The sequence below is a fragment of the Notechis scutatus genome, chromosome 1 (genome assembly GCF_049901735.1).
Source record: "Notechis scutatus isolate UNSWTSFEM ecotype Mainland chromosome 1, rNotScu1.2, whole genome shotgun sequence".
NCBI classification, from domain to species: domain Eukaryota; kingdom Metazoa; phylum Chordata; class Lepidosauria; order Squamata; family Elapidae; genus Notechis; species Notechis scutatus.
Window position 1 is genome coordinate 87,991,239 of NC_142009.1, and position 288,358 is coordinate 88,279,596.

The 288,358-nt window shown below is 38.1% G+C and overlaps 3 protein-coding genes across 11 annotated transcripts; all 3 read left to right on the forward strand.

Annotated features, from left to right (window-relative positions):
- The first annotated feature begins 743 nt into the window (after nt 1–743).
- SHPRH (SNF2 histone linker PHD RING helicase) lies at nt 744–55,460 on the forward strand. The gene is made up of 30 exons (XM_087970397.1): nt 744–1,028; nt 3,368–4,031; nt 6,006–6,135; nt 6,940–7,155; nt 7,873–7,951; nt 8,096–8,246; nt 10,093–10,198; nt 11,761–12,017; nt 13,095–13,766; nt 15,322–15,573; nt 19,082–19,160; nt 19,547–19,710; nt 19,796–20,052; nt 23,068–23,189; nt 31,153–31,241; nt 33,702–33,794; nt 34,466–34,573; nt 36,468–36,610; nt 37,374–37,547; nt 37,928–37,990; nt 38,385–38,610; nt 39,696–39,839; nt 40,534–40,635; nt 42,085–42,156; nt 42,789–42,977; nt 43,420–43,512; nt 43,745–43,831; nt 46,908–47,086; nt 52,229–52,309; nt 54,163–55,460. Exons 2-30 carry the CDS (start codon nt 3,393–3,395, stop codon nt 54,257–54,259), a joined length of 5,064 nt encoding a protein of 1,687 aa, XP_087826523.1. The 5' UTR covers nt 744–1,028; nt 3,368–3,392; the 3' UTR covers nt 54,260–55,460.
- Nucleotides 55,461–61,447: 5,987 nt separating this feature from the next.
- Nucleotides 61,448–82,599, forward strand: FBXO30 (F-box protein 30). 7 transcript variants are annotated; one of them, XM_087970430.1, is made up of 7 exons: nt 61,448–61,585; nt 71,833–71,877; nt 72,169–72,261; nt 73,124–73,163; nt 75,632–75,720; nt 77,120–79,244; nt 79,989–82,599. In XM_087970430.1, exons 6-7 carry the CDS (start codon nt 77,208–77,210, stop codon nt 80,190–80,192), a joined length of 2,241 nt encoding a protein of 746 aa, XP_087826556.1. In that variant the 5' UTR covers nt 61,448–61,585; nt 71,833–71,877; nt 72,169–72,261; nt 73,124–73,163; nt 75,632–75,720; nt 77,120–77,207; the 3' UTR covers nt 80,193–82,599. The 7 variants fall into 7 exon arrangements, with proteins under 7 accessions (XP_087826556.1, XP_026522005.1, XP_087826565.1 ...); XM_026666220.2 differs by having other exon boundaries at nt 77,192–79,244; XM_087970418.1 differs by lacking the exon at nt 61,448–61,585 and adding an exon at nt 61,605–62,353 and having other exon boundaries at nt 77,192–79,244.
- Nucleotides 82,600–83,306: 707 nt separating this feature from the next.
- EPM2A (EPM2A glucan phosphatase, laforin) lies at nt 83,307–153,167 on the forward strand. Of its 3 annotated transcripts, XM_087970456.1 has the most exons (6): nt 83,307–85,235; nt 110,163–110,337; nt 125,750–125,991; nt 137,219–137,311; nt 151,457–151,542; nt 152,783–153,167. In XM_087970456.1, the coding sequence occupies exons 1-5, from the start codon at nt 84,968–84,970 to the stop codon at nt 151,528–151,530; spliced, it is 852 nt and encodes a 283-aa protein (XP_087826582.1). In that variant the 5' UTR covers nt 83,307–84,967; the 3' UTR covers nt 151,531–151,542; nt 152,783–153,167. The 3 variants fall into 3 exon arrangements, with proteins under 3 accessions (XP_087826582.1, XP_026522011.1, XP_026522009.1); XM_026666226.2 differs by lacking the exons at nt 151,457–151,542; nt 152,783–153,167 and adding an exon at nt 136,140–136,262 and having other exon boundaries at nt 137,219–138,508; XM_026666224.2 differs by lacking the exons at nt 151,457–151,542; nt 152,783–153,167 and having other exon boundaries at nt 137,219–141,180.
- The last annotated feature ends 135,191 nt before the right edge of the window (nt 153,168–288,358 follow it).

Here is a 288,358-nt window from a genome sequence, read left to right on the forward strand (position 1 = left end):
CCATTCATTCACTAAACTCGCACTTGCCTATATATGCTATCTCATAAGATTTTTGTAAGGATAAAAAGTGGGTATGTGTAGTTTGGGTTTGCACGGGAAGAATTGGCAGGATAGGAATAATGCACGAATGTAAATACAAAGACCATTTTCAGACGAGCCACGAATGATGAAGTTAACGTTTCTCTCTAGTCGTGTTTTTTTAATCTTAAACATTTAAGATATCGGTACTTCAACTCCCAGAATTGTCCAGCCAACAATTAAACACATTACCAACATCCAACACCTTTAAGTTACTGAGGTTGAAAAACAATGTTCTTGTTTATGCCCGTGCGCTGTTTTTTTTTTTTTTTGCAACGGCTTGGAATTAATTTCTCACGATGCTTGTCTAATTTGTCCTCCTGGATTTTTCCACATCCTCCCATTCAAGTTATTAAACATACTTCTGGCTTTCTCGAGATCGGCCAAACCTGCAGCTATTTTAGTACATTTCAGCCCGTAAAAAAGGCACAGTCGCACACGGAACAAGCGGCTTCTTCCCGGAGATGCCTCCGCCTTTTAGCTCGTGGGGAAACGAACCGGCGTTAACGTGCAAACCTTCTACCGCAGCACCAACCGAGAGGAGCCGCTGCTACAGCAGCTAAGCCCTCCCCAGTCCCCACCCACCCCCATTCCCCCTTTCCAGTCCTCCCAGAAATTAAAGCGACATTATCCCGGACGGACTCTCTCTCGCGCGCGCACCAAACAGGACGCTATGGCGTCACTTCTCCGGCGCCCGCGCGCCAGCTGGCGAGGGCGGGGCCTGCCTGGGCCCTTGCTGCTTGTCGGTTGGCCTCTACCTGCTGGCTTTGGTTTCGCGTGGGGAGGGGGGGTGGGAGAAAGGGGCGTTCGTTGGTACGCCTCCTCCTCCTCCTCCTGCTGCGGTGGCCCGTTCGGAGGCGGTTGGTGGATTACGGCGAGCTCAGGCGCGGTTTCCTGAAGGGACATCCAAAGCGGAGCGCGCCTTTCGCGCAAGCTACTTGAACCGTCAGGTACGTTGGGCCGAGGAGCATCTCTCGGCGGGCTTCGTTTCGCTCTTCCACCCTCCAGCAGCGGCCCCGAAGCATTGTATTTCCATCCCCCATGCCCCGCCGCCGTCCTCTGTTGTCTTCGCATCTCCCGGCGGTCCTTCCCTGCCCGCCTGCCTCAGGGTCTGCGGAAAGGGGAGATAACCTCCGTTTGTGTACACCTGGCATTCGTGCAGGGAAAGGACAGCCGCCTCTGTTTTCGCGGGGCCCTGTGAAGTTGACTTGAGATAAGCGGGTTGGATTCTCGCCCGTCCCTCTGGATGTGATGCAAACATCTACTTATAATCGGAACTTAAAACAGAGCTCGTTACTTGAAGAACTTTTTTTTTTAATTCGCTTGATCTTACCTTGTGATCAATTTTTTTTTAATTTTTTTTATTTATTTGATTTGTCAATCGCTTACAAGATAACAGGTATAAGTATAAACATAATTATGAATACATGAAATGGATATGAATAAGAAAAATAAAAGAAACAATAGGACAGGGATGGTAGGCATGTTATGCACGCCCCCTATAGACCTCTTAGGAAAGGGGTGAGGTCAATAGTAGACAGTCTAAGGTTAAAGTTTTTGGGGTTTGGGGAAGAAACCACAGAGTCAGGTAGAGAATTCCAGACATTGACCACTCTGTTGCTGAAGTCGTATTTCCTGCAATCAAGTTTGGTGCGGTTTACCTTGAGTTTGTATCTATTGTGTGTTCTTGTATTGTTATGATTGAAGCTGAAGTATTCATTGACTTCAATTTAATTGTGGGCTTGTGATAAACAAGCAAGTGTTTTTTGTTACTACAGTTGCACAAGGGCGTGGGGCAAAGCAGCAGACTTCAAGGAAAGGTAGCTAGATGCGGAGCCGAGGATTGCAGCAGGCAGATTCATCTTAATTTGAACTTGGAAGTTATGAAAATAAAGGCCAAAGGTGCAGTGGCTGGAATTTTACAACATTACAGAAGTTGCCTCATCAGCGTCATCCAGGTCGTGGATGTCCTGAAGGTGCTTTTTCAAGAGGCAACTGGACTTTCTGGCTTTTCTTTGAAGACCTTTCACTTCTCATCCAAGAAGCTTCTTCAGCTCTGTCTGGATGGTGGGGAATGGAAGGATTTATACTCCTTACAGACAGCTGGACATTTGCATTCTTTTAGTGAAAAAATAATGCATCCTGTTGCTTTCACTAAAAGAATGCAAATTCCTATTGAAGAAGCTTCTTTGATGAGAAGCGAAACGTCTTCAAGGAAAAGCCAGAAAGTCCAGTTGCCTCTTGAAAAAGCACCTTTGCCTCTTCAGCCTAAGAAAAGACAAAACAGAATGAAGGACTTTCAAGATTGCGGATGCAAAGCAGACATGGTAGCCAGTTGTTTGAGGCTATATTGCGGTTTCTCAACAGCATGCCTTAAAAAAAAGTGGAGCAAGTGACTGGTTGTCTAATGAGTGGTATCCAATTGAACCTATAAATAAATAAGATTACAATTTTCAAAGACAGATTGAAATTTGGAGTGAAAATATGACAAAAAGTTTTAAAAGTTAGCAAGGATTGGAGGCTCTAGCAATACACATTTATATATTCCGTAATTGTTCCCTCATCTTTAGGAAAAAACTTTTTAATTTTATAAATGATATTACACAAATGACTAAGAAAATATAAGAATTGGAACACTAAGAAACTACCATTCTGTGATCCCTTAAACATGGCTCCTTAAACATTTAGTCTCAAAAAATATCAAATGATAATTATGTCTGAAAGTGACAAAATTTAGTGTTTTTTGATCCAGTAAAGGCAAAGACAGAAAAATTGTCTAGATTTTGGTATTATTTTAAATTCTTGGCTATATTTTCTTACTACTTCAAATACGGACACACACACACACACACAAAATTAATGATCATATTGCTAGAATTGGTTATGGAGTTAAGATTTTGGCTGGAAAACATAAATTCCAATAAGCACATGTAATCCATCCAAAAGATTTTTAATGTATTGCCTTTGAGAATCTACTTCCATGTTTTCTGAAGCAGTTACCTAGAGACCATAAAATATATTCATTCTGATGTACTTCTGAAAGTAAGGTAACAAAGTAAGACCTACTTTGAACACCAATTTTTCTGAATTCTCTGAAAAGACTAGCTTTTTCACAGATGGGAAGTTCTGATGCTGAACCCCAAAATGAACAAGACTGGAGGGGGCCAAGGTTTATTGCTAGAAGGTATATCTAAAATAAATCTTTGGCCAATGTTCCAGATTCTTATTAAATCAAAATATAATGCTCCATTCAAGAACCTAAGTTCACTGGTATTTATCTGTGTTACAGCGTTCAGCAATAGTGAAATATCAAAATGAGTCGCCGTCGGAAGCATGCTCCTCCCATGAGGATGAATGAAGAGAAAAAGAAGCAACTCTGCTGGAATATGCATGATGACCAGAAAAATGACATGATAGATGTAGATGTCATGGATGAAGACCATCCTGTTGCTGGTACAAGTTCATCTTCTGCTGTGCATATTGTGATAAATGATGATAGTGAGGATGAAGATTTGACTCACAGAGAAAAGAACCCCAAATCCCCAAATTTCTCAACAGTTGTAGATGAAACAGAAGATTCTTGTCATCCATTGCCATCTATAGCCATACAGCTAAATATTTTGATACTTCCTTATCAGCCTGATCCTCCCTGGAAAACCTTGCTTGGAGAATTTACACTTCAGCTTCTTCCTGAACAACATTTAAGTGACAATATTCAGAAAAAAGGGCTGACTTTGATGACAGCTGAATTTAGTGATCATCTGCATCTTCTTGTCCATGCAAATGATATTATAAAGGTGGACAAAGGGGAAGAATCATTACAGAGTACTTATGAACTAGATATTTTAGTTGAATCATCTTTAAATAATAAAATTATGGAAAATTTAATGTGGCTGCAGAAGAAAAAAATAATTATACTGCATCAAAGATCTGGAGATACTCGTTCTGTAAAGGTAGTCAATTTATATAATTAATAGAACATATCTACTGCTGAATATACTTGAAATTAACAATATGTAGAAAAGTGCCTGAATAGAATATTGTAACTAATGTCTTTTATCTGTACATGGAAAATATGACAGCATCAAAGACAGGAATTTTTCCTTCAATTCAGTTTATTCTATATGCAAAATAGATTTTACTAGATTTTATTTTTTTTCAGGGCTTATTAACTAGCATCTCTGAATAAAATGTTAATTATGCTACCTAAAGTAATGAAAAGTTTTGCCCCAGCATATCTTAAGAGAGTATAGTTTTCATATGTTTTAATTTTTCTGTTGGGATGTGCAAATAAAACTTCCCTGAGAAAGTTTAAAGCTGCTGTTCAGATAGTTCTGTAACTTATTATCCAGACTATAACTTGCCTATTTCTTTAAACCTGAGGAATTATTTACCTGTAAATTGGATTTTAACTGGAATCTTTACTAAATAAATTAAATAATGTGTGTTTGTGTGTATAGCATGAAATAACCAAAGGTAAATCACAAATATAAACTAATTAAAAAGGAAATGCTTTTGATATAGCTATATTGTTATAAACAATTCTTTTACCAAATCATTAACATTTTTAATTTAGCAAATTTTATTATGGGGGTATTTTTTTTAAAAAAGTTATAAACTGAACAAACCAAATTTTATCCATAAATCAATTATTGGCTCTTCTAATGTTTTCTGTAATTTCAGTTTAACTCCCTCAATCCCACTACTTCATTTCACTGATTCTGTGAAACAGCTTGTTTATTTTTTCTGCTCTGCTGGTTTAAATAGCACCTATAGAGTTTATTATGTCATGGAAAAGGAAATGCAAGTAATTGATTATATTATTAATTACATTATGGTTCAGTGTTTTATGAATACATACCAATAACTGTTTGGTTATTTAGTTATGAATCTCCTTCACTAAATGTATTTATTTAGCCTTTAGTTATCTTCATCCAGGATTCTCAAGACCAGGGCTGTCAAACTCCTGGCCTGTGGGCCAGATGCGTCATGTGGGCTATGCCCATGCCCGGATTAGTGAAGGGGGAAAAAGTCCCAATACATCACGTGACGTCGCTGTGATGCCGCAAGTTTGACACCCCTGCTCAAGATCATTTTCCTTGTTAATAGAATGTGCCCAGCTTTCTTTTCCCTTGTAGCTAATAATTGGAGTATAGTTCCTTGCGAATCACAAATAGTAGTTATGATTTCAATTTTTAAGAAAATATTAAAATATAACTAATAAATGAGAATATTTGTAGCTCAGGGTTGACATGATGGGTCCTTGGTGTTGCTTGTTTTCTTGCAGATGTTTCATTACCCAAACTATGTAACATCAGCAGTGCTAGTAAGGAGTGCAGTTTGCTCTCGGCTTTATATTCTGCTTGCCTACCAATTTTGGTGGGAGTGGTCTTAGAGATTCTTTGCTTAGTTCAAGAAACTGCCAAAGAAGCCAACAGCAAACAGCCCAAAGAATCTGTAAGTCTACCCCCACCAACACTGACAGGTAAGCCACTAGAATATAACCCAACAGCAAACTGCACTCCTTAGTAGCATTGTTGATGTTACCTAGTTTGGGTAATGAAACTTCTGCAAGAAAACAAATCAGCTCAGAGAGCACCAAGAACCCCTCATATCATTATAACTTGATCTGTTAAATTATTTTCACTATTTTTAATGAACCGTTGTCTAACCTGATATCCCTTTCATTATGAAATATGTTAGTCCTCATATTCCAACCAGTCTTGATTAATTGTTTTAAGAATTGGTTCTGTATATTTGAGGAAAATTAGATTGGGAAAGGCAGCTTTAATATTCTCACTATGCTTTCATTTGTTGTTATTTTTATTCTTCTTTGCTTATTTCCTAGTTACATTAAATTACTTTTCCACATTTTATTGTATACACTATAGTTTGTCTAAACTTTTCTGTCAACATTTAATTCACAGGTTGGAATATATCTTCTTGAACTTGGCATAAGTAAGTTAGAATTCCTTAGTGATGGTGGGGGAAGAATAAGAAAGGCCAATCAACTCCTTCAGAAACTGATGGAAAAATTTTATCACTTTGTAATTCCAGGTAATCATATTTTTCAGACCAGATTCTTAAAAATGTGTTTATGAATGACATCACTTAATTGTGAATTCTGGCATAATCTGTGCCATAGTTTGCCAGTTTTCTCTATGTTATGTTAGGTTTTGGCCATTTACTTCATTTTAAGAATGGCAGCCTTTGGTCAATTCTTCAATATAAATTTAGCATAGGTTGGTTGCTAGAAAGATGCTTGCCTTTCTGCCCCCAAAATCAGTACGCAAACAAAGATTCTCTAATTTAAGCCTATTCACTTTATTGTACACTTTTTAAAAACAAGTACAAGTTCAATATATTAACTTTCTCAGTGGACAGCAGAAGAGCAAGAATCTGGTCTGCACCTTCTGCCCACCAAAAAGCCATATTACCACTTTTCCAACTCCCCCCCCCCCCCATCTCATTAACATTTCAGTCAAGATGCTGCCAAATGCATTCCCAGACACACTTAGTTCTCTTGACTTAGTTTTAGGATTTGTGGGGAAAACAGGTAAAATTTTAGGTCATATTTATAGAGAAATATTGAAAATTCAATATTCAAATGGGTTCACAAACTGAAACGCCACCATATATTTCTTGTAGCCAATTCACAACATTATTGTTTCATCAGACATTTGTGTATAGATTTGTATTTTAGGTGTTGTTTTCTTATCCCTCTTTGAAAGCTTGGAAGCATTGTTGCACTAAATTATTATGTTTTTAATACTCAGATACTTTTTTTCAACTTTTTATTTCTTATGTACTTTAAAAGTATTTATAATGTTACTAATAGTCAATAGCATTGCACATTTTTAGACATTCTGGAAGAAGATGAGGAATCTGATAGAGATATAGAACGGCAAAATATTGAAGAGCTGTATGACTATGTGAGGCATGTACACCAAAAAGAGTTACATTTTTTAAAGGAAAATGTACAACATTCTGCATTGATTCCTGTTCTCAGGCCATATCAAAGTGAGGCTGTAAATTGGATGCTGCAACGTGAAAATTTTAGAAATATACCTACCAATGGTAAGTATCTCAAAATAGTAACATGAGTACATATATATTGAACATGTTAATAGTAGAATACATGATCATGTACTATGAGGAGCTTGCTAGGTCCTTCTTTTGGCTAATGTTGCTTAACATCTTTAAAATCTATAGAACTATTAGGAAATACAGTGGTCAGTTTGCATAGTACATCAGCAGAAAGGTCAACGTATAAACTGTTGTGTATCAGATAAGCAGTCCTTAAACATTGCAGCAATAGTGACATTCTAATCTATAATTTGTTTCTTAAAAAAATGACCCTCCCTCCCCCTCATTAAACCCTCTATTTAAGAATAGCCACTCAGAGAGATCCCAAATAGTTTCAGAAACAGACATTGTAAGAAGAGATTGCATGGAATGCTTTTATATTGTGGGGAGGGACTGCAGTTAGTCAGCACAAAGTTGCAAGCTGCGGTAATGTGACGTGTGTAACATCCAATGGTGAATCACTTGATCACAGCTGGAACTGACGTCAGTATGGTTTCACTTTACAACATTTTGCTTAGCCATTGAGTTGCTGGTCCAATTTTAGTCAGTAATTGATGACTACCTGTATTTTTATATCAAGTACTAATTTAGTTAAAATGGTTCCATATAATGAGGTTCCATATAAGTTCTTCCTCAGAACTTCAATTTGTACTTTAAGGAGATGTGAAATTCAATGAATCTTATTGTCTTGTTCTTTTCTTTCATCAGATAATGCTCTCCACTACTTATGGAGAGAATTTATTACTCTAGATGGGTTGAAGCTGTACTATAATCCTTTTACTGGCTGGTAAGAATGGATTGATTTAATATTATGTTCAAAAGCAGAATGTTGAAACAATTGAGTGTAGCTGATAATGTATTCAGAATTCTAAATATTTAATTCAATAGGTCGGTTGAATTCATAACAAAAATCCATTTTTTTTGTTTTCAGTGTAATCCGTGATCGACCTGTTGCTGGGCCTCGGTGGCCTGGAGGAATATTAGCAGATGAGATGGGCCTTGGAAAAACAGTAGAAGTCTTGGCTCTTATTTTGTCACACACTCGTAAGGATGTCAGACAGGATGCTCTGATGTTACCAGAGGTGAGAAATCTGCATTGTGGGTGGATAAAAACTATTCCAATAATCAAATCCTACCCAGTTCATTGCTTGCAATTGGAACTTATGTTTGGAATATGTAAGCAATTATTTCTCCTAAATCTGTTGCCTTTGAAGTTTATAAAACAATTTTCTGTGACCCTTTTATTTTTCTTTTATAATTTGTGTCAAGAGAAAAGATTCAGTTGTGAATGTAATATGCTAGAAAAACTGGAATGAAGTAGAAAATCATATCACAACATAATTCTACAGGATTAATAACAATCAATCTTCATTCTTAAACATTATTTTCCCCCTTCCCAATCCATAATTTAACATTGTTTTCCATTTCCAATTCATCTATCCTCTTAAGAGCACCACATAGTCTGCTTGCATGTTCATTTCTTTTTAGTCTACTTCAAACATTGATACTTTACTACCCACTGAGCTTTTCACTGTCTACCACAGTGTTTGGTCATCTTTTCTGTTTTTTGTTCCTGGAACACCATACAATGTGACACACTGGCCCAGGCATTTAAAACATTCTGCAGTATCTCAAAATTCTGGTGATTTAAAAATTGCTTTGTTTATGGGCTTTAGCATTTATTCTGGAGTTTGTCAGTTCCTGAATTAGAAACATATTTGTTCATAAATTCAGCAGGCATAATTGTTTATAACATTATTTACATAATGGAATCCAAATATGGTTTTCATTCTCTATTATGCATTCTCTACTCTGTTTTGTGACCTGTTCGTTAAGCAGTTAATGAACCATATAAATATCCATCTGGTTGTTTCAGGATCACATTCCAGTCTAAGTCTTGAATGCTAAAAGTATTAATTTAATTGATTAATTACTAGTAATTATTACTAGTAATAATTTAATAGGACATTTTGGGGATGGTTTCATTGGTAGCATATTGGAAACCTCACTTTTCTGTATAACAAGTGAGAGAAGGCATACTAGTTTTATGAAGAAATTTGTTCAAAATCAGTCTGCTCTATTTCATTATGCTATTACATAACTTTGGTGCAGCTATATTGTAATAATTTGTCTGATTCTTTTTATATTGAAAATATAAAGCAATAATAATATTTCTTTAGCCTTGGAGAAAACCTAATCCCAACTAAAACTTTTTAAATTATTGTGTTAAAAAATCATGTTAACTAGAATATGATAATCCTATTATAAAAATTTTCCTGTGTTCTTGTATTATTCACAACACAGTTCAGTTAGAAAGTGTTGCAAAATGGTTATCAATCTGCAGAATTTGAAGCTTGCTAATTTGACCAATTTATAGATATAACTTTACCAATAGCCATTGGCTATGAAGAGAAGAGAAAGGATGTGTTCCTGGAAAATACAGGGCAGAACTTTTTGTATGGGATAACTTTTTATATGTATATAGTATTTGCCATGTAACTCTCTTCTAGAGTGTCCGTGGTGTATCTTATACATGCATAAAATGACCGACAACCTTTTTCACATAAGCACAGTATGCTTTTTCACAGGCTTCTTATTTATGGTTCAGTTGAAACAGAATCTCTTGAATAAACAAGGCCCACCTGTATATTTAAATTGGTGAAAAGATTAATATTTCTAAGTATTGCTTTAAGCAATAATGCTTAATTTTTACAATTTCCTTTTCCAGTCTTAACTCTACAGTGTTAATAAATTGTTATTGATCGACATTGAATTTTTATAACAATGTTTAAGTTTTCACCTAAATTCTTACACGCTTTGATAAAACTAGTGGACCAGTAATTAAATGTACATTTTATTTTTGCCATGCCTAGCATTTGTTAATTATTAGGTAGACTGTGATATAATGATGTTAAAATTATATTTCAGGGGTTTTTAGTAAACTTCTTTGTTCCACCACAACCTGCTGAAGGAAGTAAAAATAAAAACATAATGAAAATGCAATTTAAATTGAAGGAAAAAGTCCAGTATCCAAGTAAGTATTTTTCAGCAGGTACCATTTGCATAACCAGCAGTAAAAAAAAAATGGCTCTCTAGAGAAAAAAAAGTTAATGCTGAAGTTTCTTCATAGTAGGTACGTACATACGTACATACATACATATATACATACTATATAGAGTTCAATTCAAGGTGTTGATTTTCAACTTTAAAACTCTACATGATCTGGGGCCAGGTTATTTGACAGGTCAATTTTTCCCCAGTTACATCTACCTGACCAACCAGAGCAGGTAGGCAGGGTATGTTACTGGTCTCTTCTCTTAAGGAGATCTGTCAAATGGGACCAGAAAGAAGGGTCTTCTTTATGAAGGCTTCCTCCCTGTGGAACATCATTCCTGTGGAAATAAGATTGGCTCCCATCTTGATACGCTTTTGGAAGGTCCTGAAAATATGGTTTTGCCAGTGGGCCACGGAATCCCAGGAGCCCATCAAATGGCTGATTTGATTGTTGTGGCCAGGATGTGGAGGGTTGTTGGGTTTTGTATTTGGGCTTTATTTCTGTAAGGCACCTGGAATAATCAGAAATGAGTTGGGCTGCCATATGTGTTTTCTTAATAAATAATAAATATTCACTTTTTTTTTACTTATTTAAGATACTGATAATGCTGTCTCTCACAGTATGTTTGAAATAAACACAATTGTAAAAGTTTTAGTATTCATAATTATTAAAAACTAGAACTATCAAATTCCTAATAAAATGATGTTTTATTTCCCCCAAGCAGTTATTTACTTATAAATCAATAAAACATGCATTTTCTCAGATTTCTTATAGCTCTATGGGAAAAAAAACCTGACAAATATGTTTAATGTGAAATTACTTTCTATTATTTAAATTAATGAACTTTCAAGGCAGTACTCACTGCTTGAATTTTTGACAGCTCTTATTTTTTCCAGTCTTTCCTTTTAGAAGATTTTCCTAATACATAGGTGGTTCTTTGTAAGCCCTTGTATGTGATTCATTTACAACCACATGCAGAGGAATTCAACTCTAAAATCAGTAACAATCTCAAATAATGAGAGTCAATTTGGGATTTCTCAGTAAAAGAGAAACACATTATCAGAAGCATATGTTATAATATATATTGATATACCAGTTAAAGTTTGGGTGAGAAAACCTGTTCAAAGGTCCTAAAGTTGCATAAGTAAATTATGTTAACTGTTGTATATTGTTGGAAAACCCGTGGCTTCACATCAGATTAAATACTTAGTTTATCCTGAAGAATTTTCCGCCCAAAGATTTTTTTCCCTCTTACACAGAAACTAAGGCACATAGCAAGTTGTGTAGTGTTCTGTTATTAAGTATGTAATGCTTTCTATATAACTTGGCTACATGTGATAATTGAAGAGTTATGATTGGAGAATAAAAGCACTGTAGGTTAGCAAGAAATTAAGAATTTAAAGTGTTTAGCAGAAAATACTACCTCTGCCAACTAGTAACAAAAAATTAAGCCAGAGCTTATAAATGTTACAATAAAATCTTAAAATTTCTTTGCAATCTCTCTTCACAGTTTTGATCAAAAATATTCATTCTTTATATAGGTTTGCGAGTAATGCTTTTAACAGCTATAAAAGAAATGAAAGTGAAGAAGGGAGCATCCATTGTTGCAATTTTTAAGTATGTCCAGTCCATATATAAATACGATGTTCAGAGGAACCGTCGGATTCTTAAAAGAACTCTGGAAAAATTAATTGCAGAGAAGGTAGTGGAGCAAGTCAAAGGCCATGGTCTTGCTGGCTCTTTCAAGTTGGGCAGAAACTACAAGGAACAGTTGTTTTGTAACAGATCCAAAAAACAGGTGAGCTTGAAGAAAAAGAATAATTTAGGATTATTTAAATACATGTCCATTGCTATAATGAAGCTTTTTGGGGGGACAAGAAATAAAAGATAGGCTACCAGATCCATTGAATAGGAATTGCAAAATTCCTATGGAACAGGTCATTTATTTAAAATTAACCTTACACATAGTTGTATCATCATATCATTTTAAAATACAGTGCAAAGATTTATACAAAAGATCTTTGTACGAACAATTGTATGTATGAAGCCTTCTACTAGTGCAGAAACCCAGTCTTCCATGTAAGTATTCAAGATGTTCTTGCAGATATAAGGCAAAGGATTACATGATGAATGTTTATGAGTGGGCCGCTTTGATATGTCTTTGACTTGTATGTTCAATTTAAGAACTTAACACTTAAAAAGAAAATCTTTTTAGAAACTCTTTTGTGGACTTCCCATTCCCATTCATGATTTTTTTAAAATAGTAATGAAGTTTGTACTAAAGTATGTTCTTAATTGTCCCTAATCTTTAAGTACTTTGACAGAATTGTGCACAATTTTGGCAAAACAGAGTATAGATCTTAGTTATTATAAGTTAATATTACAAAGTAAAAGATTATATATCAAATATAATATGAGTAGGTTTTTTAATGAATCATAAGAGAATTGCACTGTACTTTTAATTAACAAGAATATTGAAATGTGGGAGGAAAGGAACTTGTACATCAACACTGCTTTTATGCTTTTATGCTTGTATGCTTTTAAAAAATCAGTTTGGAGATTGCCAAGCATACTCAGTACAGTGAAATATATATTCTAAACAGATATCCCCACTTGGTATTGTATAAAGGTTAAGAGATAGTGGCTCACACATGTAATGCAAGCCCTCTTCAGATGTGCCTTTCAGGTGTGTTGAGGGCTTCCAGAATTTCTTTCTGGTGAGAATTACATGAATTATAGTCAGAACACATCTAGAGGGTTCAGGTTGAGGAATACAGCATGCAGAGTTGATGTTTCCAGCTCTTTCTTTCTCTAACTTCAGAGAATTAGCAATTAGTATGATGAGAATTAAGTTTAGATTCTTTTATATTTACAGAAAAAGCAAACTTCAAATAGATCTCAGAAGAAAAATTTGCCAGACCGTAACACTGAAATCATAAAATTGAATGATAAGGATGCATGTTCTACAAATGCTCTAAAGTTACCTCAGGTGACAGATATTACAGCAGAAGATCATGATTACTGTGCAACAAATAAAGATACTAGTGAATCAAACCTAGATTCTAAGCGTTGTAAAACTAAACATTCTCAGTGTAGATCAGCTGATAACATGCTTAGATCCAAAGATGAGATATGCTGTAGTGTTGCTGTTCCTAAAAATATGGATGAAACAGAAGAGGTGCAGGATGCCTTAGAAGAACAGTCTTCAGTCTGTCAAGAACACACAAGCATCTTTAAACACCACCCTGGTTCTGTGTTTCCATTCAACACTTCTGATTATCGCTTTGAATGCATCTGCGGTGAGCTTGGCTTGGTTGACTACAAAGCTCGGGTACAGTGCCTGAACTGTCACCTGTGGCAACATGCTGAATGTGTGAATTATAAAGAAGAAAATCTTAAGATCAAGCCCTTTTACTGCCCCCACTGCCTTGTAGCTATGAAACCAGTTCCTACAGGAGCAACTCTCATCATTTCTCCAAGTTCAATCTGCCACCAGTGGGTTGATGAAATTAATAGGCATGTGAGATCATCATCCCTTCGTGTGCTGGTAAGAAGCATTCTTTATAAAAACAGTAGTACAGTAAGAGTTTGAAGAATGTGATGGATCTCTGAACAGCAAGGAGAAGGAAATATATTTTCTTGTGGGTATTATTTTGTATAGCACAGGTGGAAATACATGCCTTTATAGAGGCTGGTGGAAAATACAAGGTTTTTCCATTTATCTGTACCTGCATGATAGCAATAGTAATAGCACTTAGACTTATATACTGCTTTATAGTACTTTACAGCCCTCTCTAAGCAGTTTCCAGAGTCAGCATAATGCCCCCAACAATTTGGGTCCTCATTTTACCTACCTCGGAAGGATGGAAGGCTGAGTCAACCTTGAGCCTGGTGAGATTCGATCTGCCAAATTTCAGGCAGCTGGCTGTAGCAGAAGTAGCTTGCAGTATTGCACTCTAACCACTGTGCCACCAAGGCTCATTATTGCTATCATTTACAAAAACAGTTTGAAGTTCATTGTAACCTGGATAAAATATTTTTGTTCAATTTGTTGCTAGCAAACTTCAGAAATTACAGTAGAAAATCAGCCATGAATTGATGTATTTCTGTATTAAAGGGATTAAGTCTAATTGTGTACTTCCTCATGTGCATGCAGACAACTCAAGACAACTTTGAAATGCTATGTGAGTGTTTCAATGGATACTATTCCTCTAAGCTCAAAGAGATGTATTTTTCTCACCAGCACATTTTATCACATGCTCCTTTTGCAAAAGTACTTCGGCCATGTTTTATTTCAGTCTACTAAACTATTAAACTGTCACCATAACTTTACTTTTTTTATTTTAATTTTCCTTGGGCATCTAATAAATCATTATAGTTTATCATTTTCCTTTAATCTATTTGGGTGTATCATGGCCTCCATGGTTGACAACCAATGTGGTATTTTCATATAATATTTCTTCTTAATTTTTCTCCATGTTTGTAATAATGAATCTCTTATTAAATGCCTATTAAAATAGACATGTGTTTTACCCTTTTTCTCCCACAAATATGCGCGACAACCTTCCTGGAGCTCATGATCTTCTATTGTTGGTATTCTTTTATCTCTTGATTTGACCCAGTCCTTGACCCAATTTAATATTGCTGCTTGGTAATATAATTCCCATTCTGGTAGCCCAAAACCACCTCTGCTTTTACTATCCTGCATCAATTTTAGTTTAATGCGTGGTTTCTTACCCAGCCAGACGAATTTCATTGTTATATTGTTTAGTTCATTGAAAAATGGTTTTCCTAATTTATCAGGATCATCTGGAAAAAAAACATCAGTTTTGGTAAGATACTCATTTCCAACACTGCAACTCTGCCTAATATTGATAATTAGAGTGGAAAAAAAATAAAATACTTGGGAGTATGGTTATTTGCTAGGTGCTCATCAATAAAAGAAGATTACCAAATTAACCAAACAAATTAGGAGAGAACTTTACTTTTTTTAATGAGCAAGGAAATGCTTAACTTTACGATGGACAACCACTTTTTACTATGTGAACTCTCTAACTGGCAACATTTGCTTTGTCTTGTATTTTTGGGCAAAATCCATACAGGTTTATCAAGGAGTGAAGAAACATGGCTTTTTGCAACCTCACATCTTAGCAGAGCAGGATGTAGTGATCACTACATATGATGTCCTCCGGTGTGAGCTGAATTATGTCGACATTCCACATAGCAATAGTGAAGATGGGCGCCGTTTCAGAAACCAGAAACGTTATATGGCCATTCCTAGTCCCTTGGTAGCTGTGGAGTGGTGGAGAATTTGCCTAGATGAGGCACAGATGGTAGAATGCACCACGGCAAAGGTGAGGCAATCCCTTGGGAATTTCTGCTACTGTTTAACCATTGGAGATGTAAATGTGCCCTTGAACTTTATCCTTCAGAAGTGAGTAAATTACGAGTTTCCCCTAAAGGTATTTGCTTCTAAATATTTTCCCTGATGGAGGTTTGATAGGATATGAAGCATATCCATTTTTAAAATAATAACTTTACATAATGTATTCTGACAGTTTAAAGAAGTAGGTCATGATGTCTGTTACATAGCTTCATGGCTTAAAGCAAGAGATTGATTTAATGCTATCTCAAGAGGCACAAGATATGCCCTTTGGGTTTAGAAGATGTAAAACTGTTAGCATTGACTTTGAAAATGCCCATTTTAGCAGCTGGTAGAAGATATTGCTAAAAAATTATTTTAAAAAATTTCTATTACATTTTACAATGTCCACTCCTAAGTAATTCAGGGAACCTTATAGAAATATAAACATTTATTATTTATTAAATTTATGGGGTGGCACATTGGCTCAGCAGTTAAGATGCTGAGCTTGTCAGTTGGAAAACCATCAGCCCAGGTTTGAGATCCGAGCACCACACAATGGGGTTAATTCCCATCCTTGCTCCAGCTCTGTCAACATAGCAGTTCAAAAGCATGCAAATGTGAGTAGATAAATAGTTATTACTTTGGTGGGAAGATAACCACTCAGTAATATCATACTGGCCACATGAACATGGAAATGTATTTGGACAGTGCTGGCTCAATGACCTTGAAATGGAGATTAGCACCGCCCCCTATAGTTGGCAATGACTAGCAGAGTAAAATCCGCAGGGACTACCTTTTTTAAAAATTAAGTTTATATGCTGCCCATCTCACTATCAAAGCAACTCTGGACTTTAAACTTTAAAACCACAGCTGCATAAAAAGCCTCTGAAACTGTTTAGATCCTCATTCAGTTGGGATAAATTTAGATCATGTATGGCAGATGGATAGGTGTTAAAAAGGCAAAGCAGGGGAACAATTCGGTAAAGATGGAATTTATAGGAAATATGATCAGAATAAGGCAGGTTTGCTGTAAGAGAAGGAGCTCAGTTGTAATGGTCTAGAACAATGATTAGCCAACCTTGGAATTTGGGGACCTGAGGGCACATTATACCATGGAACCAGGAAATCCCAGTTAAAATCCATTCTCAACCATGAATATTAATGGGAGACTTTGGGCCAGCCACGTTTTCAGCATAATTATGTAACTTGTGTTGAGAAATGTGGAGAAGTTTGTGTATGTGCCATGTATGCTATTTGAGTACCTGAAAGACGGATGGGATAGAATTCTTATCGATGAATCTTAAAAAAGACTTCTGTGATGTATTTATCAATACATAAGAATATATATATATATATAATTTGTTTTCTTAAGTTTTCGTGGTTACTTGTATGGTATTCAGCTTTGTTCGGGTATTTTCCCACGTCATTATAGTTGTGCTTTTAAAGTTGTAGCAACGTTTCGGCAGAATCTCATCTGCCATCATCAGGCTTCTGTATTGTGTTCGTCTGTGAGTCAGACTTTCACAGCCGTTTCAGTTTTAAATTTGGGGCTAGCCTACTGCTGTGCCAGAATGGTTTTTTCTTCATCCTGATTGGTTGGGAGTCTTGGTCTGTGTTTATTGGTCTTGGAATTTTCTGTGTTCCGCTTGATTGGTGTTTCAAGACAAAATCAAGACAAAAAAAGCCACAAAACAGACAGAAGATATTTGAAACATTGAAACGTTGCTACAACTTTAAGAGCACAACTATAATGATGTGGGAAAATACCCGAACAAAGCTGAATACCATACATGTAAGTACCCGCGAAAACTTAAGAATATATATACATATATACATATATATATATACATATATATACATACATATATACATACATATATATACATACATATATATACATACATTATATACACACACACACACACACACACACACACACTTAAGCTTCAGTTATGAGCACAGTTTTTGTTCATCTATTTATACACAAACAATCATATAAAGCTTATGAATAAATAAAACATTAAAAAAGAAATTGTTAAAATTCTGCCACCATTAAGAAGCTATCCTGAATAAAATTGTTTTTCATAAGCTTGTGAAATCAAGTAACATGGTGATCTGGTACAATGATCAGTGTTAAAGTGTTCTGTAGTATTGGGGCTACAACAGAGAAAACCTGTCCCACACTATGAGAGAAGTCAGGGTCTCGAGTAGGCCCTCTCTAGTTGTCTTGGCAGGATGGGGAGAATTAATTTTCAGAAGACAGTTTCTAATATAGCCTGAAATTATGTTATAAATGTTTAGAGCACTTTGAATTGGCTCTGAAAGATTGCTGAAAACCAATTGAGAAATTGGTAGTTGACTAAGAAATAAGTGTTAAATTAGCAAGTTTTACTTACCAGCAGCCTGACAGCTGCATTCTGAGCAAGGTGTGCTTTCTAGATCAATCCCATATCCAAAATTCTTCCCCCAAGCAATCATAGTTTCTTTAACTTGTTCTTCTTCTAGTTTAATTTCTAATAAATATCCATACAATTTTTTAATCACCTTTTCATCAGTACCTGTCAAAATCTTATCTAAATCAGTCAGTTTATCATAGAAACCTTCTGTTTTAGAATCTTTATCATACCTTGAATGTATTTGCGCATATGAAAACCAATTCATCTTTATACCTTGTTCCTCTAGTTTTTGTATAGATTTAAGTTCACCCTTTTCATTCAATATCTCACCGTATCTAACTGTTTGCTCCTTTTTGTATATTATAGGATAAGAAAATGCTTCAATAGTCGATAGCCAGACTGGAATTTTCAAAAACATTGTCTTTTAATCTTCTCCCAGTTTAACCACAGAGACTCCCGTATATAATGTAAATGTAAAGATTGATCTAGAGAAATGGCAAAAATTGTGGTCTCAAAATTATAAAATGACAATGTCAACAGCATATAAAGAAAATTTGTGTAAGATGTTTTACAGGTGGCATTTCCCCCCGACAAGAATAGCAAGAATGTTCAAAAATAAATCTGAAAAATGTTGGAAATGTCATCAGATACCTGGCTCATATTACCATATGTGGTGGACTTGTGCGGATGCTAAAAAATACTGGACTAAAATCCACACGTGGTTGGAAAAAATGACAAAAAAACATATAGATTTGAAACCAGAGATATTTTTATTGGGAATTTTACCTGAAATATATAGTAAAGATTTGAAATACCTGATTGTAAATGTATTAACAGAGGCTAGGATTGTATTTGCTAAAAACTGGAAAAATGAGAAAATACCATCACAGGAGCAAGGTGTGCTTTCCAGAGAGCTATATGATGATCGTATGTCTCAATTTTGTCAGCTTCCTACTCTTAATATTGCATCAGTCTAAACTGCACAAGGACTCCACTAGATATTGCCTTGATCTTACAGTGCTGTTTGCTGCCTAGCTCTTGGATTTAATATTGCTGCTACATGTCATGATCCTGTCTTATCTTTTCTATCATCTCGTATAGGCTGCAGAAATGGCACTCCGTTTGAGTGGAATCAATCGTTGGTGTGTGAGTGGTACACCGGTACAGCGAGGACTCGAAGGTGAATGATCATCATAACATTGTCTTTTAAGTTGTTATCAGTAATCAATGATTTATACTTTAAAAATCAACATTACTAGATTAATTGCTGGTGGATTATGTAGACTATAAAATGATGGGCTACTCATTTTAATTTTTCAAAAAAGTCTAGTCTCAGTAACTATACCATCAATCCTTCATCCTCAAAAGAAAACAATCTTAAACAGGTTTAACTTTTCAGATGATGAGCTAAAGTAGAATATATATATTCTCTCTCTCTCTCCCCCTCCCTTCCTCTCCCCCCATCTCTATATATAACATTTTAAATACGTTTTGAAAGATCATTTTAAATACATTTTGAAAGATTGCCCCCTGCATTCGGTAAACTTTACTTTGTCTTTGCAACAGATTTGTATGGATTAATACTTTTCCTTGGTGCTGATCCTTACTGGGTCAAATATTGGTGGGATCAGCTTCTATATCGACCATACTGCAGGAAAAATACACAGCCTCTGTACAATTTTGTAGCCAAGATAATGTGGAGGTCAGCAAAGAAGGACGTGATTGATCAAGTAAACATTTCAGTTCTAATAACATGTTTTTAGACATCATTTTGTACCTGAACTTTAGTTGTTTATTATTTTTTCATTTTGTTAGATTCAGATTCCTCCTCAGACAGAAGATACACATTGGCTTCATTTTTCTCCTGTGGAGAGGCATTTTTATCATCGCCAACATGAGGTGTGCTGCCAGGATGCGTTGGTAAAACTCAGGAAGATTTTGGATTGGTCTCTCAAACTTAGTAGCTTGGATAGGAGGACAGTGACTTCCATTTTGTACCCTTTGCTGCGTCTGAGACAGGCCTGTTGTCACCCACAAGCTGTTCGTGGAGAATTCTTGCCTCTACAGAAAAGGTTAATTTTACTTCTCAAAATGGATTTAGATTCTTATTATTAATGTGGAATGTTCAGTCCCTGAAGCTCTATTTACATTATAGTGCTCAAAAGTACTTACTGATATTAATAAAAGATGGGTTTTTATTCTATCTTCACACTGTAGGTGAATTATTATTACCAGTAGCTGCCAGTAGTCTTAACATTACATATGGCTTTATAACAGCAAGCCAGTACAGTTCTTCTTTTCTGATAGTATTCAAAACAAAGATAATCACTTCATAAAAACTACATATGGCCAATATGGCTTGTTTTGAAATTCTATTCAGGACACTAGATTTCTGCCCTTTGTTTTCTTATTATATAAGGTTCCCGAATTACATAAAAAATAAATTATCCTTTTCTGATAAATAATGTGGTTGCTAAGAGTCTACACTGACATGATGGCATGTAATAAATTTTTAATAATATACTGAGACATCTGTATGAATAAAGAAATAGAAAAATACCTAAATTAAAATAGATTTAGTCAATTATCCAACCTTGATTCCTTATATATTTTCCTTGGTATATATGTATCCTTGATATTATTGCTACTATTTAGAGTTACCAGTTTCTGAGACAACATTTTATAGTCCAGTGAAGTCCTTTTAATGTTATACTTCCAGTGTCTAAACACAAGTTAATGCTATGTTAAACAATCATTTGAGTTTCTTTATGACCAAAGCTTAGTTGAGATAGGCTGGCTAGATGCTTTTGTCCTTCTCTTTTTCTTTTTTTTCTTTTTCCCTGTACTTTTTACTCCTCTGGTTTTTTTTAATTTATCTTGTATTAGATTTTTACTATTGTAATAAAATTCTTGATAAAAATTACATATTAAAAAATAAGCTATCCAATCAATATTTTACAACATTTACAACAGCAAAGCATCAGGCGAGCAACTAATAGTGGCATGTAAACATTCCCACCTTGTCACCACTAGTACTGACTTCTCTGGGAAGTTCAAACAAAATATTTTTTTGAAATCACAGTCTTTAGAATTCCACAGAACTTTACTTGACAAAGGCTGCTTTAGACAACAGTATTTTTGAAAGTCACACCTGCTTTCTGTGTAGTTTAAACAGATCAAACATATATTGGATATGAAATTTATTTGCTTTGTAAGGTAATTTATTCACATGTAAATAATCCAAATAATTTAGTTAGAAAATGTCTAAAACTGATTACTTCCTTCAAAGCTAATTATTTACAATGAAATCAACAGTGTTCAAGAAATACTAACTTCAATGTGTCCACCATGAATGAAATTCAGTTAAAATTTAGATTATGGCCAGTGACTGAGAAATAATTGCAGTGAATAATTTTCTGTCTATTTCTGTTTTCTCCTTTTTCTTCTCTTGAGGAAGAAGTAGCAAATTATTTGTAATTTGCAATTCATTCCCTCACTGTACTAGAAATATTATACAAACCTGTATTTGGAGGCTACTATTTCTACTAAATTTTACCATAATGGTTGTTTAAACCATTGTAATTTCAGGAAATGTATAGATGGGACCTAATCAGTGGTGGGATTCAGCCGGTTCATGCAAACCAGTTGTTAAATTACTCCCCCCACCCAGCTGTGCTGCAGTGGAAAAACTAGCATTGAAGTGACCAGTGCAAGGGAAGGAGAAGGCCACATTCCCTCTTTCTTCTCCCCGCTCCTCCTTCCCTCCTGCCGGCTGCTCCGTTGTCTGTTTCTCTATTGCAGCACAGCACCCAGAATGCACTTTGAGAGCGGGGTGGCGGGTGTCATTTAACAACTGGCTCGTCCAGGGTCAGGTTGGGCCACGCCTCCCATGACAGCTAACCTGACTCTGGGTGAAAAGGTTGTTAAATTATTTGAATCCCACCACTGGGTCTAGTGACTTTAATCTTAGATTATATATAGTCCTTGGTTATTGATTACTCATTTAATGACTATTTGAAGTTGATGGTGATGAATGAGTGCTTAATGACCGCTCCTTGAAGTTCTAACCATCCCAGCACCCCCACAGGCAGGTGGTCATGATCCAGGTGCATGGCAACTGGCTCACATTTACAATTGTTGTAGTATCCTACGGTCATATGATTGCCATTGGTTATTTCCCTGTCAGCTTCCCACAAGCAAAGTTAATGGAGGAGTTGGCAGGGAAAGCCACAAGTCACTCTTGTAGTGTGCCCACCCTCACCCGTGTGGCACTGCAGCGCCCTTTCCCATGTTACCTTACACAAATGCCTCAGCATCACTTCCCATGCCTGCCCACATTTGCGTGATGCTGCAGCGCCCCTTTGCATTTTGCTTACACTTGTCTCCTCCCCCACCTGCACAGAGTGCCACAGAGTGCCTTTGTTATTTTGGCATCTTAATAGTTAGGATCATATGGCTTTTCCTGCTTTTGCTTTGTTGCAGCACCCTGAATTATTTTATCTATTCATTGTTGTTGGTCAGTCTTCTTTTTCTTTACTTTCCCTTTTACTGCTCTGGGTGTCAAGGGACATTCAATGCTGTTGCACTTCTGGTGGCCTCAACCATTGTTAAATGATGATGTTGTAGTGTTGATTAATCACTTTTACTTAAGTGATTAAGTAAGGCAATAATTGTCTTGAATCAAACAATGCATATGATTTAGCCCTATGTATATAGTGGCATTTTTAAACTACCTAACTTACTATATGTTTTAGATAGGTTTTAGACTAGGTTTTTAATTATTATTTTAATTATTTAAATTTTTAAATTAAAATAATGTAGTGTGATTGTGATGTGGTGTTTGGGACACTGTGCTGGAGTAGGTTTCAAATTTCATTGTATTTGTAGAATGCAATGACAATAAAGGTATTCTATTTCTATTTCTATTCTATTAAGTTAGTTACATTCTCTGTCCACACTTGTGCTCTCTCCCATATAGTGCAAATTGTAAAGCCCATGGCCAAGAGTATTGTCCATTCTTTGTTCCGCAATAATTTGGATAGTTATTACAATTGTGTGTATAATTCATGTTTGGGTCTTTGTTCCAGCACAATGACAATGGAAGAACTTTTAACATCTCTGCAGAAAAAATGTCGGATAGAATGTGAAGAAGCTCATCGCCAATTGGTGTGTGCTCTTAACGGCCTAGCTGGTATTCATATTATTAAAGGTAAAAAGGGAAAAAGAAAAACCCTGGAAATAGTATGAGATGATTCTTTGACTTGTAAATATATTATGTTCTTTTTATCTTAATTTGTTACAGGTGGTCCTCAACTTACAAATAAAAAAGGGACCAGAAAATGTGTTGTTAGGCAGTATGGTTATTAAATGAGGCATCATGTAACTGCACTTGATTTCACAACATTTTTTGCCACAGTCATTACATGAATCACCATGATCTTTTAAGCGAGACATCCCATGACTGTGACTTGTAACCTTCCCTGCTGTTTCCCCATTGACTTTGCTTGTCAGAAGCCAGCTCAGAAAGTCACAAATGGTGGTTAAATGACCGCAGGATACTGCAAATGTTGTAACTACACTACAGTTGCCAAGTATCTGAATCATGATCACATGACTGCAAGGATAATGTGACTGTCATAAGTGTGAGGGCCAGTTGTAAGTCACATTTTTTCAGTGCTGTCATAATTTTGAACAATTGCTAAACAAATGGTTGTTAAGTGAGGACTACCTGCATATTAGTTAAGTTAAGCTATTTGGTTTTCACTACATTCACAAGCAAAAAGTAGCTGTCATCTGAATATAGTTGCCTAATGAGACTAGCAATGAATATGTGGAAAGGTACTGTTTTGGTTTTCAGAAACAAAACTACCGTAAGTAGAATTTAAATAATGCAGTGTGTAAATTGAAGCATCTCAGACGTTTGTATTATGTTGCTAACATATTTAGATTGATTGGTAGATTAATTGATTGATTGTGGTCATCAAACTGGTATTGACTCTTAGTGACCACATAAATAAATTTCTTCAGGATAATCTCCCCAGCCTGGCCCTTCAGGACTTCCAATAATATACTCGTTACTGTTGTAACTGAGAAAATCCACATTGCTGCTGGTTCTCTTTCCTTTCCTTCCACATTTGCTAGCATTACGATTATCTCCAGAGAGCTGTGTTTTTGCAATATGTGTCCAAATTTGACCCTGGACATTTGTGCCTGGAGTGAAATGTTGTGGATTGATATATTTTGATGTTTTCCATTTATTCCCTTGGTATTTATTCCCTCTGGTATTCTTAGGAATCTTCTCCAACATCAAAATTCAAAGTATTGCTTTTTTGAAGTCCAAACTGCACTTTCACAGAGTGTTACAAGAAAAAACAATGCCTGCACATTCTGATCTTTGTATGTATAGGTGCATCGTGGCATTTGAATATCTTTTCCAGGGCCTTCATGGCTGCTCTAGGAAGGGCTGATCTGCAGGGTATTTCTTGATTGCTATTGATGGATGAACCTGAAATGTAGGTATTCTCCATCACTGCAGTATCTTTATTGTCAATTCTATCATGGTTGTTCTACCTGTTGTAATTAGTTTGGTTTTCTTTATATTTAATCTTAGTCCCAGTTTTTCTCTGTGCTTCTTGACATTTATTACTAGAACTTGTATATTGTTTGCATTTTCAACTGTCAAAGTAGCGTCCGCAAGCATAAGTATTTATATTTCTTCCTCCAGTTTTAAAATTATTCTTATCTTTTTCGGTCCAACTTTCCTCATATTCAGTATACAGGTAGTCCTCGCTTAATGATCATAATTGAAGCCTTAACACTAATTGAAACAGTGGCTTAGTAGAAAATCATGTAATCACAACCGTGCTTTAAAGCTAGAAAGAAATAAGACTAATCAGTTTCATACCTTCAGCTTTGCTCTTCTACATATCAAAAGCAATGAAATTGCAGCCTTGGTGCACTGCATAAACAGCTTACAATACTCTTTAAATTGCTGCATCTCCAGTGTTTCTGCTGTGTGAGAGGAGAGTGAAAAAAGCCAACAATTTCTGTAAGCACCCTCTCCTTTGCCTAACCCTTTCCTGCTACCAATGCAATCACATTGTATTGAAAAGCATTGGGAAGCTACAGCTAGTGCAGAGTGCAGCAGCATGGGCAGTTCTTGGGGCTCCAAGAATTGCCCATGTAACATCACTGCTCCGCGAACTGGTCCGTTTCGAGGTATAATTCAAGGCGTTGGTAATCATCTTTTAAGCACATTATAGTATGGGTCCAAGCTACTTGAGGGACCATCTCATCCCATTGGGACTGTCCTGCCCCACCTGTGCTAGCAGAGAAGGCTTGCTGTGGGCTTATTGGCCTGATTATTTTGGCTGGTGGGGTCCAGGAGAAGGGCCTTATCTGCCATTGCATCTACTTTCTGGAACATCTTGTCCCCTGGAGTATGGTCAGTTCCAACCTCCTGACCTTCTGTAAGAGCCTAAAGATCTGTTCTTCATGTTAGCTTGGGGCTCCAATGGGGGAGTATCACACTGGAGTTGATAGATTAACATCTCCCCTTCTCCTGCCCTTTTAATTGGGCTGCAGTATTTGGCTTTTGGTATTAACTTATTTATGATTTTAGCTTTTATCAATTTTATTTTTTATGATGGTAAACCGTTCAGAGCTACCTTGAGATAAGATGGGTGGTCAATAAATTTTATAAACAAATAAATAGAAGAACAGTTTGCTTTCTTGAAATCTCTTTCCACTCTTTGGTTGGGGTGGTGATGGTGGTTGAGCAAATGATTGGTTGGTTGAGTTTGACGAAGGAATTTCAAGAGAATACTGTAATCCGTTTGAATAGCATGTTGTGGTTCCCATCCCCGAGCTATTGGCACAATTCTGTTACTTTCAATATGTAGAGGAGCAAACAGCTTACTTTCTTGCAATCCCTTTCTCTCCAATCTTTCCGTTCTTAAGTGAGGAAAAGGAAAAAAATACATCAGGCACAGAACAATATGTACTGACTAATAGCAATTACATAACTGACAGATACTGTCAAAGTCATAAATGATCCTAATTTGGTCATAATAATTTTTCAGCACCATCATAATTTTGAACAGTCATTAAATGAGTATTCAGTAAGCAAGGACTATCTGTATAGGTTGGGTAAATAGGGGGAGAATATCCAGCCACATTCTATTTGGATTGTGGCTTCCTGACTTATGAATAATAGGTTTTGCATGAAAACAAATGAGGTGTTTTGAGATTCTCATTTTTCTAAACACTTTCCAGTTTGATATAATCAACAGAATCAAAGATCTTTCTACAATCAGTGGAACACATATTGACTTCTTGGTATTCTTTGGCTTTCTCAATTATCCATTGTTCAGCAGTAATAATGTCTCATGTTCTTTGGCCTTTTCTAAAGCCAGCTTGAACAGGAATTGATGGAATATCTATAAAAATATGGCAAGAAGAAGAGCTTGTAAAGGTTTTAACCAAAAGGATGACAGCAAATCTGAAAAATTACAGAAGCCATTGAAGAGGTCAGTTTTCATACTAATTCCAAAGAAAGGATAGTTGAGTATGCAACTATTGTATAATACCTTTAACTTCACATTCTAGCAACATAGTGCTAGATTATAGCCCCTTATGGAAAGGAGATTCCAGACATTCAAGCCATGGAATGTGTTTAGAAAAAAATATCCATTTGTTCTGACTTCGTAATGAATAGGATGGTGATTTAACTTCTTCTAGTATTAGTAGGGAACATTTGTTCAGATATCCAGTTTGCTTTATTCAGTTTTTTGGTCTCTTTTCACATTCATCCTTTGAATTCATTCCACAGTTCTTCTAGTTCCCTATCTATGAGATTTAAGCCTTCAATATGATTTTTGATGTTCTCCTTAAAAATGGTGGCTATATGCTCAAAATCACATCATGGATTCTGGTTGATTTTCTATTTTTTCACTTTAGCTTAACTTTGAACCTGCACATGAGAAGTTCATGCTTCTTTTTCCCAGTCAGCCCCTAGCTATGTTTGGTGTTATAATTCAGCTCTGCTATCACCTTATACCAGTAATATAGTTAGTTTTATTTCTGCGTATGTATAGTGATGTCCATGTTTAGTAGTGATGTCCATATTTATAGGTATCATTTTGGTTATTTGAAGACTGTGTTAGCAATGAAAAATCATTGGCTGAAATGGATAAGTCATTCCCCTATACAGTTGAATTCCCATATAGTTGAATTATATCTTCATCTTCAATATTTTCCCCTTTGGCATTCCAGTCTCCAGCAGGTATGCTTGCATATTCTGTTAATTTCAAATTGGACTTGAGCATTAAACTCATTAACCTCCTCTTCTTTTGCTTCAGTAGCTGGAATATTAACTTTGATAATTTTCATATTAAAGAGTGATCTGCAACATCTAAATCACACTATTAAATCGTTAATTGCACTGTGATCGAGTATTGTTCTTGCTGCATCTTACCTAACTGAAAGCTTAGTGTGTTCTCTATTTTTATGCCCAAATAGTGAACAGTATAATCTTCTTTCTGAAAGCACCCAATTTCAGTCCATTTAAATTCTCTGATGTCTAAGATATCAACACAATATTTAGTTAACTTCATTTCATCTTTCAGTATGCTGAACATCCCCATATTGATGCTTTTTAGATTCCATGTTATGACTGTAATTTTATCATTGTAACTTCAGATTTTTTCCCCTGCATGAAATGATGGCATCTACACTAGATGCCCTGAAAGCTTTAAATTAGCCATGTCATGAACACCCTTAGTAATTCAAAAGATTCTCAGCATTTCTGAGCTGCATGTTGAGGAGCATCCAAACTGAAGGGGCTTTCATTCAGAACTATATTGTTAGTCAGTTTATCTTGACTATCCTGTACAGTATGAAACAATGCCTTTGTCATTGTTACTAAAGTAATCATCTGCCTCCAGCATCTTCTATGTTGCTGCTGTCCAAGGTAGGAATCTGCTAGTTTGGGCAACTGGGTAAGCCTTCATGCCTTGAATGATCTTGCTGGGATTTTATACACTTGGCATACATTCCTGATGTTCTTTGCTCATCCTTCCTAGGAACACCCCCCCCACGCCCTATTGCTGATTATAAAACACATTTGTTAAGGCATTGGTCTTATATGTTGTTTTAATGGCTTTATGAAACTTGAAGCAGCTTCAGCTTTGATCTAAAGTTCACTGGATTTCTTTAAAATGAAGTGAGAAATATTTTTTTTTTTTCCACAGTAGTTTGCTGCCGTTCCTTTAAATATCAAGTGAATGTAAACTCTGGATTTAAATGCCAAAAGGAAACGTTACTCTTAAGAAATAGCTTTTTTTGCAGTTTGTTTTAGTTGAAAAACAACAAATGAATTTATGAAATCAAAAGAAAACTCTCACGAACCATTTCCAATAAATTTAATCCTTTGTCAGGAAGTACATCTGTGGAGATTCTCAGTCATCTAGGTCATAGTTGTCTCAATTTTTTTCCCAAAAGGCAACTAGACAGTTTTCTCCTTGAAGAAGAATAGTATAATGCATTCATAGATACCTGTCATAGTACCTGCTCTGGTAGCAAACTTGGGGAAGAAAATAATATCCTATAATTCTTCCTGCAAGGAAAAACAAGGAAATGAGAGCTGAAAGACCAGATTGAAGTAGGAAAACCATAATTGTGTGTCTTAAACCATGTGCTCTGCCTTTCAGCATAAAATACAGTGGCGTTTCAAAGTTTGTGAACTGTATGGATTTTCAATATTTCTGCATAAATATGAATCTAAAATGTGATCTGTTCTCCAAATAAGTTCTAAAACTAGGTAAAGATAACCCAGTTAAACAATTGTGTCAAAAAATACATTTATTTATTGAGGAAAATAGCAATAGCACTTTAGACTTATATATTGCTTCACAGTGTTAAGTGGTTAACAGAGTCAGCACATTGCCCCCAACAATCTGGGTCCTCATTTTACCAACTTTGGAAGGATGGAAGGTTGAGTCAACCTTGAGCCTGGTGAGATTCGAACTGCAGGCACTCAGCAGTCAGCAGAAGTAGCCTGCAACACTGTGCCACTATGATCTAAACCTATTTCTGTATGTAGTAAAAGTCACCATTTTGACTTATTTTTCCAATTGGTCTTTATTTATAATTTATAATTGGACAGTGATTTCCACCTCTGATCAATGTCTGTTAGAAGGGAGGAAAAAGAAATTCCCAGGAACACATGGATTTGGATTTAGGAAATCTGGGTTTTAATACGTCAACTTGTGAAACTTTGGAAAATAATTCATTAAAGGATATAAGTGCTGAGAAGAGAAGGAAATGAATTCTTGGATCTTGAGTTCTAATGTGAGGAGATTATGTCAGGATGTTAACTGTCTATTGAACTGACAGTGCATAAGCTTAATCTGCTCAGAGCTGTAATAATAAGTTACACAGTTTAATGTTATCTTGACATGGCAGTCCTCAACTTACAACTATAATTAAGCCTTAAATGTCTGTTGCTAAGTGAGACATTTGTTAAGTGAATTTTGCCTCATTTTACGATACTTCTTGCCACAGTTGTTAAGTGAATCGCAGCAGTTGTTAAGTTAGTGACACGGTTGCTAAATGAATCTGGCTTCCCCATTGACTGCTTGTCAGAAGGTGGCAAAAGGTGAATACATTACCTGGGACACTGCAGCTGTCATAAGTATGAATATAAACTAATTGTTAAGCATCTGAATTTTGATCTCATGATGCTGCAGTGGTTGTAAGTGTGAAAAATGGACATAAGTCACTTTTTTCCAGTGCTGTTGTAATTTTGAGCGGTTACTAAACAGTTGTAAGTCAAGGACTACCTGTAATTTCTTATGAACTGGCTTTAAATAATGTTTCAGCATGTTGTTGTGTTTGTATTTTTCAAAGAGATTGTATATTTAAATATTGATTGTTTATATTTTTACCATTTCAGCCAGATAGTTTTGATAATGCAAGGGAACTGTCTTGTCCAAGTCATTCAAGCTTTAGTATAACTTTAACTAATAATGTAATAATATTTTGCATGGAAGTTACAATTACTGGCAAGTGGAGTTCTCAACTTTAGAGTTCAAGTGCAATGGGAAACCACAGTTTCCTTGGACATAAATAAACCTGCCTGAATGTCTGATTTATATATTTCCTCTCCCCTCTATATTTTCATGATTGTAAGGAGAGGATTTGAAGTTTGTGCTTAAAAAAACACAGTTATACATTATATACCTGCTTTGAAAGTTATGATTTGTTTAACTTAAAGAATAGGTCAGAATCTGAAATCCAACTTCGATAGCAGATTCTTTTCAATATCAGGCACATTGGAATATGTTTTAAATTTGAAGAAAGATTGAACTGATTTGTTTGAAGTCATAAAATTAGAACAGAAAGAGGAACATGGATATCAATTGATAGTGGTTTCCTATTATACTTGAATTGGGCCTGGTTCATTGTTTGAAGAATAGCACAACTAATCACTAGTACCTGCCCTGGCCCTATTTTGTCTTCAAAGATAATAATAGTCATCTCCTGGTGAAATTTTTTCCAACTTCAACTACAAGGCATGCAAGAAACAGCAAGGACAATACTTTGAGAACCCGCAAGCAAAAAGCAATTTTCACAAATTATATAAAGCTGTTATTTGATCACTTCATTTACCTGGGTTTTAGTAGAAAGATTATAGCAACAGAAAGAATTCAGTAAAAGCATTCCACAAGTCCATTTGGTAAGAAATTTGACTTACCATCTGGTAACTGAAACAGACAAATGTGTGGCAGATTCACCTTGAACTAGCTGAACAAGGGAGAACTGGCAGGGCAAAGATGGAACTTCGGATTTTGGACATTTTGGTTTGTTAATTCCAAAAGAATTCCCTGATTAATGCTTCATATTATTTCTCCACATCCTCTTCAGTGAAGAAAACGACTCAAGAAATGTCATCTTTTTATTATGGGAATAATAATACTGTGGTAGACTTTTTTAAATTTCATTTTCAGGAGTGAAAGTTTGATAATTCAAGTCCTTTTCATGTGTGCATCGTGTGTATATTTTTTAATTTAAAGGTGCTTCTTTAAAAAATGGTAGTAATAATGTATATATAATTTTATGTAAGCAGAAAATAGAAATGCAATGATCTAATCTGAAATGTGCTAATTTTTCAGGAGAATATGCTTTGGCAGCAGATTTGTACAGAGAGGTTCTACGTTCCTCTGAAGAACATAAAGAGAAGCTCAAAACAGATTCATTGCAAGTATGTAACTAATTTGAGGTTGGTTTTTTTTGAAAGAGCGCATAGACTAGTACATGTGTTAAAACCTAAATCTTTATGAATTCATTTATGAATAAACAAGTATGGGGCAATTATTACATCTCCATTTCATTTTGTTTTGCAATTGTGATTGATGCGGAGGGATCTAAATAATACTGTTAAAGAACAAGGCATAAATGTCTTAAATAAATGCAGTTCTTTCTTTAGAACAAAGTGTACATATATAATATTCCACTTAGCATTCAATTACTTATTTTAGTTTAATTGGAGTGTGGTATTTTAAAAATCTTTATGGGTATTTTTGAAAGGATTGCACCAGTCTATTTGGAACAGGGTACTTTACAGGTTTTCAAGACTAGGGTCAGCCCTTTGACCATGCCAGGTCAGGAAACAGGTTCCATGAAAAAACGTCAGTATTCTGCTTTACTGATATACAGGTAATCCTTGACTTAGACTATTCATCCAGTGACTGTTCAAAGTTATAGCAATGGTGAATGAAGGGATTTACAACTGGTCCCTGAAGTTGCAGCTCCTGCAACATCCCTGCTGTTAGGAGGTGATTACTATCTGGACGATTGGCAACCCTTTTCAACTTACGACCAGTTGCCAAGCACCCCATGATCACGTTTGCTATTCGCAACTTTCTTTGCTGACTTCTCTAGGAAGTCATTGGGAAAGCCAGCAGGGAAGGTTACAAGTTGCTGAGGTAAATCTCCTCACCCTGCCCAGCTCCTCTGGGGCCCTTCTCAATTGCCCCTGCCGCCCTACACATCATAGACCTGCTGCCCCCAGCTAATCTGCACCATCTTCTGCTGACACAGTATGCCAGATTGGCTTGATGCAAGGTAGCTGCTGGCCATGCCAGGCCTTCTCCCTGCTGGTGCCACTCTCCAGATTGCATGCGCTGTTCTACAAGTCACATGGCCATTTTTGCGACACCTGGAGAAGATGGCCACACTTGGCCAGCAGCTGCCTCACAGGGCCAGAACAGCCACACCTCATCAGTACTGAGAGCAAGAAGATGGTGATGGTCAGCTCAGGTGGCAGGGTCCCTGGTGTTCAGGGTGGCAAGGGTGACTGCAGCTAGGTCTGGGCTGGGGTGCTTCCTGTGATACAGCAGTTGTTGGAGCTTCTCAGGCTTTGCACTATGCTATGTTTCTAGGCCATGTTGCGGAAGCTTCCAGGGGCAGCTGCAGCTTCATGCTGTGGGGCAGCTCAGGGATTTTTTTAGCTCCAGTCATGGTATGCCACGAAGCACCGGAGCCATGTGCTTCTGGGGCTGCTTGCTACCCTGCAAGGCAGGATGCAGGGTGCTCAAAAGAATAGAGATGGGGGGCATAGGCAGTTAGAGTTGAAGGAGAGACAGTCTCTTACCTTGGAAGAACAAAGGCTTAGGGCTGGGAGGGTTCAAGTTTGGGGTGGCTTGATCCTTATCTAATGGCTAGTGAAATTTGCTGAATGATGTAGTGTGGAGTGCCAGGATTGCCATCACTAAGCAATGGGGTCATGTGATGTCACTTTATGGCAGCGTCACTTAGCAATGGAAATTCTAGTTCCAATTGTAATCATGGGTTAAGGACTACTTGTGTTCTTTCTCCAAGGTCATTTCTGTGGTTCTCCATGGTTACTGAATTGAGTTCAGTAATTTTCTAGAACAAATTATTGAATCAATTTGTGTGGTTGTATATCTCTATTTGTCATTGTCCCGGTGACTGATATATTTGTATACACGTGTTTGACAGCAATAATTTGAAATGATGGTTCTTTCATTTCAGCTTCTGAATGCTTTGAAAGCTTTTGAAAGAAATAATGTGTGTTTTCCAGTTATTGATTTACAGTATTTATATCGCTCCATACCACACATTTCCATTTTAAAAGCCTACTTTTTTTCCCCCTCTCCATTTCTTTGATGTGGCTATTGGCAGGGTTTGTGAAGGTCAAACACAGAATCTGGAGCAAAGAATGCCATGAATTCAAGGAGCCCACCGCTCCCACCTCCCAGCTCAAATTTTGCACTTTTAGTACACTATTTAAATTCAGCAGTGAAAATATTTTCATCTGTTCAGAAATACATGTTTTGGACAAAAGAGGCAAAGTTTGACTTAGGGCAACCATTTTAAAACCTTTCATTTTTCTGTCTATAAAATCCCTTCAAATGAACAGAATTTTGCATTGCATCATCATCCATATTTCTTGCAACTCTCACAGACCTTTACTTTAAAAAAAATAAAAATAAAAGTTACATCATTGACCATACAAAATAACCATCCTGGTCAATTGCCCTGATCTGTAAATGTGTATATACAGTGCTGCACAACTAAAAGTAAGAAATTATGTTCTAAGTTTCCTTAGTGTGCAAATCTGTTACACATTAAACAGTTCCCTATTACAGTCTTCAAAATATAATTGGCTTCATGACAGGCATATATGTTACATTGACAGAGACTTCATTCTACGCACAATCTGATGGAACTTCTGACGGCAAATCATCCTGGGATACCACCCACTTTAAGAGATGGCAGACTTAAGGAAGAGGTACTTGTTCATTATATACATTTCAGGGTGTGTATGAAGGAATGCGAATTTTCAAAATAAAAATAGATAAGTTGTGTCTACAAACATAGAACATTTCTATATGGGACATTTCATGATAAAGTCTAGAGTAATAAATCTGTATTGCTTCCAGGGCTAGCAAAAATTTTTCACGGGGTTAGGAACATGGTGCTCCTGACAAAAACACCCATGTCAACTCCTAGCTTTTTATTATTGTTGATGTTTGCTTTCCAGTGCCATGAGGAAAAATGATTTTGAAGACTGGTGAAGAAGAAACAGTTTTAAGCCAGATTTCTCCGTCTGAAGTTAGATTGCCTCACTAACGTCAGAGGAAGAAATTAGAACTATACTGGGGCTATCTAATAGACATTGTGGTTGATACCATGAATAACTGACTCCTCTCTGCCCCAAAAACAATTTTTGTTGGGCCTGCTGGAGTTCAAATTATTCTGTTCCCCTTCTCAAAACATCTGTTAATTATACTTTGTTGTCTTTTATTGAAATCATTAATCAAACCAGGGTAATATTCTAGAATAACTTTGTTTAATTACAGTAATATATTACAGTAATATATCTAAGGAGTAACTGTATTTCTTTGTTAAAAGAGTTTCTGTTAAGGTTATATGACTACCTAATCTTTCATTTAAATGCAGTGCGAACAGCTCCGCCAGCATTACATGAGTAAATCAAACGCAGAAGTTGCTGAAGCTCATCAGGCTTTGCAGCCAGTTATACAGACAATTCATGAACTCCAGAGGAAAGTAAGAGATGGCTGCCATTATTTGATTTAACTTTTTAACTGCAGAGATATATATTTTTGCATCCTTTATTACAGGGCATCTTGAAATCAGGATGTGCATATGTTTTGAATGAGAAAAAAATTAGAAACATGCTCAGATAAGATGCCACATCCCATATAGGAGTTTCACACTCAAATAGTCGTATTCCAAATTCAGAATGGTTTAATTTGAAATGTTTTGCACAGCACAAATTGAGGTTTTGTTATAAGTTTAGTGAATTAAAAATATGGTTGTTTATTAAAGGCTGTTTATTAACAGCCTATCATTCAACAGCTAATTAGATTCTTTAGAAATGTTTAAGTAGTGGTCACATCTTATTTGTTTCCTTTATTAAGAAGACAAGGTACAAAAATATCTAGCTTAGAAATAATTCTAAGACTAATTTAGCCAAATTGTTAAAACACATATTGCCATCATATAGTCAGATAACTTTAAAAATGTTTCCACATTAGAATTATCTGCTAGGACAGTAACTGTGTCTCCAAAGAATTCTTTATAAAAACATAATGCATTTATTATAGTTTCAACTATTGTCTGTCTTCCTAGGTTTCAGTTTAGTTTATGTATATGCTATTATTAGATGCTGCCTCTATACCAAACTGAGAACAGAACAGTACACACCGAGTGTAGTAATTCCTCCAGATTTAATATGATACAGACATCCAAATCACATACTAATCCATCAGAAGCTGATTGCCGTATTAGCTCCTTAACTTATATTTTGCATGAAGCTCAACCATAAGGTAATCTTGGAGCCTCAGCATGGAGTTAAAAATATGTGTATCTTTGATTCCTTATCTACCAGACCAGTTGTGAGGGTCAATACTTTGGATTATTCCTCTATACCCCAAATCAGAAGCTATCTTTACACTAAGGAAACTAAGGACATTTTATCATTTAAGAAAATGTGATATCATACTTACATTCTGCTTTTGCAATGAGCTCAGTTAGATGTTTTAGCCTAACTTCATAAAATTGACATGAGGTAAGACAGTACAGATGGTTGAGCTTCACAGCTCAGCGAGGACTTTGTCCATGCCTGCTGGTCAAAGTCTGACACTCTATTTCTCCATGCTAGAGAGAGCATTGTACAGCACTAGAAATGACAGATGTAGTTATGGAATGACTCATTGAATCATGGAGGCATTCATCTTTGGAAGCATTAGCAATGGATTATTCACAAGGCAATGTCTTTGAATGTGCTGTTTTTCAGTGATTAAAACCTATGCTTCACATAGATCTTGTATTTTTTTTTCTTCAGTAACCACCTTAAGGTATCTGGAGCATTTACTTTTTTTTAAAGCATTTCATAGAGTAGGTGGTGATAGATAGGAATTTTGTAACTCGGTATTGATCCAATAGTAGGAAGTTGTTGTTATAGTCCTTTGTTCTACCAGGCATGCTAGGCACAAGAAAAAATACATTGTCAGACTATTTTTGAAAGGCAGCTTTGGTTATACATGGGCACATACCCTGCAAGATGGAAATATTAATAGCTATCAAAAATTGATACAGATAAACACATTGACAAACATATCTAGAGCTGGATTTTTCAGGTTGACTTAAAATTATTAAGGAAGTTGCTGAAGATTCCCTAGCATAATATTGCATTACATCAGAACTTGTTAAAACAATCTGGGCCTGTGTTATTGCATATCCATGTATGATGTTCTTATTTTTTAAGACATACTACTACTCAGTTTCTCTGCATAATGTATTTTTTTCTTTGATACTTGAAGAAGACATTTTTTTCTCATCATTAGTTTGAGCTCATAGTACTGTTAATGATACAGTCTGGTCCAGGAAAGCATGAGGGACATTTATTTATGGACACAATTTTTCTGCTATACCCCAGATACGCTCCAGTTCACCCTGGTGGTTGGATGTGATTCAGTCAGCAATACAGTACGCAATAGATGAGGAGCTTGTACAGCGAGTACAAAATGATCTAACCAGCAATTACAAACAGCAAATGAATAAGCTCTCTATGGCAGATAAGTAAGTCACAAATAGAAAAAATGTTGCTAAATTTCAACTGCTTCATTGCAGTTATAATGTTGTTTATGGGAGAACTCATGAACATTTGCAATAAGCTTTGCAATATTAAGTGGATCTGTATGGTTTTACATTCATGCTGAGCAATCTTGGCTAAATGTGGGAGAGACATAAGAAATTATCATGCTGGTTGTTAATGTGAAAACTGCATGAGCTGGCTTCTTCATGGTACCACAAGGCCCACTCTAACTGTTTAAGACTTCCAGTGGGTCTGTTCAGGGTAGTTTATCTGTTCAGGGTAGTTTACGTCATCTGTCCATAGCCAGTCAGAGGAATAGTGTTAAAATAATTTAAATTAAATGGAAATAACTTTCTGTCCTGGAACATAAAAACAAAGATGGCAACTATTATGGAGTTGGTGGATATAGCTTTTTTCATAGCACCTCTCTTGTAAATTGATCTGCATGCTCTCTATCTTCCCAACTTTCCTTTTTTTCTGCATAAATATGGGTGTGTGTGTGTGGTGTGTGTGTAAAACCATTTTATGTTCTGAAGGTATAATATGGAATCTACACATATCTAAGTGCATTCCTAAAAATAACTTATTCTGGAAGTTGCTATTTTGTTTAAAAATCTATGTGGTTTATTATGACACCACGTTGGAAATAGCAGATTGCTACCAATGCCCATCCATTTCAGATACATGACCGAATAGATCCTCTCTGAAATAACATTCTAACCTGAATACTCATTTATTTCTTCCTAGATTTCGTGACTGCAGAGGACTGCAGTATCTTCTGACAACTCAAATGGAAGAAGTGAAGAAACTGCAGAAGCAAGTGAGAGAGGCTGTGAAAAATCTGGAAGGACCTCCTTCCAAAGCAGTTATTGAGGCTGCCACTATCTGCCATCTGCGGCCAGTAAGATTGCCACTAAACAAGTAGGTGTAAAAAATATTGGCCATGGCCCAAACAAGCAGAGATTTCATTCTGCTTTTCTTCTGTTTGTTGTGATAAAACTGTCATGACCTTGTAATTGGTGTTATTGCTTTATGACTTAACAAATTCTGGTTGTTATACTGTGTTATGAATTTATTCAGTTAATTGCTTAATTAACATAACATACATAACCGATGTGCAGCTGACACAATACATACATTTTTATCTTATTCAATTTGTTTATATAGAAAAGCACAATTTTTATTAGTTGATTTCTTATTAAAACTTAAAGGGAATTGATTTTGTATATTTCTTTTGAAGAAGCTTCCTTACTTAGCAAGCACCTTTGTTTACTGATCTTTTTGTAAAATTTGTATTCCAGTTGCGTCTTTTGTAAAGCTGATGAATTGTTCACAGAATATGAATCAAAGCTGTTTTCCCACACGTAAGTATTGCTTTCTTTTTTTCATTACACTTAATGACAAAATCAAACATCCAAAAGTAATTACTAGTAAAATTTCTTAAAACACCTGTGTACTTTCTGAATTTTAGTGCTGCAAAAGAAGGATGCATTCTTTTCTTTAGGAGCTATTGTGCCCTTTATTCAGTGTGTACAGCTTAGATGAATTGCTTTCTGTCACTGAGCTCTTTGAAGAAGGAATTATATTTGGGTATGATGGGTTTGTTTTTTGAGATAATGAGATCACATCTCATGCCCTTGTGGCACCTCTTTCCAGTTAAGAAAGTGTATTTTGTTTTGTTTTGCCAATATCTTTGTTTTTATTAAGATGTATAGAATCTTCAGATACGATGACAGCTGTAATGTTTTTGCATTAAAGTGTAAAAGGCCAGATGGCGATCTTTGAAGAAATGATAGAAGATGAAGAAGGCCTGGTTGATGATCGTTTGCCTACCACCAGCAGAGGCCTCTGGGCAGCGAGTGAAACTGAGCGCTCCTTGAAAGCGATATTGTCTTTTGCTAAAGCTCATAGGCTAGATTCCAAGGGAATTGAAGAAGGCAACATCTTCTTGGAACTTTTTGAAGCATGGAAAAAGGAATATAAGGTATAACAAGAAGAAAAAAATCTCAGAAAAATCTTAATATAAAGAATAGTTGCTTGGTACCAGGCACGTGGACAATTCGAGCATAACCTGAAACTATATACCATTGTAAGACACAGATGATCTGTAGATGGTAGAAAAAAACATCGCCACATTTAGAGAGATAGATGGGTTCTTATCGAGAGTAGGTATGCTAAATAGAATAAATCTAGTGTCTAGCATAATTTGTTAATAGCAGGGGTATAAGGCAGAGGTGGTTGTCTATATATACTTGACTTTTAAAGTAATCCTATTGCTCATGCATCAACTTGCTTTATCCAGTAAGAAATAGTTGTTTGGAGTGTAAGGAATTTGAAACTGCTGGCATCAATCAGTATTAAAATTGGGAAACGATTTCTTCATTTTTGGTTGTTTGAAAATAAATAGGAGACTGACTTCCAAATATGTGTACAAATGTATCCATGACATGTGTACAGATATCTGTTTGATTTCCATGACACTATTTATTATTTAAATGTAATTTATATCCTAAATTCCTGCATAACATAACAGTATCATTTGAGATTAAACATCAGGTAAAGTGTATTTCTTCCGGTAACACAATACCAAAAATTTCATTATGAAAAATTGAATGATTCAAAAAGTTCACTGACATAATATGAGTTATGTGCTATATATCTTTAAGTAAGATGTATATTGTTTCTAATTCATATTTACAAATGGGACATAATTGCTTGGATTACTTCTCTAGGAGGGGTTGTAATAATGCGAGTGTCCATGTATGTTAAGGAGATATGTGCATCTGAGTTTGTGTGTGTGTACATATACGCATACATATGCACATATATGAATATATTTAGGTAGAGATTACTGGTAGAGATTTTTTGCATAGTTTTATTGTTTTCCTGTGTTCTTTAGAGATGCAGTTGCTTGTCATATAATGCACACAGAGAGGGAAATCTAAGTTACTGCTCCCTATTCTATTTTCTGCCCCTGTTATTTTAGAATCTGTACAAATGTTGAGATACGTTTTGTTGAACACAACTTGAAGAAATTTTTTTTCCTGATCAAAATAATTAATCTTTCAGTTACTTCATGAATACTGGATGGTCTTAAGAGATCATGTCTCTGCCATTGATGAACTTGCTATGGCCACCGAACGCCTCAGAATGCGTCATCCAGAAGAGCCAAAACCCAATCACCCTGTTCTTCACATAATTGAACCACATGAGGTAACATAATCTGAAACTAAAAACTCCTAACATTCAACACAGCTACAAGTATACGTCAGTGATATTGAAGGTTCTGTTTCAGACCATTGCAATAAAGCAAGTAATGACTTTTTTGGCTTCCCATTATGTATCAAAATTACGTTTACACTATACTGTAGTCTATTAAGTGTGCATTAGCATTATGTCTATAAAAGCTTTATTGCTAAAAAATGCTAATCACCATCTCATCTTTCAGTGAGTCATAATCATTTTGCTGCTGAAGAGTCTTGTAAAAAAACACATCTGCAAAGTGGAATAAAATGAAATATGCCTGTATTTATTAATTTTTCTAACCAACTCTTGTATTATAATGTTGAAAGTCATAGGCTTTAGATTTGTTTGTATATAGCAGATAGGTTGCTCATTGGCCTTAATGGTTCTTCAAAGTTGTTTACAATAAAAACACCATAAAACAGTTCAAAATTAAATCAATTTTAAACTAGAACAGGAGGAGCAATAGTAAGACAATCAAACCATGTCATATAATGTATGTCATACACTTTTCTCTCCATTTGAACTTCCTGTTGCTGCAGTTGATGGTGGTTGAAAGACAGAATAGTTTTAAACAAAACAGATATTTGTTAATTAGCTGTAATGCTAGAGAAGTTTTTTCACAATGTAATAGGAGATTTTTGAAAATAAACTTTGTTTCTAGGTAGAACAAAATAGAGTGAAACTTTTGAATGACAAAGCGGTTGCCAAATCACAGCTCCAGAAGAAACTAGGTCAGCTACTCTACCTCAATAATTTGGAAAAGGTAAGATTGAACTTTCTTGGGCTTACATTATACTATTGCCTAATCCTTTGGAACATCCTTCCCCTGTCAGTGTGTCCAGATGCATTGGGTTTTATATTCAGTTAGTGTGATCCTATACAGTTTCTGGCCATAAACCAACCAAAGACCAATACAATGGGAATGCATGAGGGTAGGAGAAATTATTTTGAAGATAGGATTTTTTCTTGAGGCCTATTTCTTGGATTTTAAAATATTTAAATATAGTGTTTGCTAGCTATTTTTAAACAGCACGAAAGCATTGATTACAATTGTCAATTCACTAGGATCGTGCCAGTGAATTCCAGCCTGCCTGGAATTAGTAATAATAACTGCTACTAGGGGTTACCATCAAATATCCACATCTGCCTAGCACAGATCCTTGGGGGAAGGACTGGATAGATGAACAGAAATGCCAAATTTAATCTGAACATCTGCCTTACTGTGCATCAACCCCTAATTATAATTGTATATTACAGTTCAATATTTTATAAGTACCAGAATAAAATTAAAACATTAAATTAGAACAGAACAAGACATTATAGTGTATTGCAATTAACAGTGGACTTATTGACGGATGGCCAAAGTCTGCCTAATTTTTCAGACACTATAATAGCTATATTACAATTTAGCTATATTACAATTGAGTAATAAAATCCAGACACTAAGAAAAGATGCACATGTTTGGGTTTTTTTATTTATTTTGTCAAATTTCAAGGCCATCTGACATCTTGATGGTTCTAGGCAGCTTCTATATAAAAGCAATATATGAGAACATATAAGAAAGAACATAAACGACAATAAGAACAGAACACCAACTATACAGTGGAAGAGGGCTCCACAATCAATGTGTGTCCAATTATCCCTTTTAACAATGTTCCAGAGAGCAGGTATTGCAACACAATAGGCATACTTCCAAGGTCCCATAAAGTGACATAGTTTAAGCGCATGCATCATGTTTGAGTATACCAGGTGGACAGAGATGAGATACATGATATTGGTTGTTGTTCAATAGACACTTGAATTAAGATGACTTTAAAAACACTTTATGATTGAACTCAAAGAGTTATAGTTTCATTTTCTTTAAATTACCTCTCATATCAGCTCTGAAACAAGGTCATCATGACTCAAGTGAAGTTGGCCAGTATATTTTTCATACTGTAATAGGCTTTCAAGCTGTACTCCTTTGAAATGTTTTCTATCATTTTGCATTTTGCATTCCATTTTTAGTTCTATTTATATCTCTTTGGATCCATCTATATTCTTTCATTTTTCTGAGAATTGTGTCATGTTTGATGATTATGAAATAAGAATATATTTGATTAATAAAAATGAATAATATTAACATCAAATTACTTAGATAATTATTTTAAATAGAACATAATTGATTCTTTTACTTTTACTGTAAAATGCTTTTCTTTAATGTTCACATAGTCTCAAGATAAAACAACTGGAGGAGTTAATCCAGAGCCCTGCCCAATTTGTGCACGACAATTGGGAAAACAGGTAAAATGATGCACCTTTTTAGTAGATAATTTTGTTCATTATTGGCATATGTGAAATAATTTTCTTTATCCAACAATACTTACAAATCTGTTGTTTTTCAAAACAATCCTATATGATTATAGTTCTATATTTATTTTTTTAAAGTATTCTGTTGGACCACGGAGTTGCAAAACAGAATGTGTATCCAAAATGTTGGATATTTATTTTTTAGTTATTAAACATATATGCCATGCATCTTGCTATCCAAAACAACTCTTGACACTTAAATAAAAAACTATAGTAATATAGAGTAAAAATAGAGATATAAAACAATTATCAATATAACAACAGATTAAAATTGCAAAATATTAAATGCAGACTAAATATCACGAATGTCATTAAATATCATGGAGCAATCAAAGAAATTCAGGTCTTAATTTCAGTTATTTGCAAGATTTCATTATTTTTAATGTGGTACTTAAATCTGAGTGAGAAATCTATCATTAGGCCCCTGAGCACCTGTTCAGGCTAGCTGGTTAATTTAAAAATTACATACATATGCATCTTTTCACTTTCTTTTTAAACAACTTAGTAGTCCTTGTTGGTTTATATGAATAACAGATAAGTATTTTGTCTTATTTTTCTCCATCTAGTGGGCAGTGTTGACATGTGGACATTGTTTCTGTAATGAATGCATAGCTATTATTATAGAACAATACAGTGTTGGCACCCGCCGAAGTTCAATAAAGTGTGCCATCTGCAGGCAAACAACTTCACATAAAGAAATCTCCTATGTCTTCACAGCAGAGACCCCAAACCAAGAGGATGATATACCTGTGAAGGTAGACACAATGTGAATTATAGATGATTTCATTAAGAAAAATTTACATTTTATTTATTTGGAAGTCAGTTTTGTGGAATTAGTAATTTTCACAACATTTTTGTGTCAAAATATATGTTATCTAGAGACAGTTCTCTGGCCTTTCAAATGGCAAGTGAAATTTTTGATATTTGCAATTTATTAAGTTATTCTAGTTCTTAATTTTGGCATCCAGAGTAACTGGATATATCAGTTGGCTGGATCATGTTCATAGGAACAGCTTCATAATAACTTAATAGCCACACAAAACATCTCAGGTCATATGTCTGTGTGTTTCCTGGTATACATGAATTGATACGCTATAAACAGTTTTGTAAAACATATAATACATAATGTTACTTTGTAATTTTGGTATGATCTGTATTGAATAAATGAACTAATTTTTATTTTCTTTTTCATGAAAGGGAAGCCACTCAACTAAAGTGGAAGCTGTGGTCCGAACTTTAAAGAAAATTCAGTTCAAAGATCCAGGGGCAAAAGCTCTTGTTTTCTCAACGGTATTTCAAACATTTTGAAATTATAAAAGATCAGTTTGTGAATGTGTTATTCAACTGGGTTCTGGAGTATTAATAAATAAAATGAGATTGATTGAAGCTAAATCTGGTTAGCATTGACAATTGTATACTTGGCCGTACTACTACTTATTTTTGAAGCAAGAAAGCTCCCCTATCTAGTACAACTATCCATCTTATTTGTAATATGTAAACAACTTTCCTTTACATTTTGCAGTGGCAAGATGTGCTCGATATCATTGCAAAAGCTTTGCATGATAATAACATGGACTTTGCTCAAATCAATGGAATTCACAAATTTCAGGTATCAATTTCATTATTGTTATGTTTTCTTTTTCCGTCTTAATACTAATATAGTAAGGATAACAGACATTTGTACCAAAGTAATTCATATTTGAACTGTGAAAATAATTTAGTTTCTAAAGTAACTATAATACTATAAATTAAAGGAAAAAGGGAAGATAAATAAGATATTAGATTGTAAAATAAGAATCAAGTACAAATTTAACATCATTCATCAGTTCATTACAGTTTGATGTAAAAGAGGCATATATCCAAGATATTAATTAATGCCCCCATAATCTAGGATGGTGGGAACAAGTAAGTCAGATTTTATCCTATCTAGCTTCCCATTCCTCCCTGCATTTTTTCTATCTTGATCTATTTCCTCTCTTTCTAATGAGGCCTGCCTGTCATACTTTGTGATTGCTTTATTTTATTCTTACCTGAATCACTTCTTTGTTTACTACAAAAATGCAAATGCAGTTTTAGGCTGAATTAAAATAATTATAATTTCAAATCACAGTACTTAATTTTTCTATTCTGCTTTGGTCAGGAGGAACCTGGGTTGTGTTGTATTGTGTTGTTTGTCTAGCTTTGAAAAGATTGAAAGTGGATTTTATGGCACTCTTCAAATACCCAAAAAGGGCATTTCATGTTTAGAAAAATCTTCTTAACAATAGGAGCAATTTGATAATGTAATCAACTCCCCAGTAATGTGAGCTACTATTCATAGGATGTCTTCAAGCAAAGGTTGAATAGTAATTCATCAGCTATGTGTCTTTTAAGTCCTCAGTAAGATTAAATCAGAGATCAGCCATGTTTATAGTTATTCCTTAGTGGCCATGTTGCCCATGTTTTTGTTGATTCTATAGTTATCAAAAGGTGTTCCAGTCTTTCTGCTAATCATTCCAAATTAGATGTTAGTCAATCCATTCCTGCTGTCTTCCACTTGAGGTTGTGATTCTGCTTTTGGCATCTGTATAGAATTACAGATAAGTAATTATGAAGTTCTAAAGCAGTGGTCTTCAAACTTGACAGCTTTAAGACTTGTGGACTTCAACTCCCAGAATTCCTCCTCCAGTCATGTTAGTTCAGGAATTCTGGGAGTTGAAGTCCACAAGTCTTAAACTTGCCAAGTTTGAAGATCCTTGTTCTAAAGCAGGGTTTCCCAACCTGGGGTGCTTGCACCCCCTGGGGGTGTGAGACGATATTCCAGGGGGTGCGAGAAAAGTCCAGGTAATTTTTATTTATTTTTATTTTTATTTTTATTTTTATATTATATTATATTTATTATATTTATTATATTATATTATATTATTATATTATATTATATTATATTATATTATATTATATTATATTATATTATATTATATTTATTATATATATATATATATATGTATATATATATATATATATATATATATATATATATATATATATATATGTATGTGTATATATATATATATATATATATATATATATATATATATATATATATATATATATATATATATATATATATTGCAATGGATTAACTTTGTTTTCATTTTAGAGTTAAGTATCGTTATTTAGTGGCCGTCACATACATAGCTGAAAAGATTCAATCCTACCATATATTTAACGCGTTCAGTAGTTCCTAAAGTCTAAATTTCAGGAGGTGCGAGGTTCGAGTGAAATTTCTTTAGGGGTGCAGGGCGAAAAAAAGATTGGGAACCACTGTTCTAAAGTGTACAGTTTTAAAGCTTGGATATTTTTGGCTTGCAATCTTCAGAAGCTACCTAAACCCAGATAGAGATATGACTTATTCCACCAAGGTAAGCTTAATTTCAGCAGTAAATGCTCTGTAGGTACTTCAGGAGACCTCCCCATCCTCCAAAATCCCCCATCCTCTGCCTCCTGCCCCTTGGTTTCCCCAAGACCCTGTGGGCCTCCATATTCCACCCTATCACCATTCACTTACTTACCTTTTGATAAGCTCAGGAAGTCAGGGTAGAGAAGGCTGCTCCCTTGCTGGGCCATGTGGCACAATCAAGAAGAAGAAATCCTATCACTTTGGCTTCCGTTGCAATCCTTTCCTCGCCAGCCAGCATGATTTCTCTATGATTTCTTCTTAGATCTGCCAGTGCTAGTTTTAAACCAGTGGTGTTAAGAAGAAATTGTGCCTATTATGGTTCCTTGTAAGCCTTCACTGTTGGGAATCATGAAGATGACTTTAAGGAAAATATGCAATAGCCATTACAAAAACAAAAAGTCCAGAAGCATTCCTTGAGCTCTGGCACAAGAAAAATAAGAGACTCGGGCTATCTTGTCCTTGACTCTTTGGGATATAAGATGGAAGGAAAAAAAAAACATCATCAAACTTGCAGGATTCTCTGAATATAGCTTATCTCAATAAAATGTAGTTCTAGTATTTTATGGAGTGTTGTTTCCTGATCTGGACAACATCAAAGGACATTCACTATAATAATCAGAGGGATGGCTGATGATGGGCACCATTCCCTATACCTGATTGAAGTTTAATATATAGTAACTTCCTATCATCTTTTGTCATGCTATATTCCTTTTTATCTTTAAAACAAAGGTTAATAGTATCTTTTTTCATTCCAATTGAATTATTTGTATTTGTATAGTCTTACTGCACAGAAAAGCTGCATTCGACTAAAAATCAATAGTTTGCAAACTCCAGGGACCAGCTTTAACTGTACCATGTAATAAAGTATAAGCCTACTTTTTTAAGATGGGGTTAATTTTGGATAACCTTAGGCAAACTGAAACCAATCTAAAATTCCATTTGGATGGACACTTTTTGCAGTTAATGCAGTGAAGGAATTGCTTAAACCGATTAATTCAAAATAGGAGAGTAATTTATCCACAGTAGCGTGGGAAAATGTTTTAGTCAGGGATAACAAGGAGCCCATATTATGCTTACACATCACATTGGCTGTTTTCTATGTGCAAGGTAGTTAAGATTTATTGTCACTAAACTTTAGTTATGTTTATTTAATATACTGCAAAGTGGTGAATTTATATTTGTTCTCTCCTCCCCGCCCCCACCTTTTCTTTTGCTGAAATGATACAACAATATTTTTATCTTCTAGGAAAACCTCTCTGCATTTAAATATGATCCCAAGATCAACATACTGCTTTTGCCTCTCCATACTGGTTCTAATGGTCTAAACATAATTGAAGCAACCCAGGTACTGCTGGTTGAGCCCATATTGAATCCAGCACATGAATTACAGGCCATTGGCAGAGTGCATCGTATTGGGCAAACTAAGTATGTTCTAAAATCTGATTTATGTAATCTAATCCCAGCGTCATAAAGGGTTTAGAGGCTCTTGTTCTGTTTTTGCCAACCAGTGACACCAGTCAATTACCTTCACTTATTTTAGTTTTTTCCGCTTCTAATGTGATAGGACTGGGACTTACCAGTCAATAGTTGACAGTTACCCCTGTGAATTTATGTACTCGCACCATAATCCCAACAAGGATCAATTATGTATATAGTTGGGGGGAAATTTTTCAGACATGACATTTTAATACCAGTGGTGGGGGAAAAAAAGAAACTGGAGCTAGTTTAGGATTTAATAGTGACTCCAATTAAGTTAAAGTAATTTAAAGTTATATTAGAAAATGTAAGAAAACACTTACTTGCTCTGACTTCAGAGTAGATACTTAAACTCAGTACTGTACCGTTCTATTTTAAACAGTGACAGCATTTTTTTTACCTGTTACTTAAATTATTACAATTATTCTTTGCCTTTTTGTACATATATATTACCTGTAGCTAATAAAAAATAACAAAATATAAAATATGATGGTAAAGTCAACATCATGCAAATCAGTTAACAATTAAAATATTGTCATTTTCTAAAAACCAGAAGAATACATCTTCCCGAGAAAACATTCTGTAACTCAGGAATTCTAGAACAAGGCTGTCCCTACATTTAAAGAAAATAATTTTATTAAGTATTTTAATTAGAATATATTTTCAATATATTTTTGTAACAAAACAATATTCAACCCCAGATAATCTTAAAAAAAAAAATTAAAGAGTACAAGCTAAATATGCAAACTAATATGGAAAATAATATATTTATATCTTTCTATTTTATATTCAACAATAGCAATTATGTATACACCGTGTTTCTCCAACAATCTGGCCTCCACCAATAGGAAGCCCCAGCATGATTTATTGGCATAAAATCAAATTAAGCCCCTCCCCCAAATTAAGGCCCATATTAAACATGCGAAATGGGGGGAAGGCTTGCACGATAGGAAGTACTTTGTTGCATGCCCAGGATATGGTGCTGCCTGCGTTGGGTGGAGCACTTCATATCGGGAGACCTTCCGCCACTGTTAATTTCCCTTCCCCCTTGCTGCCATAGCGTTACAGCAACGCCCGCGGTGTTTGGCGCAGCCACGTGCAGCCAGTCAGGGCTCCCCTCCTGCAACCGGGCCCTGAGGAGACACTTCCAACTTCAGGCGCTCCTGTAGCGCCTTCCCTTTGCCGATGGTAAAGTGAACCATTTTAAAACCTCCGCTCATCCCATCAGGGCCGTGCGAGCTGAGCATTCCTTGGTGACATTTGGTGCCGTTGCCGCCGCGCGTCCTTCGCCCGCCGCCTCCCCTCTCCGACTGCAAAACTGCAGTATGCTTCGCCAAACACTCGAGCGGCGGCGAGCTCTTTCATACATAGAGAGGGGGGAGGCCCGGCATGCTCCGAGAGGCTGGCTCTTTTTCTAGCCCGATTCTGACTGAATCTCTATCCTGCTCCTTTATCCTCACGGCCCGGGGGTCGGCAGCGGCGCTCTCTGGGTGCGACCACCTCAGCTTGCCAGCCTTGCCCGCTGTGAGGCGATACTGTGACAGCCGCTGCTGCACGCCTCCCTTCTCCGCGCACCTCTCCTCCCTTCGCCGGCAGGAGTAGCTCGCCGCGCCTGCTGCCACTGCCGCCCGCTCCTGAGGCCATCGGGCTGGAAAGGAAAGCAAACAGGTGGCGCTGTCTTTCTTTTTTCCCTCAGCGAGCGCCGCCGCCACCGCCACCTGCGGCGGGGAGGTGGCCGGAGGCACCCGAAGAAATGTCCAAGGCAGAGGTGCCTCCCGCGGACCCTCCGGCTCATCCCGCCAGAACCGTGAACCGTGGCAGAGGAAACACCGCGCCGCCTTGGACTGGAGCAGAACCCAGCGTGAAACACCAGCGGCTTGCCTGCCGCGGCCCTGGAGGCACCTCCTGTCAGCCTCTGGCTAGAGAAAAGAAGCCCAGCCTCATCGGAGCACGCGGCGTCTTTCCCCCCCCCTCCTATGCCTCGGTAAATGAAAAAAACCACCGAGCTGTCCATCGCCCGCCCAGAAACAGCCGGCGGCAGCGCAGGCTCTGCTGCCAAGGCAGCACCTTATTGGAAAACAAAGCGGCTGCAGAACTACACCTAATTATCTCAGACATGACATTTTAATACCAGTGGTGGGGGAAAAAGAAACTGGAGCTAGTTTAGGATTTAATAGTGACTCCAATTGCAAAGTTAAAGTAATTTAAAGTTATATTAGAAAATGTAAGAAAACACTTACTTGCTCTGACTTCAGAGTAGATACTTAAACTCAGTACTGTACCGTTCTATTTTAAACAGTGACAGCATTTTTTTTACCTGTTACTTAAATTATTACAATTATTCTTTGCCTTTTTGTACATATATATTACCTGTATCTAATAAAAAATAACAAAATATAAAATATGATGGTAAAGTCAACATCATGCAAATCAGTTAACAATTAAAATATTGTCATTTTCTAAAAACCAGAAGAATACATCTTCCCAAGAAAACATTCTGTAACTCAGGAATTCTAGAACAAGGCTGTCCCTACATTTAAAGAAAATAGTTTTATTAAGTATTTTAATTAGAATATATTTTCAATATATTTTTGTAACAAAACAATATTTAATCTTAAAGAAAAAAAATTAAAGAGTACAAGCTAAATATGCAAACTAATATGGAAAATAATATATTTATATCTTGCTATTTTATATTCAACAATAGCCACTAGTTTATCAAGTTATTACAGAATATCTGCCATAAGAACACATATATCTACAACCTTTAATTAGCAGAAAATATCCCCTTTTCCAAAACACACATCTACAATAACCATTCCTTTATTATCTGGACTAATACCACTTCTCTATTTTCTTCATATAATTTTTTTTGCCATCCTCCATGCCCAATTCAACCACAATTCCTGATGTACTATCAAACTCCAAAACGTTGATATATAACTCAACACTATATTAACATATTTAATATTTACAGATTTTCTCATAAATCTATCCCCTACATGCCAGTTAACCAAGCTTTTGGCAGTGGGACCTTTATGTTGATATGACAGACAAATTCATTGTTAGAAAGACAATGTCCTTCAGATAGTCAGGCTCTAAATCATTTCAATTTTAAATTCCTTTTTAAATTGTTCTTAGTGGGTAATGGGCAGCTACTACAGATCTTTCAGAATAGATACTATGCAATTCTTTTGCCTTGTAGCAGTTGCAACTTCTGGATTCCATCTATCGTACCCTAAGTAGTTTAACATTAACATGAATGTATGGAGGATATCTAAGGTTAAAACAGCATTAAAGCCAGTTGCTTTAATATTAAGGCACCAGACTAAAAAGCAGGAAACCGTGACTTCAGGTTCTGTCTTAGTCATGAAAGCCAGCTGGGCAACTTTGAGCCAGCCACTCTCTTGCAGCCCAACCCATCTCATAGGGTTGTTTTGGTGGGGAAAATAGGAGGAGGAAGGTGTGTTGAATATGTTTGCCTTCTTGAGTTATTTGTAAAAATAACTAAAAGCAGGATACAAATAAATAAATAAATAAAATTACCAGTCTATACCGTGTTTCTCACAAAATAAGGCCGGGCCTTATTTTTTTTTGACCCCTGAAAAAAAGGCTAGGCTGTCTTTTCGGGGGTGACTTAATTTCCTCCCCCACCTAGAGCAGCCCATACGCACGTACCTTGCCATGAGGCCGCTTCTATTGGCAGACGAAAGCTCCCTTGAAGGCAGAGTCCCCAGCCGCTTCGGGGCGAGGCGTGGCTGCCCGTGTCCCCTTGCCATTAGGCAGTCTCTTTCAGGCAATGGAAGCTCCCCAAATGCAGTCACCAGCCACTTAGATCGGCCGGTAGAAGCAGCCTCGGGGCGAGCGCAAACACACACACACTCCCCTTGCCGCGAGGCCGCTTCTATCGGCAGACGAAAGCACCCTTGAAGGCAGAGTCCGCAGCCGCTTTGGGGCGAGGCGTGGCTGCCCGTGTCCCCTCGCCATTAGGCAGTCTCTTTCAGGCGATGGAAGCTCCCCAAATGCAGTCAACAGCCACTTCGATCAGCCGATAGAAGCGGCCTCGTGGCGAGGGAGTGTGTGTGCTCGCCCCATGGCCGCTTCTACCGGCCGATCGAAGTGGCTGGTGACTGCATTTGGGGAGCTTCCATCGCCTGAAAGAGACTGCCTAATGGCGAGGGGACACGGGCAGCCACGCCCGCCCAAGCGGTTGGGGACTCTGCCTTCAGGGAGCTTCTATCGGCTATCAGGGTATTCTAGCCTAGGCTACCTGCAGGGCACTATTAAAGGCAAGTTTTCTCCCCATCCCCCCCGCCCTTCCCCCCCATTTCTCTTCACCTCGTGTAGTTCTAACGAACGATGTGAGAAATGGCGGGGAAACACATGGTTTAAATTTTGGGGGCGGGGCTTAATTTCACCTCATGCCTAGAAATCATGCTGGGGCTTCCTATTGGTGGAGGCCGTATTGTTGGAGAAACACGGTAGATTATTCAAATACAGTGATTTTTACCTTCCAGCATTCATAGTGACCATGCTTTCTGGTGAATTCTGGAAATTAATGTCCATGTACTGAAGGACATCTAAGCTATGGAAGTCTGATTTAGAATATCATTTTATCTTAAATAAATATATTTAGTTTGCACTTTTTGTGGTTATGGTATTTCTCCTCCATGAAATGTGAAGGAAAGAGATATCTTTGATTGACCTAAAAAAATACTGTTCTATTCCAGTTGGCAGGTACTGTAACTACATTGTCTATGTCTTTGGTTTGTTAATTTAATTAATGGAACAAAATCGATTGAAAATATGTCTGGTGCTTTTTTTAAAAAAACAACAGCCCTTTAATATAATGACTATTTCCTGTGTATTATTTTTCTAAAACTGTAATATAAATATGGCTGAAACTAGTTAAGTTGATTTTTTTTAAATACCAACTTTCTAAACTGTTCTTAAAATATGCATGACTATTGAAACTATTAATTAAAAGGATTAAGACTGTAAACTCCCTACCAGTAAATAAAGCCTTTGGAGCACAGTAAAAGAATAATAATGTATAATAATCTTTGTTAATGTTTTGTTTTCAAAATGCAGACCTACCATTGTTCATAGATTCTTGATTAAAGCAACAATAGAAGAACGTATGCAGACAATGATGAAAACTGTAGAAAGGAGGTAGGTAAAAGTTGATAATCAAATTGTTGTTCAAATGTGTAAGTGAGCCATCCACTATGTAAAATCATATAACTGCAACTCTGTAAACATATATATAGGAATAAGTTCCATGGAATTAAATAGGAGTGGACATGTAGAATTATATCAGGAATTAGAATTATGATGAAAAAAGGAAAAGGCATTGTCCAAGAACTCTCAATTACAGGCATTTTCAACTTGTGAATATTCTTGTTGCAAAAAGAAACTGAAGCATAATAAAAACTTTCTTCAGTGAAAATGTCTGAGATTAATATAGCAAATAAGAACAACTGCAGGGGTGGGATTCTACCAGTTTTCACATATTCACTAGAACCAGTTGTTAACATTCTAAGCAGTTCGGAGAACCGGTTGTTAGAAGAAATTACTGGCCTAATCCTGTAAGGAAGGCGGGAAGGAAACATTTTGGTGTTGCTTACAGAAACTGCCTCTCCGTTAACCCTTATTACATTCTTGGCAGGACTAGACTTCCTGTCTCAGGAACGTCTCTGGAGTTTTTTTCCCCTCCTTTGCTGGTACTTTGCTTGTATGGAGTGACCATTCAAAGTTACAATGGCACTGAAAAAAGTGACTTATGACCATTTTTCACACTTATGACTGTTGCAGCATCCCCACAGTCATGAGAGGCCAGGTGAGGAGATGCGTGCCTCAATGTGAGTGATGTTGAGTTGGCCACATCAGCCAATAACATGACCAAGCCACGCCCACCAACTTAGCCACGCCCACAGAACTGGTTATTAAAATATTTGAATCCCACCCCTGAACAACTGGATTTTGCTATATCCAATGATTGGGAAAGTCCATAGGAATTACCTTTGTTTGTATTTTGAACTCTCAAGCTACTACAACTGAATCAATTCCTGAAACTGATCTTCAGAGGCTAACTTTCCAGACCAAAATAATTTACCTCTTAAATTAATTATCTCATTTTTATTAGCCAAATTCCCAAGAATCATACAAGCTTGTGTGCATAGGAAATCTATATAAATAATTACAGGTTCATTGGTTATTTATGATAATTAATTATTAATTAATTATATTGTGATACCTCACAAATATATTTTTCTGCTTTTAAAATACTAAAGAATTATGTTTGGTTATTGTATGGCTTATGTAACATGGTATAATCACATCTCAATGTCTATGGAGATTCTCAGTCATGTTTTTCCCACACATGCTTTTTCAAGAGGCAACTGGACTTTTTTGTTTTTCTTTGTTTTTCTTTGAAGATATTTCGCTTCTCATCCAAGAAGTTTTTTCAGCTCTGACTGGATGGTGAGGAATGGAAGGAGTATAAATCCTTCCATTCCCCACCATTCAGACAGAGCTGAAGAAGCTTCTTAGATTAGAAACGAAACGTCTTCAAAGAAAAACAAGAAAGTCCAGTTGCCTCTTGAAAAAGCACAGTTGGGACAATTAAATCTCAACTTTTTTATTTTCTTTTGTTGACCAGAAGACCTAGCAACTTTTATATTATATAACTTTTTTGTACAGTATATACATTTTTATGTATGAAGTGGTAGCTTAGTTTATTGCATAATTTCTAATTATGTGAATCATTTTACTTAAAAATTAGATAAAATGGAATTGGAAAAGAGTTTACCATTTCAAATCTAAATGACATTGTAAACCATCCTGGAAAATATTTAAAATTATCAGCCACAATTTTGTAGTCCTTTGAAATGAAGTGTTCTTGGTAAACTGCCTTTTCCTCAGTGATCATTATAAAATAAACCTCTAGTGCAGAGCTGAGTGTACTGTCTGTTTCTCAATCTTCTTGATTTGTTCTCTTCCTATTTCTTATTTTGTTTCCAAAGTCATTCCAATTCTTCCCTGAAACAGTCAGAGGCCTCTGTGTTAACTGTAGCTGATTTGGCAGATCTTTTCTCAGAAGAAACTGAAGAACTGGAATGAAATAATCTATTTCAGACTCACCAAGGTTGGAAGAGGGCCATGACTTACCTTTCAGATTCATTGAGGTTGGAAGAGGGCCATGACTTATCTAAGAGACAAGATGATATGAGCTAACTGTCAGAAATTCCGATAGATGTCACCAACTACTCATTCATTTTAGGATGAAAATATGAGTAAATAATTTAAGTTCTGTGATTGTGAATTTCTTCAGCATATTATTTTGGATAATCAAAATGCACTTTATTTACAAATTAATAAACTATAACTTTGTACTTCCAAAGAACCTTAGAACTGTAATCCATCTTGAATTGTGCAAAAGAAAAATTAATTCAATGTAGTTTGTTACATCAGAAAATATATTTGAAAGCAATGGGAGTAAATAATGGCATCATTGCTTGGATGCTTATATGAGTTGTGCCTAGAATTTCCAATCTAAGAGAGTTAAATAAGAGGCATGTATTGTTTGCTTCAACATGTTCAACTAAACATTGAAATAATTTATATAGCAAGAACGATATCATTAAGTATCGTCTCCATTTTATTTTTTGCAATTAATTATTAAAATAACTTTCAAAATAAGCGGTTACCTTTTTGAAGGAACTTCTAGTGGTGCTCCCATTATATCATGCAAGTAATAGAGTATCATTTTCCTTTATCTGCTAATCTTTAGATATCATTTTAGTTTTTATAATACAATAATATTTATGCCATGATACTCCAATTTAATTTTTTTTTCTTGTTCTTAAGTTTGCTGTTAATGTGCTCTTTGTAAATTTTAATGTCTTTTGTATGATCTTTGTCTTAAAATGATAGCTAGACATATCCGTATAGATATGTTCACATTTTTAAAGATTCTTACATTTGTATTGTTTTGTTTAAAATTTGGGTATTTGTATTCTGTTAAAAATGGCAGTGCTTCCTCTTGCATTCACTTTGATATGATTGTAAGCAAAGAATGACAAACTTGCAAATCATTAGTTTTATTGTATTGCTCGTTCAGTTTTACTAGCAGGTTTTACTATTAGCCATTAATAGTAGACATGAAAAAATAAATGTATACAAACAGTGAAGAATTTAATAATAATAACTTTTTCATATGACTGTCTTAGAAAGTATCTGTGCAGAATAATCTTACATTATTGACATTTATAGATAGATAAAGACTAGGATGCAGATTGAAAGTAAAATTTGAAGGCTGAAAGTTTCATTGTGGATATTTTGTTGCCAAGAATCATTCCTTAGCATTGCCCCCTACCATGTTTATATTTATTAACCTGGAAGCCTCTTTCCAGGCCGGGGTGGGGGGGATTAAGTGAAGGAAATAGCACATGCATACTCTAGTACACATGGGATATCAAGTTGAATCCCTTTTTTAAAAAATAAATTTACCTATTCAGGCCCAGTGTGTTCATGGCTACATCCATTTGTTCAGTCACCATTTCAAGTTACGACAGTGCTGAAAAAGATTGGCTTACAATTGATCTTTGAAGTTCCAGTCATTGCTGTGCCCCTGCAGTCATGTGATCATGGTCCAAGTGCTTGGTAATCCACCTGTATTTACAACTGCTGCCGCTCTTCCCAGTATATCTTCATTTTTTTTGCTTGCCTACCCTCCATTTGCCTGCCTATCCTCCATTGGCTTGCCAATGCCAGCTGGACTCAAGCCCTACAAAGAATGGGCTTTGTTGGCCATGTGCAAGGCCTTGCTGCCACCTCTCCCTCTGGCCACCTTGGAATCCCTCAAGCAAGTACCTACCAGGCATCCTGGCCAGGCTTGCAGGAGTCACTGTGGAACTGTCTCTGCCTCACTGACCAGGAGGATTGCCCCAGCTGGCATTGGTGCATGCTGTGGTGGAGAAGACTTGGGGCTATGGATCTTTCCCTTCTGGCAGGATGGCAACATTTGCCCACACTCCCTACCGTCTGTCCTCCTGTAGCTCTCACCTGCTGGGCTCTTTGCCTGGGACTCCTGCCTCTTTCTATGTTGCAGCCATATGAAGTCAGTTAATGACCTGCATGATCCTGGTGTTCACGACTGCAACCAGGCTTTCCATGATTACCATTGATAAGTGATGCTTAGCCACAGAAATTCTGGTCCCAATTGCCATCATGATCCAAGGACAACCTGTATGATTTTAAAACCCAGGCATGACAATGTTGCATCTTTATACCCTTAAGATTCTTCGAATGGGGAGGCTGGGTTTCTACCCCCCCCTCCTTTTTTTTTGCAGAAAATGAGCAGTGTGATGTATAGACATATTGAGAACAGCCAAATGTACCCCAACAAAATAGAGCAGATATAACTGATTTACATTTTTAGATTTGGAACCTTGAAAACCATTTGGCTCAGCCGCCTTTGCAAAATTTGATTTGGCTAAATCATTTACTCTTGCACATAGTGAGCAGTTTCTGTCTTTACGTGATTTAGCTACTAGGTTTGACAGGAAGACAAAAAATAGATGGCAAATCGGAGTTATCCCACAATGCCAATAATTGAATCTTCCTATTTTTGGAAACATTCTGGGACTTAATGGGAACTGTCCTTGATTTAGGGCTGGATTAGAGATTCCCTGGGGCTTAGTGGCTTGGCAGTGTATACTTGGTTGCTAGAGCTACAGTTTGTTCTTGAATGGTATGTAAACACAATTTTACTACAACTAACTTCAGCTGCTTACTTTTAATTATTGTAAAGTTTTTAAATTACCAGTTTAATTTTTTAAAGAAAACTTTTTACCATCAAGAAGAGGTAACATGCCAAAAACTGGAGATAACAGAAACTTTCTTGATCAAATAAGCAATGTTATGTGTTTCTCATTTATCTTAACTAGCTAGGTCAATTGTAACAAAAGTTTCTACCATTTCAGGCAATCTGAAGACTTGGCTAGCAAAGCATCCCTCTCGGTAGAACCAGCCTTTTTCTTCCTTTTTTGGTTGCCTGGAACATAAAAGTTGTTTACAAGAATTGTCATGTACTATTAACAGAAGCTAAAGAAATACCACACTAGAGTTGAGGGGGGAAGGGGTGGGTGAGACAAGGATATAACTTTCCCCTTACTTGCTCAATTTGAGGAAAAGAGCAGATGATCACACTCCATAAATTGGCTATTACGAAAAGTGCATTTTAGAATTAAAATTATAGGAAAACTGAAATACTTTTGAGAAAAGTATTTAGCACAGACACAGACACACAAAATCAAAGAATTTATGTCCTGTATTTGCACTGTACTTCAGTCCAGCAGACAGTGCCAGCTGGCTGTTCATCTTGGTTTTATGGAAAATGCTGATACACAAGACCAGTATAAAGTACTATAGAAATTCAATAGGTTTTGCGTTTAAACAATTAAATATAATTGTTACTTGTCCAAATTAAACTATCTTTTTAAGATCATTTCAAGAGACAGAGAATTTTGGTAATATATTTTTCTGTTGTATTTTTGTTTGGAAGTCTCATTCAAGCACCTCAAATGTGTTGGAAGTTGGGATATCAGCAAAAGTAGAAATAGGAATTGGTTTACTTATAGATTCTGTGAGCAGAAAGAATTTTAAAAATTCTCCCCCCCCCACCTTTCCTTGTGCTTAGTATTTTAGGAAGAATACTTCCTGCTGCAACCATATTCCAGAATTCCTCATTTCAGCATTACTCCTGTTTTATTTTGCTTTGCACAAACACATGCCCCCCCACCCCACAAAACCAACTAGGTAGTCAAAATCTTATATTGCAACTTTTTTCTCCAAAAAAGAGGGCTACATTTTCCCATGCCAATATTTTTACTGTGCAATTAAATCATCCTCATTAACCCAACCTGTCTTTATGTCCTATCTCAGACCTTTTTAAATGCCCAGCATGTCTTCCTAGAGGAGGGGTGGCAAACTCACATCGTCATGGCAGGACTGTATCGGGACTTTTTTCCCCTTTGCTAAACCAGGCATGGGCGTGGTCAGCGCGTGACACATCCATTCCATGGGCCGGGAGTTTGACAGCCCTGGCTTAGAGAATTCTTGATTTTATTAAGGCATGCTTTTTATGAAGACTTCTTCAGCAAGACTGCTTATAACCTTCAAGCTGCACTTAAAGTCAGATTGCTAATTAGGGCAGAAAGCCATTCCATTTCTTTCAATTGTGCCATCATTTGAATAACAGCTCAATTTTTTTCCATTTTTTTTTTTAAAGTGGCAGAATAAGTGAGATTTTTATAAATCTCTTTATTTTTATAAAATTTCTTATTGACATTTTTGTTTTCCTATGTCTCCCTCCTGGTCATCAGTGCATTCTTCTTTTATATTTCAATGGCAAAATTTCATCTTCCACAAGATAGAAATGTGATAGTTCAGATTAGCTATTCCTTTTGATAATTTTATTTATGTGTGTGTATATTCCATTGGAAGTGGTAACTTCATCTTTTTTTAAGGCATGTAAAGGCTAATGATGCTGCATAGAATATAAATTATACTTTCAAGCTAATGGCTCAGTGACATTCAAGAGAATTTAGTATGTAAGAACTTAACTGATCTAGATTCCATGAAGCTACCAGTAAGGGCAAAAATCAGTCAAAGTACATTAACATTATTTCAGCCTGATAAAACTACTCCTTTTGAAATAAGAACCAGTTTGGGCTACATCAGGCTACAAATGGGAGACTGATTTCTAGTCCAGCCATAGCATTGAAAGTTTGGCTAGCTGACTTTAGGCCAGTCACTGTTAGCCCGAGCCACCTCACAGGGTTGTTCTTGTGAAGAAAATAGGAGGAAAGAGTTTAGATATGTTTGTTGCTTTGTGTTAATTATAATAATACTAATGATGGGATAAAAATAAAAATGTTTTGAATTTGACTGCACTTTCATCTTGTGAGTGGTCATAATCAGTCTTCCTTTTGCATATCATTGTTTTGTACGTATTAGTGGATTAGTAGGAAATAGATTGAGGTCCACATCCTTTAATAAATATATGTTAGGCAAATGTAGTATTTGGGAAAGCTTGAGCTATTATGCAACCATGAAAAATAGAGGCTCTTTTAGGCAAATAATGCTAAAATAGTGTTTTTCAAACATGACAACTTTAAGATTTATGGGCCTCAACATTGGCCAAGGAGTTCTGGGAATTGAAGTCCACACATCTTAAAATTGTCAAGTTTAGGTCGACAACCCGGAGTTATAATACCACATAATGCTGAAGGCCTAGCATTCCTCGGGCCAATAATTCAGATCCCTGGCAACTATATTTTCCTTTTCTTGGCCTTTTGTTGCTTGTGGAGTAAAAAGCAAAAGGATGTAAAAGAGAAGACAGAAAGAGAAGACGTTCACTTTGGGCTGCCCTTCTAATTTATAACAATGGCTATGCTCATTTTAGTATGTCTGATCTTTAAAAAAAAGTCACATTTCAGCACCCCCAAATACATTGATTATATTGCACAATGATAAATAGGCTGTCAATTGCTTTATTCATGTTCATTTTTAAAGCATATTTTTCTTGAGGATCTCTGATCTGCACCTTAATTTCATGGCACTAAAGTAGGAGACCTCCATGTGTTCCGCTTAACATCAACTACACAGATTGTGGAACAAGAAAGGTAATATATATACAACACTATGGCAGTTTTTAAATTGTTTATAAACTTGCTCCTATGCCTCAGTTGTTTTCCAAACTGTTATAAAGATCTTCAGAATCCTATAAGCATTTAATTATACATGAAGTTAAAGAGTTAATTGTTTTGTCACTTAATTTTGAAAAAGGTGAAATCTTATAAATACAATTCTGGTATTTTAAAAGTATTTTGAGAATATCCAATAGTATCAAAAGAGCCTAAGCTTCTAAGAACATATGGAGATATACCATTCATGAGGTGTGCAGCTTACCTTGTCTGTTCCATACAAATGGAACATAAAGCAGGCAGCCTGCATCACCTACATGGGTGAAACCAGGATGTTTTAAAGAAACTGCAGTTTTTGTAGAGAGTTGGATATTTTAACATTTTAACTGTGTCACACCTATTTTGGGGCCTATAGGACAGATTTCTGTGCATTTCTTCCATCAGGTTACTGTGCTGGAAAAGTTTGATGGAAAGCTTTGGGAGCAAAATTAATTGGGCCAACATTACAGGATAACAGGTTTGCACTATTATTTCTAACTCTTCCCCATAAAAAACGTGAAATATAAAATTATTTCTGTGCATGTATAGAGTCTCTCCCTTGCAAATCACCAGATACGCATCATACGGAATTAAGAGGGTTAACCTGCAGAGGAATTGATCACCCATTTTTCCCCACAGCTGCTCTGGAAAGAAATATAGCAAACCCCATGTGAAACTAGATACTACCTGTGATATGGCTATCATAGAAACCATGGTCCATGGTCTTCAGTACTGCCCTGTATTGCTAGTCCTACAGGAACATTTACCACTAATTAATTGCCCCTCTTTTACTTACATTTCCAAGGCACTCTGATAACTCTGATTATCTGTTAAATAACCCAGGGAAATTTCTTTAAAAGGAGCAAAAATTATGTGCTAATATTCCTTGTTATTTGGGTATAGTTTTGGTTCATTTTATTGATTGTACTTTTATTGGTCAATGACTAAATTGAAGTTCAAACTATGGGTAGCAAATTAATTCAATAAACTTTTACTTGTACAAATGCATAACACTGTATATTTCCACTTAAATTTTGAAAACTTTATGGAGACATTTTTTCCTCTAGCAGTTAGAATAATTTGCTTGACTTGGGGTGCAAAGTGCCAAGGCAATAGTAATGACTGCTTTAAAAATCATATTCAAGTCCTTCATCTCTGTGTCTTGCAATTTTCAGCTTTACAGTAATTGTAATTTGGTTTGAAACCCGTTGCTCTACCCCAATAAACGATCCAGTTGGTGATGTTCTCTATTCCATTCAAGAGAGGCTGGTGGCTTACCATAAAGTGGAATTTACAACTGTGATTTTCAATCATCAGTCATCAACCTCTCGTTAGCTAATAAAAGAATATTTAATGTTTCACTAAACACCGCGAGCGAGCCTAACGCCACATACCAAAAGCGGCGCAACTACCAACTTTGGAACAACACCCTCCTGCTCCTTGGGGGACCGTGGTGGTGTTAAGACAGTTGCGTCTTACGTCATTAACGAGACTGGCCGCGACGTCTTTACAGGCCCCGCCCCTCTCACCGACGCTCCCGCTGGCGTGGGAACGGAGGGGAGGGGCGAAGGAACGGCACCCGGAACGAGGCCTTCTCTGCCCCGCCCCTCACCGGAACGAGCCCGAGAACGTCTCAGCGACGGGTAGTGTACCGTTTTGGGGCTCGTTCACACGCAGGAGGCGGAAGACCGGCTGGGCGGTGAGTCCTTAAGTGCTCCAGAGGCGGAGGGTCCGGGGCTCGGCCGGCTGCTGCTGCTCCTGCTCCTCCTGGGACCGGACGACTAAATCCGCAGAGCGGGGCTGTCGTTCGTGCTGTTTGCTTGCGGCTGGGGACCTGCCCAGGCGAGCGGGGTCCGGGGCCTGCCTAGGGCAGGCGGTCACAGCCTCTTGGAAAACCGGGAGAGAAGGGGTTGCCGTCGTTGTTTGACAGCTGGTGCCTTTATGAGGTGGCCCGGGGAGCCCGGCGCCTGCTTGGCCGGTCGGTGGGGGTGAGGAGAGGAGAGGGGGGAGGCTTTGGTCTCCGATGCCTCGGCAGGGTCCGGTGGGAAAGGATGGAAGAAGGCGTTATGTATCTGCCGGGGTACATATTTCTTCTCTTGACGCCCCCCCGCCCCCCCTTCTCCTCCTCCACCACCACCACCACCCGGGAGAATGGCAGAAGAGTAGGGGAGGGTGTGGAGATTGAGGCCATCTCCTTCTTCATCCCGGGCTCTTGAGTATCCACATCGGTCCTTACAAACGAGAAGGTGCGCAGATTCACACAACAACGTCGGGCACGCCCAACTCGGGCTGCTCCAAGAAAGAGCTCTTTTGTTCGCTGCGCCCGGGAACGAACAGCTGCGAGTCCATCGCCGTCTTCTTTTTTCTTCTTTAGCCCTTTTCCGACTTTCCTTCAAGGCGCGAGGTAGAAATAATTCCGTCGAAGGTTTCCTTTTATGGGGCATTCAAAAGGAATTAAGGAAACGGAGTAAGCAGGAGCGCAGCCCTCTTCTTCTGTATTAACCTCTAGAATAAATACCGAGACCAAAAAATAAAATAAAATAATGCCCCGTGAGGAAAACTTGTGCCTTAAAAATGGAGGCACCCTTGTCTTTAACTGTGGAAAAGGGGTGTTGTACCAGTCCTGATTTGTTTGTAAGGATAAACAGGATGGTTGTTTTTTTTTAAGAAGTGCTGCAGTCTTGTAGGTGCAGGAAATATATTTTTAAAAAGCTTTTTTCTCTGTTGAAAGTTAAGTAGGCCCGATGAATCTGAAAGCTAGAGACAACATAGAGTCAGAACTGCAGCTAGTTTGGACAGCAAATGTTTTTAATCTAAACCACAAAACGGGACACTACTATGCTTCTCCTTGTTCAGTAAATCAGGAAGCAGTTCATCCTTGGGCTGGTATCTGAGGGAACCGTACAAAATCTTGGGGGAAAAAATTACATGTCAAAACCTCTAGCAATGAAAGAATTTTATTTAGTGTGCCTAGCTCTGGATGTTAGTGAAAATGGAAGAACGAATAGCAAATTCATTATCAGATATGAATGTATCATATAATAATGCTTTGACTTTAGCTGAGTCACAATGGTCAACAGTTCTTTGAAAATCAAATTTGGAATACTTCTTAATTCAAGTAGAGTATTATAGGCTAAGGACTACTGTGTAAGCTAAGAAACTTGGAATTAGTGTTTTCATTGGGGGGGATGTGAAGGAACCATGTTTTATTTTGAAATACTGTCTGCTATTTAAGCTCTTCTATGTTTTCTTCCACAATAAGGTTCCCCCCCCCCCCCGAAGTTCTTTTCTGAAATCATAGGATGAAATAAAACCCCCAAATCATATTCAGGTAGAGTGTGAGTCTTAGTGATTTTATGAACATGTCCATATAATATTCTGGGAAGAAATACTAAAATAGTTTGAAATTGCTTTTTTCTGAGATATTTTTTTCATTTCCCCATCTGCATTTCCAAGTCCAGAGGTGCTGCCACCTGCTGCACGTAGAAATGCATGATGTTTTTAAAACAAAACATGAACAATACAAACTTATACATATTGAGAAATAGTCCTTAAAACCATTCTTTGAGATCTGTAGTAATTATTTCTAAGTAGGTTTATGTACAATTGCCTCAATTCTGATTAAAAATATTTTAAATCACAACTTTTTAAAAAAACCCTATTTTCCAGATTAATTGCCATTCATATGATACCTAGGGGTTTCCTCTTGAATCTGTCATATGATATTTTCTGTTAGGTTAGCTAGGACAGTGAAGAAATATATTGGTGGCTGCTGGTTAAGTAGCTACAGGAAGTCCTTGATTTATGACCACAGTTAAGCCCAACATTTCTGTTAAGTGAGTTTTTCCCCATTTTACAACCTTTCTTGCCACAGTTGTTAACTGGAACTGATAAGGTGGTAACCTGGTTTTTAAATGAATCTAGCTTCTTCATTGCTTGTCAGAAGGCTGCAAAAGGTGATCACACGTCCTTATGGCATAGCAACGGTCATAAATATGAAACAGTTGCCAAACATCTGAATTTTGATAACATGATCATGGGGATGCTGCAATGGTCATAACTGTGAAAAATGGTCATAAGTCACATTTTTCAATGCCGTTATAACTTTGAATAGTCACTAAACAAACTTTTGTAAGTTAAGGACTACTTGTATTACCACAGTGAAAAACATGTCGATGAATAACTAGACATGAAGCATAGAAGTGTTTGTTGTACTTTCAGATCATAGTTGATCAGAAGTAAATAATTTAAAAATATATTTCACACCTAATTTGCATTTCTTCTTTTCTGGAAGCTGTTTTACAAGATTTTAAAGTATGTTTTTATTTTATTTAAAATACATTACGGTTCTGATTCAGAGAACTTCTGTAAATGCTGACAGGTAAATTATTGTGTACAGGAAGTCATGGATGAACAGAGCATTGACAATTCTTTTTATTGAGTTGAAGAGAGATATGTGTCTGGAATCTGTTGTTCCTAAATTAAGTGTAAATCTCCTCCCCTCCCAAAAGAACATCAATGAATAAATGTGCAAGGTTTTCTGAGCAGCTTTTCTTGTCTATTCTAGTTTAGAAAACTGTCAAATGTTGTAATATAACTTATAGCAATGAATATTTGAGAGTATTTAATTTTCTTATTATGAAGTTATATTGTCTGAATTAAAATTCAGTATTCAATAATTTCCAGTCTCAATAGACAGATGGTTTATTTCTGTTTTTAGCAATAGCATTTGTATCTTTGAGTACAGAATAAGCTGTTTGCAGTCACTGAAATGTAACTAATATGTACATAATTATGCTACATTGTTTGTTTTTCAGATATTCAGGGGCTTGCATATTAAAGAATTGATATTTTTATAGCACTTTATCTAAATTTTCAATATTTGTTTTCAGAGAAACAGTTTAGCCAGCACCTTTATTTAGGCTTTTTTTTTAAGTGTCTATATATATATCAATTCCCCTAGAGCTTCAAATCAGAAATATTGCTTGATGGAAATAAAATATAATATTGATGTAGATGTAGATGTTTGACAGTTTGATCTAGTAGTTAAAGTTCCAGATCATAAACCTATAATTTCTAGTCTTACCTTAGGCAAGAAACACAGGTGGGTGATTTTCGGCCAGTCAATCTCTTTTCAGTCCATGATATCATGCTTAGGCAACAAGCCCTATGGTCAATCCCTGTCCCAACCAATGGATTGACGGAAGAAAATTGAAAAAAAAAAGGAAAAAGTAGTTTTTTGATATTGAACCCAAATACATGTAGGTTTTTTTTAATGATTTATTATAAGATTGTGTTCTAATAATCTAAGTTCGAATAAAATATACAAATAGACCCTCAAATGAACAGACATAAATTTTGTAGACTTCAAATAAAGTGGTTAGTTTTTTGTTTTAGACATCATCCACCAAAGGTAATCCTTGACTTATGACCACAATTGAGCCCAACATTTCTGTTCCTAAGCAAGACAGCTGTTAAGTGAATTTTGCCCCATTTTATGACTTTTCTTGCCATAGTTACGGGAGTCATTGCAGTTGTTAAGTTAGTAACATGGTTGTTTAGTGAATCTGGCTTCCTTATTGACTTTGCTTGTCAGAAGGTAGCAATAGGGTATCACATGACCATGGGGGTGCTGCGATGGTCGTAATGTGAGAAACAATCATAAATCACTTTTTTCAGTACCGTTGTGACTTTGAAAGAAAATCATTAAATGAATTATTGTAAGTCAAGGACTACCTGTATTTTTCATGAAGTAATCCAGATGATTTGTCATTTGGATCAATTTACATAACTTACCATTTACATTTTGAAATTGTTTTTAAACATTCATGGCTTGTGATACTGTCTGATAAATCATTTATATATAATACATCTTCAGTGTCTGTGATTCTGAAAGTTGTTGCTGTCAAAATAGATTAAATCTATTCTTAATGTGTAGTTGGCAAAGTTTAGAGTAATGTGTAATAGCTTTGCTATCTCATTTCATATATTAGATCTGAATATTTCTTAATCATGAAAGCAGTCAAAGTAGCAACACCAATAGCACATATATATTGCTCCATAGCGCTTTACAGCATGCTCTGAATGGTTTATAGAGTCAGCATATTTTCCCCAACAATCTGGGTCCTCATTTTACTATCCTTGGAAGGATGGAAGGCTGAGTCAACCTTCAGCTGGTCAGGATTGAACTTTTCCTATCTTTGGACAGAGACAGGCTGCAATACTGAAATCCTTCAGAGTGACTATTGCCCATGTGATAGGTCATTTTAGGAGAATTGCTAAATGGGTTGTGAAAAGCTGAAACTTGCCAGTAGGTATCCTTGACTTGGTAGAATTTCATACATTTGTGTAGTGAATTATACTCTTATAGAGAATTGATAATTACAATGTTTACCTCACAGAATCTGGTGCAAACTTGGGGCTCAAGTGAGTAAATGCCTTACATGTTGAAAGTAGGCTGTTTGCCTCAGTTACCTCTGCTAGAGGTTTTTTTTTTTTTCAGATTGCTTCTCTATTTTTACCAATTTTGGTTTTGATATTTTTCTGTTTAAATTTTGAGGAAAACAGCAGCTGTTAATGAACAAGTGGCAAACCCTGATGCAATGTGAAGTCTGAATTAATCTGGTAAATAAGAAGATAATAATTTAAAATAAATTAATAAAACATGAAATAATAAAAATAAAATAATAAAATGATTATCAAAAGTAGAATTAAAATTCAACCATCAGTTTTAAATCTGTTGCACTAAGTAACTGGTTACCAAAGAGGTAAATGGTATTTGGAGTGTTTTCTGTTTCAAGTCATTAATATGATCTTTGTTGTTGATATAAACATTGGTGATTGGGTTGTTTGTTATAGTTGGAATTCTAGTTGTGCTAGCCGACTTTCCAAACATGCTTTGGCAACTGGAGTCAGCTGATTGTAATATGTACAATAACATCAGGTGGCCTGAACCTTCTAAGAGCAGTGTACATCTCACCAGAACTGTGTGTATTTTTAGGTTTCTTGGTTGGTAACAGGCAAGCACACGTACTTCAACGTATCTGATGAACTGAACCTATTTGCTGACATTGCCTAACCAGAAATGAACAGCTGTTTTTCACAATTTGATCATTAATGAGGCACAGTATATCAAAGGTTATTATTCTGTTATTATGATTGTATACTTTAATTGCAGTAAGCGAAACTTGGTTCTTGCAAGCAAGTATGCGGTGACAGTGTAATTAAATATACATTGCTGAATAACAAGTCAGCTCCTTATGCACACATTCTACTCCCTGTATTTCCCATGTTTATTTTCTAATTTTACCCAATAGACAGAAATAGTTTGTGTCTCAAATCAATAATTATTTATATGCAAAAGTATAGTTGAACTGTATTAAAAGTTGATATTGTTGGCTGGAAAAAATCACAGAAATATTTAACAACCTTTGGAAGAAAATATTTCAAAATCATGCTCATGGATTTGGCTCCAGTTCATTTGAACGATTTTTCAATTTTAAACCCAGCAGTGATTTAGTCTATAATCATCCATTAATAGTGAGAGAGCCAAAAGTATTTTCTAAAATAATAAGTCCCTCAAGTGCATTGCTAAAGTTTTAAAAGTTTATTGCAGCTGATAACAGTATAAATACTAGCACTTCAAGAAATTTGAAACAAAATTGTAAAGAGCATATGGTAGAAATCCTCAGATGAAATAAATTACATACATTGCAAAAGATTTAAGCATCTCAGTATTTTTTTCCCTTGCTTTTCTTGGATATGATAGAGGTATTTTGGCTAATCTCACTAAGGTTGTCTTTTGGAAGATTTATTAAAATATGTTAGTTATATCGAATACTCTTTCAACAATATCTCTGTAGATGGAAATGTTCTCTCATTAAACTTGCATTGAAAATTTACGGGCTTTAGAAACTTGAGATGAAAGAACCCTTGCTATACTTCATTTACAGCTTCCAGGAACTGAAGGATGGTATTGTTGCAATTTAAGACACTAGTGTTTACAAAACAGCAGCGGATGATTTATTTCATTTTCAATACTTTTTTCTTGCATTTTTGTTCTGTTTGTTAGTATTTTTTTTTAAATGCAGATTTAATTGGAAACTAATAAAATAAGTAAAGGTGACACATTTACAGGAACTCTGGTCAAGTGCTTACCCACCAAAGTGAAGGGATATTAGTACATCTTAATTATCAATTAAGGGAAAATTCTGTACCGGAACTTCATTATCCATGACTTTGTATTCTGGGATTTCAGATATCTACCACTGATGAAATAAACCATTATCTGTGGTAAATCTTTTGCCTGTCTGCAGTTTTTGGCACTCAGTTCTGAACCCCATCATTATGTACATGTGCAAAATGGTACAGATTTGGCTTCTGTCCCCCAATTTCCCAGTATTCTACACTGTTTTGACCTTACATGGTCATTCTCTTCCTGCACATACTTCTTCCGTAATGAAAGTGAGCAAGCGTATAACAGAGAACTTTGCAGAGAGATATGGCAAATGTTCGTGCAAGCTTTGCCTTTGAGAAAAAAGGTAAAATTCTGCAGCTGGGGAGTGCCATAGAGGATAAAGTGTTTTTCTTTGACCCCTTAATGGATGACAGCATCAAGGCAGAAGTTGCTTTTCAACTCTGTAAGGACAGGTTCTGAAAAGCAAGATCTGGCAAAGCGTAATTATCTGCTACTTTTGAATATAATCACACCCACCCCAACTAAAGTTCCATCAGGAAACAATACTGACAGTTCAGAGCAGGAGCAAGTGGAGGAGTACTCCCCTTCTTCAATATTTTGATTCAATAATTTTATAGACTATTCTTATTTCAACTTTTTCCTTATATTTTTCATGATTTTTTTTTTTGGGGGGGGGGTAATTTTTGGGGTCATTTTCCAGGTCTCACTCCCAAGTCTCATAGGCCTGCTGATTCATAAGTGGTATCATTAACCATGATTATATGCTGGACTGTAACTATTATGAATAAAAAGGTCCAACTGTATTGCAATTATATGATAATTGAATGCTACTTATGGGACAATGTAGTCTTTTGAATATCAGAGGACAGCCTCTCTGACTCCAAGAACTGGATTAATGCTAAGATTATGAAGAATTAAATAGTAAACCATGAAAGGTTGTAAAGTATTAACAAAGCTCTGCATTCTTTGCCAGTATTTGGTGTTCTGGTGCATGTTACTGAACACCCGGTTGACAAGAGTGTCCTATGAAAGTGTGCAACATCACATCAACATTAGTTACAATGTCACAATGTCATAATCTAACTACAGAATTACTACAAATCTATAAATATTCCTATATCTGACTATTTTGTGTGTGTGTGTGTGAAAAATGCAAAATTTTTGTCAGATTATTTCCCCAGACTTTTAAAAATCAAATATGCACCTGTTGCAATAGCCAAGAAAGTAACATCTTCTTCTGATCTTCATGTAGTATTGTGAGCATGTTACTAATGCATCTGGAAATCTTTTGGATAAAAATGCTTGAGAAGGGAAGGCTGATTTGGGGGATATATCTGCTTTTCTTTCATCTACTTCCTGATCTAAACTTCCCTATCACAAAATGCTTTCTAACTGGACATTTGTTACCAGTTCTTGGATACAAGTGTTTATCAAGTATTGATAAATTTGATAATATTAATTAGAATAAGTGGCCTCATTATTTAGTGCTTTATTTGATTTATATCTCACTTCCCTATTCATTCTTAAGTTTAATATTTTTAAAATAAAGATTAGAAATTAGAAAATTAAAAAAATGCTAAAGTTAATTAATGACTTGACAAAGATATGGTTTTTTCCAATTCCTAAAGGCAGAGATAGTCAGGAGCCAAATAAAATTACTGAGGGCATGCATTCCATAGCTTGGGACTGACATAGGATTTAATTTTATATTGTCCTTCTTTCCAGAGTAACCAGAGCAAATTGCACATGAAATAGAGGTGTGGAGAAGGAGAGGAGAAATGCTAGACTTAGAGAAATCAGGACAGTGACATAATTATTAATAATAAGTAACAATTAAAAAGAAAAGTTATTTTATATATCATGCATCAGCATAACAACAGAGAGGCACTATTGTATTATCCTATACGTTCCAAAGTGAAGAGCAGTTTCAGTTGTTCATTGAAAAAGAATAATGATCTTGGATGAGAATTCTATAATTGCTACAACTAGCACTGGGAAAACCCTATTTTTGACCTCTGCACAATAAGCTGAACCAGCCAATGGGATCATGATCTAAGCCTTTGAAATTTGATCTAAATACATCAGTCATATGACATTACTTGAAGCATATATAACCTAGGGCTATATAGACCAATGTTATAACAACTTTAATTAGGTCTGGTGGCTCAAGGACAACCAATGTATTGTTTATAGGAAAAGTGCTTTATGGTCCCATATAACTGTCCCACATAACAAAGAGACAACTTTGTTCTGAATCAGACATCTACAACAGTAATCCTACATGGAGTATATAGTTCTATGCAATAAAAAGATTATTAGAGTGCTCCCTGGTTGACTACAGACTAAATTCCCAGGTTTCTTTCTGCTGCACCTTTGTGTTATCTGACTTTGGCTTTAGTTTATTTATGCTTATGAATCCACCAGAGACTCAAGTGCCTGTACAATCTTTCCTGATTCAATCCAAAAGGAGAAATAGATACTGAAATCTTCAGATAAACATCGTGCAGATGAAGAAATTCTACATGTAGATATCTCATGGTTATTGGGTCTACAGGCTGCTTGCCGAGAGTTTCAGAAGATTCAGTCACATTTCTCTCATAGTAATCATTCAAGGCAGCAGAGCTCTGTATTATATACAGGTCTGAAATAAAAGTCTAATGTAAGTACCTTCCCACCATGCTTATAATTGGACAGCACTTTCCCCAATTAAAAAATATTTGAAATATTTGCAACTGCCATTTGTTGCCCCAAATTTCAAAATCCAGAGGATTATCACTTCTTACGTTGCAGTGGGCCTAATTTTTCACAAAGGGTTACTGACTCTCCATGGACCCATTCAAGCTGTCCATGTTGAATTTTCGAAATCAGAATACAGGTAACTAACCCTCAGAAGTGTCTTGTGTACTTCTAGTCAAAACAACTGAAACTGATTTTATACCTTCTGATCAAATGGCACCCCCTTCCAATCAAAAATATCTCCAAGAACTGTGTCTAAGAGCTGATGTGAGCAATGTGAGACATTTCCTCATGGCTAGTCTTGAACAGATCAGATCCACACAACTTCCCCCCTCGAAAGCCCTGTAATGATGGTGAAGAAGTGAGCTCTTTTTAAAAAACCATCTACCACAACTGCTATTCCACACTAAAGGTTTGAGCGTGCACCATGGTATATGCCTAATTTAATTCACTACTAAATATGCAGCATTTATGCTCTTATCAGCTCTCGGATTGTAACAATACACCAGATAGTACTGATCAGGGTCTCTGAATGATTAATCACTGAGACTGGAAAACCCCGCATAGCATCTAGGAATTCCTTAGATTCTGTAAGTCTCTTGAGTCCTTTCTCTTGCCGAGAAACTCATTGCCAGCTCAAATTTTGCCAGCTCATTGCCAATCTGTTCTATTTCCAGAAAGCAGATTGAGTATGCTCAGTAATATATGTTAAGAGATTGGATCATTTTTGAATAAATTTGCAATTATTTGTATGGTGGACTTCTGTTGCATGGGCAGACAAATCTGAGTTGTGTATATAGCCCATATATGTTTCATTGTCTCACTTTTCTCTAGTTTATCAAGAGAAAATTCCTTTGTAAACAAATAACTTCTTTTGCTTTGAAGTTCAAATTAGTATTCAGATGATTGTGACTGGGCAGTTTTTCCTCCGATCATCACAGTGTATTTCAAAGAATAAAACTGTACTAAAACAGAGGTGACATTTTATTGAACTTAATTTGTTTTTGTTGCAGGAGGAAAAAGACCCACAACAGCTGAAAATCTATTCTGGCAATAAGGTAATACAGCAAGAAGATTAAAAACATATGGAGAGGAAGAAAGTAGGAGAGAAGCACTGAATAGAAACATTACATGGGGAGGAATTATTTAAAATGTTATGTTAGATTACAGTTTTAATCATACATTTGTGTTGTTTACTTGGTTGCAGTTTAATAAATTAAGAGAGAAAAGTTACTTCAATCTTTATAATTTAAAAAATTAAGGGGAATTTTTGTTCATCTAGTGATATTCCAGATGTTGCTTTATGGTTTTTTTAAAGAACTTATCCATATGATTCTGTATCTTTGTAGTGTTTTAGCTGTGCCGCCATCTAAATATAATAAGAATGGAGATTATACAAAATAACTTCACTGCTGTATTGTTTCTTGGAAAGTTGTAATCTGGTAAGTTGATTATTTCTATTCTTTTTGTGCCTTTATATTTTTAGCTCATTTTCTATTGAGTAAATTTTACGCCAAGTGATAGGTTCATTTCTAGCACCATATTTTTTTAAAGGGTTCAGACAAATTCCAACCCATTCTGAAAATAACAGAATGATCATGGAATTTGAAAATACAAACACCTATGCAAAAAGGTGAAAGTTTAATAATGTCAAAAGTGTCAGGGATAAGGATGCATTATAATAATTGCATTATTTCAGTATCTGAAATGATCTGTCATACCAGAGAGTAAAATTTTAAATAATGGCTTAAATTTACTAAAAAGCAAGTGAAGGTTAAGACTAAATATATTTAAATTATTTATTTAGAGATCAATCCTTCTTTATTGGATCTGTTTAAAGCTGGAAAGCCTTCTGTTGTAGATCCATCCATCCACCCAATTTATATGGCCACCTATCTCAGTGATATGATTCTGAGCAGCAACCAATCACCTGAGAAAAATTATAATAGATGTTAACATAACCAGTAAATGGGCTCTTAACATGCTCAGGATGGGTGGGTGTTGACCCAAGCACAGAACCAGTCTTCAAGGATAGATTATCTGTGTAATAGCTAAATTAATAGATGCTTATTGATATGTTTCATACGTTTAGTATTTCAGCTCCTATTAATTAAAAGAGTACAGTTGGTACAGTTTATTCTTTTTTGCTGTGGGCTATCTGTTTTAGAGTAAGATGGAAGTTTATAAATTTTATTCACATGTGAAATATGAATCAGCATCAACTAGGTACTGTAATGTTGCAATAATATGTAGGAGTTTTCTAGAAATATATGTTTAATTGACTAATGTTTTTTTCTCTTTCAGGACTTCTTATGACTTAGGACTTTTCAGAGGACAGATTCAAGTATGTATACATATACATATACAACATTTGGTTTCTATAAAAATACTTAAATATGGGAAAAAACCTTTGGAATATTGTATTATATTGTATTTATACATATAATGCAGAATGCCAGAAAGTAGTGTCTAATTCTTGGTAATTTAATTCATATCTGATGTCAGTATTCAAAGTATGTTCACATTTTTTCCCCATAAAGCATACATTCCAAACATCATTTATAATTATGGCTTACTCTTACTCTCCAAATTTGAATTGTCTTGCTCAAGTAAGAGTTGTTGCAATATTGGAGATGTGGGTAAGATTTTTTTTAAGGTATTATTTGGTTCCTTAGTTATTTAGGTGTTAATTTGCTTTTAAATGAGCTTTATTAGGGAGTTTCCAACACATGCGATGTGAATATTCTCCTCCCATTCTAACCTTTTCCTCTTTAGAATCAGGATTTCTATATATTTTTAGGGTATGTAGCATATTGGAGCTCAATGGAAAAAGTGTTAGTTAATTAGACAAACTTAAGGAAGCCATTTCTTATATAGACATAGGATCACACTGTTCATTACTGACAATAATTTATTGCAATTTTAGATATTGCTGATGCACTTGGACCACATCATAAAACTGAATTATGTTTAAAGAAATAAACAAAGGAAGGATATTGTTAAAATAGTTTTTAAAATAGTAGAAGATTTTGGTAAGATAGTTGTTATTTGTAAGAACACAAAGGAGTTGGAATATCCTACATAGACAAATTAGTGAATCTTAAGGTATATTAAAGTTGTTTTTTATGATCTTAACATGAAAATAAGGTAACAGAAGCTTTTAATTCATGTTTATTAGGCATTCCAAAGGATATGTAAAAATGACTGTAAACCTCACTATGTTAAAAGTGGGTGAAGAGTCTTAAGTTAAACTTTAGCCTGTTCAGTCTGATATCCATACATTTATTTATATGGTGTAATGAAAATACTGAGTAATATTAAATAGTTAGATTTGACATATTTAAAATGGATGTTAAAATGGGTTGATTTTTTTTTATATGAAATCTTTTTATTTTCCTTTTTTGGTTGCAAATGAGCGTCAGCTCACAAAAACTTATTCCTTTTAATAAAATCTGTTAGTTTGAAAAGGTGCTATCAGACTTCTTTTTGAATGTTAATAGTCATCTATATAGTAAATGAAGGAGCTAAAAACATTTTGTACTTGAAGATTTTGTTCATGTTTTAGATTCTATTGTATAATCAGGAAGTTTAAACTGATTTATCAATATGTTTTTAAAGATTTTTTTTAATTTATAAGGCTGACCTTATAACTAGTGGCCTTATTCAGATATATTGTGAAGCCATAATATGTGGGTTCATATATCCTGCCAAAAAACAAAAAACGTTATGCTTTAGCACTATGAATTAAGCCTGGATGCTGGTAGGCAAAGGCACAATCCCCCCCCCCCCCATTTTCCTCCCCAAAAACTAAGGCCGATCACATAGTTTCGTAGTGAAACATGGGTATAGAGCTAGTACAGAAATAAGACAAAGAGCTGTTTGTTAAAACTTACCGAAAGTGGTAATATGTCCACTCTGAATCCTCATTATTTGTAGAATTTCAGAATTCTGGAGGCCATTTTTTTCAACTATGGGTATTTTATTGTGATCTCAGTATAATGACATCATATTATAGTTATATATGCCATCAATTTTTAGAGTTTGGAGGAACAGTTCTGAGAGGAAATAAGTGTTTTAAGCCCTGCATGTATTTGTCATGCTTTGGAGTAAAGGTCCCAAATTATGCCACTGATTTTTTTCCTCATATTTTTCTATTAAAATCAGTGATGGGATTCAATTTTTTTTACTATCGGTTCAGTTGGCGTGGCTTGGTGGGTGTGGCAGGGGAAGGACACTGTAAAATCTCCAGTCAGAGGTGGTACTTGCTGGTTCTCCGAACTAGTCAAAATTTCCATTACCGGTTCTCTAGAACTGGTCAGAACCTGCTGAATACCACCTCTGATTAAAATCCAATGGCATTATCTGGGGGCTGCATATAGCATGAACCACCAGTTGCCAACTTATTTTGTTTTCTTGAAAATGTAATTTTCTGTAATCATATTAGTTTCAATCATGTTACAAATTTTGTTAAAAGTATATAAATGATAGTAAAAAAAAATTCCAAACAGTCCAATTCAAATGAAATGAAATATAAAAATGCAAACAAATTAACAAAATAGATGCAAAGACAAAGACAGATTCCAAGCTTGGGGGATATAATTTAGCAGCACAGTAATATCTTTTAAACTTAATTTTCTACCAAGAACCAGGTTAATAATATCCAATCAAGGCAAATTTACCATGAACATGATCAAAGCATGTGTACTGTTGTATCTTTGAAATATAACTATAATCTCTGTGTAAATGTATAACAAAGAAAAGACATGTCTTTGAAATTAGTTGGTGAATGATCAAAATTTCTTTTGGTGATAGGTGCCACCAGAAAAAACTATCATTATATTTACAGTGTCAGTAGGGATTGAGCTTTCTTCTATGCCAGCTATGAGCTCATCTGAAGAAAAGTAAGTTCAAACATATATTAATTTTATTTTCAGATAAGATTGGTCTTCAAGCTGGTGATTATTTTGAAATTAGATGTAACAATGTAATAATGCAATAATATAATAATACAATGCAAACTTAATAATAAAACAACATGCACTTGTCTTTAATACTGTTCAGATAAAATTTGACAGTATGTAAAATGATGTTGTAGGCTGTATTCTATTTATGTGCTGTAATACATTTTGTAGGTGATTCAAGAGAACCAGTTTGGTGTAATAATTGATGGGAGGTATTGGGTAAAGCACCAGACTAGAAACTGGAAACAGTGAGTTCTCCTGGCTTAGAAATGAAGCCAGCTGGATGACTTAAAGCTAGTCAGTCTGTCACCCTTAAGAAGAAGGCAGTAAAAACCTCTTCTAAAAATCTGGCCTAGAAAACTGCAATGACTTGTTCATATAGTTGCCAGGAGTCAACACTGACTCAAAGCTCCCAAGAAAAAAAAACCTGAAATATTTAACATATTTATATAGTTTACAATAGTATCACATCCATGTTGAATTTTGAGTAAGTCATAAGCCCAATAGATTTCTACATTTTACCACCAGATGAAAAATGAGAAATTGAAGAATTTCTACCATGTGATTCTAAATAGTTACAAAGTTTTTACATTATTGCTATAAATTGGAAGAAGTTTGAATAGCACCTTTTCCAACTAACGGGTTTTATTGTTTACTTCATCAATGCCATACCGTGGCTATACTGATGTAGGATTTAAATTGGGTTGAGGCAGGGGAGAAGGGAAACGAAAACAGGTTGGTTATGTAAATGCAGACTACATGTGAGGCAGATTAAAAAGTATCTTATCAATTGAAAAGTGTAATATTTGTTAGAATCTCATTGTGTTTGTTGAGATCTGTGATTGTCTGAATTTTTTTAATGTATGCAAGTTCATCTCTTGCTCAAAGGTGCGGGTGAAATTTCATTTTTCCAAAAGAGTCAGTTTGAGGTCTGCCATAGAGCATCCTGAGAGGTGTCTGGCTACCATAGCTATTGCCCTATAGTGTTCTGTCAATATAGAAGTTTCCCAACTTAATATGTATAAAAAATGAGCATGTAAAGACTCTAGTAAAAACTATTAATTTTGACAATTTAAAGACCTTTCTCTATTGTAAACTCCAACTTGCTTACTTTCCCAGATTAGTACATTTGGCACCAAAATTGTACTCTGCCTTTCTTTTCTTCTTGGCTTTACTCTTTTGTTACCTCATTTAAACTATCCATTGCATTGGATAGTTTAATTTTCTGCATTCAATTCTAAATTTCTTTTTGGGGGAAATAAAAGTATGCATTTAATTTTTAAAACAAGATGTATTCAAAATGTTCTTCTAATTTTGAACATGTTCGCTCTTGTTTTAGTTCCTTGCAGAAATAATTTGTTCTAACTTACAATCAAAAGCCTTGATATCTTCTCTGGCTTTCTACATCTAGAACTGAACCTGCCACCATGGAAGATCTTCAGCATTTACATTGTGTCAATTGTATTAGTCGGCGTTGTATGACCAGAACAGAAGCTGGGATTTCCTGTGACTTAATTGGCTGCCCTATGGTTTGTGGAGCAGTATTTCATTTATGTAAAGCTGAGGAGCATCGCCTTTTATGTCCACTTGAACGAGTGCCTTGTCTCAACAGTGGCTTTGGCTGCCCATTTACCATAACCCGAAACAAAATTGCTGAACATCTAGAAACCTGCCCTGCAAGTGTTGTATGCTGCACTATGGAATGGAATAGATGGCCAGTCAGTTATGCAGATCGAAAATCTTATGAGAATCTAAGTAAAGATGTTGATGAAATTGAACAGTTGGATATGGCTCTTGCCCTTCAAGATCAACGGATGCTTCTTGAATCTCTCAAAGTTGCAACTATGACATCAAAAACTCCTGACCCCATATTAAAACCTAGAGAACAATCTTCTGTTGTAAGTGCCCCAGATGCTACAGTTGCAAATGGGTTATTGCCTGTTGATGAGGAATCATTTGGTGCACTTTATCAAGCCACTGTGGAAACCACCAAAAGCTTAGCTACAGCTCTAGATATTCTAAATACTGCTACCAGCTTGTTAAGTTCAAAACTCAGTATCTTACCATGTAAAAGAAATACAGATTGCTATGTAAAAGAACACAGCAGCATGCAAACCATGGTAGAACATGATTCTGTAGAGGAAAATAACATGGGAGCAGTTGGTGGCATTAAGTTGGATATTTTGAATCAAAATGGACAATTAGAACAAAACGGGTCAAGTGACATTTGTTATGATACTACAAAACACTACAAACTGAATATGAACCTTGATAATATCCCTTTATGTAATGGTTTTCATCTAGATGATTCAAGCACAGAGGAACTGCAACAGAATGAAGAACTAAATAGATGTAATTCCAGCCAGTTTAATGTAGCAAATAGTATTCACAATGCATCTCCCTGTGATAAAGCAGCAAATGTTTGTAACTCAGTTCCTGTAGCACAAGTTAAATATGAAATACCTCTGCACAGCTTGTCTAATGGCACCACTGACCACATATATATGTCACATGACTGTAATGATGAACGACTACAGAGAGAAATAGAACAAGAAAAACTCAGAAATAATGTGTTTTCTTTCATTCCTCACCATACCTACAATTACTTGGCAAATTACTGCTTATCTGCATCAAAGGAAGACAAAGCAGTAGACACATCCGATTTGGAAATAACAGAAGATCCTATGGACCTTCAGGGAATAGATTTAATCACAGCAGCATTGCTGTTCTGTCTTGGAGATTCTCCTGGTGGCAGGGGAATATCAGATTGTCGTATTATTGATGGATACCATGTTGATTTTGGGACTCAGACCTTTTCTCTCCCTTCTGCAATTCTGGCCACAAATACAATGGTAGGGGAAATTGCTTCAGCATCTGCGTGTGATCATGCAAATCCACAACTCTCAAATCCAAGCCCTTTTCAGACTCTTGGGCTAGACTTGGTACTAGAATGTGTGACTAGATACCAAACAAAGCGTTCAATGTTTACATTTGTCTGTGGACAACTGTTTAGACGAAATGAATTTTCTTCACATTTTAAGAATGTACACGGTGATATTCATGCTGGCCTAAATGGCTGGATGGAGCAGCGATGTCCTTTGGCATATTATGGATGTACATATTCTCAACGCAGATTTTGTCCTTCAACACAAGGAGCAAAAATCATTCACGATCGGCATCTTCGGTCCTTTGGGGTTCAGCCTTCTATATCAACTGTGTTGTCAGAGCCTGATAAGAGATGCTGCTTAGGGCTGCATAGTGACAATCTGAGTAATCTTCCTTTTGAGGTCCTACAACACATTGCAGGTTTTCTAGATGGTTTCAGTTTATGTCAGCTGTCACAAGTGTCAAGATTAATGAGGGATGTGTGCGGAAGCTTACTTCAGGCACGCGGAATGGTCATCCTGTTGTGGGAAAAGAGGATATATCCAGATGGAAGTTTTTCATGGCAAATAAAAGAAAAGGTTTGTATATTGTGAGAACTTGCTTACCTCTGTTTTGAATTGGAATGATCTTTGCATAAAAAATGAGTCCTTCCAATATTTCTCTCTCAAGTGCTATGTGGGAGGCAGGTATCTAGAGCAGGTATCTAGGGAGCAGTGAGATAGAAACAACTTGGAAAACAGTATAACTAAATATAGTTAATATACTAGTAAATACAAGACAGAGTTCAACTTTCAGGGGATGGGCATACAGGTATCTGCCCTACAATATTCACTAGCTGCTTTCTGTATCCAGATTTTCAGTATCAGATGAGCTAAGTTAAGAGAATTAAAGCAACCAAAAATGTGTGTCCTAAAAATGGCAAAACCAAATGGAAATTTGAGAAATCAAGTTACTTTTTCAAAGCCTTATCAGCCAATATGCCTGTATTATTTTATAAATGAATATGGATAAATATATGTCATCATATTTCCATATTAGTTTGTAGGGTTTTCTTAATATTTGTACTAAAAATTGTGGCACATTTTTTACATTATCCTTCCCAGGAAAAAGTGTTTGGAGATTTTTTTAAGTGTCGTTATATAATAATTAATAATAATAATAATAATAATAATAATAATAATAATAATAATAATAATAATAATAATAATAATAATAATAAATCTATAGTTAACATTTGTGCTATAAATACCAGTTCTACATGACTTACACATGAGTGAGTCTTAATAAATATATCATTATGCTAAGAGAAATTTATTTTTTAGGTATGGCGATTCAGCACAGCTTTCTGTACTGTAAACGAATGGAAATTTGCGGACATTGTAAGCATGGCTGATCATTTGAAGAAATGCAGTTACAATGCTGTAGAAAAACGGGAAGAAGCTGTGCCACTGCCCTGTATGTGTGTCACAAGAGAACTAACAAAAGAAGGACGGTCGTTGCGCTCAGTCTTGAAGCCTGTACTTTAAAGATGAAGAATAATTCTATTTGCACACTCAAGCACCTGAAGTAACCTCTGGATGATCATTTTTGACACTTTATTAATTTACTAAATATGATTTCTGGATAAATTTGTCATAATGTACATAATGTTTTGAAGTGGCATTTATTTTTTTATAACATGGTCTGGTTAGAATGAACAAAAATTGCCTTAAAAATGGAACTTTCTGGTCAGGGGAGTTCTGTATGACTTTTTATCATTTGAAGGTTTCTTTTCTTTTTCTTTTGGAGTTTCCCTGACTAATTATCCATTTCTTTTTATTGACTTCAAGAGACATGCTCATCAAGCAAGACGTCTTTGTATAATTTTGTCTTTACAAATTTGAATGTAACATTGAATGCTAGTCAAAACTTAGCAGCATATGTTTTGATGAGTCTTTTCATTCTATTGATTGCTGTGTTCATATAAGCTGATACAGTGTTATTTAATGTCATTTCTTGTTAAGATTGCAAAGTGTGATTTTAGTGTTAAATGCAAAAGAATAGGAGCATAATCCACAAATATTTGGAGTTAGTATCAAAACTTCTAATTTAATGCAGCAAAATCCTATCAAATGAATCCTGAGATAGAACTTTTTTCCCCTAATAGTATCTTCTCTTGAAATTCAACACAAATTGCTACTATTAGCAGTTCAATGGAACAAAATTCTATTTTATTTCAGGCTCTAAATACCTAGACTAGAATTTTAGATCAATATACTTTCTTCCCTTTTTCATTGTTTGGTATTAATAAAAGGTAATTTTGAAAAAAATGTATTGTTTGCTGTAGTTAGCTATACAGGATTCATAATACTTAGATTAATACATTTAAGTTTTATGGTGTTAAGGTACATTCTGTTATGTTAACAAGTCTGGGTGTACCATGTGGTTTCAAGGCTATTTTATAGAGTGTTTAGGACTCATTCTCAGCACACTAAATTCCATTGGAATTTCTGTCCTAGCAAATGTGGTTAGGATAGTGCTCTTGATATGCCATCTTTATAAGATGAGAACTAATTCATTGGATAAAAAGTGTATTTTAAATGTTTATTTCATAATTCCATATTTTCCATAGTCTTCCATAATGAAGAAATTTTGGTGATTGTTTTGTCTACTTACAAAATGCCTTTGTTAATGATATTCAAAAGCTTTAATACCTATACTAGTTTATTGAGCTTGGTGCCACAAATTTTCAAAAACCAAGTTTATTTAAAAATAATACGTTTCAGTTTTAAAGAAGAAAGTATTGGAAAGTTAGCTATATATTGGTAATATGTAATTAAATCATTTAAATATACTTGATTTAAGGCTATGGATTTAAGACCATGTTGACATATAAATTTAATCTGGAAAGTAATTGTATTATTATTAAGCAGTTATATTAAAAAAAGCTAAGCCTCATTCTCTAGTGCCATATATAGCTAGATCATTAAGGAATATATTTTATATAGCCATTTTCTATAATGCCTGGATCTTGGGATCAGTTAATTATTTTCACAATGTTGCCTTTCTCTTTGAAGAACATAGGAGAAAAAGTTTCCTGTAATTAGTGGAATCTTCAGCTGCAAAAACACTTCTAATTTTAGCAGTTTAAAAAGAACGAAAGGTACATCATTATATTAGTTTTGATTACATATTGGATTTTTTGACCAAAGTTATGCCTCCGGTCAGGAAACTTGACCCTGATACATACAGAGATTTCATTTGCAATCTGTGGGCATGTATGCCTGTCTTCAGAAAAAGTACTATCAGCCTAAAACAACCAAGAATATTCATTCCACAAGTGTTGGATGCTATTTATGCATATATTGTTATTCATCAAATATTTTACCAATACATAAACCATTCTACCTTTTCCTCAAGAACAAATGGGCAAAGTACTGTATACGTTAGCCCTTATGTGAGGAGTATACTGTAATTGTAAAGGCTTCATGCAGTATTCAAGAAATCTCTTGGCTTCTAAAGAAGTGTGGATTAATCTATAATGCTTGGTTTATTTTTTTCACATTAAGCAGTTTGAACAGTTCATTCTTAATATTACTTGCATTTCTGCCTTCAAATTGTAATAGTTTCTTGTTTTATTCCTGGGTTATTAAACATTGCTGTAAAGAATATTTTACAGCAAACAGGAATACAATTAAAGGGTATCAATATTTTATACTGCTATGCAGTTTTCCAAAGTAGTAGTTTGTCAGTACTTAATTTCCTCTACAATAGTATACTTTCCATATTAAACTTACACTGCAACCTTTTCTAGTTTGTTCCATTTGAATTGCCTTTAAAACTTCACATATACAGCTGTTTTTCTTACTGGCAATCCATTACTTTGTTTTAATGTTCACTCAATGTTGTTTTTTTTGCAATGTTTAGTATAACTAATAAAAACACTTGACATTTCTTTGTTTAGCACATGATTTTTATTTATAATTTGAGAAATAACCATCTCTTTAGTAAATCTCCACTCTTAAATAGTTAAGGTGAAAATATGATTTATTAAAATATGCTTTTATTGCTGGAGTTAGCATTTCTCATAGCTTAGTGCAGCAGCCCCCAACCTTTTGGGCACCAGGAACTGGTTCGAAAGAGAGATTTTTCTGCAGACTGGAAGGGCATGGCTTTGCATGCTGCCTGCATCCCATGGATGGGGCTCAGCTTGTTTGCACAGCCTAGTTTCTGGCATGCTGCAGACCTGTGTCAATCCACAGACCAGGGATTGGGAACCCCTGGTTTAGTGTGTCATTAACTGAAAATGTAAATTAAAACTTATGAAGAAAACTTGTATTTTGAAAGCATTTGTTGCTAAATACACTAGTTAACAATATTGCTTGTTACTACTAAACTCCCTATGATTTGTCATAAATTGTTTATTATTTATCATCTATAGGTTTTAAAATTAGAATTTTAAAAACAAAGATATTTTAGAAGGTGAAAGCAATATGACCTGCTAACAATTATTGTTTAGACTTAATATGTTGATCAAACCTATGAACTCTTTAGAACTGTCCATATTCCTGCAATACTATGTGAGCTACAATGTAGTAATTTAACTCCTTATATGTAAATATTATGGTTAAAAAAAAAAAGCACTACACCAAATAATGTCCAGGCTCATGACTTTATTGAAACAGCCAATTTTCACAATCTTTCTCAGAAATAAATGAAGTTTTAGTAATAGTTGGCAACTCTTTTAATAGCAATCAGATGTTTCAGTACCTACTGATCATACAAATTGACTTGAAATAATTTTAGCCTTTAAAAAATTGATCAATTTTGACAATTCAGTTCTAAGTAGCCATCCAAAAGATTATGGCATAAATTTTCCATTATTTTACAAAGCCAGTTCTGCATTTCCCTAAGGCTGTTTACAAATTTAATAAAACTTTGTCCAAATAACAAAAGGTGTTTCTTTGCCAATAGTGTTAAGTGCCAAACACATATAATTTTGGACCCTTCACCTCTGTAAGACTGTTGCATAATATCCAATACCTATGTTTAGCAAGAAATACAATATATATATATATTTCTCATTAAGCAAATGTGCAATAGCAAAATGCATTTGGATATAATCTTACAAAGTGGCAGGATTATGAGAAGTTACATGTGATCAAATGTCATCTATTAGCGTTGCAAAACTACTTCCTGATTTCGTAGGAAGGTTTGGTCTCATATACCTCTACAATACGTGGTTCAAGGTTTTTATAAATTATTTGAGAACACACCATGAAATCCTATATGCTGTCTTCTATGAGAAGACAGAAGAAAAGCTCCAAGAAACCTAATGTAATCTGGATGCCATCGTCGGATCTCATAAGTTTTGAAAATTAGAGGAATATATGTCTATTTCACTAAATGATGGTATTTTCATTCTTTCATCTCAGTCTTTAAAAAGTAACAAACATTTAGAGTGAGCATTTTGAGGATTGAATTGCTTCCTCGGGTGGCTACAAGTTTGGGGGGAATGGGCCGTACTTGGTCTTTAAATGACGGGATACCCTTCAAGAGGAAGGCGAGTTTAGGAAAAGAGATTTCACTGTTCACCGTTAACACAATAGAGATGCTTACTCCCATGGATTAAAAAAAGACACCTCCAATTCCATTGAAACTTATACATCCGCGGCAACTTTTGGAAGGACTCTTGGATCCGCGAGATTTCTGTTTTTGTACTTTTGATTTGGGAGCCTGCCTTCCTTTCTGGCAGCAAGACATTTATTCTGCTTGGAAGTGGGAAAACCAAGGTATTTCCAGTCCCGCTTGGTTAATCTCGACAAATCTAAGCAGAGTCCAGTCTATTTGGGTCTGTTTTATCAAGCCCCCAGGAAATTCCCCCTAAATCAGCGGCGATTTTTCCTCCTGGCAGCTGAGTCGGCGGAGAAAAGGGAAACGCGGGCACTTCTCTCCTTCCTTCCTTTTCCCTCTGCAGGCGGAGCGGAACTCACTGCAGGACAGGGCGGCTTGCCTAGGTCGTACAGACTTCTCGGAACTAGATCCTTCGGGGAATCGAACGGAGAGTAAAGGCCGAATACAGAGGCTGCAACTATGAAACTACAGAAGTTTCTTTGCCGGCCAATCACGTGGCCTTCCTCGGCCAATCCTGCCCACCTTTCTCTTCCCTATACGCTCCACAGAACGTGGCGGCGGCCGGTGACGTCACCGGCACCACCACCCAGGCAGTGGAACGGGGATCCTCCCTGAACGCGCCTCCTCCTCCTCTTCCCCCCTCCCCCCCAGGGTCTTTGCTCTCCGTCTGCTGGGTCCGAGGGCGCCCATGCTGTTTCGTTTCGGGGTGATTCTTCCCGCCCGTCTGGCTGAAGGCGGGACGGTGCTTTGCGTGTCGGGGTCACGGCCGGAGCTGGGTCAATGGGATCCCAAGCGCGCGCTGGTTATGAAGCCCAGCCGGCCGCTGGCTCCTTTGCCTGCTCAGGAACCAGTCTTATGGCTCGGCGAGGTGGCGCTGGCCGGCGAGGAAGAAGCCGCGAGCACCTTTTGGTACAAGTTCCTCAGGCGGCTCGTGACAGGAGACGCCGTCTGGGAAGGTAAACACAAGTCTCGCGCGCTCCCCAGGGACATGGCCGCGCGCGTGCGCGCGCGCCTCCACTAACGGGGTAGAATCCAGCCCGCAGTCACGTTCCCGCGTTACCGTGTCTTGGCTCCTTTCAGCTACGAAGAGGCACAGCGACTACCTCACGTACTGCTTTTTTCTTTTTTTTGCAACAGGAAAGGCGCCCAAGTAAGCGATGAACGGCCGCTCTCCTCCACTCCCAGCTCCTTTAGCGCAAGCTGACAAGAAAGGGTTTATGACAGTTCGCCGTGGCCAACTAACTCATCACAGCTAACTCAGGATAACTTGCCATGACCATCTCTCCATAGGACAGTTGGCTGCAGGACAAGAGTTATACTAATATCAAAGAAACAGAGGAATACAGTCCCGAAAGAAAGGATGCAAAAGGAGGGACAGAATGAAATGTGAATGGCAAAAATTACAATAAAAATGTATTTTCAGTAATTAAATATAATTGTTACTTGACCCACAATGAATTATCCCGTGGCGAGTTGCCCGTGATGAGTTGGCCATGATGAGTTAGCCCCAGCAAGTTGTCTATGGCAAGTTGTCCAATTCCCGACAAGAAATAAGGCAAAGGAGAACCCTTGGGAATTTGGAAGTGTGTGAAAGAGAAAGCTTGCTCTACCGGGTAGACCTGTGCAAAAGATTTAAGAGTCTACTTCTGCCTTTTGCACAGCTTCAACGAGGGCACTGTGGTAGGAAAAATTGAGATTTTGCCTAGAGGAAAAACAACAACAACTGCTTTCCTTGCTGCTCATGACCTCCCTTTGAAGAAACTGGTGGTGAGGCCAAGAGAAGTTATAATAGGAGGAGTCGCTGCTACCTTTTATTGACAGGTGGCCCCAGATTTATTTATTTATTCATCACATTTATGTAACCACCTATTTCACATACATGACATATGATGCTCTCAGAAGAGGCCCAGAGATATTATCAAGCAATAATCTGAGTACTCACTGCTGCCCTGTACTGGCAGCTGGCCCCAAATGCCCCCAGAAGTGTATGTTCCACAGTGAATGTATGACAAGCTGTTGCTGTTTTCAAACCATGAGCAGGATGTTTTGTCTTCCATGATTGTTCTGTACTTTGCCTTTCTTCCAGGAACCCATGGTGGTGGTATAGATTTCCATATATGGTATACTTCCAAAACAGCCCACTGGATAGGTTGGTTGAGAGAGAGTTATTAACCCATCTTCCTCCACTGATTTTCCATGGCTGAAGGTAGACTTGAAACTTTGCCTCCTGGGTCTGGGACCAACATCTTCACCATTACCCTACACTTGATTACCTGTCCTTCCTTTCAGGAATGTTGTATTTAGAGTATGCCCCATATCCCTCTGTGCAATATAGTGGTAAGAACTATTCATTATAATGTGTTGTGAGTAGTTGGTAGCATGCTACAATCAATAGGAGCCAGCATGGATTTGTAAACATACCATTCTACATTGTGTTATTTCCTTCTTTAATGGAGTTACTAGCATAGTAAATTCTGTACTGGAGAATTCTGTAGACAGATTGTAATTAACAAAGCCATGGATGGAATGCTGATTATATTCCCTTTCACAAAATACTAAATTATAAGCTAGCTGATAGACTCGTAGTTGGGTGAACCACCACACCAAAAAATGCTCATTAATGGCTCCAGCTTGGGAGGGGATTATACCTAATGGAGTGCCAGACAAATCTGCAGTTCAACATTTTTTATCAGCAACTGGGTGGGGATGTTGAATCAATATAGACAATCCCTGACTTACATAATGGATTCATAGTCATGCATCATGTAGCCAACACAGTTTTACCATCTTCTTTGTGGCAGTGATTGAATGTTGCATTTGTTAAGAAAACCCATGGTTCGCTAGGGATGCAGTTTTGCAGAAAACTGGAAGTAAATGCTGGGTTTTGGGTAAGCCATTGTAAAACACAGTCACAGGACAGCAGGATGCTACAAATGGCCATAAATGTGATCTGGTTGCCAAGCACTGGAAGTTTGATCACATGACAATTGGGGGGTTACCTTCAGAACTTCAAATCCAGGCCATAAGCAGCCCCAAGGTCGCTCCATTATAAGTTTGATCAGTCTCCAAGCAACTGGTAGTAAGACAAGGGCTATCTGTTTTTAAAAAGACTGCAGATGGCCCAAAACTGAGTGAGGTTGCTAATACTTTAGATAAAAGAGGATATTTTAAAATATCTAGACAAGCTTGAGAAGTGAGCTGAAATGAATGGGATGGAATTTAGCAAGGGAGATTATAAAGTTCTGAACTTGGGCAGGGAAAATATGAGGCCTAAGTACACGTAGCCCTTGAGTTACAACCACAGTTGCACTCAAAATTTCTGTTACTAAGCAGGATAGTTCTTAAGTGAGCTTTGCCTCATTTTATGACCTTTCTCGCCACAGTTGTTATGTGAATCACTTCCTGATTGTATGGGCTGTCAGCCAGCAGAATGTGAAGTATCCCTTTGCTGCAGTCTTGATGTTGTGGTGGCACCTCCAGCAATCAGAGGCTGAGTTAGATCAACCCAGATCTGATCTTCTTTGATCATGTAATGTTCAATGAACCCCTGCCAATTCACATTTATCTGATCATCGTTCTAGTCCTTCTCACTGGCTGATATGACAGGTTGGACTAGTTCCTCACCTCATTGCCACTGAGAATGCAAGTGATAAGATGAATTCACTGCCTTTTCCATATGCAGCATCTAGAAAGTACGAGTATGAGCGAGTCGGCAGGGATAGCTGCATGAATAACACTAAATAGCACCATCTACTAAATTGACCTTATCTTAATTTAGGTTAGGGATGGGGAGATAAGAAAAGATACCTTCTCTAACTTAAGGCAATCTGTAGCCCTTGATCTAAATCTAAAAGTCCTGTTCAATCAATCGTTTGAGACATCTGGTAAGATCACTGTGTTCATGTCTGCTATCTGGGGAGATTGACTCAGAGAAAAAGACCTGTGCAATGCATTTTTGGGGGCAGATGTGCTGGGTCACTGCTTTTCTTATCTTATGGTTCACATTCAAAGCTTCTCCCCATTAATATTAGAAAGAAAGATGTAGTTTCACAGCAAGATGGAAAAGATTGTTTCATCTGCATCATCTGACTCTTTCTCTTTCTGGTATATTCACCTTTTTCCCCCCTGGTGAGTAAGTTGAGAAACTGCAGAAGATAATTCCTGGCTTCATGTCTTAAATCTTAAAAAGGCCTAAAGCCGGGCACTGCTTCCAAGTAAGAAACATTGCTTCCCTTACCACAGCCCCATGCAAGGGAAAAGAGTTGAGTGTAACAGCAAATCAGTGCGACAGTTTCCTTATTTTACTTATATACCTTGCATGGTCTTTGTAGCTTTTCTAATAGCATGCAGGGTGGGATAGGAAACTAACAAGTGTGCTTCACCTGCCCCAAAAGCATGAAAATCAATTTCCTTAATTAAAAAAAAACTTGCTTGCTTCAGCCTTTACCATTACCCTATCCCCAATACACACACACACACACACACACACACACACACACACACGCTTGAGAGAGGCACATGTCCCAGCAGACACATTTCCTTTGTTTTCCCTGGGTTTGCTAATTGGTCTGTTTGTTCTTTCCTAACCATGGGAGGAAGGGAATGTTACCTCTCATTCATGCCTACAAAAATGGATTATAACAGTTGGATTGGTCAGGATGCTTCACTTGGAATTTTAGCCTTAAAAGGAGATCCTTCAAACAGTGAAATATATTTAAAGCTATGTATGTAGAAATAGGTATTTTGTGGTTTCTGTCATTGTACCTTTCTTGAATGCCCCTTCCCTATTTTCCATTTCTCTGTTTTTTCCCCCCTTTCTCATATAAGCAAATAGTCAGCAAATAAAATTAATATCTCCTAAATCCACTAAGTGTCACTATTGTACCAGGATTGAAAATTTCTCTACACAGCATAGTGGGACTAGTACTTGATCGTATTTATAGAATATTAAAATAGTGACTGGTAAAAGATAATACTTTTTATTTTTATTTTGCCTCTTTCAATTATGTATAAGATGGAAGGAATATATTTATAATCTGTTGTATTTTTATACTGCTATAATTCCGAGCAACTACCAGTGGAGTCACAAGTTATACTTAAAATTAAGAATTAAACAATGTAATAAACATAGTCATGACCACCCCTATTTCTTCTATGCCTTATGGAACAACTCGTTGTTTAATAATTTTAAGCAACAAGGACACACACACACACCCCAGTGCAGGTGCTGCAACCAAGAAACATTGCCCTACCCTCAAAATCAACAGATTTTGGCAAGGGTATGAAGGAGGAGAGCAGCCCTGAAACTGCCTAAAGGAAATTATACATTAAAACTCCATTGCACTCCGAAATCTATTGGCAGTCAATGAAATTACTGCAAAATAGGATTTAGATGACTATAGCGACTCTGCTTCGCTGATACATGGACTGCTGCTTTTTTAAATAGATTTCTGGATGGTGCTTCAAAGGCAGCCCCATGGACAACAGGGGACAGACCTTCCTCAAACCATCTAGTTGGTTTGGAAGGAATGGAACCACTGGAGCATAGTGCCTGCAATTCCCAACCCTTGGAGAAAATCCAGGATAATACAATAGTCACTCCCTCCAATGGAGACCCTTACAAAAGCCATTGAACCAAATGTCCAATGCTGTTTCTTAGTATCATTTCTCATTGTTCTTATTGCCACAATGGAGGCTTGAACATGGGCTCCCACCTAATGTTCACTCATTTTCCTGTGTTTGTGCTCCAGTTATCTCTTCTTCATCTTCTAGAAGTTCTCGTAAGCCCAAAATTTGTGCATGAATAGAAAGCAATCATGAATTTCCAAATTCCAGATACCTAGCAGAATTGCTTGCAAGCTGTTAGAGAAAATCCTCAAGTGCCTTTTGAAATCCTCTAGATCTATTAGATGCCTGGGCCATACCATCCAAATATGTCCATCCAGAGGTGGTTATTCAGCAGGTTCTGACCAGTTCTGGAGAACCGGTAGGGGAAATTTTGAGTAGTTCAGAGAAGTGGCAAATACCACCTCTGACTGACCCCACCCCCATCTATTCTCTGCCTCCTGAGTCCCAGCTGATCGGCTGGGTCTTCTTTTGTTGCCCTGCACAGGAGAACAGAGCTGGAAAGCAGGTTAATGGGGTGGGGAGAGAATGGAGATTTTGCAGTATCTGTCAGCCTTCAAGATTTTCTCCCTTTGCTTTGCATCTTTCGGCTGTCATAAGTAACAGGGGGGAGGAGGGGGGACATGGTTATGGGAAGTGAGCTGGAGGTGTTACAAAACAAAACTGTATAAGTTGTGGGGGGGGGGAAGATTCTTGCTTAGGCTTCTATCCTATGCTATGCGCAGCTGCAACTCTATCAAAATATGTCAAGGTTACGGATAGAGGCCTCATCACCAGGTGGAGATGCCCACATGATGATATACACAACTTTTAATTGGATGAGCCAATTGAACTATTGGGGGTGGAAACATTGCCATCACTTTGTATATGTGATTTACACGCCCATTTTCTCAGATTCAGAATTCTTTTGTTGCTACCATTTGATTTCCAGTAAAAGATATCTTTTCTCTAATTAATGGAGTCTAAGTATTTCTTTCTTGGATGGAGCACCAGCTGACAGTATCCTTCCCCTGCCACGCCCACCAAGACATGCCCACCACACCCACCAAGCCATGCCCACAGAACCACTAATAAACAAATTTGAATCCCACCACTGAGTCCATCCACCCCACACAATTTCATTTACTCCAGGAATTATTGGTAGTTCTCTGTAACTATAATATGGTCATAAGTCACGGCAATTGTTGTGGGTCACCACTAATATCAGACCCTGTCTGATATTACAACTCTTTTTTGTGGTGTTCATTAAGCGAACATGGCAGTCACTAAACAAATCCTGAATGTGCGTTTTTTTGCCAGAAACGAAGTAAATGGCAAAAATACAGAAAATCATGATCACATCACAGGAAGTTGCAAACAGCTGTAAATACAAGTTGATTGCCAAGCACCCAAAATGCAGTCACATTCCGGGAGATGGGGTGGCCATAACTTTGGTCACCAAGCAACTGATCATTAAGCAAGGACTGTCTGCACATGACAATCAAAAGGAACTTAGTCTAATGTCCCCCCATATCCTAATCATTCATCAACCATTCCAAAGTAAGCTCAAGGTCTAGCTTGCATTCATTTTTGTGTGTCAGACTAAATATTACATTACTAATGTTCAAAGCAAATTGGCGATAGATAAGGGTCAGTGGAATTCAAGGTGGGCTGGACTTAGATCTCTTGTGGGTGCGAAGGGACTTGAGACTAATAACACATTTGACCCCTCTCTCGGGTTCAGCCTGGTAATCTCCTACAGGTAATCATGCTAGTTATGAACTCCAGGTCCCTTCCTAAAACTTGTCCCTAAGTGCGAAGACTGAATTACCCCAGTACAAGTTACAGATTTTCTTTTTACAGTGACAAAAACCAGAGAAAGTAATTAAACTTTACCTTTTTTTTTTAACTTCACAGGAAGAAAGGAATATTCAATTACAAATGTCAGCAGTAGTTCAGACAAGCCATTCCAGCCATATCAATAGCTTTAAGCATTATTGGTTAGCTTTATTACACTATACTAAAGCATACATATTTCTGTGTCATTAGATCATGGACATGAATAGATTGTATAATATACATTTGAAAGGTCCCTTGAATATGCAATACTAATTTAGTTTCTTCAAACTTGTTTAGAATCTGTTAATAGTGCTTCATAGAAGTGACAGATATTGGGAATTCATCTCTAAGCTGGTTATCTAAATAGATTACAGAATATGGCTTCTCTCTGGTTTCACTCTGGCTCAATTTCTAAACAGCAATCATGTGAGATGGAAACGTAATACTGTTGTCCATGTTCTATCTTTAACCTCTACAAAGTAAGTGGGGGAATTCCAGTACCAGCCAAGAAATCAGGTCTAGGAACTCAGGAAGAGCTGTTATGAGGCAGCATGGTAGCCAGAATGCAAATAAACCCCAAATATGAGAGAGAGTGAAGCAAATATCCTGATGTAATGTGCGATCCTTTTAAGTTTGTGGAACTGGAGCAAGTGGATAAGATCCTCTATAGTCTAAGCATTACCATTTGTCAGTTTAATCCACGTCTGTCCTGGTTCCTACAAGTTGCTAGGTAGGGCATGAACAGTTGGGTAAGGTGTAGTGATACCCACTTTAAAGGCATTTAATCACTTTCCTCTGGTCTCCTAAACCTCTCCTTTAAGAGCAATGCTTTTGAATAGGTGGTAGTCCATCATCTACTGTGATGGAATGTAGACTGGACCCAGTGGTGGGATTCAAATTTTTTAACTACTGGTTCTGTGGGCATGGCTTGGTGGGCATGGCAGGGGAAAGATACTGCAAAATCCCATCCCTTCCCCACTCCACTAACCTGCTTTCCAGCTCCGTTCTCTTATGCAGGGCAACAAAAGAAGACCCAGCCGATCAGCTGGGACTCAGGAGGCAGAGAATAGCTGGGGGCAGGGCCAGTCAGAGATGGCATTTGCCAGCTCTCCAAACTACTCAAAATTTCTGCTACTGGTTCTCCAGAAATGGTCAGAACCTGCTGAATGCCACCTCTGACTGGACCCCCCAAGAGGAAGGGAATGCATTCCAGAGGAACAAGAGACAATTCAGTTTGTGTGAGAAAGAGGGTAAAGATGGCTCTTCCCCAATAATTCCCAGAGTATACGCTTTACATGGCCAGCAATTTGCTTTGGGATTCTGTATATGGGTGAGGAGCAATAAAGAAATCTGCTTTGAAGAATCACAATGGGTTTTTCTTGGTTTTGGGAGTCTGACATCTGTAGAAGGTTCTAGATTATATATTTGAGGTGTGTTGGCAAAGGTGACTGGGTGGTGGTAAGCTGGTGGAAGTCAGCTGGTCACACCGAGGTGACCCTGGCATATTGTACTTACACTCTTGTTTTTCTGGCTGCTTGCTGTCTATTTGGGTTAAGATCCTCCACAACTCTCCTTTATACATTCCAGCTTTATTTTCTCCCTGTGTCCAATATTCCCCTACCTTTCTCCAGCCTCCTCCTGCATCTAATAAAATCTCTCCTCCAACCCCTTACCCACTGTCATACTTGCATTTGTCCCAAAGTGTTGTTCTGAAGCCCTTTTCTACAATACCTCCCTTTTTCTCTATTTCTCTCCCTTTAAACGCACCTGCCCACTTGCCATTTTTCTTGCAAAAACTCTTTCAAATGGACGCACCCTGGCACAATTGCCATTTTTCTTGCAGGGCTCTTCCAAATGGAAAAATGATCTCCTGCGCTCTCCCCCAGCTCCATAATTTCAGGAGTCTGGAGGATGTTTTCATTCTTTAAATAGTTCAAACCCAGTAGCATATCCTTCAACATTTCAGTTTTTATTTCATAACCTCAAATTCATATGTCATATTTGTCATAATCATTGGTTAAAAAAGAGATTGGGGTTTCCTTTGTGTATACCATGGAGACGTAAAGAGAACTGCACTTGTTGGCTTGTTGGAATTTAAGTAAAAGCATTACAGCAGGTGTCCAACCTTGGCAACTTTAAGACTTGTGGACTTCAACTCCCAGAATTCCTCAGCCAGCTGGCTGAGGAATTCTGGGAGTTGAAGTCCACAAGTCTTAAAGTTGCCAAGGTTGGACACCCCTGCATTACAGTCTGAACTTACAAATATGGTCTTTGGAGAAGGAAGATGAATGTGTGGGCAGTATTAAGAAAGTTTGAGATAGGTTCATTTAATTTAACCATATACCAAATACATATATATATATATATATTTAGCATATTACATATATCAAATATAAAAGTTCACCCAATTACTGATGGCCTAGTATATAAATAGCTGAATTTACTGTAACTTTAAGTATTTGTGTTGATGAAGAAGTTTAAAGGATTTTTTTATATTTTATGTTCACGAGTCACGTTTCTGTGATGAGCAGCTACTGTATATAAATATGATAAACAAAGATACTTACATAAGATTTCTTGGGTGATCAGAAATAAACAAATATATATATAACTTATATACAAAAATATACATATTATATTTTATAATATGTTTATATCTTATGTAATATATAACACATGTACTATAATAAACATACATATACACACACACCCATATATACACACATGTATCAGTGGTGGGATTCAAATTTTTTGACTCCAGGTTCTGTGGGCGTGGCTTGGAGGGCATGACAGGGGAAGGATACTGTAAAATCTCCACTCAGAGGTGGTATTTGCCGGTTCGCTGAACTATTCAAAATTTCCACTACTGGTTCTCCAGAACTGGTCAGAACCTGCTGAATACCACCTCTGACACACACACACACACACACATATATAATATGTATATTTCATGTATGCAATGAACATTGTAAAATTAAAACATTGCAAGTGCTACAGTATATGTGCCAAAATCTTTAATGAACCAGTTTATTGATACAACTTGAAATCTGTCCCTATGATTACTTGCCCTACTCATAGTCAGGGACAAAAGTGCATGTGTGTATGTCCAAATCCAATGGACAGAAAGAGTTGGGGAATTAAAGGTTCCCTGCTGAGGCTGCAGTTTACAATATTTTTTAAAAGAGGACAATTGCATTAAAAATGATTAAGTGAAAGATTGTAAATCAAACACTTTGGTTTATTCTTTAAAAGGATTATAAATTAGTGTGAAATCACACATTATTGTATAAAGATGATTGTAGATGGAGTTCTTTCATCCCATATCAGAAAAAAATAGAGCAAGAAAGAAACAAGATGAATTCATAAAAAACAAAGAGCCATATTTTTTTATAGAAACATAAGATACACTGAGGTAAATGAACTGAGGTAAATGAACTCTATTATGAGTCTTTCTTATTATGATGGTTATTTTAGTTCAGGCTTTTCAAATTGTCGTATGGTTTTTAGCTGTTTATAACATTTTTAGATTTTGTAAGCCATCTTGAGTTTATCAGAATGGACAGCTATAATAAATCTAAATAAATGAATATAATACCTTATGGATTTAATAATATTCCTTTTCTGTCACATTAAAGAATTCAGTTCAGTGGAAATGTCTGGAGGATTTATGGTCATCCACCAAGGCTTTCAATGACTTCAACCGTTCCTGCTTTAAAGGTTGTCTATACTTACACTCAAATGGAAACATTATTGTCCAGCTTTTCCCAGCAAAGCCTTGAATATTCAGTGGGATTTTTTGAGTACTATTTGATATACTAAATGGTGTCTCTCAAGATACCTTGTTGACACTGATGATGCCCTCTTGCTGGCAAAGACAGCTGAAAATCTTCTGCGATTTAGGAACACCCCACCAGAACAGTGTTAATATAACCCAAAAGGATCTACTAGGTGCTGAGAGGAAGTTTGAATGTCTCATCCTATGTGAGCCTAAGCACTTGCTTTTGCAAAGGCACCATTAGATTATAAAACTGATTAGCAGTAGAGCAATGCTGCTTCACATCACCCATGCTTAATGTTTGTAATTCTTCATCATCACAAGACATGGTAATAGAGTTAAGTTAAATTAAATGCTATTAACTTAAATTAAAAAGAGAATTAGACAAGTTATATGGCGGATAGTTTTCTCAATGGAATTAGCTATGATAGATAAGGGATGCCCTTAAAATTTTCCTATGGGATGATGATTTCCTGGGAGAACAACAGCAGAAGGCTGTGTCATATTATGTCTGAGTTTCTGGGAGACATACCCATAAAGGATTGGCATAATTCATCAAGATAATCCCTGTATTCTTAAACAACATTTGGGAACAAAATTTCATGAAGAAAGATAACTCTACAAACAAGACAGATTTATCTTACCATCACCACTATCGTCTTTAACAATATTTAAAAGCTTTTTCCCCACTCTGTCTCCCTTTTTAGAATTTTCCCGGATCTTCAGAAATATTTATTTCTGTGATTTAGAATTGCATATATAAAATATGTGTAATATGATAAGAATACATTTTTCAAGATAGCAAATGGAAGCTACTTTTGGGCTGTTCGACCAGTATAAATCAATAAGGCTTAGTGCTCTATGCTTTAATCATTATAAAAACACTCTGACACCATTGAAACAACTGAAAAGCAGGGACCAAAGATTAACCATACCAATAAAGCAATTTTTCTTCTAAACACTACATGTGAGTTGTATAAGTTAAGAAGACTCACTGTCAAGTGGCCTAAACCATCTGTATTTATATTCATAGTTCTTTACTAACAATCACTATTCAGCCATGTTTCAATTGAAATAGACACCTTTCTAAGTAATTTGAAAGTAAATTCTCAAAGACAGGTATCTATAAAAGACTCAAATATCAATATAGAAGCCAAAGGCTGTATCATGTGTTGGCTTTGCTTTAATGGAAAATGTTTCTCTGAAATTAAATTGGGCATCTGATCATAGTCAGTTTCCCATACTAAGCAGAATAGAACAGAATAGAATAGAATAGAATAGAATAGAATAGAATAGAATAGAATAGAATAGAATACTTTATTTGCCAAGTGTGATTGGACACACAAGGAATTTGTCTTGGTGTAAATACTCTCAGTATACATAAAATAAAGATACATTCATCAGGAATCGAGAATCATAAGCTCATGACATCTTAATGATAGTCATAGGGTACAATAAGCAATCAAATCATACTAGGAAACAGTCAATAAAAATTGTAAGGATACAGTTTGAGCTTTCTGAGTTGGCACAGAAAGAACATTCTTTGTTGTGCTTTTTTGATGATGTTTTTGATGTTAGGTGACCATTTTAGATCATGTGATATAGTAGAACCTAGAAATTTGAAGGTCTCTACTGTTGATACTTCACATCATCTCTTATTTCATTCTGGAGGGCTCACTGTTCCATAGGAGCTTTTCAAAGGAAAAAGAAGTTTGAGTAGGTAAGATAAACATGGAACATAAAATCACAAGAATCAAAGGAACCTCAGAGGTCTTCTAGTCCAACCTTCTGCTCCAGGCAACAGACTTTATACCATCCTGGTCAAATGGTTATACAAGCTATTTTTAAACCATCCAGAATTGGAACACCGAATTGGAACACCCACAGCTCCAGGAGGCAAGCCTTTCCACTGATTAGCAATAGTAATAGCACTTAGATTTATATACCACCCCATAATGCTTTACAGCTCTCTCTGGGTAGTTTAAATGTCAGCATATTGCCCCTAACAATCTGGGTCCTCATTTTACTGACCTCAGAAGGATGGAAAGCTGAGTCAGTCTTGAGCCCCATCAGGATCGAATTCCAGGCTGTGGGCAGAGTTTGTCTGTAATACTGCATTTTAACTAATGCATCATCATTATTAATTGTTCCTATTGTCAGAAAATTTCTTCTTACTTCTGGGTTGGATTACTGTTTCACAAGCTTCCATAAAAACAAAGTTTTTTTTCAAGATGAACTTAAATCCCGGTGACTTTATGGCCATATACCAAAATAAGATTCTTTTTTGATTTACCAATTTAGCCTACAGTCCTGGGATTTCCAAGTGGTCTCCCACCTAAGAATTAACTAGATATGAGCCTGCTTGGCTTTTTTCAAGATAAGCTTGGCTAGGGAGGTTTGGTCAGTAAAAATTGTGAGAAGTAAGGGAAACCAGTATTGGATTAGATGGGTTGACAAAATTATAACCTTATTAGTTAGGCTCATCATAGGTTTAGCATGGAAATAAGCTGAACACAATTAATTTTAATGAATCGTAGATTCCCTATTTGCAAAGTTACCTGCTTGCTAAAATTTATTTCTAATTGTAAAATCAATACTCATTCATGGACATGTAGAGCGGCAAAAAATTGAGTTGCCCATTCCACACGTCCCCAACTGAGGATTCAGTATTTGTGAATTCAATGTATACAGCAACTTCATAGAATGTAACTACCATAAACAACAAGAATTGGCTATATTTTACTAAGTTTATTTGACTTATCTTACACCCAACTTTATAGAGGCAAATGTTAGTAATCTCTGAAGAACTGTGCTGTAAGGAAATTGAAAACTGGGCTATTCTGGGACCCCTGGGGGAACATCATCTTCTAAAATGTCTCCTTTCCTTGAGAGTTTACATTAATTCCTTTTCCTTTGGAAATTCATAGAAATTCTGGTTGAGTTGTTTGGAATTTGACTCATACTAGCGTTAATAAAATTTCCTAGGGGATACATGCATGGTGGGATTTACATGAATGGGAAAGAATTAAAAAGAAAAAGCCCTGAAGTAAAGTAACAGAAAGAATGTCAACGGACAGAGAATGAAAGAAAAATCCATTAAGGTAGAAGAAAAATGAAGGAGATATGGAATTAAAAAAAGCTTAAGGAAAGAGATGCAGAATTAGCCACATGTGGACTATATAATGTGATAGAACAAATGGACGCAAGGAAAAAGTGACAGTAAATTACATTTAAGGAAAAAGTATATGAAAATGTAAGGAATTTTGTAAGGGATGTATGGAATGTACCGAAAATATAAAGAAGTGTATATCAGAAAAAAGAGAGGGAACAATGCCTCAGCAGTTAAGCTAAGCTGATCGGCTGACAAACTGACAGCTCGGGTTCAAGACCCGACTGCCGCATGACAGAGTGAGCTCCAGTTTTTGCCCCAGGTCCTGTGCACCTAGCAGTTCAAAAGTATGCAAATGCAAGTAGATAAATAGGTACCACTTCAGTGGGAAGATAACAATGTTCCATGTTTCACCACACGCTCTGTGCTGCAATGTGATCTCATGTTGGCCATATGACCCGCGGAAATGTCTTCGGACAATGCTGGCTCCCTCAGCTAAAAAACAGCATTACCACCTAGAGCATTAAAAACAGCATTACCACCTAGAGTCGGACATGACTGGATAGGGGAAAGCTTTATCTTTTATATAAGTTGTATTATATACTTGAGCGAGGTTCTTTTGATTCCCAACTTACCCACCACAACCATGTGAGACATTCTTTTTCTATGATAGATTTTGGCTATGACGGTTGAGCTTTTTGATCATATCTTTCTCTCTTGCTATATTCTTGTCTGTTCTTCTCTCCTATATGAGCTACACATTGTTCGGAGAACCTTGTTTTAATCTGCTTTGCAATAAAGCCAGTGACTCTTTTTTGATATATCAGCTTGATCGTCTTTCTTACACTTCAGCTATGACTATATGAGCAGTCCTTAGGCACTAAAAAGAGTACTATTTACAAAGATTGATCTGTAAGGCAGACTTTTGTGATTTCTTTGTTCTTTAACACAAGCAAATGGCATAGAAGAATTTTTGAACATTAGTGGAATAACAATGAAGACTTTAAAAGCCAATCTCAAATGTAATGTAACTTTTGAGGGAAACCATTATTTTGCTTTCTAATGTTTGCCATTTACTTTTATTTTGATCTTTTTAGGCATAGAAATAACTCTCTGCATAAGACATCAGGCTGATATTGGATGTTTTGTTTCAGAAATGAAATACAGATATATATTTTTTTGATAGATATGGTGTGCGCTAGGTAGATTTTAGTAGGTTAATTGAATAGAAAGCCAGTTCAATAGCTGAAATAGCTGGAACTAAAAACTATTTATTTTTACCATAAATATTTACAGAAAGTAAACCACTTGTTAAAGAATTGTGTGACACAGGCTGGATATGCGTCTACACAACAGTCAAGAGAAAAAAACCCAATGAGGAGAATTTGTAATTTGTTGAGGGATGGGCATGCAATGGCAAGAAAGGGGAACATATCTGTTCAATTTATATTCATTTGATAAACATTTCAGAAAGATGCAACAATAATGTTTAAACTTGAACTTCGAACTACTTGCCCACAGTTGTTGTATACTACCTGGACCTGCATTTTTTCCAAGTTGGTCAGCTCAATCAATCAATCATTCAATATATAAATTTAGACTACAGCTTAGACACTGATGTCAGAATTACCATGTCAGGTTTCCAAGTGATGAAATCCATTTAAAAAGAAAAGAGCAAAGTCCATCTTCCAAAACAATTTCTTTTATTTAAGAAAGCATCAAATTGGCAGTCTGTTGTAATTCTGTATCTGACACAACCTGGAATTATACCACATAATATTGGAAGTTGGAAACAGCTCCCAAAAGTCACATTCTCCCATAGAAGTAAATCAACGTTGCCTGGTGTCATAAATCTCCATCTCAAGGCCTCAGCAGGGTCAGCTCGTGTTTCCACGGGAAGAAGAATCACCCAGCCTAAACAACTCTCTCTATCTCCGCTCCTTCCACCTTAGGCATGTGGTAAGCCCAAAACCCTTCCCCCCCATAACCAGCAAAGAGAAAGAAAGAAAAGGAATATATATTAAGGCTAAATAAAATGGCTACACGTATGTCAATTTCGAGCTTGACATGCCATCAGAATCACTGGATCAATAGAAACAATTGGTTTTCCAAATTCTTAATAATGGAACTTAGATTTTTTGCTGCTTTTCTCTGCCTTCATGAACAGCTTGGTACTATAAGGAATACCCCAATTACAAGAAGATATTCAAAATCACTCTGCTTGTATATTTCCAAGTTGTAGTAGGGGGATCATACATTTTAAATCAAGGAAGCTTTGGTCAAAATAGTTTCCCAAATCTCTAGGAATCTGAAATGGCTTTAATGGCTTCCGCGATAGAATTTAGAGGTAAGTTCCTTCTTGATCTGTAAACGTAAAACAAAATCTCTATTTGAGCAGAGGGAAAATTAGAAAGCTTTTTCTGATCTGGGTACAATCTTTCACAGCCTAGCTCAGGATGATACTTGAAAAGGAGGAGAGCTTTGTGCTACCAAGCTACACGAATCTGTAGAAAATAGAGCATTCATCAAATTCAGCGGCATGATTATTGATCTTTTGAGGCTGCTTTGAGATCTTAAGAGTGGACATGGGAATGACTTGCTGCCCAGGATATATATCATTCACCCTTTAAAAATCCCCTAATGGCAAAAATGATCAATTTTTTTTGGCCATCACTACATCATTGGAAGGCTTCTTGTGTTATTTCAGCCGGCAGGAAAATAAATTATTGGCCCAATCCAGGGAAAATAGCTCATCTCTGAGGTGAAACAAAGGGATCAATTGTTACGAACTAACTAAATAAACTCATTATTGAAAACTCTTCGAGCTCTGCTCCAACTGCAGGCTCGTAAACCTGCAGCTCGGATTGGTCCGCAAGTAAGCGATCATGATTGGCTGCTTTCGGTTAACCTGATTGGCTGAAAGCGGCCATTCCTGATTGGAAGACTAAGCGCGGTTAAACTCGTTCCCATTGGTTATTGCGGCAGCAGCCAGCTCTATAAAAGAGCTGCTGCTGCCCAAGTGTTTTGCTCTGTTCTGAAGTTACTATTAAAGAGTTGAGTCACTACCCGATGCCTTGTCTCCGTTATTGCGCCCACTCCTCCAAACTTAACACTGGCGACGAGGATGGGATGCGGAGACAATAGAGCCAACTGAGCACTCGCTGTGCACCAAACAGAGCATGTGGCTGAAAGAGCATCAACAACGGTAAGATGGCCAGTGGCGCCATACCACTCGCTCCATTTGACCTGGCTAACAAAGACTGGGACTCGTATATGGACAGGTTCCAGATGTTTTTGGAGACCAACAACCTGAAGGACGCTTCGCCTGGCAAGAAACGAGCGGTTTTCCTGACCCATTGCGGGCCTGCCGTTTTCAAAATGGCTAAGGCACTTGCAAAGCCTGCAGAGGTTAAGTCAATGGATTGGGATAACCTCGCTCCTATTCTTCAGGCCCATTATGCACCCGCGGTGCCAACCCTCATCAGAAGACACAAATTTTACCAGAGGGACCAACGGAAAGGCGAGAGCGTTGGAGACTTCATCGCTGACCTCCGGAACCTTAGTGGACTCTGTGGTTTTTCAAACCTCGAAGAAGCTATGCGAGACCGCATAGTTCTGGGATTAGATGACCACACAGCACAGAGCAAGATCATGGCAAAAGGGGACATCGATCTTGCAGATGTCATCGCTGACGCTACTGCAGCAGAGGCAACCAGGAAGTCGGCCGCTCGAATGCGCTGCACCAACGCACCGCTCCGTCAACTCGCAAATGATACTTCGCCTTTCCCAGAAAAGCACTCAACAACGGCGCACCATGAAGACCTCGAATCCCCATCGGATAGTGAGGAAGAAGAGGTCAACCGACTCCGGTCAGAGCGCGACCAGTGAGACCAGCGAAGCCAAAAACCTTCGCGTCAATGCGCCGGGTGTGGGGCAAATCACCCGCGAGCTGATTGCAAATTCCTCGACGCACTCTGCCGTTCCTGTGGAAGGAGGGGCCATATCGCAAAGGTCTGCAGGAGCAAGCAGGGGTCAAGTCCAATCCGTAGAGAGAACAACTCCCGCCAAGCTACGGGCAGCCCACCCGTGAACCGGGATCGCCTGAATCACCAATGGAACCACTATCACTACAGAAATCGAGCGCCTGCTGCATCAGCTAGACGAGAAGAGACGCATCAAACCATCACCATCGGTCACGCCTCATCCTTGGATGCAAGGAAGATCCAAGTGAGGGTCGCCATTGAGAATCGTCCATGCGTAATGGAAGTAGACTCGGGTTCATCCCTATCAATGGTCTCGTGGAGAACTTTCAAACAGCTGATCCCTGACATCCGCCGTCAAGACCTCAGCACCCAGAAAGTCATATTAAGGGACTATCAGAGAAACCGAATTCCCGTTGCCAGGTCCCGCCACGTCCAGGTCTCCTTTAAAGACCACACCGCAACTCTGCCTCTTACCATCGTCGATCGAGATCGGCCCAGTTTGTTGGGCTTACAATGGTTCGCTCCACTGGGGATTGAACTAGCCGGCATTCACCAGACCGAGAGCAGTGACTGGGAAGCCGCCCTCGTCCAGGAGTTCCAGGACGTATTCACAGAGAAGCTAGGCAAGTACAAGGGGTCCCCCATATCGTTTAGCCTCAGCCCCGATGTTGCGCCCATACGCCTTAAGCCTCGTCGAGTGCCTTTCGCACTCAAGCCAAAGATTGATGAACAATTGGACAAATTGATAGCCCAAGGGGTGTTAGAACAAATCGATCACGCTCGTTGGGAAACCCCGATTGTAACACCCATAAAACCGGATGGATCAATAAGAATTTGTGGGGATTACCGAGCCACCCTAAACCACGCGCTTCAGCAAAGCACTTATCCTGTACCGGTGGTTCAACATCTTCACTCCCTGGGCGGCGGAAAGATCTTTGCAAAATTGGACCTAGCCCAGGCATACCAGCAACTACCCGTAGATGCAGAGACTGCTGAGGCCCAGACTATCGTCACGCACAGAGGTGCGTTTAAATTAATAGGCTCCAGTTCGGCGTGAGTGTAGCACCGGGCATTTTTCAAAGCCTGATAGAGCGATTGCTGCAAGGCATAAAAGGAGTCGTGCCTTATTTCGATGATGTCTTGATAGCTGCTCCCAATAGAGACGTGTTGGAGACCCGACTCAGAGCGGTTCTCCAAAAATTCAAAAACGCCAGGTTAAAAATAAAGAAAGACAAGTGTCAACTTTGTACTGAGAGGGTTGAATTCCTGGGGTACCTCCTTGATAAGAAGGGAATTCATCGTACCGAAAAAAAAGTAACCGCCATAAAAAACACCCCCAGACCTAGGAATAAAACAGACCTCCAAGCTTTCCTGGGACTCATTAACATAGTCTACTAGACAAGAAAGCTTCCTGGGTCTGGGGACAACGGGAAGAACGAGCGTTCCAGCAAGTAAAAGATCTGTTGACCTCCGACGCTGTATTAATGCAGTATAACGAGACTTTGCCTTTAACTGTCACCTCAGCTGGGTGGAAAGAGGCTGGCCTGACAACGAACCCGACAACATCTTCACACCATTTAAAAACCGACAAACGGAGTTGTTCTCACAGAAGGGCTGCGTTTTGTGGGGAGACAGAGTCGTCATTCCTGAAAAATTACAACACAGCGTCCTAAAACTATTGCACGACGGCCATCCAGGCATCGCGCGGATGAAGGTGTTAGCGAGAAGTTACACGTGGTGGCCAGGTATCGATAAACAAATAGAAGCCTGGGTGGCCACATGCAACAAGTGCCAGGAAATCCGCGCTGCCCCACCGAAGGCACCTCCAACTGAATGGGATCCACCTCGTGGCCCCTGGTCCCGCATCCACATTGATTTTGCGGGACCCACCAAGGGACACACCTTTCTAATAACGGTGGATGCCTATTCAAACTGGCTCGAAGTCCACAAAATGAAAAGCACCACAACAGAAGCCGTCGTTAAAAAGTTAAATAGACTATTCGCTACGCACGGACTGCCGGACGTTTTAGTCTCGGATAATGGCCCCCAGTTCACTGCCCTTGCATTCGAGCAATATCTAGCGGACCGGGGCATCCGCCATGCCTTAACTTCGCCGGCTCACCCTGCAGCCAATGGCAGGGCCGAGCGTATGGTACAATTCATTAAAAAAACATTGCACAAAATGGAACATGGCGATATTGATGACAAGATAAACAGTATGCTTCTTCTTCAACACATCACGCCGCACAGCACCATGAACAGAACCCCGGCCGAACTCTTGATGGGCCGGAAACTTCACTCACACCTCGATCGCCTACACCCAACCTACACGCCAGAAAAACCTTGCGGTTCCAGCAGCAAGTGTCGTGCGTTCAAGGTAGGCGATTTAGTTTTTGCGAAAAACTTCTCGGCTGACCCATTGTGGGTCCCCACTACCATCACGCAGCTAACAGGCCCCAGATCGTACCGTTTGCAGACTAATGACGGCAAACTGTGGAAACGCCATATAGACCAACTCCGCTCCCGTTTGGCGCCTAACTCTCTCTCACCCCCTGATTTTCCAACTGGGGGGGGAAGGAAAGACAAGGGGGCCGAAATAGAAATAACAGAGGACCCAATCAGCGAAGCCCAGCAGACGGTACAGCCAGCCAGGGGATACTCACCACCCGACGAAAGCCCGAGCTGAGGGATGGCCTCGCCACATAGCAGTCCAGTCAGGGAAGCAAGCCCAGAGAACCCAGAAAACAACCAAGAAAACAGCCTTGATTCACCCAGCGAGACAGTGGAACCATCATCACCACCTGGTTCTACAAACGATCCACCGGAACCTGAACGGAAACCGGTAGAACAGCGGAAATCAAATAGGCAGGTGAAACAGCCTGCCTATTTGCGAGAATACGTCACCCCACCCCTCAGACAGAACCTAGGGGGGAGGGGTGTTACGAACTAACTAAATAAACTCATTATTGAAAACTCTTCGAGCTCCGCTCCAACTGCAGGCTCGTAAACCTGCAGCTCGGATTGGTCCGCAAGTAAGCGATCATGATTGGCTGCCTTCGGTTAACCTGATTGGCTGAAAGTGGCCATCCCTGATTGGAAGACTAAGCACGGTTAAACTTGTTCCCATTGGTTATTGCGGCAGCAGCCAGCTCTATAAAAGAGCTGCTGCTGCCCAAGTGTTTTGCTCTGTTCTGAAGTTACTATTAAAGAGTTGAGTCACTACCCGATGCCTTGTCTCCGTTATTGCGCCCACTCCTCCAAACTTAACATCAATCACTAAATTTTGGAGCTTGAAAGGGAACCTCAAGGTAGCTCTTAGCAACATGACTGATTTAAAGTCATCCACCTAAGCATTCTAATACAGGTGGTCTTTGTTTAAAGACCTTTAGTGACTGTTTAAAGTTGTGATGGTACCGGATGAATAGTGCTTATGACCAGTCATTAAACTTCCTACCATCTCAGTATCCCCGCAGTTATGTGATTGCGGGTTGGGCACTTGGCAACCAGGTTTACACTTAGCAATGGTTGCAGTGTTCCACGGTCACATGATTGCCATTGGCCAGCTTCCCACAAGCAAAGTCAACGTGGAATCTGGCATGGAAGGTTGCAAATTGTTCCTATCACTCGCACCCTCCCCCACTTTGCAACAGCCCTCCCTGTGTGTCTTCCCCCTCCCCCCCATGCTTAGTTCACACTTCACATTGTACCTTAACTGACTGCTGGCTTGGTTGCAAGCACCTGGGGTTTAACAACCACGATTTTTGATTGATGGCAATAAGGATTGCCAGGATTGCCATTACTAAGCAATTGAGTCACATGATGTTGTACTTTACTATCACATTGCAGAAATTCCGGCTCCAATTCCCGTTAATACCGTAACCAAGGACCAGCTATAAATATGATTCCAATGTCGAGTAAATGAGACTTCTTAAAATGGGAGAACACACATCTCTCTCTTGACTGGAAAGTCTTTTTGAAACATAATTGGTTGGGGTGGAGTTTCAAAGGGTAGGGAACAGCCAGGAGGAGACCATTTGTTTCTCCTTCCCCATTTTTGCTCCATCTAGTTGGAAACTATAAGGACTGAATCTCAAATTTCCCCTCCCTGAAAAATCTCTAGCAGGGTTGGAGGTTTCTCCTGAAATGTGGAACACGGCACAAGGCACTATTGGGGAGAAGGCAGAGTGTCATACACTTTATCCAAATCCATAATTGTGAATGAAGTTAGATTAAATATTATCTTGATGGTTTCTTTTAATAAATAAAATCCCTCTTATGCTCGCTGAAACTGAAAAGCTAAAGTTGTTAATAGCAATAGCACTTAGACTTATATGCTTTACACTGCTTTACAGCAGTGGTCACCAACTGGGGGTCCTCGCTCAAGTATACAACACAACTTATATAAAAGGTAAAGGTTTTTCCTTTCCTGTCATGTCCGATTCTAGGCAGTAATGCCTCTCTCTCTCTCTCTCTCTCTCTCTCCCCCACCAATGTCAGCAAGCCACCATCAGTCAAAATTCATATTAGTGGTCCCCAGGATTTAAAATTATGAGTTTGGTGGTCCCTGAGGTCCAAAAGGTTGGCGACCTCTGCTTTACAGAGTCAGCACATTGCAGTTTACAGAGTCAGCACATTGCCCCCAAACAATTTGGCTCCTCATTTTACTCGCCTCGGAAGGATGGAAGGCTGAATCAACCTTGAGCCTGGTGAGATTTGAACTGCCAAATTGCAGGCAGCCTGCAGGCAGCAGAAGTAACCTGCAGTACTGCACTCGAACCACTGCGCCACCATGGCTCATAGAAATAGAAATGTGTTTGTCAATTGCTTTCAGCCTGCTTTGTTTAACTGTTGCTTTATTCTGTTATGATTTCATTTATTATTTAGCTGCGGGAGAAGGACTGGCAAAACCTGGGGGCGGATTTAAAAGAGGGATCAGCCTAGAATCCCTGGGTAGCCACAAGTGAACTAAGTCCAACCACCCTGAATTCTGTTGATTCTTATCTAACTCCAAGCAGGAGCTTTCCATTAGTTGGGAATATTCCTGCGCATAGGGATGAGTAGCAATATATTGGATTTTCATATGTGGATGTGATCATTTGCGTCTGACATGTTTAAGAGAAAGTAGATGGAAACTTCGATTGGTTTTTGTCAATGGAAGTAGGGGAAATGTGTAAATTAAAGAATACCCAGAGGTTCTGAAACATCTATTATACATATTTTTAAGAGTACATGTTCAAAATGTTTAAAGGGTCAGAATGCATAATCAAGTATCATTGATTAATCCCATTAAATTTTATTTTAATGTCGTCTGAAACAAGATGTAGGAATGGGTATGTTGAATAATTGGGTCCATAACTTGTGTCTAATAACAGCAGGTTTATTATTTATTTACAGTAATCGAGTTGTACATTGTTTGTCACTGAGAATTGTTATGGAGTTGGTAAATGAATGAATAATTAAATCAGAGAAGCAACTCTAATTGACTTTAGTTTTGGTAGCGATTGCCATTCTCTTGCTTAAGAATAGCTAACTTTTCCTTCATGAACGGTTAGATTTTACATTTATCATTCCTTTAGTTATAGTTCCTCTTATTACAGTGTACTGTAACCAAAGCTATTACCTATAAAAAGCCAGATGCTTCAATTTGTGCTAAATGTAGGAATAGGTATACAGATCACATAATGCTAATACTGAAAGATCTGTACGGGTCATCAATGGCTTAACAGGTGCAATTCTAAATGTTGGCATTAACCTTTAAAATCTTAAAATAACTTAAGGCCTCACAGTCTGAGGGAGTTCATCTTCTGTTGATAACCTATTTGACAATTATGATCTGCAAGACAAACTCTTATGAAGATGCTCACAATATCAAAAATTTAAGCTATAGACTGAACACTCTAGGGATTTGTACTTGGCCCCATTGCTCACTATTAATTGTAAATGTGTATCTTTTTGTACAGCTTTTTGTTATTAATTAAGTTTAATGTTAATTTAGCGAATGATTTTAGAAATTTTGTTAGCAACGCTGAGTCTACTTAAGTAGAAAGGCTAGATATATATTAAATAAATATTTTTAATATTGAGAGGTATGTATTTATGTTTATTTGGTTATTTGGTTATTTGGTTTATACCCCCATCCCTCCATAAAGAGCTCAAAGCATGGTACATATTATCCCCTCTTTAATTTTTTCCCAACAACAAGCCAGCATTAAGTATTATGATTTGAATAACAGATTAAACCTACATCACCTAATCAGGTTCCATGCTGGAGATAGGGCTTGAGCCTATGTCCAGTTTCCGCCTATGTTCAATTCAAAATCTAAAGCATTATACCTGGGAAAGGCAAAATGGAAATCTGTGTAGAAAATGGTAGCCTGTCTATCAGCCTCTGAAGAGCCCTACAATAACAGGTCAACCACGGTGTGTAGTACTATGATGCTGCTGTCCAGGAATGTTGACCAACAATGAAAAAAAAACCTCCAAACTATTTTATTTTTAATTAGAGTTCCAAAAGATTTATGGAAAAGCATGTTAAAAGGTTTCTTAAAAGGAGAGCCTAAATGAGCTCAGGCTTAATTCCTAAGTGAACATTGGGTGAGAGATGTACTCTGCAGCAAAAGAGATTATTACTGTATCATAAATGTTTCATCTGAATTTATATTCTGTTAATGGACCTAGATATCCTTTGGGAATCATAAAAAATGTAAAGGTTATATTGGATCTCAATATGATTCCAGTCTCTTTAATCTTTATCTGTCTTTGGGTTTGTAGGGCTGACTCTTTTGTACAGAATTGTGATACAGCTTGTTTTAATTGACTTTGATATTACATACGCACAAATCTGCCTTTCTGGTATAATTAGTCATTTTGGCTAGATTGCATCTTATTTCCCCTGAATCTCAGCTAGACTGCCTGGAAGTTATACAATATGATTTGTTAGACTTCTGAATTTAAAAAAACAATAGCTTCAAAAGTAAACTGTTCCAAATCATAACATGTACCATTTTTTATACAGCACATGGCACTGTGAATGCTCATAAGAAAGAAATCAAGGAGAACATTATGCCTACTGTGTTAAAAATTCTGGGACTGTTAGTGCCTATAGTTGCCAGAATTCAAGTTACCTTAATTCAGAGCATAATTTACCAGTTATCTGCTCTAAATAGTTCTTCTGGCAATGGATTTAGAATAAGAAAAATAACAATATTAAAAATGAAATAAAAACGTTTTAAGATATATAGTAGTACTGGTTTTTAAAAAGTGTATAGTGAATAAGTTATTCAGAATGCATTTTTTAGCTTAGGAACAAAAATCATAGTTAAAAGAGATTTTGTTTTGTATCTTCTAAAAATGTTAGATACTTATGTACAAAAACTGGTTATCATTAAGTCTTAAATAATCTTAATCTGGCTTGTTTGCAAACCTGAAAAAATGGCCTGCCATATACTTTTTTAAAACCCACACAGGATGTGAGGGGAGTTTCTTCCAGGGGTGGGCAAATTCTGTTTTCCAAATATAATTTAATTAATGATTTCTGCTGAATTGTGGTGTGTGTGTTTTCTTCTTGTTTTAGGTAATGGACCCCACCATGATCGAACCAGCATTTATAACCCATGCAATTTAGTTGATGGAGTTTACTGCCTCCCAATAGGACACTGGATTGAAGTTTCTGGGCATACAGATGAAATGAAACATACAACTGATTTCTATTTTAATATTGCTGGACATCAAGCTATTCACTGCTCCAGGTAACAAAGAAACAAAAATATGCTGCAGGGTGAATTAGATTGTAACAGGTGTGCCTTAGGTGGGGTCTTACATAAAAATGTGCTGAACATGTGTAGTTTCCAACATTTCCTGCCAGAGAGCTGTTCATATTATCGATATAAATCATTCTGCAGTTTATATTCCAATTTTTCTTCCATATTGGAGGAATGAAAAAAGAAAACTTCAGATCTCTTTCCTATTGTCGTTTGGTTCACTGGTATCATCCCTCTTTGGAGGGATATAGGACCCATTCAGCCAGCCTACCCCTGGTGATTCACAGAACTAAAGAGTTTCCAGAGAAAGCCTGAGATTTTCCTCAAGTATTGGTGGAAAGTTCAACCAAGGCCTTAGTCGCTGTCTGAAATGGGCAGGTGGCTGGGGTCTTGGATTGCCTCTCTATGTGTGCAAATCCTAGGAAGCACCTTGCTTGGAGTATTTTGGGCGAAGGTTCAGAGTGAGTTTGACTGAGCATAGTGAATTTGAATTCTGACTGGGCAGGTCCAGCTGAGATGCCTAGGGTCAGATATAGTGGTGCAATCCAGGATGAGTGTCAGCGTTCCAGAAAACCAAACTCCAATAGCAAAACTCCGAGACAGGCATTTTCTCAAAGTTCCATTTTATTTGAGCTGTCATGCTGGCACATCTGGGAAAACCCGAATCTGAAAGTTCCGGGTTTTCCTCCAATAATTAAAAATTACAAATCCATCCTTTGCACCATCATTCCATCACATGCCCCAATCACCATCCATTCCAACCTGAAACATCCCTTCAACCTCTCCTCATCCAGGTGCAGAGTTAACATGACCTTGACTTTAAGTGAGAATGCTATTATGTCTAACTACATATGCTCCATAAAATCCCCCCTCCCAAATTCCCAAGCACAAGACTGGAAGCTTCTGGTGCTAATGTGGCTTCCAAAGCTGACAATGAGGTTGAATCAGTGACTCCTGAAGAAGTAGACACAGTTATCAGGTTGGCCATCTATTCATTGGATCAGCCACCCTTCTGGACTGTGAAAGTGGCCAAGGAAGTAACCTGGGTTTGGGTTGATGCTATGGTGTCAAACTCTTTGGGAAGTACTGCTATTTTAAAGGAGGTTATGGTGTGCCCCCTCCTCAAAAGGTCATTCCTGGATGCAACACTGTTAAGTACCTGTAGGGCTATCTCCAGTCTTTTCCTTTTAGGGAAAGCTGTTCAGAAGATGGTTTGTCTGCAGTTGATCCTATTCTGGGATAGGGGGCACCTTTGAGGGTAGCATGCATTGTTCTTTGGTAACTCTGTCCCTTCCTCTGGGACTGGTTTCAATCAGTATTTGTTTTGGATGAAGGGGTTGTACTCTAGGCCCTTCCATTTTTGGGGGTGCTGCAGGGCTCAACTCTCTCTCCTTTTATTCAATATCTACATGAAAATGCTACTTGAAGGCATCCACTGGTTTGGCATTTGGTATCCACAATTTGTTGATGATACACAATTATATTTTTCAACCTCAGGCCAGCCAAGGGAAGCTGTTGAGGTACTATCCCAGGCCCTGAAGACATGGAGGTTTGGATAAGGAGGATCTGTCTCTGACTCAACCTACCAAGACTGAGTAGCTATGGTAGTTGGGGCCATCTAGATATGGAAATATTCTACCTTTGGTCTTGATTGGGATTGAACATCCCCATTTAAGGATGGCACACAATCTGGAGTACTTCTAAACTTACAGCTCCTTCTTGAGGAGCATGTGGCAGCTATGCTTAGGAGGGTCTTTGCACAGCTTCATCTTCCTCAGTTGCACCCTTTCCTAGATTAGAAGCCCCTTCATATATTCAATAATTTGCTAATAATTTCATGGCCTGTTGCAATGCATTACATGAGCCCTTGAAGACCACTTGGAAATTTCAACTGCTTCAGAATGCAGTGGCATAGATAATGATGGGCATGCTTTAGTGTGCCTGTGTGACACTTATGCTTCCCAAGAAGTTACTAGTAACTTCCAGGTGCAATTCAGAGACTTATTAAGCCTACATGGTACACAGCCTGATTAAGTGAAGGATCATGTATCTCCTGTGACAGGAGATCTTGTGTGTGTGTTTCAGAGATAAATACTCTGGTTTGCCAATACTTAAAAAAAATACAAAACTCCCTTAAATTGTATCTTGATGATTTAGATAGTTTTGGGCAACAAAATGAATGTTGTCATAATTGCTTTATTCAAAGGTGTGTTTTTTCAGCTTCCCACGCTTATAGCTCCTGGTGGTCTTCATCCAACAACTAACCCAAACTGCTTAGTTCTTTTGGAATCAGCCAAGGCCAGCTAGGTGCTACCATCTGCTTTTTAATGCCATTGGAAAGATTAATAATTGGAAAAAGTCAATATGAAAAACTGCCAGTAATTGACATACTTTTAACAGTACTTGACATTTTGTTGAATGATTATCTGATTAAAAACCTCAGCAATTACCTTTAACACTGTCTTCTTTATTAGCACTATCAAGCAATCCTCCTTTTTGTATTTCAAAACTAAAATATTTATTGCTTTAACGAACAAAGTCCTCAGTAGCTTTCTACAAATATCTGTAAGTAGATGCTGATCTCCACATTCAGCTTCTTGACTAACAGCAGTAGCAGTATTGAATTCTAAAGTGAATTAAGAGAGAGACAAAGATATGAGATAAGAAATTCACTGTCAGGAAGAAAGAACCAAAACAAAAAAGTAACCACAGGAAAAGAAAGAAATAAAAGCATTGGGTCAGAAAGTCAGGCAGTAATAGATATCAGATTAAAAGAAGCTACGGGGACCCTTGAAAATAACAAAGTTTCGTTCTCAGAAAGTGATCTGTCATGCAGCAGAGGCAGCTTGCTCCCTTGTAACCCTGGTGTGACTGAAGCTGGCTAATATGGAACAAATTAGATGAAGTTATGAGAAAAGTACCTGGGTTTGCTCTTTGTATATCGTGAAATGTAGCTGCCTGTCTTCTGTCTAGCTATCTAGTAAAGCAGTAGGAAATATTTATCTGCAAGTAGTCCTCACTTAGTGTCTTCCTTGTATAGCAACCATTAGCACTTAAGACAGTGATGAAAAAGTAACTTTGTAACGCGTCCTCATCTTTATGACATTTGCAAGTCTGTAAAGCAAAAAAAAAAAAAAAAGCTGAAGTAAAACTATAATAAACACAGTTGCAGTTTCACTTAGCCCATGCTTCGCTTAATGACCAAGTTGTGATCCCAATTGCAGTTGCTAAACAAGGACTACTTGTACTTATTATGGAAAGGGGAGAAAAACATCTTTTGTAGGAAAGTTATTTTAATTTAGAATATCTCAATGTAAGTGTAGGTGGCAGCATGTGAATAAAATTCAGTCAGTTTTACCAGAAAACTATCGCCTTGCCCAACACAGTCAGGTACCTGAAACTGATGGCAGCAGCAATCAAAAACATAGAATAAATAGAATAGAATAGAATAGAATAGAATAGAATAGAATAGAATAGAATAGAATAGAATACTTTATTGGCCAAGTGTGATTGGACACACAAGGAATTTGTCTTGTTGTAAATACTCTCAGTATCATAAAGAAAAGGTACATTTGTTAAGAATCAAGAATCATCAGGTACAACACTTAATGATAGTCATAGGGTACAATCAACAATCAAATCATACCAGGAAACAAGTGGGAGGAGATGGGTGATAAGGAGTGGTGAGAAAATTAACAGTAATAGTAATGTACACTTTGTAAATAGTTGAACAGTGTTGAGGGAATTATTTGTTTAGCAGAGTGATGGCTTTCGGGAAAAAACTGTTCTTGTGTCTAGTTGTTCTGGTGTGCAGTGCTCTATAGCATCGTTTTGAGGGTAAGAGTTGAAACACTTTATGTCCGGGATGTGAGGGGTCTGTAAATATTTTCACAGCCCTCTTTTTGACTTGTGCAGTATACAGGTCCTCAATTGAAGGCAGGTGGGTAGTAATTGTTTTTTCTGCAGTCCTAATTATCCTCTGAAGTCTGTGTCTGTCCTGTTGGGTTGCAAAACCAAACCAGACAGTTATAGAGGTGCAGATGATAGACTCAATAATTCCTCTGTAGAACTGTATCAGCAGCTCCTTGGGCAGTTTGAGCTTTCTGAGTTGGCACAGAAAGAACATTCTTTGTTGTGCTTTTTTGATGATGTTTTTGATGTTAGGTGTCCATTTTAGGTCATGTGATATAGTAGAACCTAGAAATTTGAAGGTCTCTACTGTTGATACTGTGTTGTCTGTAGTATTGTAAGAGGTGGTAGTATGGGAGGGTTTCTTCTAAAGTCTACCACCATTTCTACGGTTTTGAGTGTGTTCAGTTCCAGATTGTTCTGGTTACACCATGAGGCAAGTTGTATAACCTCTGTACGCAGATTCATTGTTGTCTCGAATGAGACCAATCACTTGTGTCATCAGCAAACTTCAGTATTTTACAGATGGGTCATTTGAGATGCAGTCATTGGTATATAGGGAAAAGAGAAGTGGAGATAGCACACAGCCTTGGGGCGGGGGGCTGTGCTGATTGTACAGTATCGGATGTGATTCCATCTAGCTTCAGGTACCACTAGTTCAGGTACCACTAGTTGGTTTAATTTACCTAGAAGAGTGTCTGGAATGATGGTATTGAATGCTGAACTGAAGTCTACAAAGAGGACCCTTGCGTAGGTATTTGGAGATTCAAGGTGTTGTAGGATGTAATGCAGAGCCATGTTAACAGCATCATCTGTCGATCTATTTGCTCAGTATGCAAACTGCATGGGATCTAACGGTGGATCTGTGATGGTTTTCAGGTGGGACAGCACAAGCATTTCAAAGATTTTCATAACTACAGATGTTAGAGCAACTGGTCTGTAGTCATTCAGTTCCTTGATGGAGGGCTTCTTTGGCACTGGGATGATGGTAGAATGTTTGAAGCAGGAAGGAACATAGCACATCTCTAGTGATCTATTGAAGATTCGGGTGAAGATGGGGGCCAATTGGTCAGCACAGACTTTTAAGCAAGAAGGAGTTATCTTGTCTGGCCCTGGTGCTTTTCCTGGCTTCTGTCTGTGTAATAGATCTTGCACTTCTTTTTCTGTGATCACCAGAGGTTGTGAGCCCAATGGATTGGGGCCAGTTGTAGGAGGTTTGGCTGTTGTTGGTGTGTTTGAGATGTAGGTTGTGGAGATAGGTGGCTGTAGTTTCTTTTCAAACCTGCAGTAAAACACATTCAGGTCATCTGCTAGTTGTTGATTTCCCTCTACCTGGGAAGGAGGTTTGCTGAAGCCAGTGATGTTTTTAAGAGTTTTCCACATGTTTGCTGGTTCATTTGTTGAGAATTGATTCTTTAACTTTTCAGAGTAGCTTCTTTTTTGCTGCTCTGATCTCTCTTGTTAATATGTTTCTGGCCTGGTTGTATAGCATTCTGTCACCTTTTCTGTAGGCTTCCTCTTTGGAACGACGTAGCTGCTTAAGTTTAGCTGTGAACTATATCTTGTTTTATCTACCATAAAGTACATATGCAGAACTAAGTAACAGCTTTTGGAGGCAAATCTGGGCAGCATGAAACTAAAGGTCATCCTTGGCTTACAACCAGTCTGTTACTTACTGTTTTAAGTTACAATGGACTCTGAAACAGGGAGTTATGGCCTGGATTCAAAGTTCCAACATTTGCTTCCCCGCCAGCCCCCTGCACAGTCAAGTAATGGCATTTTGGGTGCCTGGCAACTGGCCTCAATTTGCAGCCATTTGCAGCATCCTAAGGTCACATGACTGATTTACACCATTTTTCTGGTTTCTGGCAAAAATTGCCCCATATTGAATAATGGGTTCATTTAACAACCACTGTGTTCACTTAATGACCACTGCAAAAAAAAAGACAGTAAAATCAGGTGCAGTCACATGGTGACGCACTTTATCACTGTCACAACTTATGACTAAAGTTGAAGCCTCAATTAGTCGTAAATTGAGGACTACCTGAATAAGGACATCAAATACAGTTCTTGAAAATAAATACCCAACTTAAGTGAAAATGCTAATTGAAAGTAGGCAGGGGTTTTTAAAGTTATTTTTTAGCTACTCCATAAAAAAGTTTCAGGTTTGAAATGTATTGAATTTTTATTATTATTATTGTTAGTCTGAATCAAGCCTTTAAAAGGTGAAAATCTCTTCATTGAAAGTTATGACTGTAACTTACCAGAGCAATCCATTGTGGGTTGGTAGACAGACTTTAAAAAAAAAAAGCTGAGAAAGATTGGTTAGCCTAAAATTACCCATCTGGTTTCCCTGTCTGAGAGAAAACTAGAACCTGGTTTCTTTACTGTCGTTTTGAAATGTGTTATTTTATGCTTAAAATCCGGAGAGTCATAAGTGGTATTCTCAGGAGACTGGCTGTTTCACTTTCCAACTGCTTAGGAACTGTCATTTGCTCCTTCAACTTAAGCTGGGGAATAAGAAGTAATTCCAATTAGAGTGCTGTAACAGCATGCTCAGAATATATCTTCCCTCTGTGTCTTTATGGGATTAATAATATGCTGCTGAGTACTTTGCTTCAAACTTTTTTTTCCCAACCCTTGACAACAAACTGAGAAATTATGAATTCATTCTGAGTGTTATTAAAAATTCCATTACCTTGTGATATGCAAGTAAATAAAAGCAGGAAATAACATACAAATTAATAGAAGAGTACTGGATAAAACAGGATTCGTATCAGTAAGAATGCTGCCTGTGCACAATGAGAAATTTGTCCTTGTATGTGACTTTTGTTCCTTTAGAGAAGGTGCAGACTCTTGCCTCAAGGTTGAACCATTTATTAATTCAGAGATGTCAAGATGAAGAAGGCAAAACAAATGTATTATGACAACCCAAGATCCACCTTGTCCAAATAAATTTTAACAACCCAAAACCTGGCTTAACAGATATAATGCTCAAAGTTCATTTGAAAGTATCAAGTAAAGGAGGAAAGTATTTTGGATAGCCCATTAAGGCTAAAAAACTATATCCACCAAAACTATATCCACCAAAGTACATGCTTTATTTAATATCTAAGTCCTAGCCAAAAGCTTCAGCTAGTGCATATTCATCGATATTCTATGAGAGTCATTAAAATTTCTGGTTGCCATTAATATCACACTGAATTATTCATTCAAAAGATAGAGGGGACTAACATACTTCGTTATCGTTGCTTTTTGTTCAGTTTGAATTAAGTTCAAATGTAACTTCTAGTTAAATGTTTAACAAAAAATGTGAAAGCTAAGTGTCTCTAGAATGTATTTTTTATTTCAAAATTATAACATGGCACTATGAAAGGGTAAAGGAACAACTTTTAACTGGAGTTTAGTGAACCGTGTGGTAGGAGCAGAAAGCCAATGTGATGCTCTATAGTTAAAATAATCACACAGTTATTACAATTGTTGCAGGTCCTGCACTGGGAACAAAGTTTTGATGCCCAGTTCTTAATCTTATACGATAAAATTAATTATCATATCCAATAATCATTGGGATAAAATGTGATGAGTTAGGGAACAAAAATAATTGTGGTCTAACTCATCACATTGTGTATATATCCTTTTTTTAAGAGTCTGACTACTGGCCCTAATTAAAATAGGTTCAATAACTTTCTAATAATCTATTATTGTTTCTAACACAGGCAAGTGGGATTTCCCTTTTGAAGTTGGTTGAAAATTAGCTACTGATTTCACTTGTTCAAAACTCAAATGGTTCATAAATATTAGGTCTGAAGACTAAAGAGGGGTTTGTGTGTGCTTCACTTTGATAAAGGTTTTGATGCTGATCAAGGCAGCCAGCCTCCATGCTTTTGAGAAGTGGAGCATCTTACTTTTTCCATGCTGAGGCACTATTTCCCTCCAGCAATTAGTGTCAAAAGTCACTCCACAAAGCAAAGCAGTGGCGTTTCACCCCGATATATCATACAATTAAACACTACATGCAAATAGATGAGCTGAAATATGCAGCTGTCTTAAGATGCTTATAGATAATTTGCAGATTGACCCAGAGGTAAGAATACAAATTTCTGCAGCTTCAATATTTATGTGTGTATATACATGCGTCTATAAACATACATAAACACAGTCTAAACGTATTTGTGTTCTCTTTCTTTGTGTGTGCGTATAAATCAGAGATATGCACAAAATAACATTGACAAGAGGCAAGAGTGAACAATAAATAAATCCGTGAAAATTAAGCCAAAATCATTTTGCCAACCATCCTTTATACATTTACATCGCCAAGAGATTGAAAATTCTTAAATAATTGTCTTTGGTGTTTTAATATTGAGAGCTACAAGTTATATATAAAGGGTAGATGCTAAAATGGAGGAGCTATTTTGCCTCACTTTAGTCAGAACCTGGATGGTACCAACTAAAATCATTGATGGCAGAAGTAATGGCAACAGTTTCTCTTGCTTCAGTGTAGACATTCACTCTCAACTCATGGAAGGATGCCAATCTAACTTTGCTTAAAATTGCAAAAAGCACTTAGGATTAATCATGCAAGCAAGGGGCAGGGGGGCTTCACCCTTCCCAAGTTATGATCTAAGTGCTAGAGCCCACTGTAACTACATAGCCAAAAAGGCTATGTTGTTAACCTAATCCTGCGTAGCTTTTTCTCTGGTAATATCACACTACTAACTAGAGCAGAGGTCTCCAACCTTGGCAACTTTAAGACTTGTGGACTTCAACTCCCAGAATTCTAGCTGGCTGGAAAATTCTGGGAATTGAAGTCCACAAGTCTTAAAGTTGCCAAGGTTGGAGACCTCTGAACTAGAGCATACAAAACATTTGCTAGACCAATACTCGAATAAAGCTCATCAGTCTGGAACCCGCATTACGTAACTGATATTCACACAGTTGAGAAAGTCCAGAAATATTTCACAAGAAGAGTTCTCCATTCCTCTACTCATTGCAGAATACCGTATGCCACCAGACTTGAAATTCTAGACCTAGAAAACCTTGAATTACGCCGTCTTCAGTCTGATCTAAGTATGGTATATAAAATTATACATTGCAATGTCCTACCTGTCAATGAATACTTCAGCTTCAAGCATAACAATACAAGAGCACACAATAGATACAAACTCAAGGTAAACCGCACCAAACTTGATTGCAGGAAATACGACTTCAGCAACAGAGTGGTCAATGTCTGGAATACTCTACCAGACTCTGTGGTTTCTTCCCCAAACCCCAAAAACTTTAACCTTAGACTGTCTACTATTGATCTCACCCCTTTCCTAAGAGGGGGTGTGCATAAGCACACCTAAGTGCCTACCGTCCCATGTCATATTGTTTCTTTTTATTTTTCTTATATGTATCCACTTCATGTATTCATAACTATGTTTATACTTGGCCCATCAGCTGTTCCAGGCTCAGGGGATCGCCACCACCCATCGCCACCACTTCCTATCGCTGCCTCCACACATCCCATTTTTAGCCTCTGTGTCCCATTTTCAGCCTCAGCGCACCCCATTTTTGGCCCGTTCCAGGCAGCGACAATCAGCGGCGATAGGTGGCGGTAGTGATCCCCTGAGCCTGAAACAGCTGATGGGCAGTATCCTGGGTGGCCAATCCAACTACCAATCATCTGCTCATCTTAAATCAGGCTGTGCTGAAGCTAACCAAGTTGTTTGCTGTTTGCTGCAAGGAGGCAAATTGCTGGGACGCAGAGGCAGATTTTTTTTTCTTGTTTTCCTCCTCTAAAGCTAATGTCCGTCTTATAGTCCAGAGTGTCTTATAGTCCAAAAAATACAGTATTTCACTAACACAAATATTGTTAAGGTTGTAGATCACAGGTGTCAAACTTGCGGCGTCACATTGCCATCAGGTGATGTTTCATGATGTTTTTCCCCCTTTGTGGAGCTGGGGTGGGCGTGGCCTGCATTTGACACATCTGGCCTGTGGGCTGCCAAATTGACACCCCTATTGTAGATATTCCATAAACAGGACTTCTTTGCCTTTAATGGTCAAGGCACTCTTGGCTTTTCTCTCTATCATTTTGATATAGTCTATCTTTTTTCAGCCTTTGGATATAGTCTCTCTCCATCCATGCCAGTCCAGTTCTCAGTAGTTTTATTCATATTGTTATATTCTCAGTGCTCACTTCTTGGAAGTTCTTTCTTGGAGAATTTTCACCGGAAGTATGAGCTAATACTGAAAGACAATGTCATTGTCTGCTACGGTAAAGCATATTTCTCTGTACCTTCATTTTTTTTCAAAGTTTCTGTTATCAATTAATTAACTTTTACTGGCTCCTAGTAGGCGTTTCTAGGTGCTGGTTGTCACCTTTAAAACTACATGGGGCCAGCATACTTGCAAGATCTCTTTTCCCATATATTTTCTGACCATTCCATTAGATCTACTAGAGTGAACATTCAGAGTCACTTGAAGGGATCCTTCTTTGTCATAGTGCCTGCCCTATGAAACAGCCTCTTCCTTGAGATACAGGTGGCCCTGACTCTAGTGATCTTTCAGAAGGCCGTAAAAACCTGTGTTTTCCTCCAGGCATTGCAGCTTGGATGTTAATTATAGGAGCTCTTTATCATCCAGGGTTTGGATAGATAGATGGATGAATAACAGAAACTACCTTCCTTTCCCTCTTATCACTTGTATGAGCATTATATGTTACTAGCTCTTGAAATACTACCACGGGGCAGATCTATGCAGTATATCTAAGCCTATTGGGATCCATGTTGTACAAGATCAGACTTCAAACACACAATAAAATTCTGTTTTCCACAACTGTTTTACCCTTCAGGTGTATTAGGATTATAATTATCTGATTTCTCAGCCACCTGGAAATTGTGGTAGATGTAGCCGTAATATTTCTAGACAATCGGGAAAGGTAGTAATAATGAGCCTGACAATCATGAAGTGTTTTGTGAAATTGAATCAGAAAGCTTAATGGGCAAATAAGTAAAGTGCAGTTTAAGTAGATAATAAAAGTAGGAGTCAGTGCTGGATTTACCAATACAAGTAAAACCAGCACTATAAGTTAATGACCAGAAAAGTAACTTAATTTTGGCAAGTATTCACTTTAATCATAAGGAACAAGCATAGAAAGCTGCATTATAAATAAACAAGTTAAATTCGTCACTTCATTATAGATAAACAAATTTACTGAAATCTGCTTGCCTCTCTTGCTTTTACACTGCTTCTGGACATGGTTGAATTGCTTGTGAAACTAGAAGATGGTTACAAGGTTGGTAATTTCTAATGCTTCACAATGCAAAATGGCATCAGAACAGCAGTGACATTTTACAACCACAGTCTTGTAATGTCTCTGTAGGTAAAAACAGGATTCATATAATTAATTGAAAAAAGTTTGCTCTAGTTTCATCTGCATTCACAGTGATTTGTCAACTTTAATTAAGAATGTGCAGAGTTCAATAGGAAATCATTCATCCTATGCATTGATATTGTTAAAATAATTTAATGTCTTGTGACAGAATAGTAATTGTAAAAGTGACTTTATAAAACCCCATGTTTTCTTAATATCTATTTACTGCTTTTTAAATTGAACATTTTCAGAACCAGCCTCAATCATGTTGGTATTGTTATATTGTGTAGAAAGTAAAGAAGCTGATCTCGATGGAGATATGTACAATTCGTTGCTAGGGTGTTGAGAAATGAAAAATATTTCATTTCTACAACAAACACGTAATGTTTGTAAGCAACTCAGATAGACACCTCTCTAATTCACTAAAGTATTAGAAGGAAGATAAAATACAACACAGTCTTATTTGCAAGACTATTATTATAACCACTCTCAGTACACTCTATAAACTCTATGGAGTTTATTTCTTGGTCTGGTCTAGCTAGTGGGGCTGACATGTTGCTCATAGGGCAAAGGAAGTATGAAAGATAGCAATAGCAATTAGACTTATATACTGCTTCACAGTGCTTTATAGCCTTCTCTAAACAGTTTATGGAGTCATCATATTGCCCCCAACAATTTGTGTCCTCATTTTACCGACCTCAGAAGGATTGAAGGCTAAGTCAACTGGTCAGGATCGAACTCCTGGCTGAAGGCAGAGTTAACCTACAATACTGCATTCTAACCACTGTGCCACTATGGCTCTAATGAAGATAAGTCTTCATTGAAAGGTGTGTATTGTAATTTGTTCTTAGATCCCTAATCTGAGGATATTTAATTGAAAATTCTAAATGCTACACCTCATGGCACCCAAGACAGAATGGCTATAGATTCTTGTTTTGTCCTTCTTATCTCTTCAGGGCTGGCTTCCCTGTCCATTTTCCATTAGTATCATTGAACCATGGATAATGAATATTTTCAGCTAGATATAAAGTCTAAACAACATTATTCATGATCTTTTGTTTAGCCAATTTGATCTTGTATATGCTTGTTTTTTTATGAGTCTGTAGTGCCATCCAATTTACTCATTTAGTGCTTTTCTTTGTCTTGTCTTTCTTCAAATATATAAAGTGGGACTTTAGGGTGAGAGTTTTAAGTTCTAGTAATTTTAGAGAGTCATTGAACTCACAGGATAACCTTCTAAATATCACCGTTCAAGGAACAGGGTAAGATTTTTTTTTTTTTTAAAAAAGTGTGATTCATTTATAGTTTCCCTTCCATCTCTGCAATATATACTAACTTTTAATGTGGGTTTTAAAAATAAGGACTGCATAGCTTGTCATGTAAAATAGGATACAGAACTATCCTTCTGAAGATAATTGTTTGGATCATTCCACAGGCACAGTATCAAAAAGAAACCTGGTCTTAGGAATTGTTGTCGAAGTTAGAAATGCCTTATGATCAAAATCAGACTCACAGCATAATTGTCAAGCTTCAAAGTATGTATTCAATAATTTTGTTCTGCACATGTCACATCTTGAATAACTTTGTGTAATGAAATGACTTCGCTATCTAAGAGTTAATAGACTTGGAGCACAGGGATAAAAAGCCAAAAACTTTAAGGAAATAAGTAAAAATATAGTTATCCTCAGGGGTGGAATTCTACCGGTTCTGTCCGGCTCTGTAGAACCGGTAGCTCTGAAGAGCAGCAGACATAGAACCGGTTCTATATCTGCTGATGTTTTGGCCCACCCGCCTGCCCGGGCTCTTATCTGACCTTTATTTCCTGCTTTTTCAACCTCAGCTGCCGTGCAAGGCACAGGTGCAATTGAAAAAGCAGGAAAAAAGTGCTTTTTCAAACACTGCTTCTCTGCACGCAGCACTGCTCAGCTGTCCAGGCAGCAAGCTGATGACGATTTACAGGCATGCGTGCAGCGTGCAGGGAAGCACATCGTAAATCACCAAACCTTGTAAATCACCGAACTGGTAGTTAACCCTGTCGGATCCTACCCCTGGTTATCCTCCCTTTTTTCCCCCATTGTCTTTGACCACTGTTGCATGTAACAATAATAAATAATAAAGCAAAATGTATCCATGGCAAACCCAAAGAGTAATATTTTTAGGGGGATTTATTTGGGGGGGGGAGGAAGAGAAGAGAAATAGAAACAAATTAAACATAAATAGTAAATATTCCTGTCCAAGCAGATATTGTAAGTAATTGTTTACCAAACAAATAATTGGGTATTAAGTATAGATTAAACTCTAATCTTTACAATGTTCATTATTTTTCTTGAATTATTCACTTTTCAACCGTGATGATTATCTGCACTTTTAAAGAATAAATTTTAATAAATGAAGTAGTTTATTTTTTTTTTAGTATTCTTCAATAACAAAGTTAGTGGCTAAGCTATAAAAGCTGAATTAGTTTTCTGTACTCATTTGGTTCATATGCTTTAACAAACATATAGTGAGTCATCCCGAAAATTCCCTATAAGAGTTTGTTGGTGATTGACAAAAAGCATTGCCAGCCAAAGATGAGATGTGTATTAATTTATTTATATCTCTGGCAAAATTATCAAAAAGAATTGCAATTCGTATAGTCTAACCTAATCGAGTATAATAGCACTGATCAGTTGTTTTTATAATAATTTTTTCTTGATAGCTACTGACATAGATTTAAAAGTGATTTTGTTTTGCCAGAAGAATTTCCAGTGAGATTTAAGTTTAGTGGCCAAATCATCATCCCAATGGTTTTTTTTTCAAATTTATCAAAAGAACTGATTGTTTTGTTAAATACTGTAACAATTAAAATAAGTTTTCATTTGTGTTCTTAAAATATATTAATGTTTTGATTGATTCAATCTATATAGTTATGGTGAAATGATTGTACTTCATTAATTTCATGTCAGTTTAATAATTGGGTCTATTCCTTTTTTTCAAAAAAATATTCAGAAGTCACAGGATAGTGATGTACAATCCAATCTCTAATTCTATAGATTTGTCCATCTTCTTACAATAAATAAATTATTCTAACCTTGATCCCCTTCTTAACATGTCTCTAAGTCTTTGAAAGTTGACAGCCGTTGTTGTGTTTCAAGCCAAATAAAATCATTTAAATACATTCTTGGTAATCTACTTTCTGATGTTAATCAATTTCTCTATCTAGTCAAACACTCAGTAGCTTAGACACAGATGAAAGAGAGAATTACTTTATTCAGGAAGATGAATTTCTGGAAAGAAATATAAGAAACATGCAAGACTCATATATCATATAAATGGCCCTCTTGTTAAAATTGCATCATCCAGTGTTTAGTACATTAGTTATCATTATGGGAAAACAAAACCATTACAGAGAAGCACATTTCTGGAAGACTTAAACCAACATCATTAAAATACAATTACATGTGACAAACCTTGTATCTATGAAAGAATGATAGAATTTGCTATCATAATATATAGTGACAGTCCTCACAAGAATGAGGTAATTTAACAAATATGTTCCTCTCTGAGGATTTCTTAAGTCGATATTAAGAACATTGTCTTCTGAGTAAATTACTGAATGATAATACAATACAAGTGATTAATAACCTGTTTCACAATACCCAAACTGGTAGTCTAATTTAGAAGTCCAAATAACTGAACTAAGTATCAATAACAAGATTATTCAGCTAAATATTTTTGTAGCCAAATAATGATCCATTACTTGATTTCTCTGTGCAAAATCTGACAGCAGATTTTTAATGTACAGTGTTATATTTTGTGTCCAATAAGTAATACTTGTTGTAATGTATGAGAAATTATCTGACCAAACTATGAAGTGGACTTCTTGGGGTGCTAGAAAGTGTTGTCAGGAAATACATTTTTCTTTGTCCTTCATGAAAGTCTTGAATTTGGTTTGAGGGGTTTCTTTGTGGTCTGTAGAAATGATTCTTTCCTTCATTTCTTTCTTGAATTTCAAGTTCCTAGTGATAATTGGTAACTTTGTAATTAAACATGAATTGTAGAAAATGAGTATCCCTTGATTAATCCTGTTACTGATTTAGATTAATCACTGAAGTCTTTAACATTCATTTGTTCAATATTTTTCTCTTTGAACAGGATTTTGCCAAATCTGTGGTTAGGAAGTTGCCCTCGTCAAATGGAACATGTGACTGTCAAACTTAAACATGAGTTGGGCATTACAGCAATAATGAATTTCCAGACTGAATGGGATGTGGTTCAGAATTCCTGGGGATGCAACCGCTATCCAGAACCAATGAGCCCAGAAGTTCTCATGAAGTTGTACAAAGAAGAAGGCCTTGCTTATGTCTGGATGCCAACACCAGACATGAGTACTGAAGGTAATATTCACATTCCATCTCTAAGAAAGCATCCATTCAATGATATAGTTGAATAATAGAGCTTTACAAATTTAATGTTAATTTTGGATGTTTGCATTATGGTACTCATGGAGAATCCTAAAGATTTAACAAGCAAATCTCATAAGAGTTCATTTTAAGCGTAATAGCTAATTATGCATTGTGTATTCTTAGAATATACTAAATATTCAGCGATATTTATAGAAAATGCTTGTTTTTGTGGTAGAGATTAATAATATGATGGTGTTGTTTGTGAAGATAAGAAAACCATGTTTACTCAATAGGCTATAATTAATTTCTATCAGTGCTACTAAAAGCATATAGTTATTTAATTTATATATATAAATGTGGTGGAGCGGCATGATGACCTAGTAGTAAAGATGCTCACCTCCCATTTGGAAGGTTGAGAGTTCAATCCTAGGTGGTGGCAGATGTTTCTCTTTTAGACACAAAGAGAAAATATCTGCTGTAAACTCCTCATGGGTGTCAGGAAGGGCATCCAGCCAGTAAACGCTCAGCTCCATCCAGTCGCCTTGACTCTTCCCTGAATTAAGGGATTACAAACTCATAAAAATATAAATATAAGTAAACTTGGCAGCAGGATGGATCTCAAAAGTAAAATGATTTTTTTTGAACACATATACTTTCTTTGCCCCGGGATATTATCCATAAAGCTATCATATAATCACAATTAATTAAGATCATTTAATTAAGGTCACTTTTGTGCATATGAATTATGTATTTAAAATTTCATGCTGCAATAAATTTATTATGCTCTGGGTATTTGTAAGGCAACCAATTGATAGGGTCATAACTACTCCTTTGTAAAATGCTACATGATTAATCAATTTTACTGTATTTTCCTAAAATAGCTTTTAAACTAGATCAAATTATTCCAATAACACTTCTCATGTTTGTAATATTCCAGATAGCAGGATCAAGAAATATGTTTATTTATCTATTACATATTAGAATAGTTGTGCCTCACCTTGTTGAATTAAAACTAAAAAGTAACAAAACAAAATTTAACTGACAGAGTCGCCAGCCAATAATTAATGATGCCAATAATTGAGAGTAATAAAATATTAAAAATCTGCAAATAAATCCATAAATAGATCCCCAAAAGATAATGAGGTGCCCAACTTGTCTTCTGAAAAAGTACAGCCTTTATCTGACTATCAAGCAGGAAGCCTTTCCTGAAGAATTTTAACATTTAATGCCTCTGTTGGTCATGTTAATCCTATTAAATGTATTGCTCATATCTCAATTGGGAAAGAAGAATTGGAGCACTCCTGAAATGAAAATATTAAGGTATAGAAAGCTTATGTATTGCCAGTTTTAGAGTGGAGGGTAAGGGGGAAAATATTCCCTTTATGTTTCTTGAATGTTTATGACTTTAAATTAATTAGGCGAGTATGACCTTTAGACTGAGCATTTTTTCAACAAAACGTTATCTTTTGAAAGACGTTCCTTCTCCTTGTCTTCAATTAGCTTTATTAAAGCCATGTTTTTACAGCCATGTCTGATCATGTCTTAAAACAGGGGTCTCAAACTCAATTTACCTGGAGGCCGCTGGAGGCAGAGTCTGGGTGAGGCTGGGCCGCATAAGGGATTCCACAAAAAACGTTGTTAAAAAAATATCCTCAAATGTTATACTTTCATATCACGGTGGGGGGCACAGGATATCGTCCAACCTGGCTGCCCACGGGCCGCATGCGGCCCAGGTCGCTCGAATGCGGCCTAACGCCCACCCCAACCTTCATGAAAGATCCAGCGAGGAGGAGGAGGAGAGGCAGGCGTGAGGCGGGGTTAGCAGACTAGATGTTGTGCAAACAGAAAAAGGCGGGCATTTGCCGCAGCCAGGTTTGTCCCACCCCGCCACCTCCTGCTGTTGCCGCCGCCACCGCCACCTGCTGCTGCATTTGCAGGAGGAGGAGGAGGAGGCAGGCGAGGCGGGCGAGGTGAGCAACAGAAAAGGCGGGCAGCCGCAGCCCAAAAGTCCCGCCCGCCACCTCCTGCTGTTGCTGCGCCGCCGCCACCGCTGCTGCATTTGCAGGAGGAGAGGTAGGCGCGAGGCGGGCGAGGCGAGCAACAGAAAAGGTGGGCAGCCGCAGCCCAAAGTCCCGCCCGCCACCTGCTGTTGCCGCCGCCGCCACCGCTGCTGCATTTGCAGGAGGAGAGGTAGGCGTGAGGCAGGCAGGCGCAAGCCCCTCCTGCCCCCCCTGCCTGCAAAATTTGGCCGGAAAATTAATAAAAATAAATAATTTGCAGGAGGAGAGGTAGGCGCGAGGTGGCGAGCTTTCTTCCCCTCCCCCGCAAAATTTGGCCGAAAAATTATAAAATAAAAATAAATAATTTTTAATAAATAATTAATAATAAATAATAAATAATTATTTTATTTTATGTTATTTTATTTTATTTTATTATTAATTTAATTTAATTTAATTTAATTTAATTTAATTTAATTTAATTTAATTATTTAATTTAATTTAATTTAATTTAATTTAATTTAATTTAATTTAATTTAATTTAATTTAATTTAATTTAATTTAATTTATTATTTAATTTAATTATGTGCGGCCCAAACCAAATTTTCATCTTCTAATGTGGCCCAGGGAAGGTGAAAGGTTGGACACCCTGCTTTAGAAGATACATTAGAACAACACAGGTGAGAGGCTGAACCTTTTCCTTGGTCAGCTTTTTATTTTGGCTTTGAATTGTTCCTATTTCTTGGGAGTGAGGTTTTAAAGTTGAGAAAGAGTAACCATGAAAACCATTAGGTGCTATACATTTCCTGCTTTTTCATTGTGTGTAGCTTTTCCATTTAAAAAAATTTATTTCACATAGCTCTTTGGAAGAGATGATGGTCTAGAAATATGAAAGATAGATAGATAGATAGATAGATAGATAGATAGATAGATAGATAGATAGATAGATAGATAGATATGGGGATGGCTAGCATGGGGGAAAAGATGAGACAAAAATTATGCAAAGTAGAGATGCTTCCTATAAAACTTGCAAAGGTCATTCTGATCCTGTCCACGCACATAATACATTATTTTCAACTTCCTTCAACCTTGTCAGGCGTAATCATTTTTTCTAGTCCATCATCAGTTTGCATCACATTGCAGAAATATATGGCTTGCTCATAATCAGGTTCAAGGGAGCAGTCATTTTACATCTTCAAAGACCAATTGATGGATAATTCTTCTTGCAACTTTGGCATTCTAAGTAACTATTTTCAGATCCATAATTCTGGTATGATCAACATAGTCAAAAACTTGCTTTATTGAGTAAAGATAGAAACTCATTCATTTAGCTCACTCTGATAAAGTCTCCATCTTATATTAGCAACGTGATCTCATGTGTCTCTGCTTTTTCTGAAATTTGCCTATTCATTCATCATCTCTGTTTCCATATATAACTCTATTCCTCTGTTAAGATTTTAAATAAAACTTTCATTCTTGAAGAATTAAATTCAACGGATCACTAATACACAATTTCTTCTGAATCTTACTTATTCTATATAGATGTCTTTTCGAAGTTTCTGGCTATATCAGGTTTTCTATAAGTGTTGACCTGTAGTAAAAAATTCACTAATCTTTAAAATATGTTTCATTTTTCTTTTCTTGTTAATTTTTCTGTATTTGACTTTTTTCCAATTGCTTCTTGTTTGATATTGAAAATCTGTATTCAATCATTTAAAATTTTTCTTATTGATCAAAGCCTTTGTTTTCTGTCTTTCCTTGGTTATAGTGAAAGGTAGTTCTGAAAGTCACTTGATATTTTTTTTTTAAATTTTGGGGGATATTTTGTCTACTTTGTTTTTCATGTGATGTCTCTTACTTCTTTCCATAGCCATAGCCATTGCCTTCGAATCCTGCATGAAAGACAGATACAAATCCAGTATATGAAAATAAATATTGCATTCAGACTGTATGTCCCCCAGCTGCCAGCATACCTATATCCTTTTATTTCTTTGCAAAGCTTATCCTGTATTTTGGACACCAAAATTCATTTTGCACTTAGAAGTGTTTTAGCAATTTGGCTTGCATTTATCCATCTTCAATTTCCATTAAGTAACTTATTGTGACATTGTCCATCTGGCAATGACCCTTCATAAAGCTTGTATTTATGTTGGCTGAAGCAGGTTTTGGCAAAAATGAACCAAGAATTTTCTTTGTAAAATTATATTAACCTTTTTTCCTATTCTGATGCATTTTCCAATTCAATTCCTCTTAATTCCAAGTATTTCTTTTTCTCCAACTCTGTCCATCCAATCACCCCATTACTGGATTACATTCTTTCTGTCATCTTGTTTATCACTTCGTATATTTTTCCATATAATTTGTGTCCTCTGCTATTATATCTATATTGGGAGCTTAGAACTTATTTAAAACTAATGTTCATTAAATAGTCACTGATTCTAATAGATATGGTTTTCTTTATTGGTTTATAGGCAACTAAATACTTAGCATTTTACTTTTGGAGAATTATAGCCACTCCAACTGTTTTGCATATTCTCTTGCTCTGAATATCACAAAAACATCTGATTTAAAATAACTCATTCTGGTCCACTTAGGCTTCACTTATTCCTAAAATACTGCATGTAGTATGCTAACATCCCTGCTTTAATATTTCTAGGATTCCTTGATTCATGCATTTAAAATACCATATTCTATTTATTTATTGCTTTGGAAAATCACTTCTTTTTCAATACTGATCAATGACCAAATTTTCACGTAGCTTTGTTCTGGGCATTTTATCACCTCCAAATCTAGTTTATATTTCCTCAATCGCTACAGGGAAGTTTTCTAATCTGGGAAGGAATCTCAGCATCTGACATCCAACTTGTCTAAATGTTTATACAAATGGAATGCAACAAGATAAAAGCATTTTGCTATCACCTTCTTTGGGGGGGGGGGCGGATTTTGGAGTTCTTATCCTAAACTGATTGGCTTTCATTATACCTGTACAGCCCCACGTTCCATCTCCTTCATTGCTGAGTAGTCTTTGTTCCACTACCCCCTGTTGATGTTACTCCAGCAAGCGTTAAGCTTGAGTTAGTCTCTTGCAGATGTAGGCATTGACGCATACCTACATTGCAATTGGGTTGATGGGTTAGTGTAAGTTACAGATGGTTGTAGATGGACTGACATACACACCTCCCAGATTTGAACTATGCATTATGTAGAGATGCATGTCCTGCAGGCTGATTGGTTGATCTGACTTTTGGGAAGTTTTCTATGTTTTGTTGATTTAGCTAGAACATTAACATTCACAGAGGTATAAATGCAATAGTTAGGTAATAATCTTGGAACGCCAGACTCATATACATTCCCTGACGTGTAGTGACACAGAAGTTTAATTCCTACCTTATCCTATCAGGAGGATGCACTTCCACCAGCATATACTCCCAAGGTCATTGTTGCCATTGAACTTTCCTTAAGAGACATAAATACTCTGGGATAAAAGTAGAATACATTTTTATTTAAAGCACCAAACATTGAATAGTCCTATTCTATGTTCCTTGAGGAGTTGGAAATCAGTGTCATTGTGATCCCTCACCTCAGTCTGCTTGTTTCATTCTTCCTTATGGGCAGGGGTGGGATTCAAATGTTTTAACAACTGGTTCTGTGGGCGTGGCTTAGTTGGTGGGCGTGGCTTGATGGTCATGTTATTGGCTGGGCATGGCCAACTCAATATCACCCACATCGAGGCACGCATCTCCTCGCCTGGTCTCTCGTGACTGTGGGGATGCTGTAACAGTTGTAAGTGTGAAAAATGGTCATAAGTCACTTTTTTCAGTGCCATTGTAACTTTGAATGGTCACTCCACACAAGCAAAGTACCAGCAAAGGAGGGGAAAAAAACTCCAGAGACATTCTTGAGACAGGAAGTCTAGTCCTGCCAAGAATGTAATAAGGGTTAACAGAGAGGCAGTTTCTGTAAGCAACACCAGAATGTTTCCTTCCTGCCTTCCTTACAGGATTAGGCCAGTAATTTCTTCTAACAATTGGTTCTCCGAACTGCTTAGAATGTTAACAACCGGTTCTAGCGAATAGGTGCGAACTGGTAGAATCCCACCCCTGCTTATGGGTTAATGTATTCATGTTAATCACTGAACAAAGAAGAGAGGTCAACTTTCCTCCATCTTGCTCCTCACCATAATCAGCTCTTATAGAGATTTACCTTTTGTAAGAGGCTTCAGTATTTAAAATGTGAGCACAGTTCCATTTTTGAAAAAAAAAACCTGCTTGTATTGTAGTATGATTTAAACATGGCCTTTAGTTGCAGCACTAGTTTTTCAGTAAAATATCATCTGAATATGAGACCTCAGCTCTTGCAAAATCAGAAAAAAATAAGCATTAAATATGCTTCAGTCTTCTCCACATTCTTATTATCAGACTTCAGACATTTGCCAAGGGATACTCTCTAGTTAGGCTTCCATTTCATTTATGTCCTCTTGCTTATTCTGTATCTCTATTTCCTTTCTCTTGCTGGCAGAGGTCTTGAATTTTTACATTTTTATTAGTGAATGTTATTCTTTTATTAAAAAATGGACTATGCAAAAGAACACAAGTGACAAAAGAGTTGTAGTTGAGCAAACATATTGCATTTTACTTAGGATTATGCCTGGAACAGAATTGCTTTGTTTTGGAACTATGTATGTGAATTAGAAAAATATGTACTTCGTGTACATTGAATTATTTTCTGTTGCCTTACGCACATTGGTTCATTTTTCTCTGCTGAACCCCATCTGCTTAATCCATAGTTGCTAAAATGGAATCTTTTGTTTATAAATCAGATAAAAACTTCTGATTTTGTAGCAACCTCATTCTTCCTTCCTTTCCACGCTTGCCATAAGAAAATGCCCTGTATATGTTAAGTTAGATTCTATAAGTTCTCCATGCTTGAAAGGTAAAATAAATTCATGTTCTCCAAGGCTCTTATTCCTGAATTTTTGACTATAAATATTCTGTGACAATTTGGTTTCTGCAAAGGGCCTTTATCAATTTTCTTTGGGAAGCCCACTTCAGATTTTGAAATCCAAAATGATCTCTCTTACCTTCAATTCCAGATGATGATTTATAAGCAAGTTCAGGAAATAAAGTGAATAAAATGCTACATTTGTTGGTGAAAAGCTTAAGATGAGAAAGACATAAAAATAGAAGAATAACTTACTCTAATTCAGTAATTTACAAAATAGGGAAAGAGCAACAAATCAAATTGAATCATTGGCTAATCTGCAGGCCGTTAATAAAACAAACTAAGCACTATATCTACATTTATCAGCTGAATATGCTTCTTAGCTTATTAAAATACAGATTTTAAAAAAAACATACTGGAGAGGTAGGACATTGCCTTGGTAACCTCATAGCAGGGGTGGGTTGCTACCGGTTTGCACAGTGTGACACCCCCCCCCCCCCCCCCCCCCCCCCCCCCCCCCCCACCCCAGCCCCCCCCCCCCCCCCCCCCCCCCCCCCCCCCCCCCCCCCCCCCCCCCCCCCCCCCCCCCCCCCCCCCCCCCCCCCCCCCCCCCCCCCCCCCCCCCCCCCCCCCCCCCCCCCCTCCCCCCCCCCCCCCCCGCCGCCGGCTGAACAACAAAAAAAAAAAAAAAAAAAAAAAAAAAAAAAACCCCCCAAAACCACAAAAAAAAAAAAAAAAAAAAAAAAAAAAAAAAAAAAAAAAAAAAAAAAAAAAACACAACCCACACCCCCCCACACAAAAACAAAAAAAAAAAAAAAAAAAAAAAAAAAAAAAAAAAAAAAAAAAAAAAAAAAAAAAAAAAAAAAAAAAAAAAAAAAAAAAAAAAAAAAAAAAAAAACCACAAAAAAAAAAAAAAACCACCCCACCCCCCCCCCCCCCAGAAAAAAAAAAAAAAAAAACAAAAAACCACAAACACAAAAAAAAACAAAAAAAAAAAAAAAACCAAAAAAAAAAAAAAAAAAAAACACACAAAACCCCCCCCCAAACCCCCAAAAAAAAAAAAAAAAAAAAAAAAAAAAAAAAAAAAAAAAAACAAAAAAAACAAAATAAAAAAAACACCAAAAAAAAAAAAAAAAAAACAAAAAAAAAAAAGAAAAAAACCCCACAAAAAAACGCCACACAACACACCACAAAAAAAAACACCCCCCTCCCCCAACCAAAAAAAAAAAAAAAAAAAAAAAAAAAAAAAAACAAAACAGTTGTTAATTTTATGGCCAGTTTGGCAAACCGACAAATCCCACCCATGGCTGGCCCTGTCCTCCCTGCACCGCCTATCCCAAGAGTCCCTGCATGCGCTATTTTGGATCGCAGGTAAGTGCAGGGCCCGTGTGGAGGCTCAGTGAGGGCAAAAAATAGGCCTCCCTGAAGTTCCAGAAGGCCGGAAACGGGCCTGTTTTCGGCCTCCAGAGAGCCTCCGGAGACTGGGGAGGCTGTTTTCACCCTCCCAGAGGCTCAAGGAAAGCCTCCCCACTGTGGGGCAGGAGGCCAACTAGGCCACGCCCACCATGGCCACGCCCACCATGGCCACGCCCACCCAGCAACCGGGCAGAGAACCTGTTCTGAAATTTTTTGAAGCCCACCCCTGTCTCACAGTACCATCCAATTAGCATTATGGATAATAGGTAGAATAAATTAATTACTGAAATACTCTTAAATTCAGCCTTTCTGAAGTATTACACTTGTCATCAGTCTGAAATCCATACTCTTTTCATTAGCTCACCACACCATAGTTACTATGATGGAACAGCCTGTATAAACAGTATAAATTCATTATTTAGTGTAGTTTTTTCTGTTTTTCTTAGTTCTTATGTCCCAAAGCAGTTCTCTTTCCCTGTCTCTCACACAGACAGGAGGGGTAGGTAAATGAACCGTGTCATCAACCTTATAAATTGAAAAGGACAAGATACACAAGAGAAGGGAAGGATCAGCCTTTGCAAGGTCAAAACAAACTGCTAATGCTGTTAGCTAGTATTTCTATCTAATACTGGCAAGTCTTCCCTTGGCGATTTTTTTGCTTCACAAGTTCATGATTCTTATTTATTTGGCTGATAGGAAGAACCAGAATGTCCTTTCCTCTTGTTTCCGCAATGTCAGGATAACTAGCAATTGGGTTGGGACTTTGTGACAGGAAGGGCAAAACAAGCTCCTGCTAGCTATTTCTTTGTGACATGTTAGTCCCTCTCTTACAATTGTATGTCAACCTTCCAGGCAAATGTAATGGTATGTGGGAATGATCTTGGGAGATGAGGAAGATTTGCAGCCAGGGCAATGGTTGGACAAATTGGCAGCTTAGCCTGCAGAAGTAATGTGGGCACAGGACTCTTTTTGGTTCCATGCAAAGGCAATGGAAGAGAAATGTACTTTCAGACTTGCAAGATTCTATTAATGTAACCTTACAATAAAGTAAAACTAGTTCTTCTTCTATGCCATGCTTACATTCCTGCAGGAGGCTAAGCTGCCTCTTATCCAAGTATTGCCCTGGCTGCAGCTCTTCTCCCTGTCTCCCAAGGTCAGTCCCACATACCATTATGTAGTATGACAATAGTATTATACAATGCAAAAGACTATAAAGCTTAAAAATATTTAATCACTTTTGTGGATTCAGCCGTTATAATAATGATGTGAATGTTAATTATGCCACAGAACTTGATATGAAGTTAGAAAGTGCATGCGGTATCCTTTGAAATGGGAAAAATAGAAGAAAAGCATTTCTTATGTACATCAGACAATTAAAAAAATAATAAGAATTTCAACACAAGTGTCATAAGTCATACATATATGGTTTAAAGCAAACTCCACAATTTTCTCACCTCCCACTATTAGATGGAAGATAATGTAGGAGTTGATCATGGTTAATTTAGCATTTCAGGATTTGCATTAAGCACACAGAGTGTTTAATTTAAAATTGAACAGGAAGAAAGCATTCTCTGTGCAGAATCTTGATAATGAATAAATGTGTTAACACATTAGCAAAAATTTTAATTTGTATATCTAAAATATATCTACTCAGCATATATTTGCAAGCAGAATTATTTTTTGAAAATTGTGGGCTGGTCATATCACTTTTGTTAAAGTAAACTTGCGATTTGTTGGAATTATTTAGCATTAGTATTATTTTTATTTGATTCTTTTGCAACAAAGGTAGCAATCCACAGATGATATGCTGCTTCCAGATTTTTTACAATGTGTCATCCATCACTAAAGATTGCCCATTTTGCAAGAAATAACAAGAATATGTGCATGCAAATATATATATCTGTAGAGGTATGTTTTATACATTTATTTAATTACATTTATATCTTGCCTCTCCTCTAAAGATAAAAGTTACTGTATGTAGGAGTATCTTTACCCAGCCACCACTCATCATTCTAGCCTCTCACCCAGAAGTCATTCACTTTGCTTTGTTTGGTTCACAATATATTTTCAGCTAGAAAGTAGGATAACCTGTAAAAAGGGATTTTGTTCTGCTTTAAAATGTTAAGATGGCTAAAAGGATTCATAATTGAATCCATAGGTCTAATTGTTTCCCAAAGAAACTGCAAACCTTTTTATTGCAAATTATGTGTAGATATCTTTGATGTAGTCCTAAGGCAAAGGTCTTCAAATTTGGCAAGTTTAAGACTTGGGGACTTCAACTTCCAGAATTCCTGAGCTAACATGACTGGAGGAAGAATTCTTTAAGACTTGTAGTCCCCAAATCTTAAAGCTGTCAAGTTTGAAGACTTGTACTAAGGCAACAAGGCTTGAAACCAGGTGGCTGTTAGTTCTTTTTTAGGCACTAAATCAACTCTCTCCCTCTCTCTCAAGTTATATTGTGACTCTCTTCTTTCTATAATATATCCTGTCTAATAATTAAAACCACAAGTTCATTTTTCTACATTTTTATGCAAAAAGTCCATAAAGGGTTTCCCAGACTTCAGTGCTCCAATTGTGCTCCATTGTGCTTTCTGGAATGGAGTCAGATCAATTGCATAGCCTGGTTGCTCACAATCCTTCTCTGTTTGGTTTAGGAAGGATTCATAGAAAATAAAATGGCTTGAAGTCGGAGGCTTGAAATGCCCTGCCACTCAAAAAAAGAAAAAGAAAAAGAAAAATTTATTGCCTAGTAGAAAATAGAAAGTGTTGCAAGTAACATCAGACCAACTGAGGAGGCACTGGATGATCCAAGAGAGAATTGAGGGAGAGCATGCATTTGACGGTGATCTTGTTTCTAATCCTAGGAAGAGTCCAGATGCTGCCTCAGGCTGTCTGTCTCCTGCATGGGCTACTGGAGAATGGGCACACTGTCTATGTGCACTGCAACGCAGGTGTTGGTAGGTCCACCGCTGCAGTTTGTGGCTGGTTAAAATATGTGCTGGGATGGAATTTGAGAAAAGTGCAGTACTTTGTAGCCTCCAGAAGAGCAGCCATCTACATTGATGAAGAAGCTCTGGTCCGTGCCGAGGAGGATTTCTTCCAGAAATTTGGGCCACTCCGTTCCTCATTCAAGCCGTAGCAGCAGCAGCAGCAGCAGCATAGTCAGGCTCAAATTCTCAGAAATCATGGCCTTAACTCCAAAAATGCTACCATTGTCTGAGGAAATAGTAAGATGAAAATATGAGTAAAAGCGTATGTAGCAGTCAGGATACATAAAGATTATGTAGCAGTTTTAGAGAAGGAAAATTCACATTGATTATTCACACATTGATTACTATTTGAGAGGGGGACTAATTCTAGTTTGCCCACCCATTCATGCCTCAGCACTTGGCAGGTCCTGAGTTAGGTAGCTAAGTAGGGTCAGGCCCTCTTAGTACTTTGAAGAAGGTGGTAGGCCCACCATTGCTATACTGCTGCCAAGGAAACAACAAGGACTGCCTGAAATCAAGTTCATGTTACTGCCTTTCCCAAGCATTATTGTGGTGTTTTTTTTAACAGAAGTGCACATATGCATATGCAAACACAACCCTGGGAGCTAGACTAGAAAAGAAACTGTAGATTTAGTCCCTGTTTGTGGATCTGGTTATGGCTAAGCATATGAAACTTGGTAAACCTCCTAGCCCAGGCAGCAGATATGATAGAGATATGCAATGCCTCCAATGTAGATTTTAGAATCTAGATTGGTAGTAAACCTCAGTTTGGCTAACCTTGGAAGCTGGTCATGATAGGAGTTGTAGTACAACACTTGTGTAAAGGAAAAGGAACAACCCTGTCATACTTCACAGTGTGGGAGAAGAGCTATGATAATCCAAAAATCAGAAGGGTTTTGGTACTACATTTTCCATTTAATAAACTTTATTAAAAGGTATAGGTTTGGCAAGTTGAATTATGTTTTACATTTGTTAATAGGGAGTTTGTAATCTGTCTTACACATATCCTCTATCTGCATACTTAACCTATCTTCCCCTCTCTTCCCTCCTCTGGCCTCACCCCAATTTAAATCCTGCATCAGTTTAGCTTCTCTGTGCATTTGATGAAGTGAGCTGCAATTCATGAGAGTTTATGCCCTTTAATAAAATGTATTTGTCAGAAAACTCCTCCTGATTGTATGCTTCACAGTAGAAGCTGTCACTAACTAATAAATCATAAAGGTTTTTTCTCGTATATCCACATGCACAGCTTTGAGATCCCCTAAAGGCCTAACCAAAGACCTTGGTTTATTACTAAGGTCAAATCTTGTTCTAATTGCTTGAACTTAGACTTATCCAGACGGCCTTTCCCAAATGTCTATCTACTGTGGTTAGTCAGTATATGCTAATACTTAATTTTGGTATTTTCCAAGCTGCCAGTATTTAGTCTTACACTAAAACAGGTCATTAGATGGAGAATCTTCAATACTATAATGTTAAAGGTGTTTGTGTCAGTGCAATAAACTATAGTAATCCAGATGACAATTAATCAAAGGAGACACATGGTTTAAAACAGATGATTATTAATCAATGTGACTTAAATGGAAAATAGTTCAACTCAGACAAGAATATCTATGGGCATTGTGCAACAATCTTAATAAATTTGTGAAATCTCAGCTGGAATAATGGCTAGTTGCTACCATTACATCTGGAATAATGCTTAGTTGCCCATAATCACCTTACAGAGAAAATGGCATAAAAATTTAATAAATAAATAGTGCAGCTGGGAGGAAAATCCAGAAGCATTACAGGGTTTAATAAACGTGTATGATAGCTTGTAGAAGGACAATTCTTCTATATAAATATTTTTTGTTTATTAACTATCTATTGGCTTGTTTAAAAATATGTATTTTATTCTATATTTTTGTTAAAATCATCTTGTATGCAAAAATAGCACTGAATATGTTTTTAGCTGCATATTTGACTTTATTTCTGAACTTGGATGTTGGATGTGCCACTTAAATTTTTGAAACAGACGATATTGACAATGAACAAGTTCTGCTGGATGTCAGGATCTGGACGTCAATGACCTGCAGATTTTTTTTTGCTGTATTTGAATTATAATAATTTAAATAAGGGATAACATAAATAAGGGGTTAAAAGTATTTGTAATGTTCTTGATATTGCATGTCACAAGACAAATTATAAGGCCAAATGAAAGCCAATTCATGCTCACCTGTAGCGAATTCAAAACACAGAAATGTCATCTATAAGTTTCTATAGATCCAGCTTAACTGTTTTGACATCTCTTCATGATTGCTGGCATTTATTTAGCCACTGTATGAAAATGAAAACTAACCTCAAGAGGACACAAGATTGAATTTGATATCAGCGGGATCTGAATGTGGCACATTGTACCTGAATTCTCATACATATATTAATATGACCATTGGTATTCCAGACACATATTAAAAGTGGCTCGGAGTTTTTTTAGATCTGAATAACAGGATTGGAGAAGATTAACCATTAAATGAATTTAGCAAGAGACATGCAAATAATAACAGTATACATTCTATTAAGCCAATTAACAACAAAAACTAATTGTAACAAAATACTTATAAAAATATTTAACTTTTCCTCACTGCATAATTACACAATAGCCTGGAATTTAGTTATTATCTATTAAAAATACAATTGAAAAGAAGTTAATCTGTTGGATAGATCATTTATCACCATACAAAATCCGATTATTTTATTTCACTAAAAGGATGAGTACATTTATATATCATGTCTTATAAAGTCAACCCAAACATACTAATACATGTTTGGAAGAAAAATTCTCATAAAATGAGGAGTCATTAGCATGATTTCCTAGTGACAAAACTGCAAAGATACTGAGGAGGCTGGCATATCCATTCAAAGAGGTTAAAAGTAGTAATTACATCCCAAATTTTAAACCAAGAATTATATAAAGTCAAACAATTCAAAAAGCCAGTGTCATCATTGTCATAGCAGCAGCAGCAGCAGTGTGATCTATACTTGAAAAATGATAGAATTCATATAAAATAGCCCTTCAGTTGAAAGACAATCAATTGGGATAGAGATGGGTGACTATAGAAATCTAATAAACATGTAAATATATAGAACCAATTGTTCAGAAGTTGGGCAATTGTTGAATGCTGACTAAATGTTTTATAAATTTACAAGATGGACATCAGCCTTATGGGCTAATGTGTATAAACATCTGGAGCATTTTGGTAAGTTCTGTTACTTGCTGACCCCAAGAATCTTGCAAAGAAGTACAGTATGTTAACCTCTATTTTTTTTTCCTGTTAACTGTACTTTTGACATAGAGGTGTGCATAAAATAGATTTTTGCCTGAGCTATTTTCTGTGTGATAGTATGTATTGAGATCATATCTCTGAAGAAAAATGGAGCCTTAAACTTGGCCAGATCATATATATGACCTCATTGCAGCTTAATATTATTCTAACTATTATTTTATTCGGCTAAATATTATTCGAAATAATTTATGTTCCTCCCCTCTAGGAGGAGGTTTCAAAGTATTTCTAGTAGGACTACCCAATTCTGTAACAGCTTTGTTCCCTATACCATCCATCACAAGATTAGTTTTTCTCACCGTGTACAAGTATACACCCGAACTAGACTCTGTTTGTTTCTCTGTGTCACATAATATATGTGAATATATGCATAATTTTGTATTTATTTATTATCATGTTTAGGTAGTGAGTATTGAAGATGGTGACCCTTTGAGTACAGTATGCAACCAAATTTCATTTTAATGTATGCCGATTAATGTATATTTAAAGTGGCAATAAAGTTATTGTTCTACTCTACTCTACTCCACACTACTCTACTTTACTCTAGTCTAAGTCTAAGTCTAACAAGGGAGGCAGTCTGTTTTTGCAAATAATTAATTCCTGTTCCACTAAACTTAATATGAGAGATGAAAATCCCATTCTCTCTCACTCCAAGCCAGAACAAGCTTGGAAGTGGCATGGAACTGAGAAATTATGCCAGGTTGCCTCATCATATGTGTATAGGTAGTCCTTGGCTTACAACCATTCATTTAGTGACTGTTCAAAATTACAATGACACTGAAAAAAGTGACTTATGACCGTTTTCACACTTAACGACCCTTGCAGCATTCCCCACGGTCACACGATCCAAATTCCGATGCTTGGCAACTGGTTCACCTTTACGACAGTTGCCATGCCCCAGGGTCATGTGATTACTTTTTGCGACTTGATAAGCAAAGTCAATGGGGAAGCCAGATTCACTTAACAACTGTGTCAAGAAAGTTCATGAAACGGGGCAAAACTCACTTAAGAACTGTCTCAGTAACAGCAATTCTGGGGTCCATTCTAGTCATAAGTCCAGGACTATCTGTACATGCATACACAATTCTTATGGAAAGCTATTTTGTGCAATAACATTACCGCATTAATTTAGCATATAATTTAGCAGGACATAACTTGCTTGGAAGCCAGTCCCCCTGCCCCCCCCCCCCCCAAAAAAAAACCCTTTATGTGGAAATAATCACTGCTCTATGAGGAAAAATCAAGACCTAATTCTAAATGGCCAAGAAGTCAGAGATGACAGGCACTTCATTAACTACATTCACTGGAAGGCTATAATCAGATTCTTTCACACAAAACAATTGTGCAGAATTATGCCTTAATATTTTGTTTCCATTGTCAGCTTTTACCAGACACAATTGGGGAGTGAGGGTGAAAAAAACCCAGCCATTTAATAACTTCCCTGGGAATGTAAGCTGGCGGTTGCAGCTCTTTTGATGTAGCAGTTCATCAATGGAACACACAATCCTGATCAATATTTCAGTTTCTTCCATTTGTTTTCATGTGTATATATGTCACTAGCGAGCAGTTCTGCACGTAACACGTGTCAGTGGGGTTGCCATGGTTTCAGGAGGAATGGCTGTCATCCAGTTGTATACTTTCAAATTTGCCAGACTGCTCCATTTTTCATCCTTTGGATCCTAAGATTTCTTGACATTACTTTGGAACTTATATTTCTTGACATGATTTGGATGCTAGGAAAGGACCACCACTGCATTCCCTGCCAGAGAGAAAAAAGATAGACATAACGAAAACATAATTTTAAGAAAACTGACTGGCAGAAGAGTTTGGAAGTAGAACAGATGAGTTTTCAAACAAACCAAAAAAAATAAAAATGCAGGGAAAGAGCAGGAAGAGAAGTGAAAAAGAACTTGAGCAGCTGGAGGAAAAATAAAATAATCTCAGACAGCTTAAAGAATTCATGCAGAGCTGTAAACTGCAGGAGAGCAGTTTTGACTGGAACTAAGAAATGGAAAATGATGTTTTGGAGCATGGTTTTTGCTTCCTGGCGAGTGGGCATAGCGACTGGCAGAAGACTGGCTAATTCAACCATTTATATGGGAAGAATAAATTCCATCCATTGAAAGTTTAGAAGGGATGTTCATTAAAAATGGAAATAGCATTGAAATCTTTGCACGGTTGTTGCACAAAAAGAATGAGAAAAACAAAGCATGTTATATAATCAAAACTGCATCTGATTGTTATTCATGAACTCGTTCATTTATTCTGGTTAAAATTGTTTATAAAACAAAGTTTAGGGTGTTTTCTACAACTGGTTTTTTTTTTAAATGTCCAAAAGACAATTATGGCAGAACTCTTTAATTTAAACTATACCAAAGGGTGGGGGGGGATGTACAGGAGAACAGACTGGATGTCTTCAGTGGAGCATACAATGGAAAATACAATCCAGAAGTATTTTATCAGACGAGTACTACATTCCTCTGTTCACAACAGAATACCCTACACCACCAGACTTGAGATTCAAGGCTTAGACAACCTGAAACTATGCCGGCTAAGATTGGACTTAAGCATAGTACATAAAATCATATGTTACAACGTCTTACCAGTTAATGAATATTTCAGCTTTAAACACAACAACACAAGCACACAAGAGATATAAACTTAATGTAAACCACTCCAAACTTGATTGCAGGAAATACGATTTTAGCAACAGTAGTCAATGTCTGGAACTTACTACCTGATTCTGTTGTTACCTGCTCAAACCCCCACCCTCAAACTAACCTCTATTGACCTCACCCCATTCCTAAGAGGCGGGCATAAACACACAATCGTGCCTACCATCCCTGTCCTATTGTCCCCAATTATTACTTCCTATTTCTTACATTTAAACTATGTTTATTCTTATTTCTATTGTATTGTAAGCTTTTGACAAAATAAATAAATAAAATAAAAAAATACTGCCATCTTGCCTTGGAACTTCTCAGATAATACAAGGCCCAATCCTTGAAGTCCTTCCATATCTGATTCACTGAAGACAAATTCTACAGAAGTATTCTCAGAAGACTTTCCTGAGGGAAGAAAGCAAACTACATCATACTAAACTTACAACTGTTGGTTCCAGATATTCAGGTCAGAATTTAGAAACCTTTCAAAATCAGGCTCATCATGAGAGCAAAGAAAACTCTGGATGTCTTGTGGCCTATGGCTATCCATTAGTGCTATGGTGCAGGATGCTAGCTGCTAACATTTGCTGAGGCAGCCTTGGGTTTGCAAATCTCCAAGTGTGCATGGCTGGCATTTCTGTCCTGTTACATGGGAATGTGGTTCACTTTAATGCTGCCTCCCTTCCTGCATCGGTCTGATTGATCCCTGCCTATATCACCAATTAATCAGAATAGAGCTGGAAGGGACCTTGGAGGTCTTCTAGTCCAACCCTCTGCTCAAGCAGGAGACCTTATACCATATCAGACAGGTGGCTGTCCAGTCTCTTCTTAAAGACCTCCAGTGATGAAGCACCCATGACTTCTGAGGGAAAACTGTTCCATTGGTTAATTGTCCTCACTGTTAGGAAGTTTCTCCTTAATTCCAGGTTGCTTTTCTCCTTGATTTGTTTCTATCAGTTGTTTCTTGTCTTGCCTTTTGGTGATTTGGAAAATAAGCTGACCCCCTCCCTTCTTCTTTCTCTTTGTGGCAACCCCTCAAATATAGATCAGTTAGTTCAGCTAATCTGCTCTGTTTTCCAAGAGACCTTTCAAAAGCTTTTTTTTAAAAAAATCTATGTTCTCCCATTAGGTAAATAAAATTGGCTTATTTTCACTGGAGCAGATCCTTAATGCTTATCCCCAAATTAGTTTGAGGACTCTGGAGAGAGAAGATAAGGGAGGGGAAGAGAGTTGGAAAGGACCTTGGAGGTCTTCTAGTCCAGTGATCCCCAACCTTTTTACGCTGCGGCCCAGTACCGGCATCAGCTGGGCGCCGCGCCCAGTACCGGCATCAGCTGGGCGCCGCCATCTTTTTGATGAAAAAGTGCTTCTGGTGACCTCACCGAAGCACTTTTTCATTAAAAAGATGGCGGCTCGTGAGCTTTCCGGGTAGAAATGGCTTTCTACCCAGAAAAGCTCACCGAAGCGCTGCGCCATCTTTTTGATGAAAACGTGCTTCCGGTGAGCTTTCACCCGGAAAAGCTCACCGGAGCGCTGGCACCGCCATCTTTTTGATGAAACGTGCTTCCGGTGAGCTTTCTACCCGGAAAAGCTCACTGAAGCGCTGGTGCCGCCATCTTTTTTGATGAAAGCGTGCTTCGGTGAGCTTTCTACCCGGAAAAGCTCACCGGAAGCACTTTTTCATCAAAAAAAGATGGCGGCGCCCAGCAAGCCAGCGGCCCGGTAGGACTTGTTCCGCGGACCGGTACCAGTCCGCGGACCGGTGGTTGGGGACCCCTGTTCTAGTCCACGGGTCTCCAACCTTGGCAACTTTAAGACTTGTAGACTTCAACTCCCAGAATTCCTCAGCCTGTTCTAGTTTAACCGCTAGCTCAGACAAGAAACTATACCATTTCAGACAAATACTTGTCCATTCTCTTCTTAAAAACTTCCAGTGTTGGAGCCTTCACAACTTCTGAGGCAATTTGTTCCACTGATTAATTGTTCTAATTGTCTGGAAAATTTTCCTTAGTTCTAGGTTGCTTCTCCCCTTGATTAGTGTCCATCCATTGCTTCTTGTCCTGCCCTTAGGTGCTTTGGAGAATAGCTTGATTCCCTTTTCTTTGTGGCAACCCCTGAGATATTAGAACACTGCTATCGTGTCACCCCTAGTCCTTCTTTTCATTAAACTAGAGTTGAACTAGGATAAAACCAGAGGCAACAACTGTTGTCTTTTAATCATAGAATGTTATCGCCACTCCTCTTTCCCTCTTTAGTCTTGAGGTCAGTATAATATCCGAAACTCAACTGGACAAATCTCAAATGCAGAGGATCTAGTCTGATCTTGGTGAAACAGTCCAGATTTTATTCCTATCTACATCATGAAAAAATAGGGTGGTCAAAAGAATCAGTTCTTTTGCTAAGAGCCTCCAATCCAATAGCCTCCAGCAATTCAGCATTCAGGATCACAGGCAGAAAATGGCTGGAAGGTGAGCTTGGAACCAAATTTTCTATGCTTCTTCCCATCTGTCTCTTCATCATGTCTTTACTACTCATCAGTACAACAATTCTTTACTCACTCACCAGCCCTGAGACTTCCTTTCCACACCACTCCAGTCTGGTCTCCATTTCTAATTTTCTTCCTTCTTCCTCTATCTAGTTGGGGCTATTCCATGGACTGACTTTGATGAGGCACTTCAAGCCACAGAAGCTGTATGTTTAGCATCACTGAAGTGTGGGGGCAATAATGCTCCTCTTTGTGGCTGGACTGCACTTCCAACCTCTCTTTTAGTCCTTTCCTTAGTCAGAAATGGGCTTTTGAGCCTCTGAACTCTGTACAGTGTTTCCCTTTCCTTCCAGCCAAGCTGTGCAACCAAGCCATTATGGTCCTCTCTTTAGAAAGAAAGCCGTGTAGTTTCATAAAGATCTTTAAAGGGGTGGTTCCAATAAATCTTCAAAGTGAACACCCACCCCCACCCCTAAAAAGTTGCATAGCTCTAATGTAGGGTGTGTGTGTGTGTGTGTGTGTATGTGCATGCGTGTGCATGCGTGCGCGCGCGCACACACACACACACACACACACACACACACATTGGATGAAGTTAATTAGATGAACATGAACGAGTCGACATACAAAGTGGTTATTGAACTGTGGCCATGTAATTTCCCAGCTAGATTAGAGACAATTGATGTAACAATAAGACTCAGATGAGCAAAACAGCTTTTATAGGGATTAAGCAGTTGAAATGCAAGAGGCAGAATTGTATATGTATGGCATAAACAAAATGAAACCACATAAGTACACAATGGTTGTGACTAATAATCTGAAAACAATGAGGAAGACGAGGATAAGAAAAGCAGGTAAAGTTAATGCAAATGTATTTGCATTATATTTAAGGACATGGAATTCATCTCGGTTACAAGACAAGCGGAAAATGTCACACTTAACAGGAAGATAATACTGCCAAGAAATGTTTAATAGATGAAGGAGGTTTAAACAAAACCAGACTAAAAATTCCCTTCATTCATTTATGATTCACTTTTCTTCCAAGAACCTCTGGAAATATCTATATGAACATTTTACCTCTCTTAATCCAGTAATTTCAGTTCCCATGTTTTTAATGACAGGAGGACATACCAAATCTCACTTTTTCAGATATTCTGGACATCTGAACTAGCCATGGATGGCCAGATTTGAGTGGCATACCGTTTTCTGTTTATATGCCCTGTCAAATAACTTGTGACTTTGTGATATTTATTTTGCAGCTTTCTATTTGACACCTGCGCTTCAAGGAAAACCAGAAAGATTGTTAGAAGACACATGTTAGATAAACAATTCTGTGGCCAAAAGTATGCTGAGAGTAATGAATGTCCCTAGCTTGAATATCATGCAATTGCCCTAAGTGAGTAGGTCTACCAATTTAGGAGGGGGAAAGGAAATGGATGGGGATGAAGAAGGTTTTTTTTTTTTTCAAAGTTTCAATTAATGCAGTGTTCACACACCTCACTTTCTGACATTTACAGTAAACAGATTTCTTTTTGACCAGAAGAACCAGCTGTGGTGGTAAGATAAAGCAAATACCTTGACAATGAGGTAAGATCGTGAGGGAGCGGGGTATGTTTCTTCCTATTGGAAAAAATCACGTTTGCTACAGTCCCTCAGTCTTTGCCTTTTTGAGTCCTCTAGGTGATATCTATTTTTTTAAGTTGCCTTGAAAAAAAATCATTTGTCTTCCTTCTCTCTCCCCCATGGTGAAAGATGGAAGGACTGCAATATATTATGTTATATTATATTATATTATATTATATATAATATATATATATTATATTATATTATATTATATATTATATTATATTATATTATATTATATTATATTATATATATTATTATATTATATTATATTATATTATATTATATTATATTATATTATATTATATTATATTATATTATATTATATTATATTATATTATATATATTAATTATATTATATTATATTATATATTATATTATATTATATTATATTATATTATATTATATTATATTATATTATATTATATTATATTATATTATATTATATTATATTATATATTATATTATATTATATTATATTATATTATATTATATTATATTATATTATATTATATTATATTATATTATATTATTATATTGACTGTTTCCTAATATGATTGATTGCTTATTGTACCCTATGACTATCATTAAGTGTTGTACGTTACGATTCCTGACTCTTAACGAATGTATCTTTTCTTTTCTGTACACTGAGAGTATTTACACCAAGACAAATTCCTTGTGTGTCCAATCATACTTGGCCAATAAAGTATTCTATTCTATTCTATTCTATTCTATTCTATTCTATTCTATTCTATTCTATTCTATTCTATTTTGGGTGTTGGGTGTTGGCTTTTCAGGCAAAAAAAGTTGGTTCTTACCATTACCATCACACTTAGCACTTATATCTATTTTTCACATTCATTGTGGTGCATATATAAGCCTGATGTTTTAAGAAATTGCTAAGATACAATTTAGGACTCAGCCCAAATCATCTCCCAGCTTCCTTTTCGTCACTAAGGCTTCACTGCATCTTATAGCCTCACCCAACTGTCCCTGCAGTGTATTCAAACCTATCTCCATTTACTGCTATATTGACAGGACAATGTTGGATGATAGTAGAAGATGTTATAAATCACCTAATGTGGAAATGGTTTTTAATTTGTCACTGAGAAAACAGCAGAAGTGGGGAGCCGAGCAGAAGAAGGGGACAAATATGCAATTACTTTAGTGACATGTGTTTAGGCTTGATTACAAGCCAAGTTGCAGCAGGGTAGCCTTCTCCAATGAATGCTCTGAAACTATTTTAAATTATAACAACCATCAATCCTTGACTGAAGATGTGGTGCATTTAATCTGAAGGGTATCAAGCTGGAGAAGATTGTATCAGATGTAAAATCCAGAGAGAAAAATGAAAAGGTTTCTAAACTAAAGGAAGTTCCTGAATGAGGATTTGAAATGGGCAAGAACATTGACATCAGTAAGAATATTGAAATACGTAAGAATATTAATCAGTGTTCTGAGAGCTGATGGGAAGCGTCAAAGTGGCAAGGAGAAGAGGAAAGCCTTTTGAAGCATATTATAGGCACCCAAAGGTGCTTTTTTTCAAGAGGCAACTGGACTTTCTGGTTTTTCTTTGAAGATATTTTGCTTCTCATCCAAAAAGCTTCTTCATCTCAGATTGGATGGTGGGGAATGGAAGGATTCATACTCCTTGTAGATAGCTGGACATTTGCATTATTTTCCTGGGTTGCTAAGGTCACCTGGAGGTTTATCTGTGTCATCAGGGTCACCTGAGTGGTGCAAATCCTTCCATTCCCCACAATCCAGTCAGAGCTGAAGAAGCTTCTTGGATGAGAAATGAAGCATCTTCAAAACCGGAAAGCCCAGTTGCCTCTTGAAAAAAGCACCTTTGGGACAACCATGACCTGGATGACTGAGAATCTCCATAGACATGTTATAGGGAGTTGATGAAAAAGGAATTGGAGACGAAAGAAGATACATGTGGCCATCACAAAATAACAAGATAAAAGTTATGAAGAGTATAGCTCCTCTTCCTCCTCCTCCTCCCACAATGTAAGGTTCACTTTTCAGGTCAACAAATGCTATTTCACATGATTGAACACAGTAACCAAGTCCAAGTGTAAACTTATCATGTTCACAATAATTCTGTCCTGCCACTTTTGTTTAAGTTTCTTACATGGACATTTGTCTTCACTGTTAGTGGTAGGAGATGAACTGGTGAAGGCTACAATATGAAGTGCTGCTCATAGAATGTAGGCAATTCCCCCTTATTTCCCTTATTTTCTCTATTATTGGTATAATGCCCAGCTACTGCTTGATTGTATCATTGCTGATGTAGTCAAAAAGGGAAGTGCTTAATGACCAGTGGAACATATGCATCTCTATGGCATTTAAAGGACACTCAACACTTTTGGTGGCCAGCAATCAGAAGCCATTCAGTGCTACTAGGCAGATGATCATTCAGTACACTTTTGATTTTAAATTGAATTAGCATGCTCTTATTGTACAGCATTCCATTCTCCTTCTTCAGCCATGTTGCATTAATCCTCAAAAAGTACTTTGTCATTACTGCTGCAGTCACTTTGCAGATGGGATCTTAAAAACAGGAAGAGTTTGGCTTCATTTATGAAGATTATAACAACATGCCAGAGAACTCTTTGATGATTTAAACATTAATCTAACACATCAACATTTTCTTTCATTACTGTGGGGTCCAATTTTGGTCGGTCTACATGTTCTGGTAGAGAGAAGTTCCCTGACAATGGACTCCAGCATGAGTCCAAAAACTCAGAACACTAAACCTCTAATCCTGGCCACCACTCCAGATTGGATCCAGCAACATTATTCTGGGACATGTATATTTGCCTTCATTTTTTTCATTAGTAATATAGAAATGTAATAACCCCGAAGAGATATATTATTACTATTTCTTCCATACTTTATTCCATTCTGATTGTTTCCTAATGTATTTGGTTCCATGTTTTTTTTCTCTGCTCAATATTCTCTTGCTATGCTTTCATTGAATTCTTGGTTCCATTAAAGGAGTTGTTTGTCACAATAAGAAACAAGAATATTTAATGCTCTTCCCAGAAACACTGAAGATTGAGGGAGTATTACTGCATGATCTGCCTACAACAGCAATCCAAGATATTTGTCCATTTTGGTAGATGGTAATCTAGGTTATCAGGGTGAGGAATTGATCAGCTAATATATAAATTAAACAATAGCCTCTGATACAGAAGTGGGAATTTGTGAAAGGGAGATTCCAGAAAATCCCATGTTCATCTTTGTTGAAGCAACTCATCATACATTAAAACATACTTTCTACTGTCAATCCTACCACAAATTGGAATACAAAGTTATTATACCTTTATTAACCGAAATCGCAGGATGCATTGACTCTTTTTATCTTAGCTAACTTACAGCTGATCAGAATAATTAGAGGTGGTATTCAGCAGGTTCTGAACAGTTCTGGAGAACCGGTAGTGGAAATTTTGAGTAGTTCAGAGAACTGGCAAATACCACCTCTGACTGGAGATTTTACAATATCCGTCCCCTGCCACGCTCACCAAACCACACCAACAAGAACCAGTAGTAAAAATTTTTGAATCCCACCACTGAGAGTAATATGCTCCCTTTTATTATTACCAAATTCTGCTTCATAATGGCAAGACAAATTAGGACCTTACTTGACCAACTTAAAGTATTCTGCCGTTGACTTTGATCTTGGTTCCCTGAAATGTTTGTTTATTTTCAGATGGAGATCTTTAAAAATGGGGAGAAAGAGTGAAACATTTTTCCTCCTCGGCTTCTAAAGCAGATTTGTCTTGCTTCAGAAAAAAAAACATTCTAAGAAACCTTCAACAGTTAAAATTGACTTTTAAAAAAACACTCTTTTCATATTGACTGCAAGTAAGGAGATATGGTAAACAATCTTATTAAATCCTGACATCATCTTCATCCAGTTCAGGCATCCAGAGGGATACCTGTTTGGTTGAAAACCTTTAACCACTTTTAAGGGCAGTAGTTTTAAGTATCCAGTTTGATTTTTGTGCTTCAGGCAATGCTTTTGTAGAATGTCAGGCTGTGGGAAACCTGCTTCAAACTGAGGATCTGATTCAAAGGCCAACTTGAGCATAACCCCTGGTAAGGGGATCAGTGCTGTGGTACTGAACTGAAGATAGGGAAAACAAAAAGCAATGCAATGTAACTGCTAGAGCACGGGTGTCAAACTCGCCGCGTCAGGTTGCTGTCACATGATGTTTCACGAAATTTTTCCCATTCGCGATGCTGGGCTGCGTGTGATGCATCCAGCCCACAGGCCGCCAGTTTGACACCCCTGCCCTAGACTATCAGAGATTATGTCAAGAGATTGGCAGGCAGCAGATTTGCTAACTACCTAACAGTAGCCAAGAATTGCAATTGAATACTTGTTCCCTTCTAAGCCCTGTTCAAGAACCTAATGAGGACTTATAAAACCATGACGGGTTGGAGCTTAAGTCTTAAGGGGAAAAATTGCTTCTCCCTCTACCAACCTGTGCTTTAATCTCAAGACAGATGACAGTCTGATCTCATTATCACACTATTAGTGAAGTTCAGTAAATGGTTAATACAACTGTATTCTCCATGGTTAATGGAGAAAATGGCTAAAGAAATTAATTCTGTAAGAAACTAATTTTGTCCCTATTTCAACAACTATGTAGGACGATGAAACTGTTTCATCAGGTAATGAGATATGCCAAAGTCATTCCTGAGAACATCTATGATCAATCTCATTAAATTTCAACTGTAACAAACCTCCTACCCATCATTATGATAAGCCCGTGTGGTTTAATTATCATCACTATGAGGCACAATTACATAAGGCTTCAATTAATTTCCATTATTTGTTAACAGCTTCTGAATTAATTGGGTCGGCAAGGCTGTACAATGAGTAAATAACAAGTATTATATACTATTTGAAACACAAATTTGGTACATTTTGGCCAGTTCCTCATGTAAGATTTTAAAGTAAGAATTTGTGCATTGTGTATGTTTATCCACGAAATATTTAAAAATAATAATAACAGGAAATACTGTAAATTAAATTCATAGTTCTAATTATAAAAATATGTGAATATGCCACTGGACAATGACATTTTGACATGTCACCATAGATCTCAGATTTTTCATCCATTTGGGAAGCAACCTAGCATTTAAGGGGAAAGGCAGTGTTTTGAATTATTCAAAATACCACATTAAAGTTGCAGAGAGCAATTTAATAAGCACCAAGAGCAAGATATTCAGATTCATTTTCACTTTGAAAATTTGCATGAAATTTGCATTGACACTAAAATGGGAAAAGGCAATGGGTGAATATGTAACATTGCTTAATTTTTTTTTCCAGAGTTAAGATTCTAAATATGCTTGGACTGCCACCATGGAGAAAGTTAATCACGACAAAAGCTGCCTGTTTGATGAGACTTACTTCTAAGAACATAGGATTATAGTATCAGTCTCACTAAAGTTAATTCATGAGGTAACTTAATGATCTGAACGTATGTAATGTGACAAGAAAATCTCTTAAAACAGGAACGTAACAGCTTCTGTAGCAAGAGAGGCACTAGGTTCAGGTAATAAAAGTCAGTTAATGTCAACAGTACCGTATTGCTTCCCTCATCAAATGCAAAACTGTTTTTTAATTGATTTTATAATGGTTCGCCAGCCAGAGTCACTTGTCTGAGATAGGCAGCTGTAGAAATTGAATAAATAAATAAATAAAACCAGTCTCCATAAAACAGTGAAAGAAACACTGTCCCCGGTTCTGTTTTACTAATTGTTGAAGGAGAGCAAATATGAAATTTCCATAAATAAATATGGAAAAGGTCTTGGGCCCGGGTTTGCAGAAGCCTTCAGACCAAGAAAGCCAAGTATTTTGCTCATATAATGGATCACAATCAGCGTTTTCGTGGGCCACAAAGGTTTCTTACTTCTTGTTGGCTTTCAAGCCTCTGATTAAAAACAAAATTCCCTAGGTGTGATGATGGAGCAATCTTTAAAAGTGGCAATATTATTTACTCTGAAAGATTATCTTTGCTTTTCAGTTTTGGACACTGACATTCCTTAGGAAGCATAACCCATGTGTGATATTTCTATCTTTTTTTCCATTCAACCTACTACAGTATAGTATAGTACTATACAGTATAGTATAGTTCAAACCAAAAATTAAAGAAATTTTGACTCTAAATAAATAGGCATTGATTAAACATTGTGAAACATTAAAAAAACATTTTAAAGGCACAGCTAGGAGTTGATTCATGTTTTTTATTATAAACCACAGGCTCCTGAATTAACAGTATAATTCTACCGTTGGGCTTCTTCTATTAGTTGAAGATCAAATTAATACTCCCTGCCATGTAATGAAAAGCTACCTCACTGTAGCCAGAAGCTTATATTAGTGGAGCACCACTAGCAATGGTTATAGTGGGGGGAGGTTATTTGATCCAAAGGTATTTATTTTGTAGACTTGTTTTATTCCTCCATTTAATTCAGACATTAAATCATTTGCACTAAGTGCAAAGAGAAGATTAGCACAGCAGGGAGTAAGTGAGCCCAATGGTTGTGCCCATCAAGATGTGCCTGAGAAAGTAGAAGAAGAAAAGGGCCAAGATGATATGATAGGTGCCGGTAGCTGTAGTGAATCAGGTTGTCTAGCAGGAATGTCCTGGTCCTAGCTGGACAATGAACCTGAGAGCCTCTTCATGCAAAACATGTACTCTAAAAAAAAAATCAGGAGAAAGTAATCATGAGTTTCTGTGGAGATTCTCAGTCATCCAGGTCATGGCTGTCCCAAATATGTTTTTCCAAGAGGCAACTGGATTTTCTGTTTTTTCTTTGAAGGCATTTCACTTCTCATCCAAGAAGCTTCTTCAGCTCAGAGCTGAAGTTGCTTCTTGATGAGAAACGAAATGCCTTTAAAGAAAAAACAGAAAATCCAGTTGCCTCTTGGAAAAGCCCCTGAATGGCTCAACTTGTTTCCAATAAATCTTGGAGTGCTTCAAAAGTACTTTAATCTTCTGCTGCATATGTTCAGAATTCACAGTGGTGTGCTTTTAAGTATCATTTTGTCAGAAGTACATCCTATGAAACCTCTCTCTTTCTTTTCCACATTTTCCTCATGGTTAAAATCTAAAAGGTCTTGGCTTGCCTCTGAACTTTTCAGGAGATGGCTTTGCAGAACACATGGTTTGCCAGAACTACAGATGAATCCTTGAAGATCACACCCATCAAGTCAGTTCTTCATTCATGTGAATTGAAAAGGCACCAGTCCAGTTGAGTTTATGAATTGGCTGCATATTTCTCTATTGCTGATCAGTATGCACTGATTGGTGAGACCTTAATAAATTACAAATCCTATTCTAGCATGCAGTTAAAGCAAATGGCTTTTACCTCCCAGGTTTGTTATTAGCCTTGGCTTATATCCAGGTTCTAATGTGGTGAATATCCTTATGTGCTTAACCGTGGCATTTTTGCCATTCTTTAAATGGCATAAAACTTATAATTTCTCAGCACTGGTTTTTCATGGGAGCAGATTACCTTGAAGGATTTATTTATTAACAGTAAATCCTTCTGAGTTTAGCAGGCTTTGCTTCTATGTATATATGTAAGTGCAGTGTTACATGACTGCAATGTTGTGCACAGTTACCCTGGAGAAACTATCTTTGAATTCAGTGGGATTTACCTCTTAGGTAGGGATAGGATTAAGTTGGAAACATGCAGCTCAATTTCTATTACAATATCCTTTCCAGAATGAACATTTTATCATTCTTAGTATTTGCAGTGTCTCTTTGTGCTTTTTATTTGTGGGGGGAGGGCGGGAGAGTGCCACGAGCCAGTGTTGAGTCTTGGCAATTGCCTTGACTAATCCCTGCAGTTTTCTGGGAAAGATTTCAGAAGTAGTTTTACTTTATGTTTTATGTATTAGATTTGTATCCCACCTTTATTATTTTACCAACAACCCAATATGGCAAACATATAAAACACTCCTTCCTCCTCCTATTTTCCCCACAACACCATCCTGTGAGGTGAGTTGGGCTGAGTAAGAATGAATGGCCCAAGGTCACTCAGCTGGCTTCCAGAACCCCCTGGATTCTAGGCCAGTGTTGGCTAACCTTTTTGGGCTCCTGTGCCAAAAATTGTGCGCGTGCCAGCTCACACACACTTGCATGCCAGCACCCAGAATGCAATGCACACCCTCCCTCCCCAGTTTGCCCTTGCCTTCTTTCTAGGGCTGAGAGAGGGTGACCTAGTGTCCAAGGTGGGACTAAAGCTCATTTTCACCCACTTTCTAGCTTTGTACCTTAACCACTAAATCTATGTGACCACTAAATCTATTTGCTTTTTTTAAAAAAGCGGTACCGAATCCCACCACTTTAGTTGACTTTAGTTTCCTTCTCTGTCTTCACAAACAGAATTACGTTTCATGAAAAGTCTGGCCTTATGTGTCAATCTTGGAAACATGATTTGTTATTTTTAATCTCACAACTATTTTCAGTCAAGTGAACGAGGTCTACTGATGTAGACCTAATCATACCGCCTGAAAAGAATGAGAAATTCACTGAAGGGTTCTGGATCTTTTCGACTAGTTCAGAGAAAGGTCAGTCGAGGCAAATGTACTTTATGCATCTGTGTATTGCAAAGACATGATGCCTCTGAGCTACCATTCCATGAACTTACCTAGAATAAGTTTGACCCAACCTAGTGATATTTGTTTCTGAGGGATACAGTTAATGGCCGAACCTTTCCTGAAATTCAAAGAAAAAGAAGAAAGACTGAAACGCTACGAGAACTACAAGAAAAACCACCCACAAAAACAAACGAGGGTAAATGGCTTTGGTTCATAACATTGGCAACATTTTTCAAGAAAAATGCTTCATAGAGGAAAGTGGCTTTTATTTTTCAGACTGAAAGCATAGGGAGGTAGCAAATAAGATAGGTAATAGAATAATAACATTTTAAAGCATTTCAGAGGTTAGTGCAGCCCTCTATTCAGTGCAGGATCTACTAAATCATTTTGGACAGACTCCATTTGAAGATCTCCAGTGAAGGAGAAGATCCCATTACATAGGGCAATGTAACCCACTAGGTCAGGTGTGGGAAACTGTGGCCCTTTTATGATTAGTGGACTTGAATTCCCAGAATTCCTGAGCCAGCCATGCCATGCTGGCTCAGGAATTTTGGGAATTGAAGTCCATGAGTCATAAAGGGTCCATAGTTTCCCATACATCTGCAGTAGGTTCTAGCCGTTCCCATTAGGAAATTCCTTCTAATATCTAAGCCGAGTTAATTTCCCTATAACGTCTAGCCATTAATTCTAGGGTTGGGACAACAAAGAACAAATGTACTCCCTTCTCTATATGGCAATTCTTCAAATATCTGAAAATTGCAGTAGCCCTTAAAAAGTGGTCAATGCCAGAGACACTCTCTCTATATGGGGTTTGTTGTGGTGATGTCTGTATGTCTCCTGAGAATGGATGGGACCTTTTCCATAGTTGAGAATGGGATGAAGACTTCCGTGATCATTGGTTTGGGTGATATTTTTCTTGATTCAGGCCACTCACCATGGGGTCTTCCAAAGGAGTAGGTTTCAAATCAAGGGAAGCCAAAGAAAAATTGCCACTGCAGGCCATGTGGTGCCCATCATCAAGACTGTTTACTCCCAGTGCATGATGGGCTTTTCCATGGGCTTACTTGGGTACATTATTTACAGTTTTCAGCATCATGTCCTTGCCTAGAACACAGAACAAAACAAATAGATACCAGCAGAGAGAATTTATTGCCACAACAGTAGCTCTTCCTAAGAAGTCCTCTTGAAGCCATTGACCTTGACAGGTCAACCATTGAAGCCATTGACCTTGACAAATGTCAACACTGACCAAAATTCCTCTAGGAATTCCTATAGGAATTTTACTACTCAAATCATGTCATTATTTTGTTTCCTTCCTGAGGCAAGGAATCAAAAGCAACACTTTATTGTAAATGATGCCAAATGCCAAAGAGAAATATGGTTGTTCCTGAAACCTAATATAGGCCTCAGAAGAAAATTATATCCCAATCTGCTGGCCATAATCACAATCCAGGTGGTGAATTGTGTAGGTGCTGCTATAACAATGTACGAAAAAATCAAGATATTGAAAAAATATGTAGTCACTATTAATAGGGATGTTGTAATACTATATAGTATTGGAGCATATCAACAGATTCTTTTTTTTAAATGCAAATCCTATAGGGAAGGGAAGGGAAGGGGGAAGGGAAGGGAAGGGGGAAGGGAAGGGAAGGGGGAAGGGAAGGAGAGTTTTATCTGTGGTCATAAATCAAAGGAACAAATTGCACTAAAATGTTAATGCCTTCCTGGAACAGAAAATTAATGATTCTGAGAGAGGCAAAACTGAATGGCTATAACTCTTTTAAATACCTCCAAGAGCTTCAAACAACCCGATGCAAATGAATAATAACAAACTAAGCATAACAGCCATTAGCTATAATGACAGAAGCTCCTCTTTCAGATATTAGCTTTTGCAGGCTGTTACAAATTTGCAGGAATAAAGCATCATCTTGGAAACAAAACAAAGAACTTGGGGGAAATGATTTTGTGACTTTTGGGTGAACAATTATTTGGCATTTTCAGTTAATTAAGAGAAAAAAATCAAAGAGTACAGTATATGGTCATTTAGATCACACTCACACACTCATACATGCTATAAAAAGTTTTAAAAGGTAGTTTTTAAACAACATTGCTATGAAAACAATTTCAGTTTATCAGTTTTGAGGAAATATTCACATTTACCAAACCAGCCACATTTCCTGTATTTTTCCTTTTGATCTTGATATTCATCCAGAAAAAAAAAATGAGCTCCAATGTTACTGTAAATTATTCTAGCATAAGAATCCACAGGACACTTATTCCAAGTTGATCCAACAAAACGTAGACTGTTTTAGATTTAATGGTCTGGATAACTGCTTCTATCAACTTTATGAGCCTGTTCCATTTCGTTTTAATGTATTATTTAAATATTAACATTTAAATTAATATGAATAAATTCCTACTCTTGATCATTCTTCTAAGGTCAATTATTCCAGGCTATAGAGTCACATGGAACTTAGAAGCATAGGGCTGGAAGGGACTTTGGTAGTCTTCTATTCCAACAGCCTTCTCAAGGCAGGAACCTGATGCCATCCCAGTCAAGAGGTTGTCCACTATATTTCTGAAAACCTCCAGTGGTGGAGCACCCAAAATTCCAGAAGGGAAAATATTCCATTGATGAATTGCTCTCACTGTCAAGAAATTTCTCCTAACTTCTAGGTTGGATCTCTCTTTAGCAAGCTTGGTTGGAATCAATTATAGAAACAACTAAAAGAGGGCAACATTACAAAATCAATGGAAAAATCCAACTAATTTCTTTCAGACAGGAAATCAAAGATGTCAGAGCAAAACTCAAAGACCTGTGAAGAAATTTCTGCTCACCAATTGGCCTTTTCTCTTCTCATCCCTGCAATTGTTGGAGACCTTCGTCTTAAGATCCTTCACCCTTTGGAACTCTTTTTAACAATATATAAGGAGTATTTGCATAGGTTTTCTTCAGTTCAAATTGGCTGGGAGATTTTACCCACTTTTGTCCCCACTCAATTTATGCTATCTAGAAACATAATCTGAGCAATCAGGATGTGTTTTGGTCTCTTTTCCATTTTTAAAATCCATCTTCACATTTTCAAAGCAACAGAAAAGAAAGCCACATCCACCTAAATTCGCTTCCTGATGCTCTATCAGTCACTGCTGTTGTGTTCCACTAGGAGGAAGGTGTGGGAAGTACGGCACAACACCTCATTAATAGTCGAGGCACTAACAGACTTGAGCTGCATGAATGCTTCACGGTGAAGCAGATGGTCTGTCAGAGAAGTCTTATTGTCCTTGTCTTGCCAATAATTTCTGTATGATTTTGACATGGGCTTGCCACTGCATATTAGCTGGACTGCCTTTGAAATCCAGGATGGGTAGCTCAAAAGGAAGTTTAGCATCATGCATTCTGGTGAGGTTTTTTTGGTCATCATTTTTGAAATACGGCGCAATTATAGGTTGATATCAAAGCAACCACTCTTTTCAGCAAATTGGTTGGTTTTCAGAAGCGACTGTTGCAAAAAAAAATATATATCACTTGAAATAAAGGAACAAGGTTTCCAAAAAGTATTCACTTTCAAGCTATCTGCTAAAACAAAAACTGTAACTAGAAAAGACAGCAAAACACCATAGTCAAGATATAGGCATGGGGGTAATCTTTGTTTAGATTTAGAAGTCAACAAAACTTCCGTTTTGGTATTGTTGCATTAATATATTGTTGCATTTACAGACTTTCAGATATGATTTTTTCTTCCCATTTACAATGCAAAACTGTTTTAAAACGTTTTTAAGCTTTAAATGTTTTATTTACTTCCGTTGGAAAGATTTGCCTGAATGTGGGAATCTGAATGTTGTTCACCAAACGATACAAGCATTTGAAAACAAATCAACAAGTAACAAATATATGGATCTTCTTAACATACAGTATATTCTTGTGGAATCAATTCATATATACACATGCAATGAATCAGCAGTCACATGTAAGTTTACCCTGAAATGCTATACAGAGCACTTCAAGGACAATAATACATATAAGGCACCATAATGAGCTTTAATGAGCCCCTTTTTGAGAGAGATGGGTGGTTTAGAAATATGATAGATAGATAAAGAGAGAGAGAGAGAGAGAGAGGGAGGGAGGGAGGGAGAGAGAGAGATGGAGGGAGAGGGAGAGATGAGATCCACCACCACATTTCACAAATGTAGTGTGCCACCTGGTAAACACTTCACTCTCTTTTAAAACAAGCCCTGGATTACATAGAATCTGATGGCGGGCATGAACAGATTTCTCAACAGATTAATAGATGAAGGAAGTGTTCCCCAGGAAAGAAAATTTGAGCCTTTGTCCCTTCATTTTATCTCAAATGTAATCTGGACACATAGAAAAAAGTAACGTATAGGTATCGTGGGACTGTTTTTGATCATACAAATGTAGGATTCAAATAGTAATAAAAACGGTGAGTGGTGCCATCACATCAATTATACCCTTATAAACCCTGCAATAATTAAAGCAGGACTTGCTTGCACAGAGTGGCTTCAAATGAGAAACCTGCATGTAGTTAAGCTACTTTGTTCCTAGTCCTGTATCTTCAAAGAAAAATGGAAAAAATGACAGCTGGACCTGAGAATGTATGAGTCAGTTTCATCTCACAAAGACATTTTTAAACAAGGTAAGGAAAATGACCAATGCATGGTACCTAAACTACCAACACTCCACTCTGGATCACACAACTGGGAGAGTACCACTTTTATCCGGATTGTGAAAGTGGCATTGCAATGTTTATTTATTTTATTTATTTTATTTATTTGATTTGCCAATTGTTTACAAGATAATAAGTATAAATGTATACATGGTTGTGAATACATGAAATGGGTACATATAAGAAAAAAATAAAAGAATAAGAGAAACAATAGGACAGGGACGGTAGGCACGTTGGTGCGCTTATGCACGCCCCCTACAGGCCTCTTAGGAAAGGGGTGAGGTCAATAGTAGACAGTCTAAGGTTAAAGTTTTTGGGGTTTGGGGAAGAGACTACAGAGTCGGGTAGAGTATTCCAGACATTGACCACTCTATTGCTGAAGTCGTATTTCCTGCAATCAAGTTTGGTGCGGTTAACTTTGAGTTTGTATCTATTGTGTGCTCTTGTGTTGTTATGGTTGAAGCTGAAGTATTCATTGACAGGTAGGACATTGCAAGGTATGATTTTATATACCATGCTTAAGTCAGACCGAAGACGGCGTAATTCAAGGTTTTCTAGTTCTAGAATTTCAAGTCTGGTGGCATAAGGTATTCTACAACGAGTAGAGGAGTGGAGAAATGTCTCTCTTTGCTCTTTCGGGGCAGGCAAAGTGGCAACGCAAGCAGATAGAATAGGGGAAAGTTTGCACAGCAATGCTGTGATGTTGTGGACATTAGACTCTCCATGTTCTGGCCACCCTCATGCATAGAACAGGCTGGAATGAAGGCGTTGCTGACATTATAAGCTGCTGTCCTACTGGCTTTCTCTGTAGAGAAGACCCTGAGGAATTTTTTTACTTTTTTCTTCATAGCCCCAAATGAATTTGATCCATTTTTAAATTTTTCTTTGGTTATCTGTTTCTGTAACAACACATTTGGTCTTTTTTTTTTTGGAGACCTACCTATCTGGTTGATGTCCGGGAGAAAATCTATCTGTGTAGTTTCTAAGAGTTAACATTAACCTGATAGTTATTCCTCCTCCTCCTCCTCCTCCTCCTCCTCCTCCTCCTCCTCCTCCTCCTCCTCCCCTCCCCCTCCTCCTTCTCCTCCTCCTTGTCATCTTCATCCTTGTCCTCATGCATCATTCTCTTCATCATTATTTGGTTGATGGACAGCAGAGAGCTGAACAAAGAGACCATTTCAAGGCCCCTTTACCCATTTTTTTTCCAACAGTAATTTAGTTGGGAAAGAATAAACCCCCCAAAATAACAGAAAACTGTCACACAATAGCTCTGCTCCAACTTAATGAGTCACAGTGGAACATGATGAAGAAGATTCTACCCTGCCTCTTCTTCTGCGAAATGCTCCTGGGTGTAATGGTTTGTATGCCAGGAAGGAGTAAAAGGCTGGTTCTGCAGAGCATGAAATGTGCAATCAGAAATGCATAAATGATAATAACCCATCTGCATTCCCAATATTAATCTATTTTTGAGGGAAAAGTACTCCATTCTGGCCTGAATTGCACATTTTTTAAACCAAGTCTTCTTTTAAAAAAGCATAGTTCTTCTAGTCTTTCCTTCTTGTTTTTTCTTCTTCTGTTAGAAAAAAAAAGGGTACTACTACCCAATACCTGTGAAATAAGGCTAGATCTACAGGAGTTTATTTATATGCACTGCCGGGACCATATCATAATTCATATTTTTCGATGCAGAAATCAATCTCACGGGAAAAGGGTATACCTATTTACATTTGAATAGGTATTGCCCCTCTGTAAGAAGGGCAAGTTCTTTTCGTTTCTTTTTTAATTGGAACTTAGAACCCGCAAAACTTTTCTAAAATAAGGAACATTTTAAAAAACTATGATGTTGGAAAAAAAGTAAAACTCATGGTTTAAGCTCATGCCTAAGTAGGTATGTGAGGGCACAAAAGAACTGCAGTAATAATCAATTACAGAGCAGAGAAGGAAATACAACTTTTTCTGAGAAGATTTATTTTTTTAAAGTATTAAAAAATATCATTAAAAACTGAACTACATTGTCCTTGAATATAATGATCTCGGTGATATCTACTCTCTGCTATAAAGGGAAACCCTTTCATACAACTTCTCTCAGTTTCCAGCTACAGGCAGACTTAATTAACAATCATTCATTTAATGACCGTCTGAACTTGCAACAGCACTGAATGACTTATGACCGGTCCTCAAAGTTCTGGCCATCACAGCATCCTGGTGGTCATATGATTCCCACCTCTTGGCACCCAACTCATGATTAAAACATTGCAGTTTTCAGTGGTCACACAATGGCCATTTGCAATCTTCACTGACAGCTTCCCACAAACAAAGTCAATGCAGAACCTGGCAGGAGGACACGAACTGTGAAACACAATGTCTTTGTTTAACAACCCACCACAATTTGTTTAACAATGGCAGTCAGGAAAGTGCCAGAATTGGATTCATAACTATGTTTTTACTTATACCTATTATCTTGTAAGCAATTGACAAATAAAAACAAATAAATAAATAAACTGCAGTTTCTTAGTGAAATGGTCGTGTGAAATTGAGCTTTATGTCTGCATCTTTTAGTAACGGAAATTCTGGACCCAAGTGCCATTGTTAAACAAGGACTGCTGTACTTGTATATTGGAATTGTATGGCTGAAATGTCAGTGCACCGCTGCCTTTTTCTTTTCTTTTATACTGAGCTGTATCTAAGCCGATGATATTAAGGAATATTGAAATTCACAGAGGGGAAGAATGAGTAGCCTTAAGGCTCTATAGATTTACTATACACTAATTTTAAACACTTAAAATTGCCATTTGTCTTTTAATAACTTAACATCTTGTACGACATTATGATGCCATGTTTCAGTCATGATAGATTAGCAGTTCAAACATTTAATCGGTTACCCCCAAGGTGTTGCCTTAACTAAATGTTTAACTTCAATTAAGACAGAGGCAGGAAAAAAAACAAAACAGGAAATCATTTGTTTTCAAGGCTTCCCATGTACCAAGACCAATTAAAGGCTGCAAAAACCAGGAAAAAAAAAACTAGAAGCTTTCCCCACACCCACTTTGTATTCTCTACCATAAACCTACAGTACATTTAGCAAAAAGAAAGGAAAAGAAAGAGAGAGGGAGGGAAGAAGGAAGGAAGCAAGTAGGGGTGGGCTGCTGGGGGTTTGCAGGGGTTTGGAAGAACCCCCTAGCTAAGATTCAGAGACCCCCCAAATCCCATTCCTGGCTGGCTCCTCCCCGCCCACCCTACCCTGCCCTTCCCAGGAGTCCCAGGAGTGGCTCGTTTTGGATGCAGGTAAGTGCAGTGCATGCGTGGAGGCTCGGAGAGGGCGAAAAACAGGCCTCCCAGAAGTTCGGGAAGGCCGGAAATGGGCCTGTTTCTGGCTTCCAGAGAGCCTCCGGAGCCCGGGAAGGGCAAAAATGCCCCTCCCCGCCATGGTGCAGGAGGCTGACTAGGCTACACCTACCATGGCCATGCCCACCTAGCAACCAAGCAGAGAATTCCTTGCTAAAATTTTTGAGGCCTACCCCTGGAAGTAAGTCTAGTAAATGTCCTCTGATTCATCTTCAGAAAAGTACGTTTATCTCTCCGTTTTTTTTTTTTTTCTCCTCAGAGATGGGTTTTCTCACCATTCTTGATGAAATGAAACACATTATCGAGGTCCTGACCTTTCAGAATCATTTAAAGGGGAGTGCCAGTAGTCCAACGGTGACTGTGTGGTTGCCACTGCACTGACCCTTGCTATTTCTTTATCTCATTAGCTGCCTGGATGTCAGAACTTATCAGAGAAGAAACAGGAAAAACCTCTCTCTCCCATTCATGTGTGCAACCAAGCTGACATGTTTGTCCTGGCTGGTTCTCTGAGTTTATTAGTAGATGACATGAGAATGACAGTCCTTTGTCTGCTGAATTTATTGTCAAGAATTGGGAACAGTTTGGATGCTATTCATTCTTGTATTAGGAAACTGCACAAATGCTACTACAGTCAGAGTTAGCAGAAGATGTGAGAGGGAGGCACCAGTGTTGGGATGGATAACAGCTTGGACTCTATAAAAAGAGCCGTGGTGGTGCAGTGGTTAGAATGCAGTATTGCAGGCAAACTGTGCCCACTCCCAGGAGTTCGATCTTGATCAATTCAAGGTTGACTCAGCCTTCTATCTTTCCGAAGTTGGTAAAATGATGACCCAGATTGTTGGGGTAATATGCTGACTCTATAAACTGCTTAGAGAGGACTGTAAACACTGTGTTATGTCTGGAGCGTGGGCGCAAGGAACGGAGACGAGGCATCGGGTAGTGACTCAACTCTTTAACAGTGACTTCAGAACAGAGCAAAATACTAGGGCAGCAGCAGCCCTTTTATAGGGCTGGCTGCTGTCACAACAGCCAATGCTTTTGAGTTTGCCGCGCTGGGAACGGCCAATCAGCGGCGCCTGTTAACAGCCAATCAGATCGGCCAGAATTGACCAATCAGGATCCGCTGCTCGCGGGCCAATCAGAAGTGCAGGATTACGAACCTGCCGTAGAAGTAAAACTATTAGGATTTTAGAACAGCGTGTTTGCTTAGTCCGTAACATCCCTCCCCCCTAGGTTCTGTCTGAGGGGTGGGGTGATGTACTCTTTTAAATATGCAGGTCGTTTCACCTGTCTGCCTGATCTGCATTGCTCCAACAGTCCTTACCCAGGCTCTGGTTCTGCTGGGCTGTTCACTGAGCTCAACGGCCCAGCTGGGTCAACTGTCATGCTGGGCGCCTCGGGGCTGTCATCCCTGCTCCCGTCAAGACTGGCTCCTGAATTTCCTGGATTAGTTGCCATCGCAGGGCTGCTCTGTGGCGAGGCGGTCATCTGGTCCAGCCCTCCTCTGGAAGGTGAATATCCCGGGGTTGGTTGCATTGACTCTCGGTTTTCAAGTCCCGTGTCGTATGCTAGCTCTTTTTCAGCCCCCTCGCTTTCCCTTCCCCCCCAGGTTTGAGGTTCGGGACTTGTGATGGAGGTAGGAGCTAGTCTGGAGCGAAGTTGGTCAATGTGGCGCTTCCACATTTTCCCATCAGCAGTTTGTAAACGGTAGGAACGGGGCCCCGTAAGTTGAGTTATAGTAGCGGGGACCCACAATGGGTCTCCTGAGAAGTTTTTCGCAAAAACTGAGTCGCCTACCCTGAATGGGCGGTACCTGCTGCTGGACCCCAAGGGTTGTTCTGGCATGTAGGTGGGATGTAGGCGGTCAAGATGTGAGCGAAGTTTCCGTCCCATCAGGAGTTTGGCTGGGGTTTTGTTTGTGATGCTGTGTGGGGTAATGTGTTGGAGGAGGAGCATCCTGGTCACTTTCTCGTCGATGTCTCCTCTTTCCATCTTGTGTAAGGTTTTCTTTACGAATTGGACCATTTTCTCAGCTCTCCCATTGGCTGCAGGGTGAGCAGGCGAAGTTAAGGCATGACGTATTCCCCGGTCTGCGAGGTACTGTTCAAATGCAAGAGCAGTGAATTGGGGTCCATTATCTGAGACCAGGACGTCTGGCAACCCATGCGTAGCGAATAGTTTATTTAGTTTTTTGACGACTGCTTCTGTGGTGGTGCTCTTTATTTTGTGGACCTCTAGCCAATTGGAATAGGCATCCACAGTTATGAGAAATGTATGCCCCTTGGTAGGTCCCGCAAAATCGATGTGGATGCGGGACCAGGGACCCCGGGGTGTTTCCCATTCAGTTGGTGGGGCTCTTGGCGGAGCTGAGCGAGTTTCCTGACACTTGCTGCAAGTGGCCACCCAAGTTTCTATTTGCTTATCTATACCTGGCCACCAAGCGTAGCTCCTCGCTAGTGCCTTCATTCGCACAATGCCAGGATGTCCATTGTGTAATAGTTTCAGGACTTTGTGCTGTAGCCGCTCTGGAATGATGACTCTGTCTCCCCACAATATGCATCCTTTTTGTGAGAAGAGTTCTGTCTGGTGATTTTTGAAAGGTTTGAAGGTGTTGTTGGGTTCGTTGTCAGGCCAACCTCTTTCTACCCAGCTGAGGACTCGTGCCAAACAAGGATCCTTCCTTGTCTCCGAGGCGATATCTCGTGCAGTCAGTGGTGGAGAAGGAAGGGTTTCGATTTGAAGCGTAGTTAGAGTTGGAGCTGGATCGTCTATGACTTCAGGTAGCGGTGAGCGGCTTAAAGCGTCAGCGTGGGGAATGGCTTTTCCCGGGCGGTGTAGCAATTGGTAATCGTATGCGGCTAGTAACTCCGACCAACGCATCATTCTAGGCGATAAGATGTGGGGCGTTGGTTTGTCTCCTGCTAAGATGCCAAGTAACGGTTTGTGATTGGTGATAATGGAAAAGGGTCTTCCATATACATACTCGTGGAATCGTTTGATCGCTGCTACAATAGCGAGGGCCTCTTTATCAAGTTGGCTATAGTTCCTCTCAGTTTTTGACAAGGTCTTTGAAAAAATGCAATGGGTGCCTCAGTACCGTTTGGCAGGATGTGGCTCAGGATTGCTCCTACCCCAAACGGTGAGGCATCACAGGTGACGGTTAGAGGTAAAGTTTCGTTGTATTGTATCAATACAGCATCTGAAGTTAAAAGGTCCTTGACTTGCTGAAAGGCACGCTCTTCCCATTGCCCCCAGACCCAGGAAGCCTTCTTGTCGAGGAGCCTATGCAGGGGTTCAGCAACAGTCGCCTTCTGGTGTAAGAAGATGTTATAAAAGTTAATGAGTCCTAGGAAGGCTTGGAGATCTGTTTTATTCCTAGGTTTTGGGGCGTTTTTTATTGCGGATAGTTTTTTTTTCAGTTGGGTGAATTCCCTGTTTGTCAAGAAGGTAGCCCAGGAATTCAACCTTCTCCGTACAGAGTTGGCACTTCTCCTTCTTGACCTTCAGGCCAGCATCTTTGAATTTCTGTAGAACCAGTCTGAGTCGTTTTTCTAACAGGTCTCTAGTAGGGGCAGCTATTAAAACATCATCGAAGTATGGCACGACCCCTTTTATGCCTTGCAGTAATCTCTCCATCAAACTCTGGAAAATTCCAGGTGCTACACTTACTCTGAACTGAAGTCTATTACATTTGAAGGCCCTTCTATGCGTAACTATAGTCTGGGCTTCGGCAGTCTGGGTGTCTATGGGCAACTGTTGGTACGCCTGAGCTAGATCCAATTTTGCAAATATTTTTCCACCTCCCAGGGAATGAAGAAGGTGTTGGACCACAGGTACAGGGTAAGCACTCTGCTGGAGCGCGTGATTGAGGGTGGCCCGGTAATCCCCACAAATTCTCAACGATCCATCTGGTTTTATGGGGGTCACAATTGGGGTCTCCCATCGAGCGTGGTCAATCGGTTCCAACACGCCTTGGGCTATTAATTTGTCCAATTGTTCATCAATCTTTGGCTTGAGTGCAAAGGGCACTCGACGAGGCTTAAGGCGAATGGGCGCAACTTCGGGGCTGAGGTTAAATGATATGGGGGATCCCTTGTACTTTTGATACACAGGCATTGCATAAAGCTTCTCGCTGAACACATCCTGGAATTCCTGGATGAGGGCTGCTTCCCAGTCATCACTCCCAGTCTGGTTGATGCCAGCTAGCTCAATTCCTAGCGGTGCAAACCACTGCAAACCCAGAAGACTGGGTTGATCTCAATCGACGATGGTCAGCGGTAGGGTTGCAGTGTGGTCTTTGAATGTTACTCGGACATTGCTGGATCCGGCAACTGGGATTTGGTTTCCCTGGTAGTCTTTCAATATGATTTTTTGAGTGCTGAGGTCCTGGCGGTGGATGTCAGGGATCAGCTGCTTGAAGGTTTTCCATAAGACCATGGATAGGGATGATCCAGAGTCGACTTCCATAATGCATGGACGATTCTTGATACTGACCCTCACTCGGATTTTTCTTGCATCAAGGGACGATGCGTGGCCGATGATGATAGTCTGATGCGCTTCTTCACGTCTGGATGAAGTGACAGGTGCTCGGTTTCTGTAGTGTAGGTTCCATTGAGTGCCTTGGCGGTCCCGATTTGCTGGTGGGGTGCCGGCGGTCTGTCGGAAATTGTTTTCTCTCCTGGTTGGGCTGGGTCCTCGTTTGCTTCTGCAGACCTTCGCGATGTGGCCCCTCTTCCCACAGGAACGACAGAGTGAGTCTAGGAATTTGCAGTCAGATCGCGGATGGCTACCCCCGCACCCGGAGCATTGGTATGGGGATTTCCGATTCCGCTGGTCCCGCTGGTCGCGTTCTGACCTGAGTCTGTTGACCTCTTCTTCCTCGCTTTCTGATGAGGATTCGAGGTCCTCATGGTGAGTGGTTGTTGCGTGTCTCTCGGAAAACGATGTGGCATCGCTGGCGAGTTGGCAGTGCAGTGCGTTTGCTCGGCGCATTCGAGCGGCTGACTTCCTGGTTGCTTCTGCTGCAGTAGCGTCGGCGATGACATCTGCGAGGGCGATGTCTCCCTTTGCCATTATCTTGCTCTGGGTTGTGGGGTCTTTGAGACCCAAGGCAATCCGGTCTCTCATGGCTTCTTCGAGGTTGGTGAAGCCACAGAGTCCACCTAGGTTCCTAAAGTTGGCGATGAAGTCTCCAACACTCTCGCCTTCCTGTTGGTCCCTCTGGTAAAACTCGTGTCTTCGGATGAGCGTTGGTACCGCTGGGGCATAATGGGCCCGGAAGATTGGGGCGAGGTTGTCCCAGTCCATTGTCTTGACTTCCGCTGGTTTTGCAAGCGCCTTTGCCATTTTGAAAACGGCAGGCCCGCAATGGGTCAGGAATACAGCTCGTTTCTTGCCAGGCGAAGCATCCTTCAGATTGTTGGTTTCCAGGAACATCTGAAACCTGTCCATATACGAGTCCCAGTCTTCGTTTGCCGGGTCAAATGGAGCGGGTGGTATGGCGTTGCTGGTCATTCTGCCGCCTCTTTCGGTGCGCTCTCAGCCACGTGCTCTGTAGGTTCGTTGGGTGTTCAGTCAGCTCTAATGTCTCCGCATCCCACCTTCGTCGCCAGTGTTAAGTCTGGAGCGTGGGCGCAAGGAACGGAGACGAGGCATCGGGTAGTGACTCAACTCTTTAATAGTGACTTCAGAACAGAGCAAAATACTAGGGCAGCAGCAGCCCTTTTATAGGGCTGGCTGCTGTCACAACAGCCAATGCTTTTGAGTTTGCCGCGCTGGGAACGGCCAATCAGCGGCGCCCATTAACAGCCAATCAGATCGGCCAGAATTGACCCATCAGGATCCGCTACTCGCGGGCCAATCAGAAGTGCAGGATTATGAACCTGCCGTAGAAGTAAAACTATTAGGATTTTAGAACAGCGCGTTTGCTTAGTCCGTAACACACTGTAAAATGGTATATAAGTCTAACTGCTATTGCTATTACTATAACGATGGTCCCTTGACTTGTTTTTTTTTTTTTACTGCAAGCGAGCGCAGTAAAGAGATTAGTGTAAACTATATAGTTCCCTCCTCCTAGGTAGTACTAAATATGTAAGCTCATTTATTTTCAGATAAAAATGGTGGGAAAATTGATCTGCTCCTTTATAATCATTACTTTGTTTAAATCAGCAAATCTTTAGGGCTAAAACATGCCATTTTTAAATACCTCTATCTAACATCTGGTATAAGAAAAAAAAAATAGTTCTATAGCTGATTGGCCCTGAGATGCCTCTATCAAGCAAATGTTAAGTAATAAAAGGATTGTTGTTTTTGTAGTGGATGGAATGGTCCATCTACATCAACGTTTGCTTTGCAGGTAGCAAATAAGCATCTATCTGATCATTTATAATAAGATCTTTGGTTCAGGAAGCTCAATAATACGGTAATCATCAGTAGGTATCGGACACAGCATTGATTTTTCTTTTGTTTCACTTAGTTTAATTGGGTTATTTCCTTATCATTTCCTTTGCTTTGTCTTCTGGGTGTAAATTTGTCTGCCATTATTTGAACAGCTGAATATTTTTTTACGTTGGCAATATAAACATCTTACTGGACCTAATCCGAGCTTTGGGACTCTTGCTGGAGTCCATCTTCAGGGAACTTCTCTTATCCTGGGACACATATATTCACCTTCTGTCACATTGCTTACTTTCCCCAGTCCCCTCAACAGGTACTTCAGCACAATCATGTGATATCATGTGAGAGAGAAATGCTGTTTCCAAGCAGTTCAGTCTTCTATTTAGATAAGATACCAAAATGGGCTTAGTCACTATCATCAAACAACTCTGGGATTGGTTGTTTCCAGCTAAACTAAAAAAAGTTCTAGAGCAGGCCACAAAACTAAAGTTGATAGAACACACTTTCTGTTTTCATTTTACATTTCACATTGTTTCCTCCCACGGCAGCACATGGGATGTAGGTTAGTCCCTCCAACTCAGGGATGGGATCCGACCGGTATAACTACCGGTTCTGTCGCTCTGCATCACGCACGCATACAAGTGCAATTTATGACCTGCTGAGCTGCCCGGACAGCTGAGCAGCACTGCATGCAAGTGCGCAGTGGTTGAAAAAGCCCTTTTTTCCTGCTTTTTCAACTGCAGCTGTGTAGCACAAAGCAGCTGTGGTTGAAAACGCAGGAAATAAAGGTCAGGTAAGAGCCCGGGCAGGTGGGAGGGCCAAAACAGCAGCAAACATAGAACCGGTTTTATGTATGCTCTCTGCTTGCTGCTCTTCAGAGCAACCGGTTCTACAGAAGTGGACAGAACCAGTAGAATCCCACCCCTGCTCCAACTGTGTCCTCAGCACATCAACACTCATAAGATCACTTTTAGGTTTTTATTTCATTTTCTAAGCAGTTTACCAGAAACTCACAAAGTGAAGGGTCCCAGATTTGTGGCAGCTGAGTGGCCTGATCAAAATGGCTGTAGGGGATAGTTAGCCATACATTGCCACAGCAAAAGGATAAATGCCCTTGGAGAGCAACTAATAGGTCATTGTGTAAATATGGTCCTTACATTTTTCCTTAAATCCAAGAAGTCTATTTAAATTGTGCAACCAACTGTTCACATTTCTCATCAGGATGCCAAAGAATTCAAATCTATCCAGCTTTCATATGCAACTTCTCTCCCGACACTGACATGTTTCTGGTTTGAATTATTGTGCAAAAAGACAAAACTATTATAAGTGCTCTCTCTTCCATTAAACAACCATCACAATGCCAGAACTCTTAATTTATTGTTTATGTGTATCTGCTCCTTTCTACCCTTATGCCTTTTATTGCTGCTTAATATAAGATATTTTTCAAGTGATGTCTTCCTACAACTTATCACTATGCCAGCAGAAACTCCGCAACTAAAAATCATATGAGCTGGAACAACTTGCAGCTTGCTACAATTAACCAAGATACCTAGATGTAACTGGGGCACAGAAGTAGCTTCAGTATGTAACTTTGTTTTATTAGACCACAAGTAGCATAAAATGAGCATAAATAGCATAAAATGAGCATGAGTGCAGGTATAGACATCATTTCAGTTATGATGATTATAATCAAAATGATGAGTATATTTGTTGAAATGTCTGCTCTTGTCAGGTGCAAAGAATCAGGACCATACATTAAGTATGAAGATGTGTTGGTCATGCCTATACATAAGAATCTATTGTAGTCAATTAATAATCCACAGAAAATTAAGTAATTAATTGCCTCTACTTGATGTCAGGTGCAAAGAATCAGGACCATACATTAAGTATGAAGATGTGTTGGTCATGCCTATACATAAGAATCTATTGAAGTCAATTAATAATCCACAGTAAATTAAGTAATTAATTGCCTCTACTTGATGAGAGTTAATGAATTTGGGGGAGAGGCTGGACATGGATCACTTGTGGCAACATAACAACTCCAGTCTGATTACTCTCTTAACTCCGCCCCTTGGCTCTGCCTCTTCTATCATCTCTCTTTATTATCCAGGAGTTATTTGCTGATGGCAAATCCCTATTTCCCCTTACTTGGCTAATTAGTTAGGAGCTCCTGTGGAGTTTTGGGACCCATCCAGATCGTTTTCTTTGCTATACTACAAAATAGTTTGTCCTGGCTTCTTTTGGGACAGTTCCTCAACTTCCTAACCTAGTTGCACACTAATATTCTTTAGTAGCCTTCCATCAAAATATTAACCAGGCATCACTCTGCTTACTTTCCAAGACCAGCCAAGGTCCAAGATGTGTTGCCACTTATCAAGCCTCAAATTTTCCCCACAGTCCTTCAAAGTGTTGACTGTCCCCTCTGTATTAGGACATAGACAGTTTAAACCTTTTATGTTACTTTGAATTTGTTGAAATGCAATCACACATTTGTTTAAAGTTAGATTCGTGACCAAATCATGCATGTAGATTGTTGAGCCAAAGGCAGTATTCAAGTACACTATATGCACTTATGGAACAGGTAAGATTAAGTTGCTCTGACAAAATGTTTAACACTATAGAGCAGTGGTTCCCAACTTTTTTTTCGCCCCGCACCCCTAAAGAAATTTCACTCGAACCTCGCACCCCCTGAAATTTAGACTTTAGGAACTACTGAACGCGTTAAATATATGGTAGGATTGAATCTTTTCAGCTATGTATGTGACGGCCACTAAATAATGATACTTAACTCTAAAATGAAAATAAAGTTAATCCATTGCATAATAAATAAAAATGCCAACATATAGCCAATATCCTATTATTTACCTGGACTTTTCTCGCCCCCCCTGAAATATCCTCTCGCACCCCCAGGGGGTGCGACCACCCCAGGTTGGGAACCCCTGCTATAGAGACAATGGGATTTGCTTTATTGAGACAAAGAAGCAATGACATTTACCTTGATGAAGCACTATGCATTGCCTTGAAGTCTCCCCATTTTCTCTTAATCCTTTTTATTTATAAAAGACAGTGAATGAGCAGAAGAGTTTTCCAGTTTTTTCAGGGCTGGAGAATCCTGTTGATTAGTAGCCTTCATTGGCTCTTGCAAAAGCCAGAAGAGACTTCTACAAAATATACAGGTAGTCCTCAACTTACAACCACAATTGAAACCAGAATTAGGGTCATAAATCTTGGGGGGGGGTCAATAAGTGTGATGCTGACATGATCACCTTGTTCAATGACTGCAATCCTGGCTTTCCCCATTGTAGTTTTTAAGTAATCATGTGGATCTTTAAGCAGAGCATGAGGTGATTCAGGGGGGTTGGAAGGCTCTGAAAGGCCTGGTAGGGTGGTGCTTGAGGTCAACATTGGCAGATTCCATGACTTCCTTAGGCAAGCTCACTGTACCAGCAGATTAGCTGATTAACCTGCTAGTATAGGTTAGTTAGACAGAGCATATGTGTTGATGGTGTAGATCTTGTTCTTCCCTTGAGCTGTCTCTTCTGGAGCTGCATTATCCTTTGCTGATAGTTGGATGTTTCTGTCATCCTTGACTCTTCATCATGGTTCCCATACAGCTGTGGGATACCAATTACATGTAGCTGAGTTGTATGTCTGCTGTGTGGCTCCTTAGTAGTTCTAAAGGACCCCATAAGTCTTAACTACCTTCTCTTTCTCTGTTACCGTCTGGTCACTTCTCCAGTCCTTACACCATTCCAGTGTTCTCACTGTCATTCAACTGTACCAGTTGGATTAGTGAGACAATGTCTTATCATATAATCATTATATACATTTTTATTATTATTTTTAAAAAGCAAGATAGAAAAGTAACACAAACTAATATAAAGTAAGAAAAAGAAAAGAGGTAAATAAAAAAATCAAATCTTGCTAAAGAAAGTGGGGGAAAGTAAAAGAAAAATAGAAAAGCAAAAAAAATGCAAAGAAGTAGCTTCCAATTTTCTTTACAGCAGTTGTAAATATAATCACAAATTTATCACTGACTCTGTGGTTGCAACATAACTCTTTTCTTTCTATAATCTATCCTGTCCAGTCATCAAAACCATAAATCATACGTTCACTTTTTTTCTGTTGCAAGCAAAAATATCCATAGTTTCCAGTCATAGATATTGTCTTTTCTCTGATCAAAGAAATCAATTTCGCAATTTCAGCAACTTTCATCATCTTCACTAACCATTGCTCCATTGTCAGCAGTTCCAAATCAATTCATCTTTGTGTGTAAAATTTAATCTTGCTGCAGCTACCATGTACAAAAACAAAGTTCCATTAGTCTCAAAAGAAAAATCTGTGATCTCATTTGTATATTAATCTTTAAAATCCTCTGAATCACTGTGTGTATTCGAATCCAGAATTTTCTAGTTTTTTTTTTACATGTCCACCAAGCATAATAAAAGGTCCCTTCTTGCTGTTCACATTTCCAACATAAATTTAGTGTCTTAATGCATTCTATACAATTCTCTGGTGATATACCTTTTTTATTCATTAAAAAAAGAAGATAAAAGTAATACATAATTAATGTAAGGTGAGAAAAAGAGAATAAATAAAAGGGAAAAAAGAAAAAAAGATACAAAGAAATTGCTTCTGTTTTTCTTTACAGCAGTTATAAGTGCAATGATAAATTTGCCTCTTACTCTATGATTATAATAACTCTTCTTTCTATAATCCATTCTGTCTATTCATTAAAACCATAAATCATCAGTTCATATTTTTGTGTCTCATGCAAAAATCCATCCAGGATTTCCAGTGAGCAATAAATGTAAAAATTGTTTTTTCTCTGATCAAAGAAGCCAATTTAGTTACCTCAGCAAGTTTTAACATGTTCACCAACCCATTCCTTCATTGTGGGTAAGTACCCAATCTTTCCATCTTTGTGCATACAATAATCTCACTGCAGTTATCTTATATAAAAAATAAAGTTCTATGACTTTACCACTCCAGATGCCAGTTATAGAAATGTCTATCATCTTGACTTCTTTTTTCATCTCATCTTTCATTTTTACAAGAATTTCATCCATTCATTTTTAAAAGCCACTTTTCTCGTGGTTGCATTATGGTCTTACAATCCAAAATTGAAAGTGTTTCAAACAAAGAAAAGAGAAAAGCCAACCTTCCCACTTTTCTTCATGTGCGTTTAAATACTTTTATCTCAAGTAGGACTCCATAATTACAGTGAGCATCATAATCAACATCTCCATAGTTACAGTCAGCGTAATAGTCTGATTTATATTATCTTTATCTTTTGTCTGTACTCTTTAATAGTAAACAAAAAATAATCCCACAAAGATCCTATTCATTTGTCTAATTTAATTCCAACTTGTTCAAAAGCACTATCGCCAAAAAAAAAACATATTTCAAAATATCTCTCCCATTATCCATTTTAGACTTCTTTTTTGCTTTAACTTCTTGTTTCTCTTTCCCCCCCAAAACTTGTTAAAGTGTTTAAGATCTTGTTTCCTTTATACCTTTCTAATCTAGAAAAAAAAAAAAAGTAACTCACCAAGTGGAATTTTCCTATCCTGCTACTTAGGAAAAACTTTCTTTGGCTGTAAAAGTTGCTACATCAAAAACTGGTTTAAAAAAAAGGCCACGTGAACCTGTGTGTCCATATAGGCTACATTACGGCTGACAGCTTGATTGACATCCTTTGAGTCCCAGCTGCTTAACTACCGAGCCAACTGAAGAAGAAGAAGAAACTTAGTTCCTGCAGTCTATTCATCAGGAACAGCTGCCCAGGATGCAAGTAGGCAATCTCATGATCTCTCCTTTTTCTGAAGAGATATAGATAGTTAGAACTCTTTGTCTGGCTGCTGATCTAGCTGCAATGCCATCCCCACTCCTTCAGATACATCGAGTTCACTATGAAACCTTACCGGAAGCCCCTAAACTTTGGGTCAGGGACAGAGGTGGTATTCAGCAGGTTCTGACCAGTTCTAGAGAACCGGTAGCTGAAATTTTGAGTAGTTCGGAGAACCGGCAAATACCACCTCTGACTGGCCCTGCCCCCATCTATTCTCTACCTCCCGAGTCCCAGCTGATTGGCTGGATCTTCTTTTGTTGCCCTGCACAGGAGAAAGGAACTGGAAAGCAGGTTAGTGGGGTGGGGAGGGAATGCGATTTTGCAGTAACCTTCCCCTGCCACACCCACCAAGCCATGCCCACAGAACTTTTTATTGAAAACAAACATTTAAAAAGTCTTGTAGTAAATTTTTTTGAATCCCACCAATGGTCAGGGAGCAATATATATATCCCATTTCCCAGCATTTTGTCTATAATATGTTTCGGAGGCTGATGATTGCAGTATTTTGTTATGCTGTTTTTTTTACTGAGTTATTGTACTTTTCTAATGAGTGCCATTCTGACTCATACGTCACACGGGAGGAATAAAACTAAATTAAAAGGAAAAGACAATGCTCTATAGAAAATTACTGGAATTTTGAAAATTAGAATCAAAAATAGTTTTCGTGTCTGTTCTTGAAAAGCTCCAGCTCTCCCCCACGTTCCTCTTCAATATTCTCAACAGGTTTTCAATTTCTTTACATAAACCTCTGGGACCTTCAGCCAGTGCATTACAAGATGACGAAGACTTCTTCTTCCTAATAGCTCACATCATGGAGAAGCCACAGGCAGGCAGGCATAAATTGTACAGTGTGTTCCTTCCTTTCTATCGGGGTTGTTATTTGTTTTTGTTTTAAAGTTTTAAAAATAATGTTGCAGCCAAACTCTGCCTGCTGCTAATAATAATTGCTTGGAGAAAATGATTATATCCCCACAGCCAAAAATAAAGTCTTGTCCAGTTGAATAGAAGCAAAACCTCAACGTGTTTTGTAAGAAATATCCTTCTGGGTTCAGTTCCAAGTGGGGGGAAAAACACTGGATTCATGGAAGTTGCTTGGAAAGAAGGTTTAATGGTGGACAGGACCACGTGCCTTGGAGCTCCTGAGTGAAAAAGGGAAGAGATGCTGAGAGTCCCTTGGTTTTATACCCTTTGTTGGGCCCCACCTTAGTGTTTCCTGTTCCTGTGTAAGAAATGTATCCATTGGCTGTCAAACTCCCTAGCTAACTTTGTAGGCTTTGTCTGGACCACATGGCTTCACCTGCGTGCTGGTTGATACAATTTTCCCAGGCCAGGTGGTGAGATGGGTAGAGGGCTTTGTTATGTAGAATACTCTGGCCCAGGCCTTAATGGCCCGCCCATTAACAAAGATGGGGGTGAGATTCTGCTTCTGAGGTGAGTTTCTACTTTTCTTTTTAGGGGAAATATTCTGCCTTTTAAGTATTTCCTAGAATATTTCATTCTTATAGGAGAGGGGTGGGTGCTAACTTTCTACACCTCCATGAAAAACTTTTACCAGGATAAAATTTTATATATAAAAAAAAACCTCTTACCAGAATAAAACAAAAACTCTTACCAGGATAAAAACAATTTTGTGTGCATGTGTGTAGCGGGAGAGAGGAAGATTCAATAAAATTAAGGGCAGAAGGACATTACAGAAAAAGAGAAAGCAAGAGCTACCACTCTACTAGAGTCTTCATCCTTGGCATTTTAAAGGCACTTTGAAAGCTCAACATACAAAGCATACCTTCAAAAGGCTCAGTAAAGTTGCCCCAATATGCAACAGAAGTCTTTCTGTGTGCATTCTGTGTGTGCCCGTATGTTCTCCTGATGTTGAGTTACAGAGATGATCATGTTTTAGAAGAATATTACTGGAGGAACACTTGTGACAAGATCATTTTCATGGCCATCATTACTCCTCCTTCAAGGACCTTGTGATGACATTATACTTGTGTTTAAGACATTATACTTAAACAATAAGCAACTAATTACCATCTGGTCTGGATTCAGTTCCTGGATTCTTAATGGATTTAAAGTTACAAAATTTATTTGAATGTTTAGCACTGTGCATAGGCTCACTCCATGTCAAAGTTCATACTATTACCAACCTTTCTATTAATAGAAAGCTTCAGGCTTAGAACTCTGCTTCAATCAAACCTTATTCCTTGCATTTTATGTATTGAAAAACAATACAAGCCATTGTTTGTGCCCTAACCAAAATATACTGCCTTGAGTTCCTAGAGGCCAGATGAAATGTAACGGCCATAAAATAATTAATTGTCAGTTCAACTCTGTTCTCACCCTTTCCAGATCACCTCTCAAATTTTAATTCACTCCTTGGAAAATATCAGAAAACACGGTTATTTGAAAGGAGCGAAATGTATTAAACAAAACCCACTTGGTTCAAGCTAGCATCCTTCATGCACAAGTTTTCCATACTTTAATATATTTAATCCAGCCTGGTGCTACAGCTTCTTAGTTATTTCAGAATATATCCTATAGTAATTGGAATGCAAATAAATCTATAAGTGCATATGATCCCAATGAATTACTTAATTACAAAAAGAATGCAACGAATGTTTCTGGGAAATTGAAACTTGATCCATTTCTTCTTTTGATTCTACAATGGTGGAGAGAGAACAACAAGGTGGAAGCCGTTATCTTTCCTGGGGAAATTTATTTAGAATATCCATGGTGGTAGTCAAGAATTAATGCATACCGGTAATAAAAAAAAATAGTTGATTGAACTAGAAGGATTATTTTTATCTGCCTGCCTCCTATTATTGTACTAAGTTTTATCCCTTCATTTTTCATTCTAAATAGTGAATTCCTTTATTGCCAATGTCAGTGGGCTATAGAAAAATGTTTTGGCATTAGTTTTCTTCAGACTCCAAGAATAGATGTTCTCCCTGTCTTATTTTTATGTTGATACTTCGTTTGCTGAAAACATGTGTGACTTTAGGAAGATGGCTCTGTAAATAATATTAATCAGTACTTCCACTTGTTTAAAACAATTATTTAGATTTCATTATGTAAAAAATAAAATAATCAAGGCATTTCTGGAGCCTATACAATTAATCCTGTGACTCATTTAAATAATGAGGTCTACAGTTAAGTAGATACTACTAATTTAAGTAGATAAAACACATCTAATCGCTACTAGATCCTTTAGATTAGGATTAGACCTGTTGAACTCTTTGAATACATTTCCCCCCATTTAAGATACTGGTTGGGAGAATAAGAGTTCAACATGCCTCAAGCAGCCTCTTAAATGGGAAAAATGTATTCAATACCATATAGAAGATGACATTTACTGATCCATATTCTGATAATCTGCAAAATGTACTGCTGTGCAACATGTTGGGAAGGGTCTTTTAAGAGAGTTTCAAAGCATTGATTAGTATAAAAAGCAGACACTGGGGTTAGCACAAGTTTTGCTCACATTATGCCATTCTTAAAAGATCCTTGCTGTTCATTTCTGCATCTATAGTATGTGTTCTTTTAGAGCTGGAAATAAGTTGGACCATCAACATCTGTCGCATTGCTAATATTAGTATTATATGATAAAGTATTGGTCTTGGGCCTCTGCAATGGGTTAGAGTGATACCATGTTCACTGCAAAGTAATAGTGCAAATGGTGCAGCACCAACTTCATTTGGAATATGACAAGATTGATGTGAATTACATGGTTGCAATCATTTGTGTGATGACATCATGACGTGCATAACATCAGTGTAATTCTTTTATAACTGCCATAATTGTTTTTTCTTGAATTGAAGAGAGATGATAGATTGGAAACATGATATTATTTCAGGTGATAAAGAATTACTTTCAGAAATGATTGATCTGTTTTGAAAAAAAGCAGTATTTTCTACTAATCAAAGGATACAGCAGTATGTCTTACTACGGCAGAGATTTCATCATATTCTACAAAAAAAAACCCACCCTGTATTGATTATATTATACTAGTGTATGCATTAATAAACCAGTGACTATTGATACACATAGATACACATATTTATAGGCATATGCACATACATATTCCTCTATTCCTGTGTATGTGTATATATAATGAATATTTTTGTTGTAATTTCACACGCGCACAAATCTCAGTCACTTATCTATCATCCATCTATCTATCTATCTATCTGTCTGTCTGTCTGTCTGTCTGTCTGTCTGTCTGTCCGTCCATCCATCCATCCATCCATCCATCCATCCATCCATCTATCTATCCGTCCGTCCATCCGTCCATCTATCTATCTATCTGTCCGTCCATCCGTCCGTCCGTCCGTCCATCTATCTATCCATCTATCCATCCATCCGTCCATCCATCCATCCATCCATCCATCCATCCATCCATCCATCCATCCATCCATCCATCCATCCATCCATCTATCTATCTATCTATCTATCTATCTATCTATCTATCTATCTATCTATCTACCTACCTATATATCTATCCATCCATCTATTTATCTATCTATCTATCTCAATTCCTAGAAACATCTAATTATGCATTTCCATTTTTCTGCCCACCATGCAAACCCAAACTGGACAAACATGTAGCCCTGTTCGAAAGAGTTGACTCCATAGAAACACAAATATCATCCCTTGACACCATAGTAGCATCCCTAGACCCTTTAAATGAAAGATTAACTAACCTTGAGAAAAAAAAAGAAGACGCAACACAAAAACCTGAACATCCAAAAGCTACAAACCAACAACTGCAACCTAATCCACAAAAAACCATAAATCCAACAAATAATGATATCCCAATCCTCGTCAGAGAAGCTGTCGAGCGTGAATGAAAGCGTCCTAATGCCATCTTATTTGGTCTAGAGGACATCAATAACAATGATGGTATCACAATTGTCCGCAACATCATCAGTGACTATCAAGCATCAACCATCTCCCCTGATGAAATACTTGACATTTCCCACATTGGCTGAGAGCTCAAAAACAGAGATGACTCTGTGGCCCCACGCTTCTGCAGAGTCATTTGCAAAAATGAATTAAGCAAACGTAAATTCATTTATACTATAAATTCACTCACCAAAAACAACACCAACCATAAAAACCTCTGATCTCATCCTGACCTAACCTTACAGCAATGTGCCCACTCCCGTATACTATGCACAGAACTCAAAAATCGTCTAGACAATGGAGAGAAGGACCTGTACATTGATTACCATGCAGACTGTATCAAAAGAAAGTCACACAACCCACAACTCAGCATCCAACCCTACTTCAACCAATCCATCATCACCCAAGAATAGGCACACATGCCCCCAACTACCTCAATTCAAATTATAACTGGTCTTAAATGCAAGCTACTCAATGCAAGAAGCCTTGTAAATAAAATATCTGAATTTCTCCTCTTACTAAATACGGCTAAATTCCACATCATATTTGTCTGTGAAACATGGCTCAATGCATCTCTTCCTGACTCCATTATCTCAGTAAGAGACTATCATGTTTACCGATCCGATCATGAAATCCGTAGAGGAGGTGGTGTTGCTATCTTCTATAAAAAGTCCTTACATCTAAAAAACATCCAAGTTACCCAAGAGCTTGCTCTTCCTGAGACCATTATCTGTGAACTGTCCTTAAATATCACATTTCGGTTCTTACTATGTTACAGAGCCCCTGATTATGACATTGAACACGTAGATAAGCTAAATACACTACTAACATGGGCAGCATCATGCCCATGCTTTTATCTTTCTTGGTGACTTCAATCTACCTTATATTAACTGGACCCTAAATGAATGTTCAACTGAACCCATACATGCAACCTTCTACAATGCTGTAACAAATCTGGGACTGGAACAACTAGTAACCAACAATACTAGGCTTAACAACTGCCTCGATCTCATCTTCTGCAATAGTTTGAATTCAATTTACTGAATACAAATCAAAGAATCCTTTTCCAACAGTGACCACTACATGATTGACTTTTGTCTCAACATACATCCACACAAAAAATCATCACAATGACAAAATCCCCAATTATAACTTCAAAAAAGGCAATTATGATCTTATATTCAACAATCTCTCTTCCCTTGATTGGCAATTTCTATTCTCTGGATGCAATACTGTTGAAGACCATTACAACATATTCTTACTAGAAATCAAAAGAGCCATCAAACTACGCATATGTACCAATAACAACTCCCAAAACCAGGAGAAACAGATTACCCACAACAATAAGGAAGCTTCAATCCAAAAAGAGATCAATTTGGTGAAAAAACAAATCTGGTCACGTTGCCAACTTCAAAAGCCGATACAAAAATCTATGCCACCAGATAAAAACTGAATGCACTAATTATCACATTAAGCAAGAGGAAAACCTTCTATGCACAAATTCCACCCGTGCTTTCTACAATTTTGTAAACAACAAACTAAAAGACTCAAGATCCATCCCACCCCTGAAAGGACCTAATAGTAAAAACTGCAATGATGACACCATTAAAGCCAACCTCTTTAACACATTCTTTGGCTCAGTATTTGTAAACAGCAATGGATCAAGCCCAGTACTTCCTAGTCAAACAACAGACAACTACAATGATCTAATAAATATTGATTTTACAGAAGACATTGTTGAAAAAGCACTGCGCAATCTAAAACCATCCCTATCTATTGGACTGGATGGAATATGTGCCTACTTCTTAAAAAAGCTATCCACTGCCATAGCCAAACCTCTAAGCATAATCTTTGAAAAATCTTTCAGGACCAGCTTCTTGCCAAAACTATGGTCACAAGCCACAGTCATCCCCATCTTCAAAAAGGGAGACCCCAGCCTAGTTGAAAATTACAGACCAATCTCCTTATGCTGCATCACCTGTAAAGTCATGGAATTAATTATTAACCAATCCATTATCCTCCACTTAGAGACAAACAACCTACTCTCTAATAAACAATTTGGTTTCAGAAAAAAAACTATCCTGTAATCTGCAACTCTTACACTGCAAAAAACATATGGATTACACAACTCAATCAGGGCAAAGCAATAGACGCAATCTACATAGACTTCTGTAAAGCCTTTGATTCAGTAGTACATGACAAACTACTCCTAAAACTAAAATCCATGGTATCTCTGGAAAACTACATAACCAGATAGAAGCATTCCTGTCAAACAGACAACAAATGGTCAAAATTGGGAGCGTCCTATCAAATTCTGTACCTGTCAACAGTGGTGTCCCCCAAGGCAGTGTTTTAGGACAAACTCTCTTCATACTCTACATAAATGACCTCTGTGATCATATCAAGAGCAACTGCGTTCTCTTCGCTGATAATGTAAAGCTATTCAACACCACAGACAATACTACTACCCTCCAAAAAGACCTTGACTATGTATTAGAATGGTCAATCAAATGGCAACTTCAAATCTCAACAAATAAATGCTTTGTCTTACATATTGGCAAAAAAAACCAGAAAATAAAATACAAGCTAAATAATCAAGACCTTGTTGAGGATCCAGACTTTGTCAAGGACCTTGGAGTATTCATCTCTAATGATCTAAGTGCTAGAGCCCACTGTAACTACATAGGCAAAAAGTCATTAAGAGTTGTTAACCTAATCCTACGTAGCTTCTTCTCTGGTAATATCACACTAATAACTAGAGCATACAAAACATTTGTTAGACCTATACTTGAATACAGCTCATCAGTCTGGAACCCATATCATGTATCTGATATTAACACAATTGAAAAAGTCCAGAAATATTTCACAAGAAGAGTTCTCTGCTCCTCTACTCATTGCAGAATACCTTATGCCACCAGGCTTGCAACTCCAAACCTAGAAAACCTAGAACTACACAGCCTCCAGTCCGATCTAAATATAGTATATAAAATCATACATTGCAATGTCCTACCTGCAAATGAATACTTCAGCTTCAATCATAATAATACAAGAGCACACAATAGATACAAACTCAAGGTTAACCGCACCAAACTTGACTGCAGAAAATACGACTTCAGCAACAGAGTGGTCAATGTTTGGAATACTCTACCTGACTCTGTGGTTTCTTCTTCTTCTTCCCCAAACCCCAAAAACTGTCTACTATTGACCTCACCCCCTTCCTAAGCGGCCTGTAGGGGGCATGCATAAGCGCACCAATCGTGCCTACCGTCCCTGTCCTATTGTTTCTTTTTATTTTTCTTATAAGTATCTATCTCATGTATTCAAAACTATGTTTATTCTTATACCTGTATCTTGTAAGCAATTGACAAATCAAATAAATACTAAAAAAATACTAAATACTATCTATCATCTATCTATATATCTATATATCTACCTATCTACCTACCTACTTACCTACCATCTCTGTCTTCTGTATGTTTGTGTGTGTGCGTGTGTGCGCGTCTGTGTGTATCTCTTCCTTTTTTCTATTTCGTAGTCTATTTGGGGCTATTTTGTTTTTCTATTTTTTCTTTTCTTTTGGTTTCTATTACTTTTCCCCCTTAAGTTTAAAACCTTTTTCATCAATTGTGTGGAGTAGTTAATGTTCTTAGGTAATTTGTCATTTTTTGTGTGTGATTTCTATATAAAATTTGGGAAAGGACAAAGAACTAAAGGCAAATATTGTAGAGGATGGGGGATTTTCAGCAGCTGTCCATCTCCTATGCCCTCCCTATGATGTTAGCATCGTTCCTCTTTGAGTGCCAGGCAGTAATATTTTTCTGTGCAGCTAGGCATTTCAAAGCTAATATGAATTTAATGATTAAGCTACTACTTTCCTTTTGGCTGGTGAGTTTTATGCCCCACTCTGCGATCTAGTCTGATAAAGGTGCTCTTTCAAAATGCTCTACATGTATAAAATAAGTCAATTAATTTTGTGCATATAGCAGCTCTTTATAAATCTAAAATGGCTGCTGAGTCCCAAGGGCAATGAAATGCAAAGACTCAAATCATTATTTTTGCCCCGTAGTTTTCATCAAGTTAACCAGCTGTGTTGCACAGAACCTTTCTTCTGCATTGTCCTTTGGTTTGATAGAAAATCAAAGGAGAACAAATAATGGTTCCTGGTGAAGGTCTCCTTTGTATTGTACATTCACCTCTCCGATGAATTGCCAGTTTCTTCAACTACCTTACCTCAAATAAGATCATTTTTCAGAGCAGGAAGAGCAGGCAGCCAGGGAGTCTGTAGAACAGAAATCACTCAGAGAAAGAAACAGTGGCATCATCCTCCAGCAATTCTCAAGTGTAATCATACACCCTAGGAAATGCAAAACAAATGTTAAAGCACTCCGAAAATGAGGTACAGGGCTAAGGGGGGGGGGACCCAAAACATTGCAGGAAAGCATATTATTACTATGGACCTCAGCTGGTAGAAACTCTCAACTGATTTGGGGTGCTTGTAGAAGCTAAGTTTGGATGTCCCAGGCTTATAATTAAACTACGAATTAAAAAAAGAAATCCTAGAAGACAACAATATCAAATCACTTATGTAACATTATCAAACAAATTGTGCTGATGGAGTACTGTTGCCAAGAGTTGAGCTCAGCAAAGCTTTGCCTTTCTTATCTTGGAGCAAATAGTTCATAGATTGTCAGCATGTTTATTATTGATGCTATTATTACAATGCCATATTTATAATGTAGTTTATGCAACTGTACTACAAGATATCCAAATATGTCACATATATTTTGTTATGGGGTGATGGTCTAGAGGCGGAGCTATCACCTCACAATCAGGAGGTTGTGAGTTTGATCTTAGGTAGCAGCTGATATTTCTCTCTCTGGGTACAAAGAGAAAATATCTGCTGTGAACTCCATGTAGGCATGAGGAAGGGCATCCAGCCAGTAAATACTCAACTCCATTTAATCAAACCAACTCCATCCCTCCATGCAAGGGATGACAGGGCTGTTTAAAAATGTGTTATGTTTAATACCGTAGCTAAATTTGTGGTCTTAAAACACAGATCTAATAGTCTTCTGGAAGAATAGTAACCCTAAAGCAGGCCAACCAAGATGTGACCGATGTGATTGGGAAGGAATCAGTGGTGGTATGCTACCAGTTTGGCCTGGTTTAACCGAACTGATAGTAAAAAAAAAAAAAAGCCTCTGACAATCACCTGAGAGGAGAAAGAAGAGAAAAATGTAGGATTGGCCCTCCCACCTGCCCCTTCACTTTTCTCTTCTTTATCCTTTCAGCTGATTGGCACTGCAGGCCTCAGCTGGTGTGTGGAAAGCTGCGCGCATGTTAGGTGCATGCACACGCATGATAATCGAACCAGTAGTGGAACAGGCAGGATCCCACTTCTGGAAGGGATTATACCATGAAATGACATTTTCTTTCCATCTTCCTTTCAGAGTTCCACTCCACCACTAGCCAGTCGTTGTTTGAGATTAGTTTCTTGTTAAAGTTTTCTGAGCAAGAGTTGGTTTTGGAGATCTAGCCAATAAAGAGGTTTGAAACTTTTGTGCCAGTCAAAGCAGCCTAGCCTTAGAAGACAGTGCCCAGAGACTGGAAGGGATTGGCAGGTCCAGATCAGCTAAAAGGAGCCATAAGATATCAGCCTGATTTCACCCCCACCAGATCCATTTGATTGTGACTCCATTAAAATAGCTGCAAAGGTACATCTGATCATACTCGTAGTAAATCTGCTACTGCTTGTTGGCTGTGTAAGGTGGAAAATACTACTTTAAAACTCTAGAATACAGTAGTAGCCAAACATTACTTTAGGTATGGGTAGGGACAATGTCACAGGGACAAAGAAGAAAAAGAGATTGCCATGGTCAGATGTACATGGAAAAAAAACCATAATTGTAATTCCTTAATTGCAGCAGAGTGGTTTCACATATGAACAGCAGAAGTGGCATGTATGTGTCTTTCTGACCTTCTTTCTAGCTTTGGATGTAATGTTGCCTACTATTTTTAATCTTTTGCTTATTGCTTTTTAATATTTAATTACTTGGTTTTCTGCAGTCCCCCCATTTCTTGAGGAGTCTCTGCCTTTTGCAAACTTTTACTGACATCACATATCTTCCTTCAACTTCTTCCCAGCCTTATGGCCTGCAAAATGATAAGTTATGAAAAATAATTCAGATCATCAATCCTGATTGGGATCTTTCTGTGGTCAACTTGATGGTCTAGGTGGAAAATGGAGTCTATTAGTCTAAAAGTCTTGGATTTTAAGCATAACAAGAGATTTTGAGAGGGAAAATATCTCCCTGAGGGCCAAGCCTAATGACATCTAAACCTAAATCTAAATTATAAATTTATAAACATGCCCAGATCAGGAAATAAAACAATTTAGTTTGGCTTTTACCAAAATGCTCAAATGAGAGAATAAGTCAAGCTTTTTTTTTTCTAATTTAAGTAACTCACATCGTTATCTCATAATAAAGAAAGATAAAGGAAAGGATATTAAACATTCAGGAAGGTGAAATTTTATTAATGGACAATGTGAGTATTCAGAAATCCTTCTACTTTTTTAAATTCACATTTCAATAAAGGGCAGGAAGTTTCTCTGGAAACAATTGATGAATATTTGAAAAAACAGAATTTATCAAAAAATTTCACAATCCCAGAAACAAATTCTGAATAGCCCTACAATAACCATCAACATATCAGAAGCTATACAAATGATTAAAATAGAATTGGATTTATGTACTAATAATGAATATTCTAGTAAGCTAGAAAAAAGTGGAATAGGTAGCACCACCACTAGATGGACTCACAACTGGCTGACAAACTGTACTCAACGAGTAGTCCTTAATGGGTCCAAGTCTACATGGAGGGAAGTAAGCAGTGGGGGGCCACAAGGTTCTGTCTTAGGCCCAGTACTCTTCAATATATTCATTAACAACTTCGATGAGGGAATAGAAGGGGAATTTACCAAATTTGCAGATGATACTAAGCTGGCAGGAATAGCTAACACCCAAGAAGATAGGCTCAAGATCCAGATGGATCTCGACAGACTAGAACACTGGGCTGTTTGCTGTTGGCTTCCTTGGCAGTTTCTTGAATGGGGTATTTCCGGTATTTACTTGATGGTTGGTCTGATGTTAATCTTGGAGTTAATCTATGCTGATCTGGATGTTGATTGCTGGTGGAGAGATGCTTGGGTTTTTTTTTTGTTGTTGTTCTGTTTTGGGCTGGTGATAGTCTCTTTCGTATAGTCCATACATGTTGTGAATGTCTATACATTGATGACTGATTTGTCAGGCTTCCAGAAATTCCCTGGCATTTTGGACTTGTTTTTGTGGTGTGGAGACAATAACTTGGTCCTCAACACCTATAAGATCAAGAAGCTTATAGTGGACTATAGAAGGAACAGATCAGACACCCAGCCCTTGCTTATCAATGGAGACAGAGTGGAGCAAGAGGCCAGTTTTAAGTTTCTGGGTGTTACCATAAAAGAGGACCTGACCTGGTATGCTCACATTGCAGCACTGGTCAAAAGGGCCCAGCAGAGATTATACTACCTGAGACTTCTGCTGGTGGCCTTCTACCACTGCACCATAGAGAGTATCTTAACTTACTGCACCTCTGTATGGTTTGCCAATTGCACAGTGGATAGCACTCCAGAGGGTTAATGTCATTGCCCAGAAGATCATTGGTTGCCCTCTCCCCTATTTGGAAGAGCTTTATAGCTCCCACTGCCTTAAGAAAGTTCAAAACATTCTCAAAGATCCATCTCATCCTGGGCATCCTTTTTTTTGAACTATTACTATTTGGCAGACGGTGCAGGATAATAAAAACAAGGACAAATAGGCTGAAAAACAGCTTCTATCCCAGGGCAGTAACTTTACTGAATTCTACTGTATAGTGCAATATTAATGCAATATCAGGGGTTTTCAGTTCAATGTATGGAATGTGAAGGATGTGTGTTTGTATTTATTTTCACTCATAATGTACACTGAAGATGGTATTTAATTTCATTGTATGAGGTGCAATGACAATTAACTAAACTAAACTAAACTTGGTTTGGTCTAGGATGGTCACATTTTCCCAATTGAAACTATGGTTAAATCTATCTATATGTTATGAAATTAAAAGACTGTTCATCATGTCTTCTGACTGCTAGTTGGTGTTCATGGATGGTTCTGCCAGAAGAATGTATAATACATATTTTGCAACAATATCCATCAAGCTTGGATTACACTAAATAGGCAGACTTAAATATTTGATACAAACTGACACAATTTCATCTTTATTGCTTTACATATTTTTCCAAAGTTGGATCATAGCTACCTTCATCACATTCTTCTGAGAATGTGCAACAGAAAATGGAGAAATCTTACTCATCTGTTCTGACCTGGTGCAGAAGAATGGAGCCATGCTCACAGCCATCTTGCTGTGATGTTCTCTTGACAATGATATTTTGTAAATTGGACTGACCTGCTCTGATAAATTGCTAAGATAATTTCTTTCTTTCCCCAATCAGTCCTCTCAACCCTTCTTCCTCAAGAAAATTGATCAAATTCTTCAGTTGTTTATTCTATGTCTGCTATCGGCATATCAAAGTACTAAAGCTGCTAGCTGAAGTTTATTCCCTTTTCAGTGATTTGACTTCCTGGAATATCTTCCCTTGACCTTCACAGCCAAAGCCAAACTGTTTTTACTGTCTCCACTTTTACTGAGGCACCTGCACTCTCTTGGATCTTTCTCATCAAAATTATGGGACATAATAAGTACACCTCTTTCCTCTCTTAAAACTTCCAGCGTTGAACTTCTGAAAAGTCCAGTTATGTTGTACAATCAATAAAAGCAGACATAAAAGCAAAAACTCAATTACTTGGGGGTGGAATGGGGTGGAAATTGACTTGTGGCAACCCATTTTGCTATGACTGAGCAATAAAACAGATACCTGATTTTTTATTACTATTATTATAAATGCTTAGGTGAGAAATATTTCTTTAAACCCACACAACTTGATTACAGCTATGTTTTGAATTGCTGCATTACTCAATGTATCTGGTAAATTATTATATTACAAGACGCCCTGAAAAATGAGTTTTCAGTATCTGGGAGATGTGTTTGCATACTAGAACACCTACCTCTGCATAAAATTTTAATACAACAGGTGTCCCAACCTGCCAGATGCTTATGACCACAAATTAATATTCTCTGTCTAATGCAAAAATGAATGTATCAGAAGGGCACCTGGTTTCTCATTCTGTTGCAAATTTTAATACCAATTTTTATCCTCTTTAGGAAAGAATTGGAAAATGGACAAGAAGCCTATTATTTTCTGACCTAGTATACAGGAACATTAAATATTTGGCAGAATTTTAAACTTCCCTTGGTATAAATTGGACAGGCTAATATTTTAGCTAATTTGGAGATGGGTTGCATGAATTATTTTCTAGGTTGATAAAATCGTTTAATTTTTTTGTCTTAATACTACAGTAGATGACATATTGATTGGCTTTTTGCAAATGTTTACAAATTTCTTCATTATCAGGCTCTAGGTGGTTTACACATGGAAAACATGAAGTAAAAGCAACTCAATTTCTCTAAATCATGTAAATTAAAACCACCATAAATCTGAATATAAACTTATAGAAATCAATCATCCAAAATTCAATAGAGAAAAGGCAGTCCAACAGGCACTACTTAATGCCCAAATGTCTGATGAAACAATTTGTTCTGATCAACCTATTGAGGAGTAACACTGTGGAAGCACTTTATCACTCACTAATGATAGAGCAACCACAGAGTAGGTCTGCCTTTGAGTTCCTACTTACTTACTTCTTACAAGGTGGGACTAAGCATCTTTTCCCAGAAAGACCACACAATAATGGTAGACATTATCAAGAAAAGATCATCCCAAAGCTAATGAAGCTAAGCCAAGGCTGAGTACATTGCAATACTGGGAGTTCACGTAACTAGGATTTCCCTCTTCAAGAAAGGCTGCAACATGTACAGCAGCTTTAAAAAAATGGTCAAAAGTTTCCCTGGCCATGAAATCCACCAATCAAGCAAGCTCAATAAATGAAAGGCCTCAAGCTGAAGATATGTTCCTTTAAGTGGATTGTGTTCCTCATCTATAGTCAACCTTGGAGTCAACTTAGGCACAAATTGCTAAATTCCATTGTAGCGTTTTTTGTCCTCACAATCTTAAAACATCTAATCAGGACTCCCATTCCACTTGAGCTGAGTTGGAAATGCATAACTCAGTGTCATCTGCATAGTGATGATGCCTCATCCCAAACTGGCAGATGACTTCATCCAGTGGTTTCATGTAGCCTTTCCCCCGGAACAGCCAGAGATTCTGTTTATATTTTTTATTACTATTAGCAGGAATCCATTCATTCAAGAAGGTCCTGAAGGAAGTCATGGTCAATGTTATTGAACACTATTGACAGGACCAAAAGAGCCATACTCCCTCCACCTATATCACAATGAAGGTCATCCATCGGAGAAATGAAGACTATTTTCATCTGATACCTAGGAACTAAAGGACCACCTGAAGGAACCAACTGGAGCACAGATCCAGGCTATAAAATTTGTACTGCAAAGAATCATTTCCACTTCCTCAGTCTCCATAGGGTCAAATGAATCCCAGATAACTTTGAAAGATGTTATCCTGGTCACCTCGTAAGAGTTTGCAGCTATGTTTTGAATTGATGGACAAATGTGAGTGGAAAATATTTACAACTTTGTCATATTACTAACTGATGTTTTAAATCTTAAATGACACGCTTGTGATTTCCCCAGAAATTAGAAAAATAAAGACACCAACTATATGTATCAGCAAAGAGGACATGCACAAAATGAAGCTTTTTAGGAGTGTCCAACAATTTTTAATTGATGTTCTGTGCTGGCATTCTATGCTATCCAATCATGTATGATTGCCAACATTAATAGTTATGGAATAGATGGGTTATTGTTTCAAGATCATAAAGGAGAACTACATCTAGTAGTTTATTGTTCTAGAAGTTACAGATGCAGAAATTTTCCATCCCCAAATTGAAAAGAAGAAGATTGAAACAGGGTAGATATATGAATGAGTTTCAAAATATCATTTTGGATTGGCTCCTTTCAGCTTATATACAGATCATAACCCCTTGGTTCCTTACAAGTGGAAACATTTGGGGCAGGTAGAAAAATGCCAGAGACTTCTCCAGATGAAGAACTATAAAATTTCATGTTTACTTCTAGAAAACCTGCTTCTCAAAAGAAATATTTTGTCTTGACATCCTCTAAAGCTGTATGATTTATTCTCAGAGCCTTTTGCCTTTTGCATTTAACCATAGTTCAGACATGGCTGAGATTGCTTTCATATTGCCCATACCTCAGTCAGATTTATTTACTTATTTTATTAAATTTATTACATCCACCCATTCCAACAGACTCTGGGCAGCTTAAAAAAATCAAATACAAAGATAAAACAATTGAAAACAGACAAAACAAAACTGGTCTGAAAACAGCCATTTACAGCACAACAGCTCCTCCCCCCCAATATTAATCCCAGTCCTGGGACCAAAACCAAGTTTTTAGACTTCTCAGAACCTCAGGAGAGTGGATGCATTCTCTTTCTCTGGTGGAAAGGTGTTCCAGGTGGTGAAAGTGATATTAGTGAGGAAGCATCAAACCCGAGGCACCCCATAAGTCAAGAGCTGCTGGCACAATCTTTCCCCTCCTGTCAAGATCAACTGGGACTGACCACTGAGGAAGAAAAAAAATCCACCACAACATAAAGTGTCCCATTCCCAACTCCCACAGTTGGTTCAGAAGAATACTGATGGTATTGAAAGCCACTGAGAAATCAAAGACCACAAGTATGGATGCAATTCCTCCATCTCACCAAAGGTCTTTGGTAAGCATGACCCGTACTGTTTCCATACTTTCCACATAGCTTGAATCTAGTTTGAGACGGGATCTGATGGTCCATTTCCTCCAAGATCCTCTATAATGATGTCTGACCATCTTCTTCACAACCTTCCCAACAAAGGGACTTATTGGAAACTGATGAATAATTGTCCAAAACAGAGAGGTCCAGCAATGGCCTTTTCAGGATGACATATATCACTGCTTCCTTCAAGGCTGGAGAGACCACCCATTCTCCCAAAGAGAAGATACCCACCAAATCCATCCTTTAGTCATCTCCCAGGCAACATTAACAGCTCAGTAGGGACCAAAATCTAAGTTAAAGTGGCTGAGTTTATATATTTGAGACCTTTCCACTTCTTTGAGAATCATGGAATCAAACTCAGTCTGGATAACCTCACAAGACCATGATGGGCGCCTCACTTGCACCTGCTCAATTAGAGTCCAATGCTGAGTGAACCTGAGCAAGTTTTTCTATGAAATAGTGTGATTCTTCTTTGCTGTAGTCCTGGAGATAATTTTGTGGCCCAGCCCTCACAACAGGGAATGGACATTTTATCTGGCATGATGGACTTGTGAGAGAGCTAAGAATATAAATTCACCCAAAGATTAACATTGTGAAGAAACCAGAATTTGTTTTCTGTGGGGACAATGAATCAGAAAGGACTCATGGTAGATTTATTTGGTATATGGTAACTGCAGCAAGATTATTGTATGTACAATGATGGAAGAATAATGAGAGCTCAACAATGTAGAAATGGACTATGAAAACGTCAGAATTCACAGAAATGGCAACACTGACCAATTAGGTCAGAGCAAAAAGCAGCAAGAGTAGAAAGCTTCTCGGCCATTCATGGCTTATCTTGGTCCTTGCACAAGCCGCCTGCTTCATTTTGCCCAGTAATAGGGAAAGAGCTAACACCACCTCAGACAAATGGTTATCCAATTGCTTCTTAAAAACTTCCAGTGTTGGAGCATTTACAACTTCTGGAAGCAAGTTGTTCCACTGATTAATTTTTCTGTCAGGATATTTCTCCTTAGTTCTAAGTTGCTTTTCTCCTTGATTAGTTTCCACCTGTTGTTTCTTGTCTTACTCTCAGGTGCTTTGGAGAATAGCTTGACTCCCTCTTCTTCGTGGCAGCCCCTGAGATATTGGAACACTGCTATCATGTCTCCCCTAGTCCTTCTTTTCATTAAACTAGACATACCCAATTCCAGCAACTGTTATTTATATGTTTTAGCCTCCAGTCCCCTAATTATCTTTGTTGCTCTTCTCTGCAACATATGGCTGCTATAATTTCAGTGTAATCCTATTGCAGGATACAAACCAGGGGTGGGATTCAACCGGTGTTACTACCGGTTCAGTGACTACGTTTGCTGTGCGCGCTTGTACAAAACCTTAGGCTGTGCTGCCCGGACAGCTGAAAAGCGCTGCGCGCAGGTGCGTAGCATTTGAAAAGCCACTTTTTTTCCTGCTTTTTCAACCTCAGCTGTGCCACGCAAAACAGCTGAGGTTGAAAAAGCAGGAAATAAAGGACAGGTAAGAGCCCGGGTGGGCAGGTGGGCCAAACAGCAGCAAACACAGAATCAGTTCCATGTCTGCTGCTCTTCAGAGCTATCGGTGCTATAGAGCCGGGCAGAAACGGTAGCATCCTACCCCTGATACAAACTCTTTAACAATGCACTGAAAACAATATAATGGTATTGTTCTATCCCCTCAGAAACCTTTTCCAGTTCTCCTTCCTAAACGATAACCTTTTGTTTCTTGTTTAAAAATGCATGAACCATTTTAATCACAAAAAAGGGAGTTGTTTGAGATTCTAACCTTTCTTTTTGTGAAATTCAGGCCTTCTCAAGATGATCTTTGGGTAAATGCCATTCTGATTCTATTAAGTTTAATTTTCAGACAGACAGCAAAGGGCATGGTGAAAGTAATTATAGAGAACAGGGCACATCTGCTTTTCAATGCAACACCCAAATGAGTTAATTCTGTGCTCCAGCTTCCTGTCAATGGACTGGAGGCTGTTATAGCGATATATGTCAGCCTTGGAGTCACTGATCTGTGAGCAAGGAGAAATTAACATTGAAACTGTAAATATTCTGAAAAAAAATAATCCTGAAAATTATGGTCATGTCATGGATGCATATATTTATTTGTTTGTTTGTTTGTTTGTTTGTTTTAGGAAATTTATATTGCTGACTATTTGCACAAGGTAGCTTACAAGGATATAAAAACTCATATAAAAAACAATAAAACGAATAAAAGAGAGAATCAGATAATAAATTAATAAAATAATATAATAACGAACGCCCCTGCCCCAGCAACAACACATCACATAAGCCATTTAATGGGCTTCATCCCACTCTGCGTTCCACAGGCCCGCTTGCAGAACTAGGCCTTCAGCGCCTTCTGGAAGAGTGTTAGAGTGGAGGCCATTCTAATCTCTGGGGGGATGATGTTCCATAGAGAGAGGGAGCCACCACAGAGAAGGCCCTTCTTCTGGATCCCACCAGGTGTATCTCCCTAGGGGATAGGACCCACAACATTCCTTACCTCCCCGCTCAGGTGGGGTCAGGTAGATGTGACCGGCAAGAGACGGCCCCTCAGACAACCTAGTCCCAAGCCATGAAGGGCTTTAAAGGTGACAACCAGCACTTTGAATTGCACTCGGAGGCAAATGGGCAACCAATGCAGCTCTCGCAGGACAGGTGATACATGTGCACACTAAAGTCTGCACAAAACCATGCAAGCTGCTGCATTCTGCACCAACTGGAGCTTCCGGATGCTCTTCAATACATCCTTATTATATGTATTTTTTTCAGCACCCATAGCACTGAAAAATTGAAAAGTTTTAGAACTTCTACAAAAAATTAAAAAACCCAAGAAAATACATACTTAAAACCAATCTGGAAATGACTCTAGAAATGACTAAATCTGTTGACCTGCATAGTTTTTCATTTTATCTACTACTAACTTTTTTGGTATTGCTTGTTTTGGCATCAAATATAGCATGAGTAAAATATTTGTTCATGTCTAATGTAGATTCGATGAATAAATCGTATTTTGTAATGCAAGAAGCTCCCTTTATCATATGCACATACATTTTTGAGGATTAGTTTTAGTTCAGTACAGGTAAGCTTGAAACCATTCATTTTGTAACCAGTTACAATAGCACTGAAAAACAGACTTATGACTGTTTTTCAACCTTACGACCATTGCAGCATCCCCATGGTCACATGATCAAAATTTAGATGCTTGACCATTGACTCATATTTATGACGGTTGCAGTGTTCCGGGGTCATATGGTTACCTTTTGTGATCTTCTGACAAGCACAGTCAATGGGGAAGACAAATTTACTTAACAACCATGTTACTAACTTAATAACTGCAGTGATTTACTTAACAACTGTGGCAAGAATGGGGCGGACTCGCTTAACAACTGTCTTGCTGAGCAACAGAAATATTGGGCTCAATTATAGTCATAAGACCAGGACTTACCTGTATGTCACCTTCTGTTTCATAGCAAGGGGCAGAAGAAAGAACAGGGGTGTCAAACTCACATCGTCATGTCGTTGTCATGTGATGTATCGTGACTTTTCCCCCCTTCACTAAACTGGGCGTGGGGGCATGGCCAGCGTGTGAGGCATCCGGCCCACGGGCCGTGAGTTTGACAGCCCCGCTGGAGAGAAAAAACTCAAAACCTAGTAAAAAGAGTGAGGAGAATTAAGCCCATTAGGAAATGGTGTATTAGCATATAGGCACAGCATAGAAGAATCCTGGCAATAGAACAGAGCGAAAAGGCTTTCCAATATATATCTTCATGAGAGAGTTTCCGGGTGTTTTGAACTCAAATTTCTGATTGTTAATTAATTATTGCAGGTGATAGATGGGTAGGAAAGTGAGGCTAAAGGGGGACTAAGCCAACAACAAATATGAATGCTGCATTTCCAAACTGGAAGCTAAATGTGCTCATCTGCAATGTTCAGAAACATTGGTTAGCCCAGGGGTGTCAAACTCACATCATCATGTTGTCGTCGCATGATGTATCACGACTTTTCTCTCCTTCTCCTTCTTCTCCTTTTCCTCCTCCTCCTCCGTCTCCTCCTCCTAATTATACGTGATGAAAGAGCATCTCACAGTGACAGAGTTAAATTGCTATGCCAGGAAAACTAATGCTCATTTCCTCTTGCTTTCTTATTATGATTGTTAACCATAGTATCTTTGTTCGAAAGCGTTTTAGACACTTGAGTTGAAGCTTGTCTTAACCTCAGCTCAAATTATTGCAACCTGATCTAGGAAACCAGACAGCTCCCAGCACAGACATGTTAAGTATATTTCACGAGCTAACAGTGACTGACAACAGCTACAGATTTTCTGAGCACTGCTCAGCTATTTTCCACCCAGCTAACAAGCACCGTTGAAATAAAACGTGACTCCCCGAATCTCATCGAGCTGCTAGATTATAGGGATAAGGAAATGCAATACTGCATACTATATCACCTAATTAGCATTACATGTTCAAGTAGTTCTCCACATACAACAGTTTAATGACTGTTCAAAGTTACAAAGGCACTGAAAAAAGTTACGCATGACCGTTTTTTACACAACTGTTGCAGCATCCCCATGGTCACATGATCAAAATTTAGAGGCTTGGCAACTGATAACAGATAACAGATAATCAGAGTTGGAAGGGACCTTATAGGTCATCTAGTCCAATCCCCTACCCAAGTGGGAAACCCTACAGCAGTGATCCCCAACCTTTCTTATGCCACGGCCCGGTATCCCCAACCTTTTTTATGGCACGGCCCGGTACTGAGCTTTCTACCCGGAAAAGCTCACCGGAAGCACTTTTTCATCAAAACAAGATGGCGGCGCCCAGCAAACCAGCGGCCCGGTAGGACTTGTTCCACGGACCGGTACCGGTCCACGGACTGGTGGTTGGGGACCCCTGCCCTACACCATTTCTGACAAATGGCAGTCCAATCTCTTCTTGAAGGTCTCAAGTGATGGCGCTCCCACAACTTCCGAGGGAAAGCTGTTCCATATTTATGATGGTTTCAGTGTCTGGGGTGGGGGGTGGTCACGTGATCCCATTTTTCAACTTTCTGACAAGCAAACTCAATGTGGAAAAGAGATTCACTTAACAATTGTGTTACTAATTTAACAACTGCAGTGATTCAATTAACAGTTGTTACAAGAAAGGCCGTACAATGGGGCAAAAATCACTCAACAGCGGTCTGACTTAGCAACAGAAATTTTGGGTTTAATTGTTGTTGTAACTACCTGTAATCTTATTTTTTGGAACCTATTGTGGGAACCTTTCAGTAAGAATGTAAAACAAATTGCAAGTCCTTTTGATGATGCTTCTGGAAAGGTCTGCCTCTATTCCCTCTGAAGCCAGCAGAAATGTAGACCATTATATTATTTTTTATGATGGTCTACACTTCTGCTGGCTTTAGGAGCAAAAGATAAAGACAGCCCTTTACAGGAGCATCTTCAAAAGGACTGGGGGGAGGGGGACAGGAAGGGGAAAATGTTGTGCTAAGATAGGCCTTGCCCTGATCCAGTAAGGCTATTATAGTTTTCTTACAAACCAACTCAAATAACTATTATATACAGCTTCACCAGCACCAACAAAGATACTTTGCTATTGTCTCCATTGTTGCTAGCCTTGTTTATTCTAATTAATTAAGAATTCAGCTTTTGTTGAAACTCTGCCTACGTATTTGCCCCAAAAATAAGGCACATGAAATTAATAGGGTAACAGCAATCTCAATTGTGCCAGATAACTTTCTTTAAGATAAAAGGTTTGCGGCACAAAATTAGCCCAATTAATTTAGCAAGAGTTATACTTCGGTTGTTTCCTAATTTGATCCCGTGAAATCGCTTCTGCCTTCTTTCTTTCATAGGAAAATTGTATTTCCCCTTTCTCCTATATCATTCAAGCAAGAACATCTGTTCTCATTTCTATTGCTTGTTTTCCATTCTGGCCACCACAGGGATCAGTCTTTCACACTTTTCACAATGAAGATGCACCTAATTTTCATGCTAACTGCTAACAGAGACATAGATAGCCTGAGCTAAGACTTGGCAATTAGGCCTTGTTGTAACATACAAGTTAAAAGAAAAAAGAAAAGATAAACTGTGGAGCATGTAGGTATATATATATTTTTTTGCTAATTGGAAATTAATTAAAGGATTGCATAAATATATGTTTACATTTTAATAAAAATTCATCTAATTCACACCTCTTGTATATAGGAGATGTGGGAAGCCACCCACCCTTAGAAGAGTGAAATATTTTGAGGACTATTAAAAAAATAAGCAAGATAAAGTATTTCCCCTAAAAGAGGAATACATTTTTTTAAGGGAGAGAGAAACTCAGAACCCCAGCTTCCTGCCCCCAGGTAGATACTGAGCTGGGGCAGCTTTTAGAAATGCGGATTTGGTAATCTGTTATTCCCTGCAGCAAAGTCTGAACAAAAGCAGATTAGCCCTCACTCAAGAGCCAAAGCAGCGCAAATCCATTAAGCTAAAATAGGAATTATTGCATCACCTCAGAAACTTCAACCAAACTTAGCTCAGACTAATACCTAGGATTTGTACTTTGCCCATAGAGCCATCTATGACCCCTATATAACTCCTACATGGCCCCATGGGAGTCTGACAACAGCCAATAGAATACATGTTCTTGCACAGGAACAGGAAGCTCAAGTGCAAAGCCCAAGAGAAGGTATAAATCACCCTCATTCTCAACTCTCTGTGGTCAGTCATCTTTCCAATCAGCCTCCAGCCTCCATTTTGTCTCCAGTGCCTTTCTCCCAGCTTGGATCTGGACCTGGATATTTCTCCCAACAGAAACTAATTGAACATTGAAAAACACAATATAAATTCTAAATAACACAACATCAAAACACTGAAGTCAACATTTCACAAAGGAGAAGACTCAGGAGAACCTTCATTTTCAAAAGAATGTCAAGTCCCATTAATATCCACCAATGTAGCATTTAAATATCTCCAGCCCAGACTCTATCTTTTTGGAAACAAATTCTGAAACATGGTCCAGCTATTTCTTCCATCTCTACAAGCTTTCCTGAACATTTTATCCATACGCAATTTCAATCGCATAGCAAAATAGGACCTGCCGCAGCCTGAAGTATTGTCATTACATAAAATTGATGGCCACTGTGATTAGGTGGCACTAAAATTTAGGTTTGTATCACTGTTAAGTTGCTTGATCATAACAGTAGCTGGTAGGGCACGGAATTGTCAAGAGGTTTATTGTAATCTTTATGCCTGTAGAATGAACTCTGTAGTTGAGATGTGTTTGACTGAGGTTTTAACACATTAGAGGTAACCTTTAAGGGAGGCAAGAGTATTGTGTGCCAGCAAGAAAACTACTTGTTAATTATATTAATAGAATTTAAAAAAATAATAATCCAGGGACCATCACTGGGAAAAACTGCAGCTAAATCATTTAGGTGAAGCTGACTTATCATTAAAATCAGAAATTTTGTTGTCTTTTAGGTGATCATATAATGTAAAAACCACTACCACTTTTTTGTTAATGTTTAGGAGTATTTTGAAAAAATATTGTTACTAATTTTCTTTCTTTTTCTTCCTTCCTTTTCTCTCATAAACCTGCTTGGACATTTACCACATCTTTGCTACACTGGTAAGGTGTGAGTGATTGCATTTGGAAACATTTTATACCAAGATGCCAAAAAAATATTAATATCCAAATTGACTCTGACAATTATGGAAGAACAGATGCACAGTCATATTGAGCAAAGCATTGAAAAATTATGGGTTTCAAATTCAAGATGTCTGAGAAATTTAGGTTTTTCATATGTGGAAAATATGTCCAGTAACATATAAAATACGAACTTCCATATGGATTAATTGTTGGGCAATTATTATGAAAGTACACATTAACAGAATTAACAATCAACAAATACAAAAATCAAATGAAATGAAAATACACCAGCTGGCACCTTCCTATTTGAAATTCACTTATTAACTAGAAGCATGACTGTGTCTGTCTTCTGAGATACTTATTCCTATATAAATATTTTTGCTTAAAATGCATACTCCAATATATCAAATCAAGTGGCATACCGTGCTAAAAGAAACTTGCATCCTTCCTGAAATTATTTATGTTATTATGCTTTGTTTTATTATTTTATTATGCTAAATTAAGCAATAAAGGAAAATTACAAAAACATGCAACAGCATCAAAGGATCAAAATAACCTCAAAAATGACTCTCAAGCAATTGTTAAATAATAATAAAAAAGAAGGGAGTAGAAATTATATTATAAATCAAACAGCTCCAAAAATGTGAGTCACATTGCTCAAAAAATTCATCCCTTGCCCCCTTGTCAGAAAAAGACTAATAAAAAAACCCCAATGCATATTCATCACTTTATCACTGCCAACCAAATGTAAATTTCCTCTTCCAGGGTGTATTGTAATGATTTTATATATATTCCCCATATTCATGAAATATTCTTGGGCTTTTGAGAGATTCCAAATATTGCAGATTTAGCCAAGAAAAGGATAATGTAATTCATCCAAACTCACATTAACAACTATATTAACTATCAGTTAAAATGCAGCTATAACAGGACAAGACCAAACCATGTTCTAACTTCTAACTTATACCTCCAACAGCACGGCAGTTACATTTCACCTTATTGGACATTGTTGGAAGCATCCAGTATTCATGCAGCATTGTTGTTCTGCTTGTTGTAATATAACCTCCTTTTAAGATTATCAACTTTAATTGATAAGGTCCAACCAAGAATAAGACAGTCAACCAGAATAAAGACAAATGTTATTCCCATTATTTAAAAGGTCAGTAAACACCAATATAAATTTCCTCAGCTTTTTAAAACTTTCTATAAAGAAGTAGCTTAAAGGTAAAGTTCCTCCTCACACACAGGTGCTAGTTGTTTCCAGCTCGAGGGGGATCATCTCTGTAACAAAGCCAAAGAGCCAGCATTGTCCGAAGATGTCTCTGTGGTCATGTGACCGGCATGACTAAATGCCAAAGGCATGGAATGCTATTACCTTCCCACCAAAGTGATCCTTATTTTTCTACTTGCATTTTTACATGCTTTCGAACTGCTAGGTTGGCAGGAGCTGGGACAAGTAACAGGAGCTCACTCCATTACATGGCGCTAGGGATTCGAACTGCTGAACTTTTCTGATCAACAAGCTCAGCATCTTAACCATTGAGCCACCGCATACCTGAATAGCTTAGAATATAATTCCCCTAAAATCTCTAACCATTGTCAATTTTCAAAAGCTGCAATTGCATTTGGATTAAATAAAGTACCAAATATTTATTATTCTACAGGTGGTCTTTGACATACGACCACAATTGAGCCCAAAATTTCTGTTGTTAAGTGATACATTTGTTAAGTGACTTTTGCCATATTTTATGACTTTTCTTCCCACAATTGGCTTTCCTATTGACTTTGCTTGTCAGAAGGTTGCAAAGGTGATCACATGGCCATGGTACACAGCAACGGTCATAAATATGAACCAGTTGCCAAGGCATCTAAATTTTGATTACATGATGATGGGGGTGCTGCAAAGGTCGTAACTTTGAAAAGCGATCATCAGTCACATTTTTCAGTGCCATTGTAACTTTGAACAGTCACTAAATGAATGGTTGTAAGTCGAGGACTACCTGTACTTGCTCAGATATCTAAAATGGACATCTTTTGACAGCACAGACTATCAACCCTGACGCTGGTCTGACCGGGCCCATTTTGAGGCTTCAGTGTTGCCACACTGGAGCTGAGGGATAGGGAGAGGGGAATAGAGATAGTTGGGGTTTGTAGCCAAAACAAAATACTTTCTCCTGGGAACCAAGGACATTCCCACAGGTGATCGGAGAGAGGAGGAGTGAAGTTACCAGGCAACTAGATGGCACCTTGATTGGACCATGTGACTGATTGTTTGGGGAAAGGAAAAAAAACCTTTTACTTTTAATTAGGTGAAAACTGTGTGAACATTCAGAGTCGGTTTTCACCAGCCTGTGCTACAATATGATATATCCAATAAAACTATTCTTTGAGGAATCTACCTGACACAGGTTCTTCTGAGTGCCATTGGGACCAAAGCTTAGGAATGTAGTTTCTGCTTTGGGAACACAGCTGATACAACCTCTAAGCACCAGGGAGATATTTAAAAGAAACAAAAGAAAACAGAATCATATCTCAAGACTCTTATCTTTTTTCCGATAGTTCTGCTATCCCAGCTACCATTTATTTAAACAACATTTCTGTTGTTTCAGCTAAAATGTAATCCTTACATTTTAGTCACATCCCACTTCTCCATCCAGGAATTCAGGGTTCCCAAAATTTGTCCTCTGAGGTTCCCCAAACGCTATTGACTAGAATTGCTTAGCATCTTGCAAATTAAGTTCTACCACATGAAATTTACCATTCAAAGTAGAGATGTTCACATCAGTTTTTCATGACGTATCTATGCAACAAAAGTGGAATGGATCTATCAATATCCTTCTTTTTAAACCCCAAATTAATTAGTGAAGGGCTTTGTTTTATTAAGGTTCACTGTGCATTCACCTCCACCTCCAAGCTATTGTTAGTTATTATTAAGTAGCTCCGGGCAGGAGAAATAGTGTAAGTATTCAGTATAAGTGTAGAAACAAGTCCCTTGCAGTCTCATTTCCCTGTTCACATTTTCTAAAACTAGCTTGAAATAATAATGCTTTTAGAATATATATTGATATCAGATCATGGATTTCCCAAAGCTCTGAGCATTGCAAAGCCCTCACATATCCAGATGGGCTCGCAAAGGCCTCCACAGTGCAGATGGCCCTGCTCTGCCTGTCAGTATCTTTGCAGTCAGATTTTTGGAGGGGTGAGTGAGCTGTTATGCCTGAATGGGCTTCTCTTATTGGCCACTGGGCTGTGAAAAGAAATGCAACCTTGAAGTCACCACAGAGATCTGTCCTACTTTTTATTTTATTACTATTAACCTTCTCATCACTCCTTATTACCCACCCCCTCACACGTGTGACTGTATGACTGTAACTTTGTCGCTTGTGTCCTTACGATTTATATTGACTGTTTCCTAGTATGATTTGATTGCTTATTGTACCCTATGACTATAATTAAATGTTTGTACCTTATGATTCTTGACTCTTGATGAATGTATCTTTTCTTTTATGTACACTGAGGGCATTGGCACCAAGACAATTCCTTGTGTGTCCAATCCCACTTGGCCAATAAAGAATTCTAGAATTCCGTTCTATTCTATTCTATTCTATTCTATTCTATTCTATTCTGTTCTGTTCTGTTCTGTTCTGTTCTGTTCTATTCTATTCTATTCTATTCTATTCTATTCTATTCTATTCTATTCTATTCTATTCTATTCTTTTTAGGAGTTCATTTCCTAAATGGGCACACCATACTCCAGCAGATGTCCTCAAACCTGATACTTTCCAGAAGTGTTTTATTTACCATTTTTCCAGTGGGAAAGGCAATTCTATAGATCAGGGGTGTCAAACTCAAGGCCTAGGGGCTGGATCCAGCCTGTGGGGTGCTTAAGTCTGGCCCCGGGGGCCATCTTGGAAACAGTGAAGGACTGGCCCGTGGTGCTTCTGCCAGCGAAAACGGAGCTCAAGGGGACCATTTTCACTAGCAGAGGGTTGCAGGAGGCCATCACATCTGAAAATGGAACTCATGAGGGCCTCGTGTGGCTCTCCTCAGTTCTGTTTTCACTGGCAGAGAGTTGCCGGAGGTCTTTGCAGCCAAAAACAGAGCTCAGGAGCCCATTTTTGCTGGCAGAGTGCTCAGGCCACCACAGGCTCCCCCGACACGAGTGACGTTGAGCTGACCACACCCCCTGGCCATGCCCCCCCGAGGTCAAACACAACCCTGATGCAGCCTTCAATGAAATGGAGTTTGACATCCCTGGCATAGATGATCTAAAACTGACTATACAGCAGAGCTAGGCAGAGAATGTTTGCTTGAGGTTAGGAGGCCTTTGGTGAATGAGGAAATCTGCTCACAAAACTTGACTGGCAGCTGTTTTCTATTGCTGCAGTTGGAGCTTTTCCAGCCCCCACCCCCTTCTTGACACTTCAAGGACTGATGCTGAGACTATCTGCATGCAAAGCATGAACTCGGCTACCAAACTTCACCCTCACCCTCATTATTTCAGGGCAGGAACAAATAGTTCCTTGGGGGTATGCTTTTATGACTTTTAGACACTTTGTTTTAAAATGAAGGGCAGAATATTCTTCACCCAATCAGGGAGTTGGAGAAGATACAGTAAACACCTTAAGACTAAGGTGCCCTGGTTGCAAATACTGTTCTAGAATTTTTATGAGTAACAGTTGTCTATTCCTTTGTTACGGTAAAATCTTTTTCTTCAAGAAGCATTCAATAAGCAATATTGAGACCACAATGTTCAGCTTCCCAGGATTTTTCTTTTGTCAATGTGAAGAATTACTGTATTTTTCAGTTTGCCTTCTGCAGCCTGATGTCCTTCAGTTTCCACACACATCTAGAGGACACTAGATTCGAGAAATCTATTTTTGGACAAGTCACCAAAGCCCAAACCAGACAAGAACATATTTCTAAACTGTGTGATGGGAAGCATTATTTAAAATAACATTATGAAGGACATCAAAGAGCTCTGAATTACTGTTTGGTACCTGGAGAGCCACAATAAGTGGGATATTGATGCAATTATGAGGATACTATCTCAAGTTTATTTTCCATCACTTTGTTTCCTGGGTATTCAGGAGATGTTCAGATGTTTTTCATTTATTTATTTTTTTGGTTCCTTTCCCTTTCCTTTCCTTTCCTTTCCTTTCCTTTCCTTTTCTTTCTTTTCCTTTCCTTTCCTTTCCTTCCCTTCCCTTCCCCTCCCTATCCTATCCTATCCTATCCTATCCTATCCTATCCTATCTTATCTTATCAACTTTAAGGGTTTTCTTGGTTTATAGGGTTTCCCCAGCTCATAATGGCTAAACATCATGTTGGTTTTTTAGCAATTGTGGTTGGAAAGTGCTCCAGAATTTTAGAAATGAAAAAAGAGAGAGAAAAAGATGTAAGGTGCTTCATATATCCTGACAATTCTCATTACATTCAGCAAAGGGTGATTCCTTGCAACAGACCACATGTTATCTACTACTTGTCTACCATCATTTGCACATCCTGCCAGAATGAGTACTTGATTTATTTCCTAATCGCAGCCCATTGCACTTGCCTATTTTTTTTATACTTGGCTCTCATTTTTTAGCAGAAGAATTTAAAGACAGACATTGATTAATGCTTCCTGTTTTACTTACTCACTTCAGCTAGCTTTATACCCCCCAGTCACCTGATCTACTCCAAGTCAATAACAGGCATATCCCCCTAAAATCCTTTCCCCCCTACTCCTGAAATTTAACCACTTTCTCTTATTTGGAGGAAATATTAGGACCCTAAGGAACATATTTTATTTCTGATATCGCCAAGAGTGTACAAGTATTCTCTCCATTCCAATAATATCACTAACCACATACTCATGGCCCTCTCAGAAAGGATGATGAGGACAAAATTATGTCCTGTATTTTTAAGCCTGCCTTCTGTATCCTGTTGTCCTTCAGTTCCCAGACACATCTTGAGGACACTAGATTCGAGAAAGCTAAAAGTGATCTACCCCTGCTGTAAGAAAACCTTGGATTAATCAGACACAAACAGCTGCTCATTTATGAGGGACTCCCTTTTAAGTCTGGCATTTATATCCATCATGAAGATTTGTGCTGGGAGGGATTATAGGATTATCATATAGCTTTGCTTCGAAGTTAACATGCAAGAACAAAGGGCATCAATACAACTATTGATGCAAAGAAACAGTAAAAAGCTGAAACAGAGAAATTTCTTGTCTCAAGTTCTGACTTCTAATGTTAGTAGTTCCATCTAAGGAGATAATTTATGTGGCCCGCAGTTTCTTGCGGTTAGACCATGAGATGGAACAGCATTTCCCAACTGAACACTTTCCAGATATTTTGAACCAACGTTCACAATCACCTGTCACCAGAAGAAATCCAACCTGATTGGAGACCACTACTGAGAGGAGAGATGGGATAAATAATTGTGAGATCTTTATGAGTGGGCTATATATGGAATGAAAGGCCTTAAAAAATAAAACTGTATCCCAGTTCCAGTCAAATTCAATTACAAGTCAAGGGAAAATGCCAGGTCAAGAAATATGAAAAACTAGATTGAATCAGACCATTGAGCCCTCTCACATATTATATCTGACATTAACCACTGGCAACAACTCTCTATGGTTGCAAGCTGAAAATTATCTATCTGAATTTAGGAATGTCAGAATTGGAACCTGGACCATTCATAAACAAAATGTGTGCTGTACCATAGAGCTATGATCCTTTCATCAAGGCATTGGACAATGTTCAAACCAACCATAATGGATTTTCTTCTGGTTTTGAAATGCATTTTGAGAAATGGGATAAAGTTATTGGGAATAGTTCAGAGCATTCATCTAATTTGATTCTTGTTAAGTTTGGAGAATAAGGAGACCAGACATCTGACCAGTGACTTCAACTCTTTAATAATAACAGGAATCAGAATGGAACAGAGCAAAGCTATGGGTAGCAGTAACCCTTTTATAGGGTTAGCTGCTACCTTATTAACCAATGAACTTGCAACAGGTTCAAACTACTAACCAATAAGAAGTATTCCCAAAGTGGCCAATCAGGGTCTAGTTCTGGCCCAATCCCAAGTTGTTGTACAAGGACCAATCAAGTCTGCAGGTTTTCAACCCCTGATTTGCATTTAGAATATCAACTTTTATTGATTCACAACACCCCTCCCCCTTGGGTTCCGTTTGAGGGGAGCTGTGATAAAATCCTCAAGATAGGCAGGCCGTTTGGTCTGCCTGGATGATTTCCAAGGCTCCACCGGTTTTTGTCTAATGTCCGGTTCCGGTGGAGCGTTTGGATGACCTTTATTGACTTCTATTTCGCTGCACGGCGATTCCGTGCTGCATTCGCTGTGGTTGTCTCTGCTACTCCGTGTTTCTTCGGGGTTTAGCAGTTCAGTTTCCCCCGTATTAACGTTCCCTGGAAAAGTCAACTCCCTTCCCGCTTCACGCTCCGGTGTTTCGCTGGGCTGTAGGGCCTCCGTTGGCCCGCTATTAATTGTATCAAAGTCGCCCTCCTCGACGCTTCCTCCCCCTTGAGTTGGAGAAACTGGGGGCCCATGACCGCTGGGTGGTAATCTCGACCGGAGCTGGTCTATGTGGCGTTTCCACACCCTCCCATCGTCTGTAAGCAGGCGGTACGATCTAGGCCCGGTGAGGTGGGTAACGGTTGCGGGTATCCATAGCGGGTCGCCGGAAAAGTTTTTGGCAAAGATTAAATCGCCTACCTTAAATTCCCGGCATTTGCTGCTGGAACCGAAAGGCTTTTCTGGCGCGAAGCGGGTGGAGCCGGTCCAGGTGCGATCGGAGTTTCCGCCCCATAAGAAGTTCAGCGGGCATTTTGTTGGTCACGCTGTGAGGCGTGATGTGTTGCAACAAGAGAATTCGATTTATTTTCTCGTCGATGTTGCCAAATTCCATTTTGTGAAGGGTCTTTTTCACGAATTGTACCATGCGTTCTGCATGTCCATTCGCCGCAGGGTGCGCGGGCGAGGTTAACGCATGGCGGATGCCCCGATCGGCAAGATATTGCTCAAAGGGCAATGCAGTGAACTGAGGGCCGTTGTCCGAGACCAACACGTCCGGAAACCCGTGTGTGGCAAATAGTCTGTTTAATTTATTAATAACTGAGTCTGTTGTAGTTGTGTGCATTCGATGAATCTCGAGCCAGTTAGAATAGGCGTCGACAGTAATCAGGAAAGTGTGCCCTTTGGTAGGCCCCGCAAAGTCAATATGAATACGGGACCACGGTCCCCTCGGCGTTTCCCATTCGGTTGGGCTTGCTTTCGGTGGGGCGTTGCTGATTTCCTGGCAACATTGGCAAGTAGCGACCCAGGCCTCTATTCTTTTGTCGATTCCCGGCCACCAAGCGTAGCTGCGTGCGAATGATTTCATCCGCACAATACCCGGATGTCCCTCATGCAATACCGCCAAAACAGTCTGTTGCAATTTGTCAGGGATTACGACTCGATCGCCCCACAAGATACAGCCTTTTTGGGAAAACAGCTCGGTTTGGCGGGCTTTGAAAGGCGTCCATTCAGGTGCTATTTGGTCCGTCGGCCACCCCCGTTCAACCCAGCGGAGTATGTGTCGCAGAACTGGGTCGCGCTTCGTTTCAAAAGCAATGTCTCTAGCCGTCAAGGGTGGTGCCTGTAGAGCTTCGATCTGGAGCGTTGAGATGGTTGGGGCTGGATCCACAACAGAGTCTGGAAGCGGTGTTCTGCTCAATGCATCAGCGTGGAGAATCGATTTCCCCGGGCGGTGTTGCAAGGTGTAGTTGTAGGCCGCCAAAAATTCGGACCATCGGGTCATTCTGGGGGACAATATATACGGGGTTGGTTTATTACCCGCAATGATCCCCAGTAGCGGTTTATGATCAGTGATTATTGTAAATGCACGGCCATAAACATATTCATGAAATCTTTTAACCGCAGCAACAATAGCTAAAGCTTCTTTGTCCAGCTGACTATAATTTCGTTCAGCTTTAGCTAAGGTTCGTGAAAAAAACGCGATGGGGGCTTCCGCTCCGTTTGGTAACACGTTGGCCAGGATTGCCCCAACCCCAAAAGGCGACGCGTCACACGTGATAGTGAGCGGCAGAGTCTCGTTGTACTGCATAAGTACTGAATCCGAAGTTAGCAATTTCTTTACTTGTTGGAAAGCATGTTGTTCCCGTTGCCCCAAACCCACGTTGCTTTTTTGTCTAATAGTCTATGCAATGGTTCAGCTACTGTTGCTTTGTGGGGTAAAAACACATTATAGAAATTGATAAGTCCAAGGAACGCCTGTAGGTCTGCCTTGTTCCTTGGAGTGGGTGCCTTTTTAATTGCTCGTAATTTGTCCTCGGTGGGATGAATTCCTTGGCTGTCCAGGAGATATCCCAAAAATTCTAGTCTTTCGGTACATAACTGGCATTTATCCTTTTTTACTCTGAGGCCTGCATTCTGGAATCTTCGTAAAACCTCTCTGAGTCTTTTTCTAGAATGTCTCTGTTAGGGGCGATGAGTACATCGTCGAAATATGGGACAACGCCTTTTATCCCCTGTAACAACCTTTCCATTAAACTCTGGAAGATTCCAGGGCGACGCTACCCCGATTGGAGCCGGTTGCATTTAAATGCGCCCCTATGTGTTACGATCGTTTGTGCCTCAGCTGTGGTTGGGTCTACCGGCAATTGTTGATACGCCTGGGCTAGATCTAGTTTGGCGAAAACTTTCCCGCCGCCCAGGGAATGGAGCAAATGTTGTACTACCGGTACTGGATAAGCACTTTGCTGTAGTGCGTGGTTTAATATAGCCCGGTAGTCTCCGCAAATTCTTAAGGACCCATCAGGCTTGATAGGCGTCACTATTGGGGTTTCCCAACGGGCGTGGTCGGTGGGTTCCAGTACGCCCTGTGCTATTAGCTTATCGAGTTGTTCGTTGATTTTAGGCTTCAAGGCGAACGGCACCCGACGCGGTTTAAGGCGAATGGGTGCTATCTCAGGGTTCAAGTTAAACGAGATTGGGGTCCCCTTATATTTGCCTAGTCCGTTCGCGAAAACATCTTGGAATTCTTGCACGAGGTCTTCCTCCCAATCGACGCTTTCAGCCTTGTGGACTCCGGCTACAGTGATTCCGAGCGGCTCGAACCATTGAAGGCCTAGAAGACTAGGCCTGTCTCGGTCCACAACAGTCAGTGGCAGTGCGACGGTGCGGTCCTTGAATGAGACCTGGAATCTGCGGGACCCGACAACGGGAATTCTGTTTCCCTGATAATCTTTGATTATAACCCTTTGGGGTTTAAGGTCTTGGCGGCGGATCGCGGGAATGAGCTGTTGGAGCGTTTTCCACGACACCATCGAGAGGGAAGATCCCGAATCCACCTCCATCACGCAAGGTTTGTTTCTGTAGGAGTGGTTTAATTTTTCTCGGTGTGTGCCGAAGAATCCGGAAGACTGGAATTCGGCCTGTTGGGGTTTGGAGTTCTGTTTGCTTCTGCAAACCTTTGCGATGTGACCGCGTCTCCCGCAATGGCGGCAAAGTGCGTCGAGGAATTTGCAGCCGGATCGTGGGTGATTTGCTCCACAGCCGGCACACGGTCGAAATGAGTGTTGTGTGGACTGGTATCTCTCCGTTCGAAGTCGGTTGACCTCTTCCTCATCGCTGTCGGACGGGGACTCTAGGTCTTCGTGGTGAGTTGATACCGGGTGTCTCTCTGAGCGAGGCGAGGTATCAGTGGCGAGTTTACGTAGCGGTGCGTTGGTGCGGCACATTTGGGCTGCCGACTTCTTTGTCGCCTCCGCTGCCGAGGCTTCCTTAAGGGCGTCGGTGAGGCTGATGTCCCCCTTGGCCATAATTTTACTCTGGATCGTGCTGTCTTCTAGGCCCAGAACCAGGCGGTCCCGGAGGGCTTCTTCTAGGTCTGCAAATCCGCAGAGGCCTCCTAGGTTCCGGAGGTCCGTGATGTAATTGGCAAGGCTTTCGCCCTTCCGTTGGTCCCTCTGGTAATATTCGTGTCTTCTTACTAGGGTTGGCACGGAAGGCGCGTAGTGAGCCCTTAGTAGCGGCTCGAGGACGTCCCAGTCCATTTCTTTTACCTCTGCTGGCTTGGCAAGTGATTTTGCCATCTTAAACACGGTTGGCCCGCAATGAGTTAGAAAGATAGCTCTTTTTTTTCCCGCTGTTGCATTTTTTAGGTTGTTGGTCTCCAGAAACATCTGGAACCTATCCATGTATGACTCCCAGTCTTTAGTTTCTGGGTTGAATGGAGCGGGTGGTACGACACCGCTGGCCATTTGCCGTTGATGGTGCGTGATCAACCACGTGCTCTGTAGGTTGCTCTGTAGGTTTAGTCAGCTCTTTGGTCTCCGAATCCCACCTTCGTCGCCAGTGTTAAGTTTGGAGAATAAGGAGACCAGACATCTGACCAGTGACTTCAACTCTTTAATAATAACAGGAATCAGAATGGAACAGAGCAAAGCTATGGGCAGCAGTAACCCTTTTATAGGGTTAGCTGCTACCTTATTAACCAATGAACTTGCAACAGGTTCAAACTACTAACCAATAAGAAGTATTCCCAAAGTGGCCAATCAGGGTCTAGTTCTGGCCCAATCCCAAGTTGTTGTACAAGGACCAATCAAGTCTGCAGGTTTTCAACCCCTGATTTGCATTTAGAATATCAACTTTTATTGATTCACAACAATTCTCATATCCGATTCCAAGAGCTGGATCAAATAGCTCTATTTTTTTTCCCTTTGAGTATAGTTGATGTGACATAATTCAACTTTTCTCTACTTTTACTTCCTGAGGAGAGGAGTAAACTATATATTTGCCTAGGCATAAGAAGGCAGCATAAACTGTTTTGTTTTGACTGGCCTTTGATGAATTTTTCATAGGGGATTATTCTGTTTTTGTTTTCTTATAAGATCACCAAAACAGATGAATCACGAAACTTTTAATAACTTCACAGGTAAGATAGAAATCAGATCAATGTAGTTTATTAGCCAGTGATTAATTCTATCCAAATTGTGCCTGGGAAAGAAATCCAAATAGCTTCTGCCTTGTTTACTAACTTACTTTGATGGAGTTGCTCAAATAATAAATATATTGTCCAAGCTGGCTCTTTAAAGACCACTCTGCTTAATAATATATGAAATAAATCTGCCAATTCATGGTGGGTCTATAAAAGCAGGATTGCTGACCATTAACACATTGTTAGTGGAATGGCCCTCTGTTTTTAAACACTTCCAAACATGGGTTACTAAGCAGAGACATTAGGGAGAACCAGTACCTTTCCCAGAAACAAAAACCAGTTGATGAAACAGTTTTCAAAACCACTGAGAAAGGAATGAATTGAGCTGTCTCATCTACACACCCATTATTGCAGTGTCAGGGGTGGGATTGTCCCGGTTCAGACCAGCTCCGAAGATCAGCTGGCAGCGAACCGGTTTGCTCCATCAGTCATGTGGGCCAGGGGTGGGATTCTACCAGTTCGCACCTATTCGCTAGAACCGGTTGTTAATACTCTAAGCAGAGAGCAGAAAACTGGTTGTTAGAAGAAATTACTGGCCTAATCCTGTAAGGAAGGCAGGAAGGAAACATTCTGGTGTTGCTTACAGAAACTGCCTCTCCGTTAACCCTTATTACATTCTTGGCAGGACTAGACTTCCTGTCTCAGAAACATCTCTGGAGTTTTTTTTCCCTCCTTTTCTGGTAATTTGCTTGCGTGGAGTGACCATTCAAAGTTACAATGGCACTGAAAAAAGTGACTTATGACCATTTTTCATACTTACGACTGTTGCAGCATCCCCACACTCATGAGAGGCCAGGTGAGGAGATGCGTGCCTTGATGTGAGTGATGTTGAGGTGGCCACGCCCAACCAATAACATGACCACCAAGCCACGTCCACCAACTAAGCCACGCCCACAGAACTGGTTGTTAAAAATTTTGAATCCTCCCTTATGTGGGCTCGCCCGCCCGCTCCTGTGCTATATATATCCTCTCAGCTGATTCATGCAGCAGAGTGGATTGCCGCTCCTCAGCTGTGTTACTTCCCAGTACTAACATAACAGTAAGTTTTTTCACGCAATCACTGAATTATTACACTGGCAGCATCCCACCCCTGTGTAGTGTGTAGCTCAGCAGCAATATGGTCTAGGACAGTGGTGGCTAACCTTTTTGGGCTCCTGTGCCAAAAATTGTGTGCATGCTTGCATGCGTGCTCGCGTGCCAGCAACCAGAAGGCAATGTGTGCCCCCCCACCCCCTATGCATGCACACACAATCCCCACCCACCCCTATCATCCCCTTACCTGCACTGCACCTCACAGCTGATTTTCAGCCTTCCAGAGGGTTCAGGAAGGCTTCTGCAGGCTTCTGCAGGCTTTTCAGGATGAAAACTAGGCCCGTTTGATCACTTCCAGTATTTCCAGAAAAAACAGGAAGTGACAAAACGGGTCTAGTTTTCATCCTGAAAAGCCTGTAGAAGCCCGCAGAAGCCTTCCTGAAGCCTCTGGGAGGCCGGAAAAGGCTTAAAATCAGCTGTACGTGCATGTGCAGTGAGGTAAGTTTGCCTGCAGCTTGCGTGCCAGCACAAATGGCTCTGCGTGCCATCACGGGTCTATGTGAAAGAAATCTAGTTGAGGTGACACAGTTCATGTTGTAGTGAGGGAAAAATCACTACCTCATCAAATCAAGTGAAGTTGATTGTGACATGTAGCCGTAAAAGTTCACTTGGAAATCAGTCCCAATTTGCAGGTTCCAGAATGAAGTAGGCTATTCTAGCATTGCCAGTATAAACACCTGAATGACAGCAACAAAAACTACACCCATAAGATAGGTAATCATACTGTAATCATGCTCAAGTAATCATGCTGTGTAGATGGTGAGTCTATGAGTCTATAGAGACGGTAAATGCAGTCTTAGCCTTAGTATGCTTTAGCTGTAAAATCCTGTTCAAAAGGAGCATGAAAAATCATGCCTGGCCTGTGAAGTTAAAGACAGCATCTATGATAAGAAACTTTTGGCAAACAACCTGGAGCTCCCTTGCTGAACAAGAACGAAGTTTTTATATATAGAAGAATCTACTTCCTTTTTCTCTTACTTATGCTTATCTATATATTTTTTTTCCTGTAGCCGGATGTCTTCTTTTTCGTCTTCATTAAACACACAGCGAAGAGGGAGAGAACCTTTCTATTCAATTAAACACCTTTCCCCCACTGAGTGCTACACAGTTTAAAGGATTTTCCTTTCTTCAATTTCTTGCAGATGTGACAAGCCAGAGATGAGGCTGGTTAACTTTCCTGACAGTGTTTGGTGTTAATTTCTGTCTCTACTTTTAGCACGGCCTTCTTCCATCAGCAGTTGCTTTATTAAAAAGGCCTATTGGGTTTCTTTATAAAAGACCTTTGTAAAAATGTCACACGCCAATGAATTATTAGGGCTATTTTGGTTTGACTTTGTGGCATTCTATTTCTTTCTCTGTTCACTGTCCTCAGTTCTGAGGATGCGACCTATAATAAATTGAACAGAGGGAAATGACCTTTTTTTGTCATTGCTTCCTTTCATAACATTTTCCTCCAGCATTAAGTTAACAAAGTTACATACAGGTAGTCCTTGACTTACAATTATAATTGGAATCAGATGTTCCATTGCTAAGTGATGCAACTATAAAGCACAATATCATTTGCCTGCATTGCTTAATGACAGTAATATTGGCACCTCCTGTTGCCATCATTAAGTAAGAATTAGAAGCTGCTAAGCAAATAAGCATTCCAATCAAAGCCATTCAAGGCTCGGTTCCTTCTCTTTGGTTCCCATCATCTGCCTATCACCCACCCCACCCCCATCTCTGCCCTTTTGGGACAACAAGCAGCCTCATAATTGCATGTCTCTGAGACTACTTGCCATGCTGCAGGTCACGGCTTCTTGGTGTCAACTCATAAAAAATTCCTATGCCTGTTTTAGGAGTTGTCATTAAAAAAATGGGGGGAGGGGAGGAAATCTGGAAGAGCAGTGCAGCAGTTTGAAAGCGGAAGTACATTCCAACTCTTATCTTTAAAAGATTGTAACTAAGCTACCAGAGTTTTTGCCCATGAATATATTTAATTGGAGAACATGAATGATGATACCCAGCTTGTGAACATGCTCAATTGGAGAATCTGGTTTATGAGACACCCAGGGAGACGGGGGAAACAGAGTCACAGGTGACTGTAAATTACCTATGCCAGAGTTGGCTTCGTACAAGGCAGTGCCCGTATGTCACCTCTAATAAACCCTTTGAAGTTTTTTGAAGTTTGGCTCGAGAATCATGATTTAATTAGAGTGATTGCTGGAATCCTGACACTTGGCATGCTATGGCTGTGGGGCTGCAGGAAATCTCTGAGTTCAGCACGGCATAGCCAGCAATAGCAGCACACCACACAGCAGCCACCCTAGGAAGCCCCAGTAATGCAATGCAAAACCACAGCCCAGCACTGCAACACAGAACCACTGCTTAGAACTGTGGCACAAAATTACTGCCTAGCACGGCGGCAAAAAAACGCTACCCCAGAAACTCTTAGCACTGACCCACAAAGCTGCAGAACAGCAACACAGCACAAAGCCACCAACCCAGAATGCCCTAGCTGACCAGCCACTGCCCTCACTGCCCTGTACTCCAAGACCTGCTGCTCCTTCACTCTGCCACCAGCTGATCTTTGTGGTCTTCTTGCTGCCAGTGAGGCTCACCCTGGCCCTTCACAAGACCATGTGACATCATCTCTCCCCACGTTTTGCGTGGAAACTGCGTTGCACACACACACACACACACACACACACACACACACACACACACACAAAAACAAAGCCAGCAGCTGCCTCACAAAGGGCCAGGAAGGGCATTCTTGTTCAGCCAAAGCCAAAGCAAGAAGATAATGAAGATTGGCTAGGACAACAGGACCACAGAGAGCATAAATAGGGAGAGAAAGGTGAATGGCGGGGGAGAGTTGAAGCACCCCTGTGGTTGTAAATGTGGTCAGGCTGCCAAGCATACAAATTTTGATCACATAACCATGGGACTGGTCATAACTCCTTTTGTTCAGCACCACTGTAACCTCAAATATTTTCTGAACAAATTATCTTGTCGAGGACTACCTGTATACACATTGCCAAATTGCAGAAAATGAATAAGCTTTTAAAAAATTAAGTTTTCTCCCTGTGTCTGTATCATCTATAGCTATCAATATCTATATCTATCAATATCTATCAATATCTATCTATATCTATATATGTATCTCTATCTCTTACTATCTCTGTCTATCTCTGTCTATCTATCTATCTATCTATCTATCTATCTATCTATCTATCTATCTATCTATCTATCTATCTATCTATCTATCCACTTTACTATTCTTGTATTCTGGCATCAAATAGTCCAGTGGTCAAATGTCTGTTTCTGAGTTGTTTTATGTTAAAGGCTTCACTCTACAATTTCCCCACTTAACTTACTCAAACCAACTTTTGCTCTTGTAGCTATTGTTCCTGTAAGGCAGAGGTGTCAAACTGGCTGCCTGCGGGTCAGATATGTCACGCACAGGCCATGCCCACCCTAACTCAGCGAAGGGGAAAACACCACAAAATGTCATGTGACCGCAATGTGATGCCACAAGTTTGACACCCGTGCTGTAAGGCCATTTATATAGAGTTAAAATTGCAAACAAGTAGCTCTTGTTGATATTTGTTTTCACATGGACCATTAGCAGTAAGATTATTATTTTCAGGGTATTTTGCCACCTCACCTCACATTATTTTATGAACAGTGGCCTTTTTTGTGTTAACAGTTTGAAACTTGTTTCCACAGTGATGTGTTTACTAAGGAAATCTTATTTTTCTCCTTTCATAACTCCCAATTGAGGTTGGATAAAAATTGAAATATTGAACAGGTGATTTAGGGGGCCATCTACAGGACCATGAACGATCTTAGATATGAAGAACTCCTATGTAGTCACATGACTTCTTAGGCTGATGTTAGCTGATCTTATCCCCTGAGCAACTGTGACTACAAAAACAAGTGCTTTCAAGTAAGCAAACCAAATGTGCTAAGTGTATGTTTATATCCAGGTAAATATTTTTGGCCCACAGCTCCCATCATCTTTTATCATCAGTCATGATTGAAGTTGAAATTCAGTAAAATCTGAACAAGTGACACCTGTGTGGATTATTCAATTCACTGTTGTGCTTGTGTTGTCTTCCTTGAGTCTCACTTCCATATAACTATAGTAAGTCATAGAAGTTTTCTCTTTTATAGTATTCTTGCTTCTTCAACAAATAGTGATTCCTTGCAACAAACCATACACTATGCTATCTGTATTTATACATCTGAAATTCCTGTGCCCATTTCCCCATCTTTAGTAAATATCCTACCAAAAAATACACATTCATCTCCTTGCTCTAACTTTTCTCCATGTATGTATAACTTGCAATCAATCACTCCATTTTTCTTATCAGACACAATTATCTTGCTCTTTCATTTATTAATTCTCAGATCCACATTGCATTGCAGAGTCTATCTAACATTTCCTGCAAAGCATTCAGATTCCAGCCAACAAGACAGCATCACCTGCATACAAAAATACATGAACATTCCTTTCCAAAGCAATGTATACCTGTAGCATTGTTGGAAGTTAAAACTCATCCCTCTCCTAGAGAAATGAAAGATTTTAGGATATATTCAAAAGGCAGAATATTTCCCCTAAAAGAGAAGTAGAATGCTAACCAGTTGCTATTCTTTCATTGTTGGTTTGTATTCCTACCCATCAGTTCATGTCTCCTAACAGATTATTTTCACCATGGATCACAATCCTTCAGAATGGTGTAAAACTTTCCCCAAAAGTCCTATCTGATTCTTCCATTATGTCTGTTGGAGAGCAGCATGCAACTGTTATCAATCTCTCAATTTTTTTTTCTCTCAGACCTACACACAGTAATCTCACTAATCCTAATTCATATTTTTGGGCATAACATTTTAGAGATTTCATTCAGAATAACTTTTATACCTTTACTTTCATGCTTCTATTCATCAGTTTTGGTCCACCAGATCAGATGAATCTTTATTCACATCTATTATAATGTCTCCTTTCTCTTAGTTTCACAGCTCCGCAACATCATTTAATTTTGCTTTTATTAATTTCATTTGTTCATTTGTGCTCTTACTGTTCCTACCTTTGAAGTTAAAATAGTCCATATGCTACAATCACACTCCCTGGAGCCATAAATGTTTGCCTCTGATATGTTATATCTTTCGTCAATTAAGGGTTCGACTTTAAATAGTTTTATTAATTTATAATATGACATACAAAGATAATACAAAAGCAAATATTAGGAAAATTAGGAAAGGAAAAAGGGAAGTGATTAGTGGGAGAAAGCAAGGGAAAAAGGAAAAAAGGCATTGACTTCCAATTCCTTTGGTGCAGTAAAATATGGCATTCAGATCTATTCTCAACTTTTTACTTTTTCATAATAATAAAAACTAGCCATTTCTATAACAATGAATCTAACTAATCAGTAAAACCTAAAATCAAAGTTTCATTTTTTTCCCCACCTCAAGGACAAAGTGGAGAAGTGGTTTCCAAGTAGAAATAAAGGTATTTGTATTTTTCTTCTTTAATCAAAGCAGTCAATTTAGCCATTTCTGCTAACTCCATCAATTTTTGTAGCCATTTATCTGTTGTGGGGATCAAGGTGACCTTCCATTTCTGTGTGTAGATTAGTCTCGCTGCCGTCAATATATATAACATCAGAGTTCTGGATTTTTGGTCAATTAAGGGTATTATATAATGGTTTTAGTAAAATAGAGAACAAGTAAGAGTTTACCAACTTTAGTTAGCAATATTCCCCACTAATGTTAAGGATAGTTGCAGTTGGTTTTGGCAAAGCTTAGCTGCAAAAGTACAAATGTAACCAAAATCCGGTGTTAATTTACTTTTCTGGCTGTAGTTCCATTGCTTCACAAAATTGGAACATCTCAGATTTTGCTGAAATAGACTTAACTTGGCTAACGCTCTGGAAAAAAAAAGTCTTAAAACATGTCAAACCTATTTAGCCAGTATATTCCTGTATTTCCCAGTGTCCAGTAGGGGTCTTTTCATACCATCTTTTCAAAACAGAGCCATGAGGGGCTGAACTCACCAAGTCTGCTTTTTTTTATCGGTGCACAAAAAAAGAGATACAGAATGTATTAGTTGTAACAAAGCCAGGAATGGGATTGTTTAGAAGCCAAGTAAACATTTTATGAAACAGCATGGAGGGAGGAAGAGAGGGAGGGAATTTTGATCAGGCCAAGAAATGCTGTTTTTGAAAGCATCTTCCAAAGCTGTTTTGAGGATGACATCCCAGATGTGGAGAAAACAGCTCTATTCCACTTTGGCATTTAGAAAGTCAACAACTCTTCTTGCGACATGAGGTTGTCACCTCACTGGGATGTCTACTGTCTCCTGTCCTTCACCTGCTCTGGTGTTCATTGTTGCATGCAAGATGACAAATTAGGCTCCTGAGCTATTATGCAAGCATTCACCGAGAAAGGCTTTCATGGTATTTTAATTATTACTTTCTTGCTTGTGGCAGGAAGATAGTCAAGTTTGAGCATTTTAGCAGCCTCATTAAAGGGGATTTAAGATATAAAACCCAACAGCTACCTGAACCAGAGAAACTCCATTTGGAATGGAATAGGACGGAACTTCTTTATAGACTGGCCCAACAAAGAACCTCTTCCTCTGACCATAATGGGTAATCAGCTAAAGGAACTGGCTGAAGAATGATGACGTGAATGAAGTACATTCAATCCAGCCAAACACATGGATATACGGGTAAAAGGGGAGTCCATGGAATTTTGATTTTTTTTTAATAAAAGTTTTTTATTTTTATCACAACAACAAAAACAAACATAAAACCTTTCTGTTCCACAGTGTGTCAGTTGAATACATATTTCTTCATGCACAAAATAATATCATACATATTTAATTTGTATATATTTATAATTGTTCTTATCAATATTTTATATCACATTTGTCACTTATTCTATTATCCTTAACTTTTAAGTCCTTAACTTTCAATAATATATTTCAAGTTCATTTTCTTACTCTATCTAACTCATCTATTTATCAGTAACAATATGTTATACTATACTTATATAATTCAATTCTTTACTCTTCTATCCAATCATTCATAAAATAGATTCCAAATTTTATAATAGTCTTTTTCTTCTTGTTCTCTAATCACCATTGTTAATCTACTCATTTCTGCACATTCCATTATTTTCTTAATTATTTCCTCTTCTGTCAGAATTTTTTCATTTCTCCAATTTTGTGCAAATACAATCCTAGCTGCTGTTAAAATATTAATAATCAAATACGTTATTTCTTTGTTATAACCCTCAGGCAAAATTCCCAATAAAAATGTCTGGTTTTAAGTCTATAGGTTGTTTTATCATCTTCTCCAGCCACGTGTGTATTTTAGCACAAATACTTTTTATTAAACAAAGTTTTTATTTTTTACAACAAACATACGAACATAACATAAAAACATAAAACCCTCTTTCAATTATATACATACAGTGTGTCAGTTGGTTACAATCTTTTGTGCTATCCTTTTTTTACCATTACTTACAAGTTATATAAATTCTCACCTTATCAGTCTACCTTGTGCTTATATAATATCAATTATTAAACATTCATTTAACTATTTTTCCATCATTTTATATGAGATATTCTAATTTTCATTATGATTTAATCTTATACATTCATCCAATGGTTATATAGTTTATAATGTATTCTATATCAATCTATTAACTTTTATTGTAAGGCTTACTAATCTATTTCTTTACCATGTCTTTTTATCTAACCATTGATAAAATAAATCCCATATTATATAAAATTGTTTATCCTCTTGTTCTCTAATTTCAAATGTCAATTTACTCATTTCGGCACAGTCCATGATTTCTTAATAATTTCCTCCTGCATAGGTATTTTTTCACATAGACTTTAAACCTGAGATATTTTTATTGGGAATTATACCAGAAATATATTTTAAAGAATTGAAATATTTGATTGTAAATGTTTTAACAGCAGCTAGAATTGTATTTGCTAAGAATTGGAAAAAATGAAAAAATAGCCCAATACTTTTTAGTCTCTGTGCATGTCCACCACATGTGGTAATATGATCCTGGTAACTTCTGGCATTTCCAACACTTCGCTGACTTATCTTCAAACATCTTAGCAATTCTCATTGGGGATAAATGCCACCTATAAAACATCTTATACAAATTCTCTTTATAGGCCGTTGACATAGTTAATTTATAATTTCTAGACCATATTATCTGCCATTTATCAAGATCTATTCCATATCCAAAAATTTTCCCCCACGCAACCAGTTTCTTTTACTTGTTCATCCTCTAACTTCACTTCTAATAGATAACCATATAGTCTTTTAATCAACTTCTCATCAGTGCCTGTTAGAATTTTATCTAATTCAGTCAATTCCTTATAAAACCCAGTCATCTTAATGTCTTTTTCATACCTTGTATGTATTTGCAAGTACGAGTACCAATTTATATTTATCTATTGTAAATCAAATTCTTGCTTTGTTTTGAGTTCACCCTTTTCGTTTAAAATTTCATCATATCTAATTATGTGTTTCTTTTTAAATAGCTGTGGATATGAAAAGGCTTCTAAAGTTGATAACCAGACTGGTATTTTCAAATAATGATAGTCTCTTATCTTTTCCCATACTGTTAATAAAGCATCTCTAATATAATGTCTCCTAAAATATCCATGTGCCTTACTTTCTTTATACCATAAAAATGCATGCCAACCCAATTGTAAAACATGTCCTTCTAACATTAGTAATGTGGCATTTTTCAATACAATCCATTCCTTCACCCACATCAATATTGTTGCCTGATAGTATAATTCCCAATTGGGTAATCCAAAACCCACTCTCAACCTTGCTTCCTGTAGTAATTTTATCTTGATTCTTGCCTTTTTCCCCCGCCAAATAAATTTCATCATCATTTTATTTAAATCTTTAAAAAAAAAAATCAGTCTTATTGGAATCGTTTGAAATAGATACAATATTTTTGGCAGTATGTTCATTTTAATTGTCGCTATTCTACCTATTAAGGATAGTTGTAGATTTTTCCATTTTTCTAGCTCTATCCCAATCTGTTGTAATAATCTGTCATAATTATTTTCTTTAAGTGTTCCACATCTAGCTGTCATCTGTATCTCTAAGTATTTCACTTTTTTTGTAATTTGAATATTTAATTTGTCCATTAGTCTTTTCTTTTGTTTTTCTGTCATATTTTTCATCAAAATTTTTGTTTTTTCTTTGTTTATTTTCAGTCCTGCTACTTCACCAAACTCCTCCATTTCTCTAATCAACTTTGGGCCTGCTTCCAATGGTTCTTCCAATATAAAAACCAAATCATCCGTGAATGCTTGTAATTTATACTCTTCATTTTTTATTTTCATTCCCTTTATTTCTCCATTTTTTTCTAATATTTCTATTCAAGACTTCCAATGTCAATACAAATAATAGTGGGGATAACGGACAGCCTTGTCTAGTTTCTTTTAAATACTGAAGTTTTCTGTCAATTCTCCATTTATCATTACTCTTGCTGTTTGCTTTTTATATATCACTTTTAATGCATTTGTATACCTGTCTCCAAAACCCATCTCCTCCAATTGCATCAACATAAACTGCCAATTCACATTATCAAATGCTTTATGTGCATCTAAAAACACTAATGCCATTTGTTTTTCTGAGTGGGTTTCATAATATTCCACAGTGTTCAATATTATCCTCATATTGTTTTTTATTTGTCTCTTGGGCAGAAATTCATTTTGATCTGAATGTATAAAATAGTTTAAATATCTTTTTAATCTTTCTGCCATTATTGAAGCAAATATTTTATAATCAGCATTTAGCAGGGATATTGGTCTGTAGTTTTTTATTTGTTGTGGGTCGGTATCTTCTTTTGGTATAAGTGTAACATATGCTTCTGTCCATGAATCAGGTATATTATTTATTTTCAAAACTTCATTCAATAGTTCCAACATTGTAATAGAAATTGTTTCCTGAATTGTCTTATAAAATTCAGCTAGTAGCCCATCCGGGCCAGGAGCTTTTCTAGTATTTTGTCAATTTATTGCTTCTATCAACTCCATCATTGTTATTTTTTTATCTAATATGGTCTTTACTTCCTCAGGTATTTTTGGTAGTTCTGCCTCTTGTAGATATTGCTGTACTTTATTTTCTGATATTGTCCCTTGATCATATAGTTTCTCATAAAATTTCTGTACTATTTTTTTCTCTTCATTTTCATAACATAACATGTCATTTTCATCCATTAGTTGTGGTATTCTCTTTGATTCTTTAATTTGTATGCTAACCATCTCCCTGGTTTATTTGCATTTTCAAAATAGTTCTGTTTAGCTCCTCTAATCTTTTGTGCAAGTTCTTCTTTTTCCATTAGTCCAATTTTGTGTTTAATTATATTCATTTGGTTTTTTAGTATTTTTATGTTGTGGATATTTTTGTAAATCCTTCTCCAGATCTAAAGATTGTTCTGTTTGTCTCTTTTTAGTGTTCTTTCTTCTTGTATAGGTTATAATTATCCCTCTGATATACGCTTTCATAGTGTCCCATACATTTTGTAATGAGGTTTCTCCTGGTTTATTTTCTTTAAGGAAGAAAGCCAATTCTTTTTCCAGATGTTTAATAAATTCTTTTTCTTTCCAAATTGAATTATTCAAAGTCCATCTTGATCTTTTCTTCAGTCCTTTCCATTTAATCTTTATTGGGATGTGGTCAGCTCAAATGTTTGTATCAATATTTGCTTCTTGAATATTAGGTATTAAATCTGCTGACATCCAAATCATGTCTATTCTTGACCATGATAAATGTCTATTTGAATAAAATGTAAATTGTCTATTTTTGCTATTCAATTCTCTCCAAATATCTTTAATACTCAGCTCCTCCACCATCTTTAAAAAAAAAGATTTAGTAATATTTTCCTGTTCTTCTTGTTTGTTTTCTGTGTTTTATAGTCCAGTTCAGTATTTACAATTGCATTGAAATCTCCTAGAATGCATATCTTATCATAATCCAGTTCAATTATTTTATTATGTAGATTTTTATAGAATTGGTCTTGCTGGTTATTGGGAGCATAGATTGTGATTAAAAGTACTTTTGAGTTATTATCTGTTATTTCAACCATCAATATTCTTCCTTCTTCATCTGCGTAGATTTGCTTGGCTTTAATTGTATTTCTAATATATAAGATGACTCTTTTATTTTGTTGTGCCAGTGATGTAAATATAGTCCCAATTCTAGAGCAATTCAACAAATGTGCGTGTTGTCTTTTGATATGCACTTCTTGTAAGGAAATTATATCCATATTTAACTTCCCTAGTTTGTGGAATATCTTTTTCCTTTTAATAGCTGAATTTAATCCATTTATATTTATCGAAATCAGTTTCTTTTCCTCTTCCATTATTATTTATACTTTATAGTTAGGATTTATTGCTCTTGTTGTTCTCTGTTCCCTTGGTTCTGTAATTATCATTTGGCCACCTACTGCTCCCTCCTCCTGTCTCCTCTCCTCCCTTTGTTCCTTCTCCATTTCCTTTGCCATTTCTGCTTGCATTTTAAGTTCCTCTTCTCTGCTCTCTCATCTTCTGTTCCTCCAAAGTATTCATCATAGAATAATTTTGCATTCTCCACCGAATCAATTCTGTGTCTTTGTTCTTGCCAAATAAATGTCAAACCTTCCGGAATCAACCATCTATAGTTAATTTCTTTTTTGATTAACATCTTTGTCAAGAATTGATATTCTCTTCTTAAATCTCTCACTTTTCTTAGTATTTGTTTTAAAGCTATAATGTTTTTTCCTTTGTACTTCAATAGATTGTCCCTTGCCTTCTGCAGTATCTCAGTTCTTTTTTTTTTTTTTCTTGGTAAATCTCACATGTACTTCTCTGGGTAATTTGTTTCTCATTGCATATCTGGTAAATACTTGATATATTTCATCCATTCCATCCATCACCTTTTCCTCGGTCATCTCCAAGGGTTCCGCTAGTATTTCTGTCATAATTTATTGAAGGTTTTCTCCCTTTTCTTCCTCAATATTTTGAAATCTTAGATAGAAATCAGCTTTTTCCATTTCCCAAAAATATTGAATCTTTCCCTTTCTCACTTTCGATCCTTGTCAGTCTATTATCTATTTCTCCCACTTTCTTGTCTGTTTTATCACCTCTTTCTTCCATCTTCTGTATTTTTTCTCCATATATCGTTAATACCTGTTGTATATTTCCTTCCATCTTCTCCATCCTTTCCTCTAACTTGTCCATTTTATCTTCTGCACACTTCTCTTGGTCTTGTATTACTTGTAACATAGACTTAATTTCTTGCATGGAAATTTCCTTTTCTTTTTCCTTCTCCTGTTGTAACATTGTAGTAATAGATTGTTGACCAGCTGGACTCAGCAATGAGGAAGTCGGAATTGATAATCCTGTAGGTATTCTCTTACTCATGTCAAATCAAATTATAATCCATTCGCAAAAACCCAAGGGAAGATAAAAACCAATCTTCAAATTCTTCTCTACCTTAATCCAATTTTATCCAATAAAAAAAGGGATCAAAAAGAAGAAGGGAAAAAAAGAGAAAAAGAAGAAGACAAAAAACAAAGAAACAATGATGGAATCGATGAAGTCCAATAGCAAAAAAGAAAACTGTAAGATTCAAAAAGCCCAATAAGGAGATCAGAGGAAGAATTCCCCCAAAAAATAAGAGAGGAAAAGAAAATAGCAATGCAAATCCATCCACTTCTACGTAAAATAGAAAAAAAAAAAGGAATGCCAAGAGAGAGGGGGGGGAAAGCCATAAATCCAAGGATAATCCACTTACTAGTCAATCAATCAATAATGGGAAGAAGAAAAAGTAAAAAAGAGAGAGAGAAATATAAAAAAAAGATTTTTAAAAAACCAATCCAAAATTAATCCATATTAAAAAAAACTGGACCAAAGAATAACATAAGCCAGTAGAGGGGGGAAGAGAAAAAATAAAATCCAAAATGTACTACAGCAAAAATAGGGTGGTCAAAAACAAAACAAAGACAAAGCACAAAAAAAGAAAAGAAAGGTGCCAGCTGTAATTTATAAATCCAATGTAGCTAAATAAAACAAAGTCTCAGTGTAACATTCAGTAAGTCCAGAAAGTCAGAGTCAAAAGCCAATATCTTGTTCAAGGTCACACTGTTCTTTCTTTCTTTTAATCTTATTCAACTTTAAAGGCAGCACCTGTCTTCAGCGCTGACTTCTTATCTTTCTCTACTTCTCTGTAGTCAAAATAATTAGTTTGTTACTCTTAAGAAGATTTTTCATGTGACTTCCAGAAGGCAGTGTTGCTTAGCTTTCCTTATAATTGTTCTTTAGTAACAGCTGTATCTCTATACTCTAACCAGTGAAAATAAAAAATAAAAAGGGAAAGTCACAAAGGAAAAAAAAAGAAGGAAAAGTACTTTGTATGTTTAAGCTGAAAAAGCAGAAAGGATTCAATTTCTTCTTGTTTTAAGCTCAGTCCAGTCCAGTTATTTAAGCAAAAACAAAAAAAACCCAGTCAGAATAATCCTTCCCCCCCCCCACAGAATTAAAAAAGAATCCAAATAAGATTGACAGTTCTTGCCATTCGCCGCTATTCCTCCCTTTCTTTGATAATTCTTTTATCTGGTGTACTCCTCTTTATTTTTTGAAATAAAAATTTCTCACCCAAACCGACACACTGTTTTCTTTCTTTCTTTCTTCTTCCGTTCCAGGGCTGGCACAGCTTCTTAGCGGCTCGTGATAGATGGCCGCTTCCCTCCGCTGTCAGACTGCAGGAGCTTTCCTGGATCTACCAGGGTCTTTGTGATATCCCTGGGATCGACAGGATGTGCTCCTTTCACTCACCATCTCACCAGGACAGCTCGGGTCCCCTGGGACCATCTAGCTGCGGGGGTATTGGTGGCTTTCTCAGAGCCCCAAGAAAACCATCTTTCCACTGCCACTCAAGCCCTGCCCTCCCTGGAATTTTGATTTTGATGTGCCAAAATCCTGGTGCAAGAAGTAGGACATCAAAGATTACCCGTTACATCAAAGTACCAGGAGTCAGGACCAGAGGTGGTATTCAGCAGGTTCTGACCAGTTCTGGAGAACCGGTAGTGGAAATTTTGAGTAGTTCGGAATACCACCGCTGACTGGCCCCGACCCCATATATTCTCTGCCTCCCAAGTCCCAGCTGATCAGCTAGGTCTTCTTTCGTTGCCCTGCACAGGAGAACGGAGCTGGAAAGCAGGTTAGAGGGATGGGGAAGGAATGGGATATTACAGTATTTTCCCCTGGAGTGGGGTGGGAATGGAGGTTTTGCAGTATCCTTCCCCTGCCATGCCCACCAAGCCACACCCACAGAACCAGTAATAAAATGTTTTGAATCCCACCACTGGTCAGGACATGCACTTCCAAGCACAATCCAATAACAGCCAGCGCCTTCCCTAAACTTCCTTCTAACCTGCAATAATATTCCATTCGAGAAACATAAAAACATAAAACAGCATAAAATTAGAGAAGAAGAAGAATTCTTTAAGCGAGGTTATGTATGTATGTGTGTGTGTCTCTCTGTGTGTGTGTGTGTACTTCTTTTGTAAGCATCCCATTCTATGCCTTGCTTTTAGTCTGTAATTACTTGGCTACCTTTGTCATAATGAGTAATCTTTCTGAAGTCAAGGAGCTACAAGGCAATTTTTGGTAACTCCATGGCTGCTGATTTAGACAGCCCCCCCTGCTTACACTAGTTAGGAAAATCCTGTTGATCAGCAAAGTGTGCCTCTAATTAATTATGCTGGAACTGCAAAAATGTATTCGGGGACAACTGTGTAAAGCTTTGAATCAATAAATCTATGCAATTGTTACCGTTGTGCATTGTTGCCTTCTGTAGTGATTGTGCCCATCAGGAACAAAGGATCCCAAGAGGATCAGTTTCCTATTTCTCCTTTCAAGGAATTTTACTTCTAATGAGCAATTGAAGATAGAATAATTCACCTTTATTTCTATTTTAAAGGATTACACCAAGTTTTGAAATAAAAGCTGGACTTGTTTGTTTGCAATAGGCAGTGTTCTGTATCTGTCAGCTCTTTCAGGTAGTTCAGGAAACCAAAACCATGAGTACTAACCAGTGGTGGGATTCAATTTTTTTTTACTACTGGTTCTGTGGGTGTGGCAGGGGAAGGATACCGTAAAATCTCCAGTCAGAAGTGGTATTTGCCGGTTCTCTGAACTACTCAAAATTTCTGCTACCGGTTCTCCAGAATTGATCAGAACCTGCTGAATACTACATCTGGTACTAACACAACCTTTATCATGTTAGAATCACAGAAACTTGCAAGTCTGTCTACTTTCCAGAGAACTATGGACAGTCCCTTCTGAGGTGTTTTCTATGTTCTTCTGTGAGCTGAAATATAACTGCATAACAAAACAACAGAGTTGGAAGTGTTCTAGTCCAACTTCCTGCTCAAACAGGAGTCCCTATACAATTTCAGACAAATGGTTGTCCAATCTCTTTTTAAAAACCTCCAGTGATGGAATACCCACCATTTTTGAAGGCAAGTCATTCCACTGTTCTAAGAGTCTGGAAAATTCTTCTTAGTTCTAGGTTGGTTCTCTCCTTGATTAGTTTCTATCCATTGCTTCCTGTTTGGCTTTCAGGTGCTTTGGACAGCTGACCTGGTCTTCTTTGTGGCAGCCCCTTAGATATTGGAACACTGCTATCATATCACCCCAGTCCATCTTTTCAATGAATTAGACATACCCAATTCTTGCAACTATTATTCATATGTTTGGGCCTCTAGTCCCTTAATCATCTTTGTTGCTCTTCTCTGCACTCTTTCTAGAGTCTCAACATCTTTTTTATGTTGTGGCAACAAAAACTGGATGCAATATTCCAGGTGTGGGTCTTACCAAGACATTATAAAGTGGTACTAACACTTCACATGATCTTGATTCTATCCCTTTGTTAATGAAGCTTAGGACTGTGTTGGCTTTTTTGGCAGCCGCAGCAAAGTGCTGGCTCATACTTGTTTATACACTAGGACTCCAAGAGACCTCTCATATTTTTGTCTGACCATTGTCTGGGCTGCAGTTCTTCCTCCTTCTGTCTCCCAAGGTAATTCTCACAGTCAATCGCAATAACCTATCTCCATCCCCTTTTTTCTCTCTCTACTTGGACTGTCTTCTCACTAAACACAATAGTCAATTACACTTTTGATATAAAAATGAACAGTTGCAGGAACTGGGTATATCTAATTAACAACCAATTGCTTAGCAACCATTTGAGGTTATGGTGGACCTCCACAAAGCTACTTAGGATTTCTTTTCAAAATTCTGGCAGCTGTACCTCCCTCCACCCAACATTTATGTGATCGTGTTTTGATTGCTTGGCAAGCAACTCGTATGTATTGCTGTTTATAGTGTCCTTTGGTCATGCAACAACATTTTTTCAGGGTTCTTCTTTTCTTTTTTCTGGTTTCCAGCATTTACTTTCGGTTCCTAGCAAAGGAAGTCCATTGAGGGAAATGGGTTAACAACTGCAGCATTTGCTTAATAGCCACTGCAAAATAAGTTGTAAAATCAGGCATAGACACATGGTGACCTGCTTAACATGGCTTGCAACCGTAACTCTGGGTTCAATGATGTTGATAAGTCAAGAATTATATATTTGCCTTAACCATTTTTTCTATGTAGCCATTCTATTCAAAAGTGGTAATTAATAATTTCAATTTCAAAGAGACAATGTGGTATGGTGGTTGAAGTGTTGGATTACAAATGGAGATACCCACGTTTGAATCCACTCTCAGCTGTGGCAGCTAACCTTGTGACTTTGAATCAGCTGCACTCTCTCAGAACAGTTATGATGGAGAAAAATTCACCTTTCTTTTAGTTCCTGAAAAAAAGGTGATATAAAAATCTGGTATATATTGATCTTTTCCATACATTAATAGTCAAAAAGCTGTATCTCCAATTCTCTTGAATCTTCACATTGCTAATTTTCTCATGCACCTAGTGCTCCATATGCAAAAATCCTTCCAGCCACCAAAATCGTTCATCTGAAGTTCAGAATTGTTCATTTGGTAACATGGGGCATGAAATATTAGAACCATCAAAATGTACAGAATTGGGTACAACTCTTTTAACCATGAAAAATATTCATCATTATAAGCAAAAAAGGGAAAATAAAAGGGGAAGGGGAAGGAGAGGGAGGATATTTTGTTTCTTGAGCTTTTCATTTTGCAAGGTTTTAACTTAAGTTAGTGAGTTTAGATTAAATATGAATGAAGACAATGCACTACCTTTCTTTAACCTGACCATGAAAATTGGCACTATAATATGATAATGCTTCCAAGATTTCAGAAACAACAATACTTTCATTTAGTCTTTGGCTATCATGTTGTTATATCCTATTTTATTTGCAAAGTTCAACTCTTGTCTGTAATGCTGTGCACTTCCTGTTTTGGGCTTTGCATGCATTCTGTAATTTGGATGTCCATCACCCGGAGATACTTTCATTTGAATTAATAGTTCTGTGCCAATTATCTTCTTACACACTTTTCAAATGGACAGTAATTTCCCTGGATAGATAAGCATGCTGTAGTGCACAGCATCTATTTGAGAAATATTAACAAACTCTTCTAAAAAGCTACACAGGCAGTGTCCTGTATTGAGACCAAAAAAAAAAACACCTGCATCACAGGCTGTTTAATTAGTGGTACTCTGAGTTTTCTTTCCTCTGAATTACTTTTCTAACTTTATGATAATTTTTCCACTGAAATAAGTATGGCATATGACCTTTATAGTCATTTCTATTTATTTAAAAAGTCAGTAATTTCTCTAAAAATAACAATGTCATCTTGACCTACAGTAGATTCTCAAGAGGTATCTTTAAAAGTTTCCTTTAATTTTGTAAGTATTACATGGAACATTATTTTACTAAACTGAAACTATGGATGCAAATACATCCGAGAAAAGACAGTTCTTTAAAACAATGGCCTTTTTTTCTCTTGTCACTTTAAAAAGGGGATTCTTGAAGGGTTCCAAATTTTTAAAAAATTTATCCCATTAAAGCAGTTATGTCAGGTGGATTTGCAATCAGATGCTTTTACAACTTATCTATAGTATATATTTTTTGAGAACAAAAATCCTAACCCACAGCCACTTTAAATCAATGGTACCAGATGAAGATCAGTTTCCATCACGGGCACCACAGTTTTTAAAATCAAGCTGAGAAATCAATTGGAAATTAAAACATATATCTTAACCATCAGTCAATGTTGGATTCCAGAAAGGGATTTTAACAATAAATACATCCGATAAAGTGGATGGACTCAGTTACAGTGATGTACCTTTAGAAGAACCTGAAAGACAAGTTAGAGACAGATTGTCATGGAGAAAATCTATCTGAGTAATTGCTAAGAGTCAACACCAACTTGATGGCACATAAACAATCATTTAATATATTTCTATTGGCTGAGAAAGGATTGCTAATTGTGGGATTTTCAGTTGACTGGACTTTGGCAGAAGGCAGTTTGCTACTTCATCTTAAGTAGCAAAATATGTTGGATCAGCCTTGTTTACAATGTTAAGTCAGATGATAGTAGAATATAATAACAGAGTTGGAATGGACCTTGGAAGTCTTTTAGTTCAACGCCCTTCTTAGGCAAGAAACCCTACACCACTTCAGTCAAATGGTTCTCCAATCTCTTCTTAAAAACTTCCAGTGTTGGAGCATTTTCAACTTCTGGAGGCAAGTTGTTCCACCAATTAATTGTTTTAGCTGTCAGAAAATTTCTCCTTAGTTGTAAATTGCTTCTCTCCTTGATTACTCCTTGATCTCCTGGACACAAAGAGTGCTAACTAGATAATATGGTAGGTTCAACGTCCATTATTCCATCATCCCATAATGCCATCCATTGTCCAACAGAAGCTAAATGGGTGGATGACTCAGTTATATTTCAACTGAGGTAGCAACTCAGTTCAGTTCCAAGTGGGGAAAAAGACACTGGAAACATGGAGGCTGTTTGGAAAGATGGTTTAATGGTGGACAGGACCACATGGCTTGGAGCTCCCAAGAAGGAAGGGCTGAGATGCTGAAAGTGCCTGGGTTTTATACCCTTTGTTGGGATTTGAATTTGAGCTTGTATTCTGATTGGTTGTCAGACTCCCATGGGGCCAGGCAGGGGCAACTCTGTAGGCTGTCCTGAGTCCCAGGCTTGGTTGAGCCTTGCTGGATGATGATGTAATGAAAGGGCTTTGGACAATTCCTATTATAGCTTTACCTGGAGTAGATCTTTGTTATGTAAAGTAGACTGGCCTAGACCAGAGTAATGGTCTATTAGCAAAGGTGGGGGAGCTGAGTTTCTGCTTCTGAGGTGAGTTTCTGCTTCTGAGTTTCTACTCTTTTTAGGGGAAATATTCTGCCTTTTTAATATTTCCTAGGATATTTCATTTTTCTAGGAGGGGGTGGGTGATAACTTCCTACACAACGAAGAGGCGTCTAAGCTTAGAGGGGCAGGAGAAACTGCATGCACCACAGTGTGGGGTCTGATTCTGACTCTATGCCTTCTGTTTTGTGCATCTTTTCTAGCCAAAGGTGACAGATTCATTTTATCTAATGGAAGGCTACCCTTGAAACAGATCCTTCTCCAATTGTTTCCTGTATACTACCATAGCTGCAAAAAGTAATGACTTATTTGAACATGAATCCTGGTGACTTTCAGGAACATACATATCTAGGTAATTTACACTCCAATGGTACAGAAATAATTTACTATTGCCCTTTTTGGGGATGATTTTTCCAACTTTCCAAATTAGTCCACAACCTTTGGATATCCAAGCTGTCTCCCTTCCAATTTCTAATCAGGTCTGAGCTTTCTTAATTTTTTTCACGTTCAGGTGGAATTTTTTTTTTACACCCTCTCAATCCTCATTCTTATCAATGTTAGATTCATTTACAAGATGTATAAACTGATGTCTAGAATAAGCCCCCAAAAGTACTTTTTCAAGAGGTAGCTGGACTTTCTGGTTTTTCTTTGAAGACATTTCACTTCTCATCCAAGAAGCTTCTTCAGCTCTTCAGAGAAGAAACTTCTTGAATGAGAAGCAAAACATCTTCAAAGAAAAAACAGAAAATCCAGGTGCCTCTTGAAAATGCACAAATGGGACAACCATGAGCTGGATGACTGAAAATCTCCACAGATATCTAGAATAAGCTTTTCTCATAATTATGGGTATTTAGAGAGCACAGACATGTAGTTTACTTGTAAATATACAAAGCTTTCCAAATGCCATTCTACCATTCAAGGAAGAATATTGGCATTATAAAAGCAGGGCTGCATCACCAGCACCAAATGTAATTATGAAGAGTTCTTCATACACTTCCCTTGTGCAATTTAATAAGTCTGGCAGAGAAAAACTCCTGTGGTTCAATTTGGCCTTCATTCACATCTATTTAAAATGTATCATGCCTTCCAAGTAGTTTTTTCCCCCTTCTGACAGGCTAAACGCCATTTGAGATATTACCTGTTGTCAGAAAATGTCAAATTTGTAAGGAGAAACGTCACATCACTAAAAAAAAAAAAAAAGACTACTACTTAATGACATGGAAATCACTTTATAGTTCTTCGAATGATTCAAATATAGCTTGTTATATGCCGTACAGCCATCTGCTTCCAAGTTCTTATGCTATCATTATCATTTTGTTAAAATAAAAAATCTAAACAATTGTTACCTTACGTGAAATGTACATATTGTTTTAAATCCTTTTGTGGTATTTATCAGTCATTGTTCTTATCACAACCTGGCTTCCTATCTTCCTTCTCCTACTATTAGTTGTTTTCCTGCATATGTTATAGGCTTAATTAATGCTCTTGCCAGATCTTATATTTGAGGCTGATTTTAACCATGTTACTATTAGGATAACCTTTGATACAATTTGGACTGAATCTCCCAATGTAACCATCACTTTTCTGGTGGGGCGGGGAGCTATTTGGAAAGATTTTGTGTGGGAAGGTGGAGACAGAGAGTTGCCAAGGAGAAGTAGAAAAACTCACACTGAGGAAATGTAAGTGTGATATTGTCTGACACAGAATTCTGACTAATGTTATCAATGTAATTTCACTCTCCATTTCATTTCACCATTTCATAATTCATCTCTTAAGGCTGGTGTAAATATTTTTGTTCATCCTTTTAATCTACTCTTACGCCTTTGTGTTTTTTCTTCAGCATACCAACTTTTAAATATGCCCCACCCTCACCCATGTATATGTGTGAAGCTGGTGTAGTTGCTCATCATGAGTAAAGCAAGAGTAGTTTTATTCTTATTCTACATTTTTTCCTTCAATCCTCTTACAATATTGTCCTTCCATAAGGAGGACTATTATTTACTGAAAGCATTCTACTTGCTGTAGGACTTGGCCACACTGCTTCTCATTCATGGAACAAAAAGCTACATTCACACATATCCCTAACCAGACAGGCAGTCCTATCAAGTTTGACAGGCTGTGAACGAAAAGAGAGAAAGAAGATCTTCTTTCTGCACTACCCTCCCAGTTAGTGATGCTCTGTCTTTTCTCGTCTGTGATTTATGACATCTTAAAATGCCACTGTTGTGATTATATATAGTGATGAAGAGAGTTTTATATCACTGAGCTTGGTCTATTTCTTGCAAATGTTTCATTACCGAACCGTAGATAGCATAAATGCTAGCACCGACGATGTTACGTATTTTGCTAATGAAATACCTGCAGGAAAGCCACCAAGCTCTGAGAGCACCAAGGGCCTCAGAGTTCAATCCTGAAGACATTCTCTTCTATCAGTTTTATGTGACTATAGCAATGGTGATAAAGTAATTTCATTTTTATAGTAATTTTATTAAAGAATATAATTACAACAGTAAAGAGATGTAAACAATATAAAGAAAGGTTAAAAGGTGCAGAAACAAAAAAAGGCAAAAAAGATAAAAATAAAAGTAATACTATAGTAGAGAAAAAGAGAAGAAATATATAAAGAAAAGACTTCCAACTTTCATCACAAATATAAATAATTTTAGTAACGTATTACCCCCTCTTAACATTGCACTTCAAATTTATCTGGATCCTTAGTCCATTTGTAACTTTCTGAAATCAAGACTTTAGTCAGTCTTGTTTATTTGTTGTTTTAGGTTCTTATCTTTGTAGTTAAATTTTTATTTTGGTATGGGTTGAAGGGTGCTGTCAAATACTGTATATTGATACAAATATTTCTAATAGCTGAAAAGCAGTTAACAGGCAATTTCCAAAAGTGATTAGAAAAAAAATATATGCAAACTTTGTGTCCTTTTAAAGGTGCTGACTGCAGTTTGAGCAAGATGGCTATTCCCTCATCTCCAAGAGCTCTAAACCTATGAGAGGTGGCTATCTTGGAGTCTCCTCATGAGGAGCGGTTGTCTGGAACACTTGTGGGTGATCTCCTTGTCCAAAGAGATTTGAAGAGGCAGTCTACTTGTTGGCTCTTCATTCTTTGCTGCCATCATCAGTTCAGTTTTTTTTTTTTTTTTTTTTTTTGTGGAGCCATCAGGCACATACTTTTACACAGAGGCAGTTGGCCATCTGCTGAGGACCACTCTACCAAGTTCTGACTTTGTAAAACTACACTAGATAATAAATAATGCAAGGTAACATTTCTATTTATATTCTGCATTCTGTATCTGTATTCTATAACTACATTTTACATTCTCTATTGTCCCGTGGTGATGCAGTGGCTAGAGTGACGTATTGCAGGCTACTTCTGCTGACTGCAATTTGGCAGTTCAAATCTCAACACGCTCAAGGTTGACTCAGCCTTCCATCCTTCTGAGGTGGGTAAAATGAGGACCCAGATTGTTGGGGGCAATATGCTGACTCTGTAAACCGCTTACAGAGGGCTGTAAAGCACTGTAAAGTGATATATAAGTCTAAGTGCTATTGTTATTGCTGTTCTATTTATATCCTAACCTATTATTAGTTCTGAACCTACAGCAGTTTCTTAGTTGTACTTAGATAGAGTTTGTGTAGGAAACTTCCGGCTGATATAAATGGTTAGTTTACAGGAAACTTTTAATCAAGTAAATAACCTATTCCCAGGATCCCAAATGGAACTACTGTTTGACAATCAGTGATCCCTTCCTAAATTGCCTTTGATTTCCCCTTTGAATTGATTGATTAATTAATTAAATTATTAATTTTGGATTCCTAAAGGAAACAACTCATTAAAAAGCCAAGCTTTGTCTTGAGACTGAGTGGAAATGTAAATTATTTTATATTTTTACTTATTAATATGCAGCCCAGAATAGAAAACATTCCCAAGTGTACAAAGACAGAAGTACAATTTTGTATTTATTCTACTAATATTAATGAAGCTGGCAGCATCCGTGGTACTTTGTATTGTAAAATAGAATTAAAAACACAGACCAACAAATGGCTTGCTTTAATTGGGATACAGCTACATATTTGGGAATTTGCATATTTGTATTCGTGTGTGTTTGTGTGTGTGATTGTGGGGAACTCAGGAATAAAACATATCTCAGACTCAGTCTGAAACTCAATGAAGGAATAAATAATTAATAAGGATTTTTTTCTGTATTGAATAAAAATGTAGTGCACTAAGCATAATCTAGCCCTTTTAAAATGTAATGAAAAATGAAAAACATTACCTCCATTTTCTTGGGATTGAACCTAAACCTGTCCTATCCCATCAATCTTCGCAGTCTTCCAGAGTTAAGACTATTACCACATATGTTGCTATTGATGTCATACACCAGGTAGGGATAACAAGATGGCTGCACGGGTTTAGGTCATATTGATACTGTACACTCAACTACCTGAACATCAATAAATCCAAGACCAAGGTAGTTGTTTCGGGGGGAAAGGAAAACCAGGTATAACTGGAGCCTGTATAGATAACATCTAGATCAAATTAAATCCTATCTATACTTAGGATTGATTTTTACAAAAACAGGTTTTTGTCTTCCACATTGTAAGAGGACTTATTCAAGGGATATAAAAGGTAAAGGCTCCCCTCACACATATGTTCTAGTCATTTCTGGCTCTAGGGTGCAGCATTCATCTTTGTTACAAAGCTGAAGAACCAGCACTGTCTGAAGCTGTCTCCATGATTATGTGGCTGCATGCATGCACTAAACACCGAAGGCGCACAGAAAGATGTTAGCTTCCCACCAAAGTGTCCCTATTTTTCTACTTACATTTTTTACGTGCTTTCGAATTCAAACAGCTAGGTTGACAGAAGCTGGGACAAGTAACGGGAGCTCACTCTCTGTTATGCGGTGCTAGGGATTTGAACCACCGAACTGCCAACCTTTCTGATTGACAAGCTCAGCATCTTAGCCACTGAGCCACCGCGTCCTTCTTTAAGGGATATAGCCTGTGCCAAAATCATGACATGACACCAACAATAGCTACCCCAGGTTCTCTAATTGCAATCAGTATATAATGTTTACATATGGTGCAGAATTGCAGGGATATAAAAATACCCATTTATTGGAACAGATACTTTCTTGAAATCAATCTTGGAGTGAATAAGTCCATATCAGCTTTAGCAGTAAGGACAGAATTAGATATATACCCCTCTACAAAGCCAACTAGTAATTCAACAGTTGGCTGAATAGCTTATTTATGGACCAAATAGATTGCCCAAGCTTTATTTTCAAGAGCAGTTGTATAATATGCTTCTTCACCTTGGTCTACTCAGCTTTCATATGTCATCTCTGTGTAGTTCTCAGTTGTATCAGATCTGAATACCAAGAAAGTTTCAAAGTGTTATAGATATGGCCGCCCAAGAGCATACAGATTCACTTAAACATATGTGTCTATTATCCCTGTCATATTTGAGGGTTTTTCCCCCACTTTGTTCATTCAAATTTGTAATTTTTGTTTGATGAATGAATGAATGAATAAATAAATAGACATTAAATCATTGAAGTAGCTAATTCAAAACAAATCAGTCTCCTAATTAGAAAAGTATTTAAAGACTTATATGCCTCAACATCTTAAAAGATCTGTTTTTAGAGCTCATTTTGAAAAACAGTCTTTGTGGCAGGTTTCATGGGATTCCATTTGAAGAAAGACTGTGTATCTATGGTGCATCAGCTATTGAAGACATTACATATATTCTCTTTTATTGCAAGCTGTATTCTGCAGAAAGGACCATTTATTTAGATTTTTTTTATTTAAAGACTTAAAAATTATTCAGGCACCTAGGAGAAACTGACTTTCTTTTTTTGCAAGCAATGAACCTGCATATCGCTAGTCCAACTGCCCTCTTTATATCATTTTGAAGAGAAGAGATTATTTAGATCAGATGCTGGTTAACTGTAGGGATGGCAACTTATTATGAATCCATCCTACTGTTTTCTTTGTATTTCCTTGAATATTTGTATCCATTTTTTTACTTTTGATATAGTCAGATGACTAAATCAATAAAGCTTCTATTCTGCATCACATCTTCTGTTAGGCCCAGAGTAGAGATATTAAAGTTGAGTATCATCAATGGATAACATTTTCAAGAAGCTCCCTGTATGCATTAAAAAATATAGATGACAGAGCCAAGTGCAAAGACAACCCTTATTGATACAGGGCATGACCTCTATTCACCCCCAACATCAATTAGAACTACATACTCAAAAAAGAGTGGGAACATAACAAAATAACAAAATCATGCTTCAGGCTTGAACCAAGATTTTTCTTCCAGATAATTTCTTCATTCTGGGTCCTTTGGGTAGGTACCACCTTACCTAAAAGGAGAAGATTAGGGACAGATCAATAGTTGCCCAGCATGACAAAACAAAGGTTTAGCCTCTTAAGGAAGTGATCAGCACTTTCATGAAACTGAGTTTGAAGATCAGTGACCACAGTTTAAACAGAGGGGCATCTGAGAATACAGAAGAAGAAAAAACTGGATGAAGAAGAGGAACACAGAAAGAATGCTGGATACAAGACAGAATTTTGCAGCTAATTAATGAACGAACAATTGCGAAGCAACCAAGGGATCAAGCAAAGTCAATAAATAAGAAAGCAGAATCTGAGGAAAAATAGCAATCATTGGACCATAGAGTTGCTGTATTTTCAAGAAAGAATGTTTGGAATATAAATGGGGCAAAACTCAAGAAGCCGAAAGCAAAACTGATACCAAGACACAATATCATATTGTTTGAAAACTAACAGGAATGAGTAGTAATAGAAGTGCTCCTGTAAATAATAAGAATGGGAAGATGTGGCCATATAACCATGAATAAGATGTATGTTGGACAGAGTACTTCAAAAAAGTACTGAGCCAGCCTAGCCCAGCCCAGCCACAAACTATAATAAAGCCACCTGCAAATCTGGACATAGTCATAACTGGAGAAGTTAATAAGGCAATAATAAAGCAACAAAATTTTAAATAACAATAAAGGTTTAAACCCAATCACAGATGAATGGCTTGGAGGGAACAGCATGGTGTAAGAACTGACAGGGACAAATGAATGACTATCAGTGAACAGAATCTGTCCTAAGCAAATGGAAAATGGAAGCGATGGTCAGACTTCTAACAAAGGACAATATAATACTTGTACTATTTGGAATGGCAATATGCTCCTTGCAATCTCTGACAAGGTCTTTTGCATTGTCTTACCTAGGGTGACTGCTGGATGCAGTAGACTGAAGACTATAGAAGGACAAGCAAAGTTTTGCCAAGCATGTTTGTTGCCCCGAGCAAAATTTTAATCATGAAACATCGAGTTCAAGGGTCTAAGAGCTACCACTTGTATGTAATAAAATATGAAATACTATACCCACTCTGTGTGACTTCGGGCCAGTCACTTTTTCTCAGCCCTAGGAAGAGGTAATGGTAAACTACTTCTGAAAAACTTTGCCAAGAAAACCACAGGGACTTGTCCAGGTGGCCTCTGAGAATTGGAATGAATGAACAGAAAAAAACAGTTGCTGCTTTTCAACCTCCTCCCCAAAATATCCAAATAATAGTGACTTTCATAAAGTTAATTAGAAAAAAAAATCTGGTAGATATTTGGTTCTTATTAGCTTCTAGTTTTCCTGTTAGTACTCATGGTAAACACAAATAAAAACTAACGTGTAGAGTTGTAATTGCAGGAATGTTCCAATCTCGGATGGCAAACCTCAGATAAAGAATGTTTCCAAGCATATACAACTCAGGTAAACAAAGTCACTAATCTAAAAGAGGATTAGAGAGAGGAAGTAAACAAATGTTAGACTTTAACTAGAGATAATTAATTGTATGGATTACTGTGCTAAACAGTAACGAAAGTTAAGCAGTAACCAAAGTTAACCAGTGATGGAGGATAGCTAAAAATGTGTATAAATGCAAGACTAGACTCCAATAAAGATCATCATGATTCAGTTGTTCATGATCAAACAACTTGACTGCCTCGTCATTACAACAAGTGACGCATGAACAGGGACCCTCTTACTTTGTCCGGCAAGGATTTGGTGCACCTTCAACTCTTTGTGGTTTCTTCAACCTTTCGGTTTCTGTAACTATGGGGTCTTCGCTTTCTGAGGAACAAAGGAAGCATATAGATGAATTAGGCTATTTGTTGAAGAAAAATAATACCGAGGTACCACAGAGAAATCTCTTAAGGCTGGTCCAGGAGATTGAAGCTCAGTGCCTATGGTACCCAGAAAAGGGGTCTTTAAAATTAACTGATTGGGAACATATTGGGAAAACATTGCATACTGAACCTTGAGCAAAAATAGAAGTTTTGCATGTATGGCATTTATGCAGGCATGCAATTGAAAAATTTGGTCACAATGAACTTTCTCTTTTAACACCTCCACCTTCACGTTATACTAATGCTGTCATTTGTCCCCCTTCTTCACCTGAATATATGTCTTCAATTCCCTCAACTCCTGCAGATACAGGGCAAAAGCCTCCTGGCTCTATTGTTCAGTCTTATTTTCAGAAAATGGTAGAGACTTGTAAAAGGGATGCCTCTGTCTCAGGAACAGAACTTGCAGAATTACTGTCTGTTTGTCCAGTACAATATCGTCCTGGTCGGGGGCCACAGCTTGGACTGCAAGTAGCAGAATGGGAGGTTCTGCCTTATCAGATCTTAAGAGAGTTAAAAAAGGCAGTTACAGACTATGGGATTAGTGGACATTTTACAAGAGGACTTGTAGAAGGGATAAAAAATGGTTATACAATGATCCCTGAAGATTGGAAGCAAATATTTCGCATGATTTTAACATCCATGCAATATGTGGTTTGGGAGAGTGAATATATGAGACATGCTCAAGCTGCTGCTTTAGGAGGGGGAGGAGCATATACAGTTGAGCAGCTATTTGGTTCTGGACCATTTGGTACAATTCCTACTCAAGTTGTTCTTCCTCCAGCTACGTTAACTATTGTTTCTGAATGTGTCTTTTGTGCTTTTCTTAAGGTACCCCAAGCTGGAGAACCTAGAGCAAATTTTTCAAACATTCGACAGAATGCCAATGAGCCTTATGCTGACTTTGTTGAGCGTCTGTCCAAAGAAATTAGACAGCAGTTTGATCATCAGGAAGCTGCTGGTGAACTTCTCCGCCAATTAACTATTGAAAATGCTAATGCAGATTGTAAAAGAGCTTTACAGCCGTTAAAGGGTACTGCTCATTACACTCTGGCAGGTATGCTGCGAGTCTGCCAGGATATTGGATCACAAACTTATAAAATGCATATGTTAGCAGCTGCTATTCAGAAAGGACAGCGACCAATCGGTAACTGTTTTAAGTGTAAGAAGCCTGGCCACTTTCAGAAGGACTGTCGTTCTACACCTTCTATGCCTCAGAATCATCCTTCTAAGAAGTGCCCTATTTGCAAAAAGGGATTTCATTGGGCCAATCAATGTCGGTTTCAGTCAGGAAACTTGCCAATGGGTGTGGCACCCACCCAGAATCCAAAGCATGCCTTTCCCATCACTCTGACTCCTCCAGCAGTCTCTCTCATTCCTCCCCAGCCACAGCCGGTAGCGCTGGGATCGATTTAATCACTCAAGAGGAAATTGAGTTTAAATTTCCCATGGAAGTTAAAATAGTTCCATCTCAATTTAAAGGTCCTCTTCCTTTGGGATTAGTTGGCTTAATTTTGCCTCATTCTTCTGCACAAAAAAAGGGCTATTTTGTTGTGCCTGGGGTAATAGATTCAGATTACACTGGTATCCTCATGATTCAGATTTGGGTGAATCTTCCTCAAGTTCTTCCTTGTAATTCTTCTGTTGCTCAATTGCTTCTTCTTCCATATGAAATTCCATCTCCTGGTATAGGTAATCGTGGGGATGCAAGATTTGGATCAACTTCTTTATCTGTAGGCTTACTTCATCAGCTGAACTCCTCTCATCCTTTGTTAATGCTCTTCCTTAATAAACAACCATTTCAAGGGTTATTGGATACTGGAGCCGATGTTACTGTCATCTCCTCTTTACAGTGGCCAGTACAGTGGCCAAAAACAACAGTTTCTTCATTGTGGGGAATAGGAGGTTCTACAGCTGCTTGGCAGAGTGTTCAAGAAATTAATGTTACAACATCTGCTGGTAAGTCCTTTTTCCTACAACCATACATTCTAGATATTCATACCAATATTTGGGGGCGTGATATCCTTTCTCTTCTTAATGCCCATTTGATTTTTGATGATGACTCTTCCTTTTAAATGGCTCTGTTCTACACCGGTTTGGGTGGAACAATGGCCATTATCAAGGGAAAAACTCACTGCTTTACAACAATTGGTTCAAGAACAATTGGCTGCTGGTCATATAGAACCTTCTACTAGTCCTTGGAATACTCCTGTTTTTGTTATAAAAAAGAAAAATGGGAAACATAGAATGTTGCACAATTCCTCCATTCCAATTCTTTCTGAATTACAAGTACAGAAATCATATACATTAGTACAATGGCAAAAATTACTTGGCATTATTAATTGGGCATGCCCATTCTTCTACATTAAAACTGATGATATGTTGCCCTTATTTCAGTCTTTGAAGGGAGCACAATCACCAGGAGATCTAGTTGTATTAACTGATCCTCAAAGAACATGCCTTCAAGTAATATTGAATAAGTTAAAGCATTGATATGTGGACAGGATAACATCCTTAACAATAGGACTTTGCTTAGCTTTTCTTCCCACTACACCCTTACCCACAGGATGTCTTTATTCTAATGCGTCCCCGCAAGCGGTCCACATTCATGAATGGATTAATTTGTCAGCTACTCCACCTAGAAACATTTATCCTTATCAATCAGCATTAGAGGATTTGATTTGATTAAGGTCGTAAACAAGCCTTACATCTTACAGGAGAGGATCTCATTAGCATAGCTTTCACTCGTACAAAAGTTGAACATGAGCATTTGATTATGATTTCAGAATCATATCAGATAGCCTTTTCTCAATATGTGGGAAACTTGATGTATTCTTTATCCAAGGATCCTAGAATAGTGGTTACTACTACTTTAAATCCAGCCTTTTCTTCCATTTTTGTGCAAAATCCTATTTCTAAAGCTCTTACAGTCTTTACTGATGGATCACCTACAAGGGGTGTGGTTGTCTGGCAGATTCAACAACAATGGTATTCTAAATTTACTGCCACACGGACTTCAGCTCAATGTGCTGAGCTGGCTGCTGTGATTTTGGCTTTACGATTGTTCAATGACCAACCTATTAACTTGATCGTTGATACTCAATATGTGTGTTTAGCTATGCAATCTCTTCCCTTTTCTTATTGTGCTCTCTCTTTGGATAAGAATTTGTTATCCTTGTTTTTATCTTTAAAGAATAGTTTGGAAACTCGCTTGTATTCTTTGTATGTAGAACACATTCGAAGTCATACTCCCTTTACTAATGACAACAAAAAAGCAACACTAAAGTACAGCCATTATTAAGGTAACTCACTGGAGGTCCCCTTTTCCTGATTCCTGGCAGAATTAACCACCATGATAGGAAAGATAAAAGACCCAAGCAAGAACAAAAGCAGGGCAATCATGGACATTTGAAACCCATCAAGCAGGCTCAGCTCCAGAAATCTCAACATGTTAAAACCAGCTTTAATAATGGTGGAAGTGTTATACCCCCAAAGTTACTAATTTTCTCAGAAAGTAAAGTCGCTGACAAGCAGCTGGACTTCACATAAAATGTCCCCTGGCCTGCATGCTGCAAGCATCAACATCAAAAAATGCTAGAACAGGGGTGGGATTCTATTGGTTCTGTCCACTTCTGTAGAACCGGTTGCTCTGAAAAGCAGCAAACAGAGAGCATACATGGAACCGGTTCTATGTCTGCTGCTGTTTTGGCTCACCTGCCCGCCTGGGCTCTTACCTGACCTTTATTTCCTGCTTTTTCAACCGCAGCTGCTTTGCCAACACAGCTGCGGTTGAAAAATCAGGAAAAAAGGGATTTTCCAACAGCTGCACACTTACACACAACGCTGTTCAGCTGTCCAGGCAGCTCAGCAGGTCGTAAATTGCACTTGCGCGACTCGCGCATGCACGCGTGATGCAGAGCGACAGAACTGGTAGTTATACCGGTCGGATCCCATCTCTGTGCTAGGACATGTTGTTATGTGCCTATAAATTAAAGCTATGTTTTTAGATTTTTCCAGCTGTATCTGCTTTGTGAGTGTATGTGTGTAGTTTTTAGTTGTGTAGTTTTGTGGGTCTGCTGACAATCCAGTCTTGTTACAGTATGACTTTTCTGGATTGGCGGCAGACCCACAAAACTACACAACTGAAAACACACTCCCTACACAACTGAAAACTACACACAGATATAAACACACTCACAAAGCAGATACAGCTGGAAAAATCTAAATAGCTTCAATTTATAGGCACATAACATTTCACACAATTTAAAAGAACTTCCATACACACACAATGACAACCTCACAAAACAGCTGCTTCCTAAAAATAGAAAAGCAGCTAAAATTTCCCAAATTTTATATTACTATTTTTTTTAGGAAAAAAATTAACACACTTACTGTTTTTTTTTAAATCAGGAGACTTCAAACTTGACAGCTTTAAGACTTGTGGACTTCAACTCCCAGAATGCCACCTCCAGTCATGTTAGCTCAGGAATTCTGGGAGTTGAAGTCCACAAGTCTTAAAAATTACCAAGTTTGAAGACCCCTGCCCTGATTTAAATAAGAAAAAAAAAGCCACTTACTTACCCAACTGAAGAAAGCAGGCAGGCAGAATCAGTTGCTCACCGATGAGCTGGGATGCAGCACAAGCAAGGCGGGAAACAAATTTACAGCAGCAGTTTGGGAATTGGGAGAAGACGTCTGAAGGAGGTAGGTGCTTGCTGGAGGCTGGAAGTGGGAGGGAAGTGGGTTCTTTTAACAAGGCTGGGTAGGCTGGAGCTAGCCAGCCAGCAAGGACCTCCAAGGGCTTTTAGAAGCCCTTGGTGGGGGGCGATTGTGACAGCTTGGAAGCGATCGTGGTGGCTTGGAAGCTTGGGGCAAAGACAGGCTGCGGCAAGCAGCTCCAGGGACCTTCGGCAGCACAGCATAAGCCATTGTGGTGGCTTGGTCAGCTACGCGAGACCCTGGACTGGAGGCCATGGCTTTGGGAGGCCACTGGAAGACCAGGGCAAGGCCGGGCGGCTACAACAAGAGCCTGGGCCTTTGGCAATGTGGCACAAGCCAGCTACACGACACCCCGGGCTGGAGGCCATGGACTCAGGAGGCCCCCAGAAGACCAGGGCAAGGCTGGGCAGTGGGAAGAAGCGCTGGGGGCATTTGGAAGCCCAGTGGCGAGGGCGGGCAGCCGCAAGGGTAGCAGCCAGCCCACAAGGGACCTGCAATGGCTTGGGGAGCTAAGCCAGGCTGCGGATTGAGGCTGTGGCTGGCGGATGCTGCTGGAAGCTTGAGGCGAGGCTGGGCGGCAGGAAGGAAATGCAGGGTGTTCAGCCCAGGGCCAGGGCTGGGCCCCGGGGGCTAGCAAGTCAGTGCTTACCTTGTCCTGTAGGCAGGTTCTGTAGGAGGGCTGTTGGGGAAGAGTAGATTAGAGTAGTCTCAAATCATCTTAGGCAGGCAGCCGCAGAGCAGACTAGCATGCGCAAGCGATAAGACCATGTGGCTACACATTTTTATAGGGCAGGCTGAGCATTGTGCAGGCAGGGCAAGCAAGTGGCAAGAGGATGGGCGGAGCAAGCAAGCGAGCAGTGACCGCCCGGGCGACTGGGAACCGGTTTGGGGGCATGGCCAGCCAAAGTCGCTACCAGTTCTACAACTCATGCCAAATTCTTGCTACAGGGTCACCAGAACCGATGCCAACCCGCTGAATACCAGCTCTGATACACACAAACAAACACCACACAAAGAGAAACATAATGTGCAAAATTGTGGAATACTGCATTTCATATATATTATGGATCCACTTATGCATGCTGCAACTACTTGACTGAATATGTTATTCAGGTTTGAAGAAAGGGGAAAAATTCAGCTTGGCGTAAATTATAAATTAGTACTTTAGAATGGCTTTGCATGTCCCCCCTTTTGGAAAGTTCATAATTCACAATAACTATTAGAAAGCCTATGATTTACTAATATTTTGCACGAGCTGGCAAGATTCAGAGTAAGTACAACCTTTTAATGTACGGCTTTTATAACTTGCCCTCATTATGTCAACATGACAAACTAACTTCAGTAAAAGATGGCAACATTATGTAGACTATTCATGGATTACACAAAGGTATTTAGTCCCTGACAGCAGTTCTTAGTTATGCAATTATATCAGGCTCTGCTATAGAAAGATATTTTGCATAACTCATTGCAAAGCTTCACAGTTAACCTAATTAAATTCAATGTTTTAAAGAAGTTTAAGTGTTAATTCCCTATCAACTTTGTTGCACTGGAACAACAAAGCATGTGATTTAATCAGAATCCAATCCAGATTGCATCTCCTCCATTGTTCTTTAGGGGGAAAAAATTCTTAAGAACAGCAATGTTTGTACAAAGTCTCTCATAAATATGAGATCATGTCCTTTTGAGCCATCAAAAGGTGTTGTTTTGTGAATGTGGCAGCAATGGAGCTAAAAAAGAAAAAAAAAGACCATAAGACTAGGCCATAGCTAATAATAGCAAATAAACCACAATTTCTCTTAATCTGGGTTTGTTGAACATACCATAATATGTGATTCAAACATCTTTGTCCCCAGTTTTGTCTTTTGGGGTTGTTATCCACAAACAAAATAGCAGTTTGATATCATCAAGAAAATATACTATTCCATTTTCTTAAAGATGTCAACCTGCTATTAGCTACCTTGCTCTGATCTTGCATCTTGAAAACTTGCAGATAGAATGTAAGAGGTGTGGTCTTAAAAAAACAAGACAGGCCGAGAACAAAAAGAACAAAAGGCCAAGAAATTGCAGTCCAGAAGCATAACTAATGATAACTTAAGGCATTGTTGAAAGGCTGGAAAATGCCTTTCTTCTGAGGGTTCGGTTTTCCTCCTGGGAGCACTCCAGTGCAAGGATTCAGACAACTACTTGGTTCTTTTTATTTTTCAGGAAGGCGAGAGATAGCAAGAAGTCTGCATTCCTGGAGCTAGCTTGCTTTGTATGAAAAGCCCCTGATTTTTTTATACCTTTTTCTCATTTTTTGTGTGTGTGCTTGTGTTTGTATTTCTTAATGTTTTAAATCCTGTCAGGGGTTGTCTTCATTTCCGCCGGAGGGTAAACTCCGGGGGGTGCAGAAGGCAAACTTTGCAGGGTGGTTTGATTGGATTATCAGTTTCCTAATGTTTTCTTGTGGCAATCTCCTGTCTGTCTCCTTTGCAATATATTTTGTGTCTTTTGTCTGTTTGTTTAGCTGATTTGGCATGTCTTGTGTTTGTAAGGGTTTTCTTTTCTTGTTTCCTTAGTTTTCTTAATTATTTGGGCTTTTGTCTAAGGGGCTTCTTTAATACCTTTTATTAAATCTCTTTTCCTATGCAAGTTTGTTTTATGGCTGGCCTGATGTTCCCTTTGGGCTTTTCCTGCTTGGGTGTCACCACTGTCCTCATGAAGTTCCCTTTCCACAATCCTTTTGGTAACTCTTTGGCATCATATCATGAATCATACTCGTATATTTACCTAACTTGGCTTTACTGAACTTGTTTCAAGAGGCAACAAAAAGACTTACATTCTTCTTAGCTCTTGAAGATCAAATAAATAGCAGCTAACAAGCCAGGATGGGAAGGTTTGTGTCATTGTGACATTGGGATGGCACTAGATTCAAGAAGCCTTCTACAAATTATTATACATTATATAGAAAAGATCTTTTTTTTTCATTTCTGGATTGCATGCCAGACAACTTTGGAAAACAACCTCAAACTTGTTTCCCTCTCATGCCTTTTCTTCCTCTCTCATATAAACCTGCATTCTGTCCCAGGCACATGGTCCAGAAGTAAAGAAGCACCGTATTTTCTTTCTTTTTTTTTAATCGTCCACTGAGAACGACATAGGCATTTAAGCAGAGGAAAGAAGGTCTTGGGAACCAGAGGTATGCTTTTATCGCAACACTGACTTAAAGTGAAATGGAAAAGTTTCCATTTATATTTGAACTGAAGGACTCTCAGGGATAACATCTCGGGTTTGCATTTCCTTTAAAAAATATACTGAAAGAAGCAAACTGAGAGTTTGTTTAAAGCTGCTATGTATCACTCTAAATAATTGAGGAATTTATTTGCCTGGAGTGTTTTCTCCAGATGTTGTCTCCAGAATAGGTGACATTCTCTACGGCATAGAGTCAACGCTACAAACATTACTATAAACAAACATTTCAAAGGCTTCACTGTTAGAGACAAATGTATGACACTGTTTTTTTGGAGGGGGGGAATTTTATTGGTTTTTAAAAACAAACATAAAAACATAAAACATCTTTTTTGAAAGCAGCATGATCCCGGGTTACATCTCTTCGTACAGACACAAATTCAAATCCATGCTCATTTTTATATTCCATTCCATATCTTATAACTATTCTAATTTTCTATATAGCTTCTCCCCTCTCTTAACTTTCTTAATTTTATTTTATTTATTTCATCTCAATTCAAATCATTGTACTTATATTCTTTGTCTGTCCTGTTTCCACTGTCTACTATCTTTTCTCATTAAACAAAATTTCTCCTGTAATCACTGATTGGAGTATGACGCCTTTATATCTTTCCCCTAAAATTATAACACTTAATATAATACATAACTTCTGTTCAGATTCTGCTTGGTACATTCTAAAACTACACACTGTATTTTGACAGAAAAAAAATTATAAATATATAATATAATTAAAAGAACAATCCATACCAATTCAATTCTATCATTAATATTAATATTCAGTTAAATCTTAACATTTTACACATTACTTTTCAAATAAGTATCATACTTCTATGGAAACACTTATAAACTTTCCATAGTTACTTCCCCACCACTTCACTTATTTTTTATAAAACGCTGAGTAATTAAAATGTTCCAGATTTTTTAGTGTCCAGAAGTCTTTATTGTCCCTTTGGCAAATTTTATTTTCAGCTTAATTACCTATTGGTGCCAAAGCGGATTTTTCCGATTTCTTATTCAGCTCAGTTCGTTGTCAATGCGAGGAAGGAGAGTGAAGAAGAAGAAAAAACTTTCCCTTTTCACTTTCTTTCGCTGCTTCCAACTCTTCTTTGGGAGCGATGTTATCTCTTATAAAATTTAAGTTCCAGGGTACCTTAGTTGTTGCTTCTTATCCCGGTCAGCCAAAACTTTCACTTCTTATCTTCCTCCTGCACTTTCTTTTCCGGTTGAGTGCTTCTTTAAGGTGGCCATTTCTGACCACCGCTCTTACCGCCTTCGGGAAAGGGAGTTTGGGCAGCTGAGGAGGAAATATGCGGCTTTCCTCAACCCTGCTCGCAATCTCCCCCCTCTTCACCACCTCTATGGGGTGGCTTAGCCCCGAAGCCAGCTGGCTCGGGGCGCTCCAGCGGCGAGCCCAGGCAAAAACCGTGCACGATCGCAGATTCCTGCCTGTCACCGAAGCCCTGCAAACCGGAAGTCTAATGTATGACACTGTTGAAGATCGGTTGCTATCCTCATTTACTGTCACAATTCTCTTTCAGAAGAATTCGGAAGCTGGTTATCTTATTAAATTCACTCACAGCTCCAGGCCTGGATGATTTACATTGTCAATCTTACCTCATCCAATTGTAGCTTCTTTGATAAACAGTCCTGTCTTTACTGCTTTCATACTTATAAAAAGCAACCAGGAAACAAAAAGATATTAGCAGGGAACTGAGTGGAGGGTTAGGCAATTAACTCCTCCTGCCAAAAGGGCTTCTGCCAGTAGAATAAACAAAAGGAGATTCTCTCTTCATCCCATGTGTCTCAAAATTTGATCTGGAAGATTGATCATCACAACTATATTTGGCCACACTAGGCAGCTGTATTAAATAAAAATGCAAGAAGAAAGTGCTGCAACTTACATGGGTGGAAATTTTATTTACAAAATAATGGATGGAGGCCCAGAGTCATTAGCTGTAGATATGGTTCAAGCTAATTTTTATGGTTATGCTAAAAGTACCAATATTTAAAAGACAGTGATTAATATGTGTGTGTGTGTGTGTATACACACACATATATAGACACACACAACACACACACACATATACATACATACATACATACATACACATATATACATACACACATATATATACATATACATACATACATACATACATACATACATACATACATACATTCTTTTGAGAGCAGGCAACACAATTTCATTTTTACTGTCGGCCAGTGTGCTCACAATAAAAAATGACAATAAAGTTTATCTATCATCTATCTATCTATCTATCTATCTATCTATCTATCTATCTATCTATCTCCTATTAGGTTGGCATCTTTCATGGATGAACAAAGAAAGACAAGGAGTCCACCAATCTTTCACCTCAAGATGTCCACTAATTCAATTGTGAAGACAGCATCACTTCCTGGTCTTGTTCCTGAGGCAATTCAGGACTCAGCAGTAGGGGCAGGTGAAATATGCCAGCATCCTTTTCTACCACCTCAAGGACTGAAGTAGAGCACTTTCGCATGGCCACTTCTAGCCATGTCTTTGGAGGGATAAGTTCCATTACATTCAATTAAACTGATTTCCAAGCGAGGCATTTTCTCAACCGATGCTGTCTCCCCTTGGAAACAGCACAAATTGCCTTTCAGTAAAATGTCCTGTTACTGTAATTATGCTCCAGAGTGATTAGGCAGAAAGGAATTATGTAAGCTATCTTCAACTTTGTCCTTTTCACCAGTTTTCCTGATGGCCACCCCAACTAATCCTATAATAGCATTTCAAGTTCTGTGATAAAAGAATGAGTTCCTTCCCACTAAAACTAACATAGATAGAGAGATAGTAGAATCATATATTCTTAAATTTATACCAACATTACTGAAAAACAATACATGATAATGATGGTCATGATAATGTAATATATGAGAATGTGATATGAATTACCTAAATCATCAAATAAACAGTTCCTCCAAGGCAGACCACAAAAATATACAACCTATGGAAATTAAAAACCATGAAATCGCCATGTGCATAGTCTTCCAAGGACCAGTAAATTTTGTTGCCACTTTTGCGATCTGGTGCAATGAGGTGTGTGTGTGTGAGTGAGTGAGTGAGTGTGTGTGTGCATGCATGACAACTTTAGCAATGAGTGAAAGTTGCGCACACTCTTGCTATCCTATTTTCATCTTAAACACCTGCATATGTCAAGATCCTTTGACTAATGCTCTTGTACACACCTGTAAGAAAGATTGAAATAGTTTCATAAATAATAAAGGATACCAACAAAATTGAGGGTTCCCCCCTCCTTCCATTGTTCTTGGAAGAGGAGATGAGCTGCTGAGCACAATGGCCACAGGCTCTGTAATTAAGCTCTTCATGTTTATCCAACAACTATAGGAAATTACCCTTGAGTACAAGGGCCACGTTCAATTCATTCATCAGATATGCAGATCATGCCATTCTGACATCTTGGGATGGAATTAACTTCTAGCCATGGCTTTCTAATATTGTAGCAGGGTTTTTCCTGTTCCTGACAGAAGCAATTCAATTAAAATGGCCGTCAAAGCTGTGTTGAACTGTATTACACTGTTTCTCATTAATGTCACATTCACTTTTCTGGTTCAGGGTTGAAGATGTTCCTTTACTAATGTTTGCTAAATTCTGACCTCATAGACAACTATTTAAAATTATATTTTTGTCTCATAGCAATGGAAGCACTGAATTCGCTGTTGAGTTTCTTCCACACCCAGGGGTATTTGTAGAGTGTGATCAAGAAGGTCACTGTTTTTTCATGATCTGCACATTAAAAAACAAGTAGAATTTTGGTCACCTTGCTGCAGCCACAGTCTTGACTTTTTTTGACCATATCATGCAGGTGCTCTTGCCTATAGCTCATAAATGTTTTTGATTAAGTTCTTCCTCACCCCCCCCCCCCCCAGAATTCATTGTCCTCACTGCTGTGAAGGACTAAGGGAACTGTAGTTCTTTCAGTCCTTCTGTCACCCCCTGCCTACTTCAGGAAGGGCTATTTAAATCAGTTTAACTGAGCTCTAGTTGGTATTAAAAAATAGTTGGTATTGATAAATTATTCTATCAGCTCAAACATTGATTAAGATTATTGGAAAATCTCCATTCTATGTGCTTTGATAGGCAACATTCTATTAAATATATGGTTTTACAAGCAATTGCCCTTTTTAAAAAGCAATTTTGATATGCAGTATTCTTAAATATGTCAATTCATCTGAATGTATATCATTCTGAAACATGAAGGGCATTGTGGACATTTTGGAGTAGAAAAGAAATATACTAGAAGCATCTGTGAATTTTACTATGTCCTTGCCACAATTAATTTTGTTTTGGCGGATTGTACTACAGTTTTCAACATCTCCATGATTTCTTTTCCTTTCTACAGACCTGTCAGGGAGTGCTGTGGAAGTACTTTGAACTACTTGTGCATTATTTTTTATTCTGGGTTGCTATGTAATGAAAGGAGACAGATACTCAAATGCTGAATATATAGGCCTCAGGTTTCTCTTGTTTTTGTCCTATCAAAGTACAGAGAAGTTTGAAGGCAGGCCTGAGTCACTAATTTATGGATTTCTACTCATCCACCAACAATTTTGCATTTGCCCATAATTCTAGGATGAGTCTATTGGTAGAAGTCTGACTCTTTTATTTTCAGTGACCTCTAGTATATTGCCTGGGCTGCAACAAAGATTAATCAAATCTATTTTTTTCCTTTTTTTGTTTTTTTTTAAAAAACCCTATTAGTTCTTCTAGAAAAGTTATTAGCCTGATTAGATAGTTAACAACAGCATCTTTCTCTCTCTCTTTACCTAAAAATTAAAGCTCTCAACTTAGAAACCTATGCAGCAATTAATTATGAGTCTGTGCTGCATTTAAATGTTTTCCCACTTGTATTGCATTAAAAAGGCTTTATAACTCCCCAGAATTTTTTCTAATTTGTCAACCACTGGATTCTTTCCATTACATTTGTTATTTATTGCCTGCACTGTGTTTTGTAATTTATTTTTTGGCATCATTAATCCACAAGGCACTTTCATTGTGCATTAAATTTTGTGCATATCTATTCTTCCCAAACATTGAGAATAGAATTGGGTAGAAATTCCAGTACACAAATAGATGCTATCAAAAATTCTGTGTCTTTATCAGCTTGAGGGAAAATTGAATGACTGTGTTCAGAAGTAATTATAAAATAGTTTTTGCTCCTTTGAAGTAATATTCCCTCCCGTTCTTCTGAAAATCATAAAGATTCTCTGATGGAACAATGGGAAAGTATATGGTTGAAAGAATTTACGGAGTTCCTGTTTTGAGCTGGATGGCAAGATGGACCACTGACCACGATTGTGCGCGGCTTTGTTTCATGCTTTGGCATTGGAGAGCCCCAATCCTTTGGATTCAGGGCAGAAGCTGACTCCTAGGGGTGGCGGAGGAAGGGGAGACCATCAGCTGGGAGAGGGGAGTCACAAATCCCCTCCCCAGCTTGGCAGTTGCTCCCTCCAGAAGACATCTGAAGTGATGGTCTAAAATGGCCACCCTGAAGGGGAAGATTAGACTGGAATAAGATTGTGCAGGAGAGAGAGAAAGAAGCGAACAGCAGGAGGAATGGGATGATATAATTAAATGGAAGATACTCCCAGGATTAACATTTCAAAGAATCTTTAAGAAAGGATTTAAGCGGCGAAGAGAAAGAGAAAAAAAAGGTGTGAATTGCTTTTGACACCGTCGGGGCTTTGAAACTGCAAAAGGTAGAAGCTGGAGAAGGAACTATATAATCAACTTGGATAAGTATATTTTGATTTTATATTGGCACTAACAAAGCTGAACTACAGACTGTTAAAGAAGAAATTTAATATCAACTGGATTTGATCTTTTTCTAGTTGGAACATTGTGGTTTAAAAAGCTCTGAATAATAGAGAAGAAAAAAGAAAAGAGGGGGTGAAGATTTAGCATAATAAAGAGTGCCATCTCAGTTAAACTCAACTTGTTTTTCTTTTAAAAAACTCTGTTTCTTGAAATTGCATGGAAATTGATACAATAAAGCAAGAACTTTGAAAAATTGAAACATTGTAACAAAGAAAGAAGTAGGAAGATTCTGCCTTTGGATTAATTGCTGATTCTGACATGGATTTGGCATTGGATTAGCGGAGACTTAAAAACTTGAGAGGAAGAAAAGTTGACTGCTGGAAATAAACTTTAAAGATACTATTTGGATTAAATTGCGAATCAGAAAGTTGTAAAATGGCGATTTCTCTTCTGGCATTAAAAATGGAACTCAGAAAAATGAAAGAAACACTACAAGAATGAGGTGGGTTTTGCTTTAAAATTTATTGAAAATGCGACAGCAGAATATGAACAACAAAGACAAAAGACAGAAGAGGAGGTAGAGCAAATCATAGAAGGAGCCATCTTTATTGACCATCAAGAACAAAGAACTCTTGAAAGAAAGAGAAAAGAGTTGGAAATAAATACAGGGGATTTAAGAAATTAAATAAAAAGGGGAATATCTGAAAAATTTAAAAAAGGGAAAAGAGTCAGCAGAAATTCAAAGGGTAAAAGGAAGCTATAAATAGAGAGAGGGATAAAAACTGGAGTGAAAAAATAAAGGAGAAAAGATGGGGAAAAGAAGGGACAAGAAACAGGATTTGGAAACAAAGAAATATGGGAATTGTAAAAAAAATGGAGAAATGCTTAATTGGACACAGAGATAATGGGTGATTATTATATAGAAAGGGGATTCTGCAGGGTATTGAGGGGTAATATAAATAAATTTATAGTTACAAAATAGGGACATATAGACTGACAAGAAGGAAAAACAGAATTGTTATTTTTTGGATAATGGAAACTAATGCTCTTCCTCTTTATGTAGAGAGATAATTGTAACAAATAATGGAATAAGTATATTAGATATATTAAAATATTTTTAAGATTGGAATGTTGGCTTTTTTTGGTTTAAATATGAATGGAATAATTAATGGAATATGTGTATTAAATATATGGAAATAAATGAAATGATATAGGAAGAGAGCTGAAATGGAATTAACTTTAGGGCTTAGGATTGTTTTACTGTTTGAATGAATAGATTAATATGTCCTTTTTCTGGGGGGGGGGGGGAATTTAATGAAATTTAAAAGGAGAAAAACCATGCAGAATCTGATTTATATATGCTATGTAGTTTTAAAGAGATTAAGTTTAATGTTTTAGGTAATAATGTTAAATGTTTTAATGAGATTTAAAAGGGATGAAAATAAATGAATTTGAAACTTAGAGGTGGTGCACTTATATTGAGATTTCAGGGGGGAAACCAATTTATAGAAGAAGTGTCCTTTTTAACTAGAATCTAAGATGAAATATACAAATGTGACAGTTAAAAGTACTAAAGTATAATGATTATGAAGTTATCATAAGTGAATTAAATAATGAGATAAATATTTGGAATAATACAATAAAATAGAAAATGTATAAAAGCACTGTTAAGATAAGGTATTGGATATAAAAATTGAATATGTAATCATGGTCATATTTGTATGTATATGTGAAACCTGTAATCATGCTGTTCACTAAAAAGAGACGTGGAAAACTGAATAAAACTTGTTTAAAAAAAAGAGAAAGACTTAGAATTTACATTATGCTGTAGTTTTAAAGATATTTTTTGTAAAACGATACACTGTTGGTACATGACACTAGAAAAATTGTCTAAAATGTATAAAGATACTTCCAACCAATGTATGGTAGAAATGTGGACAAGACCAAGGGATTTTATGGTGGATGTGTGCAAAAGCCAGAAAATTTAGGATATATGTACACTAATTCTGGATATTTTAAAGACTAATTTTTTTGGGGGGGGGGGAAGTTGGGGAGGGGAACTGATGGATAAACAGCTGAAAAAAGTTATGGAACTTTGTTTTATATATATCATTTTATATAATTGATATTTAAATAATTTAAAAAGGACCCCCCATAAATAAAGATTAAAACTCTTCCAAGGTAGTTTCTGGTCATCAGTTTCAAAGGAAAGAACTGCAAAACTGCAGACATAATAAGATCAGCAAGAACAGTAAGAAAAACTGTTTTCCGAGGAAAATATAAAAAAATGTGTAAGTTTTTCAGGAAAGCAGTGTCCTAGTCATGGTGGAAGGATGCAATCTCCAGATTTAGACACCTTTGGCCAAAGATCTATTATGGGATTGTGGACTTTTTTTTTTTCCAAGCAGAAAAACTTGGAAGTTTTTTTAAAAAGATAACCCTGTTTACGCTAAAAGGGTAATAATCTATCATGTTAGGCAGCAGGCAGACATATGTGTCATGGAAATTTTGAAGAAGCTAAATTATTAACATTTTAGACTAAACAGAAACCATGCAAATTACATTTCTTGATACTGGTACTTTCGGTCTCATTTCAGCTTCCTTGTCATCTAAAGATGAAATATTTAGATAGAAAGGCATGCTTTTAAAATGATGTCAGGTTCTCTGTGTAATGGATTAGTCACATTTCCTAGTTATAGCTCCTTTCTGATAAACCATTTGTCCAATTCTCAATGTTGTGAAGGTTTTCAAACTTTCCTTCCTAGCCATTCCTTTGGTAACTACAAACATGATTGGAATCAATTACTAAAACTGCCCCGTCCGGTTTCAGAAAATATGATGGTGTCCTCCTGATCTCCCAGACAAGGAGAAACTGCCAAGGCCTGTGACTGCATTGCCATCAAGTAAGATGACAGTCAAAGACAGGAGTGGCACAGACAGACTGAGACAAACAAGGGCAAAAGGGCCATTGAAATCAAAGTCATTCTGTCATCTTCATTCAGTTCATTCTGACTTACAGAACACAGGAGGGCTCCTCCTGGAAAGGTTCAACCTTCCCCTCCCCCTGAAAAGAGCTTTTAAAAATAACACCATTAGACCTTCTCTAGCAATGCTATCTGTACCAATAATAACAAGCAGGGAGAAAAACCTCCTAAAATGTAATTGCATGCTTCCAACTTGTTGTAATAGGTTTTTTTAAATGTTGAATCTGTAGCTTTGAATTCATTCTTTGCCTTTGGTGAGGACTTACTACATTGCTTTACAAAAACAATTCTTTGTCTCATTCTCAACACCCCCATGTATAGTATGCCATCTACTTCGTAAGATTGTTGTATGGATTATTTCACTGGATTTTGTAAGGATTATAATGAAATTCAAGAAATTTTTTTTTAAAAAAAACACCTTCATTTCAAGGTTGGACTATAAGATTCTCTGAGTTTGACCTGGGCTTCAAAGAATGCTAGAAATTGGAGTATCAGATAAGGATTGTATGCATTAACTGTCTGTCTGATTGATTGATTGATTGACTTACATACTCTGTAAAGATTTTATCCAGTTTCATATGTAATGATAAATTTATAAATCAAGGTCCCTCCATCAATGGTTTGCATTTCCCTCTCAGGTCACTGAGGAAAGGATGTGTCCAGGTAGACACAAAAAATGCACTCCCACAATTATTTGATGGGAATGAAGCTTTATCTAGCATCCCTCTACCTGTTGTTTTGATTGAACACTGATAGTGATGAATAAATAATTGGATTTGCAGACATTAATAAGTCTTTCTCCTGTTTCATTTTGGTTTCCTAAGCTATACTGTCCAACTACATTTTTATCCTCAATATTTCCTGTTTTGACCAATCTTCAATCCATAAGCAGAACACCTTGCTTGCATGCTCTTTTGATTTTAAATTGAACTTGATCCTAAAATTCATCAATTTTCTCATTTCCTGCATCGTTGGAGCATAAATGTAGATAGGATTGTCCAAAAAGTCTAATTGATATTATTCAGCCATTGAGTGTTTTATAACTAAGTATGTTCTTGCTATACCCTTTCTACTTATCAAAGCAACACCATTTTTGTCTTTGTTTTCATATTCTGGGTCCATGAAGAAATGAACTTCTGACAAAAAGTGTTCCAGTCCATCTGAATTAACCTCATTATGCCTAAAATATCAATGTTCAGTTGATCATTTCATCTTTCATTGTGTTGAACTTTCTCATATTCTTGCTTTGTTCCATGTTGCTACTTAAATTCTCTTTTCAGATTTAGAATTTATTTTCCTGTATGATAACATCAGAAACTACTGTAGATACCCCAGATGCTTTAATATAGCAACATCCTAAATATACTATTAATATTCCAAAAGATCCTCAGCTTCTTCTGAGCCATCCAACCTGAGGGGCCTATCATCTGTCATTAAGTAACTATCAAATTCCCATGTATTAAATGTAAATAGTTTAATATGTACAGTTTCCATTTCATAAATGCAATTTCCATCTCACTCTCATATGCAAATAAAGGCCGTGATGCTCTTTGAAAAAGGGGAAATGTTATACAGATATAAAATGTGAGTATTATGATTAAAAGCATTCAGCGTATGAAGTCTTCTTACGTAATTGCAGCCAGATTTGAGAAATTAAATCAAGATTAGTGTCTTTAGAACTGATTAAGGTGGGAGGGCATAGCACATCAATTGGATTCTACTTTACCATTACCTACATTCATTGCTGTCTTGCTCCTAAATCATCTCAAAATAATACATAATTATTTTGTGTAAAATAAATAATCTCAAATTTTACATAAGCCCAAACCCAAAAACCTGTTATAACCAGGATTTAAAATCATGAAGTGATATAAAATGGTTAAAATAAATTTGAGAGCACTATTGCCCCAAATGGCTCTCTGTTATCTATAATATACAGGAAAATCTTTAAGCTGGTCCCAGTGGAAAAGATACTATGATAGGATGACTATTAACCAGGGAGTTCATTCAGGACCTTGGACAGTCCCAAAAGGTGTTTTTGGATGTGCAAGAATTTAATTAAAGCACCTGCCTACAACTCTTAAAAATAAACTTGTCTTGGGATTGCATGGCAGTTCTCGGCTGCTGCTCCCAAAGGTGTTACTGTTTTATCCAAACACTGATAGGTCTCAACTATGCATAAATAGTTCCTAAATTTAATATATTATTTTTTTTGTTTCAGTTTCTTTTGGCACACTGCTCAAATACACAGAGGCAGAAAGATACTTGAGAAGAAATTGTTATATTATATAGAGGTAATTATATGTGTTGGAAATAGACACTGAATGGCTCCCATAATACTAGTAAATCCTCAATCCATTGTGCTAATGAACTGCTGGAGAGTTTTATTTTTAAACATTTTTTCCCAAAGATAATTTTTTCTAATGCCTAGATGCTTTTCTAAAATATAATGATAATACTATAGTTAAAAAATAAGTAAATTGCAATTTTTTCCTTACAGAAAAAAAATGTACAGACACTTTTAACCAGTTTTCACATTGCAAATACCGTGTTTCTCACAAAATAAGGCCGGGCCTTTTTTTTTTTACCCCCAAAAAGATGGCTAGGCCGTCTTTTCAGGGGTGACTTAATTTCCTCTCCCACCTAGAGCGGCCCATACGCACGTATCTTGCCGCGAGGCTGCTTCTATCAGCCGACGAAAGATCCCTGAAGGCAGAGTCCCCAGCCGCTTCAGGGTGTGGTGTGGCTGCCCGTGTCCCCTTGCCATTAGGCAGTGTCTTTCGGGGATGGAAGCTCTCAAGTGCAGTCACCAGCCTCTTCGAATGGACGGTAGAAGCAGCCTTAGGGCAAGCACACACACACACTCCCCTCGCTGCGAGGCCGATCGAAGTGGCTGGTGACTGCACTTGGGGAGCTTCCATCTCCCGAAAGACACTGCCTAATGGCGAGGGGACATGGGCAGCCATGCCATGCCCTGAAGCGGCTGGGGACTCTGCCTTCGGGGACCTTCTATCGGCTGATGTTCTATTGGTAGATCAGGGTATTCTAGCCTAAACTACCTGAAGAGCACTCCTAAAGGCAAGTTTTCTCCCCCCCCTCCCCCCCCATTTCTCTTCACCTCGTGTAGTTCTAATGAACGATGTGAGAAATGGCGGGGAAACGCATGGTTTATATAGGCCTAAATTTTGCGGGTGGGGCTTAATTTCACCTCATGCCTAGAAATCATGCTGGGCATTCCTATTGGTGGAGGCCGTATTGTTGGAGAAACACAGTAGCTTATTGGATTTGGCTTGAGTCTCTTCTTGGAAACATTAAAAAGTTTGGTTGTTTCAATGTGTTGTAAAATTAGTTGTAAGCAAAGTAAGAGTTACTGTTATTGAGGTAGATATAATCAGACAAAAGTAAGGCCAATGCTGGATGAATCAGCAGGATTCTGCTACAAGCCCTGAGAAAAAAATATATGCTGAGGCTATTGCAGTGTACATTTTCCCCTTAATCTGCCATTCTATACTGTCTGTATATTACTATTATGCATCCTTGAGGGGGTCTAAATCACAAATATGTATATAATTTGATCTCTTATCAATTGAAAATTGATAATAGTTGAATATGTGAAACAAGCCATTAAGAAACAGTATGTTTGATATGTAGTTGACATGAGCAGCTGTGGCTTTGATCTACAGTTTATTCACTTGTACAAATTGCTCTACAATGAACAACCCTTTATTTTTTTGGCTACTGTGGACTCTAGGGACCAGTGAAATGCTGATCAGGGTTTGCTCAAAGCAAAGTAAATTGGGAGTTATTAAAAAAAGCTCAAAGTCTGGTTTTACAGGTGCTTGGAATGGATTACTCTTGGAGTAAGTCCACACTGAAGTATACACTGCTTGTCTCCCATGTTGCTTCCAGCTGCTTTGAAAGCCAACCTCAGATATTCCAGTCTAGATTACAATGGGTTGGCAATTTGACTGGGCCAGTGCTTAGCCTAGACTTTTGCTATTATAAAACAATCACCCCACTTCTCACCCTTCCCACCCCATCACTGCCTGATTCCTTTGTGGGCCACTCTACAAGTGTCTGTACAAGTGTTCTCTCTTCTTTGGTTCATATGCCTTTGCTTTCCCAGATGTTTGCATGGAAATGCCATCAAATCCCCTCTCCGTATTATCTCCGTGGACACCAATTCAGACTTTTTTCCGCCCTACAACACCTCCTCCCTTATTATGATACTATTGACAAACCCTAAAGAGCTATGGAAAAAGGGGGAAAGAATTTGGGGTAGAGATGGTGGTTTCATCTATATAATGATCAGAGGAAGCAATAAAGGCAGGGGTTTGAACCGGTTTGGGTGAACAGGATATTAAATTTATATCTGGTTCACCGAACCAGTAGTTGAACTGACCGTCTGGCTCTGCCCTTCCCACCCGTCCCCTCCCAGGAGTCTCCACACAGCCTGTTTTGGATACAGGTAAGTGCAGAGTCCGCGTGGAGGATCATGGAGGGCAAAAAATGGGCCTTCCGGAAGACTCCGGGGGGAGGCTGTTTTTGCCCTCCCAGAGGTTCAAGGGGAGCCTCCAGACTCTGGGGAAGGCGAAAAATGGCCCTCCCAGAAGTTCTGGTAGGCCATGCTTACCATGGCCACGCCCACCCAGCAAACGGCAGTGAACTGGTTGCTGCGATTTTTGAATCCCACCCCTGAATAACGGGTTCTAAAGTGAAATGCTGGTTCAAGGAATAATGTAGTTGAGAAATCTGTAGATCCTTGATCTAAAGATAGAAGTTTATCTGATAAGACTGGAAAGACTCATAAAACTTAGAAAAATATGTTTCTAGGGTATCAAACATGTAGTAGGACTCTATTACTCTATTCTTCTTCTCATTTTTCTATTACCTATTCCTTTACCATCTTATGACTATCACTTTGTTGTTTATATCTTATGATTCATGTTGATTGTTTTTATTTAGTATCTTATGATTATCACTAAGTGTTGTATCGTATGATTCATAATGATTGCATTACGATTATGATCATGACTTATCAATTCTTTGCTTGTATGTACACTGAGAGCTTATGCACTGGAGACAAATTCCTTGTGTGTCCAATTGCATTTGATCTATTCTATTCTATTCCTGAAGATTGGCATATCTGAACAACTTCTTCCTTCCTTCCTTATCTGGAGTGTTCTAAAAATATGAAACAAAAAAAGCAATATATTCACCACGTGGAAGAAGAAAAGGAGAAAGAGGAAAAAATGGGGCAATGAGTAGTTTTGATTTTTGTGCACCATTAGGCATATAAGCTCCAGCATGAACTGAAAAAAAAAACAGAATTCAAATTTATCTGCTGCTTGCAGTGACCTTCTATTTGCTTCCAAAAATTCTCCAGGAATATATAAATTATCCTAACAAGCTAAAGAGGCAAAGTTCAACTTGTATGCAAATCATCCCAATGATGTTGTCTTAAGATTGCTCGAGATCAGAAAAAAAGCAGTGTTAAATCAAAGCTGGAAAAGAGAGGTATGGGGTGCATTAGCAAAGGATAGGAAATGAAAGGAAGATGATGTCATTTGTTTCTCTACTCACAACTGGTGAGATGCCCGTCCTGGAGATGAGCCAAGCAAAATATGCAGATCATCTTGGTTCAACTCTGAAAAGCATGTGTAGATCTTCTTTAGATGAAAAAACAATGTAATGTGGATATTACAAAAAGAAATCACTATTGAGTTCAGCTTCTAAATGGTGTGAGTAGGTTGAGAAAACCAAAAATCACCCTTAGGTTCCTAGCTGTAACTTTCAGATGATAACTAAAATATCCTAAAGGGAAAAAAAATATCCTGGCTAAAATCCTGCTTAATGGTATTCTGATGCAACTTATGTAATTGCATTGAGACTTAATGCTTTGGGGGGCGGGGAAGGTTTTTCAGTGTGATGCTAGGTTGGCTATGTTGCCAACTGGCTTTCAAGCAAGCTTGATGAACACGGTCTTTTTCTGCCTCATAGTCTCTGAGGAAGGATACAGAGATTGAACAAGTCTCAGCTGGCTTGTTTCACTCTTATTGTAAACTAAGCACAAAGCACCATGGTTGCCTTCATATATTGCATGTAAGCTAAATGAAACAAACCACATTGTAACACATGCATGGACTTGATCATTGTTTGAAATATTCAAGGACTGTCAAAGATTTGAATCCTCTACTTGGGATGTTTGTAACATAAAAAGCAGAATACTTAGCTTTGCAGTTGCTGCCATAGATTGAGGAAGCAGGGTTGTTTAACAGCAACCAACATTGTTTCGCTTATGTTGGAAGTTAAAAGCCACCCCGCTCCTAAAAAAATGAAATATTTTAGGATATGTTAAAAAGGCAGAATATTTCCCCTAATATTGAAGTAGAAACTCAGAGAGGCATAAACTCAGCCTCTCCCCCTTTGTTAATGGACCATTAAGGCCTCGGCCAGACTATTCTACATAACAAAGATCCACCTCCTTCAGGTAGAGCCATTTAATTGTCCTTCATTGCACCACCCACCAAGTTTCAACCAAACTTAGTACACAGACAACCTACAAAGCTAGCTATGACTTCTGAAAGCAACCAATCAGAATACTCTTCCTGTGCCCCAGGAAGTTCAAAGTCAGAGAGGGTATAAAACCCAGGCACTCTCAGTATATCTTTCCTTTTCTTCACAAGAGCTCCAAGGCATGTTATCCTGTCCACCATTAAACCATCTTTCCAAACAGCCTCCATGTTTCCAGTGTTTTTCTCCCCACTTGGAACTGAACTCAGATGGACATTTCTTCCAACACTTAATTTTGTATTTATTTATTTACAGCAGGTTTGAAAACTCAGGCCAAACCATAAATGTATGGCTCCTTGAACGTTTCAGCAAATGCAAATACTGGAGCCACCTCTCAGTACTCCACTGTTAGTAGTGAATCAACAATTTTGAGTACATGAACCCTCACCTATTTCTGCCTTGAGGTCACACTAGTAGTATAGTTAAGGCTAATACTAAAAAGCTAAAAAAAACCAGAAGGCTGAGTTCTAGTCCCACTTTAGGCATAAAGCCAGCTGAATGAATTTAGGCCAGTCATTCTTTCAGCCTTAGATAGAACACAAAAGCAATCCACTTCTGAAAAAATCTTGCTATGAAAACTGCAGGGACTAGTCCCGGCGGTTGCTAAGAATTAACATTAACTTGAACACAGCAACATTTAAAAACAAACTCCAAATATTCTGCAATATCAGGATTTTCAGTGTTATTCCCTGCAGAGATGCCACAGTCCCTGAGACAAAGCATATGTAAACCTGGGAGGGCAAAAATGATTTGTTTTAAAAGCAAGTAACCTCGAGGCAAACGTTTGATCATCCCTCATTTATAACTACTTTAAAAAAATTATTCCAATGAATATTAAATACCGTTTACAGCAAAGATGCAGAGATATTTTTAAAACCAGAGATAAATAGTAGCATCTAAATTAAGAAAAGAACCTTCAAAAACAGCCTTAACAAATGTATTGTTGCCTAATCAGAAAAATCTTCAAGTAACAGAAAAATGGAAGAAAACCTGAAATGTTTGGAAGCCAAGACTATAAAGTGAATTGCATTGCCCAAAGAACTTACAACTAAAAATTAATCAGAATAATTTGCGTTCAAAGAAAGTTAAAAAGACAGCATCAGGAAATCAGCTGTGCTGGTTCAATGCTATCTTGGGGGAGAGTTGGATGAATGTAATGGGTAGTAGGAATTACCTTGAGGAACAGGTGGAAGAGATGCAACCAAGGCAATACTCAAATAAAAGAAAACTGACCCTGGGGCAAAAAAAATAGAATAGAATAGAATAGAATAGAATAGAATAGAACAGAATAGAATAGAATAGAATAGAATAGAATAGAACAGAACAGAACAGAACAGAATAGAATAGAATAGAATAGAATAGAATAGAATAGAATAGAATAGAACAGAATAGAATAGAACAGAACATAATTCTTTATTGGCCAAATGTGGTTGGACACCCAAGGAATTTGTCTTGGTGCAAATGCTCTCAGTGTACATCAAAGAAAAGACACATTCATCAAGAGTCAAGTATCATAAGGTACAACACTTAATAATAGTCATACGGTACAATAAGCAATCAAATCATACTAGGAAATAGTCAATATAAATCATAAGGATGCAAGCAACAAAGTTACAGTCCTACAGTCACAAATGGGAGGGGATGGGTGATAAGGAGTGATGAGAATATTAATAGTAATAGTGCAGACTTTGTAAATAGTTGGACAGTGTTGAGGAAATTACTTGTTTAGCAGAGTGATGGCTTTCGGGAAAAAACTGTTCTAGTTGTTCTGGTGTGCAGTGCTCTATAGCGTCATTTTAAGGGTAGGAGTTGAAACAGTTTATGTCTGGGATGTGAGGGATCTGTAAATATTTTCACAGCCCTCTGTTTGACTCGTACAGTATACAGGTCCTCCATTGAAGGCAGGTTGGTAGTAATTGTTTTTTCTGCAGTCCTGTTGAGGTAATTCCCCGTTAGGAGAATGAACGCATACAGGGAGATGTATTGAGAGTAGTGTTTGAATAATACACACACAGCACACAGATACACTGTACAGTAAATGTAGATTTTTACTTCCAGAAACGTTTAAGCAAAGTTCAAAACAAGCAGTCCAAAGTCATTCACAGGTAAGATCAGTCAGTTTTTAGTCCAGGGATAATCCAATATCAAAGTCCAGTATCAAAAACAGTTCAGTATCAGAATTACATCAGATCCAGGAATATCAGTCAATTAGAAGGAACAGCAATACTCTCCAACAGAAGGAAACAGAGACTCACTGAGACTTCTTCTGAGACTAAGATTAAGACAACCCAGGTTTCTGGCTCCATCTTATGGCCTTTTGAGAAACCACACCCAATTACACTTTTAGGATTCTCTTAAAGAGACAGTATTAAAATGTCTATCCTGGTTTTTATATTGTCCAACCCAAATAGCTGTTAGGTGACTTACATTCCTAACATTCTCCCCTTTTGGGTAGGACAATATATACAACCTTACATTCTAAGTCCATAATCTTCACAGCAAGCCTTATGTTTTACAGAGACTTGGGCCTTTGTAAAATGATCTGCTATATTGTTTTATACAATACAATATTCAATACAATATTCCAGCTTAATCATTTTACTTAGCACACATTGTCTCACATTTAAGTATCTTAAATCTGTGTGTTTCATTCTTGTCTTAACAGCAATATTTGAAGCCATCTGTATTGCTGATTGGTTGTCTTCGTAAACAACAATAGAATCTGTTACATCAATTCCCATATCAATCAATAATTGTTTATACAAAACTAAATCTGTACATAGTAAAGACAAACATGAGAATTCAGCCTCCATTGTTGACAAACTTAGATGTTTCTGTCTAATAGACCTCCATCCAATCAATGCTTTTCCCAATAATACAACAGTATCCAATGTAGATTTTCGTATATTTATGTCTGTAGCAAAACTTGCATCAGCATATGCAGTTAAATTCAGTTCATCTTTAGGCTCCAAATACAATGCATAGTGCATTGTTAGTTTCAGATATCTTAACATACGTTTTGCAGCTTGCCAGTGCCTTTCAGTCAGCTCAATGTTTTTTTTTTTTTTTTAAAACAAGTTTTATTAAAAGTTTCAACAACAAACAAATCATTACATATTAAATCTTTCCCTGTCTTTCTACAATAATTTCCCCAATATTCTCATAAAACACAAACAAACACAAACAAACATAAAAAAAAAATCTTTTAGTAAAGTACCTTGGCCCCAGTTACCTCTCTTTGCATGGGCTAAAATAATAGCACATATCACTCTTCACATTTCTATCTTATTTAATCCATCTTAATTAAATCATTAAATTTGTATCTTTTGCCCATTCATTTATCCTCTATCTCTTCTTATAATAAAAAAAATTTCTCCTGAAATCACTAATCAGAGTATGATGCCTTTCTATCCTCCCCTAAGTTAGTAAAATTAACATTCAGCATAACAAATACCCAATTTGGTTCTGCTTGGTACATTCTATCCACCAAAAATGTTTAAATACATTGTATCCTCCTTTCCTTCGATATTTTATTACATTTTAAAAATCAATCATTGTTTAAAAACTTCAACATTTTAATTTCTTATTAAATCTTAAACCATTCTAATTTACTATTTCAAATATAAAAGTTACAATACCATCTTCTGTACCTTAGCAGAATCTTTTCTTACAGAAAATTATATTTCATCCTTTGTCTCTAAAAAAATCCCTCTTCTCCCATCCAGTTTTAAAACTTTGAGGCTTTTTCTCCGCCTTTCCCTTTCTTTCTTCCCCCACCAAATCTTCCTACCCCCCTTCTTCTTCTAACCTCTGCCTTGCTGGGATCCCTTCTCTGTTGTGTTCCTTTTTCTCTTGTTTGTTATCATTATATTTACTTTGCATCATATTTTCTCTTTCTCAAATGTTTTTTAGATCTTAAGTCCTTCATTTTCCTTGCTCTCTTCCTTCCTTCTTCCTTAGATAAGTTTTGGGATTCAATGAAGATGGCGTCTTCGTCTCTTCCTTGTTGTTCTTCTTCCGTTTCCGTCTGTTCCATTGTCTGTTGGTAATTGACCAGCGCCATTTCTAGAAATAGAAAAGCTTTTCCCATGCCATCTTTGCAGGCTGCTTTTGTTTGCTCATATTCATCCCTCAGGTCATCAAAAGGAAAGCCATTATAAATAAATCTTTTCTTTTCTTTATTCCTCTTTCTTCTTACACCAACCAAATATTCCGAGAGAAAGGCAAAACAATCCCAAAATCCACAATCCTCAATAAATCCAAGCAAGCCAAAATTCCCCTTCCTCTTCCAGGGGTGGTATCAAACAAATAAAAAAAAGAATCCAAGTCTATATTTTAAAGCCTTATTAAGATTGTATTTCTGTCCTCAAGTCTTCAAGGCATCTCCTCCAACAAGATCCAAATTTATATATTTTCTTTATCCTCTCCCTTCCGGCTTAATTCCGTCGGGAGGAGAGTAAACTTTCCCTTCAGCACCTCAAAATAGCCGCTTTTTTTCTCTTGTGGAAGAAATCATCAGAAAACCATCTTTTCCAGGAATTAAATTAGATAAATCTCAAAGCCCTGGGTCGACCAAGAAGAACTTTCACTTTCAATAACTTTCTCTTCTTCCTCCTGCGCATACTTGCCCGGCTGTCAACTTCTTTGTGGCGGCCATTGCGGACCGCCGCTGCACCGTCCTGGTAACAGGGGGTTCTGCCGGCCAGGGGGGGGTCTGCAACACCCCAAACCCTTCCTCCGGATCCCCTTACCTTCAGCTACCCCTGCAGGGCAGCCTTGCTCCGCACCCGTCCGGGTCGGAGCCCCAAAACGGCTAGCGCGGCAGGATCGCGCAGCTTCGCGAATCCCTACCGCCGCGAAGCCGACAAACCGAAACTCCCAGTCAGCTCAATGTTAAATCTCACTAATTGATTAACACAGTATGCAATATCTGGCCTTGACCAATTACTGAGATAAGATAAACTACCAATCAAGACTGATAAATGTTCTTATCAAAAATAGAACTTTGAACATCACTATGGCTAAACTCCTGGCTCATTGGTGTCTTAGCCGGTTTACAAAGTTCCATTTTAAAACTTTTTAATAATTGGTTAATTTTATCTGCCTGTGAGATTTTGTATCCTCCCCTAGTTCTATCTATCTTTAAACCAAGATATTGTTTGATTTCTCCTAATTGTTTTATCTTAAATTTCCTCTCTAACAGTGAGATTATTTTAGTAGCTTCTTGTTCAGTTTTGGTGATTAATGCTATGTCATCAGTAAACAATAGCAACAATGACACCACACCATTATTTTCTTTTTTAAACAAACATGGATCAGCCATGCCAGCTACAAAACCTATCTTAGTTAATTCTTTAAATATACATTGGTTCCACTCATATCCTGATTGCTTCAAGCCATAAAGACTCTTTTTCAATTTCCAGCAATCAGTTGATTATCATCTTTTATACCTAAAGGTTTCTTTAAATATATAGTGTGTTGCAACAGTGCATGCAGATATGCTGTCTCTACATCCAAATGATATACAATGTATTTCTCCTTAGCTGCCCACACTAATGCTGCCCTTAATGTAGTAGCCTTCAGACAAAGTGCAAACACCTCATCATAGTCATTTGCTGTCTGATTGAACCCTTGTGCTACTAACCTGGCTTTATGGGTAACAGTCCCATCCACACCTGTCTTCAGTTTATAAATCCATTTACATCCTATGGCATGTTTACCTGGTGATAACTTAACATTTTCGTATACCTCTAGTCTTTTTAATGATTCCAGTTCCTTATCCATTGCTTTCTGCCAAGCAGCCTGATCCTTAGCAGGATACATTTTCAGTTCACTATAATTACTTGGAACTGTATTCACTTGGCATACAACACTAGCCTGATATCTATCAGGTGGTCGTGTTACACAGATTGAATGCCTTGGTAATACAGGGCTAACTGGTGGACTTTCCTGTGCCACCTGCTCCTGTTCTTCTACCTCTTCCTGTACCTGTTCTTCTACTTCCTCCTGTTCTTCCTCTTTAATGGCTATTTGTGGTTTACTGATTTTATCTTTAGGGATTATTTGGATGTCAATAATAACATCATTGCTGGATTCCTGTTCCAGTTTATCCCACCCAACGTGCTCAAGAAATTTTGCACTAGCACTGCAATAAACATGAGCTGTGCCTTGATCCCAGAATCTAAATGATCTATGGTTGGCCTCATAATCCACAAAAAATAACTTCTTAGCTCTATGTTGCCCTTTCAGTCTTACTGTGAGGGAATATGCACCCATGCTGGAGCTCCAAATGTGTGTAGGTAACTTAAATTTGCTTTTCTGCCATGCCACGAGTGAATGGCAATTCTCCAGTTGTTGTATTAGCTACATTGTTTAAAACATGGTTATTACACATTATGGCCTCACCCCACAGTGTTCCAGGCAAACCTGAGTTAGATAGCATAGTGCGAGACATGGCTTGTAATGTTTGACCTCTTCGTTCTACAAAGGAATTATGTTGTGGTCTGTAAGGTGCAGAACGTTTATGCTCAACACCAGCCAATTTCAACATAGTTTGGAATCTTTTGTTAACAAACTCTGTCCCATTATCAGTAACTAAAGTAATTACTTTACTTTTCATTTTTCTCTCAGCAAACCTTAGCCAGTTAAAGAAATGTTGGAATGTTTCTGTTTTGTTTTTCATAAGATAGCAGAAACCATACCGTGAGTAATGGTCCATAATACTCAAAATATAACAGGCACCTCCTAAACTAGGTTTCTTAGGACCAATTATGTCAGCAAACACAACCTCTAAAGGTTCTTTGGTCTTAAACCCATTTAGTCTGTTTGCAGGAGTAACCTTACTTTTCTCCTGAGTACAAGCATTACAGTTTAAATACTTGCTACAGGGTTTCAATTTTACTCCCTCTGACAATTCAACAGTTTGTTTGAGCATTTTGAAATTAATGTGCCCCAGACGTCTATGTAGTAAATGTATACATTCATCATGTGGCTTAACATTGTTATAAACTGAGTTAGCCATCTTCAACTGGTCATCATGTATCACATATAAATCATTCTCTAAATTAGCAGTAACACTTTTACCCTCTTTCTCTATTATACAGTTATTTCCCCTAAAGGTTACTACATAACCAAGATTAACTAAAGCCTTTACTGATAATAAATTAAATTTTAGTTTTGGTACATATAACATAGTTAAATGTTCGTTTATACAAGAAAAATATGCAGTACCTTCACCTGATGCGTTCATCTTCCATCCATTTGCCAATGATACATGTTGTTTACTCGTGGACATCTTTATAAACCTGTTTCTATCTTTAGTAATGCATTGCAATGCTCCACTATCAACAACCCACAAATCATGATTTACAGTTGAATTGCTAGACATAGCTAAACTAACATTCTTCTTGGCCCTCTGGTAATTACCAGTATTCTGTTTTTTTCCTTTCTTACAGAATTTAGCTATATGTCCCCTAGCCCCACAAGAAAAACATTTCCTAACAGTATAGGCAGTTGAACACAAATCCTCTTCTTGTGGTTGTTCCTTCCTCACTTGGTCCCTATCCAGCCGTCTTCTTGCTTCTTCTAACAATCTTCCAGTTATGTCAGTCAATGTCAGTTCATCTCTGGTCAGGACTTCCAGTGAAGAAACGTAATCATCATAACTTTCATTCAATGAGGAAAGAATAATGTAAACTTGATGCAGCTCTGAAAATATCAGTTCCTTTTCATGTAGCTCTTGAAAAGTTCTTTTCATGAAGTTTAAATGAGCTAACATATCTCCACCTTTCAGAAGACGTGCTCTAAACAGTTTACGTGTAAGATGTATGTGTGCACCTACACTGTCATGAACATAAATCTTCTTCAAATTCTCCCAACACCTAGCAGCAGACCCTTCTCCACAAATATGGACTAGCTGCTGGTCACTCAGTGTTAGTCCAATTATACAAAGAGCTCGTTCGTTGTTCTGTTTAAAGTCAGCAAGCTTCTTGGCATCGTCCTCATTATTTGGATCCCAAGCATTTACATCCGGTGGGTCTTGACCTACATTCCATAAACCTTCTCTATGCAGAAGTAGACTGCACTTCATAGACCAGGAAACATAGTTTGTTCCATCCAACCAGGTTATCAGTGATAGACTTGTTGAAGTGTCTTGTGCCATCTTTACCAAGATAGTAACGCACAATTAAACAGTAAACAGCTGTCTGTATACAGTACTGTGTATTCACACCAACTCTCAGTTATCTGAGCCTGGTATGGCCTGGGCCCATAACCAGTGTTGAGGTAATTCCCTGTTAGGAGAATGAGTATATACAGGGAGACGTATTGAGAGTAGTGTTTGAATAATACACACACAGCACACAGATACACTGTACAGTAAATGTGGGTTTTTACTTCCAGAAAAGGTTAAGCAAAGTTCAAAACAAGCAGTCCAAAGTCATTCACAGGTAAGATCAGTCAGTTATTAGTCCAGGGATAATCCAATATCAATGTCCAATATCAAAAACAGTTCAGTATCAGACTTACATCAAATCCAGGAATATCACTCCAGCAGAAGGAAACAGAGACTCACTGAGACTTCTTCTGAGACTAAGATTAAGACAATCCAGGTTTCTGGCTCCATCTTATGGCCGTTTGAGAAACCACACCCAATTACACTTTTAGGATTCTCTTAAAGAGACAGTATTAAAATGTCTATCCTGGTTTATATATTGTTCAACCCAAATAGCTGTTAGGTGACTTACATTCCTAACAAGTCCTAATTACTCTCTAAAGGCTGTGTCTGTCCTGTTGGGTTGCAGAACCAAACCAGGGAGTGATAGAGCTGCAGGTGACAGACTCAATAATTCCTCTGTAGAACTGTATCAGCAGCTCCTTGGGCAGTTTGATAATTTGTATAAATTTAATTTGTGTAAGCAATTTAGATATGATCTTCCCTGATGCTCATGAAAATAAAATTAGGGTGTGGGGAAGCACATTTGGACACACAATATCCTATTACTGTAATCTTATAATAAAGTGGTATTTTAGCATCCTAATCTGATCTAACATGAAGAGTTGAGAGGGAATAAGAATGCTGTATTCATGTATTTACTGGGGGTTCTTCTTTAATCCAAGTCTCTGGAATCCATTGGAAAGCCACTGAAATTGGAAATGATGTGCAGTAGTAGATGATCTCACAAGGACAGAAGTTCAGTGTTCTTGCTATCATATCTATTCTGATAAGCCAAATACTTAAGAATCAAATGCAAGGAGTTAATTCTCTTGCATACTTGATGTTTTCTCTGGCTTCAAGCTGGTTAAACAATGGAGTCAGATTCTGCCATTCTTGTTGAGTTCCTGGAGTCCATTATATTTTGTTTGTGCCACGCTATATTACATGACAACCCACTTCAACTATTAAATGAAAAACAGCAGTAGTGACTGATCCATTCAGGAATCAGTTCTGAGTTCAATATAAATATTATACTTTTATAGGCAAACTGCTGTTACATAAAAATGTGTACAACTATTTCAATTTGCCATGTCTTAAATCAAAAATAAACTGGAAAGAAAGCAGTTTGGAAGAGAAAGAGGGGAAGAGCTTAACTCTTCCCTTGCCATTTATTTTTCTTTCCAATTATTCCTCCAGCAACTGGGTTATAAGACCTGACTTCTTTTGCTGCTGGCTGTGGTATTTTCATGCCATTTAAGGGTCATGTTCATAAATCCTCATGTATCTGAGCCCATCTAAAAAACAAGTTTTGATTAGATCTGTCAACCAGGAGTATATTATCAACTATATGTTTACTGCATATTCTTCTATTTACTAGAATTATGAAGAGCAATTTTTGCCCAAGGCCATTGTGGTTGTTTTTTTTTTAAGTGAGCAGTTCAGCTGCTAACATAAGGAGGAAGTCTTACTCTCACCCTACAAATAAATTCCTTTGATCTGGAACATGGCTAAAAATACAGTTGAGGTTGCAACCCAGAACTTTAAAACAATGGTGAGGTAAGGATTTTGAATTGCTGTTCTGTTGCAAAGAGGCAGTTGATCCCATGTTGTCTTTTCTCTATTGACATTTCTTAGCATGCAATTTACCCAACTTCTGGTGAAGGTCTTGAGAATAGACTTCATCTCATTCAGTTTTTCCTGAAAAGCGATTCTCAACCAATTGAGTTTTCTGGCCTCCTTCAATCAGAACACCAGGATTTCAACACTGCAACAGCCTTTTCTTTAGAACAGGGGTGTCAAACTGGATTTCTTTGAGGGCTGAGTCAGCATTGTAGTTCTGCTCCGCAAGCCAGCCGGGAAGGGAAGATGGGACGGACACCTCCTGCAGCACCCTGCCGGCCAAAATGGGGCATGGTTGTTTTTTTAAGTTTTGGCTGGTAAGTTGTTGCAGGAGGCCATCCAGGCCAAAAACGGGCCATGTGTGCCCTCTGTACCCCCTTTTGGATGCCAGAGGTACCAGGGCCCAGTCCTTTGCTTTTTCCAGGCCAGCCCCGCGAGTCGGATTTAAGCACCCTACAGGCCAGATCCGGCCCATAGGCCTTGAGTTTGACACCACTGCTTTAGAATATTAGCAATGAGAATGTCATCTTTAGAAGATAGCAATAACAATAGCACTTAGATTTGCTTTACAGCCCTCTCTAAGCTTTACAGCCCTCTCTAAGTGGTTTACAGAATAAGCATATTGCCCCCAACAATCTGGGTCCTCATTTTATTAACCTCAGAAGGATGGAAGGCTGAGTCAACCTTGAGTCCCGTCAGGATCAAACTACTGGCAGTCAGCAGGGAGTTAGCTTGCAACACTACGTTCTAACCACTGAACCACTGCATTCTAACTATTCTTTCATCTAAATACAGATTGCAAAATTTTAAAGCTAATCTGCTAGACAGCAATTACAACTAATTCTTAAAGAACTAGTTTTATGATCCACCTCCTATAGCAATTTGGATTTACTCTTAGTATGTCCTCAATTACATTTTTTATGTTTCCTATTCTAGATTAGACATATCCAACCCATGGTGCACAGGCCACATGCATCCCTGGACAACTAATAATGTGGCCCAACAAGGTCGTAAACTTTTAACATTATTATGTGATTTATATACATTTACTATATTATATATTTTATATGTGGCCCAAGATCATTCCTCTTCACTCCTCTTCACCTTTGGCCCAGGCAAGCCTAAAGGTTGGACACTAATGCTCTAGAATCTAGAGTCTAGATCTTCATTATAGATTTTTTAAAAAGATTCTTCTCCTTTATTATTATTTAAGGGGGGAAAAAACTCTCTCTATCTCAACTGTGTAAATGGAGCTGTATGTAAAGCAGCTTTTTATAGACACAAATAGTAATAAGATTACTATTTTAGTATCAGCCAATCTTATTTAATGCTATGGCTATACGTTGCATATTATTTAATTAAAAAGGATGAATTAGTCTTTTCCAACCTGGTGTCTTTTAGCCTTATTGGCTTTGGTAGGAAGGAAGCAGGGGTGGGATTCTACTAGTTCGCACTTGTTTGCTAGAACCAGTTGTTAACATTCTAACCGGTTGTTAGAAGAAATTACTGGCCTAATCCTGTAAGGAAGGCAGGAAGGAAACATTCTGGTGTTGCTTACAAAAACTGCCTCTCCATTAACCCTTATTACATTCTTGGCAGGACTAGACTTCCTGTCTCAGGAACGTCTCTGGAGTTTTTTTCCGCTTCTTTGCTGGTACTTTGCTTGTGTCAGACTGTGCTCCCTCTAAATCCCAAGGAAGAAATACTCAGACTCCATGGTGTAGAGCAGGATTATTCTTTTACTGGAAGATAGAGTGGAAACGACAGAGCCAATTCCGAAACTAAGAAATTGGCGGGTAGAACACATATACAAAGGAATAGAATTGCTCCCACCCTCCAAAGTTCAAATGATTCTTCCAATTAAAACTTCTGAATATGTGGTCATCTCCATGTGGTCATCTCCAGGTGGTGATAAGGCTATTGTCAGTTGACCTTGACATATTTTGATAAAAGTTCGCAGTTGCGCAAAAAGGGACAGAGGCTAGCGAAGAAATGGAAAGTTAAAGAAAAGAATCCCCCCTCCTCTTGCTAGCCCAGCAAAGGAATGCAAAACACCTCCTGCCTTCTTCCCCTCCAAGATTCCCCCCTCCCACCATTTCATGACAGCCGAAAGAAGTAAATTAGCATAGCAACAGATATGCAATGGTTAGAAGACAGAATATACTAATAGGAAGATATCTTGAGACTGACATTCGGCCCCCCTAGAAGAAGGACATTAGTCCCTGTAAGAAAAAATAATCATATGTTAACATTGGCATACATCTCTATGGTTTATCAGGGTATTTGGCATAAAAACTCTTAAGCAATTCAGGAGCCCTAATGTCTTTCTCATTAACCCACTCAGCATAGGACGGAGGAAAATGTTTCCAAGCTACAAGATATTGAATACGACCCCTCCATTTCCTAGAGTCTAGAATTTCTTTAACCTCGAAGTGTTGTTCACCCTCAATCAACAGTGGTACGGGGGGATCAGACTGGGTCGGTCTCAAGGTACAGGTATGTTCGGGTTTCAACAAACTGACGTGGAAAACTGGATGAATACGACGAAGAGTCTTTGGTAAAGTCAGTTGAACAGTCACCGGATTTACAATCCTCTCAATGGGAAAAGGCCCCACATATTTAGGACCCAACTTCTTCGATTTTTGGGTAGTCTGCAAATATTTGGTTGAGAGGAATACTTTATCCTCCACCTTATACAACATCTGCGGGGCTCGCTTTCTGTCAGCAAATTTTTTATGAGACTGATGCGCTTCGTCTAAAGCTTTACGTGCAACCGGCCAGTTAAGTTGAAGTTGAGATATCCAGTCGCTCAACGATTGAACACTGGGGTTTTCGCCAGGCAGTTCAGGTATGGGCGCAAAATCTTGCCCTGTTGCTATTTTGAAAGGAGTAAACCCCGTACTGCTGTGAACAGAGTTATTGTATGCCACCTCCGCAAAAGGCAGTAACTCCACCCAATTGTCCTGCTGATAATTTATGTAACATCTGAGGTATTGCTCTAGCACCCCATTAGTCCTCTCGCAAGCCCCATTAGTTTGAGGATGGTGGGCGGAGCTTAAGCTCTGGGTGGAGCCTATTAACTTCAAAAATTCCCTCCAAAAGTTCGAGGTAAATTGGACTCCTCGGTCAGAAACTACACGCTCAGGTACACCATGCAACCTGTAAACGTGAATAATGAACAGTCTGGCCAATGTCTTTGCCAAAGGGATTTTTGAGCAAGGGATGAAATGGGCTTGTTTGGAGAACAAGTCAGTCACTACCCAAATGACTGTGTGCCCACTGCTCTCGGGTAGGTCTACTATAAAGTCCATGGAAATTTCCTTCCAAGGAGCAGTTGGTCGAGCTACATTTTGCAGCAAACCTGGCGGTTTTCCAGGAGGTCTTTTTGCTGAAGCACAAACTGGACAACTCGCTACATAAGTCTCGATGTCCTTTTTCAATGAAGGCCACCAGAATTGCCGTTTGACCAAATGTAGAGTCTTTACAAACCCAAAGTGTCCAGCCACTTTGGAATCATGAGTTTGTTGTAACACTTGGCTTCTCAAGTTTTGGGGCACATACAATTTCGCACCTATCCAGGCTAGACCATCTCGAACGGTGCAGTTATTCGCATTTGCTAGGAACCACTCATCCGTTTTCAAAGCCTCCTTAAATCGTTCCATCAGGTCAGTGGACAAATCTCTCTCCTGTTTTCTCTTCTGCGCGCGAGTGACTACGGGGGCAGCCAGTTGTGTAGTAGACACAATGGGCCTTATCACTTCTTTACGAATACTGTTGTATTGGGGCATTCTAGACAAAGCATCTGCCATAAAAAAAATTCCCCCTGGGATATATTTCAACGAGAAGTTGAATCGCTTGAAAAACTGAGCCCACCTAACTTGCTTAGGAGATAGCTTCGGAGGAGTTTTTAAAGCTTCCAGATTTTTATGGTCTGTCCATACCTCAAATGGGTGCTTCGCTCCTTCCAAAAAATGTCTACAGGCTAGTAAAGCCCAACGGACTGCAAACGCTTCCTTCTCCCAAACAGCCCATCTCCTTTCAGTGTCAGTCAATTTACGAGAGGTATAAGCACACGGTTGTAGTGTCCCTTTCTCGTTTAACTGAAGTAAGACCGCCCCCACCGCCACATCGCTCGCATCAGCTTGGATCACAAACGGGGCATCCATGTCTGGGTGTCTCAGTACAGGTTCTGCAGCAAAAAGTCTTTTGAGCTTTTCAAATGCAGCTTGGCACTCCATGGTCCAATTCAATAGTTGGCTGGGCTTTGGTTTTAATTCCCCCTTTGTTTTCAGGAGGTTGGTGATGGGCATGGCTATTTTTGCAAAAGACGGGATGAATTGCCGATAGAAGTTGGCAAACCCAAGAAAACTTTGAAGTTGTTTACGGGTTCTCGGTGGGGCCCAATCCAAGACAGCTCGCACTTTCTCTGGGTCCATCTCAATGCCCTCAGGAGAGATACGATATCCCAAGTAGTCGATTTTCTCTTGGTGGAACTCACACTTGGACAGTTTGGCGTACAATTTGGCTGCCCTCAACTTGTGCAACACAGAGCGTACCAGTTTCACATGTTCGTCTCTATTCTCTGTGTAGATGAGAATGTCATCGAGGTAGACCAGAACCTCCTTGTATAAATGTTCGTGAAGAACTTGATTGATCATTTGCATGAAAACAGCTGGCGCCCCCTGTAGGCCGAAAGGAAGAACATTGAACTGGAAACAATCCATCGGGCAGTTGAACGCAGTCTTCCACTCGTCGCCTTCCTTAATCCGGATTCTGTAGTACGCCTCCTCAAGTCCAACTTTGTGAAAATCTTCCCCTTTGCCAAGTGGGCTAACATGTCCTTCATCAGGGAGAGGGGGTACACGTTCTCCATGGACACTGCATTCAAATTTCGGTAGTCCACCACCAGACGTTTGGAGCCATCTTTCTTCTTGCGGAACATTACAGGGGCCGCCACTCGAGGTCTGGCCGGTATGATGAAACCACGTTTCAGGTTCTTGTCGATGAACGCTCTCAGCTCTTCCAGCTCCCCCGGTGTCATTGAATACAACTCGGTTTCGGGAGCGTTACCCCGGTAGAAATTCAATACTGCAATCGGTTGACCGATGGGGAGGGAGCTCATCGGAAGCCTCTTCACTAAACACCTCTCTTAAGTCCCAGTACTCCTTCGGGATTTTCTCCTCCCCTCCACGCGTTCGACACCTGCGGAAGCTGCCTCGACCGGAACTTGCGGCTTCGGATGGGATTTCTCCTCCCTTTCCGGATAGTGTTGCTCCTCCCCTTCCGGTGGCTGATCGGTGGTGATGCGTATCCACCCCTCTCTCCAGTTCACCTGGGGATTCCACTTCCGAAGCCAGGGTAATCCCAATATTAGAGGCTGTTCCATCCCAGGGGCCACAATAAAACATAGGATCTCGCGGTGAGTTCCCATGGTCATCTCTAAGGGTTCCGTTATAAAACGTGCTGGGCAACCTCCCGCCACAGATCCATCCAGTTGACAGAAAGCTATGGGCGTTCTTAAAGTTCTCAGTCCAATGCCCAAACCCTTAACTACTTTCATGTTAATTACACACCTCATGCACCCCGAGTCCAACAAGGCCAACATCTCTCCCTCGGTCCCAGAGGTGGGCTCCCTTAACTTTATTGGGATGGTCATGGGCCCTTGGTTAGGACTTACCGAGACGTCATCCTCCGAGTCGGTCTCGCTCTCGTCGAGTAGGGTTGGAGGTCCCAGCTCCTCTCCCGCCGGAAGGGCGACCTCTACAACCTCTCTCGTCTTCAGCCCGGTCTCGCGGGGCTTGGTTGGGGGGTTTTCGGGCTTCCTCCCTGGGCCTCGCGATTTCGGTGGGTCCGACTTGACCCGGCAATTCGCAATCCGGTGGCCCTCCTTCCCGCAACGGAAACAGGCTGTGGTCTTGGCTCTTGCCGCCATCCCTCCCCTTTGGGGGGTGGAGGTCTCTCGGGGACGTGGAGGGGAGTGGTTTTCTCCAGTCGGGGGCTCCCCTGCGTCTGCTTCGAGCTAGATTAATATCCACCTCTTCCGCCAGCAAGTACCACGACTGCAAATCACGTGGATCCCTTCGGGAGAGGCATAGGTGGTATATATCTTCATTTAAGCCATCTTTGTAGGCTTCAACCAGGGCCTCTTGGGGCCAAAGTCGGATATGGTATGCCAGCTGCCTGAACTCCTGGGTGTAGTCTGCAACCGATCTTCCCCCTTGGGTTAGAGTTTTCATTCTGATTCTAGCCCTTCTCTCTGCCAGGGGGTCCTCAAATCTTCTCCTCAATGCAGTCATGAAAACATCAAGGTTTCGCAGTTGGGGGGAGTTATCATTGAACAAAGTCACCACCCAGTCTGCTGCCATCCCTTCCAGGGTTCTGGTAACACATCTCACTTTGGCTGCTTCAGAAATGAAGTCCCTTTCAAATTCTGCCATATAACTTCCAACTTGTACCAGGAAAAACCCCAATTCTCTGGGATTTCCTCCAAATTTCACATCTAAGGGAGGCAGGTGGCGTCTTCCAGGGAGCACCCCTATTGCTGGGGCTCCCCGAGCGGCAGTGGGCGGCTGCGCCGGCGTAGGCTGGGCTAGGGGGGTGGGGGTAGCTCGACTTCCCTGGGCTGACCTCGCTCCCTCTTCCCCCTCATACCTTGGAGCCGTGCCGGGCTTTTCAGAAACGTCCATAAGGAATCTGCTGCCTTGATCCAACCTGCATTCCATCTCCTCCCCCTCTTGCCACAGCCGTTCCCTCGTACCTCTTCGTCTTACAGTGATTCTGGGAGGAGGGGGGTTTTCAAGATCTCTCCAACCAACCTCCAACGACCATCTGGGCATCTCAGCTGGGGTTTCTTCCAGAGTCAGATCGGCCAATAGGTCAGCAGCCGGAATCTCTGATAGCAGCATCGGCTGCCCCCCCGCAGCTCCCTGGTCATCTTCATCACTGGCTGGAGACGACATGAGATGAAACCCCTCGGAAGAAAAGTTGCTGTTTTCTCCGGGTGGGTTATTTAGGAGTTTCGGAATAATGTCAGACTGTGCTCCCTCTAAATCCCAAGAAAGAAATACTCAGACTCCATGGTGTAGAGCAGGATTATTCTTTTACTGGAAGATAGAGTGGAACGACAGAGCCAATTCCGAAACTAAGAAATTGGCGGGTAGAACACATATACAAAGGAATAGAATTGCTCTCACCCCCCAAAGTTCAAATGATTCTTCCAATTAAAACTTCTGAATATGATCATGTGGTCATCTCCAGGTGGTGATGAGGCTATTGTCAGTTGACCTTGACATATTTTGATAAAAGTTCGCAGTTGTGCAAAAAAGGACAGAGGCTAGCGAAGAAATGGAAAGTTAAAGAAAAGAATCCCCCCTCCTCTTGCTAGCCCAGCAAAGGAATGCAAAACACCTCCTGCCTTCTTCCCCTCCAAGATTCCCCCCTCCCACCGTTTCATGACAGCCGAAAGAAGTAAATTAGCATAGCAACAGATATGCAATGGTTAGAAGACAGAATATACTAATAGGAAGATATCTTGAGGCTGACAGCTTGTTTGGAGTGATCATTCAAAGTTACAATGGCACTGAAAAAAGTGACTTTTGACCATTTTTCACACTTACGACTGATGCAACATCCCCACACTCATGAGAGGCCAGGTGAGGAGATGCGTGCCTCGATGTGAGTGATATTGAGTTGGCCACACCCAGCCAATAACATGACCACCAAGCCATGGCCACCACCTAAGCCACACCCACAGAACTGGTTGTTAAAAAATTTGAATCCCACCCCTGGATGGAAGTTGTAGTGCAATATAGACTAAAGGCATCACATTGGAGAAAAATTCTTCAAATTTAAAAAAAATAAAAATATCTTTATACAAAGAAGACACAAGTGATCCTCACTTAGCAACCACAATTGGGACAAGCAATTTGATCACTAAGTGCTGCAATTACGAAGCAGAAAATCATGTGACAGCAACAGGCTTATGTCCTCACTTCAGCTTTGGTCAAGTGAAACAACACAGGTACTAAGCAAATAATGTCAAAGCAACTTACAATTTTATTTCTGCCTGCTCTATTAACTCTGTCGCAAGCTGGTTGTGAAGCATGTGAATGGTGAGCATGTGTCTCTGGGATGCTGTGACAGTTTGTAAGTATGCGCTGGTTGTGAAGCACCCAAATGACAGTCATATGACCACAGTGATGCTGTGATGATTATAAATGCAAAGATGAATTGCAAAGGTATCTGTAGTTGGAGAATATACTATAGGCTATTTCTTTCTGTTGATGGGAGGATTAATACATTTGTTATTTTATTTATTTCAGTCACAGAGCACCAGAAAAAATAATTAAATAAAAAGAAAGTACTGTATAAGCTACATAAAATGCAAACATATATCATAAGCTTATTAGAACATTAAAAGCAAAACTTGTCTCAAAATCCAAACGTTTAGGCAGGAAATATTGGGATAGGTATTGTGCTTTCTTTCTTAGGCTTAGCAAACTACTGCCACATCTTAGCACCTAAGGTGAAATTTAAAGAGGAAGTCAGTAGACATCTAGAGAAGAGGAGCAGGAGGAGGCAATTATCAAACAGCAAAGATATTGGTAGGGCACCAAAAATCAAGATCTCTTAAGTCTCCTGGTCCAAGAACCTCATGGAATTTCCCATTCAGGTAGTATAAAATGAGGTACGAAAAAATATGACACGACACTAATGCAAAACAGCAAGTTTTTTTAATTCTTGCATACTATAATAGATACAACTATCTTGCTACTGGTACAAAAATAAATCTGAAGCTTCAATAGGACAGACCTAAAGCTATGCACAATTTAACTAATCTGTAATCCTATTTTCCAGCATTTCCCCCTGTTTCTCCTTTATCTAGCTAAGAATGTCAAAGTTTGCTCAAATTGAACAAGAAAATGGTATCTAACCAATTAGAAGGCAGCCTTTTTTGTGTATCTTAGCAATAAAGTCTGGCCACTACTTACAAATTATGATTGGCCTCTGTGTTTATAAATGATCCAATATTCAGAACTGCTGAGCACACACAAATCCTTAATTCTGTTTAAAAATTTCAGCAGTAGGGACTTTTTTTTTTGCAATATAAATTAGATTTGGAAGCTTAGCTACATAAAGTGAATTGCTAAGTTTTTGAGCATCAGTAAAGAAGCTCAACAAGACAGAGATTAAACTTTCATTTTATTACAGGATAATTTGTACAGACAGTTCTCATAGTTAAATGCCCCGTGGTGTTGCTTTTTTCCCCTTTTCTTAATGATAAGAGAAATATGGATCATTGTGTTCAGTGGGGCTTGCCCAAAGTAGTGCATGAAAAGCTATAGTCTTTCTGTGTAAACATAACATTTATTGTTTTTTACTTATATCTAGAAGTAAACCCTACTGAACATAGTGCAGTAATTTCCAACACAGTAAATAAATCAGGATTGTATCATATTTTATCTAATTATTGCAAATATATTCTACAAAAGATAAAAAAAATGTGACAGTGTTTACAGGCATTTGGTATTTCCTGTAAAAACGCTTTTCTGTTATAAAAAAATGTGTTGGTGTTGTCCTTTTTATTATGCAAAACAATGTCCAGAGAACATATCCTTTGATAAATGTCAGAGTTTTTGTGCTGGTGAACATGTCAAACATGAAGTTGACTTATTACTTCTCACTTCTGTCTTTAGGAATAAATTTGCATTAATATAATATGGTGAAGAAGAGAAACATGTATATGCTTAAGAAGAAACTTGAGGGATTATAGGCAGACTTGTACTGTTGGTTCTAACTTTGAATGGATGGATGGATGGATGGACAGATGATGGATGGATGGATTATAGCCATTGAGTCAGTATCAACCCTTAGCAATCACATAAATAAATTTTCTCCATGATGATCTGTTCCTAATCAAGCCTTTTAGGTATAAATTATTTAATTGCACTGGATTAGAAAAGGAGTCACTGATAACTAGTATTTTATTTTTTGTAATATACTAAATTCATTTTGGTTGAGCTATCAACTTCAAAATATCTGAGCAAGAAAGCAGGGCTAAGAAAGTCTTCTCCCTAATATAAGTTACAGAAGTATGACAGAGACAGAGGTGGTTTTCAGCAGGTTCTGACCAGTTCTGGAGAACTGGCAGTGCAAATTTTGAGTAGTTCCGGTAAATACCACCTCTGACTGGCTCGGTCCCCATATATTCTCTGCCTCCCAAGTCCCAGCTGATTGTATTGAGTCTTCTTTTGTTGCCCTGCATAGGAGAATGGAACTGGAAAGCAGGTTAGTGGGGTGGGGAGGGAATGGGATTTTGCAATAACCTTCTCCCAGGAATGGGGAGGGAATGGGATTTTGCAGTATCCTTCCCTTGGAGTGGGGTGGGAATGGAGATTTTACAGTATCTTTTCCCTGTCCACCAAGCCACGCCCACCAAGCCACGCCCACTGAACTGGTAGTAAAAAAAATTGAATCCCACCACTGATCAGAGAGTATTGTTTTAACCGAATGCATACTATAATCATATTGCTCAAGATAAGCAGTTCTTAGCTGGTCAGCGGCTGTTGTTGGAAACTCCATGTATATGGTTCCATGAGGGAAAAAAGGATGAGGTAAAATATATACCCAACATGCAAGACAATTCATTTGTTTCCATGCAAATTTGCAGATGTAATATTTCTCTTATATATTATTTAATATTCACGGCCATTCTTCCGAGTAGGCACATTCTTTAAATCTGTCTTCTATGCAAATATTAAAAGGGAAAAGATTTACATCACTGCATACACAGGATACAATTTCAAGGCAGCCATGCATTGCAACCCGTGTCATCATTCATTCATTATTACTGTACCTTTGCTACTATCCCCAATTCTTCTGCATTTGATCATCCCCTTCATATACCTTGACTCAGCTTAGATCATAAACTTGCCAGATATATTATGGAGAAGGTTTTTTTTTTATTGTCATGCATTAAATATGAAGCTTACCTTGGGAGTAGAGAATTAGACTTTTATGCATCTTTAAGTGCCATTAGTATTAATGACACTACCAAAATAATGCAATAAAATATGCGGATGCCTCATGAACTCTCATTACTACGCTTGAAATACTGCATGAAATGATCGTTTTTATAGTAACTTTCCCATTCATACAAAATCTCCTCAAAAAAAAATTAGTTCATAAATTGTTGCTCATTTTTCAAGGAGGATATGCAAATGAGTTTAAATATGTTCTTCAGGATAATCTTCACACACATACTGCATAATGATGATACCTTTTCAATTATCTGGGTAGAAAATTATTCCATTTTAAAGGTTAAAAGTGATTTTCTTGGAGATGTAAGAAACCAGAGTAGAAAGTTACCTGTTCACTGCCTATTCTCATTGAGGTGTATGTGTGATGTCTGCATAACAATATAAAATAGAAATATCAATGTACTAATCTCTATTTGGCAAGATGCTATGATGTGAAGGAAGTTATATTCCCATCCTGGAGAATTTATTAAAATTATTTTTATTTTCTAGTTGGAAGTTCATTATGCTTGGTAACTAGTTCAGAAAGGGAAACCTTTCCACTCACCGCTATTTGCACGTATCATTTCTATTTTAGCTAGCAGTGGAATGGTAGAACTTTACTCTGGTGTACATTTGATCTTTAGCCAACATTGATCAAGCAACTCTTGTTCTGTGGGTAAAATGTCAAATGGGGAAGACCTGATCCCACATTGTTAACCTACGTAAGGTAGTTGAACTGGTTTGGAAGGCAACATTTCCTTGTTTGGGGTGTTCAGGTTGAACATGAATCAGAGGTCAGCTCCCTCATCAAAATATAAAATGCTATTCTCAGCTCCCACAAATTAAAGTAGACCAGTAAATCAATGCCACAAAAAAATGAAACTTAAAGTATTTTTATTGAGATTGATTGTACTCTTCCTGCTTATACTCTAGTGCAGTGGTGGCTAACCTTTTTGGGCTCCCGTGCCGATAATTGTGCATGTGCTTGCGTGCCATCACCCAGAAGGCAATGCGTGCCCCCTATGCCTCCTGCACATGCGTGCACAACCCCCCACCCACATTGTGCAATTCTGTGCATGCATGTGCAATCCACGCAACCTGTGCTGCATGCTTTCTGCGCATGCGTGCGTGACCCCCAAATGTGCCGTATACCCCTGCATGTGCCGCATGCTTCTGCGCATGTGCGAGTGTCTCCTGCGTGCCATCTCGCCCGGCATGCATGCCAGATACCCGGTAATCAGCTGTTGGGCGCATAGTGCACATGCATGCCCAATAGACCTTTTCTGGGCGAGTGCTCACATGCCAGCAGTAATGGCTCTGTGTGCCACTTGTGGAACGCGTGCCATAGGTTCGCCACCATGGATCTAGTGAATTGGGGAGGGATCAGTCACTTCCTAATTATTATCTGTTTGTTTTGGACTTTAAAATGGTTTAGCCACTTTTGTCTAGATAAGATCTGTTGAGATCATCTCTTACCCCTATGTACAGTACATCTAGCACATTTGTATAGGATCCTTTTCAGGATAAAATCATTGAGAATAATCATTTTTAGGATTCAGCTAAAGTAATGCTCCAAGTTAGCCCTTAGCTTAAGGGCTAAGATGGCAGGAGTCAGGAAAATCCAGGAAGTTTTAGAACAGGGCTCCCAATCTCATCAACTTTAAGACTTGTGGATTTTAAGTCCCAGAATTATTCCTCATGCTGACTGGGAAATTCTAGGAGTTGAAGTCCTTGTGTCTTAAAATTACCAAGATTGGGAAATCCTGCTCTAGAGCAATTGAAAAAAGGACTGTGTCTTTCTTAAACTAAGAATCCTAGGAAGCTGCCAAGGCCAAACCTAATCAAGCAGAACATTTTGGGGGAAATGTCATGGTGGATTTTTCAATTAGTCCCCTTTCTTGATCTTTTAGTCATGGCTTTGACTGCTTTACTTGCAACTCATGTTCAGGATATAAAAGAGGATACACAGTACATATCATTCTGAGTCACTCTAGAAAGTTGAGACCCCTTTGTGCTTGCCTATGTGTCTATGTGGTTTTGTGGTTATTTGAAAGCACTAACCCAAACTTAAAGCCAGAACCTGGCCACCAATTATAAATGTCTTTGGAAAACGACCATTTTTGATAGCAGCTTCAGGTACCATAGAACCTCTATCTTTGGGGGTCTGTTCTATATATATTAAACATAATATGTTGCTCACACAATCCATCATTTAGTGTTGTTCTAAAATGTTCTGTCATGCCTGATGACATGATCTATTGGCTTTTTTAAAAAATTAAAACAAAACCAGATCAGCAGATTCTCTGCAAGAATAATTTTTTTGGATTATATTAGCTAAATAAGAAACAGATCAGTATTGACTCCTATCTCCCCATGGCAGAGACAGCATTAACCATGAGAAATAGATTTATGGCTTCAG

Excerpts from the sequence above, each read along its gene's own strand:
- SHPRH (XM_087970397.1), top strand. The coding sequence starts at position 3,393 with ATGAGTCGCCGTCGGAAGCATGCTCCTCCCATGAGGATGAATGAAGAG. Across the intron at positions 6,136-6,939 it reads TTATCACTTTGTAATTCCAG|ACATTCTGGAAGAAGATGAG; the intron begins GTAATCATATTT and ends GCACATTTTTAG. Across the intron at positions 37,548-37,927 it reads GTAAGATTGCCACTAAACAA|TTGCGTCTTTTGTAAAGCTG; the intron begins GTAGGTGTAAAA and ends TTTGTATTCCAG.
- EPM2A (XM_026666224.2), top strand. The coding sequence starts at position 84,968 with ATGCTGTTTCGTTTCGGGGTGATTCTTCCCGCCCGTCTGGCTGAAGGC. Across the intron at positions 85,236-110,162 it reads AGGAGACGCCGTCTGGGAAG|GTAATGGACCCCACCATGAT; the intron begins GTAAACACAAGT and ends TTCTTGTTTTAG. Across the intron at positions 110,338-125,749 it reads CAAGCTATTCACTGCTCCAG|GATTTTGCCAAATCTGTGGT; the intron begins GTAACAAAGAAA and ends CTCTTTGAACAG.
- FBXO30 (XM_026666220.2), top strand. The coding sequence starts at position 75,692 with ATGCCAGCTATGAGCTCATCTGAAGAAAA. Across the intron at positions 75,721-77,191 it reads ATGAGCTCATCTGAAGAAAA|AACTGAACCTGCCACCATGG; the intron begins GTAAGTTCAAAC and ends TTCTACATCTAG. Across the intron at positions 79,245-79,988 it reads CATGGCAAATAAAAGAAAAG|GTATGGCGATTCAGCACAGC; the intron begins GTTTGTATATTG and ends TTTATTTTTTAG.